Raw genomic sequence first — 288,358 nt, 5'->3', positions numbered from 1 at the left:
TTTGATGATATTCTAATTTTGTGAGATACACCTGTATATATATATATATATATATATATATATATATATATATAGTAAGGTAGCGCTATTCATCATGTTGAGGGACACTCACTTCACCAAGTCAATTAAAGCACACATGCAACGTTTTCCGGTAATCTAAAGTCCAGCAGTTTATTAAACATCATAAACTGCCTATAACATAGTCCATCACAGTGGTTCGCAGGCATGTTGCACATGTAATATCCTAGAGCCTTTTCAGTGGCAGCTATGCCCGCTTGGCTTCAGATACAGCCTTCAGCAAGGTAACAACATCAATGTCCATTTCAAGCACCGGTTTTACCTTTGCCGGGTCTAGCGACTTTCATCAGCTCTGTTCTGCCAAAGCTGTGGCTTAAGGCTCACCAGGTGTGGCCTCCAGGCCTCGTGCCTTCCAGGGCTAATGGTCCCAGACACAGGGATCAGGTCTCTTGACCCCCTGTGTTTCAAAACCACCCAGATATATATATATCCCTCTGTGCGCACAGGACCTGTGATGATGTCACAGTCATGTGATCAGTCACCTGAAGGGGAGGTACGTGGTCAGCCAGAACACACCCCCTCAGACATTTTGGCAATGCAGAAAGCCTCTGCATTACATATCCTCCCCCTCTTGTACAAGCCCATGGTATTGAACACATAATATGCACAATCACATTATAACCCACGGTTCACACAGAGACCATGTACTTGACATTTGCGCTGCTCAGACCCTGGAACATTAGTCATCAACATTAGCCCATTCCTTAGGGACCTACCATCCGTCATTGTCACTAACTTCGTCAAGTCACATATCCGAGTCGTATCCTTGTCAGACCTCCCCCGCTCCCAGCGGTTGATACAGCAGTGCGACTCACTTGCCCTTGTATCTAAGGTCAGGTCTGACTCCGTACTGTTCCGTACTCTATTGGGTCGTTTGCATGAGTCTCTCAGACCTGATTTACTGGAGGACTCACTACCTCTAAACCCACGCCCACTATCCTCAGGACATCTTGAAAGGTCTCTAACTTCTGCTGTAGCCGTTCTATTATTTAGAGGGCCCTTTCTCTGTCGGGTCTCACAATTTATGGACGGCTGCCCTCTTCTGCTGCTCAGGCGACTATGTCTTTCCATTTGCAGTCTGGCGAGAGTGATTAAACTCTTCTACCTCTCACAGATAGGTCACTCGGTACTCCATCAGCATTAGTATATATGCAAGATTTTCTTCCATTCCTACAGCAGAGAATGGCACCATGCCATCTTCATCCGGTATCCAGTCCTGATGATCACGTGAACTGCTTACTTTCATCACACCAGACTTTTTTACCATCATTAGCATGGCTTGGCCATTTCTCCCAATGAGCTTTCTTACAAGATCATGAGGCACCCGGATGACTTCTTCCCGCAGACTTTGAGCTTTTCTCATAAGCTCCAGTTGTCTAATGGCATGTTCCGTCTTCAACCGGACAATCCGCTTTGTGCGAACACATCGTCAGTGCATGTCACTTAGGATAGCCACCCTCTTCACTGTGACTTCGGTTGTGGACAGGACCACCAGCTGTTTAGCGTTTGAGGTTGAGTACATCTTACAGGCTCCCACGGCCTTCTTAAACTCTTCATGCACTGACTCTCTGGTGCATTCTTCTCTCAAATCTTCGGGTACATCCATTAGGCACTTGTACCGAGAAGTTTCTGCCTCACCAGTGGTCCCCAAACGATCATCTGGCTCAGGTTTCAGGAACAACTGACTTTCAGCTTCTTCACCCTGTATGCTTCCCCTGAGCTGACTCACAGCTATGAACTCAAGAATTCTCCTCTTGACATCTTCCATTCCATACTTATCTTCTTTTAACACTCTCTCAGCTCTCCTCAGGTCCACTTTCTCATGGTATAAAGGATTAAACGCAACTTGTTTGCCCTTTTCCTTCTCCAAGGAGGCCTCGTTCACTGATTGGTACTTTGAGCTTGAAAACTTCTTCCTCTAGCTCAGCTACTCGCCTCTCAGCAGCCGATCTCTGAAGCTCTTCCTGCTTTAACTGCTCGTTTATCAGCAGAATTCTCTCTGTCTCCAATGTGCCCACTTGGCTCTCGACAGCCAGTCTCTTCAAATGGGCTTGTAGCATCTCCTTGAGCCCCTTGATCTCGGCTCTTACATCCATGGAATTGTAGCACCCTGAGGATTCGGCTGCTACAGGGGTATTGCACCTCAGCCAGAGGTGTGATATTCCACTCCCGGGTAAGGATGGAGTGTGGAACTGAGCTCAGTAGGCTGCATGCACTACATACATCCCATTTCCGGGGGACAGACCAATGGTACTCCCACTAGAGAAATGTGCAGGTACGACAGTGTCTGTCCCTGGCTGGAGTGGGAGGGGGGTGGAACATCCCAGTAGTGTAGGGGCAGATAGGGGGAGCAGTCTGGGTAGTGCTAGGAGCTCATTGGGTGCTGGTCACCTGAGCTCACACATAGAGGGAGTATATAAGGTGGGAACCATCTTAGATCAGGGTCAGTCTGTCAGAGTTTAGTCAGAGAAGCAGAGCAGCTCAGCCAGCTCCAAGGCCCAGAGAGAGAGAGGAGAAAGAAGGACCCAGAGGGGGAGAAGAGAGAACTCCAAGAACCCAAGATTAGATCAGAGGGTGAAGAGTTGGCACAAGGGTACCGGATCCCAAGCTGGTGGAGGGCCCTAATCCTTAGCCAGAGACCGGAGGTCGTGGGCAGGATCTGCCACGACCACCCACTAAATCCACCCGAAAGGCAAACCGTGAATAGGGTCAGGGAACCCAGAGACAAGGGTTTTACCAACAAGAGGCCCGAGGGAGCCGGACATAGGTGGATCCCTGGTGGGGAAGGCCAGAGAGAAGGACAAGTCAGAAAGGGAGCTCAGGACCACGCTCCAGAATTACCTGGGGGTTGGCCGAGTCCAGGACCTGGTGGACGCAGCACGGCTCGGGCGGTCACTCAAGGCCGGAGTGACCAGAACAACAGCAGTAAGTAAAACCCTGAACTGCACAGCCCGACTCTGAGTCTCATTACCATCCTCACTGCACCTCCACAACCACCATCCTCTACACCTGACCCCCTGAGGCTATACCCCTCCCGTTGGGGGTTATACTACCTGAGCTGCACAATTCATCACCAGCCTCAGCGGACCCTGCTGCAGCGGCGGCCGTATTGACCGCAATTCAACGGGTGGCGTAGTCGACATAAAAGAACATCTAGTAACATCTATAAGGACTGCCACACACTGAGCTTGACACCCTGGGCACGGACCGGGTCACCGCCACTCGGAGACTACAACCCCCATCTGATCCGGCTCCGGGTATCCCCCAAACAACACTGGCCCAGGGGGCGCGTCAACTTTGGCGTAGTCGGCAGGATTACGTGCCCGCAACAACCGGGTACTGCGTGCCTGAAGAGAAGTTCACCGTTACCTTAAAAAGAAGTCTCCCGCCGGTTCCGGAGGGTCCCCGCCAACGGACCCCATCACAGCTCGTTTCCCGCCGGTTGTCCGCCATTTGCAGCTTTTTCCCGCCATCCATGGAGTTTCCCGCCACTGGGAGACGATTCCCGCCATTTCCAAAGATTTCCCGCCATGGAAGAGCGGACGCCATTATGGGCGTGCCAGAGGGTGGCAAGAGGCCACCTCCCATCGTGGGCCAGGTCGAAGAATGGCGCCAAAAGCGGAAACCGCGCCCACGAACAGAGACTGTGATGCTCGAAGTGTCCATCAGCGTGAGAGAACTGCCCCTGGAACTGAAGTTGCCCCGGGACCACCCTCAATGTGGGCGGAGACAGAACAAGAGAGCAAAGATGGGTGTCGCCTGGAGCAGTCTGGAGAGAGCTCACCCGGAGACAAGAAGTCTGGAGAGGAGTCCAGAGAAAGCCTACCCGGAGATGGAGGGAGAGTCAGGCAGCACCGACCCAGTGGTCAGGAGCCTGCTGCAAGCAACGACCCCACTAGGCTTAGTGGAGGTCCTGGCACAGCTCCCCCGAGACCGGGAGTGTGCACAGACTGCGCTGGAGAGCCTCGCACGGAGGATGGCCCGGGTGCAGCGAGAGACGTTGGCGGAGTGGAGCCGAGAGATGGCCCAGCAGACCGGAACCCGTCAGCGGAGCACGCCACTCGAGACGAGGAGACAGACCGCCTCTGAGGATGGTGCAGGAGGACTGAAGGCCGGAGACGGCGCCGAGAAGGGAGCTGAACGAACGGAGGCAGGTAAAGGGGACGTCTCTACCCCAAGCCGGGAAACCGCGTGCCTGCCCCAGCTCCCCGTCGCAGAGCCCGAAATTCCCCCTGCCGTGCCCGTCGCTGCATCGTCACCGCCGCAGACTAGGCCTCAACCGGAAACCGCGGCCGCGACCCCTGTGACGTCACGCGCTTCGACCCTGAGCGCGGCAAAGCAGGAAATACCATCGGCCTGGTCGCAAGGCCTAGTACACCCGGGCGCCGCCATTCCAACAGCGCCCCCTACCTCCGCGGAGCCACCGGCCTGGTCGCAGGGCCGAGTAACCCAGGGCGCCGCCGTTCTTACGGTGCCCTTTGCCTTTAGGGTGCCCCAAGCCTGGTCGCAAGGCCTGGTCAACCCGGGCGCCGCTACCATCAACGCGCCCTCAACATCTAGAGTGCCGCACCTGGGTGAAAATCTATTTGCCCAGCATACGTGCCCGGATGGGCAGCCCTTTGTATGGCCCCAGGAGTACATTCAGCTGGAACTCCAGAGAGCAAGGCCCATGTGCGAGCCCCTAATTCCGGCTCCGAAGCCTGTAAAGAGGACCTCACCCCCGCTGGAGGAGGCACAGTTTGAGTGGGACCCCACCGGAGAAGACCTCATGGGGTTCACTCAGGAGACTCGGGCGGCCGCAGCGGAGCGTGCAGAGTGCTGCCGCCAGCAGCTCGAGGTCTTCGAGAAGGAGCGGAGAGAGAGGCGGGTCCGGGAACAGCAAGCACAGATAAGGAGCGCGGAGCAGAAGAGCCGGACCAGGAGAGATCCCCGTGCAGCTCATGGTCCCCCTTCCACCGGGACTGTGATAAAATTCAACATGCAGCATGGGTGGGGCTTCATTAGAGACCATCATACCCCCGGCGACGTCTTTGTGACCCGCAGAGACGTAGAAAGCCATCTGCCGGAGGGACACAGAGGTCGTGACCTGTATGTAGGGGACGAGGTCACCTTCACCCGGCACAAGTGTGCCAAAGGACCCTACGCCCTCCATGTACATCGCCTGACGGAGGAGGAGCTGCGGTGTGAGGAGGAGCAAGAGGACCCGGACGGGTCTGAAACTGAAACCAACCAACAAGAAAGAGCAGGAGGACGCCGTCGTTGAAGTACGGTAGAGAGAGACTGTATAAAGTTGCCCGTCGGGGTACCAAGAACTGTTACTTATTTAAAATATGTTCCCCGTTGGGACAAAGTGTGAACTGATGCCCGTGTGTCCCTAGTTCCTAATACCTGGCCGAGGACTGAGAGCGGCCATATCCCCTTTGTATATAGTTGCGCTTCCTAAAGCGCCCCCTACTGGTTTTATAGGAAAACCGTGTTTTTTCAAGAGACTGTCGCACTTTACCCGGTCACAAGTTGCACCGTGACCGGAGGAACCAGAGACAGGAATGTTTACCAGAATGTTATTTGTGAAAACGTTTTATTGCTGATAATATATGTGATGTTTTATATGTTTATATGTTGATGTTTATGAAAAAAAAATTGTATGTTTTGGATGTTTATTCTCTTACAGCCCGAGGACGTGCTGTGATTTACCAGGGGGGAATGTAGCACCCTGAGGATTCGGCTGCTACAGGGGTATTGCACCTCAGCCAGAGGTGTGATATTCCACTCCCGGGTAAGGATGGAGTGTGGAACTGAGCTCAGTAGGCTGCATGTACTACATACATCCCATTTCCGGGGGACAGACCAATGGTACTCCCACTAGAGAAATGTGCAGGTACGACAGTGTCTGTCCCTGGCTGGAGTGGGAGGGGGGTGGAACATCCCAGTAGTGTAGGGGCAGATAGGGGGAGCAGTCTGGGTAGTGCTAGGAGCTCATTGGGTGCTGGTCACCTGAGCTCACACATAGAGGGAGTATATAAGGTGGGAACCATCTTAGATCAGGGTCAGTCTGCCAGAGTTTAGTCAGAGAAGCAGAGCAGCTCAGCCAGCTCCAAGGCCCAGAGAGAGAGAGGAGAAAGAAGGACCCAGAGGGGGAGAAGAGAGAACTCCAAGAACCCAAGATTAGATCAGAGGGTGAAGAGTTGGCACAAGGGTACCGGATCCCAAGCTGGTGGAGGGCCCTAATCCTTAGCCAGAGACCGGAGGTCGTGGGCAGGATCTGCCACGACCACCCACTAAATCCACCCGAAAGGCAAACCGTGAATAGGGTCAGGGAACCCAGGGACAAGGGTTTTACCAACAAGAGGCCCGAGGGAGCCGGACATAGGTGGATCCCTGGTGGGGAAGGCCAGAGAGAAGGACAAGTCAGAAAGGGAGCTCAGGACCACGCTCCAGAATTACCTGGGGGTTGGCCGAGTCCAGGACCTGGTGGACGCAGCACGGCTCGGGCGGTCACTCAAGGCCGGAGTGACCAGAACAACAGCAGTAAGTAAAACCCTGAACTGCACAGCCCGACTCTGAGTCTCATTACCATCCTCACTGCACCTCCACAACCACCATCCTCTACACCTGACCCGCTGAGGCTATACCCCTCCCGTTGGGGGTTATACTACCTGAGCTGCACAATTCATCACCAGCCTCAGCGGACCCTGCTGCAGCGGCGGCCGTATTGACCGCAATTCAACGGGTGGCGTAGTCGACATAAAAGAACATCTAGTAACATCTATAAGGACTGCCACACACTGAGCTTGACACCCTGGGCACGGACCGGGTCACCGCCACTCGGAGACTACAACCCCCATCTGATCCGGCTCCGGGTATCCCCCAAACAACACTGGCCCAGGGGGCGCATCAGAATCATCCAAGCTCGCATAATTCAAGGTGGTATTTGCTTCATACCTCCCTTCTCCAGTAGCAAACGCCTGACCCTGGTCTGTGGCTTCTCCGATAGACTCCTCCATCTTTTTCCGCTCAGCTTCCATCCTGCCGATTATATACTTAAGGCACATCTCTCCCCTCTGGAGATCATCACAGAACGTCTTCAGCTCCTTCACCTGAGCTTCCAGTCCTAGGATCTTTCTGCGGAGATCATCATTCTCATCACGGGTGTCCTATAGAGTGGTCTCAATCACTTGGCACATGCGCTCTGCATCAGCCTTATCATCCTCTAGTTTTTTCTTAACCTTGAGGAGATCCTCATACTCTCTCTTGGTTTGTTGCAGTTCCCTATTGAATTGTTCGCGCAGTTGTTCTAGGTCTTGATCACGTCCAGAAACTTCATCCTTCAGCGCCCCTTTTAAGGCAGATAGCTCCCTATCCCTCTGGTGTAGACCCTCATCCAGCCTTTGCTTTTCCTGCATCAGCTGTTTCACCTGCTCCTGAAATATCTGCACTTCCTTTCTTGTGACCTCTGCTTCTTCCGCATCCTTAGAGCCTTTCTTCACTTGGTTCAGCTCTGACTGCACCAGGGAGAAACGATTTTTCATCTCGTACAGCTCATCTTCAGACTCCACTTTCTCAAGCTTCAACCTCAAAACCTCCTCTTTGGTTTTGCGGAGGTCCTCTTTATTTTTCTGGAACATTTCCTTCCATTTGTTGATTTCCTCGCTGCTTTCCTCCATTTCTCGCTGCAGGTTCCTCACAACCTGGTTTATTTTCTGCCGTTCAGACTCCAGGCTCAGCTGGTCCTGGGAGACGTTCTCCATGTTTTTCCTTAGTTGCTGCACGTCACTCTGATACTGCTGCCTGATAGGCTCCAGCTCTTGGTCATGATTTGCCACCTCCTCTTTCAACACCCCTTTCAGGGCTGTCGGTTCCTGATCCTTTTGTCTCAGTAGATCATCCTGCTTGTAACGAATCTGCAGAACTGCATCCAACTCTTCCACCTGATCTTCATTGTTGTCTGGTACTGTACCGGAGGTTGCTACTGGCAACGTCACCTCCTTTTCCCTCCTGTTCTCCTCTGCTTCTAAAGGAGGATCCACACTTGGAATAAAGGCACACAGCATTGTATTTTCTTTATTTACCCTTTCAGCAAAGGCTACAGGAGAAACTTTTTTGTGGCCCTTGCGCCTTTGACAACGAGAGAGGAACTTTCTCCCCTCGTCTAGCCCCTCCTGACTGAACTCTCTTTCTACTTTCATAGCGTCACCGTCAGTTGTGGGGTCTGTGTCACTCCAAATGGTGTCGTGGACCAGCAAGTCACCTCCCACCTTGACGTCAACCCCTTCTAGTGGAGCTACCCCATTATCAACGGTCGAATTGTCATTTTTAGGCAGTATCAACACACGACCAGTAACCAATTCTGGTTTTGTATGCTCCATCCCTTTTTGAGACTCCCCCCCCCCCTTTGGACAACCACACGTGTAAGGGGTACTTTAAAAAACAAAAACGCGATAGTCTTAGGACCCAGTTCACAACATATCTTACTACCTCCCTGGGCCCTCTGGGATAGTGCAGCACCACAGGAGAACTCAAGGAATGGTCCGCTGCTGCCATTCTGTAACGTGCCAACAGCTCCTGCCGTTCCTGCACCATGTTCTGTTGTCGTTTCCCAAATACCTGCTGCGATTTTGACACGCACTTTAATCGCTCAATAGCTTCAGTCTCATTTTCTGCTCCCTTCAGAGCCATCTTCATCAGCTCCTGCATTTCTTCAGAACACTCTATTTTGCTGAAGGACGTTTGCAGCCGATCATCTAACCACTTCTCCGTTCCATCTGGGGATACTGCTCCATTCATAGTCATCGTGGTGCGCTGTTCACACTAGACACTTCACACCGCTCTCCCCGGAAAAGTTTTCGTGGCCCCACCAAGCCACAGCAAACCAGGTTTGAGTGCGACGACAATTTTTGTAATCCCGCCTAGTTACAGCTAGATGCTTTAATCTTCGTGGCCCCGCCGAGCCACAGAAAACCAGGTTTGAGTGCGATGACAATTTTCGCAACCCTGCCGAGTTACAGCCAGATGCTTTAATCTTCATGGCCCTGCTGAGCCACAGCCAGATGCTTGCATCCACATTCGTCATCCTGTGCCGTTACCCCTTGCAACTAGGCTGCAGTAGCCCGCATTCTCTAACCAACTTGTAAGGTAGCGCTATTCATCATGTTGAGGGGCACTCACTTTACCAGGTCAATTAAAGCACACATGCAACGTTTTCTGGTAATCTAAAGTCCAGCAGTTTATTACACATCATAAACTGCCTATAACATAGTCCATCTCAGTGGCTCACAGGCATGGTACACATGTAATATCCTAGAGCCTTTTCAGTGGCAGCTATGCCTGCTTGGGTTCAGATACAGCCTTCAGCAAGGTAACAACATCAATGTCCATTTCAAGCACCGGTTTTACCTTTGCCGGGTCTAGCGGCTTCCATCGGCTCTGTTCTGCCAAAAGCTGTGGCTCAAGGCTCACCAGGTGTGGCCTCCAGGCCTCGTGCCTTCCAGAGTTAATGGTCCCAGACACAGGGATCAGGTCTCTTGACCCCCTGTGTTTCAAAACCACCCGGATATATATACACTGCTCAAAAAAATAAAGGGAACACTCAAATAACACATCCTAGATCTGAATGAATGAAATATTCTCATTGAATACTTTGTTCTGTACAAAGTTGAATGTGCTGACAACAAAATCACACAAAAATCATCAATGGAAATCAAATTTATTAACCAATGGAGGCCTGGATTTGGAGTCACCCCCAAAATTAAAGTGAAAAACACACTACAGGCTGATCCAACTTTGATGTAATGTCCTTAAAACAAGTCAAAATGAGGCTCAGTATTGTGTGTGGCCTCCATGTGCCTGTATGACCTCCCTACAACGCCTGGGTATGCTCCTGACGAGGTTGCGGATGGTCTCCTGTGGGATCTCCTCCCAGACCTGGACTAAAGCATCCGCCAACTCCTGGACTGTCTGTGGTGCAACGTGACGTTGGTGGATGGAGCGAGACATGATGTCCCAGATGTGCTCAATTGGATTCAGGTCTGGAGAACGGGCGGGCCAGTCCATAGCTTCAATGCCTTCATCTTGCAGGAACTGCTGATACACTCCAGCCACATGAGGTCTGGCATTGTACTCCATTAGGAGGAACCCAGGGCTAACCACACCAGCATATGGTCTCACAAGGGGACAGAGGATCTCATCTCGGTACCTAATGGCAGTCAGGCTACATCTGGCGAGCACATGGAGGGCTGTGCGGCCCTCCAAAGAAATGCCACCCCACACCATTACTGACCCACTGCCAAACTGGTCATGCTGAAGGATGTTGCAGGCAGCAGATCGCTCTCCACGGCGTCTCCAGACTCTGTCACGTCTGTCACATGTGCTCAGTGTGAACCTGCTTTCATCTGTGAAGAGCACAGGGCACCAGTGGCGACTTTGCCAATCCTGGTGTTTTGTGGCAAATGCCAAGCGTCCTGCACGGTGTTGGGCTGTGAGCACAACCCCCATCTGTGGACATCGGGCCCTCATACCACCCTCATGGAGTCGGTTTCTAACCGTTTGTGCAGACACATGCACATTTGTGGCCTGCTGGAGGTCATTTTGCAGGGCTCTGGCAGTGCTCCTCCTGTTCCTCCTTTCACAAAGGTGGAGGTAGCGGTCCTGCTGCTGTGTTGTTGCCTTGCTACAGCCCCCACCACGTCTCCAGGTGTACTGGCCTGTCTCCTGGTAGCGCCTCCAGCCTCTGGACACTACGCTGACAGACACAGCAAACCTTCTTCCCACAGCTCTCATTGATGTGCCATCCTGGATGAACTGCACTACCTGAGCAACTTCTGTGGGTTGTAGAGTCCGTCTCATGCTATCACGAGTGTGAAAGCACAACCAACATTCAAAAGTGACCAAAACATCAGCCAGAAAGCATTGGTACTGAGATGTGGTCTGTGGTCCTCACCTGCAGAACCACTCCTTTATTGAGGGTGTCTTGATAATTGCCAATAATTTCCATCTATTGTCTATTCCATTTGCACAACAGCATGTGAAATTGATTGTCAATTAGTGTTGCTTCCTAAGTGGACAGTTTGATTTCACAGAAGTATGATTTACTTGGAGTTATATTCTGTTGTTTAAGTGTTCCCTTTATTTTTTTGAGCAGTGTATATCCCTCTGTGCGCACAGGACCTGTGATGATGTCACAGTCATGTGATCAGTCACCTGAAGGGGAGGTACGTGGTCAGCCAGAACACACCCCCTCAGACATTTTGGCAATGCTGCAAGCCGCTGCATTACAATATATACTGTATGTATGTATATATATGTATATATATATATATATATATATATATAGCTGCGATGTTCTGATCAAGTCTGCTATACATGGCAGGCTTGGACTGGCCCACAGGAGAACAGGAGAATCCTCCGGTGGGCCACCACCCTCTTATATGAGCAGTACTTGGCACAATACACTTGAATCACTATGTACAGACTAAGGCGGCATCTTATTCATGTAACAATCTACCCAGTTCATTGTTATATACATTTGTGATTGATGATAATGTCACATTTGCATGGAGCTGAAAATGGGGCCCTGGAGTTGGTTACTGGTGGGCCCTTCGCACCCCAGTCCGTCACTGCTTGTGTCTCTTGCATACGGCGGCTCTGTATCCTGGTCTTCAGTCTTCTATCAGGTAGTTTGTTGTGTAGGACATATGACGCGCCCCCTGGGCCGTGGGGTACCCGGAGCCGGCCTGTAGATGCTGGGGGTTGTAGTCACCGTGGCGGTGGTCAATCTAAGGGTAGTTTATATCTGTTATGTATAGTCCGACTACGTCACCTGTGGAATGCGGTTATTAGGAACCGCCGCTGCGGAGCAGTCCGCTGAAGCTGGTGGTATGTGCAGCAAGGTGATGTAACTCCCCACAGGAAGAGTGGAGCTTCAGGGCAGCGTGTATGGATGATGGTGGTGGTAGTGCAAGGTATCAGTAATGACAACACGGAGTCTTTGCAGTGCAGTCCCAGGGTCTTTACTGTTGGCAATTATATGGGCCCCAACAGGAGTACCGGCTAGTGATGAGGGCCTGATCAGTCTGGGAACAATCCTAGAGTCCTCCTGGCCAGGTGAAGTTGTAGGCCTGCCGTTCTGACTAGACTCTTTGGCTATCCCGCTTATAGTCGTGTTGTAGCCCACGTCCCTGAGTGTAACGTGCTGCGCTCACCCGTATGGCTGGCGACTCGAACCTTGTGTATTCCTCGCTCCTCTGTGGCGGTACGGGTCCTTTCGTGTGGCTGAGCCTCCGGGCTTCTGTTGGGCCAGGAGACCTGCAATCTCCTGCCCTGCGGTATCTGCTGCTGGGTATGCAATCCCCACAGCCTCGGACTCCGGCGTCTGGTCCTCTGTGGATACTGTCCAGGACGAGCTAGCTCCAGCTCCAGTCCCTGGCTCTTTACTCCTTCGTGTCCTACTTGGCGCCACACACTAGTCTGACTAACCCCGCCTTCAGTTCCAGTTATATAGGGCAGGATCCTCCCCTTTCTGGTCTGGGGCAGGAAGTGATGCATGTAATGTGTTCCTGACCAGGAAACTCCTGTTTTGCCCCCAGACATGGTATTACTACCACTGTGGCAACCAGACCCTCTGGGGTGCCACACATACACTATTTTAGTGCCCTGCCCTCATCACAGAGATCGGCCCTCATAACACTTGTAATGTAACTTGGGACAGGAGCTGACATTATGATACCACAATGGGTGGAGATATATGTGGTCTGCCGTCTGTAAATGGGCCCCCCCATCATTCCTGGTTCTACTTGTGGAGTATTGAAGCTAGTAATGTTCACTCCCATCATTGTAACTGTGTAAAAAAAAAAAACCTCACATGACACTTCTATTTTCTTTCTTTTTATTTTTTTATTGGAATAGCAATAAGCAACATTGTAATAAAAATATTACTGGCCCTTTAAGAAATTAAACCATGATCACAATGACTCTCAGGTCAGGCCCCATAGAGACCACAGAACTGGCCGTGGTCATTGAGGACCGGCTGAGAGACACTTACCCAAAGATCCAGAGGAAGGCGAAGAAACCCCCCAGAGTTCTGCCTCGGGCGCGGGGGGGGGGATCCTTCCTGACCCCAGTGGTGGCGATCGGATATTTCCCTGGATCACGTCTGTCCTGCTGCATATTGCTGTAAATCTGCATGTATTATAAGCTCAGGAGAGCCGACCCTGGGAAGGAAAAGAGAAATACACCCTGCAAAAGAGGCTGCTCCTGAGGGCATGCAGAATAATGCACACCCTGTCCTAGGAGCTTACAATCTAATATGCAGGCTGCTCCCGAGGGCATGCAGAATAATGCACACTCTGTCCTAGGAGCTTACAATCTAATATACAGGCTGCTCCTGAGGGCATGCAGAATAATGCACACCCTGTCCTAGGAGCTTACAATCTAATATACAATATTCAGGCTGCTCCTGAGGGCATGCAGAATAATGCACACCCTGTCCTAGGAGCTTACAATCTAATATACAGGCTGCTCCTGAGGGCATGCAGAATAATGCACACCCTGTCCTAGGAGCTTACAATCTAATATACAATATACAGGCTGCTCCTGAGGGCATGCAGAATAATGCACACCCTGTCCTAGGAGTTTACAATCTAATATATAATATACAGGCTGCTCCTGAGGGCATGCAGAATAATGCACACCCTGTCCTAGGAGATTACAATCTAATTTACAATATACAGGCTGCTTCTGAGGGCATGCAGAATAGTGTACACCCTGTCCTTGGAGCTTACAATCTAATATACAGGCTGCTCCTGAGGGCATGCAGAATAATGCACACCCTGTCCTAGGAGCTTACAATTTAATATACAGTATACGGGCTGCTCCTGAGGGCATGCAGAATAATGCACACCCTGTCCTTGGAGCTTACAATCTAATATACAATATGCAGGCTGCTCCTGAGGGCATGCAGAATAATGCACACCCTGGTCCTAGGAGCTTACAATCTAATATATAATATACAGACTACTCCTGAGGGCATGAAGAATAATGCACACCCTGTCCTAGGAGCTTACAATCTAATATACAATATACAGACTGCTCCTGAGGGCATGGAGAATAATGCACACCCTGCTCCTAGGAGCTTACAATCTAGTATACAATATACAGGCTGCTCCTGAGGGCATGCAGAATAATGTACACCCTGTCCTAGGAGCTTACAATCTAATATATAATATACAGGCTGCTCCTGAGGGAATGCAGAATAATGCACACCCTGTCCTAGGAGCTTACAATCTAATATACAACATACAGGCTGCTCCTGAGGGAATGCAGAATAATGCACACCCTGTCCTAGGAGCTTACAATCTAATATATAATATACAGGCTGCTCCTGAGGGAATGCAGAATAATGCACACTCTGTCCTAGGAGCTTACAATCGAATATATAATATACAGGCTGCTCCTGAGGAAATGCAGAATAATGCACACCCTGTCCTAGGAGCTTACAATCTAATATACAATATACAGGCTGCTCCTGAGGGCATGCAGAATAATGCACACCCTGTCCTAGGAGCTTACAATCTAATATACACTATACAAACTGCTCCTGAGGGCATGCAGAATAATGTAAACCCTGTCCTAGGAGCTTACAATCTAATATACAATATACAGGCTGCTCCTGAGGGCATGCAGAATAATGCACACCCTGTCCTTGGAGCTTACAATCTAATATACAACATACAGGCTGCTCCTGATTGCATGCAGAATAATGCACACCTTGCTTCTAAGAGCTTACCATCTAATATATAATATACAGACTGCTCCTGAGGGCATTTTGAATAATGCACACCCTGCTTCTAGGAGCATACAATCTAATATATAATATACAGACTGTTCCTGAGGGCATGCAGAATAATGCACACCTTGCTTCTAGGAGCATACAATCTAATATATAATATACAGACTGCTCCTGAGGGCATACAGAATAATGCACACACTGTCCTAGGAGCTTACAATCTAATATATAATATACAGACTGCTCCTGAGGGCATTTTGAATAATGCACACCCTGCTTCTAGGAGCATACAATCTAATATATAATATACAGACTGTTCCTGAGGGCATGCAGAATAATGCACACCTTGCTTCTAGGAGCATACAATCTAATATATAATATACAGACTGCTCCTGAGGGCATGCAGAATAATGAACACCCTGCTCCTAGGAGCTTACAATCTAATATATAATATACAGACTGCTCCTGAGGGCATGCAGAATAATGCATACCCTGTCCTAGGAGCTTACAATCTAATATACAGTATACAGGCTGCTCCTGAGGGCATGCAGAATAATGTACATCCTGTCCTAGGAGCTTACAATCTAATATACAGTATACAGACTGCTCCTGAGGGCATGCAGAATAATGTACACCCTGTCCTAGGAGCTTACAATCTAATATATAATATACAGGCTGCTCCTGAGGGCATGCAGAATAATGTACACCCTGTCCTAGGAGCTTACAATCTAATATATAATATACAGACTGCTCCTGAGGGCATGCAGAATAATGCACACCCTGTCCTAGGAGTTTACAATCTAATATACAGTATAGAGGCTGCTCCTGAGGTCATGCAGAATAATGCACACCCTGTCCTAGGAGCTTGCAATCTAATATACAGTATACAGACTGCTCCTGAGGGCATGCAGAATAATATATGACGCACCCCTGGGCCTGTGTCGCGCAGCGTTGCGCACGCGGGAGCTTACCCGGAGCCGGATCTGTTGAGGGTTGTAGTCTCGTGGCGGTGACCCGGTCCGTGCCCAGGGAGTCAGACTAAGTGGCGCTGTATTAGCGGTAGATGTTGTACGACTACGCCACCCGTTGAATGCAGCGAAGGAGCTGCCGCTGCAGGGCAGACCGCTGAGGCCGGTGGTAGGATTGTGCAGCGTGATAGTATCACCCCCAACGGGAGGGGTATGGCCTCAGGGCAGCCGACGTGGATGATGGGGGTAGCAGGAACCACTCGGAGACGGTACGGTGTAGTTCAGGGTCTTTACTGGTGACCAAGATAGACCCTCCCGGAGTACTGGCTAGCGATTGGGGCCTGGTCAGTCCTTGAGCAGATGGGATCTCCCCAGGCCAGGCGGAGTTGTAGGCCTCCCAAACTAACTGTACTCTTCTGGCTACCTTGCTAGAGGCGGGTATAAGTAGCCCACGTCCCTGAGTGTACCGTGTGGTGCTCACCCGTATGGTCGGTGACTCGGGGCCTTCTAGTAGCTTCCGCTCCACGACGGCGGAAAAATTATAAATTATAGCTCTCAAAATATGGCGATGCAAAAAATAGTTTTTGAAAAAAAAGCGTTTTTTAGTGTGTGACAGCAGCCAAACATAAAAGCCCGATATAAATCTGGTATCGCACCGACCCGAAGAATAACGTCATCTAATCAATTATACTGCACGAGGAACGGTGTAAAAAATAAATAAATCCAATTCTTCACTTGCTGCTGATTTGTTCATGCTGCCTCCCAGAGATTGAAGTATGGCTCGGCTCACATTTAACCTGCACACTGCGCTGAGCGCTTACATCGGGCTTTCCATGTAAATCTCTGATATACGTGATTCAGACGGAACCCCCGGCTGAAGATTTCCTAAAATGAGGCAGATGGAGACACTGTGGACGCCGTCTGGCCTGTGATCCCACGGTGTCCATCTTTTTATTAGGCATGCATAAAAGTGCCATAGTTTTGAGAACCACTGAAAAAAAGTCCAGAGTAACTCTGCTGCCTCATTATAGTGAATGGATCCCTCGGGGGTTTCATCTGAATTACGTCACTCAGAGATTTAAATGGAAACCCTGATATTAGTGCTTAGCGTTGAGCACAGGATTAATGGGAACATTTTACATAACATTTTGGATCACAATAAAAGCTTTGACTCAATCCACAAAAAAAGCAAGTCCCCACTCAGGTCCGTCATCTGTTAACGGAAATATAGGAGGCCTCCACGTTAATAGTAGCACAAAGGTTCTGGAAAAGCGAAATGGCCCTTGCCCCCCAAAAGAAATTCAGGAAATTCTGTGCTCCCAAGTCCAAATGCCCCCCTTCCTTTGAGCTCCACGGTGTGCCTAAACCGCAGTACCAGTACATGTTTGGCATTTCTGTAGCGACGAGAGCCCACCTAATTTATGGGTGCATGTCTCCAGAACCATGAGCTGGGCACAATGTACTGGTCACTACAATGTACTGGCCACTACAACCTACTGGTCACTACAACGTCAGTTTGCAATTTTCACTCAGCAACAAACGCGTCTGCTTTCTTCTGGAAAAGACCCATGAAGTCAAAATTGTCAGTACACATGTAGATACATTCTCAAAGGGGTATAGTTTCCAAAATGGGATCATTTGAGGGGGGATTCTGCTATTCTAGCACTTAGGGGCTCAGTATATGGAGTCCGCATACTATTCTAGAAAAATCTGAACTCCAGGAGCCAAATAGCGCTCCGTCCCTCCCGAGTCTTGGCGTATGGCTAAGTAGTACTGTACAGCCACATATGGGGGATTTCTACATTCAGGAGAAATTGCGGGACACATTTTGGTGCCATTTTTACCCATTTTCCCAGTGTGAAAATATAAAATCTGGGGCTAAAACAAAATTTTGGTGGTAAAAATGAAATTATTTTTTTCTTCACTGCCCAATGGTATAAAATTCTGTGATCCACCTGTGGTGTCAATATGCTTACTTCACCCCTAGATTAATTAATTGAGAGGTGTAGTTTGTAAAATGGGGTCTCTTATGGGGGGTCTGCTGTTCTTGCACCTCAAGGGCTCTGCGAATGTGACATGTCACCCTCAAACCAGTCCAGTAAAATCTGAACTCCAATATGGTGCTTCTTGATTCTGAGCTTTATACTGTGCATCAAAAATATACAACACTGAATATAACAGTATAAGACACTGATCATATTCAGACCCGCAAATCAACGGGCCGGTAAGTAATCGTGTACTTATTATATGGACCAACGTGAAATGGCAGACCATTCGGTAAGACACATAATATAAGAGAACCACCGAATGATAGGTCCAATACAACAAAAGCAATTCAAAAATACCTTTATTCAAATTATGGTAAAAGTGACACTACATACACAAGGAAAGCCGCATTATAATAGTCATACAGCAATGTTATAATATATACTAGACTCTAAAATATATAGATGAATAAGAATAGATAAACATCAAGCAGGTTAGTACATGGAAGGAAGGGGACAAACGGAAAGGGGTTATATCACCGAAATGGCAACTAAGAAAACATGTGAATGGCCAAATCATAAATGTATATATATGTACCTGGCAGTATGGAGAGGAAAATTCCCGTGTACTCCATGTCATTTAATAGTACATATACCCCATGCTTATCCATACAGTCCAAAGTAATCAGTGTGTAAGCCCAAATATAAAGTGTATCTACCTGCACAGAAGTCCAGTGTGTATAAATGGCATCAAGCGGCGCAGCCCCGACGCGCGTTTCGGACACACGTCCTTCGTCAGGGGGTAGCGTCCATATGAACCAGCACGTATAAAAGTACTAATGTGACCAATCGGTAAGCACCGGGTGTCCTACATAATTAGGATCGCCCGCAATTAAGCTCCAAATTGAGGCGGGCGCATACAGCTGGTTATCCGCCGATGTATACAGGCAGCGCTTGATGTGCACGCATGCGGCGGCCGGAGGGACCGGAAGTCGCGGGCACCGCGTCATGCATCAGCCGACGACGGGAACACACGTGACCCGGGTCACCTGATGCATATAGACACGTGACCGCAGCCTCACGGAGCACAGACGGCGCATGCGCGCAGCGCTTACCCGTAGAATGGGCGTCAAATTGTCCTCTGTATCCAAGCAACCACGGGAGATCAGGAAGCCAGAGTGGAGAAAGGAACACAAGAGGAATAAAGATCACGCAGATAGAGACAACTCGGGGAATCAGAGTGACAATAAGTAAGTGTGAGACTAGTGAAGTGACTGTGCAATACATACAAATATAATCATATGTTATGTATATACACATCGACCACAATGGGAGATATGCATAGAGAGGAAGAAGGATAAAGTGAACATGTGCAATATATCAAAGACCTATAATGGCCAGTTAAAACATTAAGGTGTGTGTATATAGAGTATAACACAGTGTATATATCCATATTTGAATATATTTGCGTATACATACATATCAAATATAAAGTGTTTACGTGCAATAAATAGAGTAACATGAAAAAAAAAAAAAAAAGGGGGGAAGAAAAAAAAAAAAATATATATATATATATATATATATATATATATATATATACTGTATATATATATATATATATATGTATATATATATATAAAAGATATATATTAAAAATAAAATAAGAAATATAAATATATAAATATATAGATAGTAGAAACAATCAGATAATACATCATCATACGTATGGAAATAATATACAGGTGAGACATTCTATCCCATCAAGAAAAAATTATATTTTTATATATAAAATATATAAAGAAAGAAAAAAGGGGGGAGAGGGGAGGGGGGAAGAGAAGAACAATATAATAACGGCTTCCAATCTTCAATCCCGAAATATGTCATGACACTAGGATCCCACTCCGATGCTAGATCAAAGGCCACATCAGAAATAAACTATAAGAGGGGAGAGAGAGTTAAAATTACTATCATGTAGAAAATAAATAAAAACATGTTAAAAACAAATTAAAAACAAACAGGCAGGTTCAAGGACTAGATTGGTCACAGAAATGGAACGTAACTCATGTTCTCATTGAGTCCCAAAGGACAGACAGTTTTCAATGTCCAGATCCATCCTGTTTCTAATTGGGCCAGACGTTTACTTATCTTACCTCCTCTAATGTTAGGTGGAACCATATCAATCCCAATTACTCTAAGTAATGAGGCGTCACATCCGTGAAATGTCTTGAAGTGTCTCGGTATTGTCTTCAAGAGCGATGGATCATTGATTTCTTTTGCTGCTATAATACCAAGAACATGCTCGCGTATCCTAACCTTTAATTGGCGGGTAGTTAATCCCACATAGATTAATGAGCATGGGCAAGTGGCATAATAGATCACTGCAGTTGTGGTACATGTAATGAGGTGTTGGATATTATATATTGTAAGTCCGTCCGAGCTTTGAAATGTGTCGGATCGCACCACATTTGAACATGCCACACATTTACCACAGGGTCTACAGCCTTTGAGTGGTTTCACTTTAGACATAAAAGTTGTTCTTTCATTGGTATAGTGACTTTTCACTAGATCGTCCCGTAAATTACGTGACCGACGAAAAGTGATATTGGGTTTGGGGCTCAAATATCTCGAGAGCACAGGGTCAGATTGTAGGATGGGCCAAGATTTGTTTAGAAAATAGCGCATCAGATTAGTTTGACCATGATACTGTGTGATGAATCTAACAGTTCTGTTCGTTGGCTGTGTCTTATTTGAATATAATTCATTGTGTCTAGAGGTATGTTTAGCCCTATTAAATGCTCTTTTGACGGAGCGACGGCTGTAGCCTCTCTCCAAGAATCGCATCTTTAGTATATCGGCCTGTTGTATAAAATCCGCATCACTGGAGCAGATTCTCCTTAATCTGAGGAACTGGCCTACCGGTATTGACCGAATCATTGCTGGAGGATGTGACGAAGATGCCAGCAGTAGAGAATTCACCGCTGCATCTTTACGGAATAGAGTGGATTGTAAACAGTTATGAGCATCCCTATATATCTTCACATCCAGGAAATCGATGGAGTCCGTGTCGTATTGATATGTAAGGTGAATGTTTAAATGATTCTGATTCAAATCATTCATAAATTGATGTAATTCTTTAATAGTCCCCTGCCAGATCAAGAATATATCATCTATGTATCGCGTCCAAAAAAGAACGCTGTCCATAGATGGATACTGATCTGACAGGAATAGGTCCCTCTCCCACAGCCCCAGGAATAAATTAGCATATGCCGGTGCAAATGCCGCACCCATTGCGGTACCCCGGAGCTGTAGGTAGAAGGACCCATTGAATAGAAAAAAGTTATGAGATAGGGTGAACTCTAGTAGTTGGATAATGAGATCACTCATATCCGTTGTGTTGGATGAAGACTGCAGAAAGAATTGGGTAGCCCGTATTCCATCTGCATGGGGAATATTGGTATACAATGATTCTACATCACCTGTTACGAGAATGGTATCCCCATCTATGTGAAGCCCATCTATTTTCCTCAAAAACTCAGAGGTGTCTTTGGTAAAAGAAGGTAGTGATTCTACCAGCGGCTGCAGTTTGGTGTCAATGAATCGATTTACATTTTCCAGGTAATTCCCTTTCCCTGAGATAATTGGTCTCCCTGGTGGTGTTTGGCAGTTTTTATGTATTTTTGGTAAAAGATACAGGGTGAGAATGGAGGGTTCACTGACCTGGAGTGCTAGATGTAGTTCTTTTGAAATGACTCCATTGTCCCTAGCTATTTGTAAGATAGAGGAGAGTTCCGTCTGATATTTTATTATGGGATTAAAGGTTAGTTTCTTATAGCATTCCACACTTCTCAATTGGCGGAAGGCTTCATCCTCATACATTGATTTAGGCCAGATCACCACATTCCCACCCTTATCAGCTGGTTTAAACACCACATCTGGCAACTTACGCAGCCGCTGGAGACACTGTCTCCCATCTCTAGTCAAATTATCTAATGTTGGATAACGTGGAATTTTCTCAAAGTCTTTGCTCACCATTTTAACAAATACATCAATGGTGGGAGACGTAGATAGGGGTGGGAATTTCTGAGAGCGTGGCCTAATAGAGGAAGGGATCTTACCCCCTATCGGACTGTTATGTTCCTCCGCCAGTTCTTCCAGGTTGGCTAACGCCTCCTGTTCCGTCTCTGTGGGAAATAAACAAAAGGCGGCCTCATCATGGAAGTATCTTTTAAATAGTAATTTCCGTGCAAAAAGATGGAGATCTTTAATGGCCGTAAACCTATCGAATTGTGCTGAAGGGCAAAACATCAAACCTTTATTCAACAACGAAATCTCCTGCTGGGAAAAAGAGTGAGAACTTAGGTTAATTACCTTCAAGCTGCCTCTAGATTCTGGTGAGTAGTTATAGTTGCGCTTGTTAGGAGGGAACCGTAACTCGCGTTTCCGTTTTGGAGTAGATACAGAGACGGAAGAGGAGGCGTCAGATGCCTCGCTGGTCGGCGGGTTTGATGAAATAGATGGGGTGCGATCCCTAGTTAGGCCCGAGGGAGTAAGTTTCTTCCACCTATATACTCTGCCCATCGAAAAATCCCTCTGGTCTCTAGTTAGTTTTTTGGCATGGTTCGCCTGGATGTCCTTTACCCACAAGTCCATGGACTTATTCATCTGTGCATCAATGGAGTTAATTTGATCCACAGATAAATCCACTTTTGCATTGGAGACCGTCTTTTCAAGGGATTTATCAATCTCATTGATGGACTTGAGATTGAGTTGTATCAATAACTCCATAAATCTCTTAGATGTGTCATTACACACTTGCTCCCAATCCCTAATAAAGTCCTTATCTTCAATCAGAAAGGATGGTATGACCCGTACCCTAAGGCCTCTAGGGATCAACTGTTTCAGAATGTAATTTTCGAGGAAAGCTTTATTCCACCAAAGGCGTGTCCTTTTTAACAATAGGTTCCTAATTACGTTAGTAGCTATATCAACCTGTGAACCAATAGAATCCAAAGCTGCAGCACCACTGTTACCAAAAACTTCATTAATTTGTCCCTGCCAGGATAGTTCCCTGGCTTTTAGGTCCATATTCAGAGTAGACGGAGCCTGTGCAAAACACAGTAAAATTATCAGATATATACAACACTGAATATAACAGTATAAGACACTGATCATATTCAGACCCGCAAATCAACGGGCCGGTAAGTAATCGTGTACTTATTATATGGACCAACGTGAAATGGCAGACCATTCGGTAAGACACATAATATAAGAGAACCACCGAATGATAGGTCCAATACAACAAAAGCAATTCAAAAATACCTTTATTCAAATTATGGTAAAAGTGACACTACATACACAAGGAAAGCCGCATTATAATAGTCATACAGCAATGTTATAATATATACTAGACTCTAAAATATATAGATGAATAAGAATAGATAAACATCAAGCAGGTTAGTACATGGAAGGAAGGGGACAAACGGAAAGGGGTTATATCACCGAAATGGCAACTAAGAAAACATGTGAATGGCCAAATCATAAATGTATATATATGTACCTGGCAGTATGGAGAGGAAAATTCCCGTGTACTCCATGTCATTTAATAGTACATATACCTCATGCTTATCCATACAGTCCAAAGTAATCAGTGTGTAAGCCCAAATATAAAGTGTATCTACCTGCACAGAAGTCCAGTGTGTATAAATGGCATCAAGCGGCGCAGCCCCGACGCGCGTTTCGGACACACGTCCTTCGTCAGGGGGTAGCGTCCATATGAACCAGCACGTATAAAAGTACTAATGTGACCAATCGGTAAGCACCGGGTGTCCTACATAATTAGGATCACCCGCAATTAAGCTCCAAATTGAGGCGGGCGCATACAGCTGGTTATCCGCCGATGTATACAGGCAGCGCTTGATGTGCACGCATGCGGCGGCCAGAGGGACCGGAAGTCGCGGGCACCGCGTCATGCATCAGCCGACGACGGGAACACACGTGACCCGGGTCACCTGATGCATATAGACACGTGACCGCAGCCTCACGGAGCACAGACGGCGCATGCGCGCAGCGCTTACCCGTAGAATGGGCGTCAAATTGTCCTCTGTATCCAAGCAACCACGGGAGATCAGGAAGCCAGAGTGGAGAAAGGAACACAAGAGGAATAAAGATCACGCAGATAGAGACAACTCGGGGAATCAGAGTGACAATAAGTAAGTGTGAGACTAGTGAAGTGACTGTGCAATACATACAAATATAATCATATGTTATGTATATACACATCGACCACAATGGGAGATATGCATAGAGAGGAAGAAGGATAAAGTGAACATGTGCAATATATCAAAGACCTATAATGGCCAGTTAAAACATTAAGGTGTGTGTATATAGAGTATAACACAGTGTATATATCCATATTTGAATATATTTGCGTATACATACATATCAAATATAAAGTGTTTACGTGCAATAAATAGAGTAACATGAAAAAAAAAAAAATATATATATATATATATATATATATATATATATATAAAAGATATATATTAAAAAAATATATATATATATATATATATATATATTTTTTTTTTTTTCTTCTCTCTTTTTTTTCTTCCCCCCTTTTTTTTTCTTTTTTCATGTTACTCTATTTATTGCACGTAAACACTTTATATTTGATATGTATGTATACGCAAATATATTCAAATATGGATATATACACTGTGTTATACTCTATATACACACACCTTAATGTTTTAACTGGCCATTATAGGTCTTTGATATATTGCACATGTTCACTTTATCCTTCTTCCTCTCTATGCATATCTCCCATTGAGGTCGATGTGTATATACATAACATATGATTATATTTGTATGTATTGCACAGTCACTTCACTAGTCTCACACTTACTTATTGTCACTCTGATTCCCCGAGTTGTCTCTATCTGCGTGATCTTTATTCCTCTTGTGTTCCTTTCTCCACTCTGGCTTCCTGATCTCCCGTGGTTGCTTGGATACAGAGGACAATTTGACGCCCATTCTACGGGTAAGCGCTGCGCGCATGCGCCGTCTGTGCTCCGTGAGGCTGCGGTCACGTGTCTATATGCATCAGGTGACCCGGGTCACGTGTGTTCCCGTCGTCGGCTGATGCATGACGCGGTGCCCGCGACTTCCGGTCCCTCTGGCCGCCGCATGCGTGCACATCAAGCGCTGCCTGAATACATCGGCGGATAACCAGCTGTATGCGCCCGCCTCAATTTGGAGCTTAATTGCGGGTGATCCTAATTATGTAGGACACCCGGTGCTTACCGATTGGTCACATTAGTACTTTTATACGTGCTGGTTCATATGGACGCTACCCCCTGACGAAGGACGTGTGTCCGAAACGCGCGTCGGGGCTGCGCCGCTTGATGCCATTTATACACACTGGACTTCTGTGCAGGTAGATACACTTTATATTTGGGCTTACACACTGATTACTTTGGACTGTATGGATAAGCATGGGGTATATGTACTATTAAATGACATGGAGTACACGGGAATTTTCCTCTCCATACTGCCAGGTACATATATATACATTTATGATTTGGCCATTCACATGTTTTCTTAGTTGCCATTTCGGTGATATAACCCCTTTCCGTTTGTCCCCTTCCTTCCATGTACTAACCTGCTTGATGTTTATCTATTCTTATTCATCTATATATTTTAGAGTCTAGTATATATTATAACATTGCTGTATGACTATTATAATGCGGCTTTCCTTGTGTATGTAGTGTCACTTTTACCATAATTTGAATAAAGGTATTTTTGAATTGCTTTTGTTGTATTGGACCTATCATTCGGTGGTTCTCTTATATTATGTGTCTTACCGAATGGTCTGCCATTTCACGTTGGTCCATATAATAAGTACACGATTACTTACCGGCCCGTTGATTTGCGGGTCTGAATATGATCAGTGTCTTATACTGTTATATTCAGTGTTGTATATATCTGATAATTTTACTGTGTTTTGCACAGGCTCCGTCTACTCTGAATATGGACCTAAAAGCCAGGGAACTATCCTGGCAGGGACAAATTAATGAAGTTTTTGGTAACAGTGGTGCTGCAGCTTTGGATTCTATTGGTTCACAGGTTGATATAGCTACTAACGTAATTAGGAACCTATTGTTAAAAAGGACACGCCTTTGGTGGAATAAAGCTTTCCTCGAAAATTACATTCTGAAACAGTTGATCCCTAGAGGCCTTAGGGTACGGGTCATACCATCCTTTCTGATTGAAGATAAGGACTTTATTAGGGATTGGGAGCAAGTGTGTAATGACACATCTAAGAGATTTATGGAGTTATTGATACAACTCAATCTCAAGTCCATCAATGAGATTGATAAATCCCTTGAAAAGACGGTCTCCAATGCAAAAGTGGATTTATCTGTGGATCAAATTAACTCCATTGATGCACAGATGAATAAGTCCATGGACTTGTGGGTAAAGGACATCCAGGCGAACCATGCCAAAAAACTAACTAGAGACCAGAGGGATTTTTCGATGGGCAGAGTATATAGGTGGAAGAAACTTACTCCCTCGGGCCTAACTAGGGATCGCACCCCATCTATTTCATCAAACCCGCCGACCAGCGAGGCATCTGACGCCTCCTCTTCCGTCTCTGTATCTACTCCAAAACGGAAACGCGAGTTACGGTTCCCTCCTAACAAGCGCAACTATAACTACTCACCAGAATCTAGAGGCAGCTTGAAGGTAATTAACCTAAGTTCTCACTCTTTTTCCCAGCAGGAGATTTCGTTGTTGAATAAAGGTTTGATGTTTTGCCCTTCAGCACAATTCGATAGGTTTACGGCCATTAAAGATCTCCATCTTTTTGCACGGAAATTACTATTTAAAAGATACTTCCATGATGAGGCCGCCTTTTGTTTATTTCCCACAGAGACGGAACAGGAGGCGTTAGCCAACCTGGAAGAACTGGCGGAGGAACATAACAGTCCGATAGGGGGTAAGATCCCTTCCTCTATTAGGCCACGCTCTCAGAAATTCCCACCCCTATCTACGTCTCCCACCATTGATGTATTTGTTAAAATGGTGAGCAAAGACTTTGAGAAAATTCCACGTTATCCAACATTAGATAATTTGACTAGAAATGGGAGACAGTGTCTCCAGCGGCTGCGTAAGTTGCCAGATGTGGTGTTTAAACCAGCTGATAAGGGTGGGAATGTGGTGATCTGGCCTAAATCAATGTATGAGGATGAAGCCTTCCGCCAATTGAGAAGTGTGGAATGCTATAAGAAACTAACCTTTAATCCCATAATAAAATATCAGACGGAACTCTCCTCTATCTTACAAATAGCTAGGGACAATGGAGTCATTTCAAAAGAACTACATCTAGCACTCCAGGTCAGTGAACCCTCCATTCCCACCCTGCATCTTTTACCAAAAAATACATAAAAACTGCCAAACACCACCAGGGAGACCAATTATCTCAGGGAAAGGGAATTACCTGGAAAATGTAATTCGATTCATTGACACCAAACTGCAGCCGCTGGTAGAATCACTACCTTCTTTTACCAAAGACACCTCTGAGTTTTTGAGGAAAATAGATGGGCTTCACATAGATGGGGATACCATTCTCGTAACAGGTGATGTAGAATCATTGTATACCAATATTCCCCATGCAGATGGAATACGGGCTACCCAATTCTTTCTGCAGTCTTCATCCAACACAACGGATATGAGTGATCTCATTATCCAACTACTAGAGTTCACCCTATCTCATAACTTTTTTCTATTCAATGGGTCCTTCTACCTACAGCTCCGGGGTACCGCAATGGGTGCGGCATTTGCACCGGCATATGCTAATTTATTCCTGGGGCTGTGGGAGAGGGACCTATTCCTGTCAGATCAGTATCCATCTATGGACAGCGTTCTTTTTTGGACGCGATACATAGATGATATATTCTTGATCTGGCAGGGGACTATTAAAGAATTACATCAATTTATGAATGATTTGAATCAGAATCATTTAAACATTCACCTTACATATCAATACGACACGGACTCCATCGATTTCCTGGATGTGAAGATATATAGGGATGCTCATAACTGTTTACAATCCACTCTATTCCGTAAAGATACAGCGGTGAATTCTCTACTGCTGGCATCTTCGTCACATCCTCCAGCAATGATTCGGTCAATACCGGTAGGCCAGTTCCTCAGATTAAGGAGAATCTGCTCCAGTGATGCGGATTTTATACAACAGGCCGATATACTAAAGATGCGATTCTTGGAGAGAGGCTACAGCCGTCGCTCCGTCAAAAGAGCATTTAATAGGGCTAAACATACCTCTAGACACAATGAATTATATTCAAATAAGACACAGCCAACGAACAGAACTGTTAGATTCATCACACAGTATCATGGTCAAACTAATCTGATGCGCTATTTTCTAAACAAATCTTGGCCCATCCTACAATCTGACCCTGTGCTCTCGAGATATTTGAGCCCCAAACCCAATATCACTTTTCGTCGGTCACGTAATTTACGGGACGATCTAGTGAAAAGTCACTATACCAATGAAAGAACAACTTTTATGTCTAAAGTGAAACCACTCAAAGGCTGTAGACCCTGTGGTAAATGTGTGGCATGTTCAAATGTGGTGCGATCCGACACATTTCAAAGCTCGGACGGACTTACAATATATAATATCCAACACCTCATTACATGTACCACAACTGCAGTGATCTATTATGCCACTTGCCCATGCTCATTAATCTATGTGGGATTAACTACCCGCCAATTAAAGGTTAGGATACGCGAGCATGTTCTTGGTATTATAGCAGCAAAAGAAATCAATGATCCATCGCTCTTGAAGACAATACCGAGACACTTCAAGACATTTCACGGATGTGACGCCTCATTACTTAGAGTAATTGGGATTGATATGGTTCCACCTAACATTAGAGGAGGTAAGATAAGTAAACGTCTGGCCCAATTAGAAACAAGATGGATCTGGACATTGAAAACTGTCTGTCCTTTGGGACTCAATGAGAACATGAGTTACGTTCCATTTCTGTGACCAATCTAGTCCTTGAACCTGCCTGTTTGTTTTTAATTTGTTTTTAACATGTTTTTATTTATTTTCTACATGATAGTAATTTTAACTCTCTCTCCCCTCTTATAGTTTATTTCTGATGTGGCCTTTGATCTAGCATCGGAGTGGGATCCTAGTGTCATGACATATTTCGGGATTGAAGATTGGAAGCCGTTATTATATTGTTCTTCTCTTCCCCCCTCCCCTCTCCCCCCTTTTTTCTTTCTTTATATATTTTATATATAAAAATATAATTTTTTCTTGATGGGATAGAATGTCTCACCTGTATATTATTTCCATACGTATGATGATGTATTATCTGATTGTTTCTACTATCTATATATTTATATATTTATATTTCTTATTTTATTTTTAATATATATCTTTTATATATATATATATATATATATATATATATATATATATATATATATATACAGTATATATATATATATATATATTTTTTTTTTTTTTTTCTTCCCCCCTTTTTTTTTTTTTTTTCATGTTACTCTATTTATTGCACGTAAACACTTTATATTTGATATGTATGTATACGCAAATATATTCAAATATGGATATATACACTGTGTTATACTCTATATACACACACCTTAATGTTTTAACTGGCCATTATAGGTCTTTGATATATTGCACATGTTCACTTTATCCTTCTTCCTCTCTATGCATATCTCCCATTGTGGTCGATGTGTATATACATAACATATGATTATATTTGTATGTATTGCACAGTCACTTCACTAGTCTCACACTTACTTATTGTCACTCTGATTCCCCGAGTTGTCTCTATCTGCGTGATCTTTATTCCTCTTGTGTTCCTTTCTCCACTCTGGCTTCCTGATCTCCCGTGGTTGCTTGGATACAGAGGACAATTTGACGCCCATTCTACGGGTAAGCGCTGCGCGCATGCGCCGTCTGTGCTCCGTGAGGCTGCGGTCACGTGTCTATATGCATCAGGTGACCCGGGTCACGTGTGTTCCCGTCGTCGGCTGATGCATGACGCGGTGCCCGCGACTTCCGGTCCCTCCGGCCGCCGCATGCGTGCACATCAAGCGCTGCCTGTATACATCGGCGGATAACCAGCTGTATGCGCCCGCCTCAATTTGGAGCTTAATTGCGGGCGATCCTAATTATGTAGGACACCCGGTGCTTACCGATTGGTCACATTAGTACTTTTATACGTGCTGGTTCATATGGACGCTACCCCCTGACGAAGGACGTGTGTCTGAAACGCGCGTCGGGGCTGCGCCGCTTGATGCCATTTATACACACTGGACTTCTGTGCAGGTAGATACACTTTATATTTGGGCTTACACACTGATTACTTTGGACTGTATGGATAAGCATGGGGTATATGTACTATTAAATGACATGGAGTACACGGGAATTTTCCTCTCCATACTGCCAGGTACATATATATACATTTATGATTTGGCCATTCACATGTTTTCTTAGTTGCCATTTCGGTGATATAACCCCTTTCCGTTTGTCCCCTTCCTTCCATGTACTAACCTGCTTGATGTTTATCTATTCTTATTCATCTATATATTTTAGAGTCTAGTATATATTATAACATTGCTGTATGACTATTATAATGCGGCTTTCCTTGTGTATGTAGTGTCACTTTTACCATAATTTGAATAAAGGTATTTTTGAATTGCTTTTGTTGTATTGGACCTATCATTCGGTGGTTCTCTTATATTACTGTGCATCAAAAGTAGTTTTCGACCACATATGGGGTATCAGCATAGATAGGAAAAATTGCACAACAAATTTTGGGGTCCACTTTCTCCGCTATCCTTGTGAAAATGAAAAAAATTGGGGCTAAAACAACATTTTTGTGTGAAAAATATAAAATATTTTTTTTTCATTTTTACAGATCCACGTTGTAATTTCTGTGAAGCACCTGGGGGTTCAAGGTGCTCACCACACATCTAAATAAATTCCTTGAGGGGCCTAGTTTCCAAAATGGTGTCCCTTGTGAGAGTTTTCCACTGTTTAGGCACATCAGGGGCTCTCCAAACGCGACATGGCGTCTGCTAATTATTCAAGCAAATTTTACATTCAAAAAGTCAAATGGCACTCATTTCCTTCCAAGCCCTGCCATGCACCCAAACAGTGGTTTTCCCCCACATATGGGGTATCGGCATGCTCAGGAGAACACAACAAATTTTAGGGTCCATTTTTTCCTGTTACCCTTGCAAAAATAAATGTTTTTGTTACATTACAACCTGTGCTTAAATATTTTTGTAGTCCATTTTGTTTGTGATACATCAGCCCTAAATTGAAAAATATAGGAATAAATTACATTTATGGGATTAAATAAATAAAAATTGGCATGTGCATGATGAAAGGAAGTTCACCTATGTGCAATCTAAGTGTCACATGGTCTATCAGTATATACACTGTAACATCCCTGGCGGCGTGCTGGTTCCCACCATGCAAGACCACCGCTGTGCACTGTGTTCCTCTACTTGCTGTGTGCATGTCTCTTGTCTGCAGGCCTAGGGTGGCGGCGGCACCAGAATTTCCTGAGTCTTATAGGAACAGTGCGCGCAGTCCTAATCTGTCCCCATCCTATTGCTGTGAGTCACTGGGTAATTAAGGCACCTCCTCCCAGTCTGAGGTGACTGACCAACACTTTCTCTGAGTATGTTTTGTGCAACCGCTGAGTTGCCAGGTCCTGTTCTGTATCAATCCTGTACTGCCACCCTGGGGGTTGTATACCCAGGCCTTTTACCTGTACCTGTGACTTCTAGTCTTGTTCTGCCACCCTAGGAGCTGTATACCCAGGCTTATTACATGTACCCGTGTCTCGTTCATGTGCCAGTTCCTTTCTGAACTGTGTCCTAGCCCGTTACCTGTTTCTCTCTATGTCTGATCCTGCCCGTTACCTCTTGTGCCCGTTCCAGTACCTTTCTCATATCCTTCAGTGTCTGTACCAGCACCTATCTCCTACCTGTTGTCTCTGTACTTCAGCTTGTGAGTGTGCCAACCCGCTAGTTCATAGCAAGTACCTTGTGTGTGTCTGGCTCTGCTTGTCCCATTTCCCTGCCCCTGTATCTACCTTCTGTGTTTTAGCTATCTTCCTGTGCTTTTCTGACCATGTCTGTTCCATGTGAACAGAGCCCTGTCCTGCCTGGCCGCACTCTGCTTCATTCCCGTCATGCCGCGCTCTGCGGCATTCCAACCTGGCCGCGCTCTGTGGATCCACTCCACTTCCTGTCTGCACCTGCGGCTCTGCTGCGTTTCCTGTCCGCACCTGCAGCTCCAATCCGCTTCCTGTCTGCTCCTGCGGTTCCGCTCCACTTTCTGTCCGCACCTGCGGTTCCCAGTCTGTACTGGTCCCTATCCAGCCTGTCTACCAGTCTGTCTGCATACCAGCCATGCCTGCCAGTACCTGCCTGTCTGTATACCAGCCATGCCCCCCAGTACCTGCCTGCCTGTCTGTGTACCAGCTGTGCCCGTCAGTACCTACTTGGCTGTCTACACACCAGCCGAACCTGCCCGTTCCTGCATACCCCGGTGTGGGTCAACAGCTGTGTGACCGAGGTCTGCCCTGGAGTAACACTTGGGCCACCTCGTCCTCGCATCGCGGAGTCGTTAAGCCGCCGTGGGTCCGGGATCGGATTGGGCGAGGCGTCTAATTACGCCCCTCCAGGCACTCCTCGGTCCATGGCCCAGTGGGACCACTAACCACACTCACGCCAGAAGATCCAGGTGGGAGCGTAACATTCACAACTTTTCTGAAAGGCCACAGAGGATGCAACACCATTAAGCAAGAGGCACCACTAACCAAACAACACCATGAAGACCAAGGAGAACTCCAAACAAGTCAGGGACAAAGTTGTTGAGAAGTTCAAGTCAGGGTAAGGTTATAAAAAAATATCCACCGGATGATGATCCACCGGAGCACTATCAAATTCATTATCATCAAATGGAAAGAACATGGTACCACAACAAACCTGCCAAGAGAGGGACACTCACCAAAAATCTCAGCCCGGACAAGGAGGGCATTAATCAGAGAGGCAGCATAGAGACCAAAGGTAACCCTGAAGGAGCTGCAGAGTTCCCAAGCAGAGACTGAAGTATCTGTCCATATGACCAAGGTGAACTTTATGGAAGAGTGGGCAGAAAAAAGCCTTTAATTACATACAGAAATTGTAAGGCTAATTTTGAGTTTGCCAAAAGTCATCTGGGAGACTCCCCAAATGTATGGAGGAAGGTGCTGTGATCAGATGAGACCAAAATTGAACTTTTTGGCTACCAAGGTAAATGCTATATCTGGCACCAAACCAACACATCACCCCTAGAACACCGTCCCCACAGTGAAACATGGTGGTGGCAGCATCATGCTGTGGGGATGTTTTTCGGCAGCAGGGACAGGAAAAATTATTAGAGTCCTGGGGAAGATGGTTGGTGCAAAATACAGGGATATTCTTGAGCAAAATCTGTTTCAGTCTGTCAGTGATTTGAGACTGGGACGGGGGATCACCTTCCAACAAGACAATGACCCAAAGCATACTGCTAAAGCAACACTCAAGTGGTTTAAGGGGAAACATGTAAATGTTTGGCCTAGTCAAAGCCCAGACCTTATTCCAATTGAGAATCTGTGGTCAGACTTGATTGCTGTTCATGAGAGGAAACCATCTAACTTGACGGAGCTGGAGCAGTTGTGCCTTGAGGAATGGGCAAAAATCCCAGTGGTTAGATGTGGAAAGCTCATAGAGACTTATTCAAAGTGACTTGCAGCTGTAATTGCCGCAAAAGAGGCTCTACAAAGTACTGACTTTCGGGGGAGGTAAATAGTTATGCACACTGACGTTTACAGTTATTTTGCCCTATTTGTTGTTTTCTTCACAATGAAAAGAAAACCAAATGTTCACAGTTGTAGGCATGATCTTTACATGAACTGATGCAAACCCTCAAGAAAAAACTGTGAAGGAGGTGAATACTCCGCAACTATGTATATTGATGATTCTGGGTTGGGCAAGGTTACACTCAACTTTGGTTGAAGCCAAAAAGGCACTTGACAGCCTAGAAGAGTCATGGTTGATTGAGGTTCAGGGAAAAATGGCTTTTTTCAGGGAATTTTATTCTTAAAATCTATGTATCACTCCCCTAGAGCACAGTTGGTTTTACAAGTTTCGTTGTCTGAGGTCCTTAAATTAAAGAAGGGTATGAGGCAAGGACGCCTTCTGTCGCCGCTGCTGTTTGATGAAGCATTGGAAACTCTTCAGGATAAAATCGGAATTACAGAATGGGATGAGTGTACTAGTTTTTTCACTGTCGATATGATTCCATTTTTCAGTTTGGCTCTTCGAGACATTAAGACTAGGGATGATTGCATCAATCTGCGGAGAATCAAATTTGAATTTCCTGAAATTCCCAGGTTCCTGCAAATTCAAACATACTGCAGAAGAGTCACAAAGTGGGCTAAACGACATCAGGCAAGGCCAGGCGGAATTCCCCAAAATGCCATGCAGCTATCATATCACATGGTTTAGGGCAGAGGTCTCCAACCGCCGGTCCGCGGACCAGGACCGGGCCGTTGGGGTTTTTCAGCCGGTCCGCGGGGAGAGGGGGCCCCTCCAGCCTCCAGCAGGGCCGCCATCAGGGCATGACTGCCCTGACTCCAGTATGGGGCCCGGCCGGTAGGAGCCCCCTCGGAGCCCCCCTCTTGTGCGTCTCTCTCCTCATGGGGCCCCCGGCCGCATGCTAAGCGCCGGGTCCGGGACATCTTAGCGCTGCGCTGCTGCGGCAGCACCTTCATGATTCCCCTGACTTCCGGTCATGTGACGGCGCCGTCACATGGCCGGAAGTCAGGAGAACCTGGTGTCAGCGATTTGGACGAGCGCCAGGATTCTGCAGGGATCGCATGGGGGTAAGTATAACAAGTTTTATTTTTTTTTAAATACAATTAACTAGGAGTGGGGGGAATGGGAGATGCACATGGGGGGAGGGGAGAGATGAGAGATGCACATGGGGGAGGGGAGAGATGAGAGATCCACATGGGGGGGAGGGGAGAGATGAGAGATGCACATGGGGGAGGGGAGAGATGAGAGATCCACATGGGGGGGAGGGGAGAGATGAGAGATCCACATGGGGGGGAGGGGAGAGATGAGAGATGCACATGGGAGGGAGGGGAGAGATGAGAGATGCACATGGGGGAGGGGAGAGATGAGAGATGCACATGGGAGGGAGGGGAGAGATGAGAGATGCACGGGGGGTGAGAGATGCACGGGGGGGTGAGAGATGCACGGGGGGGATGAGAGATGCACGGGGGGTGGATGAGAGATGCACGGGGGGGTGAGAGATGCACGGGGGGGTGAGAGATGCACGGGGGGTGGATGAGAGATTCACGGGGGGTGGATAAGAGATGCACGGAGGGGGATGAGAGATGCACGGAGGGGGATGAGAGATGCACGGAGGGGATGAGAGATGCACAGGGGGGTGAGAGATGCACGGAGGGGGATGAGAGATGCACGGAGGGGGATGAGAGATGCACGGGGGGGTGAGAGATGCACAGGGGGGTGAGAGATGCACGGAGGGGATGAGAGATGCACGGAGGGCATGAGAGATGCACGGGGGGTGGATGAGAGATGCACGGAGGGGGATGAGAGATGCATGGAGGGGGATGAGAGATGCACGGAGGGGGATGAGAGATGCACGGGGGTGAGCTGCACATGGGGGGGTGAGAGATGCACATGGGGGGGTTATGTTTACATAACTTTGTTGCCTTATGAAGGGCGGGGGGGGCCCCAAAAATTTCTTGCACAGGGGCCCACTACAGTCTGTGTCCGCCCCTGGGATGAAGTAAATGCAGCTGAACAGCAGCTGTCAGGACAGCTGCCCTGTCCTGCTGCAGGGCGTGATGGGGCCTCAGTGATGCGGCTCCTGGCACAGCACATTATGTGGGGCTCCTGGCATAGCTCCTGGCGGGGACCTGGTCTACACTATATGATAAGTATGCACTAAACTCCAAATCCCTCCATTACCCCGCCCCCATATGACCAAAGCCCCGCCCACCCCAACCCCTCCTTGCTGGGCCATGGAAAAATGATCTTGCTTCAAGCCGGTCCCTGGTGCAAAAAAGGTTGGGGACCACTGGTTTAGGGCAGTCAATCGAGGGGACTATCATAGCCAGTATAAAAGAATGTTTTTACAGTGTTGGGATAGGAGGTCAGCACGCCCAACTTATTCAAACAGGCACAGAAAAAGGCCCAAATTGGATTGTGTAATACTACTGCACTAGTGTTAGAGCACAGTGGAAAATGTGAAAAATGTGGGGATAACTAAAAAAAAACTGAATTATTTTTGCAAGAAGGAAATCAATTAAAAAATAAACCTAACATTTGAATAGTTTTACAGTGGGGCAAAACCGAAGAAATGAGCCAGCACACCTGTTGGTATAAGTAAGTGCAATGCATAGGTGCACATTTACACTGGGACCATAAACAAGCAAACCTTAGGATAAAAACAATGAGCAAATACCCTGCAGTAAGTAAATAGTAATAATACATGTAAATAACATAGGAACTATTTCACTATTTTGATGAAAAAAGCATAAAATTCATTCCACCGCAGGTATTTGCTCATTGTTTTTATCCTAGGTCTTGTCTGTTTATGGCCACATTGTGAACGTTGACCTACACATTACACTTAGCAAACAGATGTACTGGCCGATTTCTTCACTCTTTCTTTAGCACCTTATACTTCGTACATATAGGTCCCCTCCTTTTTGGGCAGTGCATCCTATCTATATAATTTTTTACAGGCTTGGGCAAAACAGACCTGTTGTCAGTGGCTGATAGCTCAGTTGTCCAAGCTAGTGCAGACGTGTGCTGAGCTGTCGGTATTTTGATTGACAGTTCATTTGTCCAATCTAGTACGGGGGCATTCTGAGCTGTCAGGGTTGTGAATGACAGCTCGGACTTCAAATCTAGGACTAGGAGGTGCTGAGCTCCTTCAGGTGTTTCCTGTTACAGGTGATTGCCAAGCTACTTAATCTGTCTGTCCCAGATGGCTGCCATTTGCTCTGACTTCTGACATTCTGACTAGTGATGAGCGAGCACTAAAATGCTCGGGTACTTGCTGTTCGAGTCAAGCAAATTGGAATGCTCCAGTGCTTGGTCCGAGTAACGAGCCCAATGTAAGTCTATGGGAAACTCGAACATTTTCCGGCGGCTCCCCCTGGCGGTCTGCAGAGGGCCTAAAAATTGCCCAAATCGATGGGAACAGTGCTCAAATGACATGGGAAAAACAGATAGGGAAGACCTCTGGAAGCATTTCTGACTCCCAGGTCACTGCTGTCAACGATGTTGTCAGAGGTATTACGCCACTTTTACGGACTCACAATAAAACATACAAAAGCGAAACCAAAATGGATTTTCCTGGGAAATATGTTAAGGAACATCCTTTCCAGGGTAATGACTTGTATATAAGGCAAAATAAATAACCAAAAACAAAAATGCTCCTCCACACCTTGGGCTATGTTCACACGTAGCGTTTTTCTACTTTTGCATTGCTTTCAACCAAGACAAATGCATTCACTAAGAAATGTCATTTTAACATTTTACAACCTTATCTGGCCATGTGGTGTGTGACACATCATCAGACACATCCTGTTTCATTTATGATGGAGGGGCTCTAAAAGTCACAAAGCCTATTTTTATAGGGCCATCAGGCGGCCCTTATTATTCTTAAAGGGCCAGCAGTCGGCCCTCGCTATTGTTAGAGAACCATCAGCCAGCTATACTTTGTTGTTCCCATTATTAACGAGTGGGTCTCCTATACTGTTATTGCGTATGCAGTGAAGAAACGGCTGCCAAAAATTTTGAGGCACTCCAATGCCCCTTGCAAGAGACATAGAGGTCAGAGAGCCTCCTAAAAACAATGTTCCCATTATTAGGAAGTGGGTCTCCCATAGTGTTTGCCTATGCAGTGAAGCAGCGGCTGCCAAAAATTTGAAGGCACTCCAATGCCCCTTGCAAGAGACGTAGAGGTCAGAGAGCCTCCTAAAAGCAATGTTCCCATTATTAGGAAGTGGGTCTTCTAACTACCTATATACAGTATAAGCCCCACATAGCTCCCTGCACAGCCCCAGCATGCATCCTCACACAAGTAACATCACCCCCTTCTCCACACAGGCACTCAGCATGCAGCCCTACATGAGTGACATTATCCCCTTCACTATGCAGCCCCATGTGAGTAGCATCACTCCCTTCACAACACATCCCGCAGCCCCACACAGCCACCTTGCATGCAGCCTCACAAGGGTGACATTACCCATTTTCCCTTGCAGCCATCTAGCATCAACCACCCTTTCCCGCACAGCCCCACATCACTCCCCCTCCACAGCCCTCTTCTCCACAATGCCCCTTATCATCATCATCATCATCCACTCTCCTCACAGCCCCCATCATCTTCATCCCCCATTATCATCATCCCCCCTCCTCACAGCCCCTATCATCATCATCATCCCCCCTCCTCACAGCCCCATCATCATCATCATTCCCCTTCCTCACAGCCCCCATCATCATCATCATTCCTCCTCATGGCCCCCATCATCATCATCATTCCCTCTCCTCACAGCCCCATCATCATCATTTCCCCTCCTCACAGCCCCATAATTATCATCCCCCTCCTCACAGCCTCCATCATTATCATCCCCCCTCCTCACAGCCCCTATCATCATTATCCCCCTCCTAACAGCCTCCATCATCATCCCGCCCTCCTCCTAGCCCCCATCATCATCATCCCCCCTCTTCACAGCCCCCATCATCATCATCCCCTCTCCTCACAGCCCCTATCATCATTATCCCCCCTCCTAACAGCCTCCATCATCATCTCCCCTCCTCCTAGCCCCCATCATCATCATCCCCCCTCCTCACAGCCCCCATCATCATCATCCCCCTTCTCACAGCCCCATCATCATCATCATCCCCCTCCTCACAGCCCCATTCATCATCATCCCCCTCCTCACAGCCCCGTTCAACATCCCCCCTCCTCACAGCCCCCATCATCATCATCCCCCCTCCTCACAGCCCCCATCATCATCATCCCCCTCCTCACAGCCCCATCATCATCATCCCCACCTAACAGCCCCCATCATCATCATCATCCCCCTCCTCACAGCCCCATCATCATCACCCCCCCCCTCACCACGCCCCCTCCTCACAGCCCCCATAATAATTTCCCCTCCTCACAGCCCCATCATCATCATTCCCCCTCCTCACAGCTTCCATCATCATCATTCCCCCTCCTCACAGCCCCCATGATCATCATTCCCCCTCACAGCCCCCATCATCATCCCCCCTCCTCACAGCCCCCATCATCATCATCCCACCTCCTCCTCATAGCCGCCATCATCATCATCCCCCTCCTCATAGTCCCGATCATCATCCCCCCTGCTCACAGCCCCCATCATCATCCCCCTCTCCACAGACCCTCATCATCATCCCCCCTCCTCACAGCCCCCATCATCATCATCCCTCCTCACAGCCCCCATCATGATCATCATCTCCCCTCCTCACAGCCCCATCATGATCATCATCCCCCCTCCTCAAAGCCCCCATCATCATCCCCCCTCTCCACACAAACCCTCATCATCATCCCCCCTCCTCACAGCCCCCATCATCATCATCATACCCCCCACACAGCCCCCATCATCATCATTCCCCCTCCTCACAGCCCCCATCATTATCACCCCCCTCACAGCCTCCATCATCATCTCCCCTCCTAGCCCCCATCATCTTCCCCCTCCTAGCCCCCCATCATCATCATCCCCCCTCCTCCTGTCTGTGTACCAGCTGTGCCCGTCAGTACCTACCTGGCTGTCTACACACCAGCCGAACCTGCCCGTTCCTGCATACCCCGGTGTGGGTCAACAGCTGTGTGACCGAGGTCTGCCCTGGAGTAACACTTGGGCCACCTCGTCCTCGCATTGCGGAGTCGTTAAGCCGCCGTGGGTCCGAGATCGGATTGGGCGAGGCCTCTAGTTACGCCCCTCCAGGCACTCCTCAGTCCATGGCCCAGTGGGACCACTAACCACGCTCACGCCAGAAGATCCAGGTGGGAGCGTAACATTCACAACTTTTCTGAAAGGCCACAGAGGATGCAACACCATTAAGCAAGAGGCACCACTAACCAAACAACACCATGAAGACCAAGGAGAACTCCAAACAAGTCAGGGACAAAGTTGTTGAGAAGTTCAAGTCAGGGTAAGGTTATAAAAAAATATCCACCGGATGATGATCCACCGGAGCACCATCAAATTCATTATCATCAAATGGAAAGAACATGGTACCACAACAAACCTGCCAAGAGAGGGACACTCACCAAAAATCTCAGCCCGGACAAGGAGGGCATTAATCAGAGAGGCAGCATAGAGACCAAAGGTAACCCTGAAGGAGCTGCAGAGTTCCCAAGCAGAGACTGAAGTATCTGTCCATATGACCACGATAAGCGGGACACTCCATTGAGGTGAACTTTATGGAAGAGTGGGCAGAAAAAAGCCTTTAATTACATACAGAAATTGTAAGGCTAATTTTGAGTTTGCCAAAAGTCATCTGGGAGACTCCCCAAATGTATGGAGGAAGGTGCTGTGATCAGATGAGACCAAAATTGAACTTTTTGGCTACCAAGGTAAATGCTATATCTGGCACCAAACCAACACATCACCCCTAGAACACCGTCCCCACAGTGAAACATGGTGGTGGCAGCATCATGCTGTGGGGATGTTTTTCGGCAGCAGGGACAGGAAAAATTATTAGAGACCTGGGGAAGATGGATGGTGCAAAATACAGGGATATTCTTGAGCAAAATCTGTTTCAGTCTGTCAGTGATTTGAGACTGGGACGGGGGATCACCTTCCAACAAGACAATGACCCAAAGCATACTGCTAAAGCAACACTCAAGTGGTTTAAGGGGAAACATGTAAATGTTTGGCCTAGTCAAAGCCCAGATCTTATTCCAATTGAGAATCTGTGGTCAGACTTGATTGCTGTTCATGAGAGGAAACCATCTAACTTGACGGAGCTGGAGCAGTTGTGCCTTGAGGAATGGGCAAAAATCCCAGTGGTTAGATGTGGAAAGCTCATAGAGACTTATTCAAAGTGACTTGCAGCTGTAATTGCCGCAAAAGAGGCTCTACAAAGTACTGACTTTCGGGGGAGGTAAATAGTTATGCACACTGACGTTTACAGTTATTTTGCCCTATATGTTGTTTTCTTCACAATGAAAAGAAAACCAAATGTTCACAGTTGTAGGCATGATCTTTACATGAACTGATGCAAACCCTCAAAAAAAAGCTGTGAAGGAGGTGAATACTGCGCAACTATGTATATTGATGATTCTGGGTTGGGCAAGGTTACACTCAACTTTGGTTGAAGCCAAAAAGGCACTTGACAGCCTAGAAGAGTCATGGTTGATTGAGGTTCAGGGAAAAATGGCTTTTTTCAGGGAATTTTATTCTTAAAATCTATGTATCACTCCCCTAGAGCACAGTTGGTTTTACAAGTTTCGTTGTCTGAGGTCCTTAAATTAAAGAAGGGTATGAGGCAAGGACGCCTTCTGTCGCCGCTGCTGTTTGATGAAGCATTGGAAACTCTTCAGGATAAAATCGGAATTACAGAATGGGATGAGTGTACTAGTTTTTTCACTGTCGATATGATTCCATTTTTCAGTTTGGCTCTTCGAGACATTAAGACTAGGGATGATTGCATCAATCTGCGGAGAATCAAATTTGAATTTCCTGAAATTCCCAGGTTCCTGCAAATTCAAACATACTGCAGAAGAGTCACAAAGTGGGCTAAACGACATCAGGCAAGGCCAGGCGGAATTCCCCATAATGCCATGCAGCTATCATATCACATGGTTTAGGGCAGTCAATCGAGGGGACTATCATAGCCAGTATAAAAGAATGTTTTTACAGTGTTGGGATAGGAGGTCAGCACGCCCAACTTATTCAAACAGGCACAGAAAAAGGCCCAAATTGGATTGTGTAAGGCTGAGTTCACACGATGCGTATTTCATGCGTTTCCGCGGCGTTTTTGCAGTTGCGTAAACGCCGCGGAAACGCATGAAAAACGCATGGTAGAAGGGAAGCAATGTTCCCCAATGGAAATCCGCATGTGCTGTGCCCATGATGCGGATTTTTCCGCAGCGTTAACGCTGCGGTCAAAAATCCGCAGCATGTCAATTAATTTTGCGGAAACGCGGCGATTTCGCCGCCATTGACTTGCATTAGAACGCGCCAATTCCGCAAGACAGCATTTGTACTTGCGTTATTGGCGCGTTCTAATATGCGGATGGTACCCGGGTGTGGAGGAGAGGAGAGTCTCATCCACACCCAGGTACCATTAAAAAAGCTGTAAAAAAAGAATAAAATAAAAAATAAATGTATTCTTACCTTCTGTCGGCCCGCGCAGCGCTCCCGCTTGGTTCCCGGCACTTGCAGTGAGTTGTAGGACCTGCGGTGACGTCAGAGTCATGTGACGGGTCACGTGACGCTGACGTCAGCAGGTCTTTCAATTCAAAGTTGCCGGCAGCCGGGAACTTTGCAAAGCAGGACAGCGCGGGCCATCAGAGGTAAGTATATACACTCTCTCGGGTCACACTATATAAATCCATGCTGTTTGCATGGATTTATATAGTGTGACCTAGTTGTCAAGCACTTTCCAGGTGATGCTAAAATCGCCTGGAAAGCGCTTGTCAATCTGCATGCGGAAACGCATGTCAATCTGCATGTGGATCCGCATGTATTCTGCAGGAAAAACGCATGCACAATCTGCATGCGTTTTTTCTGCCAGGGAGATGCAGAAATGATGCAGAAATTTTCTGCTTCATTTCTGCATCGTGTGCACATACCCTAATACTACTGCACTAGTGTTAGAGCACAGTGGAAAATGTGAAAAATGTGGGGATAACTAAAAAAAAAACTGAATTAATTTTGCAAGAAGGAAATCAATTAAAAAATAAACCTAACATTTGAATAGTTTTACAGTGGGGCAAAACCGAAGAAATGAGCCAGCACACCTGTTGGTATAAGTAAGTGCAATGCATAGGTGCACATTTACACTGGGACCATAAACAAGCAAACCTTAGGATAAAAACAATGAGCAAATACCCTGCAGTAAGTAAATAGTAATAATACATGTAAATAACATAGGAACTATTTCACTATTTTGATGAAAAAAGCATAAAATTCATTCCACCGCAGGTATTTGCTCATTGTTTTTATCCTAGGTCTTGTCTGTTTATGGCCACATTGTGAACGTTGACCTACACATTACACTTAGCAAACAGATGTACTGGCCGATTTCTTCACTCTTTCTTTAGCACCTTATACTTCGTACATATAGGTCCCCTCCTTTTTGGGCAGTGCATCCTATCTATATATTTTTTTACAGGCTTGGGCAAAACAGACCTGTTGTCAGTGGCTGATAGCTCAGTTGTCCAAGCTAGTGCAGACGTGTGCTGAGTGTAACATACCTGGCGGCGTCCTTGCATAGTGGTCCATCTCCCTCTGTGCAAGAGCGCGCACTTGATCTCCAGTCAGGGTGTCTCTCTGGCTTCCCTCCATGCTGTCTGTTTGCTTCTGTGTCTGCTGCTTAAGGGCGGCGCCCGATCACTTCCTGCTTTTTGTACCTGCTGCAGGCACACCCCTTGTGCGTCCTCAGCCTATTGCTGTCTATCACCTGGTATTTAAACCAGCTGCCCCAATTAACTGATGCCTGAGCATCTTGCCCTGTCAGTTGGCTTTTGTCTCTGACATGCCAGGTCCTGTCTATGTTACCTGTCTTGCAGTATCTGTTTCCATGTCTGTACTGTGTCCTATCTGTGTACCTTAACCTGCAGTCTGTACTCGTTCCTTGCCTGTTCGTTCCGCCTTCCTGGAGGCTGTATTTCCAGGCCAGTCTGAACACGCTCCTTGCCTGTTCATCCCGCCTCTCTGGGAGCCGTATTCCCAGACCCGCTCCTGTATCCCGCTGCAGTGTCGGTCTCTTCCGTACACTGAGTTCCAGTCTGAACTCTCTCCTATCTTTTACCTGTTTTTTCTCTATGTCCTTTCCTTTCCTTTTTCTGCAGAGTCTGTACTCGTACCTAACTCCTGCTCGTTGTCACTGTACTTCCGTTTGTGAGTTTGTGGTCCACTCGCTACTTCTCTGCAAGTACCCTGTGGGTATCTGGTTCTGCCTTTCCCTTCTAGTCTGTTCTGTGTGAACAGAGCCTTGTCCACCGCGTCTGCGGTTTTCGCTTTGCTCAGCTCTGTCCACCGCGTCTGCGGTTTTCGCTTTGCTCAGCTCTGTCCACCGCTTCTGCGGTTTTCGCTTTGCTCAGCTCTGTCCACCGCGTCTGCGGTTTTCGCTTTGCTCAGCTCTGTCCACCGCGTCTGCGGTTTTCGCTTTGCTCAGCTCTGTCCACCGCGTCTGCGGTTTTCGCTTTGCCCAGCTCTGTCCACCGCGTCTCCGGTTTTCGCTTTGCTCAGCTCTGTCAACCGCGTCTGCGGTTTTCGCTTTGCTCAGCTCTGTCCGCCGCGTCTGCGGTTTTCGCTTTGCTCAGCTCTGTCCGCCGCGTCTGCGGTTTTCGCTTTACTCAGCTCTGTCCGCCGCGTCTGCGGTTTTTGCTTTGCTCTGCTCTGTCCGCCGCGTCTGCGGTTTTCGCTTTGCTCTGCTCTGTCCGCCGCGTCTGCGGTTTTCGCTTTGCTCTGCTCTGTCCGCCGCGTCTGCGGTTTTCGCTTTGCTCGGCTCTGTACACCGCGTCTGCGGTTTCGCTTTGCTCGGCCCTGTCCACCGCGTCTGCGGTTTCGCTTTGCTCGGCCCTGTCCACCGCGTCTGCGGTTTCGAATTTGTCTCCCAGTCTGTACTGGACCCTACCCAGCCTGCGCTCTAGTCTGCCTGTCCCTGTATTCCCCGGTGTGGGTCAACAGCCGTGTCCGGAGTCTGACCTGGAGTAGACCCTGGTTCCTCTGCTCGGTTCCTCCCTGGTGCACTGGCGTCGTATGCCGTCGTGCGACCTTGGTCGGATCGGGCAGATACTTAGTTACGCCCCTCCAGGCACTCTCCGGTTCATGGCACAGTGAAATCACTACATAAACAAGCACACGCTAGCCAGTCCGGGCGTGTGCATTACAGCATGCTCAGGCCATGGTTCCCGTTGAGCCCCACGGCCTTCGCTCTCTGAGAAGTTTTCCAGCGAATACATGCATTAAAATAAATAAATAATTTTTTTTTTTTTCCCTTTAGCTGAGTTGCAGGCGAATTACGCACCCGTCCAGATGGATCTATCTGCTCTCGTTCCTGCGGATCCGCTACGTTATTATGGGGATCCAAGACAAAGTCGTGCATTTGTGGAGCAATGCATGCTACACTTCAAGTTCTACCCTCTATGTTTTCCCACCGATCGGGTTAAGGTGGCATTCATTATGTCTTACCTGGCGGGTGATGCCTTGGAATGGATCAACCCCCTATATGAAACACAGGATCCGATCCTCCTGGACCTAATGGCCTTCCTGGTGGCCTTTCTAATGGTCTTCGATGATCCTAACCCGGAGGCTCCTGCTGAAGCTTCACTTCCCAATATCCCGGAGCAGCCCCAATGGGTAATGTGTGTGGGTAGCGCAATAGTCCTCCAGCCCAATGAGACTACTGCCCACCCAGAATCCTCACAGGGTGACTACGCTTTCCGGAATTCTTCTCCCAACCTCAAGAGGCAGTCCAGACGTGCTAGACGTAGAGGCAAGCCGTCACGCCAGGATCTGTCCTCCCTGAGACCTCCTGACCCCAACCTTGAAGTCCCTACTGAAGCTTCATCTCCCTGTATCCCGGAGAAGCCCCAACGGGTAATGTGCGTGGGTAGTGCACCAGTTCTCCTGCCCGAAGAGACTTCTGCCCATCCAGACTCCACACAGGAGAACTTCCTGCACCCGGCATCAGATGCTTCACTCACTTTAACCGGTGTGCATGTCCAAGGATGCTCCAAAGCTGTGGTTACCTCAGAGTCTGTGCACCTCTACTACCTGGCGGAGGACCCCCAGTTGCCTCCTGAATCCTCCGGGATACCACTCAATGACAAATGGAGAGAGACTTCTCTACACCCGGTACTTGATACTTTGTCCGCTTCGTCCTGTGAGCCTGACAATTGGTACCCCAAAGTGGTAGTTACCCCCGAGTCTCTACACCCCTCCGACCAGGCGGAGGACCTCCAGTTGTCTCCTGAACTCTTCGGGGTGCTACCTGGTAGCGAAAGGACAGAGACTCTCCTATACTCTGTACCTGATACCTCGCTCGCTTCGTCCAGTGAGTCCAACCTAGTGTACTCCGAAGCAGAGGTTACTCCCGAGTCTCTACACTCCTCCGACCAGGCGGAGGACCTCCAGTTGTCTCCAGAACCCTTCGGGGTGCTACCTGGTAGCGAAAGGACAGAGACTCTCCTATACTCTGTACCTGATACCTCGCTCGCTTCGTCCACTGAGTCCAACCTAGTGTACTCCGAAGCAGTGGTTACTCCCGAGTCTCTACACCCCTCTGACCAGGCGGAGGACCTCCAGTTGGCTCCAGAACTCTTCGGGGTGCTACCTGATAGCGAATGGACAGAGACTCTCCTATACTCGGTACCTGATACCTCGGCCGCTTCTTCCAGTGAGTCCGACCTAGTGTACTCCGAAGCAGAGGTTATCCCCGAGTCTCTATACCCCTCCGACCAGGCGGAAGAGCTCCAGTTGTCTCCTGAACCCTTCGGGGTGCTACCTGATAACGAATGGACAGGTACTCTCCTATACTCAGTACCTGATACCTCGTCCGCTTCATCCAGCGAGTCCGACCTTGTGTACTCTGAAGCAGAGGTTACCCCCGAGTCTCTACACCCCTCCGACCAGGCGGAGGACCTCCAGTTGTCTCTTGAACCCTTCGGGGTGCTACCTGATAACGAATGGACAGGTACTCTTCTATATTCGGTACCTGATACCTCGCTTGCTTCGTCCAGTGAGTCCAACCTAGTGTACTCCGAAGCAGAGGTTACTCCCGAGTCTCTACACCCCTCTGACCAGGCGGAGGACCTCCAGTTGTCTCCAGAACTCTTCGGGGTGCTACCTGGTAGCGAAAGGACAGAGACTCTCCTATACTCTGTACCTGATACCTCGCTCGCTTCGTCCAGTGAGTCCAACCTAGTGTACTCCGAAGCAGAGGTTACTCCCGAGTCTCTACACCCCTCCGACCAGGCGGAGGACTTCCAGTTGTCTCCAGAACCCTTCGGGGTGCTACCTGGTAGCGAAAGGACAGATACTCTCCTATACTCTGTACCTGATACCTCGCTCGCTTCGTCCACTGAGTCCAACCTAGTGTACTCCGAAGCAGTGGTTACTCCCGAGTCTCTACACCCCTCTGACCAGGCGGAGGACCTCCAGTTGGCTCCAGAACTCTTCGGGGTGCTACCTGATAGCGAATGGACAGAGACTCTCCTATACTCGGTACCTGATACCTCGGCCGCTTCTTCCAGTGAGTCCGACCTAGTGTACTCCGAAGCAGAGGTTCTCCCCGAGTCTCTATACCCCTCCGACCAGGCGGAGGAGCTCCAGTTGTCTCCTGAACCCTTCGGGGTGCTACCTGATAACGAATGGACAGGTACTCTTCTATATTCGGTACCTGATACCTCGCCCGCTTCATCCAGCGAGTCCGACCTAGTGTACTCCGAAGCAGAGGTTACCCCCGAGTCTCTGCACTATTCCGACCCGGCGGAGGACCCCCAGTTGTTTTCTGAATCCTCCTGGGTACCACCAGATAACAAGGTAACAGGGACTTTTCTACACCTTGTACCTGATACCTCGCCCATTTCATCCTGTGAGTTTGACAAGATGTACCCCGAAGCAGAGGTTACCCCCGAGTCTCTGCACTCCTCCAACCCGGCGGAGGACTTCCAGTTGTCTCCTGAACCCTCTGGGGTGCTACCTGATAATAAGTGGAGAGAGACTTCCTTGTGTGCTGTTCCTGGTACTCCACCCGTTTCGTCTGTTGCTGAGGATGGCTGGATAGGAGGTAGCATCCTAGCTACCCAGATGAGACCAGTTTCTCCAGTGGACAGTGGAAGTGATCTCCTTGAAGTAAAGGATTGGCCCTCGAATTCCCTGCGGAACATTCTGGCAGGCCTGAAGAAGAGGGGGCGTAAGAGTGGGGGTACTGTAACATACCTGGCGGCGTCCTTGCATAGTGGTCCATCTCCCACTGTGCAAGAGCGCGCACTTGATCTCCAGTCCAGGGTGTCTCTCTGGCTTCCCTCCATGCTGTCTGTTTGCTTCTGTGTTTGCTGCTTAAGGGCGGCGCCCGATCACTTCCTGCTTTTTGTACCTGCTGCAGGCACACCCCTTGTGCGTCCTCAGCCTATTGCTGTCTATCACCTGGTATTTAAACCAGCTGCCCCAATTAACTGATGCCTGAGCATCTTGCCCTGTCAGTTGGCTTTTGTCTCTTGACATGCCAGGTCCTGTCTATGTTACCTGTCTTGCAGTATCTGTTTCCATGTCTGTACTGTGTCCTATCTGTGTACCTTAACCTGCAGTCTGTACTCGTTCCTTGCCTGTTCGTCCCGCCTTCCTGGAGGCTGTATTTCCAGGCCAGTCTGAACACGCTCCTTGCCTGTTCGTCCCGCCACTCTGGGAGCCGTATTCCCAGACCCGCTCCTGTATCCCGCTGCAGTGTCGGTCTCTTCCGTACACTCAGTTCCAGTCTGAACTCTCTCCTATCTTTTACCTGTTTTTTCTCTATGTCCTTTCCTTTTTCTGCAGAGTCTGTACTCGTACCTAACTCCTGCTCGTTGTCACTGTACTTCCGTTTGTGAGTTTGTGGTCCACTCGCTACTTCTCTGCAAGTACCCTGTGGGTATCTGGTTCTGCCTTTCCCTTCTAGTCTGTTCTGTGTGAACAGAGCCTTGTCCACCGCGTCTGCGGTTTTCGCTTTGCTCAGCTCTGTCCACCGCGTCTGCGGTTTTCGCTTTGCTCAGCTCTGTCCACCGCGTCTGCGGTTTTCGCTTTGCCCAGCTTTGTCCACCGTGTCTGCGGTTTTCGCTTTGCTCAGCTCTGTCCACCGCGTCTGCGGTTTTCGCTTTGCTCAGCTCTGTCCACCGCGTCTGCGGTTTTCGCTTTTCTCAGCTCTGTCCACCGCGTCTGCGGTTTTCGCTTTTCTCAGCTCTGTCCACCGCGTCTGCGGTTTTCGCTTTGCTCAGCTCTGTCCACCGCGTCTGCGGTTTTCGCTTTGCTCAGCTCTGTCCACCGCGTCTGCGGTTTTCGCTTTGCCCAGCTTTGTCCACCGCGTCTGCGGTTTTCGCTTTTCTCAGCTCTGTCCACCGCGTCTGCGGTTTTCGCTTTTCTCAGCTCTGTCCACCGCGTCTGCGGTTTTTGCTTTCCTCGGCCCTGTCCACCGCGTCTGCGGTTTCGAATTTGTCTCCCAGTCTGTACTGGACCCTACCCAGCCTGCGCTCTAGTCTGCCTGTCCCTGTATTCCCCGGTGTGGGTCAACATCCGTGTCCGGAGTCTGACCTGGAGTAGACCCTGGTTCCTCTGCTCGGTTCCTCCCTGGTGCACTGGCGTCGTATGCCGTCGTGCGACCTTGGTCGGATCGGGCAGATACTTAGTTACGCCCCTCCAGGCACTCTCCGGTTCATGGCACAGTGGAATCACTACATAAGCAAGCACACGCCAGCCAGTCCGGGCGTGTGCATTACACTGAGCTGTCGGTATTTTGATTGACAGTTCGTTTGTCCAATCAGTACGGGGGCATTCTGAGCTGTCAGGGTTGTGAATGACAGCTCGGACTTCAAATCTAGGACTAGGACGTGCTGAGCTTCTTCAGGTGTTTCCTGTTACAGGTGATTGCCAAGCTACTTAATCTGTCTGTCCCAGATGGCTGCCATTTGCTCTGACTTCTGACATTCTGACTAGTGATGAGCGAGCACTAAAATGCTCGGGTACTTGCTGTTCGAGTCAAGCAAATTGGAATGCTCCAGTGCTTGGTCCGAGTAACGAGCCCAATGTAAGGCTATGGGAAAATCGAACATTTTCAGGCGGCTTCCCCTGGCGGTCTGCAGAGGGCCTAAAAATTGCCCAAATCAATGGGAACAGTGCTCAAATGACATGGGAAAAACAGATAGGGAAGACCTCTGGAAGCATTTCTGACTCCCAGGTCACTGCTGTCAACGATGTTGTCAGAGGTATTACGCCACTTTTACGGACTCACAATAAAACATACAAAAGCGAAACCAAAATGGATTTTCCTGGGAAATATGTTAAGGAACATCCTTTCCAGGGTAATGACTTGTATATAAGGCAAAATAAATAACCAAAAACAAAAATGCTCCTCCACACCTTGGGCTATGTTCACATGTAGCGTTTTTCTACTTTTGCATTGCTTTCAACCAAGACAAATGCATTCACTAAGAAATGTCATTTTAACATTTTACAACCTTATCTGGCCATGTGGTGTGTGACACATCATCAGACACATCCTGTTTCATTTATGATGGAGGGGCTCTAAAAGTCACAAAGCCTATTTTTATAGGGCCATCAGGCGGCCCTTATTATTCTTAAAGGGCCAGCAGTCGGCCCTCGCTATTGTTAGAGAACTATCAGCCAGCTATACTTTTTTGTTCCCATTATTAACGAGTGGGTCTCCTATACTGTTATTGCGTATGCAGTGAAGAAACGGCTGCCAAAAATTTTTAGGCACTCCAATGCCCATTGCAAGAGACACAGAGGTCAGAGAGCCTCCTAAAAGCAATGTTCCCATTATTAGGAAGTGGGTCTTCTAACTACCTATATACAGTATAAGCCCCACATAGCTCCCTGCACAGCCCCAGCATGCATCCTCACACAAGTAACATCACCCCCTTCTCCACACAGGCACTCAGCATGCAGCCCTATGTAGCGTCGGCGTCCCGGCCTCCTGCTAGGCAGGGACGCTGTTCCCCTCACCTCTCTGCTCCGTGCCCGGCGGCTTCCTCCCGCTCTGCTTGCAGCGCCCGCTCTCCCCCGGTCACTGTGCTTAGGGCGCGCGCGCTTCCCCTCTCTTGAAGGGGCCGCGTGCGTCACCCTAAGGAGTCCCCGGCCAATGGCCGGAGGATCCCTCCATATTTAAGGCACCTCCTCCAAAATGGAGGTGCCCGAGCAATGTTGTTGCACTGTTCACTACTCTGCTTCAGCCCTCAAGTCCCGGTTCCAGTTACCTGCCAGTTACCTGCCAGTTACCTGCCAGTTTCCTGCCAGTTTCCTGCCAGTTTCCTGTCTGATTCCTGCCTGTTATCCGCTTACCTGTTTGCTAGCCTGAGGTCCGACGGTCTGCCTTCCGACTCCTGTCAGTCTGTCTATGGACCAGCTAACCCGCTCACCTGGGAGCGCTCATCTGCTACCTGCCTGTTAGCCTACCTGGAGGCTCCGCCATCACGTGCTGTGACCACCTGCCAGTCCAGAGACTCTTGCCCGCTCACCTGGGAGCGCTCATCTGCTACCTGCCTGTTATCCTACCTGGAGGCTCCGCCGTCACGTGCTGTGACCACCTGCCAGTCCAGAGACTCTTGCCCGCTCACCTGAGAGCGCTCATCTGCTGCCTGCCTGTTAGCCTACCTGGAGGCTCCGGCGTCACGTGCCGTGACCACCTGCCAGTCCAGAGACTCTTGCCCGCTCACCTGGGAGCGCTCATCTGCTACCTGCCTGTTAGCCTACCTGGAGGCTCCGCCGTCACGTGCCGTGACCACCTGCCAGTCCAGAGACTCTTGCCCGCTCACCTGGGAGCGCTCATCTGCTACCTGCCTGTTAGCCTACCTGGAGGCTCCGCCGTCACATGCTGTGACCACCTGCTTATCCAGAGACTCTCGCCTGCTCACCTGGGAGCACTCATCTGCCATCTGCCTGCTAGCCTACCTGGAGGCTCAGCCGTCACAGGTCGTACCTACCCTTTACCCAGAGACTGTCCCGGTCACTTGCCGTGACCTCCTGCCCGTTTACCCAGAGACTGTCCCGGTCACTTGCCGTGACCTCCTGCCCGTTTACCCAGAGACTGTCCCGGTCACTTGCCGTGACCTCCTGCCCGTTCACCCAGAGACTGTCCCGGTCACTTGCCGTGACCTCCTGCCCGTTCACCCAGAGACTGTCCCGGTCACTTGCCGTGACCTCCTGCCCGTTTACCCAGAGACTGTCCCGGTCACCTGCTGTGACTGCCTGCCTGTCTTCCCTGGTCGTCACCCGCTTCCTTACAAGGACCGCCCCCTTGTATAAGTTGCTCAGAGGTTCCGCCTCCCAGACCCGTTACAGTTTGCTCGGGCCATGGAACCCGGTGGCACCCAAGCTCCCTCGCTCTCGGACCTTTGTCATGAACTGTCCCGACAGAGGTCCCAACAGGAGTCCATCCTGGGTCACCTGCGGAATGTCAATACTCGCATGGACACTTTGACTGCCCCACCAGCAACCACCGCTAGTGTCATGACTCGCAGCCCGGCTGCTCCGCTGCCCACCAATACCATAGTATCCTGCTCTGGAATCCGGCTTTCTGCACCTCCTCGCTTCGGAGGCGACCCCGCTCAAGCTCGGGGCTTCATTATCCAGTGCACCCTGCACTTTGAACACCAGTCCCACCAGTTTAATTCCGACCGGGCCAAAATAGCCTTCATCATGTCCCATCTCACGGGGGAGGCACTGGCTTGGCTAAATCCTCTATGGGAGAGAGGAGACCCTCTGGTGTCCGACCTGCCAGCCTTTCTCACGGCTTTCCGGAAGGTCTTCGACGAACCCGGACGGAAGACGTCATCCGCCTCATCTCTGCTACGCCTCCGTCAAGGGAGTCTCACCGTGGGCCAATATGCCATACGGTTCCGTACCCTTGCTTCGGAGCTGGCCTGGGATAACGACGCCCTGGTGTCCGTCTTCTGGGAGGGTCTGTCCGGCCGTATTAAAGATGAACTCGCCGGTCGGGACATTCCTACCACTCTCGACGACTTGATTACACTTGCCACCCGGATTGACATCCGGTTCCAGGAGCGCGCTAGGGAGGTCACCCGTGAGAGGAGGATTCCACGTCTAGTCCCTACCTTCCAGAGACCCGTCACTCCCTCTGTTACTCCCCAGGCACACTCACCTGAACCTATTGTAACATACCTGGCAGCGTCCTTGCATAGTGGTCCATCTCCCACTGTGCAAGAGCGCGCACTTGATCTCCTGTCCAGAATGTCTCTCTGGCTTCCCTCCATGCTGTCTGTTTGTGTCTGTTTCTGCTGCTTAAGGGCGGCGCCCGATCACTTCCTGCTTTTTGTACCTGCTGTGGGTCACACCCCTTGTGCGTCCTCAGCCTATTGCTGTCTGTCACCTGGTATATAGCTCAGCTGCTCCCATCTATTCCTGCCTGAGCATAGTGTTTCATTCAGTGTGTGCTTGCACTCTGAAGGTGCCAGGTCCCGTTCTGTGTTCTCTTGTCTGCCTTTCCTGGAGGCTGTATTTCCAGGCCTGTCTGAACACGCTCCTAGCCTGTTCCTCCCGCCTTCTAGGGGCCAATTACCTAGACCCGCTCCTGTATCTTGTCTGTCCTGTCTGAACACGCTCCTAGCCTGTTCCTCCCGCCTTCTAGGGGCCGATTACCTAGACCCGCTCCTGTATCTTGTCTGTCCTGTCTGAACACGCTCCTTGCCTGTTCGTCCCGCCTCTCTGGGGGCCGTATTCCCAGACCCGCTCCTGTATCCCTCTGCAGTGTCGGTCTCCTCCGTACACTCAGTTCCAGTCTGAACTCTCTCCTATCCTTTACCTGTTTTGCCTCTATGTCCGATGTCCGTTCCCTTCCTTTTTCTGCAGAGTCTGAACTCGTACCTAACTCCTGCTTGTTGTCTCTGTACTCCCGTTTGTGAGTTTGTGGTCCACTCGCTACTTCACTGCAAGTACCCTGTTGGTATCTGGCTCTGCCTTTCTCTTCCTGTCTGTTCCGTGTGAACAGAGCCCTGTCCCCCCTGCTCTGCCTTGCTCACCGCTCCGGCGGTTCTAGCCTGCCCTGCTTCTGCCCGCTGCTCCGGCAGTCCTGTCCTGCCCTGCTTCTGCCCGCTGCTCCGGCAGTCCTGTCCTGCCCTGCTTCTGCCCGCTGCTCCGGCAGTCCTGTCCTGCCCTGCTTCTGCCCGCTGCTCCGGCAGTCCTGTCCTGCCCTGCTTCTGCCCGCTGCTCCGGCAGTCCTGTCCTGCCCTGCTTCTGCCCGCTGCTCCGGCAGTCCTGTCCTGCCCTGCTTCTGCCCGCTGCTCCGGCAGTCCTGTCCTGCCCTGCTTCTGCCCGCTGCTCCGGCAGTCCTGTCCTGCCCTGCTTGTGCTCGCTGCTCCTGCAGCCCCGTCCTGCTCTGTTCTTGCCCACCGCTTCGGGCGTTCCCTCTCTACTGTGGTTGTCTACCGCATCTGCGGTTCTGTGACCCAGTCTGTACTGGGTCTTAACCTTTCTGTGCTCCAGCCCGTCCTTTCGGCCAGTACCTCCCTGCCTGCATACTCGCCTGTATCCACCCATCTGCATACCTGCCGTGTTTGCTTATATCCACCAGTCTGTGCCAGCCTAACCTGCCTGTTCCTGAGTCCCAGTGTGTACTGGGTCCTATCCCGCCTGTGTTCCTACCTGCTAGTGCCTCCCTGTCTGCACTCTAGCTGTGCTTGCCTGTACCCCTCTACCTGTATTGTTCCTGAGTCCCAGTGTGTACTGGGTCCTATCCCGCCTGTGTTCCTACCTGCTAGTGCCTCCCTGTCTGCACTCTAGCTGCGCTTGCCTTTACCCGCCTGCCTGCATACCAGTCGTGCCTGCCTATACCCTCCAGTCTGTGTGCCAGCCTAACCAGCCTGATCCAGTAATCCCTGTGTGGGTCAACCCCCGTGTCCGGAGTTTGACCTGGAGTAGCACCTGGTTCCTCTGCCCGGTTTCTCCCTGGTGCACTGTCGTCGTATGCTGTCGTGCCATCTTGGTCGGATCGGCCAGATACTTAGTCACGCCCCTCCAGGCACTCTCCGGTTCATGGTCCAGTGGAATCACTACAATCACACGCACACGCCGCTCAGCCCGGGCGTGTGCATAACAGCATGCTCAGGCCATGGTTCCCGTTGAGCCCCTCGGCCTTCGCTCTCTGAGAAGTTTTCCAGCGAATACATGCATTAAAATAAATAAATAAATATTTTTTTTTTCCTTTAGCTGAGTTCCAGGCGAATTACGCACCCGTCCAGATGGATCTATCTGCTCTCGTTCCCGCGGATCCGCTACGTTATTATGGGGATCCTAGACAAAGTCGTGCATTTGTGGAGCAATGCATGCTACACTTCAAGTTCTACCCTCTATGTTTTCCCACCGATCGGGTTAAGGTGGCATTCATTATGTCTTACCTGGCGGGTGATGCCTTGGAATGGATCAACCCCCTATATGAAACACAGGATCCGATCCTCCTGGACCTAATGGCCTTCCTGGTGGCCTTTCTAATGGTCTTCGATGATCCTAACCCGGAGGCTCCTGCTGAAGCTTCACTTCCCAATATCCCGGAGCAGCCCCAATGGGTAATGTGTGTGGGTAGCGCAATAGTCCTCCAGCCCAATGAGACTACTGCCCACCCAGAATCCTCACAGGGTGACTACGCTTTCCGGAATACTTCTCCCAACCTCAAGAGGCAGTCCAGACGTGCTAGACGTAGAGGCAAGCCGTCTCACCAGGGTCTGTCCTCCCTGAGACCTCCTGACCCCAACCTTGAAGTCCCTACTGAAGCTTCATCTCCCTGTATCCCGGAGAAGCCCCAACGGGTAATGTGCGTGGGTAGTGCACCAGTTCTCCTGCCCGAAGAGACTTCTGCCCATCCAGACTCCACACAGGAGAACTTCCTGCACCCGGCATCAGATGCTTCACCCACTTTAACCGGTGTGCATGTCCAAGGATGCTCCAAAGCTGTGGTTACCTCAGAGTCTGTGCACCTCTACTACCTGGCGGAGGACCCCCTGTTGCCTCCTGAATCCTCCGGGATACCACTCGATGACAAATGGAGAGAGAATTCTCTACACCCGGTACTCGATACTTTGTCCGCTTCGTCCTGTGAGCCTGACAATGGGTACCCCAAAGTGGTAGTTACCCCCGAGTCTCTACACCCCTCCGACCAGGCGGAGGACCTCCAGTTGTCTCCTGAACCCTTCGGGGTGCTACCTGGTAGCGAAAGGACAGAGACTCTCCTATACTCTGTACCTGATACCTCGCTCGCTTCGTCCAGTGAGTCCAACCTAGTGTACTCCGAAGCAGAGGTTACTCCCGAGTCTCTACACCCCTCCGACCAGGCGGAGGACCTCCAGTTGTCTCCTGAACCCTTCGGGGTGCTACCTGGTAGCGAAAGGACAGAGACTCTCCTATACTCTGTACCTGATACCTCGCTCGCTTCGTCCAGTGAGTCCAACCTAGTGTACTCTGAAGCAGTGGTTACTCCCGAGTCTCTACACTCCTCTGACCAGGCGGAGGACCTCCAGTTGTCTCCAGAACCCTTCGGGGCGCCACCTGGTGGTAAATGGACAGAAACTTTCCTATATCCTGGATCTGATACCTCGCTTGCTTCGTCCAGTGAGTCCGACCTAGTGTACTCTGAAGCAGAGGTTACCCGTGAGTCTCTACACCCCTCTGACCAGGCGGAGGACCGCCAGTTGTCTCCAGAACCCTTCGGGGTGCCACCTGGTGGAGAATGGACAGAGACTTTCCTATACTCGGTACCCGATACCTCGCCTGCTTCGTCCAGTGAGTCCGACCTAGTGTACTCTGAAGCAGATGTTTTCTCTGAGCCTCTGCACTCTTCTGACCCGGCGGAGGACCTCCAGTTGTTTCCTGAATCCTCCGGGGTACCACCAGAAAACAAAGAGACAGTGACTTTTCCTCATTATGTACCTGATAACCCATCTATTTCTTCCTGTGAGCTTGACAAGATGTACCTCGAAGCAGAGATTACCCCCAAGTCTCTGTCCCCCTCCAACCCGGTGAAGGACTTCCAGTTGTCTCCTGTACCCTCTGGGGTGCCACCTGAAAATATGTGGAGAGAGACTTCCTTGTGTGCTGTTCCTGGTACTCCACCCGTTTCGTCTGTTGCTAAGGGTGGCTGGATGGGAGGTAGCATCCTAGCTACCCAGAAGAGACCAGTTTTTCCGGTGGACAGGGGAAGTGATCTCTTCGAAGTGAAGAATTGGCCCTCGAATTCCCTGCGGAAGATTCTGGCAGGCCTGAAGAAGAGGGGGCGTAAGGGGGGGGGTACTGTAACATACCTGGCAGCGTCCTTGCATAGTGGTCCATCTCCCACTGTGCAAGAGCGCGCACTTGATCTCCTGTCCAGAATGTCTCTCTGGCTTCCCTCCATGCTGTCTGTTTGTGTCTGTTTCTGCTGCTTAAGGGCGGCGCCCGATCACTTCCTGCTTTTTGTACCTGCTGTGGGTCACACCCCTTGTGCGTCCTCAGCCTATTGCTGTCTGTCACCTGGTATATAGCTCAGCTGCTCCCATTTATTCCTGCCTGAGCATAGTGTTTCATTCAGTGTGTGCTTGCACTCTGAAGGTGCCAGGTCCCGTTCTGTGTTCTCTTGTCTGCCTTTCCTGGAGGCTGTATTTCCAGGCCTGTCTGAACACGCTCCTAGCCTGTTCCTCCCGCCTTCTAGGGGCCGATTACCTAGACCCGCTCCTGTATCTTGTCTGTCCTGTCTGAACACGCTCCTAGCCTGTTCCTCCCGCCTTCTAGGGGCCGATTACCTAGACCCGCTCCTGTATCTTGTCTGTCCTGTCTGAACACGCTCCTTGCCTGTTCGTCCCGCCTCTCTGGGGGCCGTATTCCCAGACCCGCTCCTGTATCCCTCTGCAGTGTCGGTCTCCTCCGTACACTCAGTTCCAGTCTGAACTCTCTCCTATCCTTTACCTGTTTTGCCTCTATGTCCGATGTCCGTTCCCTTCCTTTTTCTGCAGAGTCTGAACTCGTACCTAACTCCTGCTTGTTGTCTCTGTACTCCCGTTTGTGAGTTTGTGGTCCACTCGCTACTTCACTGCAAGTACCCTGTTGGTATCTGGCTCTGCCTTTCTCTTCCTGTCTGTTCCGTGTGAACAGAGCCCTGTCCCCCCTGCTCTGCCTTGCTCACCGCTCCGGCGGTTCTAGCCTGCCCTGCTTCTGCCCGCTGCTCCGGCAGTCCTGTCCTGCCCTGCTTCTGCCCGCTGCTCCGGCAGTCCTGTCCTGCCCTGCTTCTGCCCGCTGCTCCGGCAGTCCTGTCCTGCCCTGCTTCTGCCCGCTGCTCCGGCAGTCCTGTCCTGCCCTGCTTCTGCCCGCTGCTCCGGCAGTCCTGTCCTGCCCTGCTTCTGCCCGCTGCTCCGGCAGTCCTGTCCTGCCCTGCTTCTGCCCGCTGCTCCGGCAGTCCTGTCCTGCCCTGCTTGTGCTCGCTGCTCCTGCAGCCCCGTCCTGCTCTGTTCTTGCCCACCGCTTCGGGCGTTCCCTCTCTACTGTGGTTGTCTACCGCATCTGCGGTTCTGTGACCCAGTCTGTACTGGGTCTTAACCTTTCTGTGCTCCAGCCCGTCCTTTCGGCCAGTACCTCCCTCCCTGCATACTCGCCTGTATCCACCCATCTGCATACCTGCCGTGTTTGCTTATATCCACCAGTCTGTGCCAGCCTAACCTGCCTGTTCCTGAGTCCCAGTGTGTACTGGGTCCTATCCCGCCTGTGTTCCTACCTGCTAGTGCCTCCCTGTCTGCACTCTAGCTGTGCTTGCCTGTACCCCTCTACCTGTATTGTTCCTGAGTCCCAGTGTGTACTGGGTCCTATCCCGCCTGTGTTCCTACCTGCTAGTGCCTCCCTGTCTGCACTCTAGCTGCGCTTGCCTTTACCCGCCTGCCTGCATACCAGTCGTGCCTGCCTATACCCTCCAGTCTGTGTGCCAGCCTAACCAGCCTGATCCAGTAATCCCTGTGTGGGTCAACCCCCGTGTCCGGAGTTTGACCTGGAGTAGCACCTGGTTCCTCTGCCCGGTTTCTCCCTGGTGCACTGTCGTCGTATGCTGTCGTGCCATCTTGGTCGGATCGGCCAGATACTTAGTCACGCCCCTCCAGGCACTCTCCGGTTCATGGTCCAGTGGAATCACTACAATCACACGCACACGCCGCTCAGCCCGGGCGTGTGCATAACACCTATGCAGGTCGACCAGACCAAGATGGTCAAGACCCGTCAAGACTTACGTCGTGCCGAGGGGAGCTGTTTCTACTGTGGCAGTAAGGAGCACCGGATCCGTTCCTGCCCTGAGAGGTCGGGAAACGCCTGTGTCTAGGATCGCTCAGAGAGGTCGCCCTAGACAAAAGTAAACCCTCTCCATCCCTGATGCTGTCTGTTTCTATCTTCTGCGGAGAGAACCGCTATTTTGAACTGGCTCAACTTGACTCTGGAGCTGCTGGAAATCTCATCTCTCAATCCCTGGTAGAAAAATACCGCATTCCCACCAAACCTCTGGCCGTACCTTTATCTGTCGCCGCCGTGGATGGGGGTCTCTTACCACATCCCATCCAACTCATCACCGAATCTCTGACTCTACAGGTGGGAATGCTGCATTCTGAGAGCATCTCCTTTCATGTTCTGCCTGGACTCTCTCACGCACTATTGCTTGGCCTGCCTTGGCTCCAGAAACATGCACCCATGCTTGACTGGCAGACCGGAGAGGTCCTTCGCTGGGGACAGGACTGCCATAAGACTTGTCTAGTTCCCGTTCGTCCTGCCCGTCCTTCTCCTACCCCAGCCAATCTGCCCGGTGTTCCGGTTCCCTATTGGTCTTATGCGGATGTCTTCAATAAAAAAGAGGCAGAGACTTTACCTCCTCATAGACCATACGACTGCCCAATCGACCTGATGCCCGGCTCTACTCCTCCCCGTGGGCGAATCTACCCTTTGGCCGCTGCTGAAACCCGGTCCATGTCTGAATATATTGAGGAGAACCTGGCCCGGGGATTTATCCGGAAATCTACCTCCCCGGCGGGAGCAGGCTTCTTCTTTGTCAAAAAGAAGGACGGCTCACTCCGTCCATGTATAGACTATAGAGGCCTAAACCAGATTACTGTGAACAATAAATACCCCCTTCCGCTTATTCCTGAATTATTTGACCGTCTGAGGGGGGCTAGAATCTTCACCAAACTGGATCTCCGTGGGGCGTATAACCTGGTCCGTATCCGTCAGGGGGATGAGTGGAAGACGGCATTCAATACCCGGGACGGCCACTATGAGTACCTTGTGATGCCCTTCGGTCTCTGTAACGCTCCTGCCGTCTTTCAAGAGTTGGTCAATGACATCTTCCGTGATCTTCTCTACTCCTGCGTGGTGGTGTACCTGGACGATATCTTGGTCTTCTCTCCGGATCTTCCTACTCACCGGAGGGACGTTCGTCAGGTCCTGCTCAGGCTCAGGCAGAACCACCTCTACGCTAAATATGAGAAGTGCATCTTTGAGCAGACCTCTCTTCCATTTCTGGGCTACATAATCTCTCAGACAGGTCTACAAATGGATCCTGAGAAACTGTCTGCCATCCAGAAGTGGCCCCGACCAGAGGGGTTGAAGGCTATTCAGCGGTTCCTGGGCTTCGCCAACTATTACCGCCTGTTCATACCGCACTTCTCTTCCCGGACCGCCCCTATCTCTGCTCTCACCCATAAAGGTACGAACCCCAGAGAATGGCCGCCCGAAGCACAGGAGGCATTTCTTTCCTTAAAACAGGCCTTCCTCTCCGCCTCGGTGCTGCATCGTCCGGACGGCAACAAACAATTCTTCCTAGAAGTTGACGCCTCCTCCTCCGGAGCTGGGGCGGTACTTACCCAAAAATCTTCTTCCGGAAGAAAGGTAACCTGCGGCTTTTTCTCCAAACTTTTCTCCTCTTCTGAGCGCAACTATTCTATAGGAGACCGAGAATTGTTGGCCATTAAGATGGCACTGGAGGAGTGGCGTTACCTGCTCGAGGGGGCTCTCCACCCGGTAATAATTTACACTGACCACAAGAACTTGGCTTATCTCCAGAGCGCCCAGAGACTTAACCCGCGCCAAGCCCGGTGGTCTTTGTTTTTTGCCCGCTTTGATTTCATTCTTCATTTTCGTCTGGCTGACAAAAACATCAAAGCTGACGCCCTGTCCCGATCCTTTCTGGTGTCTGATCTTGAGGAGGAGCCTAAACACATCATCGATCCCGCCAGAGTAATGCAGGTAGCCCCCATGGGCCTAAATCGTCTCCCTCCCGGTAAGACGTTCATAACGGAGTCCGATCGGGAGAAGATTCTACACTGGGGTCACTCGTCTAAGCTAGCTGGGCACGCCGGTCAGAAAAAGACCCTCCAGCTTATTACCCGGCACTACTGGTGGCCTACCCTGCACAAGGATGTAATTGACTTTGTTTCTGCCTGTGTGTCCTGCGCCCGCAACAAAGTTCCGAGACACCTGCCTGCCGGCCGCCTTCTTCCTCTGCCAGTGCCTGCTGCCCCGTGGCAACATATAGCTATGGACATCATAACAGATCTCCCCGTCTCTGCCGGTTGTACGGTCATTTGGGTGGTCGCTGACCGCTTTTCCAAAATGGCTCATTTTATTCCCCTGCCAGGCCTCCCGTCTGCTCCCGAGCTAGCTAAAGACTTTATCCGCCACATCTTCCGTCTCCATGGTCTGCCTCTCCACATCGTGTCGGATCGTGGGGTTCAGTTCACCTCACGCTTCTGGAGAGCCACATGTAAACTGCTCGACGTCACCCTGGACTTCTCCTCCGCTTACCACCCACAGTCCAATGGTCAAGTGGAGCGGATCAATCAGAATTTGACCAGTTACCTCCGGCACTTCGTTAATGCCCACCATTCAGACTGGGTGGATCTCCTACCATGGGCCGAGTTCTCTTACAACAATCACGAGAGCGAATCTTCTTCTAAATCCCCGTTTTCTGTAGTCTTCGGTCAGCATCCTCGGATCCCTTTCCCTGTCTCCACCTCTGTGGACAACCCGGCCGCGGAATCTCTCGTTAGAAAATTTTCCTCCATTTGGGAGAGTACCCGATCCGCACTCCTTCAGTCGTCCGAGCGGATGAAGAGACACGCCGACAAAAAACGCCTGGATTCCCCACAATTTCGTCCCGGAGATAAAGTCTGGCTCTCATCCAAATATGTCCGGCTCAAGATTCCTTCCTATAAGTTAGGGCCTCGGTTCATCGGCCCACTGGAGGTTATCAAACAGATCAACCCGGTGGCCTATAAATTGAAACTCCCGGCCAACTTACGGATCCCTAACTCCTTCCATGTATCTCTTCTCAAACCCGTGGTACTTAACTCCTTTTCCAAGTCTACAGGTACGCCTCCTGCTCCGGTTTCTGCTGAAGACGAGTTTGAGGTAGAGAACATTCTGGCCACTAAAAGGGTAAGAGGAAAGACCTTTTTTCTAGTGGATTGGAAGGGGTTTGGTCCTGAGGAGAGAACATGGGAGCCCCGGGAGAACATCCATGCCCCTCTCATCCTTGCTAAATTTCTGTCTGGCCTAAAAAAGGGGGGGCCTAAAGGGGGGGTACTGTAGCGTCGGCGTCCCGGCCTCCTGCTAGGCAGGGACGCTGTTCCCCTCACCTCTCTGCTCCGTGCCCGGAGGCTTCCTCCCGCTCTGCTTGCAGCGCCCGCTCTCCCCCGGTCACTATGCTTAGGGCGCGCGCGCTTCCCCTCTCTTAAAGGGGCCGCGCGCGTCGCCCTAAGGAGTCCCCGGCCAATGGCCGGAGGATCCCTCCATATTTAAGGCACCTCCTCCAAAATGGAGGTGCCCGAACAATGTTGTTGCACTGTTCACTACTCTGCTTCAGCCCTCAGGTCCCGGTTCCAGTTACCTACCAGTTACCTGCCAGTTACCTGCCAGTTACCTGCCAGTTACCTGCCAGTTTCCTGCCAGTTTCCTGCCAGTTTCCTGCCTGTTATCCGCTTACCTGTTTGCTAGCCTGAGGTCCGACGGTCTGCCTTCCGACTCCTGTCAGTCTGTCTATGGACCAGCTAACCCGCTCACCTGGGAGCGCTCATCTGCTACCTGCCTGTTAGCCTACCTGGAGGCTCCGCCGTCACGTGCTGTGACCACCTGCCAGTCCAGAGACTCTTGCCCGCTCACCTGGGAGCGCTCATCTGCTGCCTGCCTGTTAGCCTACCTGGAGGATCCGCCGTCACGTGCCGTGACCACCTGCCAGTCCAGAGACTCTTGCCCGCTCACCTGGGAGCGCTCATCTGCTACCTGCCTGTTAGCCTGCCTGGAGGCTCCGCCGTCACGTGCCGTGACCACCTGCCAGTCCAGAGACTCTTGCCCGCTCACCTGGGAGCGCTCATCTGCTACCTGCCTGTTAGCCTACCTGGAGGCTCCGCCGTCACATGCTGTGACCACCTGCTTATCCAGAGATTCTCGCCTGCTCACCTGGGAGCACTCATCTGCCATCTGCCTGCTAGCCTACCTGGAGGCTCAGCCGTCACAGGTTGTACCTACCCTTTACCCAGAGACTGTCCCGGTCACTTGCTGTGACCTCCTGCCCGTTTACCCAGAGACTGTCCCGGTCACTTGCTGTGACCTCCTGCCCGTTTACTCAGAGACTGTCCCGGTCACTTGCTGTGACCTCCTGCCCGTTTACCCAGAGACTGTCCCGGTCACTTGCTGTGACCTCCTGCCCGTTTACCCAGAGACTGTCCCGGTCACTTGCTGTGACCTCCTGCCCGTTCACCCAGAGACTGTCCCGGTCACTTGCTGTGACCTCCTGCCCGTTCACCCAGAGACTGTCCCGGTCACTTGCCGTGACCTCCTGCCCGTTCACCCAGAGACTGTCCCGGTCACTTGCCGTGACCTCCTGCCCGTTCACCCAGAGACTGTCCCGGTCACTTGCCGTGACCTCCTGCCCGTTTACCCAGAGACTGTCCCAGTCACTTGCCGTGACCTCCTGCCCGTTTACCCAGAGACTGTCCCGGTCACCTGCTGTGACTGCCTGCCTGTCTTCCCTGGTCGCCACCCGCTTCCTTACAAGGACCGCCCCCTTGTAAAAGTTGCTCAGAGGTTCCGCCTCCCAGACCCGTTACACCCTACATGAGTGACATTATCCCCTTCACTATGCAGCCCCATGTGAGTAGCATCACTCACTTCACAACACATCCCACAGCCCCACACAGCCACCTTGCATGCAGCCTCACAAGGGTGACATTACCCATTTTCCCTTGCAGCCATCTAGCATCAACCACCCTTCCCCGCACAGCCCCACATCACTCCCCCTCCACAGCCCTCTTCTCCACAATGCCCCTTATCATCATCATCATCATCCACTCTCCTCACAGCCCCCATCATCTTCATCCCCCATCATCATCATCCCCCCTCCTCACAGCCCCTATCATCATCATCATCCCCCCTCCTCACAGCCCCATCATCATCATCATTCCCCTTCCTCACAGCCCCCATCATCATCATCATTCCCTCTCCTCACAGCCCCATCATCATCATCATTCCCTCTCCTCACAGCCCCATCATCATCATTTCCCCTCCTCACAGCCCCATAATTATCATCCCCCCTCCTCACAGCCTCCATCATTATCATCCCCCCTCCTCACAGCCCCTATCATTATCATCCCCCCTCCTCAGAGCCCCTATCATCATTATCCCCCCTCCTAACAGCCTCCATCATCCCCCCTCCTCACAGCCCCCATCATCATCATCCCCCCTCCTCACAGCCCCTATCATCATTATCCCCCCTCCTAACAGCCTCCATCATCATCCCCCCTCCTCCTAGCCCCCATCATCATCATCCCCCCTCCTCACAGCCCCCATCATCATCATCCCCCTTCTCACAGCCCCATCATCATCATCATCATCATCATCATCATCCCCCTCCTCACAGCCCCGTTCATCATCCCCCCTCCTCACAGCCCCCATCATCATCCCCCCTCCTCACAGCCCCCATCATCATCATCCCCCCTCCTCACAGCCCCCATCATCATCATCCCCCTCCTCACAGCCCCATCATCATCATCCCCACCTAACAGCCCCCATCATCATCATCCCCCTCCTCACAGCCCCCATCATCATCATCCCCCCTCCTCACCACGCCCCCTCCTCACAGCCCCCATAATAATTCCCCCTCCTCACAGCCCCATCATCATCATTCCCCCTCCTCACAGCTTCCATCATCATTCCCCCTCCTCACAGCCCCCATGATCATCATTCCCCCTCACAGCCCCCATCATCATCATCCCCCCTCCTCACAGCCCCCATCATCATCATCCCCCCTCCTCCTCATAGCCCCCATCATCATCATCCCCCTCCTCATAGTCCCGATCATCATCCCCCCTCCTCACAGCCCCCATCATCATCCCCCTCTCCACACAGGCCCTCATCATCATCCCCCCTCCTCACAGCCCCCATCATCATCATCCCTCCTCACAGCCCCCATCATGATCATCATCTCCCCTCCTCACAGCCCCAATCATGATCATCATCCCCCCTCCTCACAGCCCCCATCATCATCCCCCCTCTCCACACAGACCCTCATCATCATCCCCCCTCCTCACAGCCCCCATCATCATCATCATACCCCGCTCACAGCCCCCATCATCATCATTCCCCCTCCTCACAGCCCCCATCATTATCACCCCCCTCACAACCTCCATCATCATCTCCCCTCCTAGCCCCCCATCATCATCATCCCCCCTCCTCACACCCTTCATCATCATCCCCCCTCTCCACGCAGACCCTCATCATCATCATCCCCCCTCCTCACAGCCCCCATTATCATCATCATACCCCCCTCACAGCCCCATCATCATCATCATTCCCCCTCCTCACAGCCCCATCATCATCATCCCCCCTCCTCACAGCCCCATCATCATCCCCCTCCTCACAGCCCCCATTATCATCATCATCCCTCCTCACAGCCCCCATCATCATCCCCTCATCACAGCCCCATCATCATCCCCCTCCTCACAGCCCTGTTCATCATCCCCCCTCCTCACAGCCCCCATCATCATCATCCACCCTCCTTACAGCCCCCATCATCATCATCCCCCTCCTCACAGCCCCCTTCATCATCATCATTGTAACATACCTGGCGGCGTCCTTGCATAGTGGTCCATCTCCCACTGTGCAAGAGCGCGCACTTGATCTCCAGTCCAGGGTGTCTCTCTGGCTTCCCTCCATGCTGTCTGTTTGCTTCTGTGTCTGCTGCTTATGGGCGGCGCCCGATCACTTCCTGCTTTTTGTACCTGCTGCAGGCACACCCTTTGTGCGTCCTCAGCCTATTGCTGTCTGTCACCTGGTATTTAAACCAGCTGCCCCATTAACCCATGCCTGAGCATCTTGCCCTGTCAGTTGGCTTTTGTCTCTGACATGCCAGGTCCTGTCTATGTTACCTGTCTTGCAGTATCTGTTCCCATGTCTGTACTGTGTCCTATCTGTGTACCTTAACTGCAGTCTGTACTCATTCCTTGCCTGTTCGTTCCGCCTTCCTGGAGGCTGTATTTCCAGGCCAGTCTGAACACGCTCCTTGCCTGTTCGTCCCGCCTCTCTGGGGGCCGTATTCCCAGACCCGCTCCTGTATCCCGCTGCAGTGTCGGTCTCCTCCGTACACTCAGTTCCAGTCTGAACTCTCTCCTATCTTTTACCTGTTTTTTCTCTATGTCCGTTCCTTTCCTTTTTCTGCAGAGTCTGAACTCGTACCTACTCCTGCTCGTTGTCACTGTACTTCCGTTTGTGAGTTTGTGGTCCACTCGCTACTTCTCTGCAAGTACCCTGTGGGTATCTGGTTCTGCCTTTCCCTTCTAGTCTGTTCCCTGTGAACAGAGCCCTGTTCCTTCCGCGTCTGCGGTTTTCGCTTTGCTCAGCTCTGTCCGCCGCGTCTGCGGTTTTCGCTTTGCTCAGCTCTGTCCGCCGCGTCTGCGGTTTTCGCTTTGCTCAGCTCTGTCCGCCGCGTCTGCGGTTTTCGCTTTGCTCAGCTCTGTCCGCCGCGTCTGCGGTTTTCGCTTTGCTCAGCTCTGTCCGCCGCGTCTGCGGTTTTCGCTTTGCTCAGCTCTGTCCGCCGCGTCTGCGGTTTTCGCTTTGCTCAGCTCTGTCCGCCGCGTCTGCGGTTTTCGCTTTGCTCAGCTCTGTCCGCCGCATCTGCGGTTTTCGCTTTGCTCAGCTCTGTCCACCGCGTCTACGGTTTTCGCTTTGCTCAGCTCTGTCCACCGCGTCTGCGGTTTTCGCTTTGCTCAGCTCTGTCCACCGCGTCTGCGGTTTTCGCTTTGCTCAGCTCTGTCCACCGCGTCTGCGGTTTTCGCTTTGCTCAGCTCTGTCCACCGCGTCTGCGGTTTTCGCTTTGCTCAGCTCTGTCCACCGCGTCTGCGGTTTTCGCTTTGCTCAGCTCTGTCCACCGCGTCTGCGGTTTTCGCTTTGCTCAGCTCTGTCTACCGCGTCTGCGGTTTCGAATTTGTCTCCCAGTCTGTACTGGACCCTACCCAGCTTGTGCTCTAGTCTGCCTGTTCCTGTATTCCCCGGTGTGGGTCGACAGCCGTGTCCGGAGTCTGACCTGGAGTAGACCCTGGTTCCTCTGCTCGGTTCCTCCCTGGTGCACTGGCGTTGTATGCCGTCGTGCGACCTTGGTCGGATCGGGCAGATACTTAGTTACGCCCCTCCAGGCACTCTCCGGTTCATGGCACAGTGGAATCACTACATAAACACGCACACGCCAGTCAGTCCGGGCGTGTGCATTACAGCATGCTCAGGCCATGGTTCCCGTTGAGCCCCACGGCCTTCGCTCTCTGAGAAGTTTTCCAGCGAATACATGCATTAAAATAAATAAATAAATTTTTTTTTTTCCCTTTAGCTGAGTTCCAGGCGAATTACGCACCCGTCCAGATGGATCTATCTGCTCTCGTTCCTGCGGATCCGCTACGTTATTATGGGGATCCAAGACAAAGTCATGCATTTGTGGAGCAATGCATGCTACACTTCAAGTTCTACCCTCTATGTTTTCCCACAGATCGGGTTAAGGTGGCATTCATTATGTCTTACCTGGCGGGTGATGCCTTGGAATGGATCAACCCCCTATATGAAACACAGGATCCGATCCTCCTGGACCTAATGGCCTTCCTGGTGGCCTTTCTAATGGTCTTTGATGATCCTAACCCGGAGGCTCCTGCTGAAGCTTCACTTCCCAATATCCCGGAGCAGCCCCAATGGGTAATGTGTGTGGGTAGCGCAATAGTCCTCCAGCCCAATGAGACTACTGCCCACCCAGAATCCTCACAGGGTGACTACGCTTTCCGGAATACTTCTCCCAACCTCAAGAGGCAGTCCAGACGTGCTAGGCGTAGAGGCAAGCCGTCACGCCAGGGTCTGTCCTCCCTGAGACCTCCTGACCCCAACCTTGAAGTCCCTACTGAAGCTTCATCTCCCTGTATCCCGGAGAAGCCCCAACGGGTAATGTGCGTGGGTAGTGCACCAGTTCTCCTGCCCGAAGAGACTTCTGCCCATCCAGACTCCACACAGGAGAACTTCCTGCACCCGGCATCAGATGCTTCACCCACTTTAACCGGTGTGCATGTCCAAGGATGCTACAAAGCTGTGGTTACCTCAGAGTCTGTGCACCTCTACTACCTGGCGGAGGACCCCCTGTTGCCTCCTGAATCCTCCGGGATACCACTCGATGACAAATGGAGAGAGACTTCTCTACACCCAGTACTCGATACTTTGTCCGCTTCGTCCTGTGAGCCTGACAATGGGTACCCCAAAGTGGTAGTTACCTCTGAGTCTCTACACCCCTCCGACCAGGCGGAGGACCTCCAGTTGTCTCCAGAACCCTTCGGGGTGCTACCTGGTAGCGAAAGGACAGAGACTCTCCTATACTCTGTACCTGATACCTCGCTCGCTTCGTCCAGTGAGTCCAACCTAGTGTACTCCGAAGCAGAGGTTACTCCCGAGTCTCCACACCCCTCCGACCAGGCGGAGGACCTCCAGTTGTCTCCAGAACCCTTCGGGGTGCCACCTGGTGGTGAATGGATAGAGACTTTCCTATATCCTGGATCTGATACCTCGCTTGCTTCGTCCAGTGAGTCCGACCTAGTGTACTCTGAAGCAGAGGTTACCCATGAGTCTCTACACCCCTCTGACCAGGCGGAGGACCTCCAGTTGTCTCCAGAACCCTTCGGGGTGCCACCTGGTGGTGAATGGACAGAGACTTTCCAATACTCGGTACCCGATACCTCACCTGCATCGTCCAGTGAGTCCGACCTAGTGTACTCTGAAGCAGTTGTTTTCCCCGAGCCTCTGCACTCTTCTGACCCGGCAGAGGACCTCCAGTTGTTTCCTGACTCCTCCGGGGTACCACCAGATAACAAAGAGACAGTGACTTTTTTTCACCCTGTACCTGTTAACCTGTCTATTTCTTCCTGTGAATTTGACAAGATGTACCCCGAAGCAGAGGTTACCCCCGAGTCTCTGCACTCCTTCAACCCGGCGGAGGACTTCCAGTTGTCTCCTGAACCCTCTGGGGTGCTACCTGATAATAAGTGGAGAGAGACTTCCCTGTGTGCTGTTCCTGGTACTCCACCTGTTTCGTCTGTTGCTGAGGATGGCTGGATAGGAGGTAGCATCCTAGCTACCCAGATGAGACCAGTTTCTCCAGTGGACAGTGGAAGTGATCTACTTGAAGTAAAGGATTGGCCCTCGAATTCCCTGCGGAACATTCTGGCAGGCCTGAAGAAGAGGGGGCGTAAGGGGGGGGGGTACTGTAACATACCTGGCGGCGTCCTTGCATAGTGGTCCATCTCCCACTGTGCAAGAGCGCGCACTTGATCTCCAGTCCAGGGTGTCTCTCTGGCTTCCCTCCATGCTGTCTGTTTGCTTCTGTGTCTGCTGCTTATGGGCGGCGCCCGATCACTTCCTGCTTTTTGTACCTGCTGCAGGCACACCCTTTGTGCGTCCTCAGCCTATTGCTGTCTGTCACCTGGTATTTAAACCAGCTGCCCCATTAACCCATGCCTGAGCATCTTGCCCTGTCAGTTGGCTTTTGTCTCTGACATGCCAGGTCCTGTCTATGTTACCTGTCTTGCAGTATCTGTTCCCATGTCTGTACTGTGTCCTATCTGTGTACCTTAACCTGCAGTCTGTACTCGTTCCTTGCCTGTTCGTTCCGCCTTCCTGGAGGCTGTATTTCCAGGCCAGTCTGAACACGCTCCTTGCCTGTTCGTCCCGCCTCTCTGGGGGCCGTATTCCCAGACCCGCTCCTGTATCCCGCTGCAGTGTCGGTCTCCTCCGTACACTCAGTTCCAGTCTGAACTCTCTCCTATCTTTTACCTGTTTTTTCTCTATGTCCGTTCCTTTCCTTTTTCTGCAGAGTCTGAACTCGTACCTACTCCTGCTCGTTGTCACTGTACTTCCGTTTGTGAGTTTGTGGTCCACTCGCTACTTCTCTGCAAGTACCCTGTGGGTATCTGGTTCTGCCTTTCCCTTCTAGTCTGTTCCCTGTGAACAGAGCCCTGTTCCTTCCGCGTCTGCGGTTTTCGCTTTGCTCAGCTCTGTCCGCCGCGTCTGCGGTTTTCGCTTTGCTCAACTCTGTCCGCCGCGTCTGCGGTTTTCGCTTTGCTCAGCTCTGTCCGCCGCGTCTGCGGTTTTCGCTTTGCTCAGCTCTGTCCGCCGCGTCTGCGGTTTTCGCTTTGCTCAGCTCTGTCCGCCGCGTCTGCGGTTTTCGCTTTGCTCAGCTCTGTCCGCCGCGTCTGCGGTTTTCGCTTTGCTCAGCTCTGTCCGCCGCGTCTGCGGTTTTCGCTTTGCTCAGCTCTGTCCGCCGCGTCTGCGGTTTTCGCGGTTTTCGCTTTGCTCAGCTCTGTCCGCCGCGTCTGCGGTTTTCGCTTTGCTCAGCTCTGTCCGCCGCGTCTGCGGTTTTCGCTTTGCTCAGCTCTGTCCGCCGCGTCTGCGGTTTTCGCTTTGCTCAGCTCTGTCCGCCGCGTCTGCGGTTTTCGCTTTGCTCAGCTCTGTCCACCGCGTCTGCGGTTTTCGCTTTGCTCAGCTCTGTCCACCGTGTCTGCGGTTTTCGCTTTGCTCAGCTCTGTCCACCGCGTCTGCGGTTTTCGCTTTGCTCAGCTCTGTCCACCGCGTCTGCGGTTTTCGCTTTGCTCAGCTCTGTCCACCGCGTCTGCGGTTTTCGCTTTGCTCAGCTCTGTTCACCGCGTCTGCGGTTTTCGCTTTGCTCAGCTCTGTCCACCGCATCTAAGGTTTTCGCTTTGCTCAGCTCTGTCCACCGCGTCTGCGGTTTTCGCTTTGCTCAGCTCTGTCCACCGCGTCTGCGGTTTTCGCTTTGCTCAGCTCTGTCTACCGCGTCTGCGGTTTCGAATTTGTCTCCCAGTCTGTACTGGACTCTACCCAGCTTGTGCTCTAGTCTGCCTGTTCCTGTATTCCCCGGTGTGGGTCGACAGCCGTGTCCGGAGTCTGACCTGGAGTAGACCCTGGTTCCTCTGCTCGGTTCCTCCCTGGTGCACTGGCGTCGTATGCCGTCGTGCGACCTTGGTCGGATCGGGCAGATACTTAGTTACGCCCCTCCAGGCACTCTCCGGTTCATGGCACAGTGGAATCACTACATAAACACGCACACGCCAGTCAGTCCGGGCGTGTGCATTACAATCATCATCCCCCTCTACACAGCCCCCATCATCATCCCCCCTCCTCACAGCCCCCATCATCATCATTCCCCCTCCTCACAGCTCCCATTATCATCATTCCCCCTCCTCACAGCCCATCATCATCATCATCCCCCTCTTCACAGTCCCCATCATCATCCCCCTCTCCACACAGACCCTAATCATCATCCCCCCTCCTCACAGCCCCCATCATCATCATCATACCCCCCTCACAGCCCCCATCATCATCATCCCCCCTCCTCACACCCTTCATCATCATCCCCCCTCTCCACGCAGACCCTCATCATCATCATCATCCCCCCTCCTCACAGCCCCATCATCATCATCATTCCCCCTCCTCATAGCCCCCATCATCATCATCCCCCCGTCACAGCCCCATTATCACCCCCCCTACTAGCCCCATCATCATCCCCCCTCCTAGCCCCTCATCATCATCCCTCCTCCTCACAGCTCCCATCATTATCACCCTCCTCACCATCATCCCCCCTCATCCACCCTCCTCACAGCCCCCATCATCATCATCCTCCCCTCCTCACAGCCCCCATCATCATCATCCCCCTCCTCACAGCCCCCATCATCATCATCATCCCCCCTCTTCACAGCCCCCATCATCATCATCCCCCCTCTTCACAGCCCCATCATCATCCCCCCTCACAGTCCCCATCATCATCATCATCATTCCCCCCTCACAGCCCCCATCATCATTCCCCCCTCACAGCCCCCATCATCATCATCCCCCCTCACAGCCCCCATCATCATCATCCCCCCTCCTAGCCCCCATCATCATCATCCCCCTCCTCACAGCCCCATCATCATCATCCCCCCTCCTCACAGCCCCATCATCATCCCCCTCCTCACAGCCCCCATTATCATCATCCCTCCTCACAGCCCCCATCATCATCCCCTCATCACAGCCACATCATCATCATCATCCCCCTCCTCACAGCCCTGTTCATCATCCCCCTCCTCACAGCCCCCATCATCATCATCCACCCTCCTTACAGCCCCCATCATCATCATACCCCCTCCTCACAGCCCCCATCATCATCATCCCCCCTCCTCACAGACCCTCATCATCATCATCATCCCCCTCCTCACAGCCCCCATCATCATCCCCCCTCTCCTCACAGACCCTCATCATCATCATCATCCCCCTCCTCACAGCCCCCATCATCATCCCCCCTCTCCACACAGACCCTCATCATCCCCCTCTTCTCTATACAGCCTATCATCACCTTCCCCATGCAGCCTCACGCATATAACATAAACCCTTTTCCTGTGAAAGCCCCCCATAAGCAGCCCTATACAAGTAGAAGTGGCCATTTTCCTATACAACCCTCCATCATGCAGCCCCCATACAATACCATCATCCACACTTCTTTGCACCCAAAATTCATCCTCAGCCCACTAACACTGAGCCCTGTGTCCTCAATCCCACCTGCACACAGCTCCATCATGCAGCCTCTCTGTCCGCTTCATCAGCCACAGCTCCAGCTCCACGCTGCTTCCTGCTGTCGGGTCTTCACTGGATTGAAGGAAGCCCCGCCCCGGTGACATCATCCCCTCAAAAAATCAACTCCACTCTAGACGCTACCAAGCTGCAGATGTCGATGCACAAAGGATTATATGAGGGCGGTCGGGCTATGGGCCCCCCGGAGCCCCGGGGCCCCGGGCGGTAGCCCAGATTGCCCTCATTATAATCCGCCTATGTACTCCCTCACCATCTTCCGAAACTTTGCACTCCTTGTGAGAGTTCCCTGCGCCTCAGGGCCTGTACGATGGGAGGGTCTGAGAAAACTGTACCAGAACTTTGACAGTGTTCCCCTGCCTCTGCTGGATTGCGTTTGTGTCTCTCTCGTCTGTACTCCTTGGTTGTCCAACGAACTGTGACCTCTGCTGCCGTTTTCAGATGGGAATTTTTTGAATAATTCCGCAACAAGGGCCTTCTCGTACTGCACCATTTTATTAGGGCTGTCCTGCAAGGGAATAAGAGACAAAGTTCTCCCTGTAGCGTGGGTTTACAAGCGTCACCAACCAGTAATGACTGTCACCCAAAATTTGGACAATGCGAGAGTCACGGGAAGGGCAGTGTAACATAAACTAAGCCATGTGTGCCAGAAGGCAAAGAGGCAAGACTTCCGTGTCGTCACCAAGAGGACTCTCCTCCTCATCCTCCTCCTCCCTGTCCTCATACCATCCATGCTGAACAGACGGTACAACAGTTGTGCAGGTAGTACCATCTATAGTGCAGGAAACTAGCTCCTGTTCCTCTTCCTCCTCATTGTCACCCAATCCACATTGGGATGAGATGAGGCTGGGCTGTGTGTAATCACTCTGTATGGTTCCTTGCTCCATCTCATCGTGCTCCGCCTGCAATGCATCCTCTTTAATTGAGAGTAGAGAGCGTGTCAGAAGACAGAGAAGCGGGATGGTGACGCTAATTATGGTGTCATCGCCGCTCACCCTTTCGGTGGAGTCCTCAAAGTTTTGGAGGATGGTACAGATGTCTGACATCCATGTCCACTCCTGAGGTCTTACATGTGGAGTCTGACCTGAATACCGATGGCCTTGTTGATGCAGGTAGTCAACAAATGCCCTCTGCTGCTCACAAATCCTTCCCAACATCTGCAATGTAGAGTTCCAACACGTGGGAACATCACACACCAGTCGGTGAGCCGGAAGCTGCAAATGCTGCTGAAGCACGGCAAGGGCAGCGGAAGCTGCAGCTGACTTTCTAAAATGGGCACACAAGCAGTGTACTTTGACAAGCAGATCCGACAGATCCGGGTAGGTTTTGAGAAACCGCTGAACCACGAGGTTAAGCACATGGGCCAGGCATGGTATGTGTGTGAGCTCGCCTCGCCTCAGAGCTGCCACCAGATTCCGGCCATTGTCACACACGACCATGCCTGGCTGTAGGGTCAGCAGTGTCAGCCACAGATCTGCCTGCTCTTTCAGAGCTGTCCACAACTCTTCAGCGTTGTGTGGTTTGTCACCTATGCATATTAGCTTCAGCACAGCCTGTTGCCGCTTGGCTGAGGCAGTGCTGCAGTGGTTCCAGCTTGCGATTGATGTGGTAATTTCGGAGATGGATGCTGAAGAGGAGGAGGTGCAGGAGTTGTAGAATGTGGGGGCAACCCAGATTGACCCAGGGCCCGCAATCCTCGGCGTCTTGAAGACGTTTTCCGTCCCAAGTTCTAACTGGGTCCCAGCTTCCACTATGTTAACCCAATGTGCCGTCAGTGAGATGTACCATCCCTGCCCACAAGCACTTGTCCACGTGTCCGTGGTTAGGTGGACTTTCCCAGTAACTGCATTGTTGAGGGCACGGCTAATGATGTGGGACACGTACTTGTGTAATGCGACGATGGCACACCGGGAGAAATAGTGGTGGCTGGGGACCGAGTACCGAGGGACGGCCGCCATCAGATTGCGGAAAGCTTCCGTCTCCACGAGCCTAAAAGACAACATTTCAAGCGCAAGCATTCGCGAAATGTGTGAATTTAGTAGTGTGGCCTGTGGGACGTTAGCTGCGTATTTGCGCTTGCATTCCAAAGACTGGGGTAGGGACAACTGAACGCTGCGCTGGGACAAGGATGTGGACATGCTTGCTGATGGTGCTAGTTGAGAGTGTTCAACGACAGGTGCAGGGCAGGAGGCATCTTGGCATGCGCCACGGACAGGTTATTGGCGTGCACGCACAACAGCGGAACAAGCAGTGGTGTCACCCGCAGACACTGTTGCTGGACCCTGGGGTTCTGCCCACTTAGTCGCGTGCTTTTCTGCCATGTGCCTGATCATGCTGGTGGTGGTCAGGCTGGTAGTTTTGCTACCCCTGCTGATGCTGGCCTGGCAGGTGGTGCAAATGGCCTTTTTGGGGTTATTGGCAGAGTCTAAAAAACAACCAGACTCTGGAAGACCTAACAGTTGTACTGGCAACTTCCGTCGTGTTGATATTACGGGGAATTGTTGCCTGCCTTCTGTCTGCGGCCACCACACTGCTTGTTCTTGCCTGTGGTGGTGCTACGCCTCCCTCCCCCTGTGTGCTGCTGTCCTCACTCTGCAGATCACCTTGCCAGGCTGCATCAGTGTCTTCATTGTCCACCACCTCATCTTCCACTTCCGCACCCAGGTCATCCTCCTGAGTTTCTGGCAATTGTGTCTCATCATCATCCACCTCTTGTGACAGTTTCCCACCATCACCTTCGTGTGACCGTGGCTGCTCAAATATTTGGGCATCGCTACATGTGATCTCCTCTTGCCCTTCTTCAAGTGGACCGGGCAAGAGGCCAGAATCTATAAATGGAAAAGCGAACAGCTCTTCGGAGGGTCCAAGTGTGGGATCAGTTGTCTCCGGGCGCTCGGCATGATGGAAGAAAGGAGGATCAGGGTGAGGAATATGCAGTCCAGACTCACGGCTACTGAGACTTGACCATGTGGATGACAGGGTGATGGTGGTGGCTGGAAGCATTATCTGCTATCCAACCAATAACCTTTTCACACTGCTCTGTGTTCAATAGTGGTGTTCTGCGGTCCCCTATTAATTGGTACAGTCGAGCGACAAGATGTGGGTGTTTGTTGTGGCACAATTTCAGCTTGCCCACGGCCTCGTCCTCTGCATGCACCATCACCATCACGTCCACTTCTCTGTCCCTTGCCACGCGCCTTGCCTATTTTAAATGGAGGACAATATTTTCCACGTTCACTACAAATGGCTGGATTTGTATCGCAGTGATATGTGATACGTGTGACGGAAAACCACAGTTTTAAATAGCTGGCCTGTAGGTTACTATTTTTCACAGCGACCTGGTGTCAATAACTTCACTGACACACTGCAACAAAATTTAAATGGAGGCCAATATTTTCCACGTTCACTACAAATTTCTGGATTTTAATCGCTGTAGTATGGAAAGGAGCTGGCTGTATTCTGCAGTGTCAACAAGGAAATGGAGCAGAAAAACGGTGTTCTCTGGATTGCTTTTTAAGCAAATAATCAGGATTAAGATAAAAAAAAAATATCCCTGGCCCCTGATACCTGTTATTAACCTGCTATTTCTAGAAATATCTGTAACAGCAGCAGCAGCAGCAGACAGAACTGGAATGGAGCCTCTTGTGCTGTATGAACTGCAGTCTGCTATATAAACTGCCTGCCTGCCTAGCTCTGATATATATGTTGTGGAATACCTAGACTAACAGGACGTTCAATGCACCCTCTTGCTATATGCACTGCAGTCTGCCACATACACTGCCTGCCTGCCTAACTCCTGCTGTCACCACTGAATAGATGCAGCTGGATTAGTCCTCAGAAGGACTGTTAGTTCAGATGAATATATATAGATGTTGTGGTATACCTACACATACTAAAAAAGAAGCAAATCTCTCCCTAGCTCAGCAGCAGCTCTCCCTACTCTGCCTGATTCTGGGGTAAACTGTGACGAGCATAGCGGCACTAGGTCTTATATAGACCTGATGACGCTGTGCGGCCAGCCATTCAGAGTAATGCCACAACCAACATGGCTACGGCATTACAGTGCGTGGCAGGCAATCCCTGCATGTTCATTGGCTCTCTAAAGAGTGCCAAACATGCAGGGAGGGGACCCGAGTTCCCGCCCGAGCAACCTGGAAATAATCGCAGAGCACTGAGCTTGTCGAGCGCAGTGATGCTCGGGTGAATACCGATCAGTGACGAGCACATTCGCTCATCACTAATTCTGACTTTTTGTTGCCGGACCCTGGATTCGCTTATTGACTACCCATTTGTATTACCCCTTTTGTCTTGACGAACTCTCACCTTGGAATTCTGACTCTGAACTGTGACCTGATCACATCTTTTGTCTTACTCAATGACAAGCCATCTACGTATCTGACCCCGGATCTCTTGACTACTCAAGTCTCACGGCTTGTCCGTGAGTAGTGACATCTTGGCCCTGCCCTGCCCCTGTCTATGGAGGCCTGTTGGTACATATGCGAGGTTTATTACTAGAAATAGGACAAGCCTGATTGGGTACACCTTGTTGCAGTGAGATAGCTTTTAAGCTTTTTTTGATTAAAATAGTGTCAACTAAGTACCCAATGTTATTTACATTTACTATTGAATTACTGCAGAGTATATGCTCATTGTTTTGACAAACCTATTTAAAGTGTCAAATTGGAGACACGTACACGCTGCACCAATATTACGGGCAGCCTGGTTGATTCCATAGTTTTCTAGGGTTGTTTATCTATGGCTGGTAACAATTACAGTCATGGCCGAAAGTGTTGGTACCCTTGAAATTGTTCCAGAAAGTAAAGTATTTCTCCCAGAAAATTATTTCAATTGCACATGTTTTGTTATACACGTTTCTTTCCTTTGTGTGTATTTGAAAAAAAAAACAGGGGAAAAAAAGGCAAATTGGACATAATTTCACACTAAACCCCAAAAATGGGCCAGACAAAATTGTTGTCACCCTCAACGTAATATTTGGTTGTACACACTTTGGAATAAATAACTGCAATCAATCGTTTCCTATAACCACCAACAAGCTTATTACACCTCTTAACTGGAATTTTGGACCACTCTTCTTTTGTAAACTGCTCCAGGTCTCTCATATTTGGAGGGTGTCTTCTCCCAACAGCAATTTTAAGATCTCTCCACAGGTGTTCAATTGGATTTCGATCCGGACTAATTTCTGGCCACTCAGAACTCTCCTATGCTTTGTTTCCATCCATCCATTTCTGGGTGCTTCTTGTATGTTTGGGGTCATTGTCCTGCTGGAAGACCCATGACCTAGGATGCAAAGCCAGCTTTTTGACACTGGGCACTACATTGCGACCCAAAATCCTTTGGTAATCTTCAAAACTACCCCAAAACATCTTTGAACCTCTACCAAATGTAGTGTAAGGTAGCGGTATTGATCATGTTGGGGGGCACTCACTTCACCAGGTCAATTAAAGCACACAAGCCACGTTTTCCAGTAAACTAAAGTCCAGCAGTTTATTACACGTCATAAACTGCTTATAACATAGTCCATCTCAGTGGCTCGCAGGCATGTTACACATGTAATGTCCTAGAGACTTTTCAGTGGCAGCTATGCCCGCTTGGCTTTAGATACAGACTTCAGCAAGGTACAGCATCAATGTCCATATAAAGAACCATTTTTACCTTTGCCAGGTCTTAGCTGCTTCTCTCAGCTCTGTTCTGCCACAGCTGTGGCTTTAAGGCTCCCCAGCCGTGGTCTCCAAGCCACGTGCCTTCCAGGGCTACTGCGTCCCAAACACAGGGATCTAGCCTCTTGCCTCACCAGGCCTCTCCAGGCCTCTCTCTTCCAGCCTCTCCAGGCTAATGGTGTCCCACACACAGGGATCAGGCCTCACGCCTTTCACACCTGTTTCAAAACTACCAGGGTTTATATATCAGTCTGTGCACACAGGACCTGTGATGATGTCACAGTCATGTGATCAGTCACCTGAGGGGAGGTACATGGTCAGCCAGAACACACCCCCTGGACATTTTAGCAATGCAGCAATCCGCTGCATTACATATCCCCCCCTCTGTTCAAACTTGTGGGATTGAACACATAATATACACAATCACATTGTAACCCACGGTTCACACAGAGACCATGTACTTGACAATTGCGCTGCTCAGCCCCTGGAACATTAGTCATCAACATTAGCCCATTCCTTAGGAACCTACCATCTGTCATTGTCACTAACTTCATCAAGTCACATTTCCGAGCCGTAACCTTGTCAGACCTCCCCCGCTCCCAGTGGTCAGTCGTAACCTTGTCAGACCTCCCCCGCTCCCAGCGGTCAATACAACAGTGTGACTCACTTGCCCTTGTATCTAAGGTCCGGTCCGACTCCGTACGGTCTAGTACTCTATTGGGTCATTTGTATGGGCCTCTCAGACCTGAGTTACTGGAGGTCTCACTACCTCTAAACCCACACCCACTATCCTCAGGACATCTTGAAAGGTCCCTAACTTCAGCTGTAGCTGTTCTGTTATTTAGGGGGCCCTTTCTCTGTCTGGTCTCACAATTTCTAGACGGCTGCCACCTTCTGCCGCACAGGCGATGCTGTCTTTCCACTCGCAGTCTGGCGAGATTCAACTGTTCTACCTCTTGCAGGTAGGTCACTCGGTACTCCATCAGCATGCGTATATATGCAAGATTTTCTTCCATTCCTACAGCGGAGAAAGACACCATGCCGTCTTCATCTGGTATCCAGTCCTGACGATCACGTGGACTGCTTACTTTCATCACACCAGACTTCTTTACCATCATTTGCATGGCTTGGCCATTTCTCCCAATGAGCTTTCTCACCAGAACATGAGGCACCCGGATGACTTCTTCCCGCAGACTGTGAGCTTTTCTCATAAGCTCCAGTTGTCTAACGGCTTGTTCCGTCTTCAACCGGAGAAACCGCTTTGTGCGAATACATCGTCAGTGCATGTCACTTAGGATCGCCACCCTCTTCACTGTGACTTCGGTCGTGGACAGGACCACCAGCTGTTTAGCTTCTGAGGTTAAGTACACCTTACAGGCTCCCACAGCCTTCTTAAACTCTTCATGCACTGACTCTCTGCTGCATTCTTCTCTCAAATCTTCGGGTACATCTATGAGGCACTTGTACCGAGAGGTTTCTGTCTCACCAGTGGTCTCCAAATGATCATCTGGCTCAGGTTTCAGGGGCAACTGACTCTCAGCTTCTTCACCCTATATGCTTCCCCTGAGCTGACTCACAGCTGCAACTTCAAGAATTTTCATCTTGACCACTTCCATTTCATACTTATCTTCTGTTAACACTCTCTTAGCTCTCCTCAGGTCCACCTTCTCATGGTATAAAGGAGTAAGTGTAACTTGTTTGCCCTTTTCCTTCTCCAAGGAGGCCTCGTTCACTGAGTGATACTTTGCCAGGCGACCTTTGAGCTCGAAAACTTCTTCCTCTAGCTCAGCTACTTGCCTCTCAGCAGCCCATCTCTGAAGCTCTTCCTGCTTCAACTGCTCCTTTAACAGTAGAGTGTAGCGCCGGCGTCCCTGCCCTCTGCTAGGCAGGGACGCTGTTCCCCTCACCTCTCTGCTCCGTGCCCGGCGTCCTCCTCCCACTCTGCTGGCAGCGCGCGCTCCTTCCCGGCCACTGTGCTTAGGGCGCGCGCGCGCGCTCTCCCTCCCTCTTAAAGGGGCCGCGCGCGTCGTCCTAAGGAGTCCCCGGCCAATGGCCGGAGGACTTCACCATATATAAGGCACCTCCTCCAAAATGGAGGTGCCCGAGCAATGTTGTTGCACTGTTCACTACTCTGCTTCAGCCCTCAGGTCCCGTTGCCAGTTACCTGCCAGATACCTGCCAGATTCCTGCCAGCTTGCTGTCTTATTCCTGCCTGATTATCTGCTACCTGCCTGCTAGTCTGAGGTCCGACGGTCTGCCTTACTACTCCTGTCAGTCTGTCTAAGGACCAGCCTGTCCGCTCACCTGGGAGCGCACTTCAGCCACCTGCCTGCTTGCCTGAGGTCCGACGGTCTGCCTTCCAACTCCTGTCAGTCTGTCTATGGACCAGCTTGCCTGCTCACCTGGGAGCACACATCTGCTACCTGCCTGCTAGCCTACCTGGAGGCTCCGCCATCACGTGCTGTGACCACCTGCCTGTCCAGTGACTCCTGCCCGCTCACCTGGGAGCGCTCATCTGCTGCCTGTCTGCTAGCCTACCTGGAGGCTCTGCCGTCACGTGCTGTGACCACCCGCCTGTCCAGAGACTTCTGCCCGCTCACCTGGGAGCGCTCATCTGCCGCCTGTCTGTTGGTCTTCCTGGAGGCTCCGCCGTCACATGCTGTGACCACCCGTTCACCCAGAGACTCTCGCCTGCTCACCTGGGAGCTCACGTCTATCATCAGCCGCCACAGGTCGTACCAACCCTTTACCCAGAGACTGCCCCGGTCACTTGCCGTGACCATCTGCCCGTTCATCCAGAGACTGCCCCGGTCACTTGCCGTGACCATCTGCCCGTTCATTCAGAGACTGCCCCGGTCACTTGCCGTGACCATCTGCCCGTTCATTCAGAGACTGCCCCGGTCACTTGCCGTGACCATCTGCCCGTTCATCCAGAGACTGCCCCGGTCACTTGCCGTGACCTCCAGCCCGTTCACTCAGAGACTGTCCCGGTCACCTGCTGTGACTTCCTGCCCGTCTTCCCTGGTCGCCACCCGCTCCCTTACAAGGACCGCCCCCTTGTATAGTAGCTCAGAGGTTCCGCCTCCCAGACCCGTTACAGTTTGCTCGGGCCATGGAACCCGGTGGCACCCAAGCTCCCTCGCTCTCGGACCTGTGTCATGAACTGTCCCGTCAAAGGTCCCAACAGGAGTCCATCCTGGGTCACCTGCGGAATGTCAATACTCGCCTGGACACTCTGACTGCTCCACCAGCAACCTCCGCCAGTGCCATGTCTCGCAATCCGGCAGCTCCGCTGCCCACTAATACCATGGTATCCTACCCCGGACCCCGGCTTTCTGCATCTCCTCGCTTCGGAGGCGACTCCGCCCAGGCTCGGGGCTTCATAAATCAGTGCACCCTGCACTTTGAACTATTGTCCCACCAGTTTAACTACGATCAAGCCAAAATTGCATTCATCATGTCCCATCTCACCGGGGAGGCCCTGGCCTGGCTAAATCCTCTATGGGAGAGAGGAGACCCCCTGGTGTCCAACTTGCCTGCTTTTCTCACGGCTTTCCGGAAAGTCTTCGACGAACCCGGACGGAAGACCTCATCCGCATCATCACTGCTACGCCTCCGTCAGGGAAGTCTCACCGTGGGCCAATATGCCATACGGTTCCGTACCCTTGCCTCGGAGCTGGCCTGGGATAACGACGCTCTGGTATCCGTCTTCTGGGAAGGTCTGTCCGGCCGTATTAAAGATGAACTTGCCGGTCGGGACATCCCTACCACTCTCGATGACCTAATAACTCTTGCCACCCGGATTGACCTACGGTTCCAGGAGCGTGCCAAAGAGGTCACCTGTGAGAGGAGGTTACCACGTCTAGCTCCTACTTTTCAGAAACCCGTCACTCCCTCCGTCTCTACCCAGGTACACTCTCCTGAGCCTATGCAGGTCGACCAGACCAAGATGGTCAAAACCCATCAGGACTTACGCCGTGCCGAGGGGAGCTACTTCTACTGTGGCAGTAAGGAGCACCGGATCCGTACCTGCCCGGAGAGGTCGGGAAACGCCTGTGTCTAGGTTCGCTCAGAGAGGTCGACCTAGACAAGAATAAATCCTCTCCATCTCTGCTGTTGTCAGTCTCAATCGTCTGTGGGGAGAACCGTTATTTCGAACTAGCCCAACTTGACTCTGGAGCAGCCGGGAATCTTATTTCACAGTCCCTGGTAGAGAGATACCGCATCCCCACCAAACCTCTGGCTGTACCCTTGTCTGTTGCTGCCGTGGATGGGGGTCTCTTACCACGCCCCATCCAACTCATCACCGAATCCATTACTCTGCAGGTGGGAATGCTGCATTCTGAGAGTATTTCCTTTCATGTTCTGCCTGGACTCTCCCACGCCCTCTTGCTAGGCCTACCTTGGCTCCAGAGACATGCACCCGTGCTTGACTGGCAGACCGGAGAAGTCCTTCGCTGGGGACAGGACTGCCATAAGACCTGTCTGGTTCCCGTCCATCCCGTCCGTCCTTCTCCTACCCCAGCTAATCTACCTGGACTTCCGATTCCTTATTGGTCTTATGCTGATGTCTTTAATAAAAAGGAAGCAGAGACACTACCCCGTCATAGACCATACGACTGCCCTATCGACCTGTTACCTGGTACTACTCCTCCCCGTGGGCGTATTTATCCATTATCCGCTGCTGAGACCCGGTCGATGTCCGAATATATTGAGGAGAATCTGGCCAGGGGATTCATCCGGAAATCTACCTCCCCGGCGGGAGCAGGTTTCTTTTTCGTCAAAAAGAAGGACGGCTCTCTCCATCCCTGTATAGACTATAGAGGCCTTAACCAGATCACGGTGAAGAATAAGTACCCCCTTCCGCTCATTCCGGAGTTATTTGATCGTCTGAGGGGGGCTAGAATCTTCACCAAACTGGACCTCCGTGGGGCGTACAACCTGGTTCGTATCCGTCAGGGGGATGAATGGAAGACGGCATTCAACACCCGGGACGGCCACTATGAATATCTGGTTATGCCCTTTGGTCTCTGTAACGCTCCTGCCGTCTTTCAAGAGTTGGTCAATGACATCTTCCGGGACCTTCTCTACTCCTGCGTAGTGGTGTACTTGGACGACATCTTGGTCTTCTCTCCGGATCTCCAGACTCACCGGAGGGACGTTCGTCAGGTCCTGCTCAGGCTCAGGCAGAATCACCTCTTCGCTAAATACGAGAAGTGCCTCTTTGAGCAGACCTCGCTTCCGTTTTTGGGCTACATTATTTCTCAGACCGGCCTATGAATGGATCCAGAGAAACTGTCTGCCATCGAGAAATGGCCTCGACCGGAGGGGTTGAAGGCCATTCAGCGATTCCTGGGCTTCGCTAACTACTACCGCCTCTTCATACCACACTTCTCTTCCCGGACTGCCCCAATTTCCGCGCTCACCCGTAAGGGTACTAATCCCAAAGAGTGGCCGCCCGAAGCAGAGGAGGCCTTTCTTTCTCAAAAACAGGCCTTCTCTTCCGCCCCGGTGCTGCATCGCCCGGACGGCAACAAGCAGTTCTTCCTGGAAGTTGACGCCTCCTCCTCTGGAGCCGGAGCGGTACTTACTCAAAAATCATCTTCCGGGAGAATGGTAACTTGTGGCTTCTTCTCCAAACTCTTCTCCTCTTCTGAGCGCAACTATTCCATAGGAGACCGAGAGTTATTGGCCATCAAGCTGGCGTTGGAGGAGTGGCGTTACCTACTCGAGGGGGCTCTTCACCCGGTAATAATTTACACTGACCACAAGAACTTGGCTTACCTCCAGCATGCCCAGAGACTTAACCCGCGCCAAGCCCGGTGGTCCTTGCTTTTTGCTCGCTTTGATTTTGTTCTTCATTTTCGCCCGGCTGACAAAAACGTCAAAGCAGACGCCTTGTCCCGATCCTTTCTGGTGTCCGATCTCGAGGAAGAACCTAAACATATCATCGATCCCGCCAGAGTAATGCAGGTGGCTCCCGTGAGTTTAAATCGTCTCCCTCCCGGTAAGACGTTTGTTTCAGTACCTGATCGGAAGAAGATCCTACACTGGGGCCATTCGTCTAAACTAGCTGGCCACGCCGGTCAGAAAAAGACCCTCCAGCTTATTGCCCGGCACTACTGGTGGCCTACCCTGCACAAGGACGTAATAGACTTTGTTTCTGCCTGTGTGTCCTGCACCCGAGCTGGCTAAAGACTTTATCCGCCACATCTTCCGTCTTCATGGCCTGCCCCTCCACATCGTGTCGGATCGTGGGGTACAGTTCACCTCACGTTTCTGGAGAGCCACTTGTAAACTGCTAGACGTCACCCTGGACTTCTCTTCCGTTTACCACCCACAGTCCAATGGTCAAGTGGAGCGGATCAATCAGAACCTGACCAGTTACCTCCGGCACTTCGTTAATGCCCATCATTCAGACTGGGTGGATCTCCTACCATGGGCCGAGTTCTCTTATAACAATCACGAGAGCGAATCCTCCTCCAAATCCCCGTTTTTTGTAGTCTTCGGTCAGCATCCTCGGATTCCTTTTCCTGTCTCCACCTCTGTGGACAACCCGGCTGCGGAATCTCTCGTTAGCAAATTTTCCTCCATTTGGGAGAGTACCCGATCCGCACTCCTTCAGTCGTCCGAACGGATGAAAAGACACGCTGACAAAAAACGCCTGGATCCTCCACAATTTCGTCCTGGAGATAAAGTCTGGCTCTCATCTAAATATGTCCGACTCAAGATACCTTCTTACAAGTTAGGGCCTCGGTTCATCGGTCCTCTGGAGGTCATCAGTCAGATCAACCCGGTGGCCTATAAATTGAAACTCCCGGCCAACTTACGGATCCCTAACTCCTTCCATGTATCTCTCCTCAAACCTGTGGTACTTAACTCTTTTTCCAAGTCTACAGGTACGCCTCCTGCTCCGGTTTCTGCTGAGGACGAGTTTGAGGTAGAGAACATTCTTGCCACCAAAAGGGTAAGAGGAAAGACCTTTTTTCTAGTAGATTGGAAGGGGTTTGGTCCTGAGGAGAGAACGTGGGAGCCCCGGGAGAACATCCATGCCCCTCTTATCCTAGCTAAATTTCTGTCTGGCCTAAAAAAGGGGGGCCTAAAGGGGGGGGTACTGTAGCGCCGGCGTCCCTGCCCTCTGCTAGGCAGGGACGCTGTTCCCCTCACCTCTCTGCTCCGTGCCCGGCGTCCTCCTCCCGCTCTGCTGGCAGCGCGCGCTCCTTCCCGGCCACTGTGCTTAGGGCGCGCGCGCTCTCCCTCCCTCTTAAAGGGGCCGCGCGCGTCGTCCTAAGGAGTCCCCGGCCAATGGCCGGAGGACTTCACCATATATAAGGCACCTCCTCCAAAATGGAGGTGCCCGAGCAATGTTGTTGCACTGTTCACTACTCTGCTTCAGCCCTCAGGTCCCGTTGCCAGTTACCTGCCAGATACCTGCCAGATTCCTGCCAGCTTGCTGTCTTATTCCTGCCTGATTATCTGCTACCTGCCTGCTAGTCTGAGGTCCGACGGTCTGCCTTACTACTCCTGTCAGTCTGTCTAAGGACCAGCCTGTCCGCTCACCTGGGAGCGCACTTCAGCCACCTGCCTGCTTGCCTGAGGTCCGACGGTCTGCCTTCCAACTCCTGTCAGTCTGTCTATGGACCAGCTTGCCTGCTCACCTGGGAGCACACATCTGCTACCTGCCTGCTAGCCTACCTGGAGGCTCCGCCGTCACGTGCTGTGACCACCTGCCTGTCCAGTGACTCCTGCCCGCTCACCTGGGAGCGCTCATCTGCTGCCTGTCTGCTAGCCTACCTGGAGGCTCTGCCGTCACGTGCTGTGACCACCCGCCTGTCCAGAGACTTCTGCCCGCTCACCTGGGAGCGCTCATCTGCCGCCTGTCTGTTGGTCTTCCTGGAGGCTCCGCCGTCACATGCTGTGACCACCCGTTCATCCAGAGACTCTCGCCTGCTCACCTGGGAGCTCACGTCTATCATCAGCCGCCACAGGTCGTACCAACCCTTTACCCAGAGACTGCCCCGGTCACTTGCCGTGACCATCTGCCCGTTCATCCAGAGACTGCCCCGGTCACTTGCCGTGACCATCTGCCCGTTCATTCAGAGACTGCCCCGGTCACTTGCCGTGACCATCTGCCCGTTCATCCAGAGACTGCCCCGGTCACTTGCCGTGACCTCCAGCCCGTTCACTCAGAGACTGTCCCGGTCACCTGCTGTGACTTCCTGCCCGTCTTCCCTGGTCGCCACCCGCTCCCTTACAAGGACCGCCCCCTTGTATAGTAGCTCAGAGGTTCCGCCTCCCAGACCCGTTACATAGAGTTCTCTCAGACCTCTCTGTCTCCAATGCGCCCACTCGGCTCTCAACAGCCAGTCTCTCAAACTTCTCTTGCTTCAAATGGGCTTGTAGCGTCTCCTTGAGCTCCTTGATCTCGGCTCTAACATCCATCGAATCATCCGAGCTCGCCTTATTCGAGGAGGTATTTGCTTCATACCTCCCATCTCCAGTGGCCAACTCCTGGCCCTGGTCAGTGGCTTCTCCGATAGACTCCTTCATCTTTTTCCGCTCAGCTTCCATCTTGCTGATTCTTTCCTTAAGGCACGTCTCTGCCCTCTGGAGATTATCACAGAACGTCTGCAGCTCCTTCACCTGAGCTTCCTGACCTAGGGTCTTTCTGCGGAGATCATCATTTACATCACGGGTGTCCTGCAGAGTGGTCTCAATAACTTGGCGCCTGTGCTCTGCATCAGCCTTATCATCCTCTAGTTTTTCCTTAACCTTGAGGAGATCCTCATAGTCTCTCTTAGTTTGTTGCGGTTCCCTATTGAACTTTTCATGCCTCATTTCTGCCTCTTTCAGGGTGGATAGCTCCCGGTCTCACTGGTACAGAGAGTCCACCAGCCGCTCCTTCTCCTGCATTAGAGGCTTTACTTGGTCCTGGAATTGCTGCAGCTCCCTCATTAGTTCACCATGCTCCTTCTTGGATTCACACAGCTCCCGGTTGAACTGTTCGCACAGTCGTTCTAGGTCTTGATCACGTCTAGAAACTTCATCCTGCAGCGCCCGTTTTAAGGCAGATTGCTCCCTATCCCTCTGGAGTAGACCCTCATCCAGCCTTTGCTTCTCCTGCATCAGCTCTAACTGTACCAGGGAGAAATGATCTTTCATCTCGCAGAGCTCATCTTCAGACATCGCTTTGTCAAACTGCAACCGAACAACCTCCTCTTGGGTTCTGCGGAGGTCCTCTTTAATTTTCTGGAACATCTCCTTCCATTTGTTGATTTCCTCGCTGCTTTCCTCCAGTTTTTGCTGCCCATCACTCTGACACTGCTGCCAGATAGGCTCCAGCTCTTGGTCATGACTGGCCACCTCCTCTTTCAGGGCTGTCAGATCCTGATCCTTCTGTCTCAGTACTGTACCGGAGGTTGCTACTGGCAATGTCACCTCCTCTTCTGCCTCTGAAGGACGATCCACACTTGGAACAAAGGCACACAGCATTACATTTTCTTTATTTTCACTTTCAGCAAAGACTACAGGAGCAACCTTTTTGTGGCCCTTACGACGTCGTCGACGACGAGAGGGGAACTTTCTCTCCTCGTCTAGCCCCTCCTGACTGAACTCTCTTTCTACTTTCATAGCGTCACCGTCAGTTGTGGGGTCTGTGTCACTCCAAATGGTGTCGTGGACCAGCAAGTCACCTCCCACCTTGACGTCAACCCCTTCTAGTGGAGCTACCCCATTATCAACGGTCAAATTGTCATTTTTAGGCCGTACCAACCCACAATCAGTAACAAATTTTGGTTTTCTATACTCCACGCTCTTTTGAGAATCCGCCCCCTTTTTAGACTCCGCCCCCTTTTGGGCAACCACACCTAAAGGGGGTACTTTAACAAAAAACCCCGCAACAGTCTTAGGACTCAGTTCACAACATCTCTTACTACCTCCCTGGGCACTCTGGGATAGTACCAGTGCCACAGGAGAACTCAAGGAATGGTCCGCTGCCACCATTCTGTAAGGTGCCAACAGCTCCTGCCGTTCCTGCTCCAAGTCCTGTTGTCGTTTCTCAAATACCTGCTGTTGTTTCTCAAATACCTGCTGCAAGTCCTGCTGTCGTTTCTCAAATACCTGCTGTTGTTTTTCAAATACCTGCTGCAGGCACTTTAATCGCTCAACAGCTTCAGTCTCATTTACTGCTCCATTCACAGCCATCTTTATCAGCTCCTGCATTTCTTCAGGATACTCTATTTTGTTGAAGAGCATTTGCAGCCGGTCATTCATTCCGTCTGGGGATATTGCTCACACCGCTCTCCCCGGAAAAATTTTCGTGGCCCCACCAAGCCACAGCAAACCAGGTTTGAGTGCGACGACAATTTTCGTAACCCCGCCGAGTTACAGCTAGATGCTTTAATCTTCGTGGCCCCGCCGAGCCACAGCAAACCAGGTTTGAGTGCGACGACAATTTTCGTAACCCCGCCGAGTTACAGCCAGATGCTTTAATCTTTGTGACCCCACCGAGCCACAGCAAGATGCTTGCATCCACGTTCGTCGTCCTGTGCCGTTACCCCTAGCAACCAGGCTGCAGTTGCCCGCATTCTCTAACCAATTGTAAGGTAGCGGTATTGATCATGTTGGGGGGCACTCACTTCACCGGGTCAATTAAAGCACACAAGCCACGTTTTCCAGTAAACTAAAGTCCAGCAGTTTATTACACGTCATAAACTGCTTATAACATAGTCCATCTCAGTGGCTCGCAGGCATGTTACACATGTAATGTCCTAGAGCCTTTTCAGTGGCAGCTATGCCCGCTTGGCTTTAGATACAGACTTCAGCAAGGTACAGCATCAATGTCCATATAGAGAACTATTTTTACCTTTGCCGGGTCTTAGCTGCTTCTCTCAGCTCTGTTCTGCCACAGCTGTGGGTTTAAGGCTCCCCAGCCGTGGTCTCCAAGCCACGTGCCTTCCAGGGCTACTGCGTCCCAAACACAGGGATCTAGCCTCTTGCCTCACCAGGCCTCTCTCTTCCAGCCTCTTCAGGCTAATGGTGTTCCACACACAGAAATCAGGCCTCACGCCTTTCATACCTGTTTCAAAACTACCAGGGTTTATATATCAGTCTGTGCACACAGGACCTTTGATGATGTCACAGTCATGTGATCAGTCACCTGAGGGGAGGTACATGGTCAGCCAGAACACACCCCCTGGACATTTTAGCAATGCAGCAATCCGCTGCATTACAGTAGGTACTGTGTTTTTTTCTTTGTAGGCTTCATTCCATTTTCGGTAAACAGCAGAATGATGTTCTTTACAAAAAAACTCTATCTTGGTCTCATTTATCCAGAAGACACTTTCCCAGAAGGATTTTGGATTACTCACTTACATTTTGGCAAACTACAGTCTAGCTTTTTTATGTCTCTGTCAGCAGTGGGGTCCTCCTGGGTCTCCTGCCATAGTGTTTAATTTCATTAAAATGTCGATGGATAATTCATGCTGACACTGATGCACCCTGAGCCTGCAGGACAGCTTGAATTTCTTTGGAACAGGTGAGTTCGAATGAGAATCACATGCTTGAAACAAAGTTGTTTACCTACAATTTTGGAATGGTGCTAACAATTTTGTCTGGCTTATTTTTGGGGTTTTGTGTGAAATTATGTCCAATTTGCCTTTTTTTCAGTTTTTTTTTGTGTTGTTCTAATACACACAAAGGAAGTAAACATGTTTATAACAAAACGTATAATTGCAATAATTTTCTGGGAGAACTACTTCATATTTTGGAACAATTTCAAGTGTGCCAACTAGTGATGAGCGAGTGTATTCGTTACTATTCGCTATTCGCACGGATAGTACGGTATTCGGGTTAATCGTTATTCGGCGAGTATTTGTGTACTCATCTCGCTATATTCGGATGTCCCGCCCTGCAGTTTTGGCGCCTTCTTTGCAGCCACTAAAAATGCTGGGCTTCTTAACCAATAACAGTAATGCCGCAGACATCTTGGTTGTGGCATTACTGTGATTGGCTGGCCGCCCAGCGTCATAGGGTCTATTTAAGCCCCGCCACCGCCATTTTGTGCACATTGCATCTGGAGCCTGTGTTGTAATAGCCTAGGGAGAGATCGCTGAGCTGCTAGGGAGAGTGTTTAGGCCTCTTGATAAAACAAAAGCCATTTTAAGGGCTACCTGAAGTGTATACTAGTTCTGTGTTTAAAGGAGCCGCTCACTAGCTCCATAATACCACCAAAAAATAGGTATTTTCAGAGCTGAAGGCACACAACAAAGTCAGAGTAGAGATTGTGTATTATGTAGGGAGTGTATTAGGTAGTGTTCTTCCAGTGTCCATCTTAAAACAGCTTGTCAGAGGCAAAGCAATATTTTTCCAGCACACAGAGTAGTAGCATTTTGTGCTGCCTTTTTTTTTAACACCTGTCTATTTTCCCTGCTGTTTTAGGGGTCAGAGCCTGGCTTCTGCTATCCACATTAGTCCACTTAAAAAGGCGTTTGGTGCCCTATGCAAAGTAGTAGTCCAAACATTTCCTACTGCCTTCTACAAAGCACGCACAAGCCCATTTTAACCACTATTTTGGGGTGTCAGTCTGCCTTCTGTCCATATTAGTCCACTTGAAAATTAATTAAGTGCCCTGCACAAAGTAGAAATCCAAACATTTCCTACTGTCTGCTACAAAGCACGCACCAGCCCATTTTAACCACTATTTTGGCTAAGACAGCTAGCTTGGCTTGTGCCATCAACATCTGAAAATATGTCAACAAAAGCCAAAATGTCAAAAAAGACTGTTGTTAAGGGACGTGGTGTTGTCAGTGGTGTGTGAGAAGGCACTCAGTCTGTGTCAGGTCAGAAGAAGCTTGATGCATCCACTATGTTCCTGGAAAAATTTCCCGGTCTGGAACGTAAACGTGTGTGGAAGCCAGAAGATTAAGAGCAGATTCTGTCTTGGATAGCAGACAAGGCCTCCACGCATTTGTCGAGCAGCAACAAATCTTCCACGACCACACAGTCTACTGTGGATACATAGAAGGCTGGCCCATCAAATCCTGAAGCTAGTTCTCCTTCCTCCCCCCAGTATTAGTCACAGGAGACATATGACCCCAAGCTTGGCCACTCCGAGGATCTGTTTGGTACGTATCCTTTGGTTGGCTCTGGGTTATCACCATGCAGCATTGTAGAGGGACAAGAGGAGGTGGCGTACGTTGATGCTCAAGTATTTGAGCACCTACGGCCAGAAGAAAGCCACTTGGCAGAACGTCATTTACTGTCTCCAGAGGTGGAGGCTGATGATGATGAGACACAGTTGCCAGCAGGTCAGCCTACAATGTCAACTGGGAAGAAGGATGAGATGGAAGATGAGGTGGTCGATGATGAGTCCACTGATCCGACCTGGACCGTTGGCATGCCTAGCCATGACAGCAACACAGAGGAAGATGGATATGTAGCACCAACACAGGCACCAAGGGGTTGTGGTTTGACCAGAGTGAGAAGTGGGTCAACTGTTCCCAATAGCACCCCCTCTGTGCGCCAAGTCAGGGCAAGGGGGCGTTCAGCTGCTGTGTGGAATTTTTTTTATGAAAGTCCTTCAGAGAAAAACATTGTAGTCTGTAGCATCTGCCATACCAAGTTGAGCAGAGGCCAGGACAAAGGCAACCTGAGCACCACCAGTATGCGAAACCACATGGCAGCCAAGCACCCCAGTATGTGGACGGAACACCAGGGTGCCAAATCTGCTTCTGCGGGTCAAACCAATGCCATGTCGCCTGGGCTATGTCCTTCAGAAACTTCTGTTCAGGAAGCAGGCGCTCATACCTTCTGCCCACAAGCTGCGGTTGCTCACACACAACAAACATCAACCACATCCACTTCCTTGTACCAACAAAGCGTCCAATTGTCCGTGCCTGAGAGCTTGGAAAGAAAGCGTAAATACCCAGCCACGCACCCACAGATACAAATACTAAACTCGCAGATTGCCAAATTGCTAGCTGTGGAGATGTTGCCGTTTAGGCTTGTGGGAACACAGTCTTTCCGTGATCTCTTGGCTGTGGCTGGCCCACGATACAGTGTTCCCAGCCACCACTATTTTGCCCGGTGTGCCATCCCTGCGTTACACAAACACGTGTTAAACAATCTGAACCATGCTCTCACCAATGCCGTAACCGGGAAGGTCCACCTAACAAGAGACACCCAGACAAGTTGTTGTTGACAGGGACGATTTATTTCTGTTACGGCACACTGGGTGAACCTGGTGGAGGGTGGGACAAAGGTGCAAACGGGAACATCACACATGCTACCCAACCCAAGAATAGCGGGCCCAACTTCTGTCAGGGTTTCCGCCTCTTCATATTCCACTTCCTCTCTCCCCTCCTTCTGCTCTTCATCCTCTGCTGAATTACCCTCCCCATCACTGCCAAGCTGGGACCTGTGCAGCAGCGCATCGGCAAAGCGTCAACACGCACTGCTGAAGCTGATCTGTTTAGGTCAGAAAGCACACACTGCAGCAGAGCTGTGGCAAGCTTTAAAACAACAGACCGATTAGTGGCTCTCCCCGCTGCTGAACCTCCAACATGATCTGGTCATCTGCAATAATGGGCGTAACCTGGTGGCGGCTTTAAAGGTCTGCAATCTGGTACACATGCCATGCATGGCTCACGTGCTGACCTAGTTGTTCAGAAATTTCTGAAAACTTACCGTGACGTGCCGTACCTACTTGAGGAGGTGCGCCGTATTAGCGCCCATTTCCGCAATTCCTCTACCGCTTTTGCTACTCTTACAACGCTCCAAAAGAGCTTGAATTTGCCAAGTCACTGACTCATTTGCGACCTGCCGACGCGATGGAACTCCACCTATCATATGTTGGCGAGGATTAGTGAACAGCAGAGGGCAGTAGCTGAATACCAGCTTCAGCATGCCCGTCAGACTGAAAGTCAGCCACCACACATAATGACTGTCGAGTGGGTGTGGATCGCTGACATTTGTGAGGTTCTTGAGAACTTTGAGTACTGCACCAACCTCGTGAGTGGTAATCTGGCTATTATCAGCGTAACCATCCCGCTGCTGTGTCTCTTGAAACAATCACTGCATAATCTCAAAGAGGAAGCTTTGAGTGTTGTTGGTATGGAGCCAGATTTCCCAATGGGTGTTACTACCCAGCCCAGCCAATATTCTGAGGCAACAATGGGTGATGAGGATGAAGATGAGGAGGATGAGGAGGGAGAGAACTTGTTTTTCTGTGCTTCCCAGGGGACTTGTAATGCTACAGAGGGGACACCCAACTCAAGCTTCATGTCTGTCCAGGCAGGATGGGCTGAAGAGGAGGATGAGGAGGTGAAGGAGGAGGAGGCGGTGAGTCAGTGTGAGGAGAAGATGGTTACTTTTTCTACTGTTGGGGACACAGAACATTTGCCTTTTTGCAGCTTGGCCCACATGGCACAGTTCATGTGTATGTGTCTGTGGCACATTTTATCCAACAATCTATGCTGGTTGGCCAACTTTCTCAATCCACGGTACAAGGAGAAATTTCCTTCTCTCCTTTTGGAGTCACCAAAGAGTTTTACAATGGAATCGTTCAAAAGGGCCGTTGTAGATCAGTTGCTGAAAACATCACCCTCAGACAATGCTGGTGGCAGAGGTACCGGTTCTTTTCAACACCAAGGGATAACGGGGAGAGACACGAACACCAGCTCCAACAGAGGTGGGGGGAAAATGTGCACAAATTGGGCAATTTTCAATAAACCAGCACAACAGCAAGGGCTATCTGTGCCTGTAATAATGCCAAGGGATAAGTTGCAGAACATGGTCATGGTCATAGGGCTAATTTTTACAAACCCTATAAACATTGTGCAGTGGACAAACCAGGACAGTATTCCTACTCCAGCCTAACTACTATTTATGATTGGAGGCCCTTGGGATGGTGGCTACCTACGTCAACCATGACTCAGCCCATAGGACTTATTTTTACAAACCCTATGCAAATTGTGCAGTGAACAAACCAGGACTGTATTCCTACTCCAGTCTAACTATTATTTGTGATTGGAGGCCCTTGGGATGGTGGCTACCTAAGTCAACCATGACTCAGCCCATAGGGCTCATTATTGCAAACCCTATGCACATTGTGCAGTGGACAAATCTGGAATGTACAGTGGTCCTACCAAACTAATATTTGTCATTGGAGGCCCTTGTCACCGGTTGTGCCACATTGTTACTGAGATAGGGGATACATATTCAATAGAAATTTACACTGACTGTTGATGACTGACTGAGGCCCTTGTCATGGAATCTTCCTGCACCTATCACACAGCCCCCAGGAGTAATTTTTTTGAAATACGATGCACATTCTGCACTGGACCAAGTAGTACAGTATATAGAAGTCTTCTCTTCCTATATAATCTGGGGAATATTGACAATCAAAATCTCTGAGCCATTTGGAGAAGCTTCTCCAACCCATCTGGGAGGGTGGCACCATATATCCTTTGTCCTTTGACTTTCACAAGTGATATATTTGAGCTCGTCATCCAGTTGACTAGTGCAGCTTTATTTTTCCGGTTCACAGAGTTCAGCCATACCTGAGGATTGCAGGCCGCACTCACTGCTACCTTCTAGTACTCCATGTCTCTTGGCCTTTTTCTCTGTAGTCTCTGCCATTAAATGAGTTAAATAATAGAGTGAGGGCCCTACAATATGAATAAGTGAGGGCACTCTCAAATGTACACAAGAGGCACCTCCAAAAATTTCAAGAGGAGGGCACTTCAAAATGTCTGTTACAGGGCGACACGAGGGCTCTCACAAAACTCAGCTTTCCTGCCTACTGCAGGCCCTCTGAACATTTAAATTTAGGGCCACAGTATCACATGGTGATGGAGGAGGAGGGTCAAGCACAACGCTACAATGGGCAAATTGTAAACTGCTATGGTATATGTATTTCACTATCTGAGTGTCAATGATGGAGGGACCGCCCAAATGTCTAAGTAACAGCTGTCCCTCCAAAACACATGTTACAGAGCCACCTGAGGCCTCTCAGGTCAAAGATCAACATACCTACTGGTGCGTTCTAGCTGTGCTTGTAAAGTGCTGGGGAATAGTGAACTAAAATGATGTATGACAGAGGGACTTACAAAATGTATAAGTCAGGGTCCTCCCAATTGTAAAAGGCGAAAAAAAGCCACAACAGTATGTGTGAACAAACGCTAAAAAGGGATATTTGTTGGTTACTCTGGTTTATTTAGCCTTATATACAAGTGATTATGTAGGAAAAACCGTTTCTTAACCTTTTTGGCCTGTTAAATGCAATTTATGTTAGGTTTGGTAGTTGTTCTTGTGTGTCTGTAAAAGTGGCGTAATTGTGGCACCCCAGGGGTCTGGTTGCCACAGTGGCATTGCCTCCCTCACAAGGGGTGATGCCATGCCTGGAATCAAGGAGGGGTCCCCTAATCAGGTTTACCAGCATACAACACTTTCCTGGCTCCAGATCATAAAGGGGAGCTACTCCCCTTGACAGCTGGAATCTGGAGGCGGGGTTAGTAAGAGTGAGTGGAGAGGAGTTGAAGACAGGACAGCGACGAGGAAGGACCTGGGGAAGGGAGCTGTGTACAAGCTCAAGCCAGAGGAGAGAAGCGCAGAAGAACCGGACACCGGAGTCCGAGGTTGTGGGGCACTGAAGGCCCAGCAGCAGAATCCGGAGGGCAGGAGACTGCAGGTCTCCTGGCCCCATCAGATGCCCGGCGACACAGCAGCACCATAGGGCCCAGCACTGCCACGTGGGAGCGACAATTGAGGAAGGCCCGAGCTGCCTGCCATACGGGGGAGGAAAAGACGTTTTATTCAGGGACGAGGGCCGCAGCATACAGTGGTGGCCAAAAGTATTGGCACCCCTGCAATTCTGTCAGATAATACTCAGTTTCTTCCTGAAAATGATTGCAATCACAAATTCTTTGGTATTATTATCTTCATTTAATTTGCTTGCAAGGAAAAAACACAAAAGAGAATGAAGCAAAACTCAAATCATTGATCATTTCACACAAAACTCCAAAAATGGGCCAGACAAAAGTATTGGCACCCTCAGCCTAATACTTGGTTGCACAACCTTTAGCCAAAATAACTGCGAACAACCGCTTCCGGTAACCATCAATGAGTTTCTTACAATGCTCTGCTGGAATTGTAGACCATTCTTCTTTGGCAAACTGCTCCAGGTCCCTGATATTTGAAGGGTGCCTTTTCCAAACTGCCATTTTTTGATCTCTCCACAGGTGTTCTATGGGATTCAGGTCTGGACTCATTGCTGGCCACCTTAGAAGTCTCCAGTGCTTTCTCTCAAACCATTTTATAGTGCTTCTGGAAGTGTGTTTTGGGTCATTGTCCTGCTGGAAGACCCATGACCTCTGAGGGAGATCCAGCTTTCTCACACTGGGCACTACATTATGCTGCAAAATTTGTTGGTAGTCTTCAGACTTCATAATGCCATGCACACGGTCAAGCAGTCCAGTGCCAGAGGCAGCAAAGCAACCCCAAAACATCAGGGAACCTCCGCCATGTTTGACTGTAGGGACCGTGTTCTTTTCTTTGAATGCCTCTTTTTTTTTCCTGTACACTCTATGTTGATGCTTTTTCCCAAAAAGCTGTACTTTTGTCTCATCTGACCAGAGAACATTCTTCCAAAACGTTTTAGGCTTTCTCAGGTAAGTTTTGGCAAACTCCAGCCTGACTTTTTTATGTCTCGGGGTAAGAAGTGGGGTCTTCCTGGGTATCCTACCATACAGTCCCTTTTCATTCAGACGCCAACGGATAGTACGGGTTGACACTGTTGTACCCTCGGACTGCAGGGCAGCTTGAACTTGTTTGGATGTTAGTCGAGGTTCTTTATCCACCATCCGCACAATCTTGCGTTGAAATCTCTCGTCAATTTTTCTTTTCCGTTCACATCTAGAGAGGTTAGCCACAGTGCCATGGGCTTTAAACTTCTTGATGACAATGCGCACGGAAGACACAGGAACATTCAGGTCTTTGGAGATGGACTTGTAGCCTTGAGATTGCTCATGCTTCCTCACAATTTGGTTTCTCAAGTCCTCAGACAGTTCTTTGGTCTTCTTTCTTTTCTCCATGCTCAATGTGGTACACACAAGGACACAGGACAGAGGTTGAGTCAACTTTAATCCATGTTAACTGGCTGCAAGTGTGATTTAGTTATTGCCAACACCTGTTAGGAGCCACAGGTAAGTTACAGGTGCTGTTAATTACACGAATTAGAGAAGCATCACATGATTTTTCAAACAGTGCCAATACTTTTGTCCACCCCCTTTTTTAGGTTTGGTGTGGAATTGTATCCAATTTGGCTTTAGGACAATTCTTTTTGTGTTTTTTCATTGAAGACAAATTAAATGAAGATAATAATACCAAAGAATTTGTGATTGCAATCATTTTCAGGAAGAAACTGAGTATTATCTGACAGAATTGCAGGGGTGCCAATACTTTTGGCCACCACTGTAGCTTCAAGCAGCAGGGCCAACTCCACTTGGCGAGGTGGATCCCCAACTTGCTTCCAGGCCGCCCGGACCTCTACTATCAGCTAGTACCCGTGCCTCAGGCTGCTTAAAAAACTGCAAGTAAAGATAAGAGGAAACCGCCATTAAGCTGTGGACTGGTCATTATCTGCGCTATCACTTGCACTACACCGCACCAACAACATCTACCTCATAGCATCACTATATCCTGCCCTGGAGCTAAGCTCTGCCTGTGGAGAGCTGAACCAACTCTGCTGCATCACCATCAGCTCCAGAGGATCTGCACCGCAGCGGCAGCCCCATATAGCCGCATACCACAGGTGGCGTCACAAACATTATCTCTATAAAAACTTTATTCCCTTTTACTTTTCCCCTTTTATTGACCGCCCTGGGTCACGGACCGGGTCACTGCCACTGTGACATCCCCCAGCTTCGACCGGCCCGGCTACCGAGTACCCCACGGCCCAGGGGGCGCGTCATATAATACTGCGACAAACTTATTCCCAGAAACCATATGCGAGTCAGAAATGCATGCAGGCAAGGCTCTTCCCATTCTGTTTCATCACTTTCCCATCCATTTCAGCCTTTTCCTCAGGCCCCCAGACCACTTTGTAGGGTCCAGCAGAAAATTACTCGCATTTCCCATTGACTTACATTGTACTCGCTATTCGGAACGAATACGCGATTATTACAAAGTACTCGTTACGAGTATAGCGATTACGAATATTACGGTACTCGCTCATCACTAGTGCCAACACTTTCGGCCATGACTGTATTGGTAAAGGACTCAAATGTTATGCTTGTATCCAAAATGTATATTAAAGCAAAATGTGGCACTGTCAATAAACATGTGTTAGGCTGGCCACTCGCACGCCTTCTAAGCGCCGACTTTTCACTCTGCTCCACCCAGTACCTGACCATCGCTCTGAGCTGCCTTGTGCTTCTCTCCAGTTCTGCTGTGTGTGAGTCATAGGGCGGTGTGGATGAACTTTGCAAGAATTTGTATCATTCTGTCCTGCAGATATTTGCTTCCCCGGCCTATCACCTGCCAGCAGGTGATATATCAGTCAGTTGACTCCACCCTTCATTCCTCACCTGAACTTATGTTCTAGTAGCTCAGTCTCTAGCATCCTGTATTGGCGTATTCCTGTTTTGTCTCACCTGTTATCGACCCAGCTAGCCTTCTCGTTTATCCTGATCTCTCCTGACCTCGGCTACGAATTCTGAACCTGTGCTGCCTGCCCCAACCTCGGACCGTCTGGCTATGTTTTTGTCTCGCCCACTTGTCCCCGTACCCGAGTCTCTGACCCTCCGGTAAGCTGCTGCAGTCCTGGGGACTGTCCTGGAGTGACACCTGGTGTCTACCGGTGGCACAGCATATCCTCACCTTCAGAGGCTCTAGTGATTACCCAGTAGACACTTAGTCAAACTACTTTAGTGTAAGCCCTGCCTGTGGTGCAGTGGGTCCACACCCACCAGCGTTACAACATGGTACTGTGAGACAGAAAAAAAAACTCATATGAAAGCAAAAAATATGGGAGCTGTTAGCAGCAGCATCACAGGCACTTCTAGCCACAACCGCTTCATCATTAGTACTATGAAAGACAGGTCACGATTGGCTCACTTTGCCTCTGGCAAGCATATCAGTGGAGAAAAAGTGGAGTCCGAGTGCGTAATGGAATATATGTCACACCGGTTGTCGTAATCAATGCAGGATGATGTAGCCTCTGAGAGCAACACCATCAGCTGGAGTCACTGTTCTGCTCAGTCCACTTCCTCTGCTGCTAAAACACAAAATGTTATACAGAGCGGAATTTCCAATTCGTCAATTACATCTGTTTCTGTTCTGCCCCTTAGTCTAGTAACCCACAGAACACCAATGGCTAAGGAAGATACTACACCAGAACAACTGTTTGTAGTTGATTTATTGGAAAAGATGAACAGTCAACCTTTGTACTCAAAAGACATGGGGCCAAAAAAGGAGGACCCATTTCTAAAGCCAAGCTGTGTTGCTGTGCTGGCTTTGGTGGTGGGGTTGTTAAGGGCACTGGCAGCAATAATAGCACTCTGAGCCAGGAAAAATCTTGAGGTGGGAAATCAGGCAGGGGAACAAGGAGCTCATGCCATTTTCCGTAAGAGGCAACTGTCAAACAAATTGTGGTTGATGATGATTCTGTGGTGGACAAGGCCTGGGAACCAGACAGAGGTGTAGAAGAGGTGCTCTCATCCTTATCAGAGGGTGTTGGCCTTGGTGATACCCAGCACATATGCTGTTTGGCGTAAAGCTCTTTTGGAGCAAAATCTGTTCATTCTGTCGTCAGCTCTGGAGCAGGTGATGTCACAACTGTTGTTGGTGTAGTAGACTCAACAGTGCCTTAAAGTTGTTATGATGGTCGTGGTGATGGCGATTACTATTTGCAGGCATCTTTTGCGTGGTGGGAATTCTTTTCCACATTGCCAGACAACCAAACCATTACAATGTGCAGGCTGTGCTGCTGATGTAAATTAAGCCAGGTGAATTCTGGCACACATTGACTAAGAACTATTTGAATCCGTTAGCACATGAAATGATATCTCCTGCTCATGTGGGGAAATGAAACTGAAAAATAAGATGAGCAAGGCTCAAGCTGTCCTCCTTCCTCATGTGACGCCTCTACTCGGAAGCCCTTTTCTTTACCCTGGGAGATGGGGGACTCGGAGTCGGGTCCTGTGATGGAGAGATGGGGTGCAGCCGTGGCCCGGACCCGCTCCGTGCCCAGGGCCGTCACATTAAAAGAAGGATGGTACGGGCTTATCCGGGTTGAGTGGCTGATTTAGACTACGCCACCTGTGGCACCTGGTGAAGGCCACCAGCGCTGCTGCAGTCCGCCGAGGCATGGTGTTATGGCAGCCGTCGTTGTTACTACTCCCCACAGGCAGAGCAAGGCCTCAGGGCAGAGGGACAGGAATGACAGGGGTAGTAGTCTAGAAAGTCTGTGTCGTGCGGTGTAGCGCAGAATAAAAAGTCCGGAGGCCATAGGGGTGAACTTCCAAGGCTTTACTCACACCAGAGATGGCAGAAGGAAGGCGACTCCCTGCTCCTCGCGGAGTTCTGCGGCCACCAGAGACGAAGGGGGTCCGACAACCTCCGAGTAAGTCCAGTGTTCAATCAGGACCCTGCACCACAGTGTTCCTAAACTACAGACCAAGTGCTTTCCTGTCTGTGTGTGTAAATAGGCCGGTTCTCCCTCTGAACTCCTCTCAGAAAAAGGGCACGGGTGGCAACTCCACTCCTTCCGAGTTTCAGGGCCTACCGGGCTTCCCCGACCAGGACATGGAGTAGCAGGGTCGGGTGTCGGTACCCCTCTTGCAGCCGGAATCCCTCTGAATAGATCAGGTTGGCGAGGACAGGTGGCGTATACCGCTCCGTCTGCATCCTCCCAGGGATCCATTTGCGGTGGAGCTACACTCCTAAGCTCCGGGCCTTCTTGGTCGTGGTCCTTGACCGGGTTGAGACATTCGTTGTCTACAACCTGCCCCTCGACCCAAGGCCAAGGTATGAGGGCTGTGTCTCCATCCGCTGCAGGTCCACACAGGATCCACGCTCAGGGAGGGAGATCACAATACCAAGACAGTCAAACGAACCATCAAAAGACCATGAACCAAGATGGCTTTTTATTAAATATGAATTATTAAGTGTCACTAAAATGTGAGTCCTCCACCCTCACCCACTAAATGGTTCCCCTAGCTCTTGGGTCCCCAGTCTCCCTGTAACCAGGGGGGCAGCACCTAGTGCATTCTAGCCCCCTCTGGTGGGAGAAGTGTGGTGTTGGATGTAAAGGAAGGGTCCTGACCATCGCACTGTTCTTACCTCAGAGGAGGAACACCACACTCCATTAGAGAAGTGCAGTATCCCTGTGGCGGTCGAACCCTCAGGGGCGCCACACTCACCTCATGATCATCTTTCTGGTAACTAGTCTGCACCTGCAAGTAGTACCTTGTCATTAGCCCCATCACCATCCTCAATTACTGCTTTCTATTCATCATTTACCTCTATTTCATCGACAGGTCTCCTTTTGTGTGCCCAAGAAACATGCGTTCAGTCATCCAATTATGTGGAGATTGTACTCCCACAAGTCCAAGATCACCACAATTGATGCCAGATCACGTGCATTGTATTGCCTTTTGCAAAATAATCACATGTGCTCAGGCTCAATGGAATATAACTAGATTTGGGTACAAAGGGCAAAATTTTTACAATAAAATTTATCGTGTTCTGTGCATAAATATTTACATACAACTCAACTTCTTTGTAATTTTTGGTGAAATTAAATGTTATTGTGCCTCAATCTAGGCCTGGTAGCACGCTGCACAGGATCAGGCCAGTGTGCAGGGCAGATAGAGCAAAATTGTTTCAATCAAACAAAAATACTTGAAATTTCATAAGTGTAATTTTCCAATTGCACCACCTGCAGCAAAATTCAGTTGTACTGGCACTGTGTCATTCCTCGCAAGCCCGTGATGTGTGGCTAGTGGCTGTCTGCCATCTTTGTGCATTAACACCAGGTGTAGAAAACAGCTATTAAGGCTGCGTGCCCACGTAGCGTTTTTCAAGCGTTTATGCTGCGGAATTTCCGCAGCGTAAACGTTTGTTAAACGCTAGGTAATCCGCACCCCATGGTCCCCAAGGGGATTCCGCAAGTTCTATGCCCATGCTGCGGATTTTTCCGCAGCGTTTATGCTGCGTTCAAAAATCCGCAGCATGTTCATTAATTTTGCGTTTCCGCAAGCGGAATTGCCTTTTGCAATGCATTAAAAAACGCAAGGCAATTCCGCATGTGGAAATAGCGCGATAAACGCGTGCGGAATTCCGCATGCGTTTTTACTTGCAGAAATGAAGCAGAAATTTTCTGCTTCATTTCTGCTTCGTGGGCACATAGCCTTAGAGTAGATCTCTAGATAGTGACTTTTGTGTGTAGCCCTGCACAGAAGAGCAGATCTGAATGGGGGTAAGATGGGAAATCCTGGAGCTTGGCATACTGCCTTGGTGTGAATTCAGTGGAAAAGCCTTGGCGTACATTATACCAGTAACAGGGGGCTCTAGTTGTCACTACTGTTAGTGGGGCAGGAGCTAGATATGGCTGGCGACCCTCTCAGAGCTGGATGTTGCTCGCGACCCTCTCAGAGCTGAATGTGGCTCTCAAGATCAGAAAGGTGGGGGACCTCTGTTCTTGCAGATACCATGAGCTTCTGGCAGATTGGTCCAGTAGAAAGACGTAACACAGCTTACTATGAGTTGCTGACCTTACACTGCCTCACATCTCCGTGCCTATTCCTATCCTAATTTTCTACTATGCTGCCACTGCTGAGCTATACATCTCCTGACTGCCCACTGTGTTTTATAATGATAGACTGTATGGCTGTTCAAGTCCTCTTTCTCTCTGAAGAGGCTATTTGCATATTTAAATTCTCAGAGGAGCATTGCATGGCCTATAAGTTTCCATACACCAGCTTGAAACTCTTCATTAGGATAAATGTTACCTCTTATACTCTTTGATCAAGGTGGTAAACCTTAAAGATAGTGACTTTAGGTCCTTAAAATGAACCTGTCATGTCCCCAAACACAATTAGCTTGCAGTTATAAGGTTAATCTGCAGGTTAATAGTTTTACAACGCTGTCCGTATGCCTTACTAAAAGTGCGGATCAAAGGGGTTTTCTGGTCTAAAAATACAAATCTTCAGTCACTTAATGTGACTGCAGACTTGTAAATCCCCACTGTGTGCTGTGAGGATTCTCTGGTATCTGTGTAAGGTTCGAACCCAGACGCATGACAGTTGGGAACGGAGTATGTGATATGCATACTCCTGGCCTGAATCCCTCTCAATGCAAACGTATTGTGTGAGGCTGGAATCTGTCTAGTCGAATTCTGGCTGGGAGTATGCATATCACATACTCCGTTCCCAACTGTCATGCGTCTGGGTTTGAACCCTTGATCCTGTGTTTTGTGGTCGGTTTCCCTATCCACTGAGCAAGAGCACTTACACCTTTTCTCTGGATGTTTATTGCCTGTTATCCTTATCTTTTTAGGTTAACAGGTGTTTTCATTTGTCTGTCCTATCACCTTTCGGGTGCAGGAATATACTCTCCCCCTGCTTGCAATATTCTTATTTGGATGTCCTGCCATACTGCAGTTGTTTATGCCAGTCATTGAAAGACCATCTAGGGTTTATCTCTCTGCTAATTATGCTTTTCACCCTGCACCTGTCTTCTGTTTCTTGTTTAGGAAGTAGGCAATATACTCTCTAGCAGTACATACCTTATCTTCTCATTTTGTATTTAGTGGTTTGTTTTAACTTACTCTGGGATCTCTTTGTATATCAGCACACCTTCCCTTGTGTTTGTAATTTGCACTCTGCTCTGGCCTCCAGTTTCTTAGGAGGAACGTGAAGCGCTGAACGGCCTTTCAGGCAGCATAGGTCAGAGTTGCCATTGTTTAGTCTGTTGTTAGGGCAACTCCAGCCCACGTAGGAACCACTATGGACTGCGGGGTCTCTAGTCTGTACAGGAGCCGGCTGGCTCAGTTGCAGTTTCTAGTGCTTTACCTATTTTCCCGTGTCAGTTGTTACACAATCATAACACCAACGCTCACTCCAGAGCATAGTCACAGTGCGCACTGCATACGCTGTGAGGATTCGCAAGTCTTCAGTCACAGAGTGACAAACACTTTAAGAGAGAAAATTACCATTATTCCTGCCGTGAACAGTCGCCTTTCAGTTAAGGAGGGGTGCCAGAGCAGCTACAGTCACCGCGTAGTAGAGAGTGGTGGCTGTAAGAACACTGTAGCCACTCCATGCAGAACCCAATAGAAAATGCTAGTATGGATAACGTATTTGAGAATTCTGAAACTCAATCCATATTGAAAGTATATAGTGTTTTGAGGTCGGAAGAAAATGGAGACCTATTGAAAAAAGCCAAAATGGAAAGTGGATCTGGAAACAGACCTCTCATTAAAGGGGTTGCCTGGTGTGAGGCAGTGAGAGGGATCACATGCGAGGGACGGTATGAATCCCCCAAGATGTAAATAGAGTCATATTGAACCCGCTGGAGTGCATTGCAGTCACAGACACAGCTGTGCTTGCAGTGCAAAATAAAAGTAAGTTTGGACTTGGTCAAGCTATTTGACCAAGTCGGATTTAAGAAAACCCAGCATGGGCTTTTATTTTTGGAGTGATGGCAGTGGGGCGGTTCACTCCCTCCAGCTGGGTCTTGCATGTGGCTCATGTCCACAGTTTTCATTTAAAAAATTGCAGCAAAGGTTGGGTGGTGTCAGTGTTATGTTTGCTAGCAGCAGAGCAGGAGGCTCTGCACTGCTGGCCTGTATGAAGGCTGAACACAGGCATAGGCAACGTATCTGATGCACCTTGAGTATCACGGCGGTGCAGTCGTTCACGGCAATGAGGTTTATTATACTGACTGTATTGGAGGTCCCGGCTGCGATCCGGAGGATAAAGCTGCCTTTAATTTGTGAGTTTTTTGGACAATAAAACTTTAAGTTGGACATTCTTGGGTCACTGCCTGATAAATCGCACACTCTGTGTGACTGCAGACTTATGAATCACCCCAGCATAGACACTGTGCGCTGCGGGGATTCGCTGCCGGTTTCAGACCCGATAAAGGAGGGTATGTATGAGTTATACCAGTATCTAGGCTTTCTGGCACCCGGGGCAAGAATTCAGTTTGGCCCCCTCCCCAAGCACATATGCGATTTGCACACTTAGTCACGTGCTGACGAGCTGCTCTCCCTAATTCTCTCAATGTTCAGTGAAAAACAGAGAAGCAGAAAGAGAAGCTGGTTGTCACGTGACTGTAAGATTGAAAATTACATATAAGTGAAGTGGCCATGTGATGACTTCTGGAACCGTCAAGCAGAGCTGAATCCTGACAGTGAGAATATTACACGCTGTTAGGATTGGCATGCTACAGGGCTTCATTTTATAATTAAAGGGCTTGTCCAGGTTTGAGATGAAAGTCTGCAGTCACTCTATGTGACTGTAGGCTTCTGAATTATCACAGCGCATGCACTGCACACTTTTAGGATTCTCCCTTGTACAAGTATGCAATTTGTATACTTCTGGCCACATTCTGACTAGACGTGTCTAGCCTCACAGAATTAATTTTCATTGAGTGACACCATGCATGTTTAGTCGGCATGTGTCGGCATGTATGCAAATCGCTGGCACCAGAGAATCCTGACAGCGTGCAGTGCGCACTGTGAGAATTCAGAAGTCTGCAGTCACATAGAATGACTGCAGACTCATCACAAACTTGGACAACCCCTTTAATGCTCCTAACATAAATAAAAATCTGAGAATTAGTCAGTATCACAAAATACATTTCCATCAAGGTACCTGATGGATGACATTGTCTCTGGAGTCGTTCCCTTTCTTTTCTTCATCTTGTCCAAACGCCATGATGAGTTTTCTCATCTACAGCTCGTCTCTGCAGACTTCCATCTTCTCCGGTCTTGTGCAGCACATCCCAACACGACACCCTTAAAGATAGCAGTGTCATTATAATGCTCCTGAATACAAATATCTGCCATACACTGAGCCCCTGACTAAATAATTGCCCCTCACCATATTCCCTGCACAAAATATTACCCCCAAACTGTCCCTGTTATGGTACATGCCCTTCACACTGCCCTCTCTTTACCATACTGGGCCTCCTCTTTAAACTGTCCTCTCACACTGGATACCCCCAATAGGGCCCAGTCTCTATACTGTGCCCCCTCCTCACACCCTTCCTTCTTTTTATACTGTCACTTCCGGTCTGTACCCTTACACTGTCCCCCCATGCTACCCCCCCACTACGCAGTCTTTATTCTGTGCCCACTCACACTTTTCTTCCCCCATACTGTTTCCTCACACTATTCCCCTAAATAGTCTCCTCACACATTTACCCTCTCACTTTCCATACTGCCTCCTCACACATCCCCCCCCGACTCCCCATACTGTGTCTGCACTCATCCCATCACCCTCGCTCCCCATACTGCGTCCGCATACATTTTCCCCTTGTTCCTCATACTGTGTCCGCACCCATACCCCCCCTCACCGTACTGTGTCTGCACCCATCCCCTCATCTCACCCCTTGCTCCTCATATTGTGTCTTCAAATTTCTCCCGCTCCCCTTATTATCTGCACCTGCCCCTTCTTTGCTCCCCAAACTTGTGTCCTCAAATCATTTCGTTACACTAAATCTCCACCACCACAGTAAATACAGCCCCCCCTGCAGTAAATACAGCCCCCCTGCAGTAAATACAACTCCCCTGCAATGAGTAAATAACCCCACCCTGCAGTAATTATACCCCCCTGCAGTGAATCCACCACCCCATCTTCAGAGTCTTCAGCTCTGGATCACAGAGCACTTACCACCGTTCGCGCCTCTGTGTGCTGCGCCGGCGAGTGACGTTGCCAGCGTGATCACATGACATGATCACGCTGCTGGCGTTGCTCTGACCCGGAGGTCAGAGCTTCAATTGTACTCGCATCTGAAGGACGCAAGTACAATTGAACACTGGGAGCCGGCGTGCTGCAGCTTCTCTGAGCTGGGTGTCAGCTTGTCAGCCGGCTCACAGAACTGCCGACTCTCAGTGCGGGGGGGCTGCAGCCGCCGGGAGAGACACTTCGGACCACCGCATTAGGCAGCCCAAAAATGCCCCCCTGCCGGCTGCGCCCAGGGCACATGCCCCACCTGTCTCCCCCAGATATGCCTCTGATTATACATACACCCGGACAGTGGGCACGGCCTCGCTCTCCATACACTTGTATTGAGCAAGGCTGAACCCTTTAGTCGGACAACGCCCACTTGTCATCCGCATCACTAGATGGGGTGTGGCCTCGCTCCATACAAGTGTATGGAGTGAGGCGGCGCTGAATGGCCTGGGCTATGTATAACTCATACATACCCTCTGGTCCCAGGTCTGTACAGTACGTGCGCTGGAGGGATTCATAAGTCTGCAGTCACACAGAGTGACTGCAGACTTATCGGTTTTGACTGGACAGCCCCTTTAAAGAAAAAGTTCCCAGTGCCGGTCGGATGTGCTTAGTTGTGGAGTAGAACAACACAGCTTCGTATTGCAGATCCACCCTCATTTGAAAACCAGGAATAAATTTAAAGTGCAGCGAAACTGTGAAAAAAAAAAGCTCCAATTCCACCCTTTTTTTTGTTTTGTTTTGTTTTTAGGGTTTTCATTATGTGGTAAAAAAATGACCTGGAAACATAATTGCACAGGTCAGTATGATTGTGGCTATTCCTAACTTCTCCAGTTATTTTATTAATTTAGTGGTGAAAACAATTCATGAAACTTGTAAATAAACATTTTTCGCCATTTTCTGAAACCAGTAACTTTTTTTATATTTCTGTCTATGGAGCTGAGTCAGGGCTTGGTTTCTGCGTGCTGGGCTGACGTTTTGGTTGATACTTTTTTGGGTTACAGGTGATGTTTTGATCCCTTTTTTATCTGGCGAGTGCGATGACTGAAAAGCCGCAATTTTTTTTTAACGGTTAATGTATGGCTTTCTATTTTCATAAACTGAACATTTTTGGAGATGGCAATACCAAGTATTATTATTATTTTAATAGGCGAAAAGGGGGGTGATTACAATTTTTTTTTTATATATTTTTTAGAACATTTATTTTTTACCTTATTTTGTAGTTTTTATAGGTGACATGAGCTGGCTATCATTCAATTGCTTATACTACTGCAATGCCACGGTATTACAGTATATAGAGGAATCTCAGTTCTCCTATGGAGGTGAGCCTGTGGCTGACCTTCACAGGAGTACCAAAATGATATTTATGGGGGCATTTCTTAAAGTAATGATGGCCACTTGTTTTTCTTTACTTAGAATTTGTATTATGGCAAGAAAACAAGCAGCTAACAGTCTATTCAGTAGGAATATCAGCTGTGTATCCACCAGACTTCTGCACAACACAACTGATGGTCCCAACCCCATTTATAAGGCAAGAAATCCCACTTATTGAACCGGACAGGGCACACCTGTGAAGTGAAAACCATTTCCAGTGACTACCTCTTGAAGCTCATCAAGAGAATGCCAAGAGTGTGCAAAGCAGTCATCAAAGCAAAAGGTGGCTACTTTGAAGAACCTAGAATATAAGACATATTTTCAGTTGTTTCACACTTTTTTGTTAAGTATATAATTCCACATGTGTTAATTCATAGTTTTGATGCCTTCAGTGTGAATGTACAATTTTCATAGTCATGAAAATACAGAAAAATCTTTAAATGAGAAGGTGTGTCCAAACTTTTGGTCTGTACTGTATATATATATATATATATATATATATATATATATATATATATATATATATATATATATATATATATATATGTCCATACATTTATGACCACTTTTGGAACCATTTTTTTTATTGTCCAAATAAAGTTAAACAGAAAATGAAGGAATTTGATTAAAATGTCCCAACATTTATTGTCTGCATTTCCTATGCAGTGCCATGTGACTCCATGGTAACAGATAAAAAACAGTGTAATCAAACCTGCAGTAATACTGCCCCCTATCTGTGCTCTACATTTGGATAAGGCCATGTTTACGTTATATTTTTGACTTCTGTTTATTAGGAAAGTTCTTTGTGTGAAAGCAAAAATGACAAATAGCAGCCTGACATACTAGTGTTCCTGTGACCCCCGTCTGGCCGCTACATAGCAGCATGTTGTAGGGTAGCGGCATGTTGCAGGGTAGCGGCATGTTGTAAGGTAGCGGCATGTTGCAGGGTAGCGGCATGTTGCAGGGTAGCGGCATGTTGTAGGGTAGTGGCATGTTGCAGGGTAGCGGCATGTTGCAGGGTAGCGGCATGTTGCAGGGTAGCGGCATGTTGTAAGGTAGCGGCATGTTGCAGGGTAGCGGCATGTTGTAGGGTAGCGGCATGTTGCAGGGTAGCGGCATGTTGCAGGGTAGCGGCATGTTGCAGGGTAGCGGCATGTTGCAGGGTAGCGGCATGTTGCAGGGTAGCGGCATGTTGCAGGGTAGTGGCATTTTGTAGGGTAGCGGCATGTTGCAGAGTAGCGGCATGTTGTAGGATAGTGGCATGTTGCAGGGTAGTGGCATGTTGCAGGGTAGCGGCATTTTGTAGGGTAGTGGCATGTTGCAGGGTAGTGGCATGTTGCAGTGTGACGCTCACAGCCCTCCCTGGGAAATGGGGTTACTCGGAGCCGGGTCGGTGTAGGGGTAGCGGGGGATGCAGTCGTGGCTTGGACCCGTTCCGTGCCCAGGGCCGTGACATAAAAATAATGGGCTTTAAAGTAAGAGTGGTATTTCGACTATGCCACCTGCGGTTTCCGGTGATGGACACCAGCGCTACTTCAGTCCACTGAGGCTGGTGTTACGGGCAGCTAAGATGGAACGGCTCCCCGCAGGCGGAGCAGGCCTCAGGGCAGTGTGAGGAGGAATGGTGGGTGCAGTGCCGCGCAGGAAATAACGAGCTGAGACGGTGTATGAAGTCATCCGGGTCTTTACTCACTTGGGATGAACTTTCAGCCGCAAAGCTTCTCTCTGCTACACATGGCGTACTGCGGCCACCGGGAAGGGGGGTTCAGCACTTTCCAGGTAGATCAGGAGCACCTGTCGAGACCCCTCTGGTGTGTGTTCCTCTCCTTGGTAAGTTCTCCCACTAAGTCTTCTCCTGACTGTGTGTGGTTAGAACGAGGTGTAAGGCCGGGTCCCACTGGATAAACGCAGTGTAAGAGATACAGGTGGCGTAGGCCGCTCCGTCCGTATCCCTCTGGGATCCACTAAGCCTCCGGGCTTTTCTGACTGAGACGTGAAATAACAAAGTCAGATATCGGGGGCCGGTTCACCCCTCTTGCAGCAGGAATCCCTCTGGCTAGGCCAAATACAGAAGAATACAGGTGGCGTAGGCCGCTCCGTCCGTATCCCCCTGGGATCCTTTTGCCTGTGGAGCCTATCTCCTCCGCTCCCCTCCAAGGCCTTCTTAGGTCAGGATCTTGACCGGGTAGAGACAGTGGTTAACTCTGACCCGCTCCTCGTCTCAAGGCCAGAGAACGAGGACCGTGTATCTTCAGTCGGCTGCGGCCTTTTGCTGGACTCTGGCAGAAGACCTCAATCAGAGACGAAGACCACAGTCAAAGACGAAGATCACAATCAAAGACCTTGAACCTAAGATGGCCGTAGATTAAATATGAAAGAATAAGTGTTTCCTAAAAGTGTGTCCTCCACCCTCACCCACTACATGGTTCCCCCTATCTTTGGTTCCCCCCATCTCCTCTATCCCAGGCAAGGGCAGCACCCTGGTGCATTTAGGCCCCCTACAGGACAGGAGTGGTGTAGTGTTGAGTGGTAAAGTGGGGTCCTGAGAGATGCTCCATCCTTACCTGGAAGAGGGATACCACACCTCAAACTGAGGTGCAGTACCCCTGTAGCGACTGAACCCTCAGGGGCACCACAGCAGGATAGCGGCATGTTGCAGGGTAGCGGCATGTTGCAGGGTAGCGGCATGTTGCAGGGTAGCGGCATGTTGTAGGGTAGCGGCATGTTGTAGGGTAGCGGCATGTTGCAGGGTAGCGGCATGTTGCAGGGTAGCGGCATGTCGTAGCGTAGCGGCATGTTGTAGGGTAGCAGTATGTTGTAGGGTAGCAGCATGTTGTAGGGTAGCGGTATATTATAGAGTAGCAGGTATGGCATAACGTCCTGCAGCTCCAGTAAATAGTGTGACACCCCAGGGGTCTGGTTGCCACAGTGATAGAGATATTATGTCTGAGAGCAGGTGGGAGGTCCTTTGGTCAGGGATCCTGTGCATGCCACACCTCCTGCCCAGTCTTGGGAGGGGAAGAACTTCCCCTGTATAAACCCGGGGCTGAGGCAGGGTGAGTCAGACAAAGGAGAGTGGAGACAAGAAGCAGCATAGGAAACAGCAGAGTTACAAGGAGTCAGGGGCTGGCAGCTACAGAGCTCGCCCTGACTAAGAAGATTCTTTACCGGACCCGGAGTCCGAGGCTGTGGGGACTAACTCCTACCCAGCAGCAGAATCCGTCAGGCAGGGGATTTCAGGTCCTCTGGCCCAGAAGCCCGAAGGCACGGTCACACGCGTGGGACCAGGACCGCCATCGTGGAGCGGAAGCCATTAGAAGGCCCCGAGTCACCGGCCATACGGGTGAGCACCACACGGTACACTCAGGGACGTGGGCTACTTACATCAGCTTCTAGCAAGGTAGCCAGAAGAGTACAGTCAGTTTGGGAGGCCTACAACTACGCCTGGCCAGGGGAGATCCCATCTGCTCAAAGACTGACCAGGCCCCGTTTGCTAGCAAGTACTCCGGGAGGGTCTGTCGTTGTTACCAGTAAAGACCCTGAACTACACCGTACCGTCTCTGAGTGGTTCCTGCTACCCCCATCATCCACGTCGGCTGCCCTGAGGCCATACCCCTCCCGTTGGGGGTTATACTATCACGCTGCACAATCCTACCACCGGCCTCAGCGGTCTGCCCTGCAACAGCAGCTTCCTGGCTGCACTCAACGGGTGGCGTAGTCATCAACCATCTACTGCTAGTACATCGCCGCTCAGTTTGACTCCCTGGGCACGGACCGGGTCGCTGCCACGAGACTACAACCCTCAAGAGATCCGGCTCCGGGTAAGCTCCTGCGTGCGCATCGCAGCGCGACACCTGCCCAGGGGCGCGTCAACTTTGGCGTAGTCGGCAGGATTTCGTGCCCGCAACCACCGGGTACTGCGTGCCTGAAAAGCAAAGACTGTTCAAACTTACCAGTGGTGAAGATTCCCGCTATCCGTGGAGGTTTCCCGCCATCCGGCGCCATCTTCTACCTTCTTCCCGCCATCGGTGAAGTTTCCCGCCATCCGGCGCCATCTTCGGCCTTCTTCCCGCCATCCGTGGAGTTTTCCCGCCGTTGGACGCCATCTTGGGGACGCCGCGCGGGAAGAAGAGGGGCGTGGACTCCGAAAGCGCGCGAGAACTGAAGCCCCGCCTCACGTCCGGACGTTGCGTAAGGTCCTGGAAGGAGCCCAGCAGACGCCGACGTCACAGGAGCGCGACGGAAGGTCCTCAACCCTGACGATCCACTGCGGAGCCGCGGCCTACGGAAGAGGATCATCGCAAGGTAGGCCACGGTCCACTAGGGGGGAGGAAGATGTCGGATACGGAGGAGAGCTTCACTGCCTCAACCCCCGCCAGCGCTACCGCTGCTGCAGTTATGCCCTTCACCATGCCCTATATCCCGGGAGCAGCTTGGCTACCCCAGTACTCAGGGGAGTCACATACCCTGCATGACTTTAGAGAAAAGCTGGATAGCCTCTTCCAGGTGTACCCCCTCACAGAAGAGCAAAAAGTGAGCATCCTGGTGGCCCAACTAACCGGGGCAGCCAAAAGGGAAGTAAAATCCTGGCCACCTGGGAGGAAGACTGTCGCAGGGATACTAACCCGGCTGAAGGACACCTTTGATACCCGCACCTCAGCCGAGATTAAGCTTAGATTCTACGGGTGCAAGCAGCGAGCGCATGAGAGTATAAGGGACTATGCACTAAACCTACAAGAGGCCCTGAGGGCCATAAAGCAGACCGACCCTGATGGGGTGGGAAACGAGGACAGGCTGTTGACTGAACAATTTATAGAGGGTTTATATTGCAATGCCCACCGAACCCAGTTGCGGGCAATGGCCTTACAGGATCCCCATCTGGACTTTGCACAGTTCAAGGACAGAGCCATCCGGGTGCTCCGAGAACCGGCACCAGGTGGCGTTGTGACCCACAGACGCCCCACTACCACTTACTACCAGGAGGCGGCGCCCTTGTCAGCAGGGCCTGTGGGAGCTGATGCGCAGGCTTTGGACAATGACCCGGCTCCAGACCTACACCATCAGGTCCAAGAGCTAGCTAAGAGCGTTGCTGCGCTAACCCGAACTGTGCAGTCTTTACAGGTTTCCACCCCAGGGAAGATCCAGCTGGCATCCGGACCGGAGGACATCCCGTGGCGTCGACCAAGGAGGACCCCACCGGCCAGAGGAAGACCCAGTGACCGATACAGTGAGGACGGACGACCCATCTGCCGCCGCTGCAATCAACCCGGACATATGGCAAGGTACTGTTCTTTAAACGGGCACAACCTGGGGTAGAGGGCCAACCCCCAGGAAAAAGATCACCAGGCCCATCGAACTGGCGCGACAGATATGTGGGAGGACGTCCAGTCTTGCCTGTGGTACTGGATGGCATTCCCATGAGTGCCCTACTGGACACCGGGTCACAGGTCACCACCATCCCGTACGTGCTCTTCAAGCAGTACTGGAATGACTCGGATATTACCCGCTACCCCGACGACGACTTGAGTATCATCGCCAGCAATGGTCAGCCCGTGCCACAGATCGGATTTAAAGAGGTGACCATCAAAATTGGTAGAGTCGAACTGGCCGCACAGGGACTGATCATTGTAGATATCGATAAACATGAGAGTCACCCAAAAATAACTCTAGGAACTAATGTAATTGAAAATTGTCTTGCAGAGGTGATTTTCCTTTTACAGCAGGTTGCCAAGAATGCCAGCTCCGGCGAGCAGCGGGTGCTCCAGAAAGAGATCCGGGCACTGATGCAACGGCAACAAGTGGAACTCTCCGGCGTTATTTTTAGGGATCCTTGGTGGATTTACCGGGAATCCTTGTATATAGTTGGAGCGTAACCCAGGATGGACTAGAGACTGTTAAGGACTCGGGGTAGGACAGACCCCTACCTGGTTACGTCTCCCTGTGTTGGTGAAATGGACACCTTTGCTTTTCTTCAAAGACTGCATCCGGTTGCGGACACGCCGTAACCATCTTATGTGTTTTTCTTATAGTATTGTTATTGTTATACTTTGTTATGTTTTTCTAAATGTGTTTAGTCCCGGAGTACTAAATTTCACTAGGGGGGAATGTGACACCCCAGGGGTCTGGTTGCCACAGTGATAGAGATATTATGTCTGAGAGCAGGTGGGAGGTCCTTTGGTCAGGGATCCTGTGCATGCCACACCTCCTGCCCAGTCTTGGGAGGGGAAGAACTTCCCCTGTATAAACCCGGGGCTGAGGCAGGGTGAGTCAGACAAAGGAGAGTGGAGACAAGAAGCAGCATAGGAAACAGCAGAGTTACAAGGAGTCAGGGGCTGGCAGCTACAGAGCTCGCCCTGACTAAGAAGATTCTTTACCGGACCCGGAGTCCGAGGCTGTGGGGACTAACTCCTACCCAGCAGCAGAATCCGTCAGGCAGGGGATTTCAGGTCCTCTGGCCCAGAAGCCCGAAGGCACGGTCACACGCGTGGGACCAGCACCGCCATCGTGGAGCGGAAGCCATTAGAAGGCCCCGAGTCACCGGCCATACGGGTGAGCACCACACGGTACACTCAGGGACGTGGGCTACTTACATCAGCTTCTAGCAAGGTAGCCAGAAGAGTACAGTCAGTTTGGGAGGCCTACAACTACGCCTGGCCAGGGGAGATCCCATCTGCTCAAAGACTGACCAGGCCCCGTTTGCTAGCAAGTACTCCGGGAGGGTCTGTCGTTGTTACCAGTAAAGACCCTGAACTACACCGTACCGTCTCTGAGTGGTTCCTGCTACCCCCATCATCCACGTCGGCTGCCCTGAGGCCATACCCCTCCCGTTGGGGGTTATACTATCACGCTGCACAATCCTACCACCGGCCTCAGCGGTCTGCCCTGCAGCAGCAGCTTCCTGGCTGCACTCAACGGGTGGCGTAGTCATCAACCATCTACTGCTAGTACATCGCCGCTCAGTTTGACTCCCTGGGCACGGACCGGGTCGCCGCCACGAGACTACAACCCTCAAGAGATCCGGCTCCGGGTAAGCTCCTGCGTGCGCATCGCAGCGCGACACCTGCCCAGGGGCGCGTCAATAGCATATATGGTAAATGTATATGTCTACAGTAAAAGGATTCAGGAGTCTATTGCAGCCCCTGAAATATTTGTCCTACCTTCTGCAAGTCCAGGAGCCCCCTATGTTTGGGGCTTAGGCGAGTTCCAATCATGTGCCCACAACCTAAACTACATATGATAGAGAGGTATGGGCACAGGAGAGGGGGGCATTTGTCCAGTTACCATGGAGATGCATGGCTCAGCAGCCAAGCTGCAGGGACAGACATGGGACATGTATTCAGGACTATTTGTAAAGTCGATATATGTATGTAATTTTAGGGTCACTGGCGCTAAGCTAACACTGGCTGGTCACTTGCACATGTGGCTTCTGTGGTGACTGTGACAAAACCCTCAGGACAATACAGTGTACACCCCGTGGATGTTTAAGGACAATGTATGTGCTTAGCCCCACGTCTGCCTCCATAACATCCCCCTCCCAGCACTCAGCTGGTGGATGAGGTCTTCCCTAGCAACGCCCACTCCACCCTAGCAACAGCTTCAGCAGCTGCCCGGAAGCGGGGCCGGATGTGCAGTTCCTCCTCCCGCAGGTAGAGTGAAGCACTACCGCCCCCGTCTGACGGCCCGTCCGCTCCGCCGCCGACCACTGCCGCCCCTCCGTGCATAGACCACAAAGCGGAGGAGGGGGAGGATGCGGCATACTGCGGCCGGGGGAGCAGGCAGCGCCCCCGGACACCCAGAGCAGGTAGGAGGCCCGGGACGTCTTCCATCTACAGTCTAGCGGAGCGGCTGTCATCAGGTGTAGTGCTGGGGATGACTGCAGGTGGCCGGGAGCAGCTGTCATCAGTCCCCTAATAACAGGCTGTGCCATGTGATCTGCGGCTGCACCCTGCCGGCCACTTACTCACCCAGCCGGGCTCTTACTCACCCTGCCGGCCACCTACATACCCTGCCGACCACCTACATACCCTGCCGGCCACCTACATACCCTGCCGGGCTCTTACTCACCCAGCCGGGCTCTTACTCACCCAGCCGGGCTCTTACTCACCCAGCCGGGCTCTTACTCACCCAGCCGGGCTCTTACTCACCCAGCCGGCCACTTACTCACCCAGCCGGGCTCTTACTCACCCAGCCGGGCTCTTACTCACCCTGCCGGCCACTTCCTCACCCTGCCGGCCACTTCCTCACCCTGCCGGCCACTTCCTCACCCTGCCGGCCACTTCCTCACCCTGCCGGCCACTTCCTCACCCTGCCGGCCTTTTACTATCCCCCCTCCCACTTTCTTCCAAAAGCCATCTTTTTTTTTTTCCCGTCCCCATAGCCATTTGAGGACTTGTTTTTTTTGCAGGACCAGTTGTACTTTTCAGTGACCTCATTCTTTTTATCATGTGATATACTTTTTTCATTAAGTGGTAGTTTGTAAAAAAAAAAAAAAAAAAAATGCTTTTGTCGCCATCTTCCAAGACCCTTAACGTTTTCATTTTTCGGCATATGGGGCCGGGTGAGGGCTTATTTTTTATGCCCTTAGTTGATGTTTTTACTGATGCCATTCTGGGAAAGATACAATGTTGTGGCGACCAAGAAAGCAAAATTCTGTCATTTAGATTTTTTTCTCTCGTTATGCCGTTTACTGGTCAGATTAATTTACTTTATATTTTGATGGATCGGACTTTTATGAACGCAGCGATACCAAATATGTGTGTGGTTTTTTTTTTCATTATTTTATATGGGGCAAAGGTGGCATAATTTTAACTTTGTGTTTTTACTTTTTCTTATTTTTAAAAACACTTTCTTTTACTGTATTTAATAGTCCCCTTAGTGGACTTGAATCTGCGATAGTCTGTTTGCTTGTACTATACATAGTCGTGCTTCAGCACTGCCACGTATAGAGAAAATCACATTAACAATATTAATCTCCTATGACCACCAAATAAATGCTGTCTTTCACAGGAAGATCATCATGAGAAGCACAGGGGTCATCAGCAGACCCCCGGCTGTCATGGCAACCCATTGACTTCTCGCAATCATGCCAGAAATTAACGGTGGCATTTAATGGTTTACCAGCCGCGGGCGGAATACAACTTCATCCTGGGCTGTTAGAGGCACATGATGGCTGATTATATCAGCCATCATCTGCTGGAACAGATGCGAGCTCGTCCTGGCCCCGCCGCATGCTTCGGTGCCATTTAACGGGTTAAATATGTCGTGATGGGGTTAAAGGGTTATTTTCATATTTTTGTTTTGTATAACTTTGCAAACGCTTTTAAACGGTTAACTTTGCAGTGTACTTGTTATCAAAAATCCCCCCTGTTCTCAAGAATGGAGGAATTTTCACGTTTTTTGCTTGGCTTGTTTCCTAGATTACTGGCTACTACTGCAGTCTATCAGCAATAGCCAAACGTGCCGTGCTTACAAGCTCTTTCCAATAGAACTTTAAGGAGCTGCTGTGCACTGTTGGCTCCTGATCCAGCCGTCTTCAGTGTTACTGCCCTTCTCCAATGCTGCAAAGGCAAACCTGTCTGATATGGCGGCATTGGGAGCACAGTTTGGGCTAGTGGGGCAAGGATGCCGCTGGTCCGAACTGTCGATTAAGCAGGAGCACACAATCGCCACAATAGTTTAAGGCCACCTATAATTGCCGTAATTTTATATCAGACCTCAGACAAAGCCCCATAAATATTTCGGCACTGTAAATTATTGGTATTGGTGCTTTGGACTTTTTTTTTTTTTTTTTGAGTAATTGATGTGAATGTCCCTTCCACAATCATGGTCTTGATTGCTAAACCTCATATCTACATGTATGATCAGCTGATGTTGTGTCTTGTGTGAGAGAACGGCTTCATGTAGTCGGCTAGAGAGATGATGGGTGCAGCTGTCTGACCCATATAGTGTCACAAGCGACCCCATTAATTATGGCCCGTCTGAACTGAGTTCCGAGGGAAAGAGGCTACATGAAATCTATTGCTGCTAGTGCTCGCTGGAGTCAACCTGTAAGGGTTGGAAAGGACATGTACACATGCATCTCACTAAATTAGAATATCATCAAAAAGTTACCGTAATTTATTTCCGTTCTTCAATACAAAAAGTGAAACTCATATATTATATAGAGTCATTACAAACAGAGTGATCTATTTCAAGTGTTTATTTCTGTTAATGTTGATGATTATGGCTTACAGCCAATGAAAACACAAAAGTCATTATCTCAGTAAATTAGAATACTTTATACCAACAGCTTGAAAAATGTTTTTAAAATCTGAAATGTTGGCCTACTGAAATGTACGTTCAGTAAATGCCCTCAATACTTGGTCGGGGCTCCTTTTGCATCAATTACTGCATCAATGCGGCGTGGCATGGAGGCGATCAGCCTGTGGCACTGCTGAGGTGTTATGGAAGCCCAGGTTGCTTTGATAGCAGCCTTCAGCTCATCTGCATTGTTGGGTCTGGAGTCTCTCATCTTCCTCTTGACAATACCCCATATATTCTCTATGGGGTTAAGGTCAGGCGAGTTTGCTGGACAATCAAGCACAGTGATACTGTTGTTTTTAAACCAGGTATTGGTACTTTTGGCAGTGTGGACAGGGGCCAAGTCCTGCTGGAGAATGACATTTCCATCTCCAAAAAGCTTGTCGACAGAGGGAAACATGAAGTGCTCTAAAATGTCCTGGTAGACGGCTGCGCTGACTTTGGTCTTGATAAAACACAGTGGACCTACACCAGTAGATGACATGGCTTCCCAAACCATCACTGATTGTGGAAACTTCACACTAGACCTCAAGCAGCTTGGATTGTGTGCCTCTCCACTCTTCCTCCAGACTCTGGGACCCTGATTTCCAAATGAAAATTGGAACTCTGAGACCTTGTGGAGTGTGTCAATGACTGCCGTCTGGACATCTGTCAAGTCAGCAGTCTTCCCCATGGTTGTGGAGCCTACTGAAACAGACTAAGGGACCTTTTTAAATGCTTAGGAAGTCTTTGCAGATGTGTTTTGTTAATTATTTTAATTTGCTGAAATAATGACTTTTGTGTTTTCATTGGCTGTAAGCCATAATCATCAACTTTATCAGAAATAAACACTTGAAATAGATCACTCTGTAATGACTCTATATAATATAGGAGTTTCACTTTTTGTATTGAGGAACTGAAATAAATTACCTTTTTGATGATATTCTAATTTTGTGAGACACACCTGTATATAATATTGCTGCACCTTACCTCTCTGTTATGGCAGAGGCCTTGTGGTTACCTCCATGCTGATTCTCAGCAGCCCCAGACCCCACAGTGTGGGAGCTGCCATGTAAACTGTATATGTACAGCAGTGGATCCCAGTGGTCCTGACACTGTCCAGCGATAAAACAGTGAGTCCACCGTCCACATTGTACATCCTGGCCTGATTTTTTTTTTTTAATAAATGCTTTATTTTTTTGCTACTTCAACACATTTTTGAAGGTTCCTTTCCCAGAAAGTGGGATTAAAAATAAGGTAACTCCCAGTAAACTTGGGTGAGTTTATGTTATATATGTTGTAATCAGAGCTCTCAGGCTTTCAAGATACCAGCGTGTAGCCCCATCCTTCAGCGAGGTCTCCACGACTATATGTGCCCCCCGGTAAAACTGTGGCATCACTTATCCTGGGCACAAACCTGCGGGAAATAACCGTGTGACGTCTTCCAGTCATCACAAGTTTTCAGCCACTTTTCCCCTGATATGAGAGAGTTCTGGTAATGTGATTCTTAGGGTATGTGCACACAGTCGGGATTTGATGTGCTTTTGACGCGGCAGAATTTCTGCACCATTTCCGCACCTAATATGCAAATTAGGTTAATTGCATTTTTTACATGCGGTTTTGCCGCATGCGTTTTTTGATGCATTTTTCATGTCTTCATGTTGAAATTTGCATAGTTTCAGAGAAAAGTTTTTTTTAAACAAACTTTATTGATCATCATGTAGCGTTTTTGTGTGCGTTTCTGCTGCGTAAACGCTATTGAAACACACATGCGGTTTTTACACATGCGGATTTTTCTCATCTCATGCAAGTCTATGGGGAAAATCCGCATGCTTCCCCCGTTAGAGAAATTGACATGCTGCTTTCTGGAAAGACGCGCCGCGTGTCAGTTTCTGCGGGTGTGCCGCAGACGCATAGTGGACATGGGATTTCTAGAAATCCCATCCACTATGCTATAACATCTGGCCGCTGCGGTTTTGATGCTGCATAAAAACGCAGCGTGAAACTGCAGCAAATCCAGACCGTGTGCAAATACCCTTTGACTATGTTCCCGCTATGAGCTATTTATGAGTTTTTGATGTTGCAGATTTTCTACACCATTTCTGCACCTAATAAGTAAATTATTTGTTTTTTCTGTACGTTTTTGAGTGCGATTGATTTTCACGCTTTTTTTCTTTTTGTTATGTTTTAAATAAAGCTGCTTTGTTTTTGATACTTGGTTTTTTGCTTTGACAACTTTATTGCTATACTTAGGCGTGGATTACTTGCATTTTTGATGCATTTCTGCAGCAGAAACTCACTAAAGACACGTGCGTGTTTTTGCTGCATTTTTTCTGCATCTAATGTAAGTTTATAGGGAAAATACGCACAGAAGAAGAAATTGACATGTGGATTTAAAGAACGCTCCGCAGGTCAGTTTCCGCAGCATTAACATGAAGCCCAGTGGGCGTTAGATTTCTATAAATCCCATCCACTTTGCTGGAGCTCTAAGATGGTGTGTTTTAGACACAGCAAGAATACGCAGCCTCAAAAACGCACCCTAATCTGATCGTGGGAACGTCGCCTTGTGCTTTTCCTCTGACTGCTCCACTCCTGGTTTTGACTTATAAATACTGATGTAAAATACTGACCAAATACTGAAAATGTAAACGCGGCCTTATACGAATGTAAAATTCGGCATGTGTGAATGTGGCCTTGGCTAGATTCACACATCCCTTTTGAGTGGAACCATCAAAGAGAAACAGATTTTTTTTTTTTTTTTTCTCTCACGTGTCCTAGTTGCGTCCATTTTTTTTTTTTTTTCACCTGAAGAGGTTTTGCTCGCTTTCAAGCCAATAACAATCCCTTGGAAGGATGCGTTTTTATTCAAATTTATCTTTAAGCAACATATCCATGAGACAAGGATGCAAATCAGAAGCTTTCCAATTTGCATCCCAGTGTCGCTGATCCCCCTAGGCTGGAGTAGCTGAGTCTGATCCACAAATCGGATGAGAATAGGACCTGCTCTGAGCCACATGGATCTCACCTATGTATCCGTGTTTTATCGGATGTGTAAATACATTCTACAATCAGATAGCACTCGGACATATCACACAAATGTGTGAATGTAGTCTCACTAAGAACCCGTCAGTGAGCTCCTTTTGATGGGAATTTGCAACTTTTTGTCTTTAAGGAGTACCTGCCACCAGTCTGGGGCCCCACTTTTTATTCGATAAATGAGTGGGCAATGCCAGAATTGTGTTTTTTTTTTTAAGCATCACCTATTTAGAAAAGTGGATATACAGGTGCTTGATCTCCCACTATGCGTTTTTCAAGCGTTTTTGCAGCGGAATTTACGCAGCAAAAACGCTTAAAAAACTCTTGATAATATGTGCCCCATGTTCCCCAATGATAATCCGCATGTGCTGTGCACATGCTGCGGAAATTTCATCTGCGGATTATCATTGCGGAAAAATCTGCAGCATGTCCATTAATTTTGCGGAAACGCGGCGAAATTGCCGCCATTGGCTTGCATTAAATCGCATAATATCCGCATGACTACACGTGCACATGCGGATATTAAGCAATTCAATGCGCAGATGGTACCCGGGTCTGGAGAAGAGGAGACTCTCATCCAGACCGGGGTACCATAGTACCTGTAGTTAAAAAAGAATTAGAATAAAAAAAAAAAAACATTATACTCACCTTCCGATGGCCCCCAGTCTCCTCAGCAATGCGTCCTGGCTCCCCGGCGGTTCGCGATGGTGTTAAAGGACCTTCCATGATGTCATTTAGTCATGTGACAGGTTTTTTGTTTGTTTTTTAACCATTTTTTTTTTTTTTTTTTTTTTAAATTGCATGGATTTATATAGTGTGACCAAGTTGTCAAGCACTTTCCCAGTGATGCTAAAATCGCTTGGAAAAGCGCTTGATAACTCGCATGCGGAAATGCATGCAAAAACGCTTGAAGAACGCTTCTACCTGGCAGGGAAAACGCATGTAAAATCCGCATGCGTTTTTCCTGCCAGGGAGATGCAGAAAAAATCCGGAGCATTTCTGCTTCGTGGGGACTTAGCCTAAAGGACCAGAATTTCTAGGAAAAGTCACACCCGAAATTCTAGGTTGTGAGATCCGAGCGTACAGAGCAGGAGCAGGATTCTACAACCATCCGTGGCCCCCCGTGACAGTGAGATCTCATTATTTATACCGGCGTACAGAGCAGGAGCAGGATTCTACGACCATCCGTGGCCCCCAGTGACAGTGAGATCTCATTATTTGCACTAACCCAATCACGCACTATGCTAAACTATTACCAGTGACCGCTGTAATGATGTTTCACTTCCACTGTGATGGGTGATGTGGAAGGTTGTGGGATCCTGCTCTGGATGCCGAGATCCCACAACCTGGAATAATTTCATGCCTAACTTTTGCTAAAAAGTTGGGCCCTTGCGGATCCATTAGGTACTCTTAAAAGCTGAATTCACACAGCTGCGTTTCATGACCTGTAATTCATAGAATGGCCGGGGGTCTCCTGACTCGAACCCAACAGCCTTGTAGGCATATATGAGGCTTTCAAGTTCAGGTCATGACACCCTTAGCCGGCCTGTACTCTGACCTCAACATAAATACGGATACATGAATCCGGCATTACTTAGCGCCTCTGGTGATTTATGGCTACAAGCCACATCAAAGGAGAGCTGGAGTTTCATGTGATCATAAATCAGCTGATTGGAGCCTCACTCAGAAGTACCATATTTTGCAGAGTATAAGACGTACCGGACCATAAGACACACCCCAAATTTTAGGGAGGAAAATGGGGGGTGGGGGTGGGGAAGGTTTTAAATAAAATGTTGGTGCGTCTTGTAGTCCGATTTTACGGTAGATTACCGGGGGAGGGGTGGCTGAGGTCGAGCGGGGTCACAGGAGGCAGGGTCACTGCTGCAGGAGTGGGGCGATTTTGCGGGCCCCGTGCTGGGAGGAGGGGTGTTCTGGCGGTGCGAGGCTGCGGGCACTGGGCTTTCATTAAAGATCAGCGATGAGCAGAGTCCCCTCCCTATTGTTTTCCCTGCGATGGGCTTCTGGAAAATGGTCGCCGGAGGCAGTACATGCGCAAATTAAGGGCTCGAAAGCTGAGATCTCAATCTGCGCCGTCTCCGGCAGCCATTTTCCCGTAGCCCCTTGCAGGGAAAACAATAGGGAAAGGACTCCACTTACCACCGACATTTTATGAAAGCCCAGTGCCCGCAGCCTTGCACTGCCAGGGCTCCCCTCCTTCCACAGAATCCCCCCACTCCTGCCGCCGTCCTCCTGTAGCAGTGACCCTGCCTCCTGGACCCTGCTCCACCTCAGCTCCATTTGGATTATAAGACAAACCCCTCCTTTCCTCCCAAATTTTGGGGAAAAAAAGTGTGTTATAATCTAAAATATATGGTATTTTTTTTTCTCTTGGCTGTGAAAAAAGTAATTTTCATTAGTTTCATAGTTTCATAGTTTATAAGGCCGAAAAAAGACAATCGTCCATCCAGTTCAGCCTATTTCTTGTGCACTGCAGCTATTACGCAGCGTTGATCCAGGGGAAGGCAACAAAAAAACATGCGGTATAGGCCAATTTACATCATTGAGGAAAAATTCACTTCCCGACACCAATCTGGCAGTCAGATTAAATCCCTGGATTAATTAACTAAGCATAAGATGTAATTTTATTGTTCTCAAGAAAGGCGTCCAGGCCTCTCTTGAACTCGTTAAGTGAGTTGGACATCACCACTTCCTCTCCCAGAGAGTTACAGAGTCTCACGGCTCTGACCGTAAAGAATCCCCTTCTATGCTGGTGCAGGAACCTCCTTTCCTCCAGACTCATAGTGTGCCCTCTCGTCTTTGTCACCATCCTTGGTATAAACAGGTCATGGGAGAGATCTCTGTACTGCCCCCTGATGTATTTATACATGTTTATGAGGTCTCCCCTAAGCCTTCTCTTTTCCAACGTAAATAGGCCTAATTTTGACAACCTCTCTGGGTATTCTAGTCCCTCCATTCCCTTTATTACCTTAGTCGCCCTCCTTTGTACCCTCTCTAGCTCCAATATGTCTTTCCTGAGCACCGGAGCCCAGAACTGTGCACAATATTCTAAGTGCGGCCTTACCAGTGCTTTATACAGAGGAAGAACAATGTTCTCATCACATGCTCCTATTCCTCTTCTGATGCATGCCATGACTCTATTTGCCTTCGCAGCTGCTGCCTGACACTGGGCACTCCAATTTAATTTGCTATTAACCAAGACGCCCAGGTCCTTCTCCATGTCAGATTTCCCCAACGGTTTCCCATTTAATATGTATGGGTGACTGCTGTTTTTCTTTCCCATGTGCATGACCTTACATTTATCGGCATTGAACCCCATTTGCCATTTTTTGGCCCAACTCCCCAATTTATCTAAATCCTCCTGTAGCTGTGCCCTATCCTCATCTGTATTAACTACTTTACAAAGTTTAGTATCATCTGCAAATATTGCTATTTTACTATGCAACCCTTCCACTAGATCATTAATAAATATATTAAATAATATAGGGCCCAAGACAGACCCTTGAGGCACCCCGCTAGTAACCCTGACATCCCCTGAGCTTACTCCATTGATAACCACCCTCTGCTTTCTATCACTCAGCCAGCTATTTACCCACTTGCACACATTATCCCCCAGACCAAGCATTCTCATTTTATATACCAACCTTTTGTGTGGCACGGTATCAAACGCTTTGGAGAAGTCAAGGTATACAACATCCACTGACTCTCCCCGGTCCAGCTGTGAGCTCACCTCCTCGTAGAAGGCCATCAGGTTTGTTTGGCAGGAGCGATCCCTCATGAATCCATGTTGATATGGAGTTAGACAGTTATTATCATTAAGATATTCTACAATAGCATCTCTAAGAAATCCTTCAAACAATTTACCCACAACAGACGTTAAGCTGACTGGTCTATAGTTCCCAGGGTCACTTTTAGACCCCTTTTTGAATATTGGTACCACATTTGCTTGGCGCCAGTCTAGTGGGACAGTCCCTGTCCATAAAGAGTGCTTGAATATAAGATACAGCAGTCTGTCTATCACATTACTTAATTCTTTTAGTACCCGGGGTTGTATGCCATCTGGGCCTGGTGACTTGTCTATTTTGATATTATTTAGGCGTTTCTGAACTTCCTCCTGGGTTAGGTGGGTGATATTTAGCGGAGGGTTTACTTTATCACTCTTCATTTCCTCCGATAAATTGTTTTCTTTTGTGAAAACAGTGGAGAAGAAGCTATTGAGTAGGTTTGCTTTACCCTCATCGCCCTCTATGATTTTACCCAGGTTATTTTTCAATGGGCCAACTCCATCAGTTTTAATCCTTTTACTGTTTATATAGTTAAAGAACAGTTTGGGATTCGTTTTACTTTCCTTGGCAATTAGTCTCTCTGTCTCCTCTTTTGCTATTCTTATTTGTTTCTTACAGATTTTGTTTTTTCCCTATAAGATATTAGCGCTTCCTCGCTGCCTTCTTGTTTAAGTTTACCGAAAGCCCTTTTTTTGTTTTTCATTGCCCTCTTGACTTCCTTATTTAGCCACATTGGCTTCCTCCTATTCCTAGCCCTTTTATTCCCATAAGGTATGTACCTTCTACAGTGACTATGTAGGACTGTTTTGAACATTTCCCATTTTCTATCCGTGCTCCTATTACTAAAGATTCTATCCCAGTCTATAAGGTGAAGGGCATCTCTTAGCTGATCAAACTTTGCCCTCCTGAAGTTCAGTGTTTTTGTGACTCCCTTGCTGGGCACCCTACTGAAGCACATGTGGAATTGTATAATGTTGTGGTCACTATTTCCCAGGTGCCCCCCGACCTGCACCTCAGTTATTCTGTCTGGCCTGTTAGTTAATATTAAGTCTAAAAGGGCCGTCCCTCTAGTTGGTTCCTGCACAAGTTGTGACAAATAATTGTCTTTGATAATTGATAGAAACCTGTTTCCTTTCTGAGATCTACAGCTTTCGGTTTCCCAGTCTATATCGGGGTAGTTGAAGTCCCCCATAATAATCACCTCGTTATTTTTTGCTACTTCTTCTATTTGTCTCATTAATAGACTTTCCGTGGCTTCTGCTATATTTGATGGTTTATAACAGACTCCTATGATAATTTTATTATTGTTTTTTGCCCCATGTATCTCCACCCATAAGGACTCGACCTCCTCATTTCCCTCCCATACATCCTCCCGTATTGTAGGCTTTAGACACGTCTTTACATATAGACAGACTCCACCCCCTTTCCGACTTCTTCGATCCCTTCTAAACAGACTGTAACCCTGTAAGTTAACTGCCCAGTCATAGCTTTCATCTAACCATGTCTCCGTTATTCCCACTATGTCATAGTTACCTGTAGATATTTCTGCTTCCAGTTCATCCATCTTGTTTGTCAGGCTTCTGGTATTTGCTAGCACGCAGTTTACATGATTTTGTTTTGTTCCAATCTTCTCCCTGTGGATTGTATTAGAAATTTTCTTACCTCCCTTCCAAGTATCTTGTCTTGGACCTTCTTTGTCGCACTTCATATCTTTCATTAGTATGTTCTCTGGTTGCATGTTCGTGTTCTGCGTTTTTCTTCCCATCCCCTCTTCTTCTAGTTTAACGCCCTCCTGATGAGTGTTGCGAGTCTCCTGGTGAATGTGTGTTTCCCGGGTTTGTTGAGGTGTAGTCCGTCTCTGGCAAGGAGTCCGTCATAGAGGTAATTCACACCGTGGTCCAGGAATCCAAATCCTTGTTGTCTGCATCATCGTCTCAGCCAGTTGTTCACATCAAGGATCCTGTTCCATCTCCTGATGCCATGCCCGTCTACTGGAAGGATAGAAGAAAAAACTACCTGCGCATCCAGTTCTTTTACTTTCTTCCCCAATGCTTCAAAGTCCTTGCAGATTGTCGGTAGGTCCTTCTTTGCCGTGTCATTGGTGCCAACATGTATCAAAAGAAATGGGTGGACATCCTTGGAACTGATGAGCTTCGGTATCCTATCGGTAACATCCTTGATCTTCGCCCCTGGGAGGCAGCATACTTCTCTTGCGGTTATGTCCGGTCTGCATATAGATTGACTGATGGATTGAATTTTCATCAGTGTTTCCTTGATGTGTCAGTTTTTGCCGTCTCATCGGTTTTTCTCTATGCCCAAAAAATTGCAATTTTTCAAAGTTCTGGAGGGTAGGACAAAGTAGTGGATTAACCCTTCAGTGACCGGTAAGTGAGTTATAAACTCCCTGTCAGAACTGGCTGACTGATGGATTCTTGGCTAATTCTGCAGCCAGCAATACAGCAATAAACATCGCAACACATAAGCTATAGAAGAAGAATTGTGCACAATATCAAATGAAACCCAATTGCAAATATTGTTTTAAGCCCACAAGCATTTAAATAATAAAAAAATCCACAAAATGTCCCTGAAAGGTATCCATGAATTTGTCAGCCGATTCATGCTGCTGAAACGGACAGCATGAATCAGAGCGCGCCATGGCAGTCAGCGTTTCAGAGAAAATATAGTTAGAAGAACCTTGGCTTTTCCCAGCACTGCTGGAGGTGATTGACTTGTCTGTCCCATAGCGAGGGACCTTTCAACCATCTGGAGCGGTGCGGGGAGACTGTGTAAGACTACTTTTGTCTCCGGCTATTGTCGCCTGCCGGAGTGTTTCAAAGAAAAATATACTTCTCTTGGTTTGTACAGCATGAATTCGTTGACATGTTCCCTTAATTATTCCCGGTATGGCTAGGGGGTGTGACAAAGTCACTGGTATTATATGCGAGGGGAAGTGTGTCACTCAGGATGCTCTACTGTGTGAACTGAGACCTACTGGATTTCTGCCAGCATGTTATATGCTGGGGGGTTAACTCTTTTAAAGGGTGTGGTTTTATGGGAATGACGTAGAGATGGGAGGGAAGTCTTTCCCCATACCTCCCCTCAGGGTGTCGCTGAGCAGGGTTAAATGCTCAGTCACCTTTTTTATCGGTTGTTGAGTTTGGAGTGGCAAAGACTCCAGACTGAGAGGCTTCAGCTCAGAGTGGAGCTGAATGCTGGGACTACAACCTGTGTGGCTAATCCCACACTGTTATGAACTGTGCTATCGTTTTCCTTTTGTTTTGTTGTTTTGCCAGTAAGGCTGTTTTTGTTTACTTTTCCTGGAACTGCAGAGCTTTAAGCCCCCGTCTCACATAGCGAGATCGCTGCTGTGTCACGGTTTTGGTGACGCAACAGCGACCTCACCAGCATGTCGCTATGTGTGACACTTTGCAACGATCAGGCCCCTGTGAGGTCGCTGATCGCTGCAAAGTGTTCTGGACCATTTTTTGGTCGTTGCTCTCCCGCTGGTCAGCACACATCGCTGTGTGTGACCAGCGGGAGCAGCGATCAGGCTGGTAACTATGGTAAACATCGGGTTACTAGGGGCACACGCGCACCTAGTAACCCGTTGTTTATCATGGTTACGAGCCTGCTAAAGTGAGCGGTAACCTCCCGCTCACTGTAGCAGAGTGGTAACCATGATAAACAACGGGTTACTAGGAGCCCGTGTGCCCCTAGTAACCCGATGTTTACCATAGTTACCAGCCTGCTCCTGCTTCAGCAGGCTGGTAACCAGGAGCAGGACATCGTGGAAAGATTCTTTCCACGATGTCGCTGCTCCCCTGATCGTTGGTGAGCCTGCCTGTTTGACAGCTCACCAGCGACCACATAGCGACGCAGCAACGATCCCTGACAGGTCGTATCGTTGTCAGGATCGTTGCAGCATCGCTAAGTGTGACGGGGCCTTTAGGCTATGTGCCCACGATGCAGAAATGAAGCAGAAAATTTCTGCTGCATCTCCCTGGCAGAAAAAACGCATGCAGATTGTGCATGTGTTTTTCTTGCAGAATACATGCGTTAACGCATGTGTTTCCGCATGCGGACTGACAAGCACTTTCCAGGCGATAGCATCACTTGGAAAGTGCTTGACAACTAGGTCACACTGTATAAATCCATGCAAACGGCATGGATTTATACAGTGTGACTAGTAAAAATAAAAAAATAAAGCTATACTTACCCCCGATCCCCCGCCGCGTGTGCTGCAGCGCTCCTTCCTGGTTCCTTCCTGGCTTGCCGGCATCTCGCGAGACAGCCTGCGGTCACATGACCGCGACGTCATCTCAGGACCTGGAAGGAGAAGCGCTGCAGGGGCCGCCGGACAGGTGAATATAAACTTTATTTGTTATTTTATTCTTTTTTTCACAGGTAGAATGGTACCCAGGTCTGGATGAGAGTCTTCTCTCCTCCAGAACTGGGTACCATCCGCACATTGAATCGCATATAATCCGCGTGTACAAATGTACAGACACAGATTCTATGCGTCTCAATGCAAGTCAATGGCGGCGCTTCCGCTGCGTGTCCGCAAAATTAATGAACATGCTGCGGATTTATGAGCGCTGCAGAAAAATCCGCAGCATGTGCATTGACATTGCCGAATGCCATTGGGGACCATGGGGTGCGGATTACCATGCGTTTTTGATGCGTTTCCGCTGCGGAATTTCCGCATGAAAAACGCATCGTGTGCACGCAGCCTTATGCCACTAAATAAAGCCTGCAGAGAAAACACGGTTCCTGAGTCTACTTCTGGAAGCAGCCGAGTGAGGCGTCTTACCACAGGGGACACAATCGTGTGTTCTCTCATGCGAGATAATAGGATCAATTCTGCAAAGCACATTCTAATCAAATCAGAGTTTGATCATAGTGTGACCCCATTCTTCTGGATATGGAGAAAAATACTACTCCATTTTCTCCATTCTGTCAGTCCGTGGAAATTGGACTGCGCTCTGATTTTTTCCATGGACTCATCGGCTTGCATGGGCGAGTGCGATCTAAATATCCGATAAAACTCAGGCACGCTAATTTTTTTTCTCCCTGAACCGGCTCTGTCGGAGGAGAAAATCAGACTTGTGCACGTCCCCATAGAATAACATTGGTCCCGGTGTAATCCGATGTTTTGTCAAATTGCACTCGGACCGATAATACGATGATGTGCACGAGTCCTATTAGTGGTCCATTTTGAGGTTTAGACAAGCTGTGACTGCTTTTTTCATTCCTATTAGGCCTTTATTACCTTGACTGGGATCTGTGACCGCCAGAATATGTATGTGGGGCTCACTGTCCAGTGACTCTTCTGTCTCTGCATCACTTCAGATAAGGACTTCATGGAGCACATTACGTTCATAGACATGCGTTCCAAGAAGTGCTGTTTTTACGAGTTTAAGTGATTGCCATGCCACCAGACCAGGAGTGCACATATGCGGTAGGGTCGCTGTTGGCGCAGGAGTTACATTGAGAAACAAAACTCTTGTGCTGCACTGTAGAGGATTGTATGTACACAGCCCCCTGTGCAGCTCCACCATATACACGATTCCCTTCGCTGCTCTTTCTCATTTTCTGGATGTATTCTGCTGCACATAATAAGCTGTATATTTGGCCTTGTAGGCCTCTCATTTAGTCAGGGGCAGAGGGGGGAAGCCATAGGAGCGTATGCCAATAATGTTTAGGTAATTGCCACCTAAGAGTTCTGAAAGGATGTAGTTCATGTCTACAAATCTATGTGTTCTCATATGATCTGAAGCGCGTGTCCAGCACTGATCATGAGACTGGATTACAGCTTTCATTTACTACAAGTCATTCACTTAGGAGCAGTCATCTGTGTTCTCATGAGGCAGAGGAGAAAAGCTGGCAGTGCCCAGATTACCTGCATGGTATGTACGGTGGTAGGCATTTGTATACGTTTTGTCACTTGTTGATGTTTGGTTTTCAGGTTCAGTGAGGACTGAAGGGAATAGGAAGCTCTGGACACCTTATACTCCTCATCCAGAGTTCTGGATTGTGTCCTGTTCCAGACTCTGGTTTTCTAATCACCATTGAATTAGACAGAAAATCCTTTTAACGTAGAATGTAAATCTAGGATGCTGTGGTATATAGCAACTGTGGCATTTAGCTAGCTGTGTAGCTCCCTCTTTTGTCCCATTGCCGACCGCATGTGATCATAAGCCCAATGGGTTGCCATGATAGTCAAGGGCCTATCAAAGTAATCAAGCTGTCATTGTGTTGTCCCCTAGTGGGACTGAAAAAAATAGTTTATCAGGAAAAAAATGTGAGACAAGAAATCCAACTGTACCATGTTGACTGGAAAAAAAAAAAAAAAGTTGTGGTTCTTGGAATGCTGCACTGCAAGTAACGGGAGCAATCCTGCGGTGCAACATTTATCACCTATGCACAGGACGGATGTATGGTCATTGGGGCCACCGCATACACTAGAAAGGGATCCTGAGCCCCCTGTCCCAGGAGTTTATATGAAGTGGTGGTCATGGGTCAGTGCTTTATACTGTGCATACAACAGGATGACCTTGGGTGACATGTGCAGCATCTGAAACAACAGATACGGGAAGCCTGTGCTAGCATTTCTTCTGCGGTGTTGCTATCAGTGTGTCAGCAGTGGGAGAAGAGGGCTGCATTGACAATCCAACACAATGGTCAGCACTTTGAACACATTTTATAAGTGGTCATAAACTTGTAAAAAACTCATGAAAGAATGAAGTTACGTTAAAACCAAGCACGCCATTGTTTTTCTTATGAAATTCTCAATAAGTTTGATGTGTCACATGACCCTCTTCCCATTGAAAAAAATAAAGTTGGATCCAATATGGCCAACTTCAAAATGGCCGCCATGGTCACCACCCATCTGGAAAAGTTTTCCCCCTCCCATATACTAATGTGCCACAAACAGGAAGTTCATATCAACAACCATTCCCATTTCATTTAGGTGTATCCATATAAATGGCCCACCCTGTATAGTGTAGAGGTGACTTCCTTTCAAGCGCCACCTAGCTGCCACTAAGGAGACTAAGCCATGGATGCATTGGGTGTATTTCATTCTAACTCTTTTCCTAAAGTGATTTTCAACCAATTGATGACCTGCCTGAATCCTTTGTAAGAAATGCCGTATGGTCGAAGTTTCTCATAGTTACTATCTGTGTTCACAGGTTGTAAAGCAGCTAAATGGAGTCTGAACAGCTGTTTCAGAGAAGTTACTACCGCAACAGTTACAACAGTATTACCAGTGCAAGCAGCGACGAGGAACTCCTTGATGGAGCTGGAGGGATGATGGACTTCCATACCTTGGAAGATGACCACTTACTGGATGGTGATGCCTCTTTGGGTGAGTCTTTAATTTTACAGTAAGAGAAGACCAAAATGAGAATGATGCATATATATTAAATATATATTGTTTACAGTCATAAGGCAAATAATCTCTATTCACCTGGTAAGTCCCTGAATAATTTTTGACCCCCACATATAGTAGTACCATATAGTCACTCCGTTGTCTGTATAGATGAGCCGGCTACTGTAGTGCTAAAGCCAATTTTCAAGAATTTTTAACATCTTGTGTTCATAAATTTTTATAGATACTCTAATTTTAAGATGTTGTTGTGACAGATTTAGGCCTCATGCACACTCCCGTATTTCATTTGCATCAGTATTGGTAATCCAATCCTGCTTTTGGACCTAGTAGTGCCAATGCTTCCAGGATAAGAGAGAGAACAAGTAGGTGCCAATGCTTCCAGGATACTTTTCCCTTTCTAGAAGTTTCATTGCTGTTTTGGCTCCCAAATAGTGGTGCAACTTACTGACCAAAATGCACAATTGTGAATAGAGGAAAGCACACTCCGTTTATTAGACTAGGTTCATACCTTGAGGGCTCTTTTTTTTTTTTCCTGAAATTGCAGCAGTTTTTTTTTCTTTTTTTTTTGTAAAGCAGATTATTTTTATTAAACATTTTTCAAAAAATTAGAACCACGGGAAACATCTTCCCGAATAAATCATATACAAAAACAGAAAAGATAACAACCCACCCCTTCCTTCCCCTCCCTTTCGAAACAGAAGTCCTGGAACTGTTTTTATACTATTTTTCTATGTTATTCTGTAGCTGCCGACATATAGACAGGTGCCAGTCTAACTGCAACTGAGAATCATTTCTATTCATCTGAATATGGTGGTACTAGCGGCACATACAGTACAGACCAAAAGTTTGGACACACCTTCTCATTTAAAGATTTTTCTGTATTTTCATGACTATGAAAATTGTACATTCACACTGAAGGCATCAAAACGATGAATTAACACATGTGGAATTATATACTTAAAAAAGTGTGAAACCACTGAAAATATGTCTTATATTCTAGGTTCTTCAAAGTAGCTACCTTTTGCTTTGATGACTGCTTTGCACACTCTTGGCATTCTCTTGATGAGCTTCAAGAGGTAGTCACCGGAAATGGTCTTCCAACAATCTTGAAGGAGTTCCCAGAGATGCTTAGCACTTGTTGGCCCTTTTGCCTTCACTCTGCGGTCCCAATCCATCTCGATTGGAGGCCAGGTCATCTGGTGTAGCACCCCATCACTCTCCTTCTTGGTCAAATAGCCCTTACACAGCCTGGAGGTGTGTTTGGGGTCATTGTCCTGTTGAAAACTAAATGATGGTCCAAATAAACGCAAACCGGATGGAATAGCATGCTGCTGCAAGATGCTGTGGTAGCCATGCTGGTTCAGTATGCCTTCAATTTTGAATAAATCACCAACAGTGTCACCAGCAAAGCACCACCACACCATCACACCTCCTCCTCCATGCTTCACGGTGGGAACCAGGCATGTAGAGTCCATTCGTTCACCTTTTCTGATTCGCACAAAGACACGGTGGTTGGAACCAAAGATCTCAAATTTGGACTCCTCAGATCAAAGCACAGATTTCCACTGGTCTAATGTCCATTCCTTGTGTTCTTTACCCCAAACAAGTCTCTTCTGCTTGTTGCCTGTCCTTAGCAGTGGTTTCCTAGCAGCTATTTTACCATGAAGGCCTGCTGCACAAAGTCTCCTCTTAACAGTTGTTGTAGAGATGTGTCTGCTGCTAGAACTCTGTGTGGCATTGACCTGGTCTCTAATATGAGCTGCTGTTAACCTGCGATTTCTGAGGCTGGTGACTCGGATAAACTTATCCTCAGAAGCAGAGGTGACTCTTGGTCTTCCTTTCCTGGAGCTGTCCTCATGTGAGCCAGTTTCTTTGTAGCGCTTGATGGTTTTTGCAACTGCACTTGTGGACACTTTCAAAGTTTGCTCAATTTTTCGCACTGACTGACCTTCATTTCTTAAAGTAATGATGGCCACTCGTTTTTCTTTACTTAGCTGCTTTTTTCTTGCCATAATACAAATTCTAACAGTCTATTCAGTAGGACTATCAGCTGTGTATCCACCTGACTTCTGCACAACACAACTGATGGTCCCAATCCCATTTATAAGGCAAGAAATGACACTTATTAAACCTGACAGGGCACACCTGTGAAGTGAAAACCATTTCCGGTGACTACATCTTGAAGCTCATCAAGAGAATGCCAAGTGTGCAAAGCAGTCATCAAAGGAAAATGTGGCTACTTTGAAGAACCTAGAATATAAGACATATTTTCAGTTGTTTCACACTTTTTTGTTAAGTATATAATTCCACATGTGTTAATTCATAGTTTTGATGCCTTCAGTGTGAATGCACAATTTTCATAGTCATGAAAATACAGAAATTTCTTTAAATGAGAAGGTGTGTCCAAACTTTTGGTCTGTACTGTAGATTTCAGATGAATGGAACAAAATCTGCAGTTTATGAATACAACTTTATTACTGAGAATAACGGATTGGTGGCGGTTTGGGGGCCTAAAACTTTGAGTTTGGGTTCTTTCAGACTGTTCCTGTTTGCTTCCACCACAAGGGGTCAGCTTTGCCTCATTTTCACAGCATTAAATTACATTGCCATTAGGCCTCTTCTGTTTCTCACCCTGGTTTTAAAAAAACAACTGGAAAAAATAACAGAGATCAGTATGCTCAAGGTCTCATGCTTCTACGTCCCCCTTCCTTCCAAAAAAAAACAAAACAAGGCATGGACATTTAGGGCTTATGCACTTGCATCCTTTTCGCAGTGGACCTAAGACAGCGGAAAAGCCACATCTGTGGACTTTGTGCTGAACTGCTGTGGTTCAGCCGCACATTGCAAAAGGTGGAATCCACAGTAGGTTTTGCAGCGTACATTTATGTCCTGCAGATTTCAGATTGACAGCGCTGGTTGATTTAATGCTGTGGATATTGTCTGCAGAGGGGATGGGAGATTTTTTTTACATCTCATGACGTTGGTATCGTCAATTTAAGTTGGGTTGGCCCCCCGCAACCCCACTTTAACTCTATCCCCAAAAACGACACCATGGCTTGGATGTAATTGGCCACAGTGGCCTATTATTAACGCAATAATAATACGTGAGCTAAGAAGGGTCTGGTGATCCCACTGACACAACTCCACCAACTCCCAGCCTCTAACGGAGGGCTTAAAAGCGGTTTCAAACTGCCACACCCAGAACTCGACATTCCTTTGCTGTGAGTCCCACAAATCACCAGACCCAAATACCACACATATTACCGACGGATCTGTGTCCTGTGGACACTCCTATACCAATTTATAACCAACTTCAAGGACCCTAAGCACGCCACCATGGGAGTACTTGACCCCTTAAGTACTCGAGACCCCCTTTCTTCTCATAAAAATTGCCTGGTTGATGCCCCTCCACAAGGCTGATGACCATACGTCTATTCCGTCATTGTTTAAATAAACTCCATCACTCAACCAAATATCTTCCAAACCATTTTCCAAGCTACAATGTCTAATTGACACTCCCCTGTTCGTGGAAGCAAATTTTGAAACTGCCCTTCACCTTCCTCCGTGCTCTATGCAGACTCTCTACTGACCTGGCGTTTCGCCACCTCTTGCAGGGAACCATCTCTGACCAGACTGTTACCCTCCCCGGAAAAGATGTCCAAAGCCGTGAAAAATCGTGCCTAAAGTCCTTAATTAGTTCCCTACATGGCTTAACTCCTAAGTCGTTGTCCCCTACGTTTAACAGCAGTACATCCGGGGGGTGATCTAGACTAACAAATTTTTTCACTTCCTGCAGCACCCTGCTTCACCCCATCCCTCTAAAAGCTAGCCAGCGTATGGCTGCTTTGTCCCTTGAGATGCCGAGTTGCCTTCCATCTCGTCTCGCTTTTGCCCGCAACGCGCCCCAGTGGACGTAGGAGTGGCCCGAACCAGCAGAGGGGAGCCTAAGCAGAAGACATATATGTTTAGAACACACTCATACGCATTTCTTACCGGTTAACTACCACCTCTGGTATTACGTATGATAAAAAACGTTTTGATTCCCACCTCCCTGTGCGTTTTACGGTTTCCACATTTAGTTCGCAAGCCGCAGCTTCCGTAGCGGCCCCTATCCGGACAGAGTGAGAGGCAAAACTTAGCGGATCCAATCCCACTTTGTTGAAACATTTTCTAAAAATGCTGGTGAATTGGTATTGCTATAGAAACGTTCCATCTTTGTGACGCAACAGCGGGTCTCCTGAATCCACCCCCCAAGCCCCTTAAAATTCAGGAAGGTTTTTAAAGGACACATCTCTGGCCCCCGCACCGCTCCAAACCATACCTTTCTCCCTCTTCCCAGATGGTCTGTTTTTGAGTGCCTTAACCAAAATTCCACCCCCTCCTTTGCTGCCCACACGTCCCTTGATGGTACCCCCAGCTTTTTTCTTATGGGGCTACCAGCTCACTAACCCTTAGTGCCCAGGAAAAAGCTAGCTGTAAGAGCGTTCTCATATTCAGAGCTGCAGATTCCTACCAGTTCCTTCCCCAAGCGTTCCAGTAGCTTAAACAACACCGGGCGCCGACCATCCCTCTGTGCCCGACCCGGCAAAACCTTTTAACTGCCTGTCGTACTAGAGGGTTCTTTGTGAAGTCTCTAACCTCTCTTGTCCTAAGGCCGAATCCCAGGCCCACAATTAACCTATTTACCTTGGAAACTGACCAACCCTCCCTAGCTCCTTCGCTTAACCATAGGAGCAGCAAGCCTACCTGGTCATCTTCGGACAAAGCATATCCTATACCCCTTTTTTGACCCTCCCACATCCCCCAAGCTGTTTGATATGCCTTCCATGTGCTAATGGATAGGGACAATTTTATTAGAGGTTGGGCTGCACAAATGCCACTTTCCATAAGTCTTGCGGGCACTCGAGCCCTTCTCCTACGCCTCTGGGGCCACCACCCGAAAGCGATCCCACTGAAAACGAGAAAGGGCGTCGGAAATCGAATTCTTTTCGCCTGATACGTGTGAAGCTGTTATCCAATACCAGTTGCCTTAATACTCTGATTACTGGTGGGGAAGACGCCAACATATTGTTGACAGCCAGGACTGCCCCCATGTTATCGCAGCGGAAACTAATCCGTTTGTTGCGAAACTGTTGACCCCACAGTGTAACCGCTACCATTATCGGGAAAATTTCCAGCAATGCAATGTTTTTTTACCAGCCCTGCCTGCCTCCAATCCCTGGGCCATTCTGCAGCGCACCATTGGCCCTTGAAATAAGCGCTGAACCCTGTGCTACCTGCCACGTCTGTGAACAGTTCTAAGTCTACATTGTCGGTCACCTCTTTCATTATCAATGAACGCCCGTTATAACCCTCAAGGAATGTGGCCCACGCTGCCAGATCCTCCTTATGCTCTTTTGATAATCTGATGTAGTGATGAGGGGCCTTTACACCTGCCATCGCCCCTGCCAAGAGGAGAAGATGCGCCTCATGGGCATCACCCTACATGCAAAATTCAGTTTTCCTAGCAGCGATTGTGGTAGCCGGAGTTCTCACTTCTCCGAGTCGGTAACGATACCCAGGAAACAAATTTGCGCGGCTAGGCTCAGTTTTACCGGGTGCCAGGGGGACTCCGAACAACTCCGCTACCCATTCCATGGTGTGCAATGTAGACTCACATCGTGGTAAGGTCTTTGGGCCGAAGCACAAAAAATCGTCTAGGTAATGAATGATTGGTGCGCCCCCAGGCACGTTCCATATGACCCATTCAAGGAAGCAGCTGAACGCTTCGAACAATGAGCAAGAAATGGAACAGTCCATTGGCAGACATCTATTTATGAAGTATGCTCCCTCCCAGAAGCAACCCAGCAGTCGGACACTATTGGGGTGCATCGGCAGTAGCCTGAACGCCCTCAATGTCCGTCTTGGCCATCAGCGTACCTTTTCCCTATTTTGTAACCCACTTGACCGCTTCATCAGAGGTGTAAACCACAGAGCTTAATTCCGCCTCAATTCCATCATTCAGTGACTTACCCCTTGGACGGGACAGATGGTGGATTAATTTAAATTTATTGGGTTCTTTTTTGGGTGCGGCCCCAAATGGGGACACCACTACTTTTTCTAGCGGTAACTCTCTGAATGGTCCGGCCACTACTGCCGGATACTGGTAGGCCGATTTCAAGGTTTTTTGGTAACGGGAACCTCGACCGAGGTGGAAGGGATCTTAAAATCCGCCTTGAAGCCTGCTGCCTGCAGCTCCGCTATTTCCCTATCTGGGAATCTATTTAGAAAGGCAATCATTTTTGCTAGTTTTACCGGCATCGCTCCTTTGGGAATTACCTTGCGTGCCCCCCCCCCCCTTCCGTTTTTAAAACATCTATCCGCCCCGTGTAATGACCCATTACAAAAAGAGCAGGCGTGCTTGTATTTACATTCGGCACCGAATTTGCACTGGCTCTCGTTGAACTGCCAGCATAATCCTGACCTCTGCCCACCCGCTTGTCCCTTATCTCTTCCTCTGCTTCCGTGGTGACCAGATGACCCGGCCCCGCCTGGAAAGGGGTGCGGGAACCTAGCCGGGGCCAATACTCTCAACCACAACCCTATATCCTTCTGGTCCCATTTGATTGATGTTCTAACTGCTTTACTTTGATGGAATTGTTAGTCGTATCTAAGCCAGCCCCCCCCCCACCCCTGTATACTCTATACGCCTCCCCAATAGCATCTTGGTAACAAAATAGGGCTGAACAGTTCTCCTGTGCCTTCTCCCCTTTGACACTTGCTAGGATAGAGAAAGCTTGCAACCAATTGGTGAAGGTTTGTGGGATGAACCGCCACCTCCGTTTTTTCTCATCCTCTTTTTTTATTATTGTTTCTCTTGCTCTTGTCTAAATTAAACTTTTCTAACGGCAGAAGGGAAAATATTTCGACATACTCATCCTTCCAAATTTGTTCTTTTACCTCCTTTAAATGGGAACCTAGGGGTCCCTTGTAGCAGACGTATACCTCCCCCCGCGCCCTATCATCCAGGTGAATCTTATCCCCTTTTTCCTTCATGGTCTGCTCTGCCACGCTCCTGGGACTTGTTGCTTGTGTCTGCGGGTCCCCCTGCACTACCCCTTCGTTCCTCACCCCCATATCCCCCAATGGGACCCAGGCTGATATTGGAGTTGGTGGTTGTTTTTGGGCCTCCAGCAAGGCTACCCAATTTTTTAGAAACGTAAGCATGTCCTGGATACCCGCCTCTAATTGTGGCGCCACTATTTCGGAGGTGGTCCCCGCTGAATTTCCTCCCCTTGGCCCTAGCTCTAACTCGCCCGCCCTCTGACTGTGCACTACACTGTGACGTCAATATGGGGGGAAACGGACATAACCTAAATGGTGAAAGAGACCAGGCCACTCCCCCCGTGGCCTTATAAGCGGCTCCCACCTGACCCCACCCCTCCCTATACCTGTCCCCACCTATGTCGCACCCCTGTCATGCCGGCTTCCACCCCACTGCCTTAGGCCGTTGCTACAGCCTTTTTTTACACTTTGCTTGTATTGTGATATGAATGCTCCGTGCATGAGCACATATCCTAAATGCTCAAGCACACATCCATCAGACAACACATAGCAATCTATGGGACAGACTAATCTCATGTGTGCTTTAATATCCTGAGAAATATGGAGATGTATTCTCTGATTCATACAGAATTAAGTTTCAGTCCATGTTGTAGTGCCGGCCTCTCCATTATTTGTACTGCTGTGGACTCGTAGGGCCTCCTCCCTAATAGTTTTGCATGAAGACTAAAAACTTTAATTTTTAATTTTCCTCTCAGTTTATAAACAGAAAATCTTGTTATATCGGTATGTTATCACATCACATACCAATATAACAAGTGACAAAACAATGTTTGGGTAATAAATAATTGTATTGCGCTTATGGTACTGGTGTTTGGCTGTCTATTAACTTTGCTTTGTAGTGACCGAGCTATAAACATAGTATAGCGTGTTATTGCGCTAAACGGACATATGTTTGGCACCACAAACGTTAGTTTTGCGCTTGCTACATCTGTATCCTCACTTGTTACCCTGTGCGGCTCTTGTCTTCCCCATGCGAGGGGTGGCTCACCTTCATTGCTGGAGTGACAGTAGCATGCTCATCCACAATGATGCCTCCAGTGTGTCTCTGTGCGGATATATCCAGTAAGTCACATATTAATCCTGCAGTGGAAGTCCACTACGATAAATTTATTTTCAAAACCATATCTACATGTAGTAAAAAACCATCAGTGAGGAATTCACAGCATCCATATTGTGACGTAGAAATTGTGGATGTTCACCAGAAAATGCAAGGAGTCAAATCTATAGCAATCAGCGGAAGATTATGTACCTCCCATGACTCCTTCTGATTGTGATGGGAAACTGATCTGCTTATCACAACCAACCTTCCCTTCATCCTCTGCACATCCGGACCAGCACAGGGGACGATTTGAGGACTCTGCTGCTGTGACTAAACAGCCTCACAACTCTCTACACTATGTGCACAATTATTGTGCCAATTTCTTAATCTGTTGACTATCAACTTTTTGGGCAACTCCAACCACAGCCTCCCAGACAATGTTCAGAGAGGTGATGGCTTTCCTTAAGTGCAAATCTCCCATTTAAGAAGCACCTACAAGTTCTCAGTAGGGTTTAGGTCAGGTGAGGAAGGAGCCATGTCATTATTCTGTCATCTTTCAGTTCCTTACTGGCTGCCGAGCAGTGGAGACTGCAAGCGATAGAGCACTATCCTACATAAGTCATGGTTTTCTTGAAAGATGCAGCCTTTTTCCTGTTCCACTTGCTTGAAGAAAGTGTCTTCTAAAAACAGGCAGTTTATGGAGTTGATTTTGAGTCCATCTTCAATCTGACAAGGTCCACCAAGCTCATCTTTAATAGTATTAGCCCATAGCACTACCCCACCTCCATCTTTCTGGTGTCTGAGTCAAAGTGGAGATCTGTGTCCAAAAATGATCTAGCTAAAAGCCCATCCATGTGGTTTGTCAAAAGTTGCTCTCATCTCATCAGTACATAAAACCTTTGAAAAAAATTGTCTTCAGATATTTCTTGGCCCGATGTTGACCTTTCCACTTCTATATCAGTGGTGGTCATATTTTTGCCTCCTTACCTCAGCCATGTCTCTGAGCACTGAACACCTTATACTTCTGGAATATGGCAGCACTTGAGGATAATGGCTGCCTGGTCATAGAATCATAGAATGGTAGAGTTGGAAGGGACCTCCTGGGTCATCTGGTCCAACCCCCTGCTCAAAGCAGGATTCACTAGATCATCTCAGACAGATGTCTGTCCAGCCTCTGTTTGAAGACGTCCATTGAAGGGGAACTCACCACCTCTCGTGGCAGCCTCTTCCACTCATTAATCACCCTAACTGTCAAAAAGTTTTTTCTAATATCTAATCTGTGTCTCCTCCCATTTAGTTTCATCCCATTGCTTCTAGTCTTTCCTTGTGCAAATGAGAATAAAGATGATCCTTCTACAATGTGACAGCCCTTGACATATTTGTAGACAGCTATTAAGTCTCCTCTCAGTCTTCTTTTTTGCAAGCTAAACATTCCCAAATCCTGCAACCGTTCCTCATAGGACATGGTTTGCAGACCAGTCACCATTCTGGTCGCTCTTCTCTGAACTTGCTCCAGTTTGTCTATGTCTTTTTTAAAATGTGGTGCCCAAAACTGTACACAGTATTCCAGATGAGGTCTGACCAAAGAGGAGTACAGACCGATAATGACTTCACGTGATCTAGACTGTATGCTTCTGTTAATACATCCCAGAATTGTATTTGCCTTTTTTGCTGCTGCATCACACTGTTGACTCATGTTCAGTCTATGATCTATTAGTATACCTAAGTCTTTTTCACATGTACTGTTGCTTAGCTCTATTCCTCCCATTCTGTATATGCTTTTTTCATTTTTATTGCCCAGATGTAGTACTTTGCATTTTTCCCTGTTAAAAACCATTCTGTTGGTTGCTGCCCACTGCTCCAGTTTATTTAGGTCTTTTTGAATCCTCTCTCTCTCTTCTCTAGTATTAGCTATCCCTCCTAGCTTTGTGTCATCAGCAAATTTAATCAGTTTACCCTCAATTCCTTCATCTAAATCATTGATAAAGATGTTGAACAATACAGGTCCCAGGACGGAGCCCTGTGGTACCCCACTTGAGACATTCATCCAGCTGGATGTGAAGCCATTTACAACCACCCTTTGAGTCCGATCACTAAGCCAGTTATGAATCCACCTAACAGTTGCCTGGTCCATTGCATACTTGGTCATTTTTTCAATAAGGATGGTGTGAGATACTTTGTCAAATGCTTTGCTGAAGTCAAGATATACTATATCTACAGCATTTCCCTGATCCACCCAGTCAGTGATTCTGTCATAGAAGGAAATTAAGTTAGTCTGACATGACTTGTTAGTTACAAACCCATGCTGACTCTGGTTAATCACTTGATTCTTATCCATGTACTTACATACATGTTGTTTAATAATTTGTTCAAAGATCTTTCCTGGTATAGAAGTCAGACTCACCGGCCTATAGTTCCCTGGGTCCACCTTCTTCCCCTTTTTGAAGATAGGAACAACATTTGCTCTTCTCCAGTCTTCTGGGGCTTCTCCTGTTCTCCAAGAATTTTCAAAGATTATGGAGAGTGGTTCTAAAATTTCTTCTACGATCTCCTTCAGTACTCTGGGGTGTAATTCATCTGGACCTGGAGACTTGAACTCATTTATGTTAGCTAAATATTCCCTCACAATCTTTCTGTTTACAGATAACTTGGATTCCTCTATTCCTTTAAAAGGACAGTGAAGATCAGTTGATGTTACATTTTCTTTCTGAGAGAAAACGGATGCAAAATAGGAATTAAAAAGTTAGGCCTTCTCAACATCCTCTCTTACCATTTCTCCATTTTCATCCTGTAAAAATCCTATAGCATCTTTGACTGTTCTTTTACTTTTGACATACCCCCAAAATCCTTTTTTATTGCTTTTGACATCTCTTGCAAGCCTTAATTCATTGTCAGCTTTAGCTAACCTGATACGTGCCCTGCAGGATCTGCAGACTGCATTATAATCTTCTTTAGATATGCCTCCCTCTTTCCATTTAATAAACATTTCTTTCTTTCTTTTTAGCTTGTGTTTAAGTTCTGTGTTCATCCATCCTGGTTTCCTTAAATGCTTCCCATTCTTCCTACTTTTCGGGATTGTTAACGATTGTGCTTTGAGAATCTCATTTTTAAAAATTTCCCATCCTTCCTGGACATTTTTGTCCTTAAGGACATCCAGCCATTGGATCCCTCCTATTCTCTTTCTGAGTCTCTTAAAATCTGCCTTTCTAAAATCTAACCTTGAAGTTTGAGTCTTCACATGTCTTCCTCCTCTAGTTATCCAAAATTCTATAATAGCATGATCGCTGCCTCCTAGGGTCCCAGCCACCTTTACCTCCTCAACCATTTCCTCCCTGTTTATAAGGATTAGATCCAAAGTAGCAGATCCCCTTGTTTTCTCCCCTACCTTTTGGAAGATAAAGTTGTCAGCAAGAGAGGATAAGAATTTGCTTGACCTGTTAGTTTTAATTGAGAGAGATTCCCAACAAATGTCTGGATAGTTGAAATCTCCCATGACCACTACGTCATATTTTTTGGAGAACTTGGTCATTTGATACATAAAGAGTTCATCCATATCTTCAGCTTGCCCAGGTGGCCTGTAGTAAATGCCTACAATGGTGTCCTTTCCGTTGTTCTCTCCTTGTATTCTTACCCAAACAGTTTCCACAGAACTCCCAGTCTCTGAAGCTTCAATCTCTGTGCAGATATACGCTTTTCTAACATACAATGCAACACCTCCTCCTCGTTTATCAAGTCTGTTTCTTGCAAATAAGTTGTAGCCTTTTAGCCTTTTATTCCAATCATGTGTATCGTCCCACCAAGTTTCAGTGATTCCAATGACATCATATTCCTTTTCCTGCATTAGTAGTTCCAATTCTCCTTGTTTGTTGCCCATGCTTTGTGCATTTGTATAAAAACATTTTAGTTTGTGATTGGTTTCTCTTCCTCCCATATTTTTATTATTTAAATTGTTTTGTCTTTGTTCTTCCTTTCCACTTCCAGTAGCAGAGATCTCAATAGTATTTGTCAGCTGTATGGCTTTTTCTGGCCTTTTGCTTCCCTTCCCACATTGTTCTAGTTTAAAGCTCTTCTGATGAGTGTAGCAAGGCGACTTCCAAATACATGTTTTCCAGTCTTCGTAAGGTGCACCCCATCTCTAGCAAGTAGTCCATCGTATAGGTAATTCATTCCGTGATCCAGAAATCCAAATCCTTGTTGACGGCACCATCGACGTAGCCAGTTGTTCACCTGTAGAATCTTATTCCACCTCATTGTTCCATGGCCATCCACTGGGAGGATGGATGAGAAGACCACCTGCGCTCCCAATTCTTTCACTTTCTTGCCTAAGTCTTCAAAGTCACTGCAGATGGTTTCCAGGTCCTTTCTTGCGGTGTCATTTGTCCCCACATGTATTAGCAGGAATGGGTAGTGATCTGTAGGTCTGAAGAGTCTTGATATCCTGTCAGACACATCTTTAATTTTTGCTCCTGGAAGACAGCACATTTCTCTTGAGGTTATGTCTGGTCTGCAGATAGCAGCCTCTGTTCCTCTTAACAGGGAATCCCCCATGAGCACCACTCTCCGTTTTTTCTTCACAACATTCTTCTTTCTCCATCCAGGAGGATTCTGAGGGCTTACAAGGTTATTCATTGTTGGCAAAGTCTTATCTTGCTGTATTTCTTCATGGTTCTCCTGCGTGAGAGCCTGGTACTGGTTCCTGAGCAGTATGGGTGCTGACTGCCTCTCGATCCTCCTGCTTCTGTGGGTCACATGCTTCCATTCCTCTGTTTCGTCAGGTGCAGTTCGAATTTCTTCTCTTTCTGAATCATGAAGAGATAATTCTGCTCTGTCTAAGAACTCTTCACCTTCCTTAATGATTTTCAAGGTAGTTAACCTCTCTTCTAGATTTCGCAACTTTTCCTCCAACAGGGACACAAGCTTGCATTTCTGGCATGTGAAGTTTGGCTTTTCCACTGGCAAGTCTGTGAACATGTAGCAGGATATGCAGCTCACCAAATGGCTCCTGGACTCTTCCATGTTCTTATTGTTAATGTTCTGAAAACAGTGAAAAAAGCTTAAAAAAAAAAAGCTTCAAAATACCGGCGCGCGGTTTACCGATGTCCTCTTTTCAGCTCCAACAGCCAAAATCCAGTGTTCTTTGAGCTCGCGGAGACTCTTCACTTACCCCAAAATGCAGTGGGAATATGCAAATTATCTCCTCAGGACTCCTCCTCCTCACATCTGATTATTCTCAAATCTTTGGCAGTTAATGTGCATGTTTTTTTTTTCTCAACACATTTTTTGTGACCTTGTTGACTATTTGCAACAAAACTTTTGATTGTTCTGTGAACACGTCCTGATATCTCAGCAATTTCAAGTGTGCTGCATCCCTCTGTGAGACTTGCAACAATTTTTGACTTTTCAGAGTCAGATAAATTTTTGTTTTTGTTTTCCGCTTTGTTTTTTTTGGCAAAATAGGCTAAAAAAATCAACCTAATAATTTGGCACACCATGATAGAGGATGTTTTTTTTTTCTCAGCATCATTTTTATTTGATTTTTCAAGACACAAATACATAACATACATCTATTCTGGTACATAGAGAGGTAAGAGTGCCTGTACGCAGACTGGGTCTATAACAACTCTATTCACATATTTAATTGGTATAACAGTTATATGAAAAAGTTTGGGCACCCCTATTAATCTTAAGCTTAATGTTTTTTTAAAAATTGGTGTTTTTGCAACAGCTATTTCAGTTTGATATATGTAATAACTGTTGGACACAGTAATGTTTCTGCCTTGAAATGAGGTTTATTGTACTAACAGAAAATGTGCAATCTGCATTCAAACAAAATTTGACAGGTGCATAAGTATGGGCACCTCACCAGAAAAGTGACATTAATATTTAGTAGATCCTCCTTTTGCAAAAATAACAGCCTCTAGTCGCTTCCTGTAGCTTTTAATGAGTTCCTGGATCCTGAATGAAGGTATTTTTGACCATTCCTCTTTACAAAACAATTCCAGTTCAGTAAAGTTTGATGGTCGCTGAGCATGGACAGCCCTCTTCAAATGATCCCACAGATGTTCAATGATATTCAGGTCTGGGGACTGGGATGGCCATTCCAGAACATTGTAATTGTTCCTCTGCATGAATGCCTGAGTAGATTTGGAGCGGTGTTTTGGATCATTGTCTTGCTGAAAGATCCATCCCCTGCGTAACTTCAACTTTATCACTGATTCTTGAACATTATTGTCAAGAATCTGCTAATACTGAGTGGAATCCATGCGTCCCTCAACTTTAAGAAGATTCCCGGTGCCGGCATTGGCCACACAGCCCCAAAGCATGATGGAACCTCCACCAAATTTTACTGTGGGTAGCAAGTGTTTTTCTTGGAATGCTGTGTTTTTTTGCCGCCATGCATAACGCCTTTTTGTATGACCAAACAACTCAATCTTGGTTTCATCAGTCCACAGGACCTTCTTCCAAAAAGAAATTGGCTTCTCCAAATGTGCTTTTGCATACCTCAGCCGACTGTTTGTGGCGTGCTTGCAGAAACGGCTTCTTTCGCATCACTCTCCCACACAGCTTCTCCTTGTGCAAAGTGCGTTGTATAGTTGACCGATGCACAGTGACACCATCTGCGGCAAGTTGATGCTGCAGCTCTCTGGAGGTGGTCTGAGGATTGTCCTTGACTGATCTCACCATTCTTCTTCTCTGCCTTTCTGATGTTTTTCTTGGCCTGCCACTTCTGGCCTTAACAAGAACTGTCCCTGTGTTCTTCCATTTCCTTACTATGTTCCTCACAGTGGAAACTGACAGGTTAAATCTCTGAGACAGCTTTTTGTATCCTTCCCCTGAACAACTATGTTGAATAATCTTTGTTTTCAGATCATTTGACAGTTGTTTTGAGGAGCCCATGATGCCACTCTTCAGAGGAGATTCAAACAGGAGAACAACTTGCAAGTGGCCACTTTAAGTAGCTTTTCTCATGATTGCATACACCTGGCTATGAAGTTCAAAGCTCAATGAGGTTACAAAACCAAAAAAAAGTGCTTTAGTAAGTCAGTAAAAAGTAGGTAGGAGTATTTAAAACAAGAAAATAAGGGTGCCCATACTTATGCACCTGTCAAATTTTGTTTTAATGCAGATTGCACATTTTCTGTTAGTAATGTTTCTGCCTTGAAATGAGGTTTATTGTACTGTGTCCTACAGTTATTACATATATCAAACTGAAATAGCTGTTGCAAAAACACCAATTTTTAAAAAACATTAAGCTTAAGATTAATAGGGGTGCCCAAACTTTTTCATATAACTGTATAACAAACAACAAAATGAATTAGTTGACCGTATGTCTTATGTCTCATTGAAGCCATCATTGATAATTAATGCATTTATATCTATGCCAGAAGTCCTGGCCCATTGATTGTTCTCCTCACCATTCTCTTCTTCATTTTAAGTTAAACGAAGTGCACCTAAGTTATTTTTGAGATCTTCTAGTATATACCATGCTGTAGATGTAAAGGTTTCTACCATTATCCTTTCGTCCTCTATTGAACAACAATTTATAATAAACTGTTTCCATTTTAGAAGGTATTTTCCGGCTTGCTTCTCTTTATTACATAGGGCATCTTGTTGTTCTACCTCCATATAATGCTTCATTTGTGCTATTAGTTCCGTAATGGCGGGGATATTGGGATCTAGCCAATGTTTTAGGAGCTGTTTTTTCACCAATATAAGCCAGTTACAGTGTGTAGTAGCTTGGGGCGACTCCCTATTAATTTGTTAGGGTTGTTTATGTTAGTCCTAACATGCAGCAGGGCTAAACTTGGAGAAAGGACATATCCTGGTCCCCATGTGGTGTTAATCATGTCAGCTACCTGGTCCCAATAGGAAACCAATGCAGGACAGGACCAAAGGCCGTGTAGGAGGTCAGTGTGTGGATATTGGCACTTGGGACATGAAATTAGTCTATTAGAAAGTGGGTCTTTTTTTGGTAGATTAAAGGCGTATATTGCACCATGCATGATTTTGGACTGAGTTTCTCTCCACGACTCATTCATAATATGTTTCCTGAATAACCTCCAACCCGTTCTAATCTTCTCGGGGATATCTACATCATCAAATTGTTGTTTCCAGTACTTAAAAAAGGTATCTGGGTGTGTTTCCACAAGGTTAGGTTTCATTGATGAATATAGTGTAGATATTGAGGGGGTACCCATTGAAGATGGCAGGATATTATCCTGTTAATTTCGGGAAGGATTAAGGGTGTTTTATCCTTGGTCCGCACCCTCCTCATTACACAAATACACATCACCTTATCTGCTTCATCCAGTAAGCATTCAGGTTTATAATTTACATTTGGATTGCTTCCAGCCTAAATATAGCTGCATCCAGAAGTTCCCATTCACAAAATGAAGACCAAAAGAAAGAAAATTTTGTTAACTTTTTCTGGGCCAGCATACTTGTACCTCCCTTTCTCTTCTATTTTTTTTGTTATACTGCAAATGTGACTAGTGCAGTGTCTGTTTGCCATATATGCCAATAAGGTTTATACACAAATAGGTTTATACACAAAATGTATCCCTATGGACTCGGACTGGTATATTTTGGTATACTACTCTGCAAACACACTGTGAAAGCACCAAGATTTTAAAGAGAGGAGGCCGGTCATTCAAAGGCTGAATGCAGGAGAGGCGTCGGGGAGTCACAGATTGAAGGCAGGAGGGGGTGCTGTGGAATCACAGATTGAAGGCAGGCTGGCGCTGTCATTAGCCGGTGTCAGTTAAATCAGCTGGCATACAGTCCTTTGAGAAAGCTACCAGTGAACACGCGAAACGTGCGTCGGGTCTGCCTGTATTCGTCTTGACAGTCTGCCTGAGCCTCCACATCCACCTCGGTAAGATTAACCTCTCCCTGCCATACTTGGGTTTTACCACGTTTTTGTAATTGATTAAATACCAATCATGGTCGACTTAGTGGGTTTCTTCTTGCCTAAAGAGCATATGCCATGTATATGATATAATGTGTGGTTTTGGATGACCTATGGCGGACATATCGTTCATCTATCTTAACATTTAAAAAGTTTTTTAACCAGTTATTAATAAACATTATGAATCGTTATACCTATAAACTGTTTCCTCCTGTTTGTCACGTCAGTTAAATATTATAGCTGACACCCTACAGAAACGTCCACGATTGGTGCTAGTGCAGATCGTGAGCGTTTAACCCCTCTGATGCTGCTTTTGAAAGTGACAGCGACATCGATTGGCTGAGAGAGGGCTCCCTCTCTGCCCCGATTGGCACAACGCGATTGCGATCGAAAATATGACCATACAAATGCTTGTTTTTATATAAAAAAAAACAAAAAAAACAATTTTAGGGAGTGACAGCAGCCAAACATAAAAAAACAATGCATGTGTCTTATCTCTGTAATTGAACCAACCCAAAGAATAGTCAGCTTTTCACTTATACTGCACGAGGAACAGTATAAAAAATAAATAAAACCAATTTATTCTGCCTCCCACAGATTGCAGTAAGGCTCGGCTCACATTTATTTTGCGCTGAGCGCTTACACCAGGGTTTCCATGTAAATCTCTGAAATACTTGATTCAGACAGAACCCCCTGCAGAAGATTCCCTGTAATGAGGCAGATGGAGGCACCGTCTACTCTGTCTGGCTTATGATCCGACGGGGTCCGTCTTTTTAGGCGTGCATAAAAGCCCGGTCAGCCAGTTTTTAGTGCACCTCTGAAAACGACAGAGGCTAGGCGGAGTCCAGAGTAACTCTGCTGCCTCTTTTTAGTGACTGGATCAGTCAGGGGATTCATCTGAATTGCATCATTCGGCAATTTAGATGAAACCCCGATGTAAGTGCTCAGCGTAGAGTGCAGGATAAATGTGATCCAAAATGTTCTAGAAAATGTTCTCAATAAAAACTTCAAGTCAATCCACAAAAAAAGCAAGTCCCCACTCGGGTCTGTCATCTGTTAACAAATATAGGGGGCTTCCACATTACTGGAAAAGCAAAATGGCTCCTTCACACCCCCCTACGCCCCCCAAAAGAAATCCAGCAAATTCTGCACTCCCAAATCCAATTGCCCCCTCTCCTTCTAAGCCCCAGTGTTCCTAAACCACATTTAGCATCCACATGTTCTGCATGCATTTCTGTAGTGATGAGAGCCCGCTTAATTTATGGGGTGATTTTCTCCAGAAGTGCAAGCTGGGCACTACAATGTACTGGCACTACAATGTCAGATTTGCAATTTTCTCATAGCAACGTCTTTTGCTGTTTTTCTGGAAAACATCCATGGAGTCAAAATCGTCACTACACCTGTAGATAAATTCCCAGAGGGGTGTAATTTTCCAAAATGGGGTTACTTGAGGGTGGATTAGTCTGTTTATGGAGTCCGCAAGCTATTCTAGGAAAATCTGCGCTCCAGGAGGCAAATAGCGCTCTGTCCCTCCCGAGTCTTGCCGTGTGGCTAAGCAGTGCTGTACAGCCACATATGGGGTATTGCCACCTTCAGCAGAAATTGTGTGACAAATTCTGGTGCCATTTTTACCCATTTCCCCATGTGAAAATGTAAAATCTGGGGCTAAAACAAAAATTTTGCGGTAATGTAATTATTATTTTTTTCATTACCCAATGGTATAAGATTCTGTGACACGCATGTGGTGTCAATATGATAACTGCACTCTTAGAGGAATTCATTGAGAGGTGTAGTTTGTAAAATTTGGCGCCTTATGGGAGGCTTCTGCTGTTCTGGCACCTCAGGGTCTCTGCCAATGTGACATAGCACCCGCAAACCATAGGAGCAAAATCTGAACTATAATATGGCTCCCCTTCCCTTCTGAGCTTTGCACTGTGCCTCAAAAGTATTTTTGGTCACATATGGGGTATTGGCGTACACAGGAGAAATTGCGTAATAAATTGTACCATTCGTTTTCTTCTGTTTTACCCTTGTGAAAATGAAAAATTAAGGGCTGAAGCAACATTTTTGTGGGAAAAATCTCAATTTTCATTTTCATGGCTCAACCTTATAAAATTCTGTGAAGCGCCTGTGGGTTCAAGGTGCTCACCACACCACTAGAAAAATTCCTTGACTGGTGTAGTTTACAAAACGGGGTCACTTGTGGGGGATTTTCACTGTTGAGACACATCAGGGGCTCTCCAAACTCAAAATGGCACCCACAGAGCATTCCATCAAAGTCTACGCTCAAAAACTTCGCTTCTTCCTTTTGGTGCTTGGCAGTGTGCCCAAACAGTTTCCCACCACACCTGGGGTATCTATGAACTCAGGAGATATTTGCAGAACAAATTGGCAGTCCAGTTTCTTCTGTTACCCTTGTGAAAATGAAAAATTTGGGCTTAACCCCTTAAGCCCCGCGGGTGGTTTGCACGTTAATGACCGGGCCAATTTTTACAATTCTGACCACTGTCACTTTATGAGGTAATTACTCTGGAACGCTTCAACGGATCCCCCTGATTCTGAGATTGTTTTTTCGTGACATATTGTACTTCATGATTGTGGAAAAATTTCTTCGATATCACTTGCGTTTATTTGTGAAAAAAATGGAAATTTGGCGAAAATTTTGAAAATTTTGCAATTTTCAAAATTTGAATTTTTAAGCCCTGAAATCAGAGCGATATGTCACACAAAAGAGTTAATAAATAACATTTCCCACATGTCTACTTTACATCACCACAATTTTGGAACCAAAATTTTTTTTTGTTAGGGAGCTATAAGGGTTAAAAGTTGACCAGCGATTTCTCATTTTTCCAACAAAATTTACAAAACCATTTTTTTAGGGTCCACATCACATTTGAAGTCACTTTGAGAGGTCTTTATGACAGAAAATACCCAAAAGTGACACCATTCTAAAAACTGCACCCCTCAAGGTGCTCAAAACCACATTCAAGAACTTTATTAACCCTTCAGGTGCTTCACAGGAATTTTTTGAATGTGGAAGAAAAAAATGAACATTTAACTTTTTTCACAAAAATGTTACTTTAGACCCAATTTTTTTTATTTTCGCAGGGGTAACAAGAAAAAATGGACCCCAAAATTTGTTGGGCAATTTCCCCTGGGCACGCAGATACCCAATATTTGGGGAAAAAATACTGTTTGGGCGCACGGCAGGGCTCTGAAGGGAAGGAGCGCCATTTGACTTTTTGATTGTAAAATTTGCTTGAATAATTAGCGGACGCCATGTTGTGTTTGGAGAGCCCATGTGTGCCCAAACTTTGGAGCTCCCCCACAAGTGACCCCATTTTGGAAACTAGACCCCCCAAGGCACCTTTCTAGATGCATAGTGAGCACTTGGAACCCCCAGGTGCTTCACAAATTGATTCGTAACAATGAAAAAGTGAAAAAAAAAAACACTTTTTCATTTGTATGAATCAATTTGTGAAGCACCTGAGGGTTCCAAGTGCTCACTATGCATCTAGATAGGTGCCTTGGGTGGTCTAGTTTCCAAAATGGGGTCACTTGTGGGGGAGCTCCAATATTTGGGCACACAGCGGCTCTCTAAATGCAACATGGTGTCCGCTAACAAATTTAACGCAAAATTGGCTCAAATTGTTAGCGACACCATGTTGCGTTTGGAGAGCTGCTGTGTGCCCAAACATTGGAGCTCCCCCACAAGTGACCCCATTTTGGAAACTAGACCCCCCAAGGCACCTATCTAGATGCATAGTGAGCACTTGGAACCCCCAGGTGCTTCACAAATTGATTCGTAACAATGAAAAAGTGAAAAAAAAAACACTTTTTCATTTTTATGAATCAATTTGTGAAGCACCTGGGGGTTCCAACTGCTCACTATGCATCTAGATAGGTGCCTTGGGGGGTCTAGTTTCCAAAATGGGGTCACTTGTGGGAGAGCTCCAATGTTTGGGCACACAGGGTCTCTCTAAATGCAACATGGTATCCGCTAACAAATGGAATGGAAAATCGGCTCAAATTGTTAGCGGACACCACATTGCGTTTGGAGAGCCCCTCTGTGCCCAAACTTTGGAGCTCCCCCACAAGTGACCCCATTTTGGAAACTAGACCCCCCAAGGCACCTTTCTAGATGCATAGTGAGCACTTGGAACCCCCAGGTGCTTCACAAATTGATTCGTAATAATGAAAAAGTGAAAAAAAAAACACTTTTTCATTTTTACGAATTAATTTGTGAAGCACCTAGGGGTTCCAAGTGCTCACTATGCATCTAGATAGGTGCCTTGGGGGGTCTAGTTTCCAAAATGGGGTCACTTGTGGGAGAGCTCCAATGTTTGGGCACACAGGGACTCTCTAAATGCAACATGGTATCCGCTAACAAATTGAATGGAAAATCGGCTCAAATTGTTAGCGGACGCCACATTGCGTTTGGAGAGCCCCTCTGTGCCCAAACTTTGGAGCTCCCCCACAAGTGACCCCATTTTGGAAACTAGACCCCCCAAGGCACCTTTCTAGATGCATAGTGAGCACTTGGAACCCCCAGGTGCTTCACAAATTGATTCGTAATAATGAAAAAGTGAAAAAAAAAACACTTTTTCATTTTTACGAATTAATTTGTGAAGCACCTAGGGGTTCCAAGTGCTCACTATGCATCTAGATAGGTGCCTTGGGGGGTCTAGTTTCCAAAATGGGGTCACTTGTGGAGGAGCTCCAATGTTTGGGCACACAGGGACTCTCCAAATGCAACATGATATCCGCTAACAATTTGAGCCGACAATTTGTTAGCGGATATCATGTTGCATTTGGAGAGTCCCTGTGTGCCCAAACATTGGAGCTCCCCCACAAGTGACCCCATTTTGGAAACTAGACCCCCCAAGGCACCTATCTAGATTCATAGTGAGCACTTGGAACCCCAGGTGCTTCACAAATTGATTCATAAAAATGAAAAAGTGTTTTTTTTTTCACTTTTTCATTTTTACGAATCAATTTGTGAAGCACCTGGGGGTTCTAAGTGCTCACTATGCATCTAGATAGGTGCCTTGGGGGGTCTAGTTTCCAAAATGGGGTCACTTGTGGGGGAGCTCCAATGTTTGGGCACACAGGGGCTCTCCAAACGCAACATGGCGTCCGCTAACAATTTGAGCCGATTTTCCATTCAATTTGTTAGCGGACACCATGTCGCGTTTGGAGAGCCCGTGATGTGCCTAAACAGTGGAGCTCCCCCACAAGTATCCCCATTTTGGAAACTATACCCCTCAAAGATTTTATTAAGGTGTATAGTGAACATTTTGAACCCAGAGGTACGGCACATTATTTGTTTACATTAGGTCATCATATTGAATAAGTTGTCATTATTCTTGAGCGCAAGTGCTCGCTACTTGAGTTTGCATCGGGTACTCAGGTATGCACCATGTACAGCGTGTGCTCGAGTGACATGCTCGAGTCCCTGCTCCGCATGTTTCACGGTTATTATACACCCAAAAAAAAACATGCGGGGATCGCTCGTGCATGGCAGGCAATCCCCGTAAAGTTTTTTGGCCGCGAAGCATATGGGGCAGAGACTCGAGCATGTCACTCAAATACCCACGATACTAAATGCATACCAGAGCACCCGATGCAAACTCAAGTAGCGAGCACTTGCTCTCAACACTAGTCGCCATATCGTCATCTTTTTTTCTTACTTTTGAAAAAAATCCCAACCCCAGCCCTAACCCTAGCACAACCCTAGCCCCAGCACAACCCTAGCCCCAGCACAACCCTAGCCCCAAACCCAGCCCTAACCCTAGCCCAATCCTAACTCAAGAGTTTATTTTTGACGCCGTTCCTTGTGCGGTATAAGTGATTAGACGACTTTATTCTTCGGGTCGGTGTGATTACAGCAATGCCAGAATCATATGGGGTTTTTATGACTGACAGCTGTCACACACTAAAAGACGCATTTTTTGTAAAATCTAGTTTTTGCATCGCCATATTTTGAGAGCTATAATTTTTCCAGATTTTGGCAGACAGTCATGTGACGGCTCGTTTTTTGCGGGATGACTTGACGTTGTTATTGGTGCCATTTTCAGGCACGTGACATTTTTTGATCGCTTTCTATTCCGATTTTTGGGAGGCAGAATAAACAAAAACCAACAATTCAGGAATTGTTTTTTGTTTTTGTTTTTTATTCTGTTCCGCGTGTGGTAAAATTGATGAGGCAGCTTTACTCTTCGGGTCAGTACGTTTACAGCGGTACCACATTTGTATCATTTTTCTATGTTTTGGCGCTTATACACAATAAAAGCTATTTTATAGAAAAAAATATTTTTTAGTATCGCTTTATTCTGAGAGCTATAACTTTTTTATTTTTCGGCTGATAGAGCTATATGGCGGCTTGTTTTTTGCGGGACGAGATGACGTTTTCAGCGGTATCATTTTTATTTATATGCGTCTTTTTGATCGCGTGTTATTCCACTTTTTGTTTGGCGGTATGGTGATAAAGCATTGTTTTTTGCTTGTTTTTTTTTTTTTTACCGTGTTCACTGAAGGGGTTAACTAGTGGGACAGTTTTATAGGTCAGGTTGTTCCGGACGCGGCGATACCAAATATGTGTACTTTTATTGTTTTTTTTTATTTTTTTTATAATAATATTTATTGATGGGTACATTATATTTTTATTTTTGGTGTATTATTTTTTTTATTTTTTTATAATATTTTTGCACATTTTTTTTTTTTTTTTTTTTTTTTCCACTTTCACACAGTTTATACACTTTATTACTTTGTCCCACTCTGGGACTTTCACTTTTTTTTTTCTGATCGCCTGCATGGCACAGGAATGGAGCACCATCCCTATGCCATGAAGGCTGTCAGAAGTGCACAGTGTGAAGATTGCTTGGAGATGCACTGCGCATGTCCAAGCAATCTTCCTGCTCTCTGGTGACCCGGATGTTGTCATGACGACATCGGGTCGTCATGGCAACACCCGGGAAGCCTTTGCAGACTGCGCTGGAAGCCGGAAGAGGAGGTGAGTATCGCCGATCACCTCCCCTTGCCCCCGCAATGCCGCGATCGACTTCGATCGCAGCATCGCGGGGGTTAATGTGCTGGGAGCGGTGCGTGACCGCTCCCTGCACATAGTACCGGGTGTCAGCTGTGACAATCAGCTGACACCCGGCGGCGATCGCGCCCGCACAGCCTGTGTGCGCGCGCGATCGCGATGACGTACTAATACGGGTCTGGCTCTTAAGTCCCAGGGCACAGACGCGTATTAGTACGTCAGATGTTATTAAGGGGTTAAAGAAACATTTTTTGGGGGAAAAATGAACTTTTTCACTTTCACGGCTCAACGGTATAGAATTCTGTGAAGCGCCTGTGGGCTCAAGGCGCTCACCACACCTTCAGATAAATTCCTTGAGGGGTCTAGTTTCCAAAATGGGTCACTTTTGGGGGGCTTCCACTGTTGAGGCACATCACGGGCTCTTGCAAACGCAACATGGCATCTGCTATCTATTCCAGCCAATTTTGCACTCCAAAAGTCAAATGGTGCTCCTTCCCTTCTGAGCCCTGTCATCTGCCCAAACCAGGGCCGGACTGGGACTGAAAATCAGCCCTGGCACACAGACCCCACTAGCCCACATACCCCTACCCCCCACTCCAGCATCACAAAAAATGCTAACACCACACCCTTTAAATGGGTTGTCTACAACTCTGACAACCCCTTTTCAATCAGCATGTTTTTCCCTTCACCCATGACAGCACACCTTGAGAGAGGGATCCGCCCCATCAAGAACAGAAAACCGTCTGAAATAAAAGGACGGCACCTCTCCCTCGCTTCAGTTGGTTTCCTGTCCTTGATGGGAACCTGTCTGTTTTTTGGGAAGAAGAAAGAAGAAAAGAAGTTGTCTTACCCGGCTCTATCCCGGTTGCAGAAGAGCAGGCTCCGGCCTGTGCACCGCCCTTTAGGGACCGGAGGCGCCGTCCGCAGCCTCTGGATGCTGCGTCCATGCGGGCTCAGGCGGCGAGGAGGGCTCCGACTCCCCGCAGACCGCTGTGCCACCCTCTCCCTGCCGGCCATCAGGAGCTCCACGCTGGCCGCATGCGTGGAGCGGCATCTTCCGGGTATGACGCGGCCCCTGACATCACGGCGCGGGGCACGCTGGGAGAGGCGTGCCGCATGACGTCGGCAAGAGGGGCGGTCCCGGAAACAAGATGGCGCCCTGTGAACGCTCGCCGGCTGGTTAATGAAACCTCGGACGGAGGGTGCAAGGAAGGCCCAAAATCCGGTGGAGGAATCGGATGGCACCAGACCCTATTTAAAGGTGGGTCGGGAGGATTAGCGCTGCTCATGCTCCTGCCCCATAGTCTTGGAAAGCCATGGCAGACCAGGACAGCCAGGAGTAGCAGCAGCTGACACCCCCACCTCAGCAGCAGCATCAGCGAAAAAAGCAAGCTAACGCCCCACAGATGGACAGTTGCTCGAGCAACCGCAGCAGTAGCCGCAGAAGCAAGGTCTCTGATGTCTCGGTGCAAGGTCTCTGATGTCTCGGTGCAATCCCGAAGGGATTTTCTCATATCCCGCCACGACCTCCATATCCGGTACCTTTCAGTAACTTCAGTGGTGAGTGATATTCGTAAATGTCACCTAATTTTAATAGAGGGTTTGCGATGGCAAATTCCTTTTTGGCCAAAAAATTGGACGATGTGCTCGAAAAGGCAGGCAACAGGAAAAGAGGATTTCCAGGTTTCTTGGGAGATACAAGAAAATCTTATTTTCGGAGAAGAAAATTTAACCGGGGTCGACCGCCGGGTGATAAGAGATGGAACTCCAGGGCTAAAAAATATTCAGGTTATATGTTTAGGGGGCCTCCCTCCGCCACAGCTAGAAAGTCCTCCCAATGACGCCAGACTGAGGGTAGGTGGAAGGCTGTCCCACTTTGTTCCAGCTTGGGAGGCCATCACCTTGAGTCCATGGGTGCTAAAGCTACGCTTCCATCAGATCCTTCATCGTACCTTCACAATCAACCCCAGGAGGAAGTCAGTAGAGTAGCAATTGGCCTTGGAGGCAGAAATTTTAGGCTTAATAAAAAAACAAGTTCTTCTCGAGGTTCCAGAGGCGCAAAAGGGGAGGGGATTTCATTCCCCCCTTTTTTGGATAAAAAAAACAAATGGGTCCTTAAGGACCATTATCAACCTCAGAAGCCTAAACCAGCTAGTGGAGAACCAGATATTCAAGATGGAATCAGTGAACTCTGCAGTAAACCTCCTCCACCTCAATTGCTTTATGGCGGTAGTCAATTTGAAGGACGCTTATTACCACGTCCCTATCCATCCAGTCTACCAGAAGTACTTAAGGGTGGCCTTGTTTATACTAGGGGACCTGAGACACTTTCAATTCACGGCCCTGCCTTTCGGTCTCTCAGTAATTCCGAGGATATTCACGAAGCTCATTGCAGAAGTGACAGTATTTCTGCGAATCAGAAACGTGGTGATCGTCCCCTACCTTGACGATTTTCTTGTGGTAGGGAAATCGGAGAACTACTGTTCCTCTCAGGTGTTGGAGATCACGACACTTTTACAGCAACTAGGTTGGCTGGTAAATTTTCAGAAGTCAAGGTTATCCCCCTCAAGGGTTCAGGTCTTTCTGGGTCTAACCCTGGATTCTCAGCTCCAGGCCTGTTTTTTGCACGGAAGAGAGAATATGCAAGATAGTTAGTTTGGCCTCAAGGACCATCAGGGTTCCGGTAATGTCCTTGAGGGAAGCGATATCACTCTTGGGATCCATGACATCCTGTCTCCCGGCAGTAGCATGAGCCCAAGGTCATATGAGACTTCTGCAGTGGGAGGTCCTGTCAGCACAGAGATCCTTCAACGGACATTTAGAAAGAAAATTGGTTCTTTCCCGAGAGACTGTAGCCGCTCTATCTTGGTGGACAGACAGAATTTTCCTCGGGCATGCAGTGGTCCAGACCGGTCGACCTTGTTATTACAGCCAAGCGGGTCCGGCTGGGGGGGGTCACCTGGCGGATCACTCGGTTCAGGGGCTCTAGGCAGATCACGAGAAGGGAGCATCATCCAACCTAAAGGAGCTTTGGGCAGTAGAGAGATCCCTGTTAGGCCTTCTCCCCCATGTTCAAGGTCACTACGTTCAGGTCAGGTCAGACAACCGGACAACAGTGGCATATATAAAACACCTGGGGGGCACGAGGTCTCGCTCCCTTTTGGTAGTGGCAAACAATATCCTACTGCTGCAGGAACAGAATCTCCCATCCCTCCGTGCGCTACACATAAAGGGGGTGGAGAATACAAAAGCAGACTTTCTGAGCCGCCATACATTAAGCCAAGGGGAGTGGGCCCTGAGTTCGGTAGTTTTTCAGCAAATTGTACAACTGTGGCGTTTACCAGACATAGATCTGTTCGACCGCAAGGCCAACAGGACGGTGGAGAGATTCTGCTCCCTAGACCCGTCAGAAGATTCTTATGTGGTAGACGCCCTCCATATTCTGTGGAGGTTCAGGAAGGCTTATGCGTTTTCCCCAGTAGTAATGATTCCGGCGGTGGTGAGAAAGGTATGGGAGGATCAAGCAAGAATAATTCTGATAGCTCTTTTCTGGCCAAAGAAACCTTGGTTTTCCCTTCTCCATCTAATGTGAATATCAGACCTCTGGATCCTGCCAAACAGGATGAACCTTCTCAGTCAGGGGCCAGTTTTCCACACGCAGACCGGGGGATTACACCTTGCGGCATGGAATTTGAGAAGTCGTTATTGAGTAGTAAAGGGTTTTCCCCGGCCGTAGTTTCCACTCTCCTACGTAGTAGAAAGCCCAAACATTTATGGTAGAATTTGGGGGAAGTTCCTGGATTTTCTTAAAACCCCTCCTGTTAATGAGATCTTGGAGTTCCTTCAGAGAGGATACGATTTGGGGTTAGCTACGGGAACACTTAAGGTTCAGGTATCGGCATTAGGAGCACTATATAAATTGCAATTTAGCCGGAAACAGATGGGTTTATAGGTTTATTAGATCCTGTGCTAGGTCCAGACCAGTCCGAACCCCTAGAATTCCTCCCTGGAACCTAAATTTAGTCTTGAACGCTCTCTCTGACGATCTGTTTGACCCCTGCAGGTTATCCCTCCAAAATTACTCACCCTTAAAACTATTCTTTTGGTGGCTTTGACATTGGCCCATAGGGTGAGCAACCTGCAGGCTCTTTCGGTTAATCATCCCTACACCCAGATTTTTGATGACAGGATGGTCCTACGCCCAGACCTGGCATACCTCCCTAAAGTTGTGTCCAGATTTCACTGTAACCAAGAGATTGTGTTGCCTTCTTTTTGCAGTAATCCTAAAAACTCGGGAGAATCTAAGTTTCATAATTTAGATGTTAGAAGGTCCTTATTACAGTACATAGACGTGACTAAGCAATGGAGAAAGGATCATTCCCTGTTTTTAGTCTTCCAAGGAAATAGGAAAGGTCACGGGATGTCAAAGAGTACTATTGCCAGGTGGCTTAGGGAGGCCATCAGTTTAGCCTACATATCTGCGGGAGTTCCAGCCCCGGTTGGTATCAAAGCCCACTCCACCAGGGTCGTGGCAACCTCCTGGGCAGAGAGTGCGGAGGTCTCCATCGACCAGATACGTAAAGCCGCTACTTGGTCTGCACCTTCCACCTTTTATAGATTGGACCTGTCCTCCTCTGCTGACCTCACCTTTGGGAGAAGGGTCCCTCCCTAGGGTGCCTTTCATTCTCCAAAATTCTCTGAAGGTGTGCTGTCATGGGTGAAGGGAAAACACCAAGGTTCCTTACCGGTAGCCGGTTTTTCCAGAACCCATGACCGCACCCTTATTCCCCTAACCCCCCCCCCCCTTCCTCCTGTTTTCTCACGCCTTGGGTGTGCACTAGTTGGGTGCTTTGTGTGTGATGTAGGTGTTGGTTATGTGCGTAACATTTGTCTGGAGGTCCTCTCAATGCTCTGTAATCAACTGAAGCGAGGGAGAGGTGCCGCCCTTTTATTTCAGACTGTTTCCTGTCCTTGATGGGGCGGATCCCTCGCCCAAGGTGTGCTGTCATGGGTTCTGGAAAAAACGGCTACTGGTAAGTAACCTTGGTGATTTCCCCCTTTTAAAATAACAACACTTATACTCCCTTACAGCGCCATTCCAGTGATGTTGGCACTCGCTTTCCTGGGGCTCGTGAGCCCTCTGGCCTCTCTCTCCACCTTTGGATGAACCAAGAACAACAGCTGGCTTCTTACTTCCTCGTGATTAACTAATTTGTCCGAAGACGGTGAGAGAGAGTGATCAAATGAAGTTTTGAGCCACATATGTAAAATTTCTTCTTCGCCCTCTCCTCCTCTCTGGTGGGGAAGTACTGGTGCACTGAGCACTTAGCCACTCCAAGGGTGCACCAAAATCCCCTTATTTGCATTTGAAGTAAGTTATTTTCTCAGGCACTGTACCACTATTGTGCTAGTATGATTTTTATAGGGGATCAGTCCCCTGTATAACCAGTGTAATATGCATTTTGGGGATGATCGACTCCCTTTAAATATATAAACCACACCATCACCACAAGTGGAACAGTACATGTGGGATACAGAGTTTGTCCCATTTGGGACATTTATGGCAAATTTAAAGGATATGCCATATAGAGTATGCCCAATAAATGCAGTTCTCACTGCTAAATGGAAGGAATGGGGACCCAGTGGTGTCTTCCAGAAAATCAGAGGTGGCTGTATATGTGTGGTTCCATTGATTTCTAATAAAAACCTGGCAGGACCTTTTACGTATCAAACACAGATGATTTATAAATATGCTATAAATGTCCCAGATGGAACAAACCATTTAATTAGGACAGACCTACACTTAGAATAATAGAATTATAGAATGTTAGAGTTGGAGGGGACCTCCAGGGTCATTGTGTCCACCCCCTGCTCAATGCTGAATTCACTAAACCATCTCAGACAGATGTCTGTCCAGCCTCTGTTTTGAAGACTTCCATTGAAGGAGAACTCACCACCTCTCTTGGCAGCCTGTTCCACTCATTAATCACCTTCACTGTCAAAAAGTTGTTTCTAATATCTAATCTCTATCTTCTCCCATTCAGTTTCATCCCATTGCTTCTAGTGTTTCTTTGTGCAAATGAGAATAAAGCTGATCCCTCTACAGTGTGACAGCCCTTGAGATATTTGTAGACAGTTATTAAGTCTCCTCTCAGTCTTCTCTTTTGCAAGCTAAACATTCCCAAATCCTCTAACCGTTCCTCATAGGACATTGCAGACCAGTCACCATTTTGGTCGCTCTTCTCTGAACTTGCTCCAGTTTCTTCATGCCACTTGTACCTTTAGGCTTTGTTCACACGTTCAGTATTTGATCAGTATTTTACCTCAGTATTTGTAAGCCAAAACCAGGAGTGTGTGATAAATACAGAAGTGGTGACGTGTTTCTACTATACTTTTCCTTTGCTTCACTCCAGGTTTTGGCTTACAAATACTGATGTAAAATACTGACCAAATACTGAATGTGTGAATGTGGCCTAAAAATAAATGTGAATGCAGAGCTATTGAATCATGTGCGTGCCTGTAGGGGGATGTTTACACAGTGCTTTTTTGCAGCATTTTTCCTGCGAACACTGTGTTTTGTACAGAAAAAAACGCTGCAACTGATCTAAAACTAACATCCTCCTTAATCCGAACCTCACTCCTCCTTCTCCAAGACTTCTCTGCTGTTGCGCCAGTTTTCTGGAATGCACTGCCCCAAACGATCCGACTGATATCTAGCCTCCATGCCTTCAAACGCAATTTAAAAACACATCTGTTTAGACTAGCCTACCACCTCAACTCACCAACCTAACTCTTCCTTGTTCCCTCCTAAATGTCTTAATATGCCCCTGCCGATTAATCTGTCTCCACGTCCTCCATGCACCAAATACCACACGGTAACTGCCCTTAGACAGACAGATACTGGCTGATGACCATGGTTTACATATTGTGTCCCCCCTTTTCCATATAGATTGTAAAGCTTGCGAGCAATGCCCTCCACCCTCCTGTAACTGTTGAAATGTGATTCATTGTATTGTTTATATTGTCTTTACTGTTGGCGCTATATAAATAAAAATTATTTATTATTATATGCGTTTTTGATGAATTCATTTGAATGGGTAAAAAATACAGCAAAACGCTGATAGAATGTAAACGCTGTGGTTGTAAAATGACCACGTAGCTCAAAAACGCAAAGAAAAAAACTGCAAATAAAATTGTAGAAATCGCATTTATTTTGCTACTACTGGAAAAATGCTGCATTTTTTTTTTACACAAAAAATGCATGGAAAAAAGAAGCAAAAACGCTGTGTGAACAAGCTCTCATTTAGGATTCTAGGTTGTTATTTTTTTTAAAGATGACTATAGGAAACACACAAAAATATCATCGAAATTGGCAGCGTTTCGGACTGGGGTAACATTTCTGGCAAGGAGCACAGAGGTGCCTCAGTAAATGTGGTGTGTACCTCTTAAGGAATTCGGCACATCTTATTCCTTCTCTTCCTTCATTAAAGCCCCCGTCACACTAAGAGAGATCGCTAGCGAGATCGCTGCGGAGTCACAAGTTTTGTGACGCAACAGCGACCTCAGCAGCGATCTCGTTATGTTTGACACTTAACAGCGACCAGGCCCCTGCTGTGAGATCGCTGGTCGTGTCGGAATGGCCTGGACCTTTTTTTGATCGTTGAGGCCCCGCTGGGTAGCATGCATCGGTGCGTTTGACACTTTACCAATGACCTCGTTGGCCACTCAGAATTGAGACACATAGGCGTGCATCATTATACAGGTCGCTACGGGTCGCTGTATTGTTGCTGTGTCGTTGGGAAGATCTGACTGTTTGTCAGCTCACCAGCGACCACATAGTGATGCAGCAACGATCCCTGACAGGTCATATCGTTGTCGGGATCGCTGTAGCGTCGCTTAGTGTGACGGTACCTTAAGACTGGCTTACAAAACACCAGTCTTAATGACTTCTGTGTATGAAATAGAGTACTACTATACTATGCTATTACAAAACACAAAGAAAAACTAGAATAAAGTGAACTAGAAAGAGCGGGACAAAAGTACATCCTTTTTGGCCTCTGCTTGGTGAGTGGAGCCCCATGCAGGGGTGTAACTCAGTTGATTCAGGCGTTGCAGTCTCACACAGGCCATGGAGCCTAAGGGGCTCAAATGGTCCTTTAAGCCCATATGAAAAGACCAATACGATTACAGGCCCATGATTACAAGGGGGAGCCTGTTGGAGATTTTGCATTGGGGCCTTTGAAATTCAAGTTATACCACTGGCCCTATGGATACATTTAGTGTGGTTGATTGCTTGTATTCTAAAAAAAACACCTATGTGAAGTCCAGTAGCTTGGTGTGAACATATACCCAATTTCTAAGCCCATCATCCACAAAATTAAAAGGCCAGCTCAAATGGCAACTGCCATGAGCAATTATCAATAGGAGCGTCTCAGCCCGGCACCTTGTCACTTCTGGTACCTCCTGCTCGCCTGAACATAGCCCCGCTCTGCTTCATGAACACTGTCATTTTGTAACCACACTAGTATTTTCCCAGTGAATACTGGAGGGCGCTGGCACCTATGTACCTGTGTGAATGACTGTTCTGACGATGATAAACTCTCTGCAGTCTGGAGCATTAGAAGCTACTAATTAGTGCATGATATAGGAGACTGGCTTGTCAAAGTCAAATCTGAGTCCAAATACTTTGTGGAATAACCTTCCTAAACTCTTAAAACACTGAGTTGTCCAGTCATTTGTTTATTTACCTACCATAAAGAAAAGTAGATAACCAGATAACCTCAGACTCCACAGAATGCAGGAGTCACTGCTACACAATGGTACACTGACCACTGTAGCCAGGCGGCCCATGTGACCTACCAGACTAGCCCACCGGGCATCTGCCCGATGAGGCAGATTATCAGTCCGTGCCTGGCCCAAAGTGTAGTTTGCCACCACATTTGGGGTATCTGTGTACTCAGTAAAAACTGCATAACAAATTGTATGGTACATTTGCTCCTGTTACCCTTGTGAAAATGAAAAATTCGGGGGCTAAAGCAACATTTTGTTAAATTTTTTTCTTCCCCATTGCTTTACTTCCTGTGAAGCACCTAAAGAGTTAATAAACTTTTTGAATGTGGTTTTGAGCACCTTGAATGGTGTCACTTTTGGGTATCTTCTGTCACATAGACGCCTCATAGTGACTTCAAATGTGATGTGGTCCATAAAAAAAAATGATTCTGAAGTTAAGTAGACATGTGGGAAACTATTTTGTGTGATATCTGGTTTAAGAGCATAAAAACTGAAAGTTTGAAAAGTGCAAAATTTTCAAAAAATGTTCACAAAATTACGAATTTTTTTTTTTGCGTTTATTTGTGAAAATATCTACCTGAATTTACCACTACCATAAAGTACAATGTGTCACAAAAAACATTCTCAGAATCACTGGGATACGTTGAAGCTTTCCAGAGTTACTACTTCATAAAGAGACACTGTCAGAATTGGAAAATTTGGTCCGGTCAGGAAGGTGATAACTGTCTCGGGTGTGAAGGGGTTAAACAAATGAAGTTTTATACCTACAAAGCACACATGTCAAACTCTGGCCCACAGGTTGAGTATATTTGGCCCGCAAAGCCAGACGGGGCCATTATTCTGTATGGAGGAGTTTGTGTGGCTGTTATACTGTACTGAAGGCAATACAGGGCACATTATACTGTACTGAAGGCAATACAGGGCACATTATACTGTACTGAAGGCAATACAGGGCACATTATACTGTATTGAAGACAATACAGGGCCCATTATACTGTATTGAAGGCAATACAGGGCCCATTATACTATATGGAAGTCAATTCAGGGCCCATTATACTGTATGGAAGGCAATACGGGGCCCATTATACTGTATGGAAGGCAATACGGGGCCCATTATACTGTATGGAAGGCAATACGGGGCCCATTATACTGTATGGACGGCAATACGGGGCCCATTATACTGTATGGAAGGCAATTCGGGGCCCATTATACTGTATGGAAGGCAATTCGGGGCCCATTATACTGTATGGAAGGCAATTCGGGGCCCATTATACTGTATGGAAGGCAATTCGGGGCCCATTATACTGTATGGAAGGCAATTCGGGGCCCATTATACTGTATGGAAGGCAATTCGGGGCCCATTATACTGTATGGAAGGCAATTCGGGGCCCATTATACTGTATGGAAGGCAATTCGGGGCCCATTATACTGTATGGAAGGCAATTCGGGGCCCATTATACTGTATGGAAGGCAATTCGGGGCCCATTATACTGTGTGGAAGGCAATTCGGGGCCCATTATACTGTGTGGAAGGCAATTCGGGGCCCATTATACTGTATGGAAGGCAATTCGGGGCCCATTATACTGTATGGAAGGCAATACGGGGCCCATTATACTGTATGGAAGGCAATACGGGGCCCATTATACTGTATGGAGGGCAATATGGGGCCCATTATACTGTATGGAGGGCAATACGGGGCCCATTATACTCCTATGGAGGGCAATATGGGGCCCATTATACTCCTATGGAGGGCAATACGGGGCCCATTATACTCCTATGGAGGGCAATACGGGGCCCATTATACTGTATGGAAGGCAATACGGGGCCCGTTGTACTGTGTGGAGGGCAATACGGGGCCCTTTTAATATAGATGGCCAAAATGCCTCGAGGTTATGAAGGGTGGGAGAGAAATGTGTGGAGTAGTCAGAGAGATCAGCACGTCATCTACAAATAGAGATAATTTAACTCCCGCTAACACCTCTAATATCCGGGTGAGCCCATATAGAGGCAGAGTTCAGAGAGCAAGGGAGACAAATGACATCCCTGCCTACTGCAATTTTTAATTGGGATTAAATTTAGATTGGACATGAGGGAGTCTTATTGTAGCTGAAGGATGAGAATACAGTCCTTTAGTAACTGTTAAAAAGGCGCCTCTTAGCCAAAAAGTCTTTAATGTTCTAAACATTAATGGCCAGCCAAGGTGGTCAAACGTATTTTCGGCGTCCACACTTAACAAAATAGAAGGCGCCCCTCTGTATGTATAATGTTGATGAGATCTACCTCCCTTCTAGTGTGTCGTCCCCCCCCCTACACACACACACACAGTACAAACCCCACTTGATCCTTTTGGATTAAAAATGGTAACCAGAAGTTCCAGCAGTCCTCAAAACATCTGTCAAAATAAAGATAATGTGGCCAACTCCGTTAACTCATTCTGTAGCCAGCAATAGACAGTGTAATACAGTGGCTAGAGGAGACAAATGATGCAAAATTGTTAATCAAACCCATCTGCAAAAATGATTTTTATGTATTTAATGAAGAAAAAAAATGCCCCCAAAGGTGGGCAAACACCCATTAGGGATTTTTTATTTAAATCCTGTAATTTGCCTGTTTTGATTCCCTTTAAGAAAAATTGTACTAGTCAGCTGATATATGCTACCCACGGTTTTGGCAGCATGTATCAGACGCTGGCTGTACGATGCTGCAGCATTTCAGAGAAAAACACGGGTGACTAGTTGGATAGGTGGTCCTTGGAGGCATCTCCCCGCCCACTGACAGTGACTGACAAGTCTCTGCCCACGTGCGCATATAGGCTGAGGTTTTCAGTCTCTTTAAGCAGGCGGGGAGAGTCCGCCGGGGACCACCTGTCCAACTAGTCAATAGCGTGGCTCTTTCCCCAGCGGTTATTAAAAGTAAATCTTTCTTTGAAATACTGCAACGTTTCAAAGACAAACATACAAGGCTGTGATCATACGGTCAGTGGACGATACATGTGTAGCACCCTGAGGATTCGGCTGCTACAGGGGTATTGCACCTCAACCCAGAGGTGTGATATTCCACTCCCGGGTAAGGATGGAGTGTGGAACTGAGCTCGGTAGGCTGCATGCACTACACACATCCCATTTCCGAGGAACAGGCCGACGGTACTCCCACTTAGAAATGTGCAGGTACGACCGAGTCTGTTCCTGGCTGGAGTGGGAGGGGGGTGGTACATCCCAAGTAGTGTAGGGGCAGATAGGGGGAGCAGCCTGGGTAAAGATAGGAGCTCATTGGGTGCTGGTCACCTGAGCTCACACATAGAGGGTGTATATAAGGTGGGCACCAACTAAGATCAGGGTCAGATGCAGAGAACAAGACAGCTGCAGAGGAGCAGACAGCAAGACAGCTGCAGAGGAGCAGACAGCAAGCAGAGAGGAAGTCAGCCTGCAGCAAGAGAGAGACCCTGAGTGAGAGAGGAGCAAAGAAGGAGTACCCAGAGGGGAAAACAGAGAGGACCCAAGAACCCAAATAAAAGCACTGGGTGAGGAGTCGGCACAGGGTACCGGATCCCAAGCTGGTGGGGGCAGAAAACACACCCCAGCCAGAGACCGGAGACCGTGGGCAGCGTTTGTCACGGTCACCCATCACATCCACCCCGAAGGCACACCACATGAAGGGTCAGGGAACCCAGGGCCAAGGGTGTCCCAACAGAAGGCCCGAGGGAGCTGGACCTAGGTGGATTACTGGTGGGGACGGCCAGAGAACGGGACAGAAAGAGAGCTCAGGGCCACGCTCCGGACTTGTTTGGGGGTTGGCTGGATCCAGGACCTGGTGGACGCAGCACGGCTCGGGTGGTCACTAGCAGCTGGAGTGACCAGTACAACATCTGCAGTAAGTAAACATCCTTAACTGCACAACCCGACTCTGTCTTCACTGCCGTCTGCACTACACCACCACAACCCCCATCCTCTGCGCCTGTCCCCTCTGAGGCTATACCCCTCCCGTTGGGGGTTATCCCACCAAGCTGCGCACCCACCATCAGCCTCAGCGGACCCTGCTGCAGCGGCGGCCACAGTGACCGCATCACAACGGGTGGCGTAGTCGACACAAAAGAACTCTTAATAACATCTGTAGGACTGCCACATAACACTGAGCTTGACGCCCTGGGCACGGGGCCGGGTCACAGCCGCTCGGAGACTACAACCCCCCATCTGATCCGGTGCCGGGTATTCCCCTCAAAAAGGAATATGTCCCAGGGGGCGCGTCACATGCTGACAACAATTTGGGCAGCATGTATCAGCTGACAGGTTCACTTTAATTCTTTTGAATTGACTATATGGAATATGGAGCAGACATTTTTTTTTGTGATACCCACAAGTGAATTCCAAATAGCTTTTTGTGTTGACTGTTTCAAGAAATGTTTTTGTCATAGTTTTAGGAGATTCATGTGAAATTGGAACATCAAGGAGCTGTTTCCTTTCTATCGATCTGCATCATGAATTAAATACCTGAAGAGTTCATGTTTTGTTCCTTTTTTTGTATTTTAGTGCTTTTCTCTGTTCCTTTCCAGATGATAAATGATCAATAAAATGTTGATAAAATATGTCCCCATAGAGTGGGTGGTTACTTGTAATGAATTTTAATTCAAAATAACTTATAAATAGTCCAGCAAGACTGGGTGTCACTTGAGTACCCATTGCGGTTCTGGTGGTCTAATGGTATGCGACAATGTTAAATGTGAAATATTCTTTAAAATAAACTCCAGACTTTTCAATATAAATATTCTTTGTTAATCAAGAATCTTGGAGTCTCTTTTGCTATAATGATCAATTCAGTGTGAGGTGATAGTATGTCTAATATTACAAAATGAGCAAATACCCTGCAGTAAGTAAATAGTACATGTAAATAACATAGGGAACTTAGTTAACACTATTTGGATCAAAAGAGCGTAAAAGCCATCCCATCGCGACAAGGTGTACCCAGTCAGGATGAACCTTAACTCTTGTAGTTCACCTTGCTATGTGCCACCAGACCTCAAAATAAACAGGGACAGACCTGACTGTTTTGTTCCTGCCCTTGGAAAGCTATATAGATCAGATTCCCAGCCCAAAAAGGGGAGGCTATGCCTCTTTATGTACAAAGTAGAAAAAACTAAAGCACAACTAAAGAGGTCTGCTGACATATAGCAAGATTAACTACAAGAGTTAGGGTCCACCTTGATTGGGTACACCTTGTTGAGGTGGGATGACTTTTTTATGCTCTTTTTTTGATCAAAATAGTGTCAACTAAGTACCCAATGTTTTTTACATGTACTATTACTATTTATTTCTTTACTTACTGCAGGATATTTGCTCATTTAATTTTTGTCCTAGGTTCTGTTAAATGGCCACAATGTGAATGATCACCTACACATTGCACTTAAACCAACATGTGTTTTGACTCCTCCTTTTTTTGGTTTTGCTTACGTCCAGTATTCACGTATACGGTTTACGCATTCAAGGTGATAAAAGTAAAGTCCTCCCTCATTAGGTCACCTTAAGGGAGTGTGTCACACCCAAAATACATTTTAAACGGACTATACAGTTTTGCCCCTATAACAACCATACTAGCATTGTACTTGTTACTGGTACAGTGCCTGACAAAATAACTTTTAATTCATATGCGAATGAGAAGGCTTCATTGCTCCCTTGACCTTTGGCCAAGAAGTGGGGAAAGGTCCCAATATGCAAATGAGGAGGCATAATGGTGCACCGAAGACTCCTCTTTTGCAAGTGAATTAAAGGGTTATTCCCATCTCCAATAATCTATCCCAATATGTAGCAGGTGTAATAATAATATTAGAAACGTAGTATAGCTTTTCTGATTCACTACGTCTCTTTCCTCACGTGCAGGCATTGCAGGACCTTAGGTATCCATGGTTACCACTGCTATAGGAACAGTTAGTTAGCTAGTTGCTAGTGGTCGTAATCATGGATACCTTAGGTCTTGCAATGCCTGCACATGAGGAAAGAGACGTAGCAAATCAGAAAAACTATACTACAAATCTAATTGGAGGGATTAGCCACTATTATTATTATTTATTATTACATCTACTACATATTGGGATAGGATCTTGGAGGTGGGAATACCCATTTAAGTTATTTTCCCAGGCACTGTACTGGTACCAGTAACAGGTACAGTACTAGTATAGGTATTATAGAAGCGAAGTGCCCTGTATAGCCCATTTAAAATGTATTTTGGAGTGCCTGACTCCCTTTAATTACCAGATGAGCTGTGCCAAGTCTTATATATAATGTTCTAACATGTTCTTGTAGGATACTGTCAAGATATTATGAGAGATTGCTCGTATCCCAGAAACAATAGGATGGCCCTGTGTGCTGATTTAATGATTTATGTATTTTTGGGAGGTGCTAAAAAAATGGAGTTCTAATATTATCCACAGTTATATTTTTTTCATATTTGTTAATAATAGATCTCCAATTCACTGTAGGTTCCTGATAAAGAAATCACTGAAGAATGTACTATTAGAATTAAATTTTATTGATAACATGAAAATCACTATCTACTGAATGCAATTCACAGTAGATGCCCTATGCAAGGGATGGGAACCTTATTTCTGCCACGGGCCATTTGGATATTTATACCATCCTTCGGGGGTGCACAAATCGCGCTCTAACTCTGCTCACAAAGTACGTCCTGACGCTGGCACTGGTGTAAGGATGTAATCTTTCATTGCACGCGCCTCAGCGTTCAGTAGTGAATATTGCGTGTGTGTGCTCACAAAGCAAGAAGAAATTAATGGGCAAGCGGATATCGAGATACAGATGCCGGCCCAAGCACTGGGGTCCCCTGCAATCTGACCAGGGGCTGGATAAAAGGTCATCGAGGGCCTGAAGTTCCCCACCCCTGCCCTATGCTTTTATTGGGATTAATATAAGCAAGACTTACAGTCTAGGTTATCCTATTATATCCTTAAAGAATGCACTTTCTGGCCACGGAGGTTGGCACCCTAAATTCGCAAGAGGCGCCCCCAGCTCATTGATGACTGGCCCTGGTGTGCCCTGATAGGCCCTTCCATAAGTTCACTCTCATTACCACCTACATCATCATATGTTTGGTAATTTTATCCCAGGGACATGTAAAGGGAGAGATAGAACAATTGCCACCAATACAATACAGTTGCCACCAATAAAGCTATATATGCAAATCTAAAAAATGGACACCAGATAAAATACTGTGTCAATTCAGGTTCTATTAATAGGATTTGGTAAACTTATAAGGTTAGTGACAACCCCGTAGAACATTCCCCAGATGGCAACATATACACTGCTCAAAAAATAAAGGGAACACTAAAATACCACATCCTAGATATCACTGAATGAAATATTCCAGTTGCAAATCTATATTCATTACATAGTGCAATGTGTTGAGAACAATAAAATCTAAAAATTATCAGTGTAAATCAAAATCCTAATATCCCATGAATGTCTGACTTTGGAATGATAATCAAAATCAAAGTGGGAAATCAAATTACAGGCTGATCCAACTTCAGTGGAAATGCCTCAAGTCAAGGAAATGAGGATCAGTAGTGTGTGTGGCCTCCATGACCGCCGTACAATGCCTGGGCATGCTCCTGATGAGGCGGCAGATGTTCTCCTGAGGGATCTTCTCCCAGACCTGGATTTAAGCATCAGTCAACTCCTGGACAGTCTGGTGTGTTGGTGGATGGAACGAGACATGATGACCAAGGTGTTCTCGATTGGATTCAGGTCTGGGGATCGGGCGGGCCAGTCCATAGCATTAATGCCTTGATCATGCAGGAACTGCTGACACACTCCACCCACATGAGGCCTAGCATTGTCTTGCATCAGAAAGGGCCCACTGTACCTGCATATGGTCTCACAATGGGTCTGTGTATCTCATCCCAGTACCCAGTGGCAGTCAGGGTATCTCTGGCGAGCACATGGAGGGCTGTGCGGCCCTCCAAAAAATGCCCCCTTACACCATTACTGACCCACTGCCAAACCGGTCATGCTGGAGGATATTGCAGGCAGCAGATCGCTCTCAACGGCATCTCCAGACTCTGTCACATCTGTCATATGTGCTCAATGTGAATCTGCCAATTCGCCAGTGTCGAATCTGCCAATCTTGGTGTTCTCTGGCAAATGCCAATCGCCCTGCACAGTGTTTGGCTGTAAGCACAACACCCACTTGTGGATGTTGGGCCGTCATACCACCCTCATGGTGTCTTTCTGGCAGTTTGAGCAGACACATGGATGTTAGTGGCCTGCTGGAGGTCATTTTGCAGGGCTCTGGCACTGTTCCTCCTGCTTCTTCTTTCACAAAGGCGGATGTAGCGGCCCTGCCGCTGGGTTGTTGCCCTCCTACTGCCCCCTCCACATCTCCTAGTGTACTGGCATGTCTCCTGGTATCTGCTCCATGCTGACAGACACAGCTACCCTTCTTGCCACAGCTCTCATGGATGTGCCATCCTGGATGAGCTGCACTACCTAAACAACTTCTCTGGGTTGTAGACACCACCTCATTCTACTTTACCTCTAGGGGTGAGAGCAATGACAAAATGCAAAAGGGACCGAAACCACTTCCAAAAAAGATTAGAACAGCTAAATGGTCTATGGTCACCACTTGCAGAACCACTCCTTTATAGGGGGTGTCTTGCTAATTGCTACCTGTTGTCATTTCTACCTGTTGTCTGTTCCATTTCCACAACAGCAGGAGAAATTGATTAACAATTAGTGTTGCTTCATAACTGGACAGGTTGATTTCACGGAGACGTGATTGACTTGGAGTTACATTGTGTTGTTTAAGGCTGTGTTCCCATGATGCGTTTTTTAAGCGTTTCCGCAGCGGCAAAAACGCTGCATAAATGTTTAAAAAACGCATAGTAGAAGGCCTGCCATGTTCCCCAATGATAATCCGCATGTGCTGTGCACATGCTGCGGAAATTTCTGCTGTGGGTTATCATTGTGGAAAAAAACGCAGCACTACCAATTATTTTGCGGAAGCGCTGCGTTTTCGCCACCATTTACTTGCATTGGAACGCATGCGGAATCCAAGCGTTTCAATGTGCGGCTGGTACCCGGGTCTGGAGGAGAGGAGACTCTCCTCCGGACCCGGGTACCATAGAACCTGGAAAAAAAAAAAAAAAAAAAAGAATAAAATAAAAATAAATATTATACTTAACTTCTGATGGCCCCCGGTGTGCTTGTCTTCACTTGTCGGCAGACCGCGGTGGACTGAAGGACCTGCACTGATGTCATAGTCATGTGACGGCAGGTCCTTTAGTGTAGTGTACCGCGAGCTGCCGGCAAGCCAGGACGGAGCGAAGCAAGACTGCTGGGGCCATCAGAAGGTAAGTATAGATTTATTTTTTTATTTTTAAACCTTCTTTAATGTCACACTATATATAGTGTGACCAAGTTGTCAAGCACTTTCCAAGTGATGCTAAAATCTCTTGGAAAGCGCTTGTCAACCCGCATGCGGAAATGCATGTGAAGAACGCTTCACATCCGCATGTCCCTGGCAGGAAAACGCATGTACAATCCGCATGTACAATCCACATGTGTTTTTTTCTGCCAGGGAGATGCAGAAACGCTCAGGAAAAAATCCTGAGCATTTCTGCATCCTGGGCACATAGCCTAAGTGTTCCCTTTATATTTTTGAGCAGTGTATTAAATATTATTGCACATGGAGAAGGTAACACATGGAATAGACACAATCGCTATCAGTGTACTAAGCTCGACGCATTTCCCCTTTTTAACAGGTTCATCAGGAGTAATAGATATTAAACATTAATTCAAGATGCAGGCGTGCCAATTGAAAAGGCGCCGCATGCGGGTTATGTCCACAGAAATCATGTGCATAGGCTGTGAAGTACGCCCAGCTAATATAGTCATATACTGGATGTGAAAATGAACTGCATGCACCTCAATGAGCGTTCAATCGCAGGTATAGATCAATTATACAAAGTGCAGAAATGGCTTTGCATTTCATGTTGCGTTTCACCATTAGCGTATGCACAGATCATGTCTATATCGGAGACTAGTTGTGTTCTATCCATGCGTGTTACAATAGATGCACATGAGATAAACCCAAAAAGGGTTTGTGTGGCCTTCATAGCAAGGAGATTATATTTCATAGTAGGTGACCCTCATAGTGATGAATTGACCTACATGTAAAACAGATGAGAATTATCCCAAAAATAAGGATTAAATGTAATAAATGCCCAATAATGTCAATATATATTAGCTTTCTTTCTTTAATAAAGTTCCAAACCAGGAAGTTAAAAAAACATGAAGAGCAGAAATCGAATAGAAAACAACCAAAATGTAACTGTTCATTTAGACACTGTAGAAGCAATGGAGTCCATATGAAGGATCCATTTCACCTCTTTTTGTAATTTTCTTTTTTCCCAATTCCCCCCCCTCTGGGTGAGGGTAAAATAACTTCAATGACTGTAAACTAAAAGCACTTTAGGTCCCTGCCATGTATCTCCCTAAAGTGTCTTGAAATATCCGCTAAGTGATCCCAAATTTTTTCTTAGTTCTCGTTTGGTTTTGTCGATGTAGTCCATGAGGCAAAATATTTAAAGAGAGAGACCACACCAACTGTTTTGCACTTAGACGCGCCCTGTGGTGGCACTGACTTTTGTCTTATTTTTGAGATTATACACTACTCAAAAAAATAAAGGGAACACTTAAACAACAGAATATAACTCCAAGTAAATCAAACTTCTGTGAAATCAAACTGTCCACTTAGGAAGCAACACTGATTGACAATCAATTTCGCATGCAAATGGAATAGACAATAGATGGAAATTATTGGCAATCATCAAGACACCATCAATAAAGGAGTGGTTCTGCGGGTGGGGACCACAGACCACCTCTCGGTACCAATGCTTTCTGGCTGATGTTTTGGTCACTTTTGAATGTTGGTTGTGCTTTCACACTCTTGGTACCATGGGACGGACTCTACAACCCACAGAAGTTGCTCAGTTAGTGCAGCTCATCCAGGATGGCACATCAATGCGAGCTGTGGCAAGAACGTTTGCTGTGTCTGTCAGCGTAGTGTCCAGAGGCGCTACCAGGAGACAGGCCAGTACACCAGGAGACGTGGAGGGGGCCGTATGAGGGCAACAACCCAGCAGCAGGACCGCTACCTCCACCTTTGTGCAAGGAGAAACAGGAGGAGCACTGCCAGAGCCCTGCAAAATGACCTCCAGCAGGCCACAAATGTGCATGTGTCTGCACAAACTGTTAGAAACCGACTCCATGAGGGTGGTATGAGAGCCCGACCTCCACAGATGGGGGTCGTGCTCACAGCCCAACACCGTGCAGGACGCTTGGCATTTGCCACAGAACACCAGGATTGGCAAAGTCGGCACTGGCGCCCTGTGCTCTTCACAGATGAAAGCAGGCTCACACTGAGCACGTGACAGATGAGACAGAGTCTTTAGACATCGTGTAGAGCGATCTGCTGCCTGCAACATCTTTCAGCATAACCGGTTTGGCAATGGGTCAGTAATGGTGTGAGGTGGCGTTTCTTTGGAGGGCCGCACAGCCCTCCATGTGCTCGCCAGAGGTAGCCTGACTGCCATTAGGTACTGAGATGAGATCCTCAGACCCCTTGTGAGACCATATGCTGGTGCGGTTGGCCCTGGGTTCCTCCTAATGCAGGACAATGCCAGACCTCATGTGGCTGGAGTGTCAGCTGTTCCTGCAAGATGAAGGCATTGAAGCTATGGACTGGCCCGCCCATTCCCCAGACCTGAATCTGATTGAGCACATCTGGGACATCATGTCTCGCTCCATCCACCAACGTCACGTTGCACCACAGACTGTCCAGGAGTTGGCGGGTGCTTTAGTCCAGGTCTGGGAGGAGATCCCACAGGAGACCATCCGCAACCTCATCAGGAGCATGCCCAGGCATTGTAGGGAGGTCATACAGGCACGAGGAGGCCACACACAATACTGAGCCTCATTTTGACTTGTTTTAAGGACATTACATCAAAGTTGGATCCGCCTGTAGTGTGTTTTTCCACTTTAATTTTGGAGGTGACTCCAAATCCAGGCCTCCATTGGTTAATAAATTTGATTTCCATTGATGATTTTTGTGTGATTTTGTTGTCAGTACATTCAACTTTGTACAGAACAAAGTATTCAATGAGAATATTTCATTCATTCAGATCTAGGATGTGTTATTTGAGTGTTCCCTTTATTTTTTTGAGCAGTGTAGTTGCTCATTGGTTTATCAATATTTAATTTCTTCAGTTACTCTGACACAACCTCATTGAAAGCCACTGTGCTCCTGGTTTTCCGTGGGGTAGAACTTCGATTTTGCCCTTTCCAAAGTTTGGTAGTATGGATTACTTAGAACACTGTCCATTGTTTCTTGGGTTGTTTTATATGAATCTGCTTGATTTTTTTTGGTGCAAAATATCTTTTAATAGTGCTTTTCCTTATAAACATATGGAAGTGTTAAATTATTTACATTGTTGGACAAAAATACATACCCTTCTCCAAGACACTCTATTCATTTAATGTGAGAACATAATCTGATAAATTGAATATTTTAATTTCTGGCAATATGTACGGTTAGTTGCAATGTATAGTATGGGGCTGGGGTGTGAGGAGCAGAGCGTACAGTGTATAAAGAGCAAAGTGCAGTGCGTAAAGTTTGTTGTACAGTGTATAATGAGTAGTGAGGGGGTCACTGGGCCGTGTAGTGTATAATGAGCAGTTAGCAGTGTATAGGGAGTATTGTGCATGTTGACGGGCGAGGTATGCTGTGTATAATGAGCAGAGAATGGAGAGGGGTGGTGTCCAGTGTATAACAAACAGTGTGTGTGGTGTGTATGTTGAGGGGCAGTGTGTACAGTGTATATTGAACAGTGTGCGGTGAATGGCAGGGTGTATGGTGTGAGGAATGGTGTGCAGTATATTCAGTGAGGTGCAGTGTCCAGTAAGAAGCGGTGTATAAATAGCGGTGTCCAGAGAGGGGCGGTATATAAAGGAGTAATGTGTACGATGAGGGGTAGTTTGCAGAGTGTATAATGAGATTTGCCAACCATCCAGAAATTCCTGGACAGTCCTTAAAAATAGTGAACTTTTTTTTCCCTGTGCATAAAAAAAAATTGACATGTCCGTAATTTTTTTTGAAGCTAGAGTGAAGTATCAACTATCCAAATACACTATTAATACACAATACGTTGTCACCACTATAAAGCAAGAGTACAAAGTGAGAGGGTATAGCACAGTCCATATAAATAATATTCACAAATATTAAGGGCATTGTAACAAAGTCACTGGTAAAGTGCTGGAGGGGAGATGTGTTTCGCTGAGGCTGTTGGTGTCAGTGAACTAAAACCATTAAGTTTCCTCCAACATGTAATTTTGTTGAGAGGGGGTTAACTCTATAGTAAAAGGGAGTGTTTTTTGTGAATAACTATTGTGAAGGGTGGGAGGTCATTCACCATATGTCCCTGCCTCAGGGGTGGTCTGGGGGAGTTTTTATACTCGGCCTGCTGAGGCATTCAGAGTTAAATGTCTGGAGAAGTAAGCTCCAGAAGGGAGCTTGTGTCCACCCTGGGAAGTTGCTGAACTCCCAGCAGATGAAGCCCTGCTACTACAAGCACTGTGTCAAGGACTGGGCAATAAAAATGAGAAAAGCATATACAGAATGGGAGAGCTAAGCAACAGTACATGTGAAAAAGACTTGGGTATACTAATAGATCATAGACTGAACATGAGTCAACAGTGTGATGCAGCAGCAAAAAGGGCAAATACAGTTCTGGGATGTATTAACAGAAGCATACAGTCTAGATCACGTGAAGTCATTTTATCGCACTTTTACTCCTCTTTGGTCAGACCTCATCTGGAGTACTGTGTCCAGTTTTGGGCACCACATTTTAAAAAAGACATCGACAAACTAGAGCAAGTTCAGAGAAGAGCAACCAGAATGGTGACCCGTCTGCAAACCATGTCCTATGAGGAACGGTTACAGGATTTGGGAATGTTTAGCTTGCAAAAAAGAAGACTGAGAGGAGACTTAATAGCTGTCTACAAATATGTCAAGGGCTGTCACATTGTAGAAGGATCATCTTTATTCTCATTTGCACAAGGAAAGACTAGAAGCAATGGGATGAAGCTGAATGGGAGGAGACACAGACTAGATATTAGAAAAAAACTTTTTGACAGTTAGGGTGATCAATGAATGGAACAGGCGGCCACGAGAGCTGGTGAGTTCCCCTACAATGGACGTCTTCAAACAGAGGCTGGACAGATATCTGTCTGGGATGATTTAGTGAATCCTGCTTTGAGCAGAGGGTTGGACCAGATGACCCAGGAGGTCTCTTCCAACTCTACCATTCTATGATTCTATGTGTTCTTTGTGTTACCATTTTTGCTTTTGTTTTCCTGTTTTTGCCCAGCGAGCTGTTTATTTTGACGGACTAAAGGTTGGTTTATGCTGTTATAATAAAACAACCAAAGCTTTAAAGAGACGGTGTACCTGTGTCTACCTCCGGGTGCAGCCGAGTGAGCGATCTACCACAGATGGTGGAGAATGTGGGCACTAATCAGAAAAGCTGCTGGGAGAGATTTGATCTGCTGGAGGTGTCTTGGTCCTGGACAAATAGCCACCCGCTTTCCTAGCAGATGGACTGTAGCGTAGGAAGACGCTTTTCTTGCTATGCCTACCCCGCCTGCAGTGTGGACTATCAGCCCTCTGAAGGGCCACAATCATGTCCGGTGACCATAAATGGAGTGTTCTTGTCAGGACTTCTGAACTCATGAGGTTTGGGGACCCTGGTAAAGGCCACACTCCCTCCCCCCCCCCCCCCACACCAGTTGATCCCAGGGAAGTATGTGGGCGTGAGTGATAATAAAAACTGACTGTGGGGCTGAGTCTCATGAGGTCAGGATGGTTGAGGGCCTACTACACCCGGTAATAATAGGGCGGGACTTTAGCCTATTCTGGAACTTATGGCGGAAAGCGGGCGTACCATGTGACGTAGAGAAGAGACAGTTCCGCCATGTTGAATACTCAGTGCAGTCGGAGGCAAATTAATTCCCCCTGTGTGTCCTTGCCTGTGACAAGGACGAGGCGGTGACCCAAGAGGCTGAGATTCCTGAGTTGGGAGTTTCTGGGGGAAATTTTGGGACTGCTCAAATGGAGAACCTTACGTTAAAAGGGGCATGGGACAATGTGACTGTGATAAATGGAGTTGCCCAACAGCCGGGGGCTGACGCAAGGTTTCCTTATTTTTCAGTGAATGAGGATTTGCTATATCGACTCACTAAACAGAGAGGGGAAGTGTTAGAACAGCTGTTGGTCCCTGGTCCATATAGGCGTAGGGTACTAGACCTAGCCCATTCTCGTGTCTTGGGTGGGCATCTGGGTGTAGACAAAACCCAGGAGCGGGCCCTTCCAATATTTTACTGGCGTGGGTGTCACCGGGAGGTGGTCAACTATTGTCGGTCCTGTCCTATATGTCAGTTAACTGCTCCCGAATCCCACTTCTGTAGTCCCCTAGTCTCGTTACCTATTATAAAGGTCCAGTTTGACCGAATTGCTGTGGACCTTGTAGTGCCCTTAGTTAAGTCCGTCAAGGGACACCAATACATCCTGGTGGTGCTGGAATACGCGAAACAGTACCCGGAGGCGGTACCACTGAGAAACTCCTCTGCCCAGAGTATAGTACGAGAACTGGTCCATATCTTCTCTCGGACGGGCCTGCCAAAGGAGTTCCTGACCGACCAGGGAACTGATCATGTCAAAGGTGATGTGGGAGTTGTGTAAGGCTCTCCAGATTACACAACTCAGGACATCAGACGGATGGCCTGGTGTAGAGGTTCAATAAGACCCTAAAGTCCATGCTTAAAAAGGTAGTGGAGAAGGATGGCCGAGACTGGGATTACCTACTCCCTTTCCTGCTCTTCTCCATTCGAGAAGTCCCACCGGCCTTTATGGGGTTCTCTCCCTTCGAGTTACTATATGGACGGCAGCCTCGGGGTCTTCTGGACATTGCGAAAGAGACCTGGGAAGCTGAGGCAACACCCCACCGGAGCTGCATGGAGCATGTGGCCCAAATGCAAGACGGGATCGCGAGGGTGATGCCAATTGTAAGGTAAAGCCTTTTATAAGCACAAGAGGCCCAGGCAAGGGTCTACAATCGATCGGCGAGACTGAGACAGTTCAGCCCTGGAGACCGGGTGTTGGTGTTGATCCCAACGGTGGAGAGTAAATTCCTGGGAAAATGGCAAGGGCCATATGAGATGGTGGAAAATGTGAGTGACGTCAACTACAAGGTCCACCAAATGGGAGGAAGGAAGCCGTATTGGGTATACCATGTTATCCTGCTCAAACCTTGGCGAGACAGGGAGCCAGTGGAAGCTATGTGCCTTGGGGCCCATCCTGAAGCCCGAGTTGAGTATGTCACAGTGGCGAAGACACTGTCACAGGCCCAGAAGCAACAGTGCCAAGAGCTGCTTCAGCGGAACCGAGACCTGTTTTCAGAGCTGCCAGGTTGTACTCAGGTGGTCGAACATGAAATCCTGACAGATCCGCATGTGAGGGTGAATCATAGGCCTTATCGGATTCCTGAAGCCCGCCGTGAGGTAATCTCCAAAGAGGTGAGGAGAATGTTGAGCCTGGGCGTTATTGAGGAGTCAGAGCGGTTGATCCCGCCCCATTGTCCTGGTGCCGAAGCCAGATGGAGAATGGCGGTTCTGTAATGGCTACAGGAAGCTGAATGAGGTGTCAAAGTTCGACGCGTATCCGATGTCCCGCGTCGATGAGCTTATTGAGAGGCTAGGGACAGCCAGATATATCACCACCCTGGATCTAACGAAAGGGTACTGGCAGATTCTCTGGACCCCAAGCCCCAAGTACTAAGGAGAAAACGGCCTTCTCTACTCCTGACGGGTGCTTTCAGTACACCAGGATGCCGTTCGGTCTGCAGGGAGCCCCAGCTACCTTCCAGAGGGCCATGGACCGGATCCTAGTCTCTCATAAGAAGTACGCTGCAGTTTACCTGGATGACATTGTAATCTTCAGCCCGGATTGGGAGAAGTCACTTACAGAAGGTCCAGGCGGTACTGGATGCACTAAGGAAAGCAGGGTTTACAATAAACCCAAAGAAGTGTGCTATTGGAAGGGAAGAGGCAAAATACTTTGGCTACGTTGTCGGAAGGGGTGAAATAAAACCGCAATTAAAGAAGGTGGAGGCTATCCAAAACTGCCCGCAACAGAGTTCCAAGAAGCAAGTGCGTGCGTTTCTGGGAATTGTGGGGTATTATCGGCGATTTATCCCAAATTTCGCCATGATAGCTGCCCCCCTGACTAATCTTCTTAAGGGCACGAAGACCTCGATGGCCTAGTGGTCCCCTAAAGCTGAGAGGGCATTCCAGGAGTTGAAGCTCGCCCTATGTAAGAAGCCAGTCTTAGTAGCACCTGACTTCACTAAGGAGTTTGTAGTTCAGACTGACGCCTCAGAGGTCGGTTTGGGAGCTGTGTTGTCCCAGGAACTAGGTGGGGACGAACATCCTATTCCTGAGTAGGAAACTCACCACCTGTGAAAAGAACTATGCCATCGTAGCGAAGGAGTGCCTGGCAATCAAATGGGCCATTGAGACCCTAAGATACTATCTGTTAGGCTGAAAATTCAGGCTAGTGTTAGACCATGCACCCCTGAGATGGATGAGGGAAAGGAAGGGGAACAAAGCCCGGGTAACCAGGTGGTTTCTAGCGCTCCAAGATTTTAATTTTCATGTAGAGCACAGGCCCGGGAAACTACATGGAAACGCAGTTGCCCTGTCCAGACTTCCCTGTCTAGCGAGTGAAGGTGCCAAAAGCCCCGGCTTTGGGCAGGGGAGGTGGATATGTGACAGTCACTGGTAAAGTCCTTGAGGGGAGATATGTTTCGCTGAGGCTGTTGAACTGAAACCATTGTTTCCTCCAGCATGTAATTTTGTTGAGAGGGGGTTAACTCTATAGTAAAAGGGAGTGTTTTTTGTGAATAACTATTGTGAAGGGTGGGAGGTCATTCACCATATCTCCCCGCCTCAGGGGTAGTCTGGGGGAGTTTATATACTCGGCCAGCTGAGGCATACAGAGTTCAATGTCTGGGGAAGCAAGCTCCAGAATGGAGATTGTGTTTGTTCCTGAACCCTGGGAAGTTGCTAAACTCCCAGCAGGCGAAGCCCTGCTACTACAAGGACTGTGTTCTTTGCGTTACCATTTTTGCTTTTGTTTTCCTGTTTTTGCCCAGCGGGCTGTGTTTATTTTCACAGAGTAAAGGTTGGCTTATTTTGTTATAATAAACCAACAAAGATTTAAAGAGACTGTGTACCTGTGTCTACCTCCGGGTGCAGCCCAGTGAGCGATCTACAACACCATGTAAAAGACACATATGGAGGTTTTATTTCAAACAACCCCCCCCTACAATAGAACCCCCCCCCCCCCCCCACAAAGGGTGGCAGTAGAAATCACAAGACCTTAAGGGGTAATGAATAATGATGGGTGAACCCATGACTGTTCAGGTTTGGCTAATATAGCCGAACACCAAACAGTTTTTTAAAAGTTCGGGTTTGGGTACCAGAACAGTACCCGAACTCGAACACGGACCTCATTCTTGTGAATGGGAAACCCAAATTTACCTGGTTTCCCGCACTGTCACTTGCTTGACAGCGCAGGAAACACAGGCTCTCATCGGCGGTTCGGTGGTAATTGCATTGTTAGGTGTCAGCATGATGCCACAGCTGTGACAGTGACCTAATTTCCCACGCTGTTACTTGCGTGACAGCGCAGGAAACACAGGCTCTGATCAGCGGTAATTGCATTACCGTGATCAGAGCGCTGTGGCAGTGACTCGGCGGTAAAAAGCTTACCGCGGGTCATAGGCGCCAGCTGATGGTATTACTGCCACCATCAGCCGGCACCGCCTGCCATAAGAAACAGTGGACACAGGCGCCACTGGATGGGGTCAGTAGTCTCCCATCCACCAGCGCCTGTGCTGTGCTGAATGTAAAAATTTTTTTAAAATTAATAAAAAAAAATATTAAAATAAAAATAAAACACATTATGCTCACCTTACACCCAGCCCCCGAAGCCCATGATCACCTGTAATGAAAGTAAACTTATAAACCAACCTCATCCTTACCTTTCCGACGCAGTCCAAATAACGAGGGTCCTACGAAGATCCCATGAACAGAACAGCCACATTGTAAAATGTGACCGCACTGTTCATTTGCCGGCAATACATTGACTCCATGTATTGCCGGCAAATGAACATAACAGTCACATAAAATGTGGCTGTTCTGTTAATGGGATCTTCTTGGGATCCTCGTTATTTGGACTGCATCGGAAAGGTAAGGATGAGGTTGGTTTATTATTTTATTTTTATTACAGTAGATCATTTTAATAGCCAATAAAAGGCTAAGTATACAGCTGGGGGTTGATATTAGTAGCCTGGGAAGCTCCATGGATATTACCCCCTTCCCAGGCTAAAAACATGCACCCCAGCTGTCCGCTTTCCTTCTGCTGGTTAGTAAAATTATGGGGGACCCCACGCCATTTTTTTTCCAGAAAGTTACTCATTTATTAATAATTTACATGAACAGTAAGGTACACACGCAAAGTACGGATTATATATATCACATATTTATATCTATCTGTGTATATATATCTATTATCTATATATGTAGTGTAAGGCAGCGCTCGTCATCATACTGGGGGTAACTCGCTTCGCTGCGTCAATCAATGCACACGTGCAATGTCTTTACGTTTTTCACACAATGTTGCAGTTTATTATGGCACTTTATAAACCGCTGTTCACACACAGTTCATCTTAGTCCGCCACCGGCAGGTTTACACACATAAACAGTTCATGAGCCAAGTGGCACACCGGCCCACTTGCTCCAGGGTACAGCTTACGGCAAGGTAATAAAGTAGCAATGTTCATATCACAATGTCCATATAGCACTGGGTATTACCTTTGCCGGGTATAGCTGTCTCAGTCCGTTACTCTGCCACCACTGTGGCTCTGCGGCTTCCCAGGTAGGGGTCTCCAGCCGTCGTTCCCTCAAAGGCCACTGACATCCACACAGGATCCAGGCTCTGCCTTCCAGGACTCTTACTCAAGCCGGCTCTCCCTCAAAGGCCACTGACATCCGCACAGGATCCAGGCTCAACCTTTCAGGTACCAGGCTTCACTTCAAAGCCGCTGCCTTCCAAGGCCACTAGCATCCGCACAGGATCTAGTCTTTGCCTTCAGGCTGCCAGGCTTCACGGTATCACGGTATCCCACACACATGGGGAACAGGCCTCACACCTCTCACACCGAACACACCTGTCTCAAATTAAGCAGGTTTATATATGCTGTGCACAGACATACTGACAGGACCTTGCTGATGTCAGAGTCATGTGATCAGTCAGCTGTGTGTATAGGTCCTGTGTGCTGTCCCAGTCATGTATACAGAGCTTTACTGTGCATGCAGGACCTGGGTGATGTCACAGTCATGTGACCAGTCAAATAAAGGGGAAGGTACATGGTCCGGTAAGCACATCCTGGACCATTTACAGTAATGCTAGCAACCTGCTGCATTACAGTAGCCATCTATCGATCTATTAGATAAATAGATAACAGATAGATATATGGATAAATAGATTTATAGATAGATACTAGTTAGATATATAGATATATTGATAGATAAATAGATTACTAGATAGATGGATAGATAATAGATATATGGATAGATAGATAAATAGATTATTTAAAGTCTCCTCTTTACTCTCCAAATCACTCCTCACCACCTGCAAACTTGACCCAATCCCGTCCCACCTCATCCCTAACCTTACCACAGTCTTCATCCCAACCCTAACCTACCTCTTCAACCTGTCACTAACAACCGGTGTCTTCCCCTCATGTTTCAAACACACCTCAATCACAACCACCCTCAAACAGCCCTCTGTTGACCCATCCTCTCCGACTATCGCCCCATATCACTTCTCCCATATGCCTCAAAACTACTGGAACAACATGTCCACCTTGAACTGTCCTCCTACCTCTCCTCATGTTCCCTCTTCGACCGCTTACCATCTGGCTTCCAACCGCATCACTCCACTGAAACTGCCCTGACTAAAATCACCAACTGCCTACTATCTGCCAAATTCAAGCGACACTACTCCGTCCTCCTCCTCCTGGACCTGTCATCTGCCTTCGACACAGTGGACCATTCCCTCTTACTACAGACTCTCTCATCTCTTGGCATCACAGACTTGGCTTTATCTTGGTTCTCTACATACCTAATTGACCGCACACTCAGCGTCTCCCACTCACACACCACCTCCTCATCTCTCCCCTATCTGTCGGGGTCCCCCAAGGTTCAGTTCTAGGATCCCTGCTCCTCTCCATCTACACCTTTGGCCTGGGACAGCTCATAGTCTCATGGTTTTCAGTATCACCTCTATGCTGATGACACACAGATCTACCTCTCTGGACCCGATATCTCCTCCCTACTAACCAGAATCCCACAATGTCTGTCCGCTATCTCATCCTTCTTCTGTCAGATTTCTAAAACTTAACATGAATAAAACAGAATTCATCATCTTTCCACCTTCTTATTCACCCCCCCCCCATATGACCTATCCATCAACATCAATGGCTTTTCATTCTCTCCAGTCCCGCAAGCTCGCTGCCTTGGGGTAACCCTGGACTCCGATCTCTCTATCAAACCACATATTCAAGCCCTTTCCACTTCCTTCCAACTCCAGCTCAAAAATATCTCCTGTATCCGCACGTTCCTCAGCAAAGACTCTGCAAAAACACTATTGCATGCCCTCATCATCTCCCACCTTGACTTTTGCAACCTCCTGCTCTGTGGCCTACCTTCTAACACTCTCTTGCTCCCCTCCAATCTATCCTAAACTCTGCTGCCCGACTAATCCGCCTATCCCCTGCTATTCCCCAGCCTCTCCCCTCTGTCAATCCCTTCACTGGCTCCCCATTGCCCAGAGACTCCAGTTCAAAACCCTAACCCTGGCATACAAAGCCATCCACAACCTGTCTCCTCCATACATCTGTGACCTAGTCTCCCGATACTTACCTGCACGCAACCTCCGATCCTCACAAGATCTTCTTCTCTACTCCCCTCTTCTCTCCTCTTCCCACAATCGCATACAAGATTTCTCCCGTGCATCCCTCCTACTGTGGAACTCTCTACCCCAACATATCAGACTCTCATCTACCGTGGAAACCTTCAAAGGAAACCTGAAGACCTACCTCTTCCAACAAGCCTACAACCTGCAATAACCACTGCTCCACCATATCGCTGCATAACCAGCTCTACCCCCACCTACTGTATCCTCACCCATCCATTGTAGATTGTGAGCCCTCGCCGGCAGGTTCCTCTCTCCTCCTGTACCAGTCGCCGACTCGTTTTGTTAAGATTATTGTAAGTGTTTTTTCTATGTATACCCCCTTTTTCACATGTAGAGCGCCATGGAATAAATGGCGCTATAATAATAGAGAGATACAGTGCATTGTGAAAGTATTTGGCCCCCTTGAACTTTTCTACCTTTTGCCACATTTCTGGCTTCAAACATAAAGATATAAAATTCTAATTTTTTTGGGAAGAATCAACAACAAGTGGGACACAATCGTGAAGTGGAACAAAATTTATTGGATATTTTAAACTTTTTTAACAAATTAAAAATTGAAAAGTGGGGCGTGCAATATTATTCGGCCCCTTTGAGTTAATACTTTGTAGCGCCACCTTTTGCTGCGATTACAGCTGCAAGTCGCTTGGGGTATGTCTCTATCAGTTTTGCACATCGAGAGGCTGAAATTCTTGCCCATTCTTCCTTGCAAAACAGCTTGAGCTCATTGAGGTTGGATGGAGGGCGTTTGTGAACAGCAGTTTTCAGCTCTTTTCACAGATTCTCGATTGGATTCAGGTCTGGACTTTGACTTGGCCATTCTAACACCTGGATACGTTTATTTTTGAACCATTCCATTGTAGATTTTGGTTTATGTTTGGGATCATTGTCTTGTTGGAAGATAAATCTCCGTCCCAGCCTCAGGTCTTTTGCAGACTCCAACAGGTTTTCTTCCAGAATGGTCCTGTATTTGGTTCCGTCTATCTTCCCATCAGTTTTAACCATCTTCCCTGTCCCTGCTGAAGAAAAGCAGGCCCAGACCGTGATGCTGCCACTGCCATGTTTGACAGTGGGGATGGTGTTTTGAGGGTGATGAGCTGTGTTGCTTTTACTCCAAACATATCATTTTGCATTGTGGCCAAAAAGTTCGATCTTGGTTTCATCTGACCAGAGCACCTTATTCCATATGTTTGGTGTGTCTCCCAGGTGGCTTGTGGCAAACTTCAAACGAGACTTTTTATGGATCTCTTTGAGAAATGGCTTTCTTCTTGCCACTCTTCCATAAAGGCCAGATTTGTGCAATGTACGACTGATTGTTGTCCTATGGACAGACTCTCCCACCTCAGCTGTAGATCTCTGCAGTTCATCCAGAGTGATCATGGGCCTTTTGGCTGCATCTCTGATCAGTCTTCTCCTTGTTCGAGATGAAAGTTTAGAGGGACGGCCAGGTCTTGGTAGATTTGCAGTGGTCTAATACTCCTTCCATTTCAATATGATTGCTTGCACAGTGCTCCTTGAGATGTTTAAAACTTGGGAAATCTTTTTGTATCCAAATCCAGCTTTAAACTTCACCACAACAGTATCTCGGACCGGCCTGGTGTGTTCCTTGGTCTTCATGATGCTCTCTGCACTTGAAACAGAGCCCTGAGACTATCACAGAGCAGGTGCATTTATCATTACCAGTCATTTAGGACAACATTGGATCATTCAGAGATCCTCACTGAACTTCTGGAGTGAGTTTTCTGCACTGAAAGTAAAGGGGTCAAATAATATTGCACGCCCCACTTTTCAGTTTTGAATTTGTTAAAAAGTTTAAAATATCCAATAAATTTCGTTCCACTTCACAATTGTGTCCCACTTGTTGTTGATTCTTCCCAAAATAATTAGAATTTTATATCTTTATGTTTGAAGCCAGAAATGTGGCAAAAGGTAGAAAAGTTCAAGGGGGCCAAATACTTTCACAATGCACTGTATATATAAATAGATAGATGATAGATATACATACAGTGGTGGTCAAAAGTATTGGCACCCCTGCAATTCTGTCAGATAGTACTCAGTTTATTCCTGAAAATGATTGCAATCACAAATTCTTTGGTATTATTATCTTCATTTAATTTGCTTGCAAGGAAAAAACACAAAAGAGAATGAAGCAAAAATCAAATCATTGATCATTTCACACAAAACTCCAAAAATGGGCCAGACAAAAGTATTGGCACCCTCAGCCTAATACTTGGTTGCACAACCTTTAGCCAAAATAACTGCGAACAACTGCTTCCGGTAACCATCAATGAGTTTTTTACAATGCTCTGCTGGAATTGTAGACCATTCTTCTTTGGCAAACTGCTCCAGGTCCCTGATATTTGAAGGGTGCCTTCTCCAAACTGCCATTTTGAGATCTCTCCACAGGTGTTCTATGGGATTCAGGTCTGGACTCATTGCTGGCCACCTTAGAAGTCTCCAGTGCTTTCTCTCAAACCATTTTATAGTGCTTTTGGAAGTGTGTTTTGGGTCATTGTCCTGCTGGAAGACCCATGACCTCTGAGGGAGACCCAGCTTTCTCACACTGGGCCCTACATTATGCTTCAAAATTTGTTGGTAGTCTTCAGACTTCATAATGCCATGCACACGGTCAAGCAGTCCAGTGCCAGAGGCAGCAAAGCACCTCAAAACATCAGGGAACCTCCGCCATGTTTGACTGTAGGGACCGTGTTCTTTTCTTTGAACGCCTCTTTTTTTTTCCTGTACACTCTTTGTTGATGTTTTTTCCCAAAAAGCTGTACTTTTGTCTCATCTGACCAGAGAACATTCTTCCAAAACGTTTTAGGCTTTCTCAGGTAAGTTTTGGCAAACTTCAGCCTGGCTTTTTTATGTCTCGGGGTAAGAAGTGGGGTCTTCCTGGGTATCCAACCATACAGTCACTTTTCATTCAGACGCCGACGGATAGTACGGGTTGACACTGTTGTACCCCGGGACTGCAGGGCAGCTTAAACTTGTTTGGATGTTAGTCGAGGTTCTTTATCCACCATCCACACAATCTTGCGTTGAAATCTCTCGTCAATTTTTCTTTTCCGTCCACATCTAGGGAGGTTAGCCACTGTGCCATGGGCTTTAAACTTCTTGATGACTCTGCGCACGGAAGACACAGGAACATTCAGGTCTTTGGAGATGGACTTGTAGCCTTGAGATTGCTCATGCTTCCTCACAATTTGGTTTCTCAAGTCCTCAGACAGTTCTTTGGTCTTCTTTCTTTTCTCCATGCTCAATGTGGTACACACAAGGACACAGGACAGAGGTTGAGTCAACTTTAATCCATGTTAACTGGCTGCAAGTGTGATTTAGTTATTGCCAACACCTGTTAGGTGCCACAGATAAGTTACAGGTGCTGTTAATTACACGAATTAGAGAAGCATCACATGAGTTTTCAAACAGTGCCAATACTTTTTGTCCACCTCCTTTTTTAGGTTTGGTGCGGAATTGTATCCAATTTGGCTTTAGGACAATTCTTTTTGTGTTTTTTCATTGAAGACAAATTACATGAAGATAATAATACCAAAGAATTTGTGATTGCAATCATTTTCAGGAAGAAACTGAGTATTATCTGACAGAATTGCAGGGGTGCCAATACTTTTGGCCACCACTGTATGTGATATATATAATCCGTGTGTACCTTACTGTTCATGTAATTTAGAAATAAATGAGTAAATTTCTGGAAAAAAAAAATGATGTGGGGTCCCCCTTAATTTTATTATCCAGCAGAGGGAAAGTGGACAGCTGGGGTGGATGTTTTTAGCCTGGGAAGAGGTTAATGCCTATGGAGCTTCCCAGGCTACTAATATCAACCCCCAGCTGTATACTTAGCCTTTACTGGATATTAAAATGGGGGACCCCCCAAAAAGACAAAAATGATGTGAGGTCCCCCTATTTTAACAGCTAGCAAAGGCTATGCAGACAGCTGGGGGCTGATATTAATATTGTAGGAAGGGGCCATGAATATTGGCCCCCTCTAAGGCTAGAAACAGGAGCCCTTAGCCGCCCCTGAAATGGCACATCCATAGGATGTGCCAATTTTGGCACTTAGCCTCGCTCTACCCACTGCCCTGTAGCTGTGGCAGTGGGGTTATAGGATTGGGGTTGATGTCAGCTGGCATTATAAGCTGACATCAAGCCCAGGTTAGTAATGGAGAGGCGTCTAGAAGACACCCCCATTACTAACCGCATAGTGTAAGGCAAATGTAAAATAAAAACACACACACCCAGAATAAAATATTTTATTTGAAATAAAACAGACACTTTTATTGTTCTAAATTTAACCATACTTACCGTCATGCCCATTCCAGCTGAAGCCAATGTCACCTGTAATAAAAATAAAATAATTAACCAACCTCATCCTTACCTTAATGACACAATCCAAATAGCAAGGGTCCCACGAAGATGCCATGAACAGAACAGCCACATTGTATGTGACTGCTCTGTTCATTTTCCAGCAATGCACTGACTCAGTGTATTGCCGGAAAAGGAGGTCAGCGCATGTGCAGTGAGTTTTTTTCCCACGCAGACCCTAATGGGACTGCAGGGCTATCAGCAGGATATCTGACCACTATAGGTCCAATCTTCTCCTGATGAACCAATTTTACACGGGAAAACGCGTCGAGAAATGCTGGGGGGATGCGAGAGATCTCTATCAAAAAGATGAGTAACATCTTTTTTTCATGATGATCATGGTACTGAAGTGGTTTGACCAATTGTTCTCCTGAGTGTCACTATACTATTGTTACCTTTCTCGCATACCTCAGATGGGGATTTATTTATGAATCTGATCACTTATTATTTTGAATGGAGTGTTTTTCAGATATGTACGGTATCTATATTGTTTGAGGGTATAGTTTTGTTCATTACCCCTTAAAGACTTGTGATTTCTACTGCCTTTCTCTGTGGGGGGGATGTTCTATAGTAGGGGTGGTTGTTTGAAATAAAACCTCCATACGTGTCTTTTATATGGCCTTAATATTTGGGAATATTATTTACATGGACTGTGCTATACCCTCTCACCTTGTACTCTTGCTTTATAGTGGTGACGACTTATCGTGTATTAATCAAGTGTATTTGGATGGTTGATATTTATAACCAAGGCATGGGAACATTGTTTATTATCTTGCTATCCCCCCAAAGAAAATGGCTGTTTGTGAGATAGCCGAATGATTCTCTGTTTTTTGCACGACTTCACTTTAAGCATTGTATTTTTTGTCTGCTTCTCTGTGTGTATTTTGCACTTTAGTATTTTTAATCGGTCAATTTTTAATAATCTGAATTAAAGGTTAATTTTTAGAGGGTCTTTTTCTGTTATACGTAATAATACCGCTTAAACAGAGATGTACTTCTGTGATCCAATTCTGGTACAATGTAAGGGGTGCAGTGTATAATGGGCGGTGTGTACAGTGTATGTGTGGTGTGTACGCTGTATCATGGGCGGTGTATACGGTGTATCATAGGCAGTGTTTATGGAGCTTGTGTACAGTGTATCATGGGCTGTGTACAGTATGTATGGTGTATCATGGGCTGTGTGTACGGGGCTTGTGTACGGTGTCTCATGGTCGGTGTACGGAGCTTGTGTATGGTGTATCTTGGGCGGTGTGTATAGAGCTTGTGTACAGTGTATCATGGGCGATGTGTAAGGATCTTCTGTACGGTGTATCATGGGCGGTGTTTACGGAGCTTGTGTACGGTGTATCATGGGCTGTGTGTACAGTGTGTGTGCGATGTGTATCATAGTCAGTGTGTAAGGAGCTTGTGCATGGTGTATTGTGAGCGGTGTGCACAATGTGTATGGCGGTTGTGTACAGTGTAATGTGCAGTGAGGGGTGGTGAATTGAGGTTGTGTATGGTGTATAAAGGCAGTGTGTACAGTGTATGTGCGGTGAGGGGCGGTGTATGGAAGTTGCGTACGGTGTACAATGTGCATGGAGCATGTGTACGGTGTATAATGGGCTGTGTATAATGTGTAGTGAGGGGTATATAATGTGTATGGAGCTTGTGTTCGGTGTTTCATGTGCAGTGAGGGAGTGGTGTATATAATGAGCGGTGTGTACAGTGTATGTGCGGTGACGGGCAGTGTGTACAGGCAGTGCAGTGTATAATGTGTAGGGAGGTTGTGTACAGTGTATAATGGGTGGTTTATAGTGTGTGGTGTGTACAGTGTATAATGTATGTGTGGTGTGTACAGTGTATAATGGGCAGTGAATAATGTGTGTATGCGGTGTGTACAATGGGCGGTGTATTATGTGTGTGTGTGGTGTGTACAGTGTATAATAGGTGGTGTATAATGTGTGTGTGTATAATGTGTGTGAGGCAGTGCAGTGTGTATGTATATGGAGGTTGTGTACGGTGTATAATGGGCGGTGTATGTGCGGTGTGTATGATGTATAATGGGTGTCGTATAATGTGTTTGTATAGAGCGGTGTGTACAGTGTACAATGGGCGGTGTGTGAGCGGTGTGTACAGTGTATAATGGGCAGTGTGTGTACGGTGTATACAGTGGTGTGTAATGTGTGTATAGAGCGGTGTATACAATGTATAATGGGCGGTGTATAATGAATGTCTATAGAGTGGTGTGTGCGAGGGGTGGTGTATGTGTGTACGGTGTATAATGGGCGTATAGAGCGGTGTGTACCGTGTGTGAAGGCTGGTGTATAATGTGTGCATAGAGCGGTGTGTGCGGTGTATCATTATACACCGCACACACCGCTCTATGCACACATTATACACTTTATACGCCTTTGAGGGGAGGTGTTCTTAATGGGCGGTGTGTATAATGTGTATGGAGGTTGTGTACGGTGTATGAGGAGTGGTGTGTACACTGTATAGTGTATATGGAGGTTGTGTACGGTGTATAGTGTGTATGGAGGTTGTGTACAGTGTGAGGAGCGGTGTGTACAGGTAGTACAGTGTATGTGTATGGTGTATAATGGGTGGTGTGTATACTGTCTATGTATATGGAGGTTGTGTACAGGCAGTGCGGTGTATGGAGGTTGTGTAGTGGACGGTGTATGCACTCTGTATGGAGGTTGTGGACAGGCAGTGCATGTGTATATATATGGAGGTTGTGTACGGTGTATAATGGGCGGTGTGTACACTGTACACTCCCTGACAGAAGTTATGTCGCTTATCCATGTTATGTAAATTAAAGCTTATAACCTGACGTTAAATTCATTCATTGGTTTTATAAATTACTCTTTTGAAAGCTGAAACCCTCCCAAATTTGGTTTCGGTTAAGAAAAAAAATTGGCATCAATGCTGAAATATTGATCATTTAATGAACACAGAATGGTCAGATTTTGGCAAGACAAAAGTTTTGTCGCCCACAGAAAGTAATGTGATATTCAAACAAATAATTATCTTAAAATACAAATATATGTTGCATAACATTGGTGAATGAAGTTGTGGTGCTATTAGAGTCATATTTAATATTTTGTGTGACTTCCATGAGCTTGAAGGACTGCATCCGTGCGGTTCAACAATGATTCATACAATTTATTAATGAAGTCATCAGGAATACCAAAGAATGCAGTCTTACATGCCTCCCAGAGTTCATCTAGATTCTTTGGTTTTGTCTTCCAAGCTTCCTCCTAAATCCAACCCCAGATATGCTCAATGATGTTCATGTCTGGTGACTGGGCTGGCCAGTCCTTGAGCACCTTCATCTTTTTTGACTGGAGGAATTTTGTTGTAGAGATGGATGTATGAGATGGAGCACCATCCTGCTGCAGAATTTGACCCCTTTTATGATTTGGAATGTAAGAGGTAGCTAATACTTCTTGATATTTTAGGCTATTGATATTGCCTTCCACCTTGCAAATGTTTCGCACACCCCCATACTGAATGTAACCCCAGACCATGATCTTTCCACCACCAAATGTAACTGTTTTCTGGGTGTATTTTGGATCCATACAGGCTCCAGTAGGTCTCCTGCAGTATTTGCGGCAGCTGTGGTGTAATTCTACTGAAGATTCATCAGAGAAATCCACCTTCTGCCACTTTTCCAGCATCCATCTGTTTAGCAGGCTGTGGAACTTTGCAAATGCCACACGTTTTTTTATTTGCCTTTTGTTTAGTGCTGGCTTCTGGGCACTGATTCCACCATGGAGGCCATTTCGAGACAGAATCCTACAAACTGTTCTAGTTGACACAGGGACTTGAGGTGACCAGGCCTGTTGGAGCTCTGCTGCAGTGGAAGAGGGGCTTGCTTTGGATTTTCTAAGAAACAAACATTCCTCCTGAGCAGTTGTCTTGCGGGGTCTTCCGGACCTGGGCTTGTCAAACACATCTCCAGTCTCTTCAAATCTTTTTTTAATTCTTTGTACTTGACGCTGAGACACATTAAAGGTGGCAGCCACCTCTGCAGTGGATCTGGTCTTCAGCCTTTTGATATCAAGGCTTTGGTCGCAGAGTGGATTTTTGGCATGTTGTCAGAGCTCAAGTTGCAGTTCAAGTGAAGGTCTGGGGTGCTGGGTTTCTTTTTTATACACACCCACTAATTAACCGATCATTTACTGAACACTGGTGAGGATGTAAACTAGGATTGGGTGCATTATATGACCAGGCGACAAAACTTTTGTCTTGCCAAAATCTGACCATTCTGTGTTCATTAAATGATCAATATTTCAGCATTGATGCCAATTTTTTTTCTTAACCGAAACCAAATTTGGGAGGGTTTCAGCTTTCAAAAGAGTAATTTATAAAACCAATGGATGAATTTAACGTCCGGTTATAAGCTTTTATTTACATAACATGGATAAGCGACATAACTTCTGTCAGGGAGTGTATATATGTTTGGAGGTTGTGTACAGTGTAAGGGACTGTGTGTACAGGCAGTGCGGTGTATATGTGTATGGAGGTTGTGTACGGTATATAATGGGCGGTGTATACACTGTGTATGGCGGTTGTGTGCTATGTGTACACTGTGTGTATGGAAGTTGTGGGCGGTGTATAATGGGCAGTGTACATTGTATATGTGTATGGAGCGGTGTGTACAGGTAGGGTGTATATGGGGGTTGTGTACAGTGTATGAGGGGCAGTGTGTACACTGTATACAGGTGCATCTCACTAAATTAGAATATCATCTAAAAGTTAATTTATTTCAGTTCTTCAATACAAAAAGTGAAACTCCTATAGAGTCATTACAAACAGAGTGATCGATTTCAAGTGTTTATTTCTGTTAATGTTGATGATTATGGCTTACAGCCAATGAAAACACAAAAGTCATTATCTCAGTAAATTAGAATACTTTAACAACAGCTTGAAAAATGTTTTTGAAATCTGAAATGTTGGCCTACTGAAATGTATGTTCAGTAAATGCACTGAATACTTGGTCGGGACTCCTTTTGCATCAATGCGGCATGGCATGGAGGCGATCAGCCTGTGGCACTGCTGAGGTGTTATGGAAGCCCAGGTTGCTTTGATAGCAGCCTTCAGCTCATCTGCATTGTTGGGTCTGGTGTCTCTCATCTTCCTCTTGACAATACAATAAGGTCAGGCGAATTTGCTGGTCAATCAAGGAAATTGAACCTGTTGTTTTTAAACCAGGTATTGGTACTTTTGGCAGTGTGGACAGGTGCCAAGTCCTGCTGGAGAATGAAATTTCCATCTCCAAAAAGCATGTCGGCAGAGGGAAGAATGAAGTGCTCTAAAATTTCCTGGTAGACGGCTGCGCTGACTTTGGTCTTGATAAAACACAGTGGACCTACACCAGCAGATGACATGGCTCCCCAAACCATCACTGATTGTGGAAACTTCACACCAGACCTCAAGCAGCTTGGATTGTGTGCCTCTCCACTCTTCCTCCAGATACTGGGACCTTGATTTCCAAATGAAATTCAAAATTTACTTTCATCTGAAAACAACACCTGGGACCATTGAGCATCAGTCCAGGTCTTTTTCTCCTTGGCCTAGGTAAGACTCTTCTGGCGTTGTCTATTGGTCATGAGTGGCTTGACATAAGGAATGCGACACTTGTAGCCCATGTCCTGGATACGTCTGTGTGTGGTGGCTCTTGAAGCAATGACTCCAGCAGCAGTCCACTCCTTGTGAATCTCCCCCAAATTTTTGAATGACCTTTTATTAACAATCCTTTCAAGGCTGCGGTTATCCCGGTTGCTTGTGCACCTTTTTCTACCACACTTTTTCCTAACACTCAACTTTCCATTAATATGCTTGGATACAGGACTCTGTGAAAAAACAGCTTCTTTAGCAATGACCTTTTGTGGCTTACCCTCCTTGTGGAGTGTGTCAATGACTGCCTTCTGGACATCTCTCAAGTCAGCAGTCTTCCCCATGATTGTGGAGCCTAATGAAACAGACTAAGGGACATTTTTAAACACTTAGGAAGCCTTTGCAGGTGTTTTTTGTTAATTATTCTAATTTACTGAGATAATGACTTTTGTGTTTTCATTGGTTGTAAGCCATAATCATCATTAACGGAAATAAACACTTGGAATAGATTACTCTGTTTGTAATGACTCTCTATATAATTGGATTCACTTTTTGTATTGAAGAACTGAAATAAATTAATTTTGATGATATTCTAATTTAGTGAGATGCACTTGTATGTGTATGGAGGTTGTGGGCGGTGTATAATGTGCAGTGTGTACACTGTATATGTGTATGGAGCGGTGTGTACAGTGTATAATGGGGGGGTGTACACAGTGTATGGAGCTTGTGTACAGTGTATATATACCGTTGAAACCACAAGTTTACATACATTTATATAAAAAGACACACATGCATGGTTTCTCAATATCTGACATGAAATCAGAATAAACCTTTCCCGTTTAAGGTCAATTAGGATTACCATAATTTTTAATATTTGCCAAATGCCAGAATATAGAGAGAGAGAATGTTTTAAGGCATTTTTATTACTTACTGCAAAGTCAAAAGTTTACATACACTAAGATTACTATGCCTTTAAACAATTCTGGACTGCCCATATGATGTCATGTGTTTGGAAGCTTCTGATAGTTTTTTTTGGCAACATCTGAGTTAATTACATACACACCTGTGGATGTACTTTAATGCACACCTGAAACACACTGCTTCTTTGTGTAGCATCATGGGAAAGTAAAGAAATCAGCCAAGATATCGGGAAGAGAATTGTGGACTTGCACAAGTCTGGCTCATCCTGGAGTACAATTTCAAGATACCTGAAGGTGCCTTGTTCATCTGTACAAACAACTATACCCAAGTACAAACAAGATGGGAATATCCAGCCATCATACCGCTCAGGAAGGAGACATGTTCTGTGTCCCAGAGATGAATGTGTTTTGGTCCGAAATGTGCATATCAACCCAAGGTCAAGGGCAAAAGACCTTGTGAAGATGATGGTGGAAGCTGGTAAGATTGTGTCAATAACCACAGTGAAACAAGTACTGTATCAACATGGGCTGAAAGTACACGTAGGCATGGGAGTCTGGACTCATGGCTCCTCCTGTCTGGACAATAAATCAGCATTTTGGTGCTAGTTCTCTTGGATATCATACAATAAAGTTACTGGGCTGAAGGTCCAGGCTTCATTTCGCATCCTCTGACTTAAAAGCTGATTCCTGCACCCACAAATTGGCACTCTAGATCTCCCACATCATTTCCTAGGACAATATCTGCAGGCAGGCCACTCATCACCCCAACCACACATTGCTTGACCCCAAAGCCAAAGTCCAGTTCTACATTTGCTTTCAGATATTCCTCCATTGGCCTCCAGCTAATTCAATGGTAATCCCAGCTCCTTGGTGTATTGCTTCCGGTTGAACCACTCTGGGATCAGCTATGGTGAGAAATGCCCCATAGTCACAAAACCCAAGAACTCTCTGACCGTCCAGCATGAGCTCTTGTAAAAGCTTTCTTTGATTATTAGAGGAACTCGTGGCTGTGGCCTGCACCCCATAAACCCCTAATGGTCGAACATGGGTGTCTGAATCATTAGGCGAGTCAACTTGGAGAGGTGACAACTCTTCCTCCATGATATTTGGCTTTAAATAATTTATAGGCTGATTTGGTGTAGGGTTATTCCTCGATTGACCATGAGGGTAGGCATCTCGCAGAAGCCCAGGCTGCCCACATAAGTAACATCTGTGCTGTGTCACACTCCTTCCCATTTGCATTCTGGGGAAGGAGGTAAGGGAACCTAGAGGCTGATATTCCTGTAAAGGTACATAAGGTGGTTGTTGGGATTGAGGACTATTCCTCCACTTGGTAGCTGGGCATATGTGGCCTGCAGATGCTCAGGATGCCCACAGCCATAACACCTGCGCTCTACTACATTCCCTCCTTGTCGCATTCCAGAGGATGAGGTAGGACTAGCTGGAAAGTGATTCACATGGGTATCAACATGAGGTGGTGGTCTAGTTGGACAGCAAACCTTGGGGACTGAAGTGTTGGTAGTTTTTTCTCCATCCACCAGCAGCTTTATCCACTGAGGCTTGATGGTGAGAACCTAATCAACTAAAGCGGTAGCTTGTTCTACTGTCGCTGGTTTTCTTTCACGCATCCATTCCCTGATATCAGCGGGGCATTTGACAAAGAACTGTTCTTTTAGGATAACCTGGATGATGGTCTCCCAAGTTAAGGCACCCTCTCCTTCCAGCCAGCGTTGACATGCCTGTTTGATCCTATGGGCATACATTTTACATTTACAGGCTAAAGAGCGGAACGGAGTCCTGTAAGTGTCTGGAGTAACCGCATAATGTTCCGGGATGGTTTCCTTAATGTCCTCATACTCACGGTTCCAAAGCTCGATATGCTTCCGCAGCTCCACCCTCTAAGAGCTCCCCACTAGATGTCTGACCCGCTCCATTTCTGGAACTTCCGTTAACTGACATTGATGTTCAAAGTCTTGGAAGAATCCCTCCATGTCCCCTGAAGCCTCATTAAATGGCTTAAAGTCCTTACGGGACACTCTTGAAGTTTCCCTCATGGTGGGTGTGGTGGATAATGTCTGCCTGGGGTGTTTCTAGCTGCTTCCACAGTGAGCTGCCTTTCATGGGCTCTTCGAATGGCCTCCCGTTTATCTTCTATAGTGGCTTCACCTCCAAGCAATGCCATCTCCTCCTCATACCACACAACCCACTGACTTTTCCAGGCATTTACCTCCAATTGATCTGGGAATCCACCTTCAGTGCCATCTTGAAGGCTGGCTCCTTCCAATGCCTCAATTAGTTGCTCCTTGGATAGTCCTTTGTAACTGACCTTTTTTTGTAGATTCCACACTGTCCAATTCCTGTATCCTGAGGTTCTGGCTCCATTCGTTGTTGGGCCGCTGTTATCCATTCCTTCTGCTCTGATCCTTCCGCTGCCAACTAGTTTGTGACGGGGTGTGATACGGAGCAGGCACAGACAGCAGGCCGATGAACAATCCCACAACCTTTATTGGGACTAGGAGCATATAACACCAAACGTAGCTATAGTTCCTTAGGTTCAGTAACACAGGGTCAAATCTGGGGGGCGCCACCCGGTAATCCAACGCCAAGTACAATGCAACAACAGTCTCAGAATAAGTCCTCAAATCCAACAGGGTGGCGAGAGATCACAATCCCACGTGGCAACTGATCTCCAATGTCCAACGAATCTTCAATAGTCCATACGCGGCACCAGGATTTGGCCTCAACAACAGATCCTAGCCCTTCACACAGCATAGCATCAACTAACTAAAAACCATGTTCTCCTTCTCTTGGGATCTGGCCCCAGGTTGGGCCGAGATGCACACACCCCACCCCCTTAAACATGTACTACAGGTAACTCTAAGAATGAGGAATCTTCTAGAACCCCATGCAGAGAGGAACAAAGACACTCATGTCCCCACTAGATGCAGGACAGAAAATGCTAATATATGCCCGAGTCCAGTATGGTCCATGAAAACAGGCTGGGGGCGTCACTCTGTTACAGTGTATAATGGGCGGTGTGTACACTGTATGGAGGTTGTGTACATTCTACATGTGTATGGAGGCTGTGTACAGTGTATAATGTGTGGTGTGTACACTGTATGGAGGTTGTGTATAATATGTGGTGTGTACACTGTATGGAGGTTGTGTACAGTGTATATGCGTATGGAGGTTGTGTACAGTGTATAATGGGCTGTGTGTACAGTGTATGAGGGGCGGTGTGTATGGAGGTTATGTACTTGTATGAGGGGTGGTGTATAATGGGCTGTGTGTACAATGTATGAGGGGCGGTGTGTACTGTGTATAATGGGCTGTGTGTACAGTGTATGAGGGGCGGTGTGTACGGTGTATAATGGGCTGTGTGTACAATGTATGAGGGGCAGTGTGTACTGTGTATAATGGGCTGTGTACAGTGTATGAGGGGCGGTGTATAATGGGCTGTGTGTACAGTGTATGAGGGGCGGTGTATAATGGGCTGTGTGTATAATGGGCTGTGTACAGTATGAGGGGCGGTGTATAATGGGCTGTGTGTACAGTGTATGAGGGGCGGTGTATAATGGGCTGTGTACAGTGTATGAGGAGCGGTGTATAATGGGCTGTGTACAGTGTATGAGGGGCGGTGTATAATGGGCTGTGTGTACAGTGTATGAGGAGCGGTGTGTATGGAGGTTGTGTACACGTATGAGGGGCGGTGTATAATGGGCTGTGTACAGTGTATGAGGGGTGGTGTATAATGGGCTGTGTACAGTGTATGAGGGGCGGTGTATAATGGGCTGTGTGTACAGTGTATGAGGGGCGGTGTGTATGGAGGTTGTGTACACCTATGAGGGGCGGTGTATAGTGGGCTGTGTGTACAGTGTATGAGGGGCGGTGTATAATGGGCTGTGTGTACAGTGTATGAGGGGCGGTGTATAATGGGCTGTGTGTACAGTGTATGAGGGGCGGTGTATAATGGGCTGTGTGTACAGTGTATGAGGGGCGTTGTATAATGGGCTGTGTGTACAGTGTATGAGGGGCGGTGTATAATGGGCTGTGTGTACAGTGTATGAGGGGCGGTGTATAATGGGCTGTGTGTACAGTGTATGAGGGGCGGTGTATAATGGGCTGTGTGTACAGTGTATGAGGGGCGGTGTATAATGGGCTGTGTGTACAGTGTATGAGGGGCGGTGTATAATGGGCTGTGTGTACAGTGTATGAGGGGCGGTGTATAATGGGCTGTGTGTACAGTGTATGAGGGGCGGTGTATAATGGGCTGTGTGTACAGTGTATGAGGGGCGGTGTATAATGGGCTGTGTGTACAGTGTATGAGGGGCGGTGTATAATGGGCTGTGTGTACAGTGTATGAGGGGCGGTGTATAATGGGCTGTGTGTACAGTGTATGAGGGGCGGTGTATAATGGGCTGTGTGTACAGTGTATGAGGGGTGGTGTATAATGGGCTGTGTGTACAGTGTATGAGGGGCGGTGTATAATGGGCTGTGTGTACAGTGTATGAGGGGCGGTGTATAATGGGCTGTGTGTACAGTGTATGAGGGGCGGTGTATAATGGGCTGTGTGTACAGTGTATGAGGAGCGGTGTGTATGGAGGTTGTGTACACGTATGAGGGGCGGTGTATAATGGGCTGTGTATAGTGTATGAGGGGCGGTGTATAATGGGCTGTGTACAGTGTATGAGGGGCGGTGTATAATGGGCTGTGTGTACAGTGTATGAGGGGCGGTGTATAATGGGCTGTGTGTACAGTGTATGAGGGGCGGTGTATAATGGGCTGTGTACAGTGTATGAGGAGCGGTGTGTATGGAGGTTGTGTACACGTATGAGGGGCGGTGTATAATGGGCTGTGTGTACAGTGTATGAGGGGCGGTGTATAATGGGCTGTGTGTACAGTGTATGAGGGGCGGTGTATAATGGGCTGTGTGTACAGTGTATGAGGGGCGGTGTGTATGGAGGCTGTGTGTACAGTGTATGAGGGGCGGTGTGTATGGAGGTTGTGTACACGTATGAGGGGCGGTGTATAATGGGCTGTGTGTACAGTGTATGAGGGGCGGTGTTTAATGGGCTGTGTGTACAGTGTATGAGGGTCGGTGTATAATGGGCTGTGTGTACAGTGTATGAGGGGCGGTGTATAATGGGCTGTGTACAGTGTATGAGGGGCGGTGTATAATGGGCTGTGTGTACAGTGTATGAGGGGCGGTGTGTATGGAGGTTGTGTAAACCTATGAGGGGCGGTGTATAGTGGGCTGTGTGTACAGTGTATGAGGGGCGGTGTATAATGGGCTGTGTGTACAGTGTATGAGGGGCGGTGTATAATGGGCTGTGTGTACAGTGTATGAGGGGCGGTGTATAATGGGCTGTGTGTACAGTGTATCAGGGGCGGTGTATAATGGGCTGTGTGTACAGTGTATGAGGGGCGGTGTATAATGGGCTGTGTGGACAGTGTATGAGGGGCGGTGTATAATGGGCTGTGTGTACAGTGTATGAGGGGCGGTGTATAATGGGCTGTGTGTACAGTGTATGAGGGGCGGTGTATAATGGGCTGTGTGTACAGTGTATGAGGGGCGGTGTATAATGGGCTGTGTGTACAGTGTATGAGGGGCGGTGTATAATGGGCTGTGTGTACAGTGTATGAGGGGCGGTGTATAATGGGCTGTGTACAGTGTATGAGGGGCGGTGTATAATGGGCTGTGTGTACAGTGTATGAGGGGCGGTGTATAATGGGCTGTGTGTACAGTGTATGAGGGGCGGTGTATAATGGGCTGTGTACAGTGTATGAGGGGCGGTGTATAATGGGCTATGTACAGTGTATGAGGGGCGGTGTATAATGGGCTGTGTGTACAGTGTATGAGGAGCGGTGTGTATGGAGGTTGTGTACACGTATGAGGGGCGGTGTATAATGGGCTGTGTGTATGGAGGTTGTGTACACGTATGAGGGGCGGTGTATAATGGGCTGTGTGTACAGTGTATGAGGGGCGGTGTATAATGGGCTGTGTGTACAGTGTATGAGGGGCGGTGTATAATGGGCTGTGTGTACAGTGTATGAGGGGCGGTGTGTATGGAGGCTGTGTGTACAGTGTATGAGGAGCGGTGTGTATGGAGGTTGTGTACACGTATGAGGGGCGGTGTATAATGGGCTGTGTATAGTGTATGAGGGGCGGTGTATAATGGGCTGTGTACAGTGTATGAGGGGCGGTGTATAATGGGCTGTGTGTACAGTGTATGAGGGGCGGTGTATAATGGGCTGTGTGTACAGTGTATGAGGGGCGGTGTATAATGGGCTGTGTACAGTGTATGAGGAGCGGTGTGTATGGAGGTTGTGTACACGTATGAGGGGCGGTGTATAATGGGCTGTGTGTACAGTGTATGAGGGGCGGTGTATAATGGGCTGTGTGTACAGTGTATGAGGGGCGGTGTATAATGGGCTGTGTGTACAGTGTATGAGGGGCGGTGTGTATGGAGGCTGTGTGTACAGTGTATGAGGGGCGGTGTGTATGGAGGTTGTGTACACGTATGAGGGGCGGTGTATAATGGGCTGTGTGTACAGTGTATGAGGGGCGGTGTTTAATGGGCTGTGTGTACAGTGTATGAGGGTCGGTGTATAATGGGCTGTGTGTACAGTGTATGAGGGGCGGTGTATAATGGGCTGTGTACAGTGTATGAGGGGCGGTGTATAATGGGCTGTGTGTACAGTGTATGAGGGGCGGTGTGTATGGAGGTTGTGTAAACCTATGAGGGGCGGTGTATAGTGGGCTGTGTGTACAGTGTATGAGGGGCGGTGTATAATGGGCTGTGTGTACAGTGTATGAGGGGCGGTGTATAATGGGCTGTGTGTACAGTGTATCAGGGGCGGTGTATAATGGGCTGTGTGTACAGTGTATGAGGGGCGGTGTATAATGGGCTGTGTGGACAGTGTATGAGGGGCGGTGTATAATGGGCTGTGTGGACAGTGTATGAGGGGCGGTGTATAATGGGCTGTGTGTACAGTGTATGAGGGGCGGTGTATAATGGGCTGTGTGTACAGTGTATGAGGGGCGGTGTATAATGGGCTGTGTGTACAGTGTATGAGGGGCGGTGTATAATGGGCTGTGTGTACAGTGTATGAGGGGCGGTGTATAATGGGCTGTGTACAGTGTATGAGGGGCGGTGTATAATGGGCTGTGTGTACAGTGTATGAGGGGCGGTGTATAATGGGCTGTGTGTACAGTGTATGAGGGGCGGTGTATAATGGGCTGTGTACAGTGTATGAGGGGCGGTGTATAATGGGCTGTGTACAGTGTATGAGGGGCGGTGTATAATGGGCTGTGTGTACAGTGTATGAGGAGCGGTGTGTATGGAGGTTGTGTACACGTATGAGGGGCGGTGTATAATGGGCTGTGTGTATGGAGGTTGTGTACACGTATGAGGGGCGGTGTATAATGGGCTGTGTGTACAGTGTATGAGGGGCGGTGTATAATGGGCTGTGTGTACAGTGTATGAGGGGCGGTGTATAATGGGCTGTGTGTACAGTGTATGAGGGGCGGTGTGTATGGAGGCTGTGTGTACAGTGTATGAGGGGCGGTGTGTATGGAGGTTGTGTACACGTATGAGGGGCGGTGTATAATGGGCTGTGTGTACAGTGTATGAGGGGCGGTGTTTAATGGGCTGTGTGTACAGTGTATGAGGGTCGGTGTATAATGGGCTGTGTGTACAGTGTATGAGGGGCGGTGTATAATGGGCTGTGTGAACAGTGTATGAGGGGCGGTGTGTATGGAGGTTGTGTACACGTATGAGGGGCGGTGTATAATGGGCTGTGTACAGTGTATGAGGGGCGGTGTATAATGGGCTGTGTACAGTGTATGAGGGGCGGTGTATAATGGGCTGTGTGTACAGTGTATGAGGGGCGGTGTGTATGGAGGTTGTGTACACCTATGAGGGGCGGTGTATAGTGGGCTGTGTGTACAGTGTATGAGGGGCGGTGTATAATGGGCTGTGTGTACAGTGTATGAGGGGCGGTGTATAATGGGCTGTGTGTACAGTGTATGAGGGGCGGTGTATAATGGGCTGTGTGTACAGTGTATGAGGGGCGGTGTATAATGGGCTGTGTGTACAGTGTATGAGGGGCGGTGTATAATGGGCTGTGTGTACAGTGTATGAGGGGCGGTGTATAATGGGCTGTGTGTACAGTGTATGAGGGGCGGTGTATAATGGGCTGTGTGTACAGTGTATGAGGGGCGGTGTATAATGGGCTGTGTGTACAGTGTATGAGGGGCGGTGTATAATGGGCTGTGTGTACAGTGTATGAGGGGCGGTGTATGAGGGGCGGTGTATAATGGGCTGTGTGTACAGTGTATGAGGGGCGGTGTATAATGGGCTGTGTACAGTGTATGAGGGGCGGTGTATAATGGGCTGTGTACAGTGTATGAGGGGCGGTGTATAATGGGCTGTGTACAGTGTATGAGGGGCGGTGTATAATGGGCTGTGTACAGTGTATGAGGGGCGGTGTATAATGGGCTGTGTACAGTGTATGAGGGGCGGTGTATAATGGGCTGTGTACAGTGTATGAGGGGCGGTGTATAATGGGCTGTGTGTACAGTGTATGAGGGGCGGTGTATAATGGGCTGTGTGTACAGTGTATGAGGGGCGGTGTATAATGGGCTGTGTGTACAGTGTATGAGGGGCGGTGTATAATAGGCTGTGTGTACAGTGTATGAGGGGCGGTGTATAATGGGCTGTGTGTACAGTGTATGAGGGGCGGTGTATAATGGGCTGTGTGTACAGTGTATGAGGGGCGGTGTATAATGGGCTGTGTGTACAGTGTATGAGGGGCGGTGTTTAATGGGCTGTGTGTACAGTGTATGAGGGTCGGTGTATAATGGGCTGTGTGTACAGTGTATGAGGGGCGGTGTATAATGGGCTGTGTTAACAGTGTATGAGGGGCGGTGTGTATGGAGGTTGTGTACACGTATGAGGGGCGGTGTATAATGGGCTGTGTACAGTGTATGAGGGGCGGTGTATAATGGGCTGTGTATAGTGTATGAGGGGCGGTGTATAATGGGCTGTGTGTACAGTGTATGAGGGGCGGTGTGTATGGAGGTTGTGTACACGTATGAGGGGCGGTGTATAATGGGCTGTGTACAGTGTATGAGGGGCGGTGTATAATGGGCTGTGTATAGTGTATGAGGGGCGGTGTATAATGGGCTGTGTGTACAGTGTATGAGGGGCGGTGTATAATGGGCTGTGTGTACAGTGTATGAGGGGCGGTGTATAATGGGCTGTGTGTACAGTGTATGAGGGGCGGTGTATAATGGGCTGTGTGTACAGTGTATGAGGGGCGGTGTATAATGGGCTGTGTGTACAGTGTATGAGGGGCGGTGTATAATGGGCTGTGTGTACAGTGTATGAGGGGCGGTGTATAATGGGCTGTGTGTACAGTGTATGAGGGGCGGTGTATAATGGGCTGTGTGTACAGTGTATGAGGGGCGGTGTATAATGGGCTGTGTGTACCGTGTATGAGCGGCGGTGTATGAGGGGCGGTGTATAATGGGCTGTGTGTACAGTGTATGAGGGGCGGTGTATAATGGGCTGTGTGTACAGTGTATGAGGGGCGGTGTATGAGGGGCGGTGTATAATGGGCTGTGTACAGTGTATGAGGGGCGGTGTATAATGGGCTGTGTACAGTGTATGAGGGGCGGTGTATAATGGGCTGTGTACAGTGTATGAGGGGCGGTGTATAATGGGCTGTGTACAGTGTATGAGGGGCGGTGTATAATGGGCTGTGTACAGTGTATGAGGGGCGGTGTATAATGGGCTGTGTACAGTGTATGAGGGGCGGTGTGTAATGGGCTGTGTGTACAGTGTATGAGGGGCGGTGTATAATGGGCTGTGTGTACAGTGTATGAGGGGCGGTGTATAATGGGCTGTGTGTACAGTGTATGAGGGGCGGTGTATAATGGGCTGTGTGTACAGTGTATGAGGGGCGGTGTATAATGGGCTGTGTGTACAGTGTATGAGGGGCGGTGTATAATGGGCTGTGTGTACAGTGTATGAGGGGCGGTGTATAATGGGCTGTGTGTACAGTGTATGAGGGGCGGTGTATAATGGGCTGTGTGTACAGTGTATGAGGGGCGGTGTATAATGGGCTGTGTGTACAGTGTATGAGGGGCGGTGTATAATGGGCTGTGTGTACAGTGTATGAGGGGCGGTGTATAATGGGCTGTGTGTACAGTGTATGAGGGGCCGTGTATAATGGGCTGTGTGTACAGTGTATGAGGGGCGCTGTATAATCGGCTGTGTGTACAATGTATGAGGGGCGGTGTATAATGGGCTGTGTGTACAGTGTATGAGGGGCGGTGTATAATGGGCTGTGTGTACAGTGTATGAGGGGCGGTGTATAATGGGCTGTGTGTACAGTGTATGAGGGGTGGTGTGTATGGAGGTTGTGTACACCTATGAGGGGCGGTGTATAATGGGCTGTGTGTACAGTGTATGAGGGGCGGTGTATAATGGGCTGTGTGTACAGTGTATGAGGGGCGGTGTATAATGGGCTGTGTGTACAGTGTATGAGGGGCGGTGTATAATGGGCTGTGTGTACAGTGTATGAGGGGCGGTGTATGAGGGGCGGTGTGTACAGTGTATGAGGGGCGGTGTATAATGGGCTGTGTGTACAGTGTATGAGGGGCGGTGTATAATGGGCTGTGTACAGTGTATGAGGGGCGGTGTATAATGGGCTGTGTACAGTGTATGAGGGGCGGTGTATAATGGGCTGTGTACAGTGTATGAGGGGCGGTGTATAATGGGCTGTGTACAGTGTATGAGGGGCGGTGTATAATGGGCTGTGTGTACAGTGTATGAGGGGCGGTGTATAATGGGCTGTGTGTACAGTGTATGAGGGGCGGTGTATAATGGGCTGTGTGTACAGTGTATGAGGGGCGGTGTATAATGGGCTGTGTGTACAGTGTATGAGGGGCGGTGTATAATGGGCTGTGTGTACAGTGTATGAGGGGCGGTGTATAATGGGCTGTGTGTACAGTGTATGAGGGGCGGTGTGTATGGAGGTTGTGTACACGTATGAGGGGCGGTGTATAATGGGCTGTGTGTACAGTGTATGAGGGGCGGTGTATAATGGGCTGTGTGTACAGTGTATGAGGGGCGGTGTATAATGGGCTGTGTGTACAGTGTATGAGGGGCGGTGTATAATGGGCTGTGTGTACAGTGTATGAGGGGCGGTGTATAATGGGCTGTGTGTACAGTGTATGAGGGGCGGTGTATAATGGGCTGTGTGTACAGTGTATGAGGGGCGGTGTATAATGGGCTGTGTGTACAGTGTATGAGGGGCGGTGTATAATGGGCTGTGTGTACAGTGTATGAGGGGCGGTGTATAATGGGCTGTGTGTACAGTGTATGAGGGGCGGTGTATAATGGGCTGTGTGTACAGTGTATGAGGGGCGGTGTATAATGGGCTGTGTGTACAGTGTATGAGGGGCGGTGTATAATGGGCTGTGTGTACAGTGTATGAGGGGCGGTGTGTATGGAGGTTGTGTACACGTATGAGGGGCGGTGTATAATGGGCTGTGTGTACAGTGTATGAGGGGCGGTGTATAATGGGCTGTGTGTACAGTGTATGAGGGGCGGTGTATAATGGGCTGTGTGTATGGAGGTTGTGTACACCTATGAGGGGCGGTGTATAGTGGGCTGTGTGTACAGTGTATGAGGGGCGGTGTATAATGGGCTGTGTGTACAGTGTATGAGGGGCGGTGTATAATGGGCTGTGTGTACAGTGTATGAGGGGCGGTGTGTATGGAGGTTGTGTACACGTATGAGGGGCGGTGTATAATGGGCTGTGTGTACAGTGTATGAGGGGCGGTGTGTATGGAGGTTGTGTACACGTATGAGGGGCGGTGTATAATGGGCTGTGTGTACAGTGTATGAGGGGCGGTGTGTATGGAGGTTGTGTACACGTATGAGGGGCGGTGTATAATGGGCTGTGTGTACAGTGTATGAGGGGCGGTGTATAATGGGCTGTGTGTACAGTGTATGAGGGGCAGTGTATGAGGGGCGGTGTATAATGGGCTGTGTGTACAGTGTATGAGGGGCGGTGTGTATAGAGGTTGTGTACACGTATGAGGGGCGGTGTATAATGGGCTGTGTGTACAGTGTATGAGGGGCGGTGTATAATGGGCTGTGTGTACAGTGTATGAGGGGCGGTGTATAATGGGCTGTGTGTACAGTGTATGAGGGGCGGTGTATAATGGGCTGTGTGTACAGTGTATGAGGGGCGGTGTGTATGGAGGTTGTGTACACGTATGAGGGGCGGTGTATAATGGGCTGTGTGTACAGTGTATGAGGGGCGGTGTATAATGGGCTGTGTGTACAGTGTATGAGGGGCGGTGTATAATGGGCTGTGTGTACAGTGTATGAGGGGCGGTGTATAATGGGCTGTGTGTACAGTGTATGAGGGGCGATGTATAATGGGCTGTGTGTACAGTGTATGAGGGGCGGTGTATAATGGGCTGTGTGTACAGTGTATGAGGGGCGGTGTATAATGGGCTGTGTGTACAGTGTATGAGGGGCGGTGTGTATGGAGGTTGTGTACAGTGTATGAGGGGCGGTGTATAATGGGCTGTGTGTACAGTGTATGAGGGGCGGTGTATAATGGGCTGTGTGTACAGTGTATGAGGGGCGGTGTATAATGGGCTGTGTGTACAGTGTATGAGGGGCGGTGTATAATGGGCTGTGTGTACAGTGTATGAGGGGCGGTGTATAATGGGCTGTGTGTACAGTGTATGAGGGGCGGTGTATAATGGGCTGTGTGTACAGTGTATGAGGGGCGGTGTATAATGGGCTGTGTGTACAGTGTATGAGGGGCGGTGTATAATGGGCTGTGTGTACAGTGTATGAGGGGCGGTGTATAATGGGCTGTGTGTACAGTGTATGAGGGGCGGTGTATAATAGGCTGTGTGTACAGTGTATGAGGGGCGGTGTATAATGGGCTGTGTGTACAGTGTATGAGGGGCGGTGTATAATGGGCTGTGTGTACAGTGTATGAGGGGCGGTGTGTATGGAGGTTGTGTACACGTATGAGGGGCGGTGTATAATGGGCTGTGTGTACAGTGTATGAGGGGCGGTGTATAATGGGCTGTGTGTACAGTGTATGAGGGGCGGTGTATAATGGGCTGTGTGTACAGTGTATGAGGGGCGGTGTATAATGGGCTGTGTGTACAGTGTATGAGGGGCGGTGTATAATGGGCTGTGTGTACAGTGTATGAGGGGCGGTGTATAATGGGCTGTGTGTACAGTGTATGAGGGGCGGTGTATAATGGGCTGTGTGTACAGTGTATGAGGGGCGGTGTGTATGGAGGTTGTGTACAGTGTATGAGGGGCGGTGTATAATGGGCTGTGTGTACAGTGTATGAGGGGCGGTGTATAATGGGCTGTGTGTACAGTGTATGAGGGGCGGTGTATAATGGGCTGTGTGTACAGTGTATGAGGGGCGGTGTATAATGGGCTGTGTGTACAGTGTATGAGGGGCGGTGTATAATGGGCTGTGTGTACAGTGTATGAGGGGCGGTGTATAATGGGCTGTGTGTACAGTGTATGAGGGGCGTTGTGTATGGAGGTTGTGTACACGTATGAGGGGCGGTGTATAATGGGCTGTGTGTACAGTGTATGAGGGGCGGTGTGTATGGAGGTTGTGTACACGTATGAGGGGCGGTGTATAATGGGCTGTGTGTACAGTGTATGAGGGGCGGTGTGTATGGAGGTTGTGTACACGTATGAGGGGCGGTGTATAATGGGCTGTGTGTACAGTGTATGAGGGGCGGTGTGTATGGAGGTTGTGTACACGTATGAGGGGCGGTGTATAATGGGCTGTGTGTACAGTGTATGAGGGGCGGTGTATAATGGGCTGTGTGTACAGTGTATGAGGGGCGGTGTATAATGGGCTGTGTGTACAGTGTATGAGGGGCGGTGTGTATGGAGGTTGTGTACACGTATGAGGGGCGGTGTATAATGGGCTGTGTGTACAGTGTATGAGGGGCGGTGTGTATGGAGGTTGTGTACACGTATGAGGGGCGGTGTATAATGGGCTGTGTGTACAGTGTATGAGGGGCGGTGTGTATGGAGGTTGTGTACACGTATGAGGGGCGGTGTATAATGGGCTGTGTGTACAGTGTATGAGGGGCGGTGTGTATGGAGGTTGTGTACAGTGTATGAGGGGCGGTGTATAATGGGCTGTGTGTACAGTGTATGAGGGGCGGTGTGTATGGAGGTTGTGTACACGTATGAGGGGCGGTGTATAATGGGCTGTGTGTACAGTGTATGAGGGGCGGTGTATAATGGGCTGTGTGTACAGTGTATGAGGGGCAGTGTATGAGGGGCAGTGTATAATGGGCTGTGTGTACAGTGTATGAGGGGCGGTGTGTATGGAGGTTGTGTACACGTATGAGGGGCGGTGTATAATGGGCTGTGTGTACAGTGTATGAGGGGCGGTGTATAATGGGCTGTGTGTACAGTGTATGAGGGGCGGTGTATAATGGGCTGTGTGTACAGTGTATGAGGGGCAGTGTATAATGGGCTGTGTGTACAGTGTATGAGGGGCGGTGTGTATGGAGGTTGTGTACACGTATGAGGGGCGGTGTATAATGGGCTGTGTTTACAGTGTATGAGGGGCGGTGTATAATGGGCTGTGTGTACAGTGTATGAGGGGCGGTGTATAATGGGCTGTGTGTACAGTGTATGAGGGGCGGTGTATAATGGGCTGTGTGTACAGTGTATGAGGGGCGGTGTATAATGGGCTGTGTGTACAGTGTATGAGGGGCGGTGTATAATGGGCTGTGTGTACAGTGTATGAGGGGCGGTGTATAATGGGCTGTGTGTACAGTGTATGAGGGGCGGTGTATAATGGGCTGTGTGTACAGTGTATGAGGGGCGGTGTATAATGGGCTGTGTGTACAGTGTATGAGGGGCGGTGTATAATGGGCTGTGTGTACAGTGTATGAGGGGCGGTGTATAATGGGCTGTGTGTACAGTGTATGAGGGGCGGTGTATAATGGGCTGTGTGTACAGTGTATGAGGGGCGGTGTATAATGGGCTGTGTGTACAGTGTATGAGGGGCGGTGTATAATGGGCTGTGTGTACAGTGTATGAGGGGCGGTGTATAATGGGCTGTGTGTACAGTGTATGAGGGGCGGTGTATAATGGGCTGTTTGTACAGTGTATGAGGGGCGGTGTATAATGGGCTGTTTGTACAGTGTATGAGGGGCGGTGTATAATGGGCTGTGTGTACAGTGTATGAGGGGCGGTGTATAATGGGCTGTGTGTACAGTGTATGAGGGGCGGTGTATAATGGGCTGTGTGTACAGTGTATGAGGGGCGGTGTATAATGGGCTGTGTGTACAGTGTATGAGGGGCGGTGTATAATGGGCTGTGTGTACAGTGTATGAGGGGCGGTGTATAATGGGCTGTGTGTACAGTGTATGAGGGGCGGTGTATAATGGGCTGTGTGTACAGTGTATGAGGGGCGGTGTGTATGGAGGTTGTGTACACGTATGAGGGGCGGTGTATGAGGGGCGGTGTGTATGGAGGTTGTGTACACGTATGAGGGGCGGTGTATAATGGGCTGTGTACAGTGTATGAGGGGCGGTGTATAATGGGCTGTGTGTACAGTGTATGAGGGGCAGTGTATGAGGGGCGGTGTATAATGGGCTGTGTGTACAGTGTATGAGGGGCGGTGTGTATGGAGGTTGTGTACACGTATGAGGGGCGGTGTATAATGGGCTGTGTGTACAGTGTATGAGGGGCGGTGTATAATGGGCTGTGTGTACAGTGTATGAGGGGCGGTGTATAATGGGCTGTGTGTACAGTGTATGAGGGGCGGTGTGTATGGAGGTTGTGTACACGTATGAGGGGCGGTGTATAATGGGCTGTGTGTACAGTGTATGAGGGGCGGTGTATAATGGGCTGTGTGTACAGTGTATGAGGGGCGGTGTATAATGGGCTGTGTGTACAGTGTATGAGGGGCGGTGTATAATGGGCTGTGTGTACAGTGTATGAGGGGCGGTGTATAATGGGCTGTGTGTACAGTGTATGAGGGGCGGTGTATAATGGGCTGTGTGTACAGTGTATGAGGGGCGGTGTATAATGGGCTGTGTGTACAGTGTATGAGGGGCGGTGTGTATGGAGGTTGTGTACAGTGTATGAGGGGCGGTGTATAATGGGCTGTGTGTACAGTGTATGAGGGGCGGTGTATAATGGGCTGTGTGTACAGTGTATGAGGGGCGGTGTATAATGGGCTGTGTGTACAGTGTATGAGGGGCGGTGTATAATGGGCTGTGTGTACAGTGTATGAGGGGCGGTGTATAATGGGCTGTGTGTACAGTGTATGAGGGGCGGTGTATAATGGGCTGTGTGTACAGTGTATGAGGGGCGGTGTATAATGGGCTGTGTGTACAGTGTATGAGGGGCGGTGTATAATGGGCTGTGTGTACAGTGTATGAGGGGCGGTGTATAATGGGCTGTGTGTACAGTGTATGAGGGGCGGTGTATAATGGGCTGTGTGTACAGTGTATGAGGGGCGGTGTATAATGGGCTGTGTGTACAGTGTATGAGGGGCGGTGTGTATGGAGGTTGTGTACACGTATGAGGGGCGGTGTATAATGGGCTGTGTGTACAGTGTATGAGGGGCGGTGTGTATGGAGGTTGTGTACACGTATGAGGGGCGGTGTATAATGGGCTGTGTGTACAGTGTATGAGGGGCGGTGTGTATGGAGGTTGTGTACACATATGAGGGGCGGTGTATAATGGGCTGTGTGTACAGTGTATGAGGGGCGGTGTATAATGGGCTGTGTGTACAGTGTATGAGGGGCAGTGTATGAGGGGCGGTGTATAATGGGCTGTGTGTACAGTGTATGAGGGGCGGTGTGTATGGAGGTTGTGTACACGTATGAGGGGCGGTGTATAATGGGCTGTGTGTACAGTGTATGAGGGGCGGTGTATAATGGGCTGTGTGTACAGTGTATGAGGGGCGGTGTATAATGGGCTGTGTGTACAGTGTATGAGGGGCGGTGTATAATGGGCTGTGTGTACAGTGTATGAGAGGCGGTGTGTATGGAGGTTGTGTACACGTATGAGGGGCGGTGTATAATGGGCTGTGTGTACAGTGTATGAGGGGCGGTGTATAATGGGCTGTGTGTACAGTGTATGAGGGGCGGTGTATAATGGGCTGTGTGTACAGTGTATGAGGGGCGGTGTATAATGGGCTGTGTGTACAGTGTATGAGGGGCAGTGTATGAGGGGCAGTGTATAATGGGCTGTGTGTACAGTGTATGAGGGGCGGTGTATAATGGGCTGTGTGTACAGTGTATGAGGGGCGGTGTATAATGGGCTGTGTGTACAGTGTATGAGGGGCAGTGTATGAGGGGCAGTGTATAATGGGCTGTGTGTACAGTGTATGAGGGGCGGTGTATAATGGGCTGTGTGTACAGTGTATGAGGGGCGGTGTATAATGGGCTGTGTGTACAGTGTATGAGGGGCGGTGTATAATGGGCTGTGTGTACAGTGTATGAGGGGCGGTGTATAATGGGCTGTGTGTACAGTGTATGAGGGGCGGTGTATAATGGGCTGTGTGTACAGTGTATGAGGGGCGGTGTATAATGGGCTGTGTGTACAGTGTATGAGGGGCGGTGTATAATGGGCTGTGTGTACAGTGTATGAGGGGCAGTGTATGAGGGGCAGTGTATAATGGGCTGTGTGTACAGTGTATGAGGGGCGGTGTATAATGGGCTGTGTGTACAGTGTATGAGGGGCGGTGTATAATGGGCTGTGTGTACAGTGTATGAGGGGCAGTGTATGAGGGGCAGTGTATAATGGGCTGTGTGTACAGTGTATGAGGGGCGGTGTATAATGGGCTGTGTGTACAGTGTATGAGGGGCGGTGTATAATGGGCTGTGTGTACAGTGTATGAGGGGCGGTGTATAATGGGCTGTGTGTACAGTGTATGAGGGGCGGTGTGTATGGAGGTTGTGTACAGTGTATGAGGGGCGGTGTATAATGGGCTGTGTGTACAGTGTATGAGGGGCGGTGTATAATGGGCTGTGTGTACAGTGTATGAGGGGCGGTGTATAATGGGCTGTGTGTACAGTGTATGAGGGGCGGTGTATAATGGGCTGTGTGTACAGTGTATGAGGGGCGGTGTATAATGGGCTGTGTGTACAGTGTATGAGGGGCGGTATATAATGGGCTGTGTGTACAGTGTATGAGGGGCGGTGTATAATGGGCTGTGTGTACAGTGTATGAGGGGCGGTGTATAATGGGCTGTGTGTACAGTGTATGAGGGGCGGTGTATAATGGGCTGTGTGTACAGTGTATGAGGGGCGGTGTATAATAGGCTGTGTGTACAGTGTATGAGGGGCGGTGTATAATGGGCTGTGTGTACAGTGTATGAGGGGCGGTGTATAATGGGCTGTGTGTACAGTGTATGAGGGGCGGTGTGTATGGAGGTTGTGTACACGTATGAGGGGCGGTGTATAATGGGCTGTGTGTACAGTGTATGAGGGGCGGTGTATAATGGGCTGTGTGTACAGTGTATGAGGGGCGGTGTATAATGGGCTGTGTGTACAGTGTATGAGGGGCGGTGTATAATGGGCTGTGTGTACAGTGTATGAGGGGCGGTGTATAATGGGCTGTGTGTACAGTGTATGAGGGGCGGTGTATAATGGGCTGTGTGTACAGTGTATGAGGGGCGGTGTGTATGGAGGTTGTGTACAGTGTATGAGGGGCGGTGTATAATGGAGGTTGTGTACAGTGTATGAGGGGCGGTGTATAATGGAGGTTGTGTACAGTGTATGAGGGGCGGTGTATAATGGGCTGTGTGTACAGTGTATGAGGGGCGGTGTATAATGGGCTGTGTGTACAGTGTATGAGGGGCGGTGTATAATGGGCTGTGTGTACAGTGTATGAGGGGCGGTGTATAATGGGCTGTGTGTACAGTGTATGAGGGGCGGTGTGTATGGAGGTTCTGTACACGTATGAGGGGCGGTGTATAATGGGCTGTGTGTACAGTGTATGAGGGGCGGTGTGTATGGAGGTTGTGTATACGTATGAGGGGCGGTGTATAATGGGCTGTGTGTACAGTGTATGAGGGGCGGTGTATAATGGGCTGTGTGTACAGTGTATGAGGGGCGGTGTGTATGGAGGTTGTGTACACGTATGAGGGGCGGTGTATAATGGGCTGTGTGTACAGTGTATGAGGGGCGGTGTATAATGGGCTGTGTGTACAGTGTATGAGGGGCGGTGTATAATGGGCTGTGTGTACAGTGTATGAGGGGCGGTGTATAATGGGCTGTGTGTACAGTGTATGAGGGGCGGTGTATAATGGGCTGTGTGTACAGTGTATGAGGGGCGGTGTATAATGGGCTGTGTGTACAGTGTATGAGGGGCGGTGTGTATGGAGGTTGTGTACAGTGTATGAGGGGCGGTGTATAATGGGCTGTGTGTACAGTGTATGAGGGGCGGTGTATAATGGGCTGTGTGTACAGTGTATGAGGGGCGGTGTATAATGGGCTGTGTGTACAGTGTATGAGGGGCGGTGTATAATGGGCTGTGTACAGTGTATGAGGGGCGGTGTATAATGGGCTGTGTGTACAGTGTATGAGGGGCGGTGTATAATGGGCTGTGTGTACAGTGTATGAGGGGCGGTGTATAATGGGCTGTGTGTACAGTGTATGAGGGGCGGTGTATAATGGGCTGTGTGTACAGTGTATGAGGGGCGGTGTATAATGGGCTGTGTGTACAGTGTATGAGGGGCGGTGTATAATGGGCTGTGTGTACAGTGTATGAGGGGCGGTGTATAATGGGCTGTGTGTACAGTGTATGAGGGGCGGTGTGTATGGAGGTTGTGTACACGTATGAGGGGCGGTGTATAATGGGCTGTGTGTACAGTGTATGAGGGGCGGTGTGTATGGAGGTTGTGTACACGTATGAGGGGCGGTGTATAATGGGCTGTGTGTACAGTGTATGAGGGGCGGTGTGTATGGAGGTTGTGTACACATATGAGGGGCGGTGTATAATGGGCTGTGTGTACAGTGTATGAGGGGCGGTGTATAATGGGCTGTGTGTACAGTGTATGAGGGGCAGTGTATGAGGGGCGGTGTATAATGGGCTGTGTGTACAGTGTATGAGGGGCGGTGTGTATGGAGGTTGTGTACACGTATGAGGGGCGGTGTATAATGGGCTGTGTGTACAGTGTATGAGGGGCGGTGTATAATGGGCTGTGTGTACAGTGTATGAGGGGCGGTGTATAATGGGCTGTGTGTACAGTGTATGAGGGGCGGTGTATAATGGGCTGTGTGTACAGTGTATGAGAGGCGGTGTGTATGGAGGTTGTGTACACGTATGAGGGGCGGTGTATAATGGGCTGTGTTTACAGTGTATGAGGGGCGGTGTATAATGGGCTGTGTGTACAGTGTATGAGGGGCGGTGTATAATGGGCTGTGTGTACAGTGTATGAGGGGCGGTGTATAATGGGCTGTGTGTACAGTGTATGAGGGGCGGTGTATAATGGGCTGTGTGTACAGTGTATGAGGGGCGGTGTATAATGGGCTGTGTGTACAGTGTATGAGGGGCGGTGTATAATGGGCTGTGTGTACAGTGTATGAGGGGCGGTGTGTATGGAGGTTGTGTACAGTGTATGAGGGGCGGTGTATAATGGGCTGTGTGTACAGTGTATGAGGGGCGGTGTATAATGGGCTGTGTGTACAGTGTATGAGGGGCGGTGTATAATGGGCTGTGTGTACAGTGTATGAGGGGCGGTGTATAATGGGCTGTGTGTACAGTGTATGAGGGGCGGTGTATAATGGGCTGTGTGTACAGTGTATGAGGGGCGGTGTATAATGGGCTGTGTGTACAGTGTATGAGGGGCGGTGTATAATAGGCTGTGTGTACAGTGTATGAGGGGCGGTGTATAATGGGCTGTGTGTACAGTGTATGAGGGGCGGTGTATAATGGGCTGTGTGTACAGTGTATGAGGGGCGGTGTGTATGGAGGTTGTGTACACGTATGAGGGGCGGTGTATAATGGGCTGTGTGTACAGTGTATGAGGGGCGGTGTATAATGGGCTGTGTGTAAGTGTATGAGGGGCGGTGTATAATGGGCTGTGTGTACAGTGTATGAGGGGCGGTGTATAATGGGCTGTGTGTACAGTGTATGAGGGGCGGTGTATAATGGGCTGTGTGTACAGTGTATGAGGGGCGGTGTATAATGGGCTGTGTGTACAGTGTATGAGGGGCGGTGTGTATGGAGGTTGTGTACAGTGTATGAGGGGCGGTGTATAATGGAGGTTGTGTACAGTGTATGAGGGGCGGTGTATAATGGAGGTTGTGTACAGTGTATGAGGGGCGGTGTATAATGGGCTGTGTGTACAGTGTATGAGGGGCGGTGTATAATGGGCTGTGTGTACAGTGTATGAGGGGCGGTGTATAATGGGCTGTGTGTACAGTGTATGAGGGGCGGTGTATAATGGGCTGTGTGTACAGTGTATGAGGGGCGGTGTATAATGGGCTGTGTGTACAGTGTATGAGGGGCGGTGTATAATGGGCTGTGTGTACAGTGTATGAGGGGCGGTGTATAATGGGCTGTGTGTACAGTGTATGAGGGGCGGTGTGTATGGAGGTTGTGTACACGTATGAGGGGCGGTGTATAATGGGCTGTGTGTACAGTGTATGAGGGGCGGTGTGTATGGAGGTTGTGTACACGTATGAGGGGCGGTGTATAATGGGCTGTGTGTACAGTGTATGAGGGGCGGTGTGTATGGAGGTTGTGTACACGTATGAGGGGCGGTGTATAATGGGCTGTGTGTACAGTGTATGAGGGGCGGTGTGTATGGAGGTTGTGTACACGTATGAGGGGCGGTGTATAATGGGCTGTGTGTACAGTGTATGAGGGGCGGTGTGTATGGAGGTTGTGTACAGTGTATGAGGGGCGGTGTGTATGGAGGTTGTGTACACGTATGAGGGGCGGTGTAGAGGCTGCACAGATTCCAGCTGCTCCCTCACACTCAGCAGAGGGACGATCACGTGGTGACGTCACCGAGCAGTCACTGCAGGGAGGCAGCACACTCGGGACGAGCGCCCACGGAACATGGCAGCTGTTCGGGATTCTTCCTCTTGACACCGCGGCTGTGACTGGTGATTTTGCGGGGGGCACAACATGGAGGCCGCCGCTGATCCGTACCTGCCGTATGACGGCGGAGGAGACAGTATCCCGCTGCGGGAGCTGCATAAGAGAGGTATATAGTAGCAACTGTACAGTGTGCGCGGCCGGTGTGTGGTACGTGTGTCCGCGGCTCCTCTCCCATGAGAGACCATTTTGTTGTCAGGCAGCAGTGTACAACCCTGTGTGACACTTGGTATGGACGGAGCGGGGATGACATGGCGGCGGAGGTGCCGGGCGTCTCTTAGTGGCCCTGGTATAATGTACGGGCCGTGCAGTGACTGTGAGCCGTGTTGTGATTGGCTGGTATGGGCTGTGCATTAGGTGACGAGCCAATCCTGGCTGTCATTACATCCCAGCACCGTTGTACAGGTGTATCCGCCACAGTGCGGTGAGGCCTAGTGGCCGCAGGCTGTGACCCTACACCCAATACGCCCATAGGGTTGAACAACCTAGAGCTGACCCTTTGTTACTTTTGGTGTGTAGAAGTAAAGCCAGCCACCATGGTGTGCTGTAGGTGAGGTGTGCCACAGACATTTCTGCCTGTTCCATAGGTGACATCTTGTGCTGTGTAAATGTAGGTGGTCCGTAGTGATACAGATGATCACGTATGAGAGCTAGGAGGGTCTACCATCCAGCAGTTCTCCCATACAGGGGTTAGCGTCCGGCCCCATATTAGTGGTCGTTAAGGGGGGGCTGGACCTGCTTTATGGGGGATTTACTATTCCTTCGTAGGTTGGCTGTGGGCCTGACTTCTGGGACCTCTGCCAATCCTGATACTATAAGATTCAGCTCAGCCACCAGCAAAAAGACGTGAGCTAGAAGAGATGTAAAGAAGAAGACGCATATCCTGGTCATCAGGGCCGGTCTGCTACACACCAGTCTTGGTAGAGAGCGCACTGGAGTAAGATGCGCCACACTCATTAGGGGCTTCTTAATGAATTTGGCAATTTCTGTTGCTGTGCTCCACCGCAGGGTATTTCTGCCATAATTTTTGTGGTGTAAACTATGATGAATTTGACGACTGTGGTCGGCCTCGCCCCCTCTTAGCTAAGCTTCGCCCACTTTTCTAAAAGTTGGTGAAAAGTTGACAAAATGTTGGGCATTGATGAGTTGTTCAAAAATGTGACAGCATTTCAAACAGTTTTACCCAGAATTGTAGCTAAAACGGTTAATAAATAGGGGCTGTTGTGTTTACAGTGCTCATTTGTAATGCAGCAGAAAAGCTGTGGACACAGGAGCCAAACTCCTCCATAAGCTCCCAGTCACTCATTCAGCAGAGTTCAGAAGAGCGTTCTGATGGACACAATTGGGTTGCCATATATATGTCAAAAGCACCAGTCCGGCTCTGCTCCAGCTGCCGTCTTCATCTGTTCTCAGCACCTCTCCGGTCAGTGTTCTGCAGTTTGTGACGTGCTGGATCGCTCCAGGCTCAATTAGAGACAATGCTCCAACATTTTGACCCACAGTTACACAAGTGTATTATGATGCTCTTTTATATTCTCCTGTGATAAATTTGCCACATTCTAGCTCCATGTTCCTACATAGAGTAAATGCTGCGTTTTTTTGTGCAGAAGATCAACTGCTTTTAACTGTTCCAGCAAAGTGGATGGATTTCATGAAACCTCGTGCCCTCTGTGTACTTAAACATTTTGTTCAACTTAGCATTTTTTTTGTTGCATCTTTTTCCCTATTGTCTTCTATGAGGAGTCGGAAAATGTGCATGTAAAAACATATTTTTTTACGCCCAGCGTTTCTGCGTTAAGTACACATTTTTTTAAAGTTACTTTATTTCTGCACATCAAGACAATTCAGCAAAAACGCACTAACCTGAGCAGATTGTTATTGCATGTTTTGATGCAGAAAATTGGAAGCATTTTTGCACACGAGATCACGGCCTAATCTCGGCCTAAGGTTTTCTAGTCTAAGAAGAAAGAGGATTATTAAATGTCCACAGTAGTGTTTTGCCCCCATCCCCAGTATATGCATATGCCCTGGAGACAGACCGGCAGCAGTGGAGTATAGAAAGCATAGGAATAAGAATGTGATAAGTGCAGGAATGTGCAAATCCCTTCATCCGGCCATAATTGGAATAACCTGCTCTGTAGCGAGCCTAGGATGATCCCACCAAGTGATGTGTATGGAAAGACTGCAGCAATCGAGGTGTAATAATGCGGTCGGAGCGCAGACCTAATGATAAGTAATGCTGTGTGCTGTGAATCCATGTTATACAGTGACGCTATAGGCTTCTAATGCCACACAGATTAAACTTTGCCCGTTCAAAATTTTCATTGCTGGTCATTTTCTGCATATACATTTCCACATGATATGGATGAGATTTGTTCATGCCCATTATTTTACTGTTGTATTCTCTGTGTGAATGTAGGCTTGTATCTTTAATTCAGCTAGGATCCAAAATAACTTCACACCTGTGAAAAAATGCAGCAGCCTGCGTGTGACCCCCGTTCTGAGCGGTGGATACGTCCTGCTGTGCAGGTTCCTGGCCTCCTTCCATTTCACCTCATGTAGGTTTCTGTGCTGGCTCTGGCCTGAACAACTGGTTTGGGCAGTTTGTCTGAATCTGTAAGCCAGAAAAAAATAATGAATTCTATAAAACATTTAATTAGTTAGGTAAACTTTCTAAGACTTAGCCATTTTTCTCTTTAACCCACTAGTGAACCGCAGTGCAATATTCTGTTTTATATCATTGATTACAGCACAGGGTTCAGCGGATGCTCGGCTGGGTAATGGCACCTCTGATCCCTGCTGTTTAACTACCAGTACTTGATCATGGTCACTATAAACCTTGGCATTTAAGAAGCTTGACAAAGGATTGTCACCCCGACCCGTCCATGGCCAAGGGATACTGGTGGGTTGCTATGGCAACTGGAAGCCTAACATCAGCCGCCTTGTCTGCCATGGCACAGAAACCTATTTGGTCCTGATTGCGCTACCTGTCTGGTTAGCTGGCATATTACATTACCGTTCAGAAGTATTGCATTATATTGTGAAAGTGATTAGTAAGTACTGTAGAACGTCTGTTCTATTTACCTGGGACTCAAAAATGTCCCATAAAGTGCTTTGTAAAACAAAAAGGAAAAAATACACATAATTGGCATCAACACCCCTGTAACAAAATTGTTTAATTTTTTTTTCTCATTCCCTTCCTAATAAAGAAAAGTGCATAAAAAGCTTTCCAAAAGTTGTATATGCCAAAGTGTGACTAAGGCTACGTTCCCACTATGAGTATGTGGTGCATTTTTGATGTAGCAGGTTTTCTGCAGCATTTCTATTAGGTAAATTATGTAAGGGTATGTGCACACAATCAGTGTTCACTGCGGATTGGACTCGGCACAAGTGCGGTGTGTGCAATCCGCAGCAGCCAGGTGTTACAGCATAGTGGATGGGATTTATAGAAAAATGCGTCTGCGGCACACCCACGGAAACTGACTTGCGGCGCGTCTTTCCAGACCGCGGCATGTCAATTTCTCCAGCGGGTCCGCATGCGTGCTTTCCCCATATGCCTAATCTCTATGAGGAAAGTCTGCATGTGAGGAAAAAAAGAGGCTGGTGCTCATTTGCATAATGAGCGGAAGCTGGAGGCGGCTTCTCCGCAGCCTCGGGGCCGCAGCCGGCTCCGGATAGTCTGCACATACCCGAAGTGTGTTATTTTACGTGCATTTTTATCGTGTTTTTAATGCTGTTTTTGTCTCTTGTTAGTATGTCATGTTTTACATAAAGCTGCTTTGATTTTGATACTTGCTGGTATTTTGCTATGACTAAGCTTTAGTGATCCATTCATATGCGAATTACATGTGTGTTTTACTTGCGGATTTTCCTCATCAAATGCAACTCAATGTGGAAAATCTTCACATAAAACTCAGCGTACCCGCAGGAGAGGTTGACATGTGATACTTAAACACACAGCGCAGGTGAGTTTACACTGTGTAAAAAAAAAAAAAAAAAAAAAAGCAGTGGGCATGAGATCTCTATAAATCCCATCTACTTTGCTGTAGCTGTAAGACGCTGCTTTTTTTTGTGGAGGAAAAATACACAGCGTCAAAAACGCATTGTGGGAACTGAACCTTAGGCCTCATTAAGGAATTTTTTTTTTTATGTAACGTAAGAATGAACTATTTTTCATGAGTGTCCTGGGTTCAGTTTTTTCCCATTTTTGGTATTCATTAGTTTTTCACATCGGCATGAAATCTATTTTTCTCTTATGGAAATAATGCCGTAGCCTGTCTTGGGTACATGTTCTATTTGCGAAAAACCTAGCTCGAATATGAAATGCGGACGTGTGCATGAGGCCTGCTCCTGAAAAGTAAAAAAAGCCCTCGTGACTGTTTTTAATGAAAGCAAAAGTTGTGGCGCTTGAAATGTGACTAAGAAAACTAGAAAAAAAATGCTTCGTCATTTAGGCCCAAAATAAGTTGGTAACTAAGCAGAGAGTGGCCTGTGTACACCATTTATAGGAGAACTGTATGCTTTTGTTTTTGGTGTTTTTTTTTCATTGGGGCAGATTAAAGCAGAAATGAAAGTCTTCTAGATCAGCGGTTTTAGTTCATTCCTTTTCCTCTACTAAAAAATTGTTTAGCTATTTAAAAAAAAAAAAAAAGTTACTCAAACATTTCATACCGTTCATCCTGATCATCAAATTTCATGTTAGTCCACCACCACCCTCAGTCCACCATTCGCTGCACGACCAGCTGTACCCTCACCTACTGTATCCTCCCCTACTGTATCCTCCCCCATCCCCTGTAGATTGTGAGCCCTCGAGGGCAGGGTCCTCGCTCCTCCTGTACCAGTCGCCGACTTGTATTGTTCAAATGTATTGTAATTGTTTGTGCTATGTATATCACTTTCACATGTAAAGCGCCATGGAATGGATGGCGCTATAATAATAAATAATAATGATGATGATGATACCTAGTGCTTTTTTTTTTTTCTTCTATGAAAGCATAGGCTAGCTCTGTATACCTGTACCCTTATCCTGTGCTGCCCCAGCTCTGCCGCTGCTTCCAGTCTTTGTTGATACAGTGGTGGCATCACAACTTTAGCCCATGACCGCTTCAGCCAATCACTGGGCGCTGTCTACCTCCGCAAGACCATCCCTGGCTGCAGCGTCCTTGTGCTGCAGATCTGATGTCGGCTCTGCATCTGTGTCCGCATCGGAGGAAAACCAAAGCAAACCTGTCATCGATTTATTTATTTTTTTTTTTTAAAGTGATAAAAGATTTTTAGCTTTAACGTTGAACATTAAGTGCTGTGTCTTCCTTATCGATTACCAGGTACAGCACTGCATATATTCACTTATATAGCGTCATTAATTCCACAGCGCTTTACAGACATTATCATCACTGTCCCCATTGGGGCTCACAATCTAAATTCCCTATCAGTATGTCTTTGGAATATGAATGTTTTGTGGGAAGATTAAAGTGTAGGTGTATACTCGCATGTGGATGTGTCGGTCAGAATTTTGCTCTACTCCTAACTGTGGTAATGATTAACCCTGTATATTTGCTCACTACCCTATAAACTCACTGTAAGTATTCCCAGCAGATAATGTTGTCGCATTGTCATGGACTCAGTGAAGATAAGGCCACAAGATGCCCTGGTCTGGAGAGCAGTGACAAGTTATCTGCCCCTTGCCGGTTATCTCACTTGTTTCCTGTTATCTCAGATTTTATGCTGGTTCATTCAGGGTGCATTTTGCTTGTTTCCTGATGATGATAAAGTATACATGGCCCATGACCCGACGACCGGGTAAAATGTCAGCAGGATTTAGCAATATAAAGTAAAGCCATGGCTTTAATGCCCCTGTTCTACTGATTACATTGCTACCTTTGGTGAATCAATCCGATCTGTGGTTTTTGTTTAATTAGAATTTGATATTTTTTTTCTATGATATTTCAGTCCACAGGGGCGAGACTAGGGGTGCAGTCTTCTCCTTCCGCTCTGGCCCCTGTGCCTTCCTTCTGTGTTTTTATGACAGGTCACTAATTATTCTTTTTTAAAATTTTGCACATATGCCATCATTGGTGTGGGCGGCGCGTGCGCAGTTTGATTCCACGGACAGTCTTGTGGTCTTCAATAAAATGGAGCTGTCTGCTCAATGATGTCTTCATTAAGCTGAGATCGCAATCTGCGCATGCGCCGCCTCTGGCGCCATTTTATTGAAGACCACAAGACTGTTCATGAAATCAAACTGCGCACACAATGATGGCAGCTGCGCAAAATGTTTGAAAGAAGGCCGGTCACTGAAGAATCAGTAACCTGTAATAGAAACACGGGAGGCAAGAGAAGGGGCAGAAGGAGAAGACCCTTCAGTCCACTGCACTGAAATATCATTAGAAGAAAACTTCAAATTCTGATTAAACAAGAACCACAAATCGGATTGATTCACCAAAGGTATCAATTTAATCAGTATAAGGCTGTGTGCCCACGTAGCGTTTTTCAAGCGTTTTTGATGCGGAATTTCCGCAGCGGAAACGCTTGGTAACCCGCACCCCATGATCCCCAATGGGTTTCCGCAACTTCTATGCACATGCTGCGTTCAAAAATCCGCAGCATGTCATTTAATTTTGCGTTTCCGCAAGCAGAATTGCCTTTGTCCAATGCATAAAAAACGCAAGGCAATTCCGCATGTGGAAAACGCGAGATAAGCGCGCGAAAAATGCGAGATAAACGCGTGCGGAATTCCGCATGCGTTTTTCCGGGAGAGGACTTGCATTTATGCAGCAGAAATTTTCTGCTTCATAAATGCAACGTGGGCACATAGCCTAAGGCTGTGTGCCCACGTAGCGTTTTTCAAGCGTTTATGCTGCGGAATTTCCGCAGCATAAACGCTTGGTAATCCGCACCCCATGGTCCCCAAGGGGATTCCGCATGTTCTATCCGCAGCGTTTATGCTGCGTACAAAAATCCGCAGCATGTCATTTAATTTTGCGGAAGCGCAGCGGAACTCCCGCCATTGACTTGCATTGAAACGCATAGAAACCGCGACTGTACATTTCTACAAGCGGCTTCTATGTGCGGATGGTACCCAGTTCTGGAGGAGAGGAGACTCTCATCCAGACCTGGGTACCATTGTACCTGTAAAAAAAGAATAAAATTACAAATAAAGTTATATTCACCTTTCCGGCGGCTTCTCTCTGAATGCTGGCATCGCTTGAGGACCTGTGGTGACGTCACAGTCATGTGACCGCAGACCCTTCACCGCTGTGTCTCGCGATATGCCGGCAGCCGGGAACCAGACAGTAACGAGCGCTGCTGCACACGCCGGGGCCTCGGGGGTGAGTATAGCTTTATTTGTTTTAATTTTTACGGTTCACACTGTATAAATCCATGCTGTTTGCATGGATTTATACAGTGTGACCTAGTTGTCAAGCACTTTCCAAGTGATGCTATCGCCTGGAAAGCGCTTGTCAATCTGCATGCGGAAACGCATGTGAATCCGCATGTATTCTGCAGGAAAAACGCATGCACAATCTGCATGCGTTTTTTCTGCCAGGGAGATGCAGAAATGCTGCAGAAATTTTCTGCTTCATTTCTGCATCGTGGGCACATAGCCTAATTGCTAAATCTGGCTGACATGTAGCGTATCAGCGGTATTTTAATGCCGCCGATCAGAGTTGTACAAACCCAGCCTTAACCAACTTCCCTCCGCTGCTGCTGTCCCGATGTTGTGACTATTTTTGTGATGTGACGTCTTCTCCTCACCACTCCAGCCACTCACTGTGCTTAGGGCTTGTGCAGAGGTGAACAGCACACGATGCTGAGCTCAGCAACAGGCTATCTAGACATGACATAACGTCACATCACCTCTCCAGCCACAACACTGGGACTGCAGAAGCAGCGGAAGCTGGCACTGGACTTGAAAGTGAGTATCTGCTAAGTTAGTTTTATGTATTTTACACACTTTGGGGAACAGTGTACTGAAAGTAGACAACCGTGTTTAAGAGTGGCAGTACTAAGAAAGTGGTGACGGTATACTATTATCTGTATATCACTTCTGTATGGGAAATTGTATCGTTTAATTATATGCTTCAGGGCAGGGGTGTAATTGATATAGTGCATTGTTTGTCTAAGGCTAGGGTCAGACGGCCGTAGATTCTCATCTGAGACTGTCAGGTCGGTTATGCAAACGACACTCTGATCAAACTCTGATCAGAATGTCAGTATATTGTGATCAGATTCTTTTGGATGAGAGAATCAGAGCACACTGTGAGGAGCAGTTGGAGAACAAGATTTCTCCTTTGAGTCAGTGTGCGGAAATTGGACTGCACTCAGATGTCATCCAAGTTCAGTCCAATGATTTCCACGCACTCATTGGCTTGCATGACCTAGTGCGATCCAAATATCGGATAAAACTCGGACATACTGCGATTTTTCTCCTCGGACTGGCCTGGTCCGAGGAAAAATCAGACCTGTGCGCGGCCGCATAGAATAACATTGGTCAGAGTGTGATCCTATGATTTGTTTGATTGCACTCGGACCTAAAATACAATGGTGTGCATCTTGCCTAAGGCTAAATTCAGATGTTAATGAGTCGCAGTCCTAGCATGGACTGCAAAGCACGGACTGGCCACAGGTCTCTTGACCTAAACTTGACAGCCTCATATATGTGTCATACCTCTCAACCATCCCAGATCCCATAGTACTGTCTTGAATTTGGGAACTCTCCACTCTCGCTGTATCTGTCTTCTCAGAACAGAGATACTGCTGAATATAATGGTGGCGCAGTGAACCATTAGATCCCTCCTCAGCCATTCAGTCTAGTCCACACATGTCAGACTTTGGCATGTGGGCCAAAACTGGCACTCAGGGTGATTATATTTGGCCCGCAACATCGGGGACTATGTGGTACCATTATACTGCATGGAGGACTATGTGGGGCGCATTATACTGTGTGGAGGACTATGTGGGGCGCGTTATTCTGCGTGGAGGACTGTGTGGGGCGCGTTATACTGCGTGGAGGACTGTGTGGGGCGCGTTATACTGCGTGGAGGACTGTGTGGGGCGCGTTATACTGCGTGGAGGACTGTGTGGGGCGCGTTATACTGCGTGGAGGACTGTGTGGGGCGCGTTATACTGCGTGGAGGACTGTGGGGCGCGTTATACTGCGTGGAGGACTGTGGGGCGCGTTATACTGCGTGGAGGACTGTGTGGGGCGCGTTATACTGCGTGGAGGACTGTGTGGGGCGCGTTATACTGCGTGGAGGACTGTGTGGGGCGCGTTATACTGCGTGGAGGACTGTGTGGGGCGCGTTATACTGCGTGGAGGACTGTGTGGGGCGCGTTATACTGCGTGGAGGACTGTGGGGCGCGTTATACTACGTGGAGGACTGTGTGGGGCGCGTTATACTGCGTGGAGGACTGTGGGGCGCGTTATACTGCGTGGAGGACTGTGTGGGGCGCGTTATACTGCGTGGAGGACTGTGTGGGGCGCGTTATACTGCGTGGAGGACTGTGTGGGGCGCGTTATACTGCGTGGAGGACTGTGTGGGGCGCGTTATACTGCGTGGAGGACTGTGTGGGGCGCGTTATACTGCGTGGAGGACTGTGTGGGGCGCGTTATACTGCGTGGAGGACTGTGTGGGGCGCATTATACTGCGTGGAGGACTGTGTGGGGCGCATTATACTGCGTGGAGGACTGTGTGGGGCGCATTATACTGCGTGGAGGACTGTGTGGGGATCACAGTTGTTGCATCGTACTGTGATGGGTCACCAGACTTTGCTGGGGGGTTACAGTAGGGTCATCATACTTTTGCGTGTGGAGGAATTCACTGTGGGGGTATCCTACTGTGTTTGGGGGGCACTTTTGTTGGCATAATACTTTATCTGTATTGTTTATTAATTCAAGGTTTTTTATCCTTTATTACGTATTTTAATTAGGCCATTGGGCCACATGCATTTTACCTCTCTTGCAGAACACATTATATTATTCCAGTATGCCCCATTTGTAATAATGTGCTAAATTTTATTCTAAGATCTGTTAATTAAAATGTACTTTGTTTATGGGACAAGCCCTCTAAATTTGTTTCCATATGAAACGTTTCATCGTTATATTTGATGATAAGGAAACACTCAATAGTAAACATTTTTTTGTAATAAACATTCAGGTTGGCCCTCAACTTCGTCCAAGCTTTTAATTTTATCCCTCTGTGTATTTGAAATTGACATCCCTGGTCTAGTCCGAGACTGGAGATCCTGCCAGGGCCCTTTGTTGAGCTTTGAGTTCATTGTGAGAAAAGTGCAATAGAATAAATGTTCTTGTTGTCTTGTGACATTCTCACGTGACTTAAACATCCTGGCAGGATGTGTACTCTGCGTATACGGAATAGTGGATGAGAGATCCTATGGCCAGGCAGCGGAGAGGAGATGGAAGACACATGCAAGGTGTGTGTGTTGATGATCGCTGTGAAAAGTCGCAACCTTTTTGTGCAATGTGAAGTTGTGCAAAAAAATTTAGCTTTGGGGGGGAGGGGGGTTTCAGTTTTGTCCAGCTTAATGAAGTAAGATTTGTGGCGAGGCGCATGCCACTTGTCAGATGCTCGTGATTAATTAAGAAGTGTAGGCTACTTAATGAATCAGGAGCATCTGACTCCCAAACACCCGCTCATCAAGACTGGCGTGAACATCTTGGTCTTGAAGGTTTTTTTTTTTTGTGTCGCCTCCAGTATCTTCTGACTTGAAGACGTTGTCCACTCCTTTTTTGAATTGCCCCAATGTATTTAGCATATGACCATAAGTTTTTTTGTCAATACCCTTTAGTTGTATGTATTGCCTGTGAGTGGCGCTATCACTGGCCGCTCACAGGCATCACGTGACCCCAGCTGCAGCCAGCTCTGACATCCACTTTTGTCACGTCAAGTTCCGGCTGCAACCGGGCCTGACTTAGTGCTGCATTCCATGGTGGCTGCCGGGTTGTGGGCAGGGATACCCCGCACGTCACACCCAGCATCCACCGCGCACTCTCCCTCTCCTCATTCATTGGGAAAGTTCGCAGTGGATGCTGGGTGTGACGCACAGGGTAACCTCGCCCACAGCCCAGCATCCACCGTAGGGACTGCGTCACTGATGTCACTTGACGTGACATCAGCGGAAGAAAAAAACGGGGGTCACGTGTTGCCTGTGAGCGGCCAGTGATGGTGCCGCTAACAGGCATAACATACAACATCACTCCTTTAAAGAACCCTTCATTAGTTTTAGTATGTTAAACAGACCATGTCATGGAATAGTAGATGAAGAGCTGAAAAAAAAAAATTAGTTGTATATTTTTTTTAGTTTCACATCTCTGTTGCAGACATATTAGTTTGTAAAGTTTATATTTTAATTTTTACGAAGATTAAGGAGGCATAAGCAGGACCTTTATGCAGGGCAAAAAATGCCCCCCTGAGTGTCAGATCCGGCTTTTTGTGTGTGAGACATTTATTGGCACACAGCCCTGTTCTTCTTACTGCTGGCATCTACTGTGAGTGGGGTGGGGAGTGGAGTAGAGCAGAGCTGTGTGTCATTATAAACAGCTGCAGCTTTAATCTCATGGCACTGTCTGCTCTGCTCTACTCCCACTCCCCACACACTGACAGTGCTGTGGTATGAAAGCTGCAGATGCAAAGGGCTTTCAGCTCTGCATCCACTATTCCATTATGTGGCTATTTTAAAATGCTAAACTGGTGAAAGGTCCTCGTTAAAGAAACACAAATGATTATCACCATCTCGCCAATTCTGAACCTATTAGTATTTAGGTGTGATGAACAATGCTCTCAGCCTACCCAGCCAGACTCCTAATCTGTGTGGATGTCATTAGACCCAGCATGTCTCCTAAATAGTAGACATTCGGCAGAAATACATTTTGTTACTCATGTTTGCTACGATGGAACTAATTAAAGTATGTCATTTGTGCCGACTGTCCTTTACTTGTCAGGGTTCATCAGTAATAACCATTTGTAGAAAACCGCTTTCACCATGCATGATACTTTTTAGATTTGTATGGGATAAATGAGTTGACAGTAGACTAGCAATTATAATCTAAATGGTCACCCAAATATTCAAAGCAATACCTGCTTATGCTTGTTTTTATACCATATGATCCATTCAACTGCACATTAAGATATTTCATGAATACATGTTATTGCCTTTAGTATGAAAAGACAAATGTATGACTGACTTAGACTGTCCTGTATTATGCATTTCATGTAGTGCAGCGGTTGGTACCAGGACAGGTATTCTTACCTCGATATACAGTTCTGTGCTTGTTCCATAACATTACTTTTTCAGTCTTCTAAATATAGTTTATGAAAGTAGCATCCTAATAAAATATCTGTTGCTTCCTAGGAACACACTACACCATGACAAACGGAGGATCCATCAGCAGCTCTACTCACTTGCTGGACTTGTTGGATGAGCCTATTCCAGGGGTTGGCACATACGATGATTTCCATACCATTGATTGGGTACGGGAGAAGTGTAAAGACCGAGAGCGCCATAGAAGGGTAAGTAGACACTATTGTATATTTATTTTGCTTTATTATATTTGTCCAGCATTACATTTTAGCTGACCTCTCGTTTACAATCTTTGCATACCAAGGATTTCGGTACTGGGAGCATTTATGCATGGGGATGAAGAAGGGGCATTGATTGATTGTAAAAATCCACCTCTGTTAACAAAAAAAAAAAAAAAAAACTTTCTGAAAACATTAACATCCAAATTGTGTACATGTTTTATGCACCTTTTAAAGGGTTTGTCCACTTTTGAACATCTCCTCCATTGAAAGAGTCACAGCTTTTCTGGAGCCATGGCTGGTTTTGGCTCACAAGTACAGATGTGGGAATAAGGACTTACTCTGCTCTTGTTGGTGGTTTGAAATATCTTTGGTAAAGGGGTCTTTGGGATATAGAAAATATTTCATTTTCCCTGTAATTGTTGCTTACATGATAGTCTGGTTCATGATGGCAATCAACAGCCTTACCAGATTTTGGTAAGATCCATTTACACACAAGCTTAGCCCTCATTCACATATCCATACATGAAAAAATAGTACGAGTGTCATCTGTGTACAGTCAATGTGTCGGTTTTTACCATCAGTCAAGCATGTTTTTCACGGATAGATAAATAAACAATTTTCAAAGCTTTTCCTGTCCTTTTTAATGTTAAATATGGACAGCACACAGATGCCATACGTGTGCTGTATTTGTTTTTCATGGATCTATAGACTTGTATTGGCACTTTCCATCTGTTAGGCTGTGTGCCCACGAAGCATTTTCCAAGCGTTTATGCTGTGCAATTTACGCAACGTAAACGCTTGGTAGTTCGTCCCCCATGGTCCCCAATGTCAATGCCCATGCTGCGGATTTTTCCACAGCATTTATGCTGCACTCAAAAATCCGCAGCATGTCCATTAATTTTGCGGACATTCAGCGTAATCGCCGCCATTGACTTGCATTGGACCGCGTGACATCGGCATCACTACATGTGGATAAGCGGATATCACACGGTTCAATGTGCGGATGGTACCCAGGTCTGGAGGAGAAGAGACTCTCATCCAGACCTGGGTACCATAGAAACTGTAAAAAAAAAAAAAAAGATTTTACTCACCTTCCGATGTCCTCCTGGTGTTTTGTCCGCTCCATCCGGTCTCTTGCACTGCTCGCTCTGTTGTGAAGGACCTGCCATGACGTCATTGAGTCATGTGACCTGACACATGACTGACTGACGTCATCGCAGGTCCTTCACGCCACCGCGAGCAGTGCAAGAGATCGGACGCGGCGGAGATAACACTGGAAGGTAAGTATAATCTTTTTTTTTAAATTATTTTTTACTATTCTTATTCTTTTTTTTTTTTTTTAACTAACTTGGTCACACTACTATAAATCCATGTCGGTTGCATGGATTTATATAGTGTGAACAAGTTGTCAAGCACTTTCCAAGTGATGCTAAAATCGCTTGGAAAAGCGCTTGATAACCCGCATGCAGAAATGCATGCAAAAACGCTTCTACCTGGCGGGAAAAACTCATGTAAAAACCGCATGCGTTTTTCCTGCCAGGGAGAAGTGTAAAAAATATGCAGCATTTCTGCATTCTGGGGCACATAGCCTATACCAGAGCAAAAACAGACATGTCTCCGTGAGTTTCGCATGGGCACACGGTCCATGAAAAAACATGGATATGTGACTAGCACCATAGATTATAACAGGTATATGTTCTATCCATGAAAAAAAATGAATAGAAGATGTACGTGAATCACGGACTTGTATATTAGGCCTTGTATTGATATTAATCTGATTAAATAGAAATTGTGATTTTTGTTGTATGATCTGACAGACACCACAATTATGGTTAATAGGAGTGATTTTTACTTGGCTGATGAGAGCCAATTTCGAGTGGTTCTCTAGCACTCGTCAGCTGCCACTACACTGGGGATAGATCTGTGTAGTGCAGCGCTGCTCCATATGTTCACGTCCGGTTGTGTCAGAGCTCATAACCTCTGATTAGTATGTGTGCCGGGTGTTAGGCCCCCACTGATCAGTTATTGATGATCCTATGGATATCGATTATACTGTAGTATGACCTGACAACCTCTTTAAATGACAAATTCAGTTTTTATTATTGTGCACTTACTCTTTCTGTGACATTGGTACTTCTTCTCTTAAAAGGAATGTGTCATTTGAAAACGACTTATTGTTTAGATCAGGTTTTGTATTTACAATTATTTTTTTGAAAATGGCAATTTTTTTTTTAGACCATTATTATTATGATTATTAATTTATTTTTTTTTTTTACTGTTGCTATTTTCACACTGGCCACCGGGGCTTTTTTAGACTCTGGACAGGAAGTATTTCTGAAAGCGTTTTTAGGAGACTCATTATGATGGGCAGGAATACAATGGCAGGTGACACCTCTATACACAGCTGATGACACAGGATCCACCAACCACAATAGGTGGAACCTGGAACCTGTCTTGTCCGCAGTGACTCGCTTGTGCACAAGATCCCTGCAGTACTATGACTACATAGTACAAGTGCGCTTCTGTAAAAAGTGAAGTGCGCATGCGCGGGATTTGGCTGCTGCAACTGCATGTCACAGGGCACTGTAACGGTCAGGGGAGGGGGGAAACATTATAATTCACACAGCAGGCGGGGATTTCTTCAGGGCCCCGGGCCCACAAGCATCAGAAGCGTGTATGAATAAAAAGACATTTTACAGCAACAAGACCTCTAATATGAGGCATGCGGATAGGTATAGATTTACATTTCTATCACCTGTATGCCCATATTAGAGATCAGATAAGTCCCAGAGGGTGACAGATTCCCTTTAACCACTGCGGTCCTTTTCCAGGTTTCCCTGCACAATTACATAGGCTGCGTTCTAAACGTTGAGGTCATTTGGCGGCTATAGACCACATCAGCCCTGTGCTACTGCCGACTTTGTTTTCCGTGCAGAATCGCTTAATCTTGCAGGGAAACTGCTCTGTGATCTGAAAAGCCACGTGACTATTATGATGGGCCGTGCGGTCTTGCAGTTGAAACTGCTGTTTCTCAACAAAATTTAGCGATTGTCCAGAGAAAAGTTAGAAAGGCTGCAGCAGCAGCAGCACAGGGCTGTTGCGGTTAAAAAGCTGCAGCTGACAGCATAGTAAGAATAATGGATCCTAACTACACAGTCGTTGCTGAGCATTGCTGCTTCACATTTTTGTCCTGGTTGGACAGTGTTTTCTTCAGCCATGTTTTGATGCATAGGGACAATACACATGAATTCTATCTCCGTTAATCTGAAAACTCACGTTATAGGATTTTTTAGTTTGTTGCCTTTTTCAGACAAAGAGCAAAAGTATTTAGAAGGTAATTATCATTTCACACATTGTTTTTCAAATTTCATAGGTGCTGTGGATTGGTGGTGGTCCAGGTCCCAAGTCCCCACTAATCATTCTAAAAACCGCTCTATGCACTGCATGCAGGCTACTTCAGAGTGGTGGTAGAGCGATCGGTGAAGGTCTCTGGTCCCAGACCCCCACCAATCGGCAGTATTTTGCAGTACCTATGATAAATGAAGGAAATGTTTATCTTTTTTTTTTTTTTTTTTTTTTTTTTTTTTTTAAAGTGATTTTTTTATTGCCCATGATAGCTTCTTTTTCTCTGGCCAGGGCCATTTTTCTGGTAGCGCCCTGGCACCTTATTATCAAAATAATGTTCACTTACTCATGTAGGTCGCCGATGTGAAAAAGAAATGTCTGCTGTAGAAATTGATATATGCTCCATAAAGTGTTGTTTTGTCCACTAGATTAACAGTAAGAAGAAGGAATCTGCATGGGAATTATCAAAAAGTCTCTACGATGCTTGGTCAGGATGGCTGGTGGTTACACTAACTGGTTTAGCCTCAGGTAATGTTGCTGCACTTTGGGAATACAGGTTTATAGACCTGGGTGTATGCAGAGATGTGTGTGTCACCTGAAAGAGCAAATCCATCTAGTAATGAAGGCGGCTGGGCTTCCATGTACTTCGCATCCAGATCAGTTTCTTGTGCCTCAACTGATGTCAAAATATTGTCAGTGTATGACCTCACTTCACTGGTTTCTACTGCTGAAATACAGAGCCGGGCCGCAAACTGCAACCAGCAGCGGCTTAATATGAACGAACCCATAGAAAACTGTTGTCAATTCCCACAACAGTTCCCATCCAGCATTTTTGTAGCATGCTGGAGGCGAAAAAAATCTCAGATGACCGGATACGAAGATTGTATTTCCAGTGCAAGTCTTATGTGTTTTTATAAACAGGGAAAATAGAGTGGATTGTTATCATGTCTCCATTGAAATGGTAATGATTTAAATACTTGCACTTTAAAGAAGTCATCCTCTTTTTTTATTTTATTAAGAGGCTTTGCCCATCAATCACCGTGGCCCCTCTGTGCGACTGCTGGGGTCCCAGACCAGTCCCGACTGCTGGGGTCCCAGACCAGTCCCCTCACTTTTTTTCGCGTGGGGACAGCACATGACTACTGCCACCAAGCTTTGGCCATAACTATAACCAATCTGGGCAGAGGTTAGCTGCGGCTGTCACTTGCTAGATTAATAAATGAGATATCTAAATTAATATATGTCTTTTTCGTTGTTTTTTTTTATTAAACGTCTCCACATTGGGCCATTTTGAATATAAAGAAGGCCTGGACAATCCTTTAAATTCTGTATCTGTATTTATAAGATGTGTGACAGTGGAGTGAAGGCAGAAATAGTGCTTCATTATCTATGTAGTGACTTCAGCATCTATACTCCACATATACTCGCCTCTGCTACTAACGTAATAACACTTATTTATTGATCATTATTAGAAGTAATCATTAAACTTTAAATTTTTATAGTTTCTGTTAGTTATGGTGTCCTGTATTATTCTTACATTTTCCCTAGTCATTTCTATGTCAATATAGTGTTAAATCTGGTATTAACACATCTGATTTGTGCCACAGGGGCCCTGGCAGGCTTGATAGATATTGCCGCAGACTGGATGGCAGATTTGAAGGAAGGAATTTGCATGACTGCATTTTGGTTTAACCATGAACAGTGCTGTTGGGGATCAGATGAAGCCACGTTTGAAGAACGAGACAAGTGTCCTCAGTGGAATACATGGGCCGACCTTATAATAGGCCAGGCAGAAGTAAGCTGGGGGGTTTTTTTTTGTGCAAGTCCCTATGTTGGGTCCTATTCACACATCTGATTTTTACATATGTGCTCTATCTATTTTTTTCATTCACAGATAGAACACGTACCTGTTAAAGTCGAGTCCATTTCTTTTTGTTTTATTTTTTTATTAATTGCAGACCAATGCAATTGCAATTTTTAATTTTATAGTCTGAATTTCAAACAGACAGCACATAGTTGGCATCCATCCATGTTGCGTCCCTGTGCTGTCGTTTTCAAATGCAGATGTTTAATTTTACCTAATAGAAAGATAAAATCTGATATAAAGTGTCCTTTACCAGAATTACATACCGTATCACACATTGCGGGGGGGGGGGGGGGTGTTTGATCGACCGGGACGCACACATTGCGGTGGGTCATCGACCGGGTCGCACACATTGCGGTGGGTCATCGACCGGGTCGCACACATTGCGGTGGGTCATCGACCGGGTCGCACACATTGCGATGGGTCATCGACTGGGTCGCACACATTGCGGTGGGTCATCGACCAGGTTGCACACATTGCGATGGGTCATCGACCGGGTCACACAGACTTCCACATTATTATTTCAGCTGTTGAACGCTTGTAATGTTGTTGCTTTCACTTTGCAGGGTCCGGGCTCATACATAATGAACTACATAATGTACATCTTCTGGGCTCTGAGTTTTGCCTTCTTAGCGGTCAGTCTTGTAAAAGTCTTTGCTCCATATGCTTGTGGCTCAGGGATTCCAGAGGTGCGTATGATCGGGTCCTCATCTTCCATGTGTCTGTACAGTGTGTTCTTGTCCGTGCCTTATTCCTTTAAATCTGTAGAGCGGTGATTACCATTCACCCAATAAGATGGGAATGCCTCCTGGCCCAGATCTGTCCTGTAGGAAGTCCTTCCTAGTAGAAAAATTGCTCAAGTCTAGAAATTCTGTTTCTACATTTTGCAGTGAGGTCACATATACACAGAATTATACACATGCAGTCTTCACCATCCTCTTAAACGCCTTTGCGACATATGGCACATTGTTATATCGTATGTGGGCTTGCAAGCTGAAGCCGCATATTTTTCGGCAGATGATGGCTGTAATAATTGGCCATCATTTGCTTGTAACAGCCGCAGGTGGAGCGGAGCTCTGCTCACGGCTGTTAACCTATCAAATGCCGCTGTCAATCTGTGACAGCGACATTTACAACATGCCGGCAGAGGCTGTGGTGTTCTATGCAACCATTGGCGAGCTTGTGATGTGATTGCTTTGCTAATGGGCTGCTTTGACAGCCAGGGGTCTGCTGAAGACCCCTGTGCTTGTCATGATGGTACTCCTGTGAGCCAGCCCGTGGCTGGCGTTCATAGGAAACCATGATTTTCACTCTACATAGCAATACTATGGTATTGCTGTGTGTAGTGTAAGTGATAGGATGATCGCAGGTTCATGTCCTTTAAAAAAAGCCTCACAGATATAGTGAAAAGTAAAAAAAAAAATTTAAAGTAGAAAAAAAATCCAAATATTTTTTTGTTTTGAAAAAATACACATATATGGTATCGCTGGGTTCATAAAAGTCCAATCAAACAAAATATAAAAGAAATGAATTTGATTCGTAAAACGACATGACGAGAAAAAAAATCAAACCATTGCATTTTGGGGTTTGTTTGTTTTTTTGCCCACTGCAACAACGCAAAAAATGTAATAAGCGGCAATCAAAACATCATTTCTTACCCAAAATGATATCAACAAAAAATCGACTCGGTGCAAAAAACAAGCCCTCACACAGCTCCATATCCCCAAAATTGAAAACTTTACAGATGACGGAAAATGACATCACAAGCAAATTTTTATTATGTTTATTTATTTAAAAATTTCAGAATTTTTTTTCACCACTTAAAGGGAATCTGTCAGTAGGATCATCCCTCCTATGCCGTCTATATGAGCATGCAGGTCATAGGAAGCGGAATAAAATGGTACTGTGATATCTGCGATCTGATGTCTTAGGCTATGTGCCCACGATGCAGAAATGCTGCATATTTTTTCCGCTTCTCCCTGGCAGGAAAAACACATACTTATTTTACATGCGTTTTTCCCGCCAGGTAGAAGCGTTTGTCAAGCGTTTTTGCATGCATTTCAGCATGCGGGTTATCAAGCTCTTTTCCAAGCGATTTGAGCATCAGTCGGAAAGTGCTTGACAACTTGGTCACACTATATAAATCCATGCAACCGGCATGGATTTATATAGTGTGACCAAGTAATAGTTAAAAAAAAAAAAAAAAGAATAAGAATGGTAAAAAATAAAGATTATACTAACCTTCCAATGGCCCCCGGTCTCCTTCTCCGCTCCGTCCGGTCTCCCCGGTGTCTCGCGGTGGTGTGAAGGACCTGCGGTGACATCATTGAGTCATGTGACAGGTCACGCGACCGCCGACGTCAGCGGTCACGTGACCTGTCACATGACTCAATGACGTCATGTCGGGTCCTCACACCACCGCGAGCCGCCCTACACACCGCACGCATCACTATGGAGACCGGGGGACATTGGAAGGTAAGTATAATCTTTATTTTTTATTTTAAATTCTTTTTTTTTTTTTTTACAGTTTCTATGGTACCCACGTCTGGATGAAAGTCTCCTCTTCTCCAGGCCTGGGTACCATCTGCACATTGAATCACTTCATATCCGCGTGTGCACATGTAGTGATGCGGATATGAAGCGTTTCAATGCAAGTCAATGGCAGCAATTATGCTGCGTGTCCGCAAAATTAATTGACATGCTGCTTATTTTTCCTCAATGATGATCCGCAGCGGTAATTTACGCAGCATGTGTATAGCACATGCGGATTATCATGCCCACTATGCCTTTTTCAAGCATTTTTGCCGTGGAATTTCCGCAGTGAAAACGCTTAAACGCTTGGTAATGCGTTCCCCATGGTCCCCAATGATAATCCGCATGTACTGTGCACATGCTGCGGAAATTTCCGCTGCGGATTATCATTGTGGAAAAATCCGCAGCATGTCCATTAAGTTTGTTGACACGCAGCGTAATCGCCGCCATTGACTTGCATTGAATCGCTTAATATCCGCATGACTACATGTGCACATATTAAGCGATTCAATGTGCGGATGGTTCCTGGGTCTGGAGAAGAGGAGACTCTCATCCAGACCCGGGTACCATAGAACCTATAAAAAAAAGAATTTAAAATAAAAAATATACATTATACTCACCTTCTGATGGCCCCCGGTCTCCTGTACGATGTGTCCTGGCTCCCCGGCGGCTCACGATGGTGTAAAAGGACCTTCCATGACGTCATTTAGTCATGTGACAGGTCATGCGACCGTACAGGAGACCGGGGGCCATCGGAAGGTGAGTATAATGTTTTATTTTTTACCATTTTTATTCTTTTCTTTAACTATTAACTTGGTCACACTATATAAATCCATGCCAGTTGCATGGATTTATATAGTGTGACCAAGTTGTCAAGCAGTTTTCCAAGTGATGAGTACCCAGGTTGGAGGAGAGTCTCCTCTTCTCCAGACCCGGGTACCATACGCGCATTGAACCGCATAACATCCGCATTTATACACGGTTCAATGCAATTCAGTGGGTGAATTTTGCTGCGAAATTGCGCCCAAATTGGTAGTGCTGCGTTTTTTTCCGCAATGATAATCTGCAGTGGAAATTTATGCAGCATGTGCACAGCACATGCGGATTATCATTGGGATACATCCCAGATCTATTAACAAGCGATTTTAATGTGTTTTCCCATAGTCCAGAACATTTATATATAAGAAAAATATGGATTTCTCTGGAATAAGACATCGGATCACAGATGTCTAGTAAATGCTGTCGATAAAAATAAAAAAAAAATGCTGTAAATAGAAAAGCAAAAAAATCAATTGCGGAATTGTGCTTTTTCTTTTGCTATTTCATCACACTTAAAAAAAATAAATAAATAAATAAAAAAGACTAAGTCCTCACGTGGCTATGTCAACGGAAAAATAAAAGTTATGGGTCTTGGAATAAGGGGAGGAATAGTCACTTGATCCTTAAGGGGTTAAATGGATAATTAGGGGTGGACTATTGATCTAAATCATTATACTACGTAATAGAAAGCTAATATAAAGCATGTAACGCAGGGACTATATACTATATACCCCGCTAGTGTGTGTGCAGCTGTATTCTCTATCATAGTCGTGTCAGTGATATAACAGTAGGTATTATGAGACTATGAACTCTGATCCCATTTGCCACATGAACAGTATAGTCATAGTTGGGCATATAGCCATATTTGTAATATCTGCAGATAGTAATTAACATTAATATTGTTTGTTACCTGTTTGTTTATTGGTTGTTAACCCTTCAGGACCAAGCAATTTTTAGTTTTTGCACTTTAGCTTTTTCCTTCCCTTTTTCCAAGGGCCATAACTTTTATTTTTCCATCAACCGAGCCGTGAGAAAGCTTGCTTTATGAAGGACCAGTTATAATTTGAATTACATCAATCATTTTACCACATAATGTCCTGAGAACCGGTAAAAAAAACCCAAGTGGTAAATGTTGGGAAAAAAGTCCAATTCCACTTTTCATTGTATGGTAGAAATGACCCGGCAAACTTGATTTTTTTCAGATCAGTACTAATACAACGATACCAAACTTGTATTTTTTATTTTTTTTTATTATAGCAGTGGTTAAAAAAATAAATAACTTTTTTTTGCCATTTTCAGAGACTAGTGACGTTTTTAAGTTTCTGTCGCTGGAGTTGTCTGGGTGCTTGTATTTTTGCATGGGGAGCTGTTTATTGATACCAATTTATAGTACCTGCAATGTTTTGATTTTCTTTTTTCTTTTAGTCCCCTTGGGGACTTCAACTTGCGATCTCTTGTTCTGTATACAACAGTATTGCAGTACAGTGTAAATGATGATCTCTTATGAAGCTCAGCCCATGGCTGGGCTTCACTGGTGTATTAGGACAGAAGCTATGAGGCTTTCAGCAGCACTCTCGCTCCATTTATATACCACTTTCAGTGACAGCTGCTCCTAAATGGTTAAAAGCTGATGCTGACTGTATAACACATCTGGCATCTGTTGCAAGTGGAGCAGGCACCGCGCACGTGAACCCTGGTGCACATGCACTTAAATCCATATGTGCCTTGTGGTTAAAGGGATTGTCTGGTCTTTTGCTAAAAGTTTGTAGTCACTCTGTTACTGCAGACTACTGAATCCTCAAAGCGCATTCACACCACGCTGTCAAGATTCTCCTGTGTCTGCAGTGAAACCGGGCAGTCACATGACCGCAAGTATACAATTTCCATACTTACAGGCACAAATTAATTGAGCGAGGCCACACACGTCTAGCCTGAATGTGGCTGGAAGTATGCAGATCACATGTTTGCAGTCCCGTAACCGCCCGGTCGCGCTGCAGACTTTGGAGAATCCTGACAGCGTGCGCTATGTGGATTCTAAAGTCTTCGGTCACAGAGAGTGACTGCAGCCTTTAATCAGTAGAGTGGACAACCCCTTTAATAAAGGCACCAAATTCATCTTTTGATTCGTAATTTCATTACTTCATATTTTAAGCTTCGCATTATTTTTGTTACAGATTAAAACAATATTAAGTGGCTTCATCATCAGAGGATATTTGGGAAAATGGACTTTGCTGATCAAAACTGTCACACTGGTACTTGCCGTGGCCTCAGGTTTAAGCTTAGGGAAGGAAGGACCCTTGGTGCATGTAGCTTGTTGCTGTGGAAATATATTTTCCTACCTCTTTCCCAAATACAGCACAAATGAAGCAAAAAAACGGGAGGTGAGTGATATACTGTATACTATGGCGATGGGTAGGATATATTCTCCAAAGGGTGCCACGAAAATCCCTGTTGTAGCTCTCTGATTGTATTGTTGACATATTGAAGGAAATTTATATTTTTATTTTTTCTAAGTAAATATATTTCTAAAGGTGCTATTGACATGAAATTCTCACCAGATGTCGGTAACAACCCATCCAATCCACACAGGCAAAGAATCAAACCATAGATGTCCATAAATTAAGTTGTGAAATAATGAGAGAAGACACCGGGAAAAAGTATTGAACACCTGAAGAAAGAGAGGTGCAAAAGGCAAGGAAAGTCATGACACCAGCTGAAATCTACCAGTATTTAGAAACCAATCCTGCCACTTAGTGAAAAACATCAGCTGGTTCACCCGATGGCCTATAAAAGGTGTCTCATTAGAAAGATGCCACACAAGAAACCTCTCATGATGGGCAAAATCAATGAGCTGTCTCAAGACATTTGCAACCTTATTGTTGCAAAACATACTAATGGCATTGGTTAAAGAAGAATTTCTAAACTAATGAAGGTTCCAGTGACCACTGTTGGGGCTGTAATTTGGTAGTGGAAAGAACATCATTTCACCATAAACCGGCCACGACCAGGTGCTCTCTGCAAGATTTCAGACAGAGGAGTGAAAAGAATTATCAGAAGAGTTGTCCAAGACCCAAGGACCATGAGTGGAGAGATACAGAAAGACCTGGAATCCGCAGGTACAGTTCTTTCAAAGAAAATTATAAGTAATGCACTCAACCTCTATGGCCTGTGTTCATGCTCACTACACAAGGCTCCATTGCTGAACAAAAAGTATGTTCAAGCGCTTTTAAAATTTGCTCAACAACATTTAGAATGAAAAGATGACTAACAGAAATCAGTCGTATATATGGATTAGCTCTAAGCATGTTTATATACATAGTATTAGTGGCTGTCAATTCTAGGACTAACTGAAAGACAAATCATCTTACACAACAATGGGGGAGACGACTAGGTCGCCTAAATAATGATAGGGACGTCCATAGTATACAAAAATAAAATAAACTTTATTATTTTAAAATATTGACAGGTTAATGTGGGATAAAACCATCAACAGTAATTGCTATGTGGAAAGAAACACACAGGAAAACTAAGTGAACATGTATATGGCTGTCATATATTCTGTTTTTTGCACATATACATTAAATGGAGGAAATCACAATCACGGGTATAATATAGTAGGTAATCAATGTACATGTGTATACACACAATAATGTCTAATGCCAAATAAGTCCTATAAAATGCAAGTATGTTACCTATATAAAAATATGTACCCGGAAGAACCCTAACCTGTGAGCTCAACCCCGATGTGCTTTTCGGCATGGACCTTTGTCAAGGGGCAATGAGTGAGTACCAGAAGCATGTATTTAAAGGGAGTGTGGCAAATCGTCATGTGGCAAACCGCGGGCTAATCAAATTAGTGCCCGCCCCGGAAATGACGTCTAATGAAACTAACTAAGAATGCCGGATGTGTACTGGAAATGACGCACGCGCTGTCATGGTAACCGGTACGCTCGGCGGCGTCGGCATCAGGACTGAATGGCGGGAGATCACATGACCGCCCGTCAGACAGTATTAAAGATGCCGAAAACCAGCAGAGGTGCCAGGACCATGGCGTGCATGCGTACTGGCCAAAACCGACATCCAAATGCTACAGCTGAAGGGAAGATAATAGGAGGCCGGTATGTATACAAAACAGTTCATTACAATATTATATAAACATTATCAACCTAAAAATAGGTGTAAGGATCAATACCAGCTTTCAATCAATATATAAAATAACTAAATTAACTCAAAACATCGGCACAGACAAGGGGGGAAAAAGGGGGTAAGGATCTACATGGGGTTTATACTATGACAATTAATAATATAAGTAATATAAGTAGACGGTGCAGAGGCCGGAGAAGAAGAAGTCACAGAAAATGGCCAAGAGATGTACTAGGAGAACATATAAATTACATATTCTATATTCAGATCTCCCAATAGTATGAAAAAATGCAGAAAATAATCAATTACGTCACATGGTGTCAAATTAGAAATGTAAACCACACACATCATTATGACTCCCTACATCAGAAAAAACTGAGCGTTCACAAAAAATAGAGGCACACAAGAATGCGTGGGTACATACATATGATACATCTATGCATAAATATACATGACACAGTATTGGGCTGCATCATGATTTCTTGTTACGATGAATTGCCATTTCACACAGGGGTATATAGTCTTGCTGTATGTCAAGAATGGGATGGATCACGTCGTTGCAGCAAAGAGGAAATCATAGAGAGCAAAAGCTGTATGCCGATGATCACAAAAATGGCGCAAAGCTTACATTTTCATTCAGCCCTGCTGGATGAACAGTGTTCAAAGTCCATATCCACCTGGACTCCAATTGGGCCAGGCGTTGGTTATCACCCGTGATCTGGCTTCAGCATTGTCAGTCACAGAGCCCATAATACCTACTTTTTATTTGCTCCCTAAACTCCACAAAAATTCAGAGACACACCCAGGGCGTCCCATTATATCTGGAAGGGGAAATTATTTGGAGCACGTTAATAAATGGATTGATTCGAAGCTACAGCCCATAGTTGAGAATCTTCCCTCATTTTTGAAAGATACAGTGGATCTATTATGGAGGGTTGATGGGGTCTATTTAGAGCCTGACGTATTGATGGTAACAGGCGACGTATAGTCCCTGTATACAAACATAAGGCATTATGATGGCCTTAGATCAACCACATTTTTTCTGGACAGCTCTAATTTACCCATCAACATTTGCCAACTGATGATTGAGTTACTGGAATTTACATTAACACATAATTTTTTGGTTTTTAGGCTGTGTGCCCACGTAGCGTTTTTCAAGCGTTTTTGATGCGGAATTTCCGCAGCAGAAACGCTTGTAAAACGCTTGGTAACCCGCACCCCATGGTCCCCAATGTGATTCCGCAAGTTCTATGCACATGCTGCGGATTTTTCCGCAGCGTTTATGCTGCGTTCAAAAATCCGCAGCATGTCATTTAATTTTGCGTTTCCGCAAGCAGAATTGCCTTTGTCCAATGCATAAAAAACGCAAGGCAATTCCGCATGTGGAAAACGCGTGATAAACGCGCGAAAAATGCGCGATAAACGCGTGCGGAATTCCGCATGCGTTTTTCCGGGAGAGGACTTTCAGAAATGAAGCAGAAATTTTCTGCTTCATAAATGCAACGTGGGCACATAGCCTTAAGGGGTCCTTTTTCCTGCAGCTCCCGGGAACAGCTATGGGTGCCGCTTTCGCTCCCTCATACGCTAATCTGTTCCTGGGGCTGTGGGAGAGGGACCTCCTGTCGGATCAGCAGTCGTCGATGGACCGCATCCTTTCCTGGACGCGGTACATCGACAACATATTGCTGATCTGCAACCGAGAGAATCACCGAACGTGGGGTCCAATAATGAGCATGACATTTTTGAATCCAAAAAAACCTTTATTACAAAAATGGTTACAATGGCACAACAAGCACAAGAATGCCCACATTCAAAATGGTAAATCAAGAACTAGTACATCAAATACCAAATATGCATAAAAACAATATCTATACAGCGGATGAGAAAAATAGAGGCGAGGACCGCCAACCCATATGTAATATAATGACCTATCATTACAACATCATAGCGAAAGATATGAAAAAATTATTATGTGTAGATGAAAAGAGGCGCCAATTAAGATGCACACTATCTAGTGCAATGTGCCCACCAGTTATGCAAAAAATATAATATAACAATAACATATAATGTAAAGCATGTGCTGGTGTTAGAGGACATGCACACCGGACGAACACAGAAATAATGTTGCTGAATGTAAAAGCACCTAATGAGGGGCCACCACAAATGTAAAGGGGAGTAGTTGTAAAGGTCTCATAATGGGAGAAAAAGGAAGTAAAGCGGCATAATATACCTGATAGGCAGTCCAGGAACTGAATGTGGAGCATATTGCTGATCTGGGAGGGTTTTATCCAACAGTTAGAAACTGTTATGTCTGGCTTGAATGGCAGTGACCTAAATATCCACATTACGTATCAATATGATCCTAATAAGGTGGTTTTTCTTGATGTTACACTCAGGAGGGATGGTGAGAATGCTATACAGACACATATATATATATATATATATATATATATATATATATATATATATATATATATATATATATATATATATATATATATATATATATATATATATATATATATAGGAAGCCCACATCTACTAATATGCTCTTGCATGCATCATCTTCGCATCCGAGACATATGGTAAAATCTGTTCTCGTGGGACAGTTCCTACGTCTCTGCAGGATCTGTTCCACGGAACAAGACTTTGAAAATCAGTCCCAAGACCTAAAAAATAGGTTCTACGATAGAGGGTATAGTCATAGGATGATCAAGAGAGCATATCACAGGGCTAAATATTCATCCCCTCAGAATCTTCTCTACGGTTCTCAAGCCACCAAGGATGGTGACCTGGTGAGATTTATAACTAAATTTCACTCACAAGCCCCTGCAATGAGGGAAACCCTTTGTAAAGCATGGCCAATCTTGAAGGCAGACCCAATAGTCTCAAAATTTATACCAGAGAGACCTGCCATTGTGTTTCGACTGTCTAAGAACCTTCGTGGTCGGCTTGTTAGAAGCCATTTTGTGGGTGAATCTGCAGTGACATTTTTGATGGTGCTGTAAGGAAATGTGGATGCGTTCCGTGTGGACGCTGCATGCCTTGTCCTAATGTGGAACGCTGTAATGATTTCTCTGATTCTAGCGGTTCCACCAATTATAAGATAAAAAAATATATCACGTGGCTATCGAAAAATGTTGTGTAGTACGCCACATGCCCGTGTGGGTTAATGTATGTTGGACTCACGACACGTCAGCTCAAAGTACGTGTAAGAGAACACGTCTTGGGCATAATTGCAGCAGTGGATCACACGGACTCATCCACATTGAAAACGATCCCACGTCATTTTAAATTACACCATCAGAGCGACGGTAACCTTCTAAGGGTGAGGGGAATCGATTTGATTGAGGTGGGAATTCGTGGTGGACAGATATCGCAGCGCCTGGCCCAATTGGAGTCCAGGTGGATATGGACTTTGAACACTGTTCATCCAGCAGGGCTGAATGAAAATCTAAGCTTTGCACCATTTTTGTGATCACCAGTTACATATGAGCCTAGACCCTTGCTTACATCTGATGCATGTATGTTTATTGCCATGTGTTGTTTTTATCCCTTTTTTAATTTGTTTTTATTCTTTGTAAGGTCTTCTGGTCCTGCGACATTCACCTTTTATACGTCGGCATACAGCTTTTGCTCTCTATGATTTCCTCTTTGCTGCAACGACGTGATCCATCCCATTCTTGACATACAGCAAGACTATATACCCCTGTGTGAAATGGCAATTCATCGTAACAAGAAATCATGATGCAGCCCAATACTGTGTCATGTATATTTATGCATAGATGTATCATATGTATGTACCCACGCATTCTTGTGTGCCTCTATTTTTTGTGAACGCTCAGTTTTTTCTGATGTAGGGAGTCATAATGATGTGTGTGGTTTACATTTCTAATTTGACACCATGTGACGTAATTGATTATTTTCTGCATTTTTTCATACTATTGGGAGATCTGAATATAGAATATGTAATTTATATGTTCTAGTACATCTCTTAGCCATTTTCTGTGACTACTTCTTCTCCGGCCTCTGCACCGTCTAGGGGGGTTTACTTATATTATTAATTGTCATAGTATAAACCCCATGTACTGTGCTGGCCAAAAGTATTTGCACCCCTGCAATTCTGTCAGATAATACTCAGTTTCTTCCTGAAAATGATTGCAATCACAAATTCTTTGGTATTATTATCTTCATTTAATTTGCTTGCAAGGAAAAAAACACAAAAGAGAATGAAGCAAAAATCAAATCATTGATCATTTCACACAAAACTCCAAAAAAGGGCCGGACAAAAGTATTGGCACCCTCAGCCTAATACTTGGTTGCACAACCTTTAGCCAAAATAACTGCGAACAACCGCTTCCGGTAACCATCAATGAGTTTCTTACAATGCTCTGCTGGAATTGTAGACCATTCTTCTTTGGCAAACTGCTCCAGGTCCCTGATATTTGAAGGGTGCCTTCTCCAAACTGCCATTTTGAGATCTCTCCACAGGTGTTCTATGGGATTCAGGTCTGGACTCATTGCTGGCCACCTTAGTAGTCTCCAGTGCTTTCTCTCAAACCATTTTATAGTGCTTTTGGAAGTGTGTTTTGGGTCACTGTCCTGCTGGAAGACCCATGACCTCTGAGGGAGACCCAGTTTTCTCACACTGAGCCCTACATTATGCTGCAAAATTTGTTGGTAGTCTTCAGACTTCATAATGCCATGCACACGGTCAAGCAGTCCAGTGCCAGAGGCAGCAAAGCAACCCCAAAACATCAGGGAACCTCCGCCATGTTTGACTGTAGGGACCGTGTTCTTTTCTTTGAATGCCTCTTTTTTTTTCCTGTACACTCTATGTTGATGCTTTTTCCCAAAAAGCTCTACTTTTGTCTCATCTGACCAGAGAACATTCTTCCAAAATGTTTTAGGCTTTCTCAGGTAAGTTTTGGCAAACTTCAGCCTGGCTTTTTTATGTCTCGGGGTAAGAAGTGGGGTCTTCCTGGGTATCCAACCATACAGTCCCTTTTCATTCAGACGCCGACGGATAGTACGGGTTGACACTGTTGTACCCTCGGACTGCAGGGCAGCTTGAACTTGTTTGGATGTTAGTCGAGGTTCTTTATCCACCATCCGCACAATCTTGCGTTAAAATCTCTCGTCAATTTTTCTTTTCCGTCCACATCTAGGGAGGTTAGCCACAGTGCCATGGGCTTTACACTTCTTGATGACACTGCACACAGAAGACACAGGAACATGCAGGTCTTTGGAGATGGACTTGTAGCCTTGAGATTGCTCATGCTTCCTCACAATTTGGTTTCTCAAGTCCTCAGACAATTCTTTGGTCTTCTTTCTTTTCTCCATGCTCAATGTGGTACACACAAGGACACAGGACAGAGGTTGAGTCAACTTTAATCCATGTTAACTGGCTGCAAGTGTGATTTAGTTATTGCCAACACCTGTTAGGAGCCACAGGTAAGTTACAGGTGCTGTTAATTACACGAATTAGAGAAGCATCACATGATTTTTCAAAGGATGCCAATACTTTTGTCCACCCCCTTTTTTAGGTTTGGTGTGGAATTATATCCAATTTGGCTTTAGGACAATTTTTTTTGTGTTTTTTTCATTGAAGACAAATTAAATGAAGAGAATAATACCAAAGAATTTGTGATTGCAATCATTTTCAGGAAGAAACTGAGTATTGTCTGACAGAATTACAGGGGTGCCAATACTTTTGGCCAGCACTGTAGATCCTTACCCCTTTTTTCCCCCCTGGTCTGTGCCGATGTTTTGAGTTAATTTAGTCATTTGATATATTGAATTGATATATTTAAGTATTGATCCTTACACCTATTTTTAGGTTGATAATGTTTATATAATATTGTAATGAACTGTTTTGTATACATACCGGCCTCCTATTATCTTCCCTTCAGCTGTAGCATTTGGATGTCGGTTTTGGCCAGTACGCATGCGTACCATGGTCCTGGCACCTCTGCTGGCTTTCGGCATCTTTAGTACTTTCTGACGGGCGGTCATGTGATCTCCCGCCATTCAGTCCTGATACCGACGCCGCTGAGCGTCCCAGTTACTATGACAGCGCGTGCGTCATTTCCAGTACACATCCGGCATTCTTAGTTAGTTTCATCGCATTACCATGACATAGACGTCATTTCCGGGGTGGGCACTAATTTGATTAGCCCGCGGTTTGCCACATGATGATTGGGCTCACTAGCTTTAAATACATGCTTCTGGTACTCACTCATTGCCCCTTGACAAAGGCCCACGCCGAAACGCGCATCGGGGTTGAGCTCACAGGTTAGGGTTCTTGCGGGTACATATTTTTATACAGGTAACATACTTGCATTTTATATGTCTTAGTTTGGCATTAGACATTATTGTGTGTATACACATGTACATTGATTACCTACTATATTATACCCGTGATTGTGATTTCCTCCATTTAATGTATATGTGCAAAAAAACAGAATATGACAGCCATATACATGTTCACTTAGTTTTCCTGTGTGTTTCTTTCCACATAGCAATTACTGTTGATGTTTTTATCCCACATTAACCTGTCAATATTTTAAAATAATAAAGTTTATTTGATTTTTGTATACTATGGACGTCCCTATCATTATTTAGGCGACCTAGTCGTCTCCCCCCATTATCAACAACATTTAGATAAGCCTGTGAAATATTAAGAGCATGTAGTCTGGTCAGATTAGACCAAAATTGAAATCTATGGATGCCATAAAATACACCATGTTTGGAGGCCAAAAGGCACTGCATATCACCCCAAAAACACCATACCAACAGTTTGGAGGTGGGAATATCATTTTGTGGGGGGCTGTTTTTCAGCATACGGCACTGGCAAACTTCATATCATTGAAGGATGAATAGACAGACAAATGCACCGAGACATTGTTGTTAAAAATGTGCTGCCATCTACCAGGATGATGAACATGAAACAAGGGTGGACATTTCAGCAAGACAGTGATCCAAAACACATCCAAGACAACTCTCAATTGGTTTCAGAGAGAGAAAATAAAACTGCTAGAATGACCCAGCCAATCAGCTGACCAGAATCCAATAAAAAAATTATGGAAGGAACTAAAGCTCACAGTTCATAGAAGGAGCCCACGGAAACATCAGGATTTGAAGGGTGTTTGTGTGGAAGAATGGGCCAAAATCACACCTGAGCAATGCATGCGACTAGTTTCTCCATACAGGAGGGGTCTTGAAGTTATCACCAACAAAAGCTTTTGTATGAAGTATTAAATAAATTTCAGTAAGCGTGTTCAATACTTTTTTCCCTGTGTCATTTCTCACAGTTACACATAATTTAGGACATTTATGGTTTGATTTCTTTGTGGTGAGAATTTCATGTCAAAAGCACCTTTAGAAATATATTTACTTAGAAAATTGGTGACTTGTTAAATGGTTATTTCACCCATTATGTCTTCTGGGAACTTTGGGAAGTGTCTATATAAACTGCCTTATGATGCCCAAGTCAACAGTGTATCATTATTGGTGAGAGTGGTAACCTTCTCACTTTCTCTTGTAGGTTCTTTCAGCAGCATCAGCGGCTGGTGTCTCTGTAGCGTTTGGAGCGCCTATTGGTGGAGTCCTTTTTAGTTTGGAAGAGGTAAAAATTTTCAGATAATATTACAGGAATGTTTCCTGCATATACACTTCTCAAGATTGGAATTGCATCACCAAGAGAAAAAAAGTCGTGGAATTATGGCAATCACAGGATGGATAGACATGATTTGAAAATTAGAAGAAAAAAAATGGAAACTTGCAGAACCTCTCAATTAATTCAATATTGAGTATGAGCACTACACCCAGAATTACACACACTTATACGTCTTTACTGCGATCAATGAGGTTATTAATGGTTCTCGGAGGAATGTTCTGCCATGCTGTGGATCATCAATATCTGCTGCTAGCTGCTCTTGTGCAATTGCTGACCAACGACACCCCAGATGTGCTCTAAGGGAAACCATTCCAGAGATGCTGCAGGTCGTCTGTAGCATGTTTAGACAAGCAAGCACGAGCAAAATGCGGCCTCTCGTTGTCATGTTGAAAAACACCTGCTCGGACACTTCGGAGAAATGGCCATATCACTGGTCTCGCGGCCAGGTCAATGTAACGCCGAGCTGTTAGTGCACTTGGAATGAAGACTAGAGGGGTCCGGCTACAGTACATTATGCCACCCCACACCATAATCCTGGGATTGTGACTGGTGTGACATTCCCTTAACCCCAGTCCCTGCCTTTTAATGTGTGCGCGCTCGCATATCTTTCCCCGCACATGATGGCTGATTTTAATCAGCCATCAAGGGGCTTTTAACAGATGCGGGTAGACCTGTGCTCTGCCCGCAGCTTTTAACCTGTTAAATCCCGCTGTCAATCACTGCCAGCGGGATTTAACACGTGCTGGTTGGAAGCTCATCATTAATTTTGCCCATTGGTGCACCTGTCACGTGATCGCGGGGTGCCAATGGATTGTCATGACAGCTGGGGGTCTGCAGAAGACCCCCCCCCCCTTCCCCGTTCCTGTCCTTGTGGATCTCCTGTGAACACCAAGCCGTGGCCGGCGTTCATAGATCGTTATTTTTGCTATACATAGTGCTGGAGTACTGCTACGTGTAGCACAGGCGATCGAACAATCACAACTTTAAGTCTCCTGTGGGGGCTATTGAAGTCCGTAAAAAGTGTGAGAAAAACGTTTTTAAGAATATGAAAAATAAAAAAAACATAAGTTCAAATCACCCCCCCCTTTGCTCCATTGAAAATCAAAATAGATTTTTTTAAAAATACACACATTTGGTATCTCTGCGTTGAGAAATGTCTTATCTATCAAAATATAAAAACGATCTGTAAACGGCTTAATGAGAAAAAAAGAAATCAAAACCTACTCCTGGGTATGGTGAGGGGTGGCATAATGTTCAGTAGCTGGATCTCTTTATTCTTCATTCCAGGTACACTCCAGATCGGTTGCATTGCTTTGGTCGTGGAACCATTGGTATGACTATTTCTTCAGTTCATGCTACTTTGAGCAGTCCGTCTTGCCTAATTGTGATTCCATGACCTGCTGTGTGTTTGGACTTGATTCTCATCAAGGTCATCACAGCTCTGCACCGAGATCAGAGCTGACACAGTACAGCAAGTACAGCAGAAGTGAACTTTGTCTCATTACAAACATTTGCAGCAGCACGTGTCCTCTTATAGTGCTGGCAGTTCTGATGCAGAGCTGTGCCTGATCATAACCTGTGCTTGCTAATGGAGTAGAGCAGAGTTGAACCTGGTCTCATTACAAACACAGGCACATTTGCCCCCTCAGTGCTATCACTTTTACTGTACTACTCCTTCTCCTCGCTGTCTTGTCTGCCTGTGAGATGGAAGCTACAGCACTGAGAGGACCACAGCTGCAAATGTTTTTGTAATGAGACAAACTTAACTTCTGCTGTACTGTGTTATCTCTGATCTCCGTGCAGAGCTGAGAGTGGCCATTACACATCTCACACTGGTAGCGCCCCTTTCATTTACAATAATCTCTGGAGGGATATCCTCATGCAGATCAGTGTCCGGCCCATAGATCTTTACAACTGATTTACATATAAGAAAAACATGGATTTCTCTGGAATAAAACATCGGATCACAGGTATCAAGGTGTCATTTTATTAGCGTCCTATGACCTGCATGCCCATATAGATGGCTTAGGAGGGGTTTCCTACTGACAAATTCCTTTTCATAACCTTGTTGATGTCAACCAAGGGGAGTAAATATCTGTATTTCTGCACTTGATGCTCATACTCGATGCTGAATAAATTTGAGATGTTTGGAAAATGTTTCTATTTTTTTTCATCATTGCATATCATTATCATGTCTTATCTATCCTGTGATTTTCAAAACTCCATGACTATTCCTCCTTGATGTTGGAATTTCAATGTAGTTTTTTTTAAGGAGTTTTTCTATAAACTACATTTTATATATCGCCTATATCATATTCAGGACAGGTGATAAGTTTAGGATTGCTGTGGGTTCAACAGCTGGCACCTTCAGGAAACCGGAAATAGGTGTCCCTAAGGGACAGGAGCAATAGTTCTTGTGTACGACCACTAGTCCACACTGTATGGGACTGGCAGCGGTAGGCAAGCGGAGACCTTCACATTCTGTCTGTCCCTCAGATAGTGAACGGAGCAGTGGTCATGTATGCTCACTACCACTCCAATCACACAGGGGACTTTAAACCCGCTGTTTTTGGGATGAGTGTTGGGTCTCAGCAGACCCCATCAGTGATATTTATCCTATTGAGAGGTAATATTTATGGGGAAAACCTTGTTAATTACTTTTAAAGGGTTTTATGGGACTTTAGTTTGGTGATCAATACCAGTTTGATGAGGGGCTGACTCCCTGCACTGCCACCATCAAAAGATTGAAGGGTAGTGCTCTGGACCTGGCACAACACCATACATTGTCTTGTGCACTCAATGGTGCCCAGTTCTTCCTCACTTGAATAGCAAAGAGCTGAAGTAACATTCACTTTCATAACGTATGTATGGAGATGTACCAGTTCCTGTGTGCCATGGTGTCTTCCATCAGATCATTAGTAGGGGGCTGGACCTCAATCGATTTTGATATTGATCAACTTTCCAATGTCTTGTTTATTAATATTAATGTCCTAAAAACAAAGCAGAAAGAATGTATCCATATTTACCAGCACAGGTCTGAAAACTTACACACTTACAGGGTGCTGCAGCCCCCTTGATAAAAGCAGAGGCAACATGAGTGCAATATACTGTGGTAGCAAGCACAAACCTGCCGATTCATGGAGGAGTTGGTCACCTAGTGATAGTGCACAGTGTCTGGCTTAGAGCCTATTAGTGTCGCCCATACTATTAGATTAGGCGGGCTGCCCAGCACTATATAAGTGCCCCCCAAAGTGACTGGCATCCTAGTTTACAAGGCGAGCATTGATGGGCTTAGCTGCATCCTGCATGTCTCCAATTCCATATATTATATATACACTTGGGGTCCGATTCATAAAAGCTTTTACAACGGATTTTTTAATGAATGCCAACTGATATTTACTTTTAAAAGAATGAATAAAGCCTTGAGCTTCAGGAGCAAAATAAGACCCGAGCAAATACAGCTTCTTTGTATACGTAATCTGTGTTTGCAGTAAGCTATATTTTGCGCAGTGTGCAGAGTCACATAACTGACTGTCTTTTTTCCTTAGGTCAGCTACTACTTTCCGCTGAAGACACTGTGGAGATCTTTCTTTGCCGCTTTAGTGGCTGCTTTCATTTTAAGGTCAATCAACCCATTTGGAAATAGCCGTCTTGTGCTTTTCTATGTGGAGTATCACACTCCTTGGTACCTATTTGAACTCCTCCCTTTTATCCTGCTCGGTGTGTTTGGTGGACTGTGGGGAGCATTTTTCATCCGTGCAAACATTGCCTGGTGCCGACGACGCAAGACTACGAAATTTGGAAAATACCCAGTCCTAGAGGTTATTGTGGTGGCTGCTATCACAGCCATCATTGCATTTCCAAATCCATATACACGATTCAACACTAGTCAGCTGATTAAAGAGCTGTTCACAGACTGCGGGCCTCTCGAATCCTCCACCCTGTGCGACTACAAAAATGACATGAATGCTAGCAACATTGTGGATGATATCCCAGACCGGCCTGCTGGTAATGGGGTATACTCAGCCATGTGGCAGCTATGCTTGGCGCTTGTATTTAAGATCATTATGACTGTATTCACATTCGGCATCAAGGTAATTAATTAGTTTTTTTGTTTTTTCTTGAAGCAAGCGATCACTGAACTGCTTTTTTTTTTTTTTTTTTTTTTTTTTTGGTCAAGTAATATGAATTTATGGGGCGGAGAGGTAACACCTGACTTTAGTGATCCCTTAATTGTACATTGCGTATATACATCAAGTCTTTATTTTTCTAATGGGGGCAATTTTGAAAAAGTGTGATAGAGAAGGCATAGAGAAATAGATTTCTCTGAGCTTGCTTGCTCCCCAGGAAAATTTTGAGATGTACTACAGGTAATCACACAATGCAGTTCCTCCATCAGCTCACATCTGTGCCCGGAGTCACTGCTGCTGGTAAATGGAGCGATTCTCTAAGTAATCACGAATATACAGTATGCGCAAGGACTGACCAAAGGCTTTGAAGGGGTGTTCCAGCCTAAAGCATGTATCTCCTATCCATCTTGTAGCTGACGAATGTTAAGTCGAAAAGGGTTTTAGCAATGCGGCTCCTACAATTCAATGCTGGGCTGATTTTGGACAATACCTTTTCAATGGATCAGCAGTGCACATGCTTGATTTTACCTCTATTCAGACAGCTCTTTGTCTTGGTAGTGTGGCTGAGGGGGACCGTGATGAGGGTTCCATTGGTCTGGCAACCACCAATCTAACCACCTATTTATTGAGAAAAGTTTTGAATGTTTTTGGTTGGAACAACCTTTTAATATGATAGATGAAATTTTGAGACATATTATTCCCATTATATGCATTTGTGAACTATTTCTTTGTGAGAACATGGAGACACTAGTGAAAATAATTCCTGTTGATTATTGCACAGATCCTCTGCAGTATGATGTAGTGATGATTTGAAGATCTGATTGATGGGGCTTTTCTGAAACTTTGCACAGGCAGGGTACTGTGCACTAGGGCTGTCATGTTACTGGGGCCTCCTTACCTAATTTCTTGTAGTCCATTGAAAAGGTCTTACTATTAGGCTATGTGCCAACGATGCAGAAATGCTCCGGATTTTTCCTGAACGTTTCTGCATCTCTATGGCAGAAAAAATGCATGCGGATTGTACATGCTTTTTTTCTGCCAGGTAGAAGCGTAAGTGAAGCTCTTTTAACATGCGATTTCGCATGCGGGATGTCAAGCTCTTTTCCAAGCGATTTTAGCATCACTTGGAAAGTGCTTGACAACTTGGTCACACTGTATAAATCCATGCAACCGGCATGGATTTATATAGTGTGAGCAAGTTACGATGCTGCAAATGCAGCATCAATAATTTTTAAAAAAGTAAAAAAAAAAACATTATACTCACCTTCAGATGGCCCTCGGTCTCCTTAGCAATGTGTCCGATATCTTCGGCGGCTCCCGGTGCTCTAAAAAGGACCTTCCATGATGTAATTTAGTCATGTGATGGTCACGCGACCATCACATGACTAAATGACGTCACGGAAAGTCCTTGCAGACCACCGCCAGAAGCCAAGGAGACACCAGCGCCGCTCAGAGGAGACAGGGGGCGCCGGAAAGGTGAGTATAAGATTTTTTATTTTAATTATTTTTTAACTACAGGTTCTATGTTACCCAGGTCTGCAGAAGAGTCTCCTCTTCTCCAGACCCGGGTACCATCCGCACATTGAACTGCATGATATCCGCATGTGCACGTGTAGTCATGTGGATGTCATGCGGTCCAATGCAAGTCAATGGCGGCTAAAACGCTGCGATTCCACAAAGTAAATGGTAGTGCTGCGGATTTTTCCGCAATGACAATCCGCAGTGGAAATTGCCGCAGCATGTGCACAGCACATGCGGATTATCATTGGGGAACATGGCAGACCTACTACCAAGCGTTTTTTAAGCTTTTCCGCGGCGGAATTGCTGCTGCGTTAACACTTAAAAAAAACGCATAGTGGGCACACAGCCTTAATCGAGTTTATCAAAAAGTGTGTTTTCTCTAAAATAAGCACAAAAGGAGTTGATTATGTTGATCCTGCTGAGAATACAGGGGTTATTCTTTAGTCTTTAGCTGGTGATTGGCTGGCAGGTTAGCCTTAGTTAAGGGAACAGGGACTAACAATCTGTTGTCTTGCAGCACAATACAGGCTAATGAGGGAGGACGTGGTGAGACACACATGGAAAATTTTCTAACTAAACACTTGAAAAGGGAGGGGGAATGGCACAGTAAATAAATCCAACTTTGATGTGAGCAGGCATCTGCAAGATCAACTCCAGAAATCAACTAGTTTATTGCTTCAAAACATGAGACATGGACTGAAAAATTGCTGCTAGACATTAACCCTTTAGACTTTTAAAAAAATAATGCTGACAGAAAGTAAGCAAAGGGGATAATGTTATTTATTGACTATTTTGTTTGATACGACTGTCTACTTTATGGGCATAAACATTCAAAGTTTGAAAAATTGTGCATTTTTCACAATTTTCATTAAATTCCTGATATTTTTTAGAAATAAAGCCAAATTTTATAGACCTAAATTTACCACTAACCTAAAGTACAATGTGTCATGAAAAATAACAATCTCTAAATCACTGAGATGAGATTACCACACAGTGACGGTGTCAGATGTAAACACTTGGCCTGGTCAGGAAGGTGAAAACTGGCTTTTCACCATCATCATCAACCATGTCAGGACGGAACAGTTCAGAAAAACAGAAGTGAAGCCGGCCAGATGTGAACATGGAAGGCATTGTAATCGAGCAGCTTATTGCCATGATGTAAATGGGAAATCATTTGAGTTGTGTGAAGTGTTGTGCATTTTCTAGGACAGTAGTAAGGCCTTGTTCAGATGGGGGTGTTCTCGGTTGATTGGCTGTGTGCCAGCGCACCTGTATGGTCCATTTTACAGGCTAGACTAGTGCATGTAGCATTGGGCAGCTCCCGCACCTGACTGCTATGCCTGACTACATCTGTAAGTTGTCTTCTGCTTGTCATTTGTTTGCAGGTTCCCTCCGGACTGTTTATCCCCAGCATGGCGATAGGAGCGATCGCGGGAAGAATTGTTGGCATTGCTGTGGAGCAGCTGGCGTACTACCACCACGACTGGTTCATATTCAAGCAGTGGTGTGAGGTGGGGGCGGACTGCATCACTCCCGGACTGTATGCCATGGTTGGGGCAGCCGCATGTTTGGGTAAGTGTTCTGAAATGGCTGTAACGTACAAATAGTTGGGCTGTTGGGTAGTTGAACTTGCATCAGAAATGGTGGTAAAGTATTTATGGCGGTTCTAACCCGTTGCAAACATGATTGTGACTCCATATAGTCCTAAACTCCACTGTAAAGATTTACATTCAGATGGCTATTTTCATTTTTGCACATATTTGTATAGGATTAAAAAGAATATGTTCTTTTGCATTTGTTAATCCAAGTGCTAATCCTTATTAATGTAATCCCTGAAGTAAGAACGCTGTACTGTTTGTACACTGACTCCAGGCTCTGTATAAAGTAAAAATAATAAGAGGGTACTCTCACCAGCTTTTACCCCTGACGTTTCAGGGCCTTCTGCTGGGACAGGAATCAGTGACATCCTGTATTAGTCACCTGATCTCTGAGGCCTGGGATTGGCTGGGAGCAGTCAGCTGACAGTCATCCCTTTGTGCAGAAATATTCGTTTTCAAATCCTAAGCTGCACTGCTTTGGTGGAAATCGAAGATGAGAAATGTAAGCTTGTCTGGTGACCACCACTGAATCGTCTTGTATTTTATCAGGTGGCGTTACCAGGATGACCGTCTCGCTTGTTGTTATCGTCTTTGAGCTGACAGGAGGCCTAGAATACATTGTGCCATTGATGGCGGCTGTGATGACCAGTAAGTGGGTAGGAGATGCTTTTGGACGCGAAGGCATCTATGAATCACACATACGGCTTAATGGATATCCGTTTTTGGACGCAAAAGAAGAATTCACACACACAACTCTGGCCCGTGATGTGATGAGGCCAAGGAGAAGTGACCCCCCGCTGGCTGTGCTCACACAAGATAACATGACCGTCGATGACATTGAAAGCTTGATCAATGAAACGAGCTTCAATGGTTTTCCTGTCATCATGTCTAAAGAATCACAACGACTGGTTGGGTTCGCACTAAGAAGAGACCTAACTCTAGCAATAGGTAAGTAACAGATTATTCTATTTCTGCTTTAACATTAATGATCACATATGCCATCCCCTCCATGTTTGGCTGGTACTCTTCTTACCATAGTGGGCAGGTTGTATTTGCTCGTTCATTATCTTAGAATGTGTGTGACCCTGGTCTGCGTCATGTCGCTCCCCTTTATCTCCCCACTGATCTTTGGCCATTTTTCATCGGCCTATATGTGTACTACAGTAAAAGACAATGTGTTGTATGCATGGAGTCATTCAAGATCGGGGATGGGTATTTAGGAATTTTCTATCTTTTTATGTAGAAAATGCAAGAAAGAAGCAAGAAGGTATTGTTGGAAGTTCTCGTGTTTGCTTCGCCCAGCACACCCCATCCCTTCCTGCAGAAAGCCCCCGACCCCTGAAACTCCGCAGTATCCTGGACATGAGCCCATTTACTGTGACTGACCACACACCAATGGAGATAGTGGTGGATATATTCCGCAAGCTGGGGCTCAGGCAGTGCCTTGTCACACACAATGGGTGAGTGTTCAGCATGTTCACATTATTGTAATGGCTGGTTATTAGAATGAGGTGACAAGCTGGGTTGCAATTTTTTCTTTAAGGGAATTTGTCATGAGACTGACCCCCTTAAATGAAGTGCAGCTATAAGACTCCCGATAGTATTGTACTTTTATGTCTACGAACTCCACTTTGGGGTGACATTGAAAAGAGTATATGAATTACGACACCTCCAAACTTTATAAAGTGATGTGACTGATACTTCAGTCAAATATAGTATGGACAGTACAGAGCACACTATAGAGTAATACCTGCTGCAGCACAGTACTATCTGCAGCCTGTAGATGTAAGAACTTATACAGAAACTGCCACAAAGCACAAGTCACTGAAATCTGTTTTTCCACACTTAACATGGTCAGGATATAAGGATTTGCCCTGAGATAGGATTACTATAGGGTTATTGCAGCCTGCAAGACTTTATTAACATGGACTGGTGTCCTCCCACTCAGTGTCATCTGTGCCAAGAAATGACTGCCATTGCTGGTAATCGCGTAGATCCAGCAGCTGGAGGATTTCTCGCACAGGTGACACTGCTTCCTAAGGTATATTAGTTTCGGGTGGTTTGGAGACCAATGAATTTCCATTTATTTTCCTGGAGATTCAGTGAGAATGAAGTATCACCTGCTTTTCTCCAAAGTATGAACTGATAATATACCAGTGCTAGAAGGCCATTTATTTAGACATTCATTGCATTAAAGAAGCCCTCCCCATTAAGTTTTTTCCACTAAGCATGAATGTGCATGTAGTGTGTATGTGTTACGCTCGCCTACCGCTGTCTTCTCCGGGATCCAGTGTCGTTCTGCTCCTCTTTTCAGTGATGTCACCGCTCTTCAGACTCTCTGGGTCATACAGCACAGTGAAGTGGCTTTTACAATGTAAGTCTATGGAGCGTTAGAACAAGACTTCATAGGCTTACATTGTAAAAGAGATTTATGGTTCACGCAGAGAGTGACCTGGAGAGTCTGAAGAGTGGTGACATCACTAAAAAGAGGGGCAGAATGGCACTGGATCCCAGAGAGCAGCGGTAGGTGAGTATATTAACACATACACACTACATACACTTATACATGCATTTAGTGTAAGAAAAAAAAAACTTAATGGGAGGGCTTCTTTTAAAGAGTAAACATTGTTTTAATTTTCATTACACAAATCAATAGTGCACATGAAAATAAGCAACTTTGTATTATATCTTATCAGAGAAATCTGCTTCTTTCTCTGCCAGAATTGATCAGTCATTATCAAAATTCTCAATTCTGAGGTAAAATCTGTATTCAGTGAAAACTTTCCCATTACTGAGATAGGAGATGACAGCTGCTACTGATGAGATTCTATATAGACGAGGGAGGGAGGAGCCAGGGGTAGAGCTCCACCCTCCTCCTCTCCCTCCTATCTACAGTACATAGCATCTTATCAGTAGCAGCTCTCATCTCCTATATACACGAGGGAGGGAGGAGCCAGAGCTCCACCCTCCTCCTCTCTCTCCTATCTACAGTACATAGCATCTTATCAGTAGCAGCTCTCATCTCCTATATACACGAGGGAGGAGCCAGAGGCAGAGCTCCACCCTCCTCCTCTCCCTCCTATCTACAGTACATAACATCTTATCAGTAGCAGCTCTCATCTCCTATATACACGAGGGAGGAGCCAGAGGCAGAGCTCCACCCTCCTCCTCTCCCTCCTATCTACAGTACATAGCATCTTATCAGTAGCAGCTCTCATCTCCTATATACACGAGGGAGGAGCCAGAGGCAGAGCTCCACCCTCCTCCTCTCCCTCCTATCTACAGTACATAGCATCTTATCAGTAGCAGCTCTCATCTCCTATATACACGAGGGAGGAGCCAGAGGCAGAGCTCCACCCTCCTCCTCTCCCTCCTATCTACAGTACATAGCATCTTATCAGTAGCAGCTCTCATCTCCTATATACACGAGGGAGGAGCCAGAGACAGAGCTCCACCCTCCTCCTCTCCCTCCTATCCACAGTACATAACATCTTATCAGTAGCAGCTCTCATCTCCTATATACACGAGGGAGGGAGGAGCCAGAGGCAGAGCTCCACCCTCCTCCTCTCCCTCCTATCTACAGTACATAGCATCTTATCAGTAGCAGCTCTCATCTACTATATACACGAGGGAGGGAGGAGCCAGAGGCAGAGCTCCACCCTCCTCCTCTCCCTCCTATCTACAGTACATAGCATCTTATCAGTAGCAGCTCTCATCCTCTATATACATGAGGGAGGGAGGAGCCAGAGGTAGAACTCCACCCTCCTCCTCTCCCTCCTATCTACAGTACATAGCATCTTATCAGTAGCAGCTCTCATCTCCTATATACATGAGGGAGGAGCCAGAGGCAGAGCTCCACCCTCCTCCTCTCCCTCCTATCTACAGTACATAGGAGTTGGCGGCTGCTACTGATAAGATGCTATGTACTGTGGATAGGAGGGTGGAGCTCTGCCTCTGGCTCCTCCCTCCCTCGTGTATATAGGAGATCAGAGCTGCTACTGATAAGATGCTATGTACTGTAGATAGGAGGGAGAGGAGGAGGGTGGAGCTCTGCCTCTGGCTCCTCCCTCGTGTATATAGGAGATGAGAGCTGCTACTGATAAGATGCTATGTACTGTAGATAGGAGGGAGAGGAGGAGGGTGGAGCTCTGCCTCTGGCTCCTCCCTCGTGTATATAGGAGATGAGAGCTGCTACTGATAAGATGCTATGTACTGTAGATAGGAGGGAGAGGAGGAGGGTGGAGCTCTACCCCTGGCTCCTCCCTCCCTCGTGTATATAGAGGATGAGAGCTGCTACTGATAAGATGCTATGTACTGTAGTTACTAGGGAGAGGAGGAGGGTGGAGCTCTGCCTCTGGCTCCTCCCTCGTGTATATAGGAGATGAGAGCTGCTACTGATAAGATGCTATGTACTGTAGATAGGAGGGAGAGGAGGAGGGTGGAGCTCTGGCTCCTCCCTCCCTCGTGTATATAGGAGATGAGAGCTGCTACTGATAAGATGCTATGTACTGTAGATAGGAGGGAGAGGAGGAGGGTGAAGCTCTGCCTCTGGCTCCTCCCTCCCTCGTATATATAGGAGATGAGAGCTGCTACTGATAAGATGCTATGTACTGTAGATAGGAGGGAGAGGAGGAGGGTGGAGCTCTGGCTCCTCCCTCCCTCCTGTATATAGGAGATGAGAGCTGCTACTGATAAGATGCTATGTACTGTAGATAGGAGGGAGAGGAGGAGGGTGGAGCTCTGCCTCTGGCTCCTCCCTCGTGTATATAGGAGATGAGAGCTGCTACTGATAAGATGCTATGTACTGTGGATAGGAGGGAGAGGAGGAGGGTGGAGCTCTGCCTCTGGCTCCTCCCTCGTGTATATAGGAGATGAGAGCTGCTACTGATAAGATGCTATGTACTGTAGATAGGAGGGAGAGGAGGAGGGTGGAGCTCTGCCTCTGGCTCCTCCCTCGTGTATATAGGAGATGAGAGCTGCTACTGATAAGATGCTATGTACTGTAGATAGGAGGGAGAGGAGGAGGGTGGAGCTCTGCCTCTGGCTCCTCCCTCGTGTATATAGGAGATGAGAGCTGCTACTGATAAGATGCTATGTACTGTAGATAGGAGGGAGAGGAGGAGGGTGGAGCTCTGGCTCCTCCCTCCCTCCTGTATATAGGAGATGAGAGCTGCTACTGATAAGATGCTATGTACTGTAGATAGGAGGGAGAGGAGGAGGGTGGAGCTCTGCCTCTGGCTCCTCCCTCGTGTATATAGGAGATGAGAGCTGCTACTGATAAGATGCTATGTACTGTGGATAGGAGGGAGAGGAGGAGGGTGGAGCTCTGCCCCTGGCTCCTCCCTCCCTCGTGTATATAGGAGATGAGAGCTGCTACTGATAAGATGCTATGTACTGTAGATACTAGGGAGAGGAGGAGGGTGGAGCTCTGCCTCTGGCTCCTCCCTCGTGTATATAGGAGATGAGAGCTGCTACTGATAAGATGCTATGTACTGTAGATAGGAGGGAGAGGAGGAGGGTGGAGCTCTGCCTCTGGCTCCTCCCTCCCTCGTGTATATAGGAGATGAGAGCTGCTACTGATAAGATGCTATGTACTGTAGATAGGAGGGAGAGGAGGAGGGTGGAGCTCTGCCTCTGGCTCCTCCCTCCCTCGTGTATATAGAGGATGAGAGCTGCTACTGATAAGATGTTATGTACTGTAGATAGGAGGGAGAGGAGGAGGGTGGAGCTCTGCCTCTGGCTCCTCCCTCGTGTATATAGGAGATGAGAGCTGCTACTGATAAGATGCTATGTACTGTAGATAGGAGGGAGAGGAGGAGGGTGGAGCTCTGCCTCTGGCTCCTCCCTCCCTCGTGTATATAGGAGATGAGAGCTGCTACTGATAAGATGCTATGTACTGTAGATAGGAGGGAGAGGAGGAGGGTGGAGCTCTGCCTCTGGCTCCTCCCTCGTGTATATAGGAGATGAGAGCTGCTACTGATAAGATGCTATGTACTGTGGATAGGAGGGAGAGGAGGAGGGTGGAGCTCTGCCTCTGGCTCCTCCCTCGTGTATATAGGAGATGAGAGCTGCTACTGATAAGATGCTATGTACTGTAGATAGGAGGGAGAGGAGGAGGGTGGAGCTCTGCCTCTGGCTCCTCCCTCGTGTATATAGGAGATGAGAGCTGCTACTGATAAGATGCTATGTACTGTAGATAGGAGGGAGAGGAGGAGGGTGGAGCTCTGCCTCTGGCTCCTCCCTCGTGTATATAGGAGATGAGAGCTGCTACTGATAAGATGCTATGTACTGTAGATAGGAGGGAGAGGAGGAGGGTGGAGCTCTGGCTCCTCCCTCCCTCCTGTATATAGGAGATGAGAGCTGCTACTGATAAGATGCTATGTACTGTAGATAGGAGGGAGAGGAGGAGGGTGGAGCTCTGCCTCTGGCTCCTCCCTCGTGTATATAGGAGATGAGAGCTGCTACTGATAAGATGCTATGTACTGTGGATAGGAGGGAGAGGAGGAGGGTGGAGCTCTGCCCCTGGCTCCTCCCTCCCTCGTGTATATAGGAGATGAGAGCTGCTACTGATAAGATGCTATGTACTGTAGATACTAGGGAGAGGAGGAGGGTGGAGCTCTGCCTCTGGCTCCTCCCTCGTGTATATAGGAGATGAGAGCTGCTACTGATAAGATGTTATGTACTGTAGATAGGAGGGAGAGGAGGAGGGTGGAGCTCTGCCTCTGGCTCCTCCCTCCCTCGTGTATATAGGAGATGAGAGCTGCTACTGATAAGATGCTATGTACTGTAGATACTAGGGAGAGGAGGAGGGAGGAGCTCTGCCTCTGGCTCCTCCCTCGTGTATATAGGAGATGAGAGCTGCTACTGATAAGATGCTATGTACTGTAGATAGGAGGGAGAGGAGGAGGGTGGAGCTCTGCCTCTGGCTCCTCCCTCCCTCGTGTATATAGGAGATGAGAGCTGCTACTGATAAGATGTTATGTACTGTAGATAGGAGGGAGAGGAGGAGGGTGGAGCTCTGCCTCTGGCTCCTCCCTCCCTCGTGTATATAGGAGATGAGAGCTGCTACTGATAAGATGCTATGTACTGTAGATACTAGGGAGAGGAGGAGGGTGGAGCTCTGCCTCTGGCTCCTCCCTCGTGTATATAGGAGATGAGAGCTGCTACTGATAAGATGCTATGTACTGTAGATAGGAGGGAGAGGAGGAGGGTGGAGCTCTGCCTCTGGCTCCTCCCTCCCTTGTGTATATAGGAGATGAGAGCTGCTACTGATAAGATGCTATGTACTGTAGATAGGAGGGAGAGGAGGAGGGTGGAGCTCTGCCTCTGGCTCCTCCCTCCCTCGTGTATATAGGAGATGAGAGCTGCTACTGATAAGATGCTATGTACTGTGGATAGGAGGGAGAGGAGGAGGGTGGAGCTCTGGCTCCTCCCTCCCTCGTGTATATAGGAGATGAGAGCTGCTACTGATAAGATGCTATGTACTGTAGATAGGAGGGAGAGGAGGAGGGTGGAGCTCTGCCTCTGGCTCCTCCCTCCCTCGTGTATATAGGAGATGAGAGCTGCTACTGATAAGATGCTATGTACTGTGGATAGGAGGGAGAGGAGGAGGGAGGAGCTCTGGCTCCTCCCTCCCTCGTGTATATAGGAGATGAGAGCTGCTACTGATGAGATGCTATGTACTGTAGATAGGAGGGAGAGGAGGAGGGTGGAGCTCTGCCTCTGGCTCCTCCCTCCCTCGTGTATATAGGAGATGAGAGCTGCTACTGATAAGATGCTATGTACTGTAGATAGGAGGGAGAGGAGGAGGGTGGAGCTCTGCCTCTGGCTCCTCCCTCGTGTATATAGGAGATGAGAGCTGCTACTGATAAGATGCTATGTACTGTAGATAGGAGGGAGAGGAGGAGGGTGGAGCTCTGCCTCTGGCTCCTCCCTCGTGTATATAGGAGATGAGAGCTGCTACTGATAAGATGTTATGTACTGTAGATAGGAGGAGGGTGGAGCTCTGCCTCTGGCTCCTCCCTCCCTCGTGTATATAGAGGATGAGAGCTGCTACTGATAAGATGCTATGTACTGTAGATAGGAGGGAGAGGAGGAGGGTGGAGCTCTGCCTCTGGCTCCTCCCTCCCTCGTGTATATAGGAGATGAGAGCTGCTACTGATAAGATGCTATGTACTGTAGATAGGAGAGAGAGGAGGAGGGTGGAGCTCTGCCTCTGGCTCCTCCCTCGTGTATATAGAGGCTGAGAGCTGCTACTGATAAGATGCTATGTACTGTAGATAGGAGGGAGAGGAGGAGGGTGGAGCTCTGCCTCTGGCTCCTCCCTCGTGTATATAGGAGATGAGAGCTGCTACTGATAAGATGCTATGTACTGTAGATACTAGGGAGAGGAGGAGGGTGGAGCTCTGCCTCTGGCTCCTCCCTCCCTCGTGTATATAGGAGATGAGAGCTGCTACTGATAAGATGCTATGTACTGTAGATAGGAGGGAGAGGAGGAGGGTGGAGCTCTGCCTCTGGCTCCTCCCTCCCTCGTGTATATAGGAGATGAGAGCTGCTACTGATAAGATGCTATGTACTGTAGATAGGAGGGAGAGGAGGAGGGTGGAGCTCTGCCTCTGGCTCCTCCCTCGTGTATATAGAGGATGAGAGCTGCTACTGATAAGATGCTATGTACTGTAGATAGGAGGGAGAGGAGGAGGGTGGAGCTCTGCCTCTGGCTCCTCCCTCGTGTATATAGGAGATGAGAGCTGCTACTGATAAGATGCTATGTACTGTAGATAGGAGGGAGAGGAGGAGGGTGGAGCTCTGGCTCCTCCCTCCCTCGTGTATATAGGAGATGAGAGCTGCTACTGATAAGATGCTATGTACTGTAGATAGGAGGGAGAGGAGGAGGGTGGAGCTCTGCCTCTGGCTCCTCCCTCGTGTATATAGGAGATGAGAGCTGCTACTGATAAGATGCTATGTACTGTAGATAGGAGGGAGAGGAGGAGGGTGGAGCTCTGCCTCTGGCTCCTCCCTCCCTCGTGTATATAGGAGATGAGAGCTGCTACTGATAAGATGCTATGTACTGTAGATAGGAGGGAGAGGAGGAGGGTGGAGCTCTGCCTCTGGCTCCTCCCTCCCTCGTGTATATAGGAGATGAGAGCTGCTACTGATAAGATGCTATGTACTGTAGATAGGAGGGAGAGGAGGAGGGTGGAGCTCTGGCTCCTCCCTCCCTCCTGTATATAGGAGATGAGAGCTGCTACTGATAAGATGCTATGTACTGTAGATAGGAGGGAGAGGAGGAGGGTGGAGCTCTGCCTCTGGCTCCTCCCTCGTGTATATAGGAGATGAGAGCTGCTACTGATAAGATGCTATGTACTGTAGATAGGAGGGAGAGGAGGAGGGTGGAGCTCTGGCTCCTCCCTCCCTCCTGTATATAGGAGATGAGAGCTGCTACTGATAAGATGCTATGTACTGTAGATACTAGGGAGAGGAGGAGGGTGGAGCTCTGCCTCTGGCTCCTCCCTCGTGTATATAGGAGATGAGAGCTGCTACTGATAAGATGCTATGTACTGTAGATAGGAGGGAGAGGAGGAGGGTGGAGCTCTGCCTCTGGCTCCTCCCTCCCTCGTGTATATAGGAGATGAGAGCTGCTACTGATAAGATGCTATGTACTGTAGATAGGAGGGAGAGGAGGAGGGTGGAGCTCTGCCTCTGGCTCCTCCCTCGTGTATATAGGAGATGAGAGCTGCTACTGATAAGATGCTATGTACTGTAGATAGGAGGGAGAGGAGGAGGGTGGAGCTCTGCCTCTGGCTCCTCCCTCCCTCGTGTATATAGGAGATCAGAGCTGATACTGATAAGATGTTATGTACTGTAGATAGGAGGGAGAGGAGGAGGGTGGAGCTCTGCCTCTGGCTCCTCCCTCGTGTATATAGGAGATGAGAGCTGCTACTGATAAGATGCTATGTACTGTAGATAGGAGGGAGAGGAGGAGGGTGGAGCTCTGCCTCTGGCTCCTCCCTCCCTCGTGTATATAGGAGATGAGAGCTGCTACTGATAAGATGCTATGTACTGTAGATAGGAGGGAGAGGAGGAGGGTGGAGCTCTGCCTCTGGCTCCTCCCTCGTGTATATAGGAGATGAGAGCTGCTACTGATAAGATGCTATGTACTGTAGATAGGAGGAGGGTGGAGCTCTGCCTCTGGCTCCTCCCTCGTGTATATAGGAGATGAGAGCTGCTACTGATAAGATGCTATGTACTGTAGATAGGAGGGAGAGGAGGAGGGTGGAGCTCTGCCTCTGGCTCCTCCCTCGTGTATATAGGAGATCAGAGCTGCTACTGATAAGATGTTATGTACTGTAGATAGGAGGGAGAGGAGGAGGGTGGAGCTCTGCCTCTGGCTCCTCCCTCCCTCGTGTATATAGGAGATGAGAGCTGCTACTGATAAGATGCTATGTACTGTAGATAGGAGGGAGAGGAGGAGGGTGGAGCTCTGCCTCTGGCTCCTCCCTCGTGTATATAGGAGATGAGAGCTGCTACTGATAAGATGCTATGTACTGTAGATAGGAGGAGGGTGGAGCTCTGCCTCCTCCCTCTCTCATCTACATAGAATCTTATCAGAAAAACCTATCAAGAATTGGAGTGCTACAGTACTAGGAAAAATATATAAATCTTTATTCATCTTAGATTAAAATCTCAACATTAAAAAACAGCATAAACATGAGAAGAAGGCAAAGTACAGACCAGGGGGCCAAAAACAGGGCAATTGACTAGAAAAAATATATGAATTATTGGCTACAGAGAGTGAAAACAACCAAGAAATATATGCTGTAGGCAATGCCACCTCTTATTGTTGATGGATGGAAAAAAATTATTCTTAAGACCAGTAGAATAAGAGTGGAACAAATTTCTACATAGATGCAAAGTGCATTGATAAGTGGCACTGGGTTTATTGCATAATTACAAAGATGTCCATGCTCACCCACCACTAAAAATATATAAGCGGCCTATTATGCATCCATGACATACTCAAACAATATTGTGGCAAATATGAAATCAATAATTATAAGTCCAAGGAGTGACTCCTTGAATGAAGGTAGCTTGAAACGCGCATCGGGGCACTTCCTGCGGTGCCTATTCAGGTTTTTGACTTATAATTATTGATTTAATATTTGCCACAATATTGTTCGCTGAATGCAGATCTTACCTCAAATTGAGAATTTTGATAATGATTGATCAATTCTTGCAGAGAAAGATGCAGAGTTTTCTGATAAGATATATTACAAAGTTTCTTATTTTCACGTGTACTATTGATTTATGAAATCAAAATTAAAACTATGGTTACGCGAGTTTTCTGGTTCTATCCCTTATGGTATAATATACCCTACTGGAGGCCATTACAAGTTACTGCAGATGTATGTGATCATATAACGCAGATTATTAATCCAGGCCAGAGATTTCTGAATGACTTGTAATATCCTTAGAAAGCTTAAATGGAGAGTTATAGCACTAGGTACACAATTTGCTCTACAATAATTAGAGGAACTAATAAATAAAGGACCCATAGACTTTCTAAGAGTCTTCGCATGGCTCTTCAAGGATTCCCCGAGTTCTTCTGTCCCTTCTCTTCAGTGATTGGTGAGGGTCTCAGGACTCCAATTTCCACTGATCAAAACTTATGACGTGTGGTTATAATACGTCAAAGATTCTTCTTAACTTTTACTTATCCCCTAAGCTTTAGTTGCATAAAACCAGAAAACGACTTCCCATTGATATGACGGTTGTGTTGATTAGAATGCCTAGTATAATGTTACATTGGCTCATTATATTCCTGGAGACATAACCTTGTACTCCATATACGCTGGTTTTACTGATAAAATGGCCCAATGGTTCAGTCTGCATGCACATAATCAGTGCTGTTTTCCTAGTTCTCCTTCTAAACCTGAAAGGTAATGAATCGAGTGAGGAAGGGCAGCTATCCAAAATAACTGGTATTTGGTTTAATAGGGACAGAGCAGAGAACAAACCTCCGGTGTGCAATCAGCCTCATGGAGGTGATGGTCATGTTGGGGATAAAGCAGACTTCTTTGTCTCTGGGCTTCATTGTGTTCACATATTGTGGGCTCTTTACTAATGGCTGCCTCTCTGCATTATGGCATGCTCTGTCACATTAACAGCCGAAGTATTTGGTGTCCATGGAAGTAATACTGACATACCATGCACTTAATAACTGGATCTCCTGTCCTAGTAGATGCTCTGCTTACAAATTAGAGACTTTCCACCTGTTTATTAACCCTTGCTTCATTTCATTCATGCTGAAGTGAACTATTACTGAGGATCACTATAATGGCAGCGTAGTGCAGAAGTGGGCTAGAAGACAGGGAGTGATCACAGCAAATATACCGCTGCTAAAATCTATTCAGTGTACAGATTGTAGTCTGGTTTGCTCACAATCCATAGATATCCGATGTATAGCTTTCTTCTGCCCATTATTCTCCTAAGAGAATCACTGTGCACCACCTCGGTGTAGCACAGGTCACAGGTTTCCTGCTCCTGACTATGTCTCTGCTATTCTAACAGGCTGTCAGTTCACTGCAGTACTAATATTGGTAATATTTCACATTGTGCCCAATAAATGCACAATGAACTGTTATTACAGCTCACACTACCACATTACATGCCGTATATTCCTGACACCTACGATAGACAGGGCGCTGATGCTAAGCAGCTCCTCTGGGTTATCTTAAGAAGTGTATGGTTTTGTATTTCTTTGGAATTTTTATGTAAGCTTTGACAAAGCCTCTAGTTGTATGTCAGCCATTCCACCCCTCAGCCCATAACATTGCCATTATTTTCTGTTGCTTCATTCTTTTTGTTTTCTCCATTTGTAGTTCCAACTCAGTTATTAGCATAACATGATCTGTTTCAGGACTGTCTTGGGGATCATCACAAAGAAGAACATATTAGAACATCTCGAGAATCTAAAGCAGCACGTGGAACCCTTGGTGATTAGTCAATACGCCTCTAACTTGTAGTCACTTCTTAGGAGGCAGGAAGCATGAAATTTGACAACTGTTCACACACATCACCAGGTCAACCGAAGAGCACATTGCTCCAGCCGATCGCAGCCGCTGCCAGACAAGGCTGAAAGTTCTCACTGAGCTCTGCAGGCGGCAGAAACCTCTGCTCAGCATTTCCAATCTGTTTGACATATGATTAGCAAAGCAACGTAGTAGGCACCAGCTCTTTACTGAGACTTCTGTAAAAATCACAAAATTAGACTAGCATTAGATCTAAATGGTCATATTAGGGTATGTCTCCTCACTGGACCATGGCATGCATTTTGGCTCTTAGATTCTAGGCACAATATAAAAAGAATAATGGTCAGAAGCTTGTGCTGGGGTGATCTAAATGTGGCAGTGTCTTGTACGGTACATGCATGTGCTCTCGCCTGGTCATATAAAGTATTCCTGCTAGGACCAGATGGCCGCTACGGTGCTGCAGTTTCAATACTCTGCACATGTTTGTATATGTTGTCCCCACATTTTTCACAATGGACCTATTATAGGGGAACATAACTTATTGATAGGTCTAGGCTGCAGGGTTGCACTTTGCTTACCTAGTACATATTGTGTCCACACACAAAGCCAAGTCATTATACTAATGGGGGTAACATTTACTTTAAGCCATAGGTATCAGATAATTGTGTTTGGCAAACAGACAGAGAGCCTAAAGCCCCCGTCTCACATAGCGAGATCGCTGCTGGGTCACGGTTTTGGTGACGCAACAGCGACCTCACCAGCGATGTCGCTATGTGTGACACTTTGCAACGATCAGGCCCCTGCTGTGAGATCGCTGCAAAGTGTCCTGGACCATTTTTTGGTCGGTGCTCTCCCGCTGGTCAGCACACATCACTGTGTGTGACCAGCGGGAGCAGTGATCAGGCTGGTAACCATAATAAACATCTGGTTACTAGGGGCACACCGCACCTAGTAACCCGTTGTTTATTATGGTTACGAGCCTGCTAAAGTGAGCTGTAACCTCCCGCTCACTGTAGCAGAGTGGTAACCATGATAAACAACGGGTTACTAGGTGCGCGTGTGCCCCTAGTAACCCGATGTTTACCATAGTTACCAGCCTGCTCCTGCTTCAGCAGGCTCGTAACCAGGAGCAGGACATCGTGGAAAGATTCTTTCCACGATGTCGCTGCTCCCCTGATCGTTGGTGAGCCTGCCTGTTTGACAGCTCACCAGCGACCACATAGTGACGCAGCAACGATCCCTGACAGGTCGTATCGTTGTCGGGATCGTTGCAGCATCGCTAAGTGTGACGGGGCCTTAAAGCTTCGACTGACTTATGTGTCGCATCCTTGCCCCTTTAAAGCATTACTATTGTTAGAAAATTAATCACAATCCCACCCTAGAAATCTATTAGTGTGTAAAAGATGATGTGCAGTCAGAAATTATCTTTTTACATGTTTTAATTTTTTTTCAATATACAAATCCCCCTGAAAATACAGATTTTTTTTTGTAAACGTGTAAGTGGGTATGCTCTTCTAGCATAATGCCAGTGCTGTGCCCAGCGCTCTGACCCCCTCACTGTCCTGCTCCACCTCTTATTTTTTTATATATATATATATATATATATATATATATATATATATATATATATATATATATATATATATATATATATATATATATATATATATATATATATATATATATTTTAAAGCCGTGGTTTTTCCAGAGAAGGAAAGCTGCTTTTCCGATCTGCTGTCTTTTTTACTATTACTACAGCTGGGGCTTTCTGGGGCCCTAGGATGGCTTCTGAACATTTGCAGACAGCCTATAGGCAGGGAGAGGGAGACTACAAGCTGGTGAAGGGTGAGGTAGATGCCAGTTCTCCTTAGTAGAATATGATACGACTTTTTATGTATTCTTATATACCTCTGAAGTGTGCAAAGACTAAAGTCCCCAAGAACCTATAACAGCAGGTACGCCTTTATGCTGTTTTGTTAATGATTTCCATTGTCAGATGTGTCTCATATATGAATACATATATACCGTAGATAATTCCTTTCAGAGAGATCATACACGCTAATACAATGTCTATGAAAACTAGGAGTTATGATCCCATCACTAGGATTGTGGCTTCTGATTGACTGTAATAAGAGAATTCTTTCTTCCACCCTATTTACATGAAGGGGGATTTTTTTACAATTCATGTAAAGGAAAAAGGTGTCCTGCCCTCACCACTGCATTCTAGAAGATTAGGGCATCTCGATAATACAGATAATGATATTAATAGATAATAAAGATGAACTTGTGGTTGGATGTTCTAAATGCACTCTTTAGCCCTACTTCCCAAACAACTTAATGGGGGATCTTTGTGTTCTTACTCAGACAAGACCTTAGGTATTTGTACTGTCTTGGTAAAGGATTGAGAATTGTTCCTGAACTCATATTAGTCGCAAGAAGGCTGGTTAACGATTATGAGCCTGTGTAAACATGCTGGCGATCACCCGAAGAAAGATCATAACACTTATTCATCTGATAACCAAATAATTTATGCCAGCATGAAAAAAATCATTGGTTTCGTACAGCATCATGTTGATGGCCACTGATAAAAGCCCCCTTTAATATGGATGTGCTGTGAACAACATGAGGTATGACAGAACAATCATATTAGCGTTCATTCTGTTCCCATCAGATTTTGTTGGCCCATGTAATCCGAACTGTGAACAATCAACAATTGGCTTGTGTATAGTAGATCATCGGGCATTATCGGGCCAAATTCCACCTGTCTACGTGGACCGTGACACAGTGACAGTCTAATAATACACTTAAATACTGAAGTAGTGCATTATACAAGTCATTGCCATATTTGTAACCACTCAAACTATAAAATACCTTGTTTTTTTTTTACCTGAACAGTTACCACTGTAATACAATGATGATAAAATCAGAAATTCTGGAATTTTGTTTTTATTATTTCTTCCTTAAAAAAAAAGATTAAAAATTAAAATGCCTGTATGGTATCTATAAAATATGCAACAAAAACCCTACGCCCTCACACAACTTGGTCACCATAGAAATATATTGGCCACACACCAGAGTTGCCAACCGTCCAGAAATTCCAGGACAGAAAGACACTTTTTTTTTGCCCTGTGCTTAAAGAAAAATTAAGGTTGTCTTGATTTTTTTTTACGCTGAAGACAGTCTACAGTGAATGCAGCTGATGTCTTCATATCAGAATTATGGACTGTAAATACGCATCGCTTATAATCTTTGATTTATTATAGTGTTCCTGTTTGTTTATAAAAAAATATTGTCTGTGATTTTTTTTGAAAAGCTGCCCTGAAAAAAATAAAAAGACAAGTTGGCAACCCTGCCGCACACACAAAACATTATGAAACCATGTAATGTTTCTGACTTCCAGAATAAAGTTAATGTCATTATTTCCACAAAGTAACCATGGGATGAGAAAAAACAAACTAAGAAATAATGCCAGAATGGCCGCTTTTTTTTTTTCTCTTCATCTTGCAAAACATGACACAAACCGTGTTTATAGCCCACAATAGTATTAAAGTCAATCAACTACAGCAAGTCCAGCAAAGGTAACGCTAACACCGCTCCATCCACAGAATAAAAGTTATAGCTCTCAGAATAAGGCCACCATTTTTTTTTCAATTGTTTTTGTTGTGCAAAAGCTCATAAAATATTCTAATAGAAATGGCTGACTCCACAGTAGGTTTAGACAAAAACAGGACAATGAGTTTTTATAGCTAAAGTGTTCCCTTTATTGCATATACAGTACATATAATGTAAAATATTAAACAATTCAAAAGACATAACACAATTGTACCTCTGCATAGGTCTATGGCTACACTGCTCTTACCCATAGTAAGGACAGACTGCACAGTTGCTATAAAATCATGCTCCCCTAACATAAATTTAGCATCACTGTAAAGAAAATGTTCAATACATATATATAATGTACACCAAAACACCATTAAAAGTCATAACGTATCCACAATAAACAAGTGCTCATACAGCTATGTCCATGGAAAACTCAAACGTTATGGCTCTCTATATGGAGGAATGACAAAGCTTAAAGTAAAAGCTGCACCATAAAGGCTAAGACCAGCCTCAGCAGTTTGCGGTTAAACAATGAAGGGACCATATTCTGGAGAAGTAGGGCCCCGCTTTCGCATCATTAAAATATGGTATGACTTTGATTGGCTGAGGTCAGACCTCTACTTCTATGCAGCACCCATGGTATCTCCCATAGCGGCATGCAGCACAAGACTCCTCCTAGAAACACCAAATACTGCAGGGCAGTACACAATATGTCCACAGCAGTGTCTACTCACAATGCCTCCATAGAAGCACCACTGTCAGAAGAATTGTCTGTTTCCGCCTCTGCCCCCACTGTGCTGTGCTTTCATGCTCTCAGTAACTGTGCTGATGATGCATGGTTGGCACTATCGGTGCTGTTTCTGCCTTATACTGATGCTCAGCACTGCCAGGCATCCATGCCTGAAACTGACACTTGCTGTTCTAGGGTAAGCAAAAAGTATTCCTGCAGTCTGGACTCTCATAATTTCTACGTATATTTTGTATATTATCATCTTCTGCTAAGAAAGTTTCACGTATTATGGCTCGGACTGCAAGAATGTAAAAGGTATATCACCCATTTTATGTGTTAGTTTCTCCTTAACGGAAATCCCCAGTATTTCATAGCGTTGCATTGTTCAGCTAATCGCATTAGAGTTGACATTAGCTCCATCATCCCTCGCCCCATCTGACCTCTGTGCTAATCCCTTCAGTTACTTGTGCTAGTTGGAAAGTCTTGCTCTCCTCTGTAATAATACATGTAGAATAACTGGTGCCAAAATCTAGTATAGAGCTTTATGTACCAAAGCTTTGCTGTAGCTTTCCATTTGTGAATGCACTAGAGACCTTGTTAGATTCTGCTGGTTGCTTTGACTATGTTGCAGATGTCAATCATTTACAATGACCTCTTTAGTATGTTCTCAATTTTTCAGTTTGTTTCCAATACAGAAGAATTTCATGCGTCCTCTCACAAGCGGAAGTACTAACCGGAGTAACAAGGGCATCTGCTGAATATGTTCTGCTTTGTGGTGTTATCCTGGTGGAGGTTTTTAGTACGACAAGTATTCAGATTTCAGACTCTACCTTTGTTTTTTATTTACCCATCAGCAGTAACATGTATCTCATGTATTTTGTAAGGTCTTCGGTGACAATGCTGTCCTCTACTACAGTAGCAGAAATTGCTTTACACGAGCCATTTACATTTTAGCCAAAGACCTGTCATATGAACATATGGTTCTATCCGAAAGCAGTATGTAAGACCAGTAGATAAGGAGCTGACTGTCTATGCATTTATTTTTTTTTTTGATTGATTACTATATTTTGCAGAGGAACATCTATTTCACCCTGAAAATACTGTGTTCAATTGTAATAGCCATGTAGTTCTGTGGTTGAATCAGCTGTTCCCATGCAAAAACAAGTGATTGTCTAAGGCTCTGTTCACACGTCCAGTTGTCATCTGTTTGTAACCGGTCTAGTATTTAAAGACAGGGCTGTGGAGTCGGAGCTGGAGTCGGTATAAAATGGACCGACTCCAACTCCTAAAATATATAATAAATTGGGTACAGTAGTGCAATGCAGTTTGTGAGGAATATTTTTTCATTAGAATTTGGGAAAGCTATGAAATGTCGTATAAATGTCTGTCCTATTCCTGATCTAAGGGTCTAGACTTTTAGCTGAGAAAAATGTGTCCTACCGTAAATTTATCACTTAAACATGAGCCGTGTATGAGGGAGTCGGAGGTTTGGCTTACTGACTCCACAGCCCTGTTTAAAGAAAAACCAACTGGATTAGTTAGAAACAGATTCAGGGTATATGCCCACGTAGCGTTTTTCAAGCGTATATGCTGCAGAATTTCCACAGCGGAAACGCTAGGTAATCCGCCCCCAATGGTCCCCAAGGGGAATCCGCATGTTCTATGCCCATGCTGCGGTTTTTGATGCACGCAAAAATCCGCACCATGTCAATTAATTTTGCGTTTCCGCAAGCGGAATTGCCTTTGCAATGCAATAAAAAACGCAAGGTAATTCCGCATGTGGAAAACGCACGATAAACGCGAGCGGAATTCCGCATGCGTTTATCCGGGAGAGGACATGCGGAAATGAAGCAGAAATTTTCTGCTTCATTTCCGCAACGTGGGCACATAGCCTCACAGTTTGGTTTCATTTTTTTTACGGATCAGTCTTTACTAGAGGTGTTTCTTTACATCTCTACCGCTGCTGTTTTAGGTTTGAACTCTGCTTTAAAAACAGATCAGTTAATGTCTGAAATAACTGACCACTGTCCGTTACGAGATTTCCTATAGACTTAAAGGCTTTTTTTTTTTTTTAAACTGATCTGTTTTCTATTCGTTGTTTTACCCAGACAAATTTGCGCTGACTGTTCTATGATCCAACTTTAAAAAAAAAAAAAAAAAGTGGATTGTGGTCACATAACATTTTTAAATTTTTTTGTCCCAATTCAAATGAATGATTGGCTCTTTTATTGGATCAGATTATATTTGTGTTTTTTTTGGCATCCTAAAAAAGGTGGAAATGCGAACATGGCCTAACAAGCAATTAGCTGCGTTTTTAGGCCTTGTTGGGGCTGTGACTTGATATCCATGTGCTCGACTTTGCTGCTGTAACATGCTGATCAAATAGGACCAAATGTTCATTACTATTAAATTACTTATTGCTATGTAATATATACTTCTATTATATCACTACACAGTGTGGGGGATGCAAGTATTTATACCTGAATTGCATCATTTACTCATAAGGAAAGATTTGGAAATACTGTACCAGGATAACATTCACGTTACTCACCCATTTAATATTCTGTCTTACTAAATTCTCATTAGTAATTTCTTCGCTTTCATTTTTTGCACAGTCCGAAGGGAAATGAACTAAATTACTGAGCTGTTTATAATCTGACATCCATTGATTCGGTGCACATATTGTGGTCTTCTTATTCTCTATGTGCTGGTGGAGTATGGGATCACAGGCGATAAAAAGCTCAGTTCTCCAGGATAAGTAAATTTAAGACACAGATCATCCTTTAATCAGCTTGTCATTTGGCAGTTCTTTGCTGTTGAAAAATCCTGATCCATTTTATCAGCAAAGCTATTGGCAATAGTAATCGGTGGTGGTCTAATGTCGTCACTCATTGATCTGGACACTTTTGTATCTTCTTTTTTCCTCTTTCTCTATGGTTAAACTAGCTTTTCTTCAAAGAATGTCTTTTCTTTAACTGTGTTTGTTTCCTTCTTCTCAGACGCCTCCTTGGCATTATCACAAAAAAAGATATACTCCGCCATATGGCCCAAATGGCAAACCACGACCCCGAGTTGATAATGTTCAACTGAACGCCATTTATGAAGAAGACGTAGAGGAGACTGAAGAGGAGGTCAGCTTACTGAAGGACTCACTGCCCTAATAGAGGAGTTGTATGAAAAACTGGAAAAAAAAATAAAGGTTGTTGCGACATTTTGCCTCCCTTACAAATTCAAGGGATGATCAAATTTGAGGCACCATGTGGGCTGCTCATGTAATGGGAATATGTTGTCAGTAGCGGGCAGTGTAATATCCTCCAGTGTATGGAAGTGACAAGGGCATGTCTGTTACAGGAGCGTACAAGACTCCATTAGTTTATGCTTGTTGAGAACAGGGAATAACCCAGAATTGAGCCATCCTTCAAGATTTGCTTCCCAATTTAATGTTGGGGGATAGAAAGTGTGTGCTGTCAACTGATTACACTTCACTTTTTGTACATTCCAGGACAGATTTTATTTCTTCTTATCTCTCCTTCGTCTGACACTCCTCTGCTATATTCCACGAGGAGACCCTTAAAGCAGCCATGTCTCATATTGAGATATACTGCCATTGAATCCAAAAATGTGCCATATAGCGCTTAGCTTGGTACAGAACTGCTGACATGTGCAGGGGGCAGACATCTCTTCCGCTAGACAGCTTACAAAAGTGGATGTGTTTATTTTATGCTCCGTTCCATGGCGTGAAGTGATTTATGCTATGTTATTTTTTGTATGCTGGAAGCGTTTCATCGACTAATGTTTTGCTGTGTTCAGGCCATTGTTAGACAGACCTTGAAGTGGATAGAGCCACTTTGATGATGAGCTGTGAAGACGTATTTTTGTTCTTTAATTTTCTGTCGTGGAGCCTTTGCACGGTATGATGCTTTAGGAAAATCGTGGAATACTACCCAAATCTATTACCTTCTGTATACTGCAAGCACTGACAACTGTTTATACTGCTCTACTTACAGTACATGATAGTGGAAATGTTCATCTGTATTTATATTCTGCTTGATGTTCAATCAGTCATGACAGTTTCAGGCAAACGGAGACAAAAAACTTGATACTTAATTGCACTAATTGCACATCTCTTAACTTTTGTGGTCCTTTGCCTTCCCTATGATGAGTCCTTGTTAAATCTGCTAGACACTGGACGCTAATTGTATTTGATATGTTTAATGTGAAAACAAATAGAAGTAATCATATGTGATCAAAGTGACAAAAACTTAGCCCCACAAACCATAACTTTTTAGAAAAACCATTTCTATCCTATCAAACTTAAAATCTCTTTTCATTTGATCAGTATGCATGAACCATATTTAAAGCACAGCAACACCAACTTCCTCACGGTAATGCTGAGGCCTAAAAGTGGTAAAATACCTCTAAATGAGCAATAACACACAATAGCCAAAACTAAAATGGTAATTTTAATTAATGGAGAAACTGTGGAACTACTAGCCAATAAAGATGGCTGCTGCCACTTGACCCCAAGTTTGTGATTAGATATTCCATTATTAAGGAGCGAATTGTGCTCGATGCCATCACAGGAAACATCGTGGGGTTATGGCTTCAGCTGGTTGCCTCCGCTGCTGTCGGGTAAAATAAAAAATATTGTAATAATCCTTGGAAATTGTATTTGTATTCTGATGAGCCTTAAGTCTAAAGTTTTGCGTTGTAAGAGGACCATCTGATTCTTCATAATGGGATCTCATGAGCAATAGATCTGTACCAAGGATTGTTATAAGTCTGATAGCAGTAGCATGAATGCTGTTCTAGAGGAAGTTACTATTCGGGCATTCTGATTATATCATCTACATTACAAACCAACTGGAAATGACAAGTGGAGGTGCTCTGTATTGTGGAAATCCAAATAAACTTATTGGGGAAACTGTATTGTCTTGCCTGTTTGTGTTGTCTTTATGTTCACCATAGCCCTGATCAGTCAGTGTGAGAAGAACTAGATGAGCCATGAGAATCTGTGGGTAGCAACGTGGCTGAAAAGAAATCCTGACAAAACTTTTGAAGAAGTCTGTCATCACTGAGCCATTGCTTTCATTTTCTGCCATGCACTGGAAAAATGAAAACTTGGATATTCTTGCTGTATTGTCAGCATTTGTTTTTATTAATAACGCCATACATGAGCAAAATCAATGCTATTGTTTCAAACTGTATAACTACTGAACCGGAACTCCTAACCTCTGCTGTACATGATAGATATAGATTATATATACTGCTGAAAAAAAATAAAGGGAACACTCAACACATCCAAGATCTGAATGAATGAAATATTCTCATTGAATACTTTGTTCTGTACAAAGTTGAAGGTGCTGACAACAAAATCATACAAAAATCATCAATGGAAATCAAATTTATTAACCAATGGAGGCCTGGATTTGGAGTCACCCGCCAAAATTAAAGTTGAAAAACACACTACAGGCTGATCCAACTTTTGATGTAATGTCCTTAAAACAAGTCAAAATGAGGCTCAGTATTGTGTGTGGCTTCCACGTGCCTGTATGACCTCCCTACAACGCCTGGGCCTGCTCCTGATGAGGTTGCAGATGGTCTCCTGTGGGATCTCCTCCCAGACCTGGACTAAAGCATCCGCCAACTCCTGGACAGTCTGTGGTGCAACGTGACGTTGGTGGATGGAGCGAGACATGATGTCCCAGATGTGCTCAATCAGATTCAGGTCTGGGGAACGGGTGGGCCAGTCCCTAGCTTCAATGCCTTCATCTTGCAGGAACTGCTGACACACTCCAGCTACATGAGGTCTGGCATTGTCCTGCATTAGGAGGAACCCAGGGCCAACCGCACCAGCATATGGTCTTACAAGGGGTCTGTGGATCTCATCTCGGTACCTAATGGCAGTCAGGCTACCTCTGACGAGCATATGGAGGGCTGTGCGGCCCTCCAAAGAAATGCCACCCCACACCATTACTGACCCACTGTCAAACCGGTCATGCTGAAGGATGTTGCAGGCAGCAGATCGCTCTCCATGGCGTCTGCAGACTCTGTCACGTCTGTCACATGTGCTCAGTGTGAACCTGCTTTCATTTGTGAAGAGTCCAATCCTGGCGTTCTGTGGCAAGTGCCAAGCGTCCTGCATGGTGTTGGGCTGTGAACACAACCCCCATCTGTGGACGTCGGTCCCTCATACCACCCTCATTGAGACGGTTTCTAACCGTTTGTGCAGACATATGCACATTTGTGGCCTGCTGGAGGTCATTTTGCAGGGCTCTGGCAGTGTTCCTCCTTGCACAAAAGCAGAGGTAGCGGTCCTGCTGCTGGGTTGTTGCCCTCCTACGACCCCCTCCACGTCTCCTGGTGTACTTGCCTGGTAGCGCCTCCAGCCTCTGGACACTACGCTGAGAGAGACAGCAAACCTGCTTGCCACAGTTCGCTTTGATGTGCCATCCTGGATGAGCTGCACTCCCTGAGCAACTTCTGTGGGTTGTAGAGTCCGTCTCATGCTACCACAAGTGTAAAAGCACAACCAACATTCAAAAGTGACCAAAACATCAGCCAGAAAGCTGGTACTGAGATGTGGTCTGTGGTCCCCACCTGCAGAACCACTTCTTTATTGAGGGTGTCTTGATAATTGTCAATTTCCATCTATTCCATTTGCACAACAGCATGTGAAATTGATCAGTGTTGCTTCCTAAGTGGACAGTTTGATTTCACAGAAGTTTGATTTACTTGGATTTATATTCTGCTGTTTAACCCCTTTACCCCGGAGGGTGGTTTGCACGTTAATGACCAGGCCAATTTTTACAATTCTGACCACTGTCACTTTATGAGGTAATTACTCTGGAACGCTTCAACGGATCCCCCTGATTCTGAAATTGTTTTTTCGTGACATATTGTACTTCATGATTTTGGTAAAATTTCTTCGATATCACTTGCGTTTATTTGTGAAAAAAACGTAAATTTGGTGAAAATTTAGAAAATTTTGCTATTTTTAAAACTTGAATTTTTATGCCCTTAAATCAGAGAGATATGTCACACAAAATACTTAATAAATAACATTACCCACATGTCTACTTTACATCAGCACAATTTTGGAACCAAATTTTTTTTTTGTTAGGGAGCTATAAGGGTTAAAAGTTGACCAGCGATTTCTCATTTTTACAACAAAATTTACAAAACCATTTTTTTAGGGACCACATCACATTTGAAGTCACTTTGAGAGGTCTTTATGACAGAAAATACCCAAAAGTGACACCATTCTAAAAACTGCACCCCTCAAGGTGCTCAAAACCACATTCAAGAACTTTATTAACCCTTCAAGTGCTTCACAGGAATTTTTGGAATGTGGAAGAAAAAAATGAACATTTAATTTTTTTCACAAAAATGTTACTTTAGACCCAATTTTTTTTATTTTCACAGGGGTAACAAGAAAAAATGGACCCCAAAATTTGTTGTGCAATTTCCCCTGGGCACGCAGATACCCCATATGTGGGGAAAAACCACTGTTTGGGCGCAGGGCTTGGAAGGGAAGGAGCGCCATTTGACTTTTTGATTGCAAAATTTGCTTGAATAATTAGCGGACGCCATGTTGCGTTTGGAGAGCCCCTGATGTGCCTAAACAGTGGAGCTCCCCCACAAGTGACCCCATTTTGGAAACTAGACCCCCCAAGGCACCTATCTAGATGCATAGTGAGCACTTGGAACCCCCAGGTGCTTCACAAATTGATTCGTAAAAATGAAAAAGTATTTTTCCACTTTTTCATTTTTACGAATCAATTTGTGAAGCACCTGGGGGTTCCAAGTGCTCACTATGCATCTAGATAAGTGCCTTGGGGGGTCTAGTTTCCAAAATGGGGTCACTTGTGGGGGAGCTCCAATGTTTAGGCACACAGGGACTCTCCAAATGCAACATGGTGTCCTCTAACAAATTGAATGGAAAATCAGCTCAGATTGTTAGCGGACACCATGTTGCGTTTGGAGAGCCCCTGATGTGCCTAAACAGTGGAGCTCCCCCACAAGTGACCCCATTTTGGAAACTGTACCCCTCATGGATTTTATTAAGGGGTATAGTGAACATTTTGAACCCAGAGGTACGACACAGAATTTGATAACATTAGGCCATCATATTGAAAAAGTTGTCATTAGTCTTGAGCGCAAGTGCTCGCTACTTGAGTTTGCATCGGGTACTCAGGTATGCACCATGTACTGCGTGTTCTCCAGTGACATGCTCGAGTCCCTGCCCCGCATGTTTCACTGTTATTAGACACCCAAAAAAAAACATGCGGGGATCGCTCGTGCATGGCAGGCAATCCCCGCAAATTTTTTTTTGGCCACGAAGCATATGGGGCTGAGATTCGAGCATGTCACTCAAATACGCACGATACTCAATGCATACCAGAGCACCCGATGCAAACTCAAGTAGCGAGCACTTGCGCTCAACACTAGTCGCCATATCGTCATCTTTTTTTCTTGCTTTTGAAAAAAATCACAACCCCATCACAACCCTAACCCCTAACCCAGCCCAACCCTAACCCTAGCACAAACCTAACCCGAGAGTTTATTTTTTACGCCGTTCCTCGTGCGGTATAAGTGATTAGACGACTTTATTCTTCGGGTCGGTGCGATTACAGCGATACCAGAATCATATGCGGTTTTTATGACTGACAGCTGTCACACACCAAAAGACGCATTTTTTGTAAAATCTAGTTTTTGCATCGCCATATTTTGAGAGCTATAATTTTTCCAGATTTTGGCAGACAGTCATGTGACGGCTTGTTGTTTGGGGGATGAGTTGACGTTGTTATTGATGCCATTTTCAGGTACATGACATGTTTTGATCGCTTTCTATTCAGATTTTTGGGAGGCAGAATAAACAAAAACCAACAATTCAGGAATTGTTTTTTTTGTTTTTTTTTTTATTCTGTTCCGCGTGTGGTAAAATTGATAAGGCAGCTTTATTCTTCGGGTCAGTACGTTTACAGCGGTACCACATTTATATCGTTTTTCTATGTTTTGCACTTTTACATAATAAAAGCAATTTTATAGAAAAAAATATTTTTTAGCATCGCTTTATTCTGAGCGCTATAACTTTTTTATTTTTCGGCTGATGAAGCTGTATGGCGGCTTGTTTTTTGCGGGACGAGATGACGTTTTCAGCGGTACCATTTTTA

General features: G+C 46.9%; 1 protein-coding gene across 6 annotated transcripts; it reads left to right on the top strand.

Moving 5' to 3' along the window:
* Positions 1 to 116,642: 116,642 nt before the first annotated feature.
* Positions 116,643 to 284,111, top strand: CLCN3 (chloride voltage-gated channel 3). 6 transcript variants are annotated; one of them, XM_073644029.1, is made up of 14 exons: positions 116,643 to 116,841; positions 133,348 to 133,523; positions 234,025 to 234,182; positions 237,968 to 238,067; positions 239,147 to 239,334; positions 239,970 to 240,092; positions 244,929 to 245,135; positions 254,444 to 254,524; positions 258,124 to 258,669; positions 261,612 to 261,798; positions 262,374 to 262,772; positions 263,068 to 263,284; positions 274,741 to 274,816; positions 282,182 to 284,111. In XM_073644029.1, exons 2-14 carry the CDS (start codon positions 133,364 to 133,366, stop codon positions 282,341 to 282,343), a joined length of 2,604 nt encoding a protein of 867 aa, XP_073500130.1. In that variant the 5' UTR covers positions 116,643 to 116,841; positions 133,348 to 133,363; the 3' UTR covers positions 282,344 to 284,111. The 6 variants fall into 6 exon arrangements, with proteins under 6 accessions (XP_073500130.1, XP_073500154.1, XP_073500138.1 ...); XM_073644037.1 differs by lacking the exon at positions 116,643 to 116,841 and adding an exon at positions 131,932 to 132,063; XM_073644053.1 differs by lacking the exon at positions 274,741 to 274,816.
* Positions 284,112 to 288,358: the final 4,247 nt, after the last annotated feature.

Source organism: Phyllobates terribilis, unplaced genomic scaffold (genome assembly GCF_046119375.1).
Source record: "Phyllobates terribilis strain yellow unplaced genomic scaffold, ASM4611937v1 Scaffold_1__5_contigs__length_1240528914, whole genome shotgun sequence".
In the NCBI taxonomy this organism is placed as follows: Eukaryota; Metazoa; Chordata; class Amphibia; order Anura; family Dendrobatidae; genus Phyllobates; species Phyllobates terribilis.
Note: the sequence above shows the minus strand (reverse complement) of the source record. Positions and strands in the feature narration are given on the sequence as shown.

Coding starts and splice junctions, on each gene's coding strand:
- CLCN3 (XM_073644029.1), top strand. CDS start 133,364: ATGGAGTCTGAACAGCTGTTTCAGAGAAGTTACTACCGCAACAGTTAC. Junction 238,068..239,146: donor ACTAACTGGTTTAGCCTCAG/GTAATGTTGCTG, acceptor TTTGTGCCACAG/GGGCCCTGGCAGGCTTGATA. Junction 254,525..258,123: donor TCCTTTTTAGTTTGGAAGAG/GTAAAAATTTTC, acceptor TTTTTTCCTTAG/GTCAGCTACTACTTTCCGCT.